Source organism: Echeneis naucrates, chromosome 3 (genome assembly GCF_900963305.1).
Source record: "Echeneis naucrates chromosome 3, fEcheNa1.1, whole genome shotgun sequence".
NCBI classification, from domain to species: domain Eukaryota; kingdom Metazoa; phylum Chordata; class Actinopteri; order Carangiformes; family Echeneidae; genus Echeneis; species Echeneis naucrates.
In genome coordinates this window covers 8,539,023-8,772,388 of record NC_042513.1, presented here as the reverse complement: position 1 = coordinate 8,772,388, position 233,366 = coordinate 8,539,023, and the positions used below count along the sequence as shown (strand labels likewise).

The 233,366-nt window shown below is 40.4% G+C and overlaps 10 protein-coding genes, 1 long non-coding RNA gene and 1 other non-coding gene across 33 annotated transcripts; 9 read left to right on the top strand and 3 right to left on the bottom strand.

Annotated features, from left to right (window-relative positions):
• The first annotated feature begins 11,857 nt into the window (after window positions 1-11,857).
• baz2ba (bromodomain adjacent to zinc finger domain, 2Ba) lies at window positions 11,858-74,573 on the top strand. Of its 10 annotated transcripts, XM_029497492.1 has the most exons (38): window positions 11,858-12,085; window positions 24,707-24,752; window positions 47,405-47,587; window positions 51,156-51,347; window positions 51,463-51,624; window positions 52,270-52,466; window positions 52,570-52,782; window positions 53,056-53,682; window positions 55,360-56,140; window positions 56,622-56,891; window positions 57,435-57,495; window positions 57,661-57,769; window positions 58,581-58,682; window positions 59,286-59,508; window positions 59,853-59,945; window positions 60,932-60,993; window positions 61,307-61,372; window positions 62,055-62,120; window positions 62,398-62,442; window positions 62,784-62,810; window positions 64,728-64,793; window positions 65,111-65,251; window positions 65,780-66,034; window positions 66,372-66,595; window positions 67,110-67,184; window positions 67,266-67,497; window positions 67,590-67,652; window positions 68,195-68,339; window positions 68,683-69,503; window positions 69,671-69,923; window positions 70,175-70,330; window positions 70,621-70,781; window positions 70,896-71,224; window positions 71,826-71,961; window positions 72,041-72,187; window positions 72,463-72,764; window positions 72,973-73,116; window positions 73,828-74,573. In XM_029497492.1, the coding sequence occupies exons 3-38, from the start codon at window positions 47,407-47,409 to the stop codon at window positions 73,982-73,984; spliced, it is 7,284 nt and encodes a 2,427-aa protein (XP_029353352.1). In that variant the 5' UTR covers window positions 11,858-12,085; window positions 24,707-24,752; window positions 47,405-47,406; the 3' UTR covers window positions 73,985-74,573. The 10 variants fall into 10 exon arrangements, with proteins under 10 accessions (XP_029353352.1, XP_029353356.1, XP_029353354.1 ...); XM_029497494.1 differs by lacking the exons at window positions 11,858-12,085; window positions 24,707-24,752 and adding an exon at window positions 43,973-44,071 and having other exon boundaries at window positions 70,896-71,119; XM_029497489.1 differs by lacking the exons at window positions 11,858-12,085; window positions 24,707-24,752 and adding an exon at window positions 43,973-44,071.
• A 2,199-nt stretch (window positions 74,574-76,772) lies between these two features.
• wdsub1 (WD repeat, sterile alpha motif and U-box domain containing 1) lies at window positions 76,773-89,404 on the top strand. 5 transcript variants are annotated; one of them, XM_029497398.1, is made up of 13 exons: window positions 76,773-76,846; window positions 77,922-78,333; window positions 78,784-78,971; window positions 79,800-79,886; window positions 80,649-80,742; window positions 81,349-81,382; window positions 81,479-81,519; window positions 84,765-84,871; window positions 84,980-84,997; window positions 86,236-86,262; window positions 86,603-86,782; window positions 87,895-88,029; window positions 88,178-89,404. In XM_029497398.1, the coding sequence occupies exons 2-13, from the start codon at window positions 77,936-77,938 to the stop codon at window positions 88,327-88,329; spliced, it is 1,461 nt and encodes a 486-aa protein (XP_029353258.1). In that variant the 5' UTR covers window positions 76,773-76,846; window positions 77,922-77,935; the 3' UTR covers window positions 88,330-89,404. The 5 variants fall into 5 exon arrangements, with proteins under 5 accessions (XP_029353258.1, XP_029353257.1, XP_029353254.1 ...); XM_029497397.1 differs by having other exon boundaries at window positions 84,974-84,997; XM_029497394.1 differs by having other exon boundaries at window positions 84,765-84,874; window positions 84,974-84,997.
• Window positions 88,472-119,190, bottom strand: LOC115040593 (protein TANC1-like). The gene is made up of 29 exons (XM_029497393.1): window positions 119,073-119,190; window positions 118,811-118,925; window positions 117,206-117,400; window positions 114,899-114,991; window positions 113,256-113,386; window positions 111,524-111,824; window positions 110,547-110,828; window positions 105,955-106,071; window positions 105,566-105,859; window positions 104,606-104,733; window positions 102,594-102,825; window positions 101,620-101,786; window positions 99,822-100,130; window positions 97,852-98,052; window positions 97,557-97,660; window positions 97,303-97,411; window positions 96,779-96,901; window positions 96,455-96,691; window positions 96,007-96,216; window positions 95,708-95,789; window positions 94,573-94,706; window positions 94,342-94,465; window positions 94,084-94,259; window positions 93,389-93,518; window positions 92,994-93,023; window positions 92,819-92,910; window positions 92,545-92,691; window positions 91,528-91,628; window positions 88,472-91,373 (listed from the first exon to the last, which is right to left on the bottom strand). Exons 2-29 carry the CDS (start codon window positions 118,884-118,886, stop codon window positions 90,023-90,025), a joined length of 5,676 nt encoding a protein of 1,891 aa, XP_029353253.1. The 5' UTR covers window positions 118,887-118,925; window positions 119,073-119,190; the 3' UTR covers window positions 88,472-90,022.
• A 514-nt stretch (window positions 119,191-119,704) lies between these two features.
• Window positions 119,705-121,784, top strand: LOC115041422 (uncharacterized). The gene is made up of 4 exons (XR_003840605.1): window positions 119,705-119,827; window positions 120,424-120,605; window positions 120,979-121,064; window positions 121,539-121,784. It is a non-coding gene; the product is annotated as an uncharacterized LOC115041422 (long non-coding RNA).
• On the bottom strand, window positions 121,094-127,856 carry gtf2f2a (general transcription factor IIF, polypeptide 2a). Of its 4 annotated transcripts, none has more exons than XM_029498849.1 (9): window positions 127,740-127,856; window positions 127,176-127,249; window positions 126,941-126,956; window positions 126,389-126,531; window positions 125,129-125,172; window positions 123,963-124,044; window positions 123,448-123,547; window positions 122,974-123,117; window positions 121,094-122,835 (listed from the first exon to the last, which is right to left on the bottom strand). In XM_029498849.1, the coding sequence occupies exons 1-9, from the start codon at window positions 127,803-127,805 to the stop codon at window positions 122,713-122,715; spliced, it is 792 nt and encodes a 263-aa protein (XP_029354709.1). In that variant the 5' UTR covers window positions 127,806-127,856; the 3' UTR covers window positions 121,094-122,712. The 4 variants fall into 4 exon arrangements, with proteins under 4 accessions (XP_029354709.1, XP_029354711.1, XP_029354708.1 ...); XM_029498847.1 differs by having other exon boundaries at window positions 121,100-122,835; window positions 125,129-125,188; window positions 126,393-126,531; window positions 126,941-126,965; XM_029498851.1 differs by lacking the exon at window positions 125,129-125,172 and having other exon boundaries at window positions 121,095-122,835; window positions 126,393-126,531.
• LOC115041608 (small nucleolar RNA SNORA31) lies at window positions 121,151-121,283 on the top strand. Its single transcript, XR_003840632.1, has one exon. It is a non-coding gene; the product is annotated as a small nucleolar RNA SNORA31 (small nucleolar RNA).
• Window positions 127,857-128,381: 525 nt separating the features above from the next.
• On the bottom strand, window positions 128,382-132,055 carry gpalpp1 (GPALPP motifs containing 1). Of its 2 annotated transcripts, none has more exons than XM_029498656.1 (7): window positions 131,866-132,055; window positions 131,623-131,749; window positions 130,904-130,999; window positions 130,536-130,794; window positions 129,625-129,789; window positions 129,435-129,536; window positions 128,382-129,309 (listed from the first exon to the last, which is right to left on the bottom strand). In XM_029498656.1, the coding sequence occupies exons 1-7, from the start codon at window positions 131,948-131,950 to the stop codon at window positions 129,091-129,093; spliced, it is 1,053 nt and encodes a 350-aa protein (XP_029354516.1). In that variant the 5' UTR covers window positions 131,951-132,055; the 3' UTR covers window positions 128,382-129,090. The 2 variants fall into 2 exon arrangements, with proteins under 2 accessions (XP_029354516.1, XP_029354517.1); XM_029498657.1 differs by having other exon boundaries at window positions 130,524-130,794; window positions 131,632-131,749.
• A 765-nt stretch (window positions 132,056-132,820) lies between these two features.
• Window positions 132,821-139,978, top strand: ercc3 (excision repair cross-complementation group 3). Its single transcript, XM_029498375.1, has 15 exons — window positions 132,821-132,969; window positions 133,358-133,557; window positions 133,681-133,917; window positions 134,020-134,069; window positions 134,147-134,282; window positions 134,557-134,727; window positions 135,001-135,205; window positions 135,439-135,753; window positions 135,911-136,095; window positions 137,059-137,261; window positions 137,363-137,459; window positions 137,897-138,014; window positions 138,123-138,241; window positions 138,872-139,021; window positions 139,138-139,978. The coding sequence occupies exons 1-15, from the start codon at window positions 132,942-132,944 to the stop codon at window positions 139,273-139,275; spliced, it is 2,352 nt and encodes a 783-aa protein (XP_029354235.1). The 5' UTR covers window positions 132,821-132,941; the 3' UTR covers window positions 139,276-139,978.
• A 1,623-nt stretch (window positions 139,979-141,601) lies between these two features.
• cyp27c1 (cytochrome P450, family 27, subfamily C, polypeptide 1) lies at window positions 141,602-151,091 on the top strand. Its single transcript, XM_029498455.1, has 9 exons — window positions 141,602-142,027; window positions 143,131-143,321; window positions 143,596-143,795; window positions 144,142-144,351; window positions 145,181-145,344; window positions 147,682-147,848; window positions 148,068-148,146; window positions 148,370-148,573; window positions 149,377-151,091. Exons 1-9 carry the CDS (start codon window positions 141,737-141,739, stop codon window positions 149,491-149,493), a joined length of 1,623 nt encoding a protein of 540 aa, XP_029354315.1. The 5' UTR covers window positions 141,602-141,736; the 3' UTR covers window positions 149,494-151,091.
• A 382-nt stretch (window positions 151,092-151,473) lies between these two features.
• Window positions 151,474-162,084, top strand: rbm26 (RNA binding motif protein 26). 5 transcript variants are annotated; one of them, XM_029498397.1, is made up of 23 exons: window positions 151,854-151,912; window positions 152,033-152,151; window positions 152,474-152,592; window positions 152,687-152,778; window positions 152,885-153,061; window positions 153,116-153,162; window positions 153,558-153,830; window positions 153,930-154,172; window positions 154,821-154,961; window positions 155,075-155,215; window positions 155,457-155,562; window positions 155,716-155,872; window positions 156,513-156,704; window positions 157,492-157,590; window positions 157,694-157,762; window positions 157,862-157,960; window positions 158,050-158,124; window positions 158,544-158,711; window positions 159,039-159,143; window positions 159,352-159,555; window positions 160,251-160,337; window positions 160,517-160,624; window positions 160,931-162,084. In XM_029498397.1, the coding sequence occupies exons 1-23, from the start codon at window positions 151,854-151,856 to the stop codon at window positions 161,018-161,020; spliced, it is 2,970 nt and encodes a 989-aa protein (XP_029354257.1). In that variant the 3' UTR covers window positions 161,021-162,084. The 5 variants fall into 5 exon arrangements, with proteins under 5 accessions (XP_029354256.1, XP_029354255.1, XP_029354257.1 ...); XM_029498396.1 differs by having other exon boundaries at window positions 151,474-151,912; window positions 152,885-153,162; window positions 153,552-153,830; window positions 156,513-156,698; XM_029498395.1 differs by having other exon boundaries at window positions 151,474-151,912; window positions 152,885-153,162; window positions 153,552-153,830; window positions 156,513-156,698; window positions 157,489-157,590.
• A 41,247-nt stretch (window positions 162,085-203,331) lies between these two features.
• obi1 (ORC ubiquitin ligase 1) lies at window positions 203,332-208,575 on the top strand. Its single transcript, XM_029498709.1, has 6 exons — window positions 203,332-203,450; window positions 203,689-203,824; window positions 205,307-205,398; window positions 205,858-206,079; window positions 206,302-206,390; window positions 206,827-208,575. The coding sequence occupies exons 1-6, from the start codon at window positions 203,379-203,381 to the stop codon at window positions 208,142-208,144; spliced, it is 1,929 nt and encodes a 642-aa protein (XP_029354569.1). The 5' UTR covers window positions 203,332-203,378; the 3' UTR covers window positions 208,145-208,575.
• Window positions 208,576-210,100: 1,525 nt separating this feature from the next.
• pou4f1 (POU class 4 homeobox 1) lies at window positions 210,101-212,597 on the top strand. Its single transcript, XM_029498566.1, has 2 exons — window positions 210,101-210,397; window positions 210,883-212,597. Exons 1-2 carry the CDS (start codon window positions 210,275-210,277, stop codon window positions 211,867-211,869), a joined length of 1,110 nt encoding a protein of 369 aa, XP_029354426.1. The 5' UTR covers window positions 210,101-210,274; the 3' UTR covers window positions 211,870-212,597.
• The last annotated feature ends 20,769 nt before the right edge of the window (window positions 212,598-233,366 follow it).

The window sequence follows — 233,366 nt, the reverse complement described above, 5'->3', positions numbered from 1 at the left end:
TTCTAATAGTATTATTAATTATACGGTACACAGCAAAAAGTCAAGGGCTATATAAGTGCCATGAATGTTTTTCTTGTTCACTTCGTGACACCCAAAGTGTAGGCTTCATGCTGTCTGTGTGTCTTCTGTCTCTGTAATCCTAGACTGACTCCATAATGTTGAGATCAGGACTCTTTTGGGTCTGTGCCATCTGTTGCAGGGCCCCTTGTTCTCCTTTTACTGAAGAGTAGGGTCCACATATGAAGCTTGAGCGATTTGTGTCATTTGTGGACTGATTTATGTAAAACAAAAACAAAAACAAAAAACAAGGGTTAACAGCATCAAGGGTGCCAATATTTTCCCTGGTAAAAGTGATTTATGTGCTACAGATAATTTCCTTGTTATTTTTTGCCTCTGATTTCAGGGTAGGCTACACCTGAAGTAGTTCGAAACATCAGCCAGGGAATCCATTTGGGCATTTAAGTCATTGTATTGCCGGTGAAATGTTTTTAGACTTTAAGTGTCTGACATTGTGTACTATGTGAGGATGAAGGGATCACTCAGTACTGATTACTTTTCATTTTACATTCAATGCTACTTTATATTCTTACTTGCAAACACTTTAAAGACAACTATTCTGCTTTTTACACCAACCAGTTTATTTCACAGCAGTTTGAAGTTACTGTGCAAATTTAAAAAAATACCAGAATTAAAATGCTGACTACCTTCCTAAAACCCACAGTAGTCAACTTCCTAATGCTATGAGCAGCCAAGATGAGAGTAAAAATAAGTCGAAGACATGTGTAATATGACTGAATTTATGATAATAGAGAGGGTGAAGCAAATTACAATTATACAACTCATTTCATGAAGGAGTATATTAGCCATCATGATATGGGAAGAAAGCATAAAATGTGTTCAAATTACATCCATTTTTATTGGCCATGATCATGCTGACACTGATATCAAAATGTTGAATAAATCCTGCAAAACATCTAAATGACAGCTGTTTAAAATTGAGTGTGTTCACTTGAAAAGTAATGCCATTTTTATTAGGTTTATGTTTCAATTATCTGTTTTATGTACATTATCTCATACAAACCAGTTATTGAATGGAACTGGGGCATATGATGAATTTAAGCATGGTGTTCTGACATTTGCAAAAAATTGCCCCAAGGAAGACATTGTAAATACAAGTTAAATTAATACATGAATAATCTTGCTTACAGCCACTTGCATGCTTTCCAGCAGTGCTGAGCAAATACCAAATTCACGAGGAGAGTGGAACACAGAAAACACATTTCCTCCTAAATTTCAAGTGGAGTGATAACATCATCTGCAGCAAACACAGGGAACTGTTTTCATCCAGACAATTTTTTTGATAGGAAGAAAATTCTGGAGAAAATACTTCTAGTAGTTCAGATTAAATTGTAGTCATCTTTGGGATAAAGGCAACAATCTCAGAAATGAATATCTCACATCCTGGGCAAATAAAACTAAGTATCTTAATTCTTAAGTGTTGTAGTGATATGTGGAAAAAATTTCAATGTTTGCAATTTGGAGTAAAAGACTGCAAATCATATCAATTATCTTAGATAATATTGTCAGTTAAGGCAGCACGGCAGCATAATGGTTAGCGCTGTTGCCATTAAAATGGTCACTGGTTTGGTTCTGTGTGGAGTTTGCATGTTCTCCCTGTGCCTGTGTTGGTTTCCTCCCACCATCCAAAGGCATCATGCTTGTGTTAACTGGTGACTCTAAATTGTCTGTAGGTCTGAGTGTGAGTGGTTGTTGGTCTCTGTCTGTCTCTGTGTGTTGGCCCTGTGATGGACTGGTGACCTGTCCAGGATGACCCCCTGCCCAGTGTGAGCTGTGATTGGCTCCAGCACTCAGTGTAAGATGAATGAATGAATATTGCCAATTACAAGTACTTGATTTCAACAAGTCATAAATAGATTGACACATACCCAGCTTGTGTACTGTACGTACTACAGACAGATACATACATATTAGAGATGGACAGATACAGATGCATAAACGTGAAAAAAAAGATTAAGAGCAGTTTGAGATTCACCTGTTAAATGTGTTATACTGTAGTCTGATGCTGAACATTTAGTTGCTTATTGGGTTGACTTTTCATTTGCTGGTCTTTGTAATGCTGATGCTTTGTTTACTTGATAATTCAGAATGTGGGTCATCTGCAACAAAGGTAGCACAGCCTCATGCACACATGGTGTATACACAGTATTGTCCAGGGGTGACGTCATTTGAAAGGATAGGAGGCTAATAGCCACTAAGAGGCACTGTAGCTCACACTTTTCTTTCAACATCCTTGAAAAGGCAATAGAGAATCACTATTATTTGCATGCCAGAATTTGGTTGTGTTTAATCGAAGAGGCAATTAAAGCCCATTTCAACAGGTTTAATTAGACTGATTTGAATAATTGTTTTTGAAAGGTAACGTAGATCCCATCATCACAGTAAATCCAGGATTAGGAGCATATGATTTGCATTATTTAATTCAACATCTAATTTAGTAGACCTTGGGAAGCATTGATCGCAGATAAATCTAAACATGTGTTTCATTCATTTTGTTTTCATTGCACAGATTTAGGCATTGTTGTGTTCCTTTCTACTGGCAGAAATTAATTTACCTATCTAAAACTGTAACACACTGCATTCATGTTAAGTGTGTGTGAGTTGGGGGGGGGGGTTCAGTTTGGAGCAGAGAGAGAGCATTGTCACACAGCAGATGCCTAATAACTTGAAGGTCAACAAGATACTCATCATGCACTGTAAAATGAAGCACACAGACCCGGCAATCCATTATTAGTCACATTCATACAACAGTGAACAGTGATCAAACCAAGTGTAAATCTACCCAAGGCTAACAGAACAAGAGGTGAAGGAGAAACACAGAGAGAAAGGGATAAATATAGGAGGGTGGTGCTGCAGATTAATTGCTGACAAAAAGGACACATGACCTAGACAAATGAGGAAGTGCAAGGTCTGTTGAGTTGGGGAGGAGGCTGCTCAACCCACTTGTGGGTCTGTAGGCCAATGCCACTGCCTCCCCCCTTTTTCCCTTCAGACACATGATTCTGCACACTGCTACATAAAGAGGGACAGCAAGCTCTTCTCTCCCATGCTGCTGATAGGGCGATTATGGAGCATTCCTTGAAATGATTTCTCATTCGTGTTAGGTGTGACAAGGGAGGAACATGCTTTTTTTTCCATGAAGGGAGCGTTTCTCCCTCAGCTAGAAACATGGACATGTAACCTGAGATCTGCACACAGTTAAGACCTCAGATCCTCTTGTTTATGTGCTGTGGGTATGGGATGGGATACTCACCTGTCTCTTTGAGCTATTGTTCATTTTTTCCAGCTGCTGGATTTCAACCTCAGGTTGCAGCTGGACCAGGTTTTATTCAAATCACATTGCTCAGCAAAATTCTGAAAATTTACCGGTGTAAACGGTGTCTGTAGGAATAATATGTGTGTTGATGTTTACGATTGTTGATATGCTTATTAAAATGACTTTAACTTGAGTCTTAAGAGAGAAAAAAAACTAGAAGAATGTCTGGATTTGTCTGGTACTGTGTAATCACAAAGGAATGTCCTGAGACATTTCTGCTTTTCCTCTACAAGACCCCTCTTTTCCCACGACTTGTCCAGATCTTGAGAATCTGTTTCCTCTCACTCTTTCCCTCACTCAGTTTCCCTTCCTCCCTCTCTTTGTTTGTGAAGACACATGAATACCACAAAGGCGGGTTTATAGGAGGACTACAATATGCTTAGTGTCTTCATGAGCACAAAGAGCACAAGTCTATGCCCTCTCAGAAACCTCTAGGAAGGAACATCTACGCAAAGGTTGTGAGTTGTTTTGAGGATAAATTAGACTGGAGATTTGTGGAAACAAACGCAACACAGCAGAGTTGAGCGAACTAAGCACACGTTGATGACCCACTGGAATTTCTCTATGTTGTATCTTGTCTCCATAAATCTTCCTATGAAGAAATGACAGCTGTGTAGGACAACAAACTGCGGGCAAAAAGATTTGTACTATGTGGAGTTCAGTTGGATGTTTACAATACAATATTGTTTTATTGTTTTTTGAGATTATCATCTCATGGTAGCTTGTGGACTGACAGATAGTGTATTAGTATTTGGATTTTTACAATTTAATAATGCTTTTCGGGCCCACAGGTGTGGTGGTAGCTGATCGCTTGGTTTACTGTTATAATCCTGGCTTCTTGAACCAAAGGTTGCATCAGACAGGGCCATCAGAGTAAAAATGTATGCCAAATCTACAGTGCAGACGGTTTGTCCACAGTGGCTGATGATGATGTTCATACACATTTTATGTATGTGTGAACCTTACGCAAACACAGGGATGGAGACCCCGTGGAAGCCAGTGTTAATTAACACAGGACCGGTTTTCATTAATTCTAAAACCCTCTTAAGACCACCCCCGCATGCAGGACCACCTAAGTCTATGTTCAGATACCCATCAACAAATAGATCGTTTGAGCAGTCCGATGAGTATTTGTGGATGTGTTCTTAACCTCATGTCCTGTCTTGTTTCATTTAAATCTGTTTCATTATTCATTCTATGAAAATATTAAGTCAATATTTATGGTATACTGCTGTATCCATACATCCTTAATGAGTAACTAATGCCCTATTCGACTGTATTAACAGTCGAGCACAAGGTGAACATACCTGTTTCATAATTCATTCTTCCAATCAAATAAATCAATAGAGAGACTTAATTATTCACTTAATACAAATACACACAGTCACATTTAATAGAAATGCACTTATTTGCTCCAGCAAATAAATAAGTGCCCATTTAGACTAAATTCTACTAATGGTTATTAGACTACATATACAATTCTGTATCATTGTGAATGAGATCACTGTGGCATACCAGAGATTTATCAGATTTCCCAGGCGGTGTTCTGTTTGACACCATCATACTTTAAGGTTTCATTTGGCAGCAATTATTCAAACTGAAACTTTCAAGCATGCAGGTGTGACAGACTAACTGACAGATGTTAACACACACTGACATGAGTATTCCAGTTATCTGTCACTTGAAGCTCACAGAGAAATTATTGCATATATTTGTGCATGATTTATGTTCTGGAGGCATGATTTTTTAAGTTTCCCTTGCACCTCTCTTTTTTAAGGAGTTTACTCTGGTGAGGATGTATGAGGTTATGAGAGGGTGTTAAGATGCTCTCCTTGATCTTATTACTGTGACCAATAAATCCAAGAAATTCTCAAAATTCTTTTGCGTTCACTGTTGATAATTTCAGTTTGAAAATGTCACTGGTGAGCTGAAGTGTCCTGGGGATTTGACTGTGATGTTAAACATAAAGTTTTTGCAATAAGACTTGGAAGCAAACTGTTCCTCGTCTGAGGGCTGAAAATTTTGACTCAAAGATTTTCTATTCCGTCATAAACTAGAAAAACATTTTTGAGCATTCCATTTATAAATTCATTTAAAATGTGAAAAGAACTCAAAAAAGTCTGTTTCATCTGTCACATATTAAAGATTTTTGATGAAGGAATTAGTGATCTAGAATAAATAAATAAATAAATAGTCTTCATTTATAAATAATTACCAATTAAAGCTGAGTTGGTTTTCTTTTTTTCTTTACCTGTATAATTTCACACCATGTGAAATCAGACAAAAAAATCTTAAAAATAGATACTATAATATGAGCTTTGCAAATTATACTGTAGATCTTGCAGGTTAAGATGCTGATATGGCTTCATTCATCTTTGATTATAGAAACTGCCCTCTTTTTCTCAGCACTACTGTTTAGGGAGCTTTAGTAAAAGCATATGTTGTAACTCAGTTACCCCAAACAATAAAACCCCAATTCACCATCCTGAGCATTTTCTCTTACTTTATGCATTTGCTGATTAGAGAGAGCACAGACGCTGGCCAGCATTATGCATGTGAAAATATATATCTGCAGGGAGGTCTGTTTTCATGCATTTTATAATAGCTCTTTAGGTTTATACGCACTTCAAACACCTCGAGAATGAATATGAAAGCTTGTTTAATAAATGGATTTTTGATGGCTTTGACAAACTTAAAATAGCTCATATGGTATACCTGGATCTTTTTTTCCACATTCAAATGAGACTTTGAGGTCTATAATTAGACAATAGGTAGATAGGTAGGTTTTCATGCAATGTCAACGAAAAACTATGGGATTCATGAGAAACCAAAGCATAGCTCACTTTGCACACAAACATACTGTCTGCAGCGTAAGATTTTTCTTTTTTGGTATCCACATCAAGCTGGACAAAGGTACACCTCACGTGGTTATTTGTGGGTGATGAATCCAGGACATCATGTTGTGACTTTAGTGGTGGTATGGGACAACAATGTTCATGTTTTCTCGAGTGTAAATAGTGAATAAATTATCTTGATTTTGTTACTATAGATATTCAAAAGCGATGAGAGGAAATTGTATAGCTGTTTCCCTACTCTTCTCAGTTTTAATTGAATTACCTCACTCAAATAATTTTTATGTCAAAACACTTTCGCACAAACACTCACAGTAGGTATATTTCTTGTGTCTTTTCCAATTTCAATTTAAAAGAAGTCACACTTGTCTTTCTTTATGAATGACATTTTTATGAAAAGACAAGGAACCAATTAGTTTCAAAATTACATCTGCCTGCAGTCTCAGCAAAACTCTTGCAATTCTGAATTTCCAGGGTGTAAAAGCTACTGCACAAAAACACATCAGACTTCTAAAATGTTGTTTATATCAGGAAACTATTTTCATTTTATTTTCGCATTTAATGATTAACATTTTTTATAGTGTCCTGGAGTTGTTGCATAATTAAGGGTAATATCCCTAATTAGGTGCAAAAATACATGATTTTGGTATGTCATAAAAAAGATGGCGTTCACACCAAATGCTGATCATGTACCATAAACCATAGCTAATTTGAGATTAGCTATGGGTTCCACTTTCATTACAGAGTGTAAATAACTGTCACTGCTTGAAAAGAGCAACAACAACAACAAAAAACAGTCTGCCTGCATAAACTGAGTAATATCAATTTTTCCAGAATTCATGTCTATCAATATAAACTGAGAACCTCCTGCAGATTAGCATTTAAGTGAAATCTCGTGAGAGGTATTTTAACTTTTTATTGCAAATCACTAGTGGGTCACTTATTAAAAGTAGTTTTAGGCCTCTCTCGACTTACAATAAGATTTCTTGTTTTCCAGGTAATGACCATGCATTATTCAAGTAACGTTTGTGTATTCATGTATAACAGACCATGTACTGTGATAACTAAAGTCAGGCTTCCTATGTGGATCAGAGAAGGGGGATGAATGCAGCAAAAGTTATGTTAATGAAAAAAAGGATGCTCACTTGTCTATCAAAGTGTTGTCTTGTGTCGCAGATATATGCGAGGTGCAGTGGACAGAAATCAAAGCTTGTTATATGTAAACTATGATAAAGTTATGCATTGAAGCTTGAAATTCCCTCAACTGTGAAAGTCACTTCCCTTGAAAAATCCCCCCAGCTTCATCTGTCACCAAATGCACAGTAAGCCGCTGCAGAGTTACCTCAGTACATAGGTTTGCACATCTGTTTGTGTTTCTTCTTTGTAAGTACTGGCCTTATGAGTGTTGGAAATGTCACTTTGATTTGAAGTTGATAAAATTGTAAAACTGAGTGCACCGTTAAGTGTAGTTAACTATATTTAACAGCAGGGTTCCTCCAAGGGTGATACTCGTGTGGACTTGAAGGAAAACACTAGGTTGATTACCTTTCGCTAAACCCCTGCACTTAAGCGAAGATTTAGCAAATGGAAAATGTGCTAACATTTTGTGTGGTGTCTGTACACACTAATGTGGGTAAAGATGTGTTTCCATTTGATTCAAGGTCATTTGGCTTTGCTCAGGTTAGGGTGACATTTGCTTGTGATCTCATTCTTCATGGAGAGATGCATTGGAGGAGGGCTGGGACTTATTTCTCCACTTTCCTGGCACAAATGACTCCTTGTTCCCAGAAAAGGAACATACTAATTCTCTCTCCCTCTCTTGTTCTCTTTCTCTCTGTCGGTCACACACAGACAACATATGCACACAGACTGAATCTCCTCATTGAATGACAGTGTGAATGTACCTCATCGACGAATGACTCACTCTACTACTCTGCTATTATGATGATTTCTCCCTTCTGTGTATTACATCATGCAACAGAGGGTTCTGCTCAGTTACATTCACCACAATAAACACTATGTGAGTGCATTCATTTAGGCTATGCAGGGGTTTATTAGACAGCCTTGAATGGAAAACATTATTTATTTGATCACCCAAATAAGTTTTTATCTGCTTCATTGTGTGTGGATTTGTTTGTTTTAAAGGTAACAATGAGCAATAAGGCTTGCTAAAAACACAAGTGTTGCAAAACCATTTCTAACGCACCCCAACATGCATCTTGTGGATGTCTCCGGGGTTAAAGGTGAAGGAATAATGCAAATTTCACTGTCATAGGGATTTCAATTTGCCATTAGATGTGGCCCAGCTTTCAGAAAAATTGTAATTGGGTCGACACATGTGAATCCATTACATATATTGCAAACCTTTTTCAGCCAGGAATAGTAGGATACAAATCAATAAGAGTATTCATCTGGCATAATTACTGAAATTTATGTCAGAGAGAGGGTGTTACTTGAGGCACACCAATATTCTACATATAGCAGCCGTAAATTGGTCCCTTGTGCTTTAAGGGACACACGAGCGGCTCAAATCAATGACTTTGCAAATCATTACATCTCACAAGGCATTGTGTTGAAAACCACTGATATATTGAAAAGACGCTACAAAGAGAAGATACTACATGGGTGGCAAAAATAATTAGAGTCCATTTGCAGGATTTTTTTACTAATCCAAAACAAAAGATTAAATTAAACTCAACTATTAGAGCAGTGTAAGATGTCAGAAGCAGAGAAGAACAATAGTGCTCAACTCATTCTATACAGCAGAGCATTGTCTTAATTTAATTTATTGGGTATTTATTTAATACTTATTATGTAGGTCACAACAATAAGTGAGGCCTAATTCAGTTGTATAAAAAGACTTCCTGAGGCCACTTTTCTTGTATGCGAGCACTATTTTGAGCTCCATTTATGGTGTTCAAATTAAACATCTCAGAGTTGCTGGAAGCTTCTTGTGTTAATGGAATCCCACATAGTGGACAGTGTGGGGAGGAGAGCAGATGAATCTGTATTCCCTGAATGTGTCTGGGCAAAAATCAATAAATGCAAGCACAGCTCCTCGCTTCTGATGGCTGTCCCTGTCTTTGCATGGTGAACCAATAGAAAAATAATAATTAAATCCAAATCACCAGATTAATTTGTTTTCCATCAGTCTCAGGAGAGATCGTTTTTTTTTTTTTTTTTTTTTTTTTTTCCTGTTTCTTTAGTGGCTCATTATACTTTCTAATCTAGACAAAAAAAAGTCCCTCTTTTAGACAGACATGCTGTCTCCCTTCCCCCTTCTCTTCCCTGTGGTGTGCTTTCTCGCATTGCAGTCATTGTGCTGGCACTTATTATGTTACAAATGACCGAGGTACGGCAGGCATTCTCAGTGTGCATGCAGAGGGCCCACCCTTCTATGCTGCTAGTGCCTTCTCCTAATGACGATGCTCAGAGTGCCCTGCGACGCCACCCCACGCACCCCTCTCCCCTATTCCCACCCCCATGTGCTCTCTTTAATGAAGATTCTCCAATGCAATTAAAAGCCCTTACTCCTTGCTGCTACTGTATGACAAACAGAGCCACTGTCATTCCTCATGGCCTGTCATTGCTGTTACAAGAGACGGAGGAGATGGAGAAATACACCAGGGTGCCAGTGGCCAGAGAGACAGATAAAGAGTTGTGTGTGTGTGTGTCTGTGTGTGGGTTTGAACCCCCCCCTCCCCATCTCAACAGGTAATGGAAAGGGGCACGGAGAAAAATCAATGACCAAAGAACATGGAGAGCAAGCTTATAAAATGGCTTTAACTGAATGCCACATGCTGAATAAGGGGTTCTGTGTGCGTCCACCAAACTCTGGTGATCATGAATGTTTCAAGACACATACCACATGTTTTTTTTAACAAATAAAAATGACTAATATGACTGCAGATGGCAGCTTTACAATTCTTGCGATGGTGTCAAAAGCATTCAGTGACACTTTTGGATGTAGTGACAGAGGGAGAAAGAGAAAGAGAAAAAAGAAATAGGACATATTTATGGTCATTTATAATGTTTATGAAACATTAATATGAATATGCCTTTAAACCAACACTCCATCACACAGCTAACAATGACTTCACTGTTTGTGCGTGATTTATGGGGTGTCTATAAACTCACAGTGAACAGTTTGTTAATCTCGTATAATACCAGTTAAAATGGATACAACACCTGGTGATGTGACATGCAGAGACACACACCAGTTGGCTCTGGCTCTGTGACCCATCCTCATCCTCAACAGGGTGGGGCATATAAGAACAGTTGCCCACTCCATCTGCAAAAACTCCCCACCACCACTCCTCTACCCCACCCCCTTGTTGTTTTCCAGTTGAATGAAATAATCTTCCCCCGTCTGGAAACCCAGTCTGGGTCAGAGGGCCTGCGTTCAGCCTGTTGCTTATTGTGTGCTCAGAAGAGGAGGTAAGGCATACAATTAGGCACAGATGGCTGTCTTTGCCAGGCAATGTATTGATCCTATCCTCAGGAAGATCTGTCCCATTTTTGTTTTTTGTTTGGCAAATGCCTTCTAATTTAGAGCCTGTGTTATTTGTCTGATTTGAATTTGTTTGATCATGTATCATCTTCTGAGAGATCATCATTTGGTCAGTTTCAGTGAAATGACTGCAATTTTGTTCATGAAAAAGCAAACATTTTCCAGATGAAGGGGAAATAGAAATATCTTAAATGGAAACAGAAGATTTATTCAGTAACTGGTAAAATAAATGATTACATACAGTACTTAATGTGCAAATGATAATCTTACATTCAGGCCTTTAAAACCAACATAATCACTGATGACTCCACTTTAGTGGAATAAGAGATTAATATTAAATCAACCAATACAATTGTGCTTTTCAATTGTGTCAATCATTAAAAAGCAAGCATGCACTAATACAGAACTTTATTCATATCCCACCTTTAACAATAAAGCTTCAACTATTGTTGTCTAAAGTATGAAGGACTGCACAGCTTTTTCTTTCCTCTCCAGGTTGCAGTACGCAAGGCCACGACTAACTAACTATACACTAATCTTCCAATTATTTTCTTGATTAACGAGTTTGTCTATACAACATCAAAAAATGGGGAAAAGGCGAAACGGATTGTCTTTCAATCGACTCATAAGTGAATCAACTGATTTGCTGCAGCTGTCGTAAACCCCCTTAAATCCACCTTGCTAAGCATAAAATTAAACAATAATCGACATCCCGATAATTAATAAAAAATGATCTAAAGTATATAAAAGTTGGGACATTTTAACAGAGGGAATTAAAAAAAAATCATACAAATAATATCCAGCGTGTTTTGGTTACGCTATTTGTTTACGTTCGTGGCCGATAAACACAGTAAGACTTAAAGACGGATCTAACGCGACGAATAAAGTTACCGCTTCATGCCTGCCGATGACAGTGTCGCATTTAAAGTAATAACGGTGAATAACAATATCCTGCTCTACTACGGCCGCTGCACAAATAATAAGTTTTCTTTGTGTGGCAGTAGTGAGCTGACGTCAGTTCGGTTCCTTGAAGTGGAGCTGAATAAACCTTGAGAAGAGTCTCCTTCAATCTGCTGTTAGTAACTAACACACACACACACACACACACACACGCGCGCGCGCGCAGACACACACTCACACACCGAGACTCAATTACTGCCCAATTCCCTTCTTTATCATTCGTCCCCGACCTCTTTCATAACCAAAAGCGACCAAGGAAAAAAAGAGGCGAGAAGATCGAGCCGAAGTGTTAGTTGAACTACAAAAAAAAAAGAAAAAACAAAAAAAACCCACGTTGGAAATAAGTAAAGTGTCGAAACTTAAAGAAAGGTAAGTGTTTTTATTTCACCGATGCTGTTTTCACCCCCCCATCGCAGAACAAGCGGTGAGCTTTGCGAAGAGCTGGCTTCGTTTTCTAGTTTCCTTGGGCTTTTTTTTTTTTTTTAATCTCTCAGCTTGTGTAAACTGGTTTTTAAGAGATAGTTTCTGCTTTTCTTGTTACGATGTAATTCATTCAGTCGGTGAATCCCGCACTTACACGGCGGTGCGTTGGCTTTAACCCGTAAAGTTTGCTGCTGTTTTTCTGGGCTTTTCTCTCGCTCCTCTCCGGAGCGGCTGGCCTGATAGTGGGAATCGTCTTTGTGTCCCTCTCCGCTTGTTCTCTATCGCACCATCCACCTCCGGACTGTCGTGTCGGATAACTTGTTAAATCGTTGTCTAATTAAACTTTATGTCGGCGTTTGTGTTGTGGTGTTTGCTGTGGTTTTGTGCTCTGTCTTGTAACAATCGTGTAAATGTACAGTTGTCGGGTTGTTTTGTTTTTTTTTTGGCTGCGTATTTAGCGCTGGACGTTGTAACAGTCAACGTTAAGAGCAGCGGAGGGAGGAAGGGGGGGGGGCTGCCGTTGGTCCGTCTGTTAAAACCCGTCCAGTTTTAACGGCCGTGCCTCGACCCCGAAATAAAACTATTACCCACAAATACATGAAAGTGTCCTTCGCTTCACATTCAGTCGGACTCATAATGGTGATTTCTGTTTTCTTCTACGCAGGGCTGAGAGTTTGAGCTCTTTTTTTTTTTTTTTCGTGTGTCGCCGGCCAGCCCTGACGGGTGGCTTGCTATCGCTGTCGCTTCCTCAAAACCGAGAGGCGTGCGAGGCGAGCTAGCAGCTGTTCGGCCGAGTTGTTGAAATGTATCCCTTTGTGTATATTACAATATCCTCCATTTTTTCCTGCCCCTTCCACAACAACAAGCCCCTCGCCATCTTGGTTATTTTAAATTCGTCCCCCAAGCATCCCTACGCCCCCCCCCCCACACACACACCACCACCTCTGACTCTCTCTCACACACAAACACACACACGGGCTACTTTAAAAGGAAATGGATCCAACATTTTTTCTCTTCTTTGCAAGTTTTACTAAAGTTTGAGACTTGTTAGGAAAAAAGAGGACTCGGCGGATCGCGTTTTGAAACGGAAATTCGAGTTGGTTGATAGTTTTTTTTTTCCTGTTTTATTTTATGTGGGATATCCCAAACAGGCCTAGTTTGTATTTGAGGTCGAGACGATTGCTCCAAAAAATATGAATAAAAAAAGCAAATACATGTAGTGGGGGTTGCGTTACAGGTCCGCGTTGAGAGAGACAGCGGTGTTTGGGAACAGACGCATTCAGGTTAAAGTAATGAAGCTATTTTCAAGCGAAAATGTTAGATTACATTTCAGGGTGCTGCTTAGCGTTTGTCTGTGCAACTGAACATGAATGAATGGGTGGGTGGGGTGTGTGTGTGTGTGTGTGTGGGGGGGGGTATTAATAACTAAGAATCTATTAATGGAAGAACTGTAAAAACGTAAAAATAAAATTTTACTGATTGTTGTTGCAAATGTTGCCATCCTCTGAATCGGAGTTGTTTTAGATAATTATGTAATGCTAAAATGGTAGTTATAGCCCCCTAAAGAAACGATTATAGGTAAGTTGGAACATGATGCACTGTTTTGTTTTGTTTTTCACACAGGGTTAATTTGTGATTGATAGATATTCTGCATTGACAAGTTGGCCAACATGCACACTCACACGTGCATCTCTTGTCATCATTGTACACACACACAGCTTGGCTCACCCCTGCCTGAGCTGTAATACTGGTTTGCAACAGTTTAGACAGGGCACTTTGCAGAAAGAATTATGCAGTAAATGGAAAATGGTGACCTTATTCAATTTCTGCTGTCCATCTTAGAAAAGGTGTTATTTTGCTCACCCAAATGCTCTCTCCTTCAAAGGAAGAACTTGATCTCACTTTCCTACCAATGTCCTGAAAGCAGTTTAAGGAAAAGGAGGGACAAAGAAAACAAACCAAACAAATGTTTTGAAATACAAAATCTGATCATTTCACCTCCCACCTCTTTTGTTTGCCCGTTTATTGCTGCAAAGCTGGAGTTGGAGTGCAGAGGAGCAGATGTTTAGCCAAACATGAAGGCGCAGTGCTTCTGTCCTTATGGGGATGGCCTTCCCTCCTCTCACTGCTGATGCATCTATATGACAGCTGCTTGACTTCATAGTGCTGCTAAGAAGCCATTAGTGGTATCAGTGAATTGAAACGTAACAGTGTCTTCCAGTTTTCTCACACTATTACAACTGTCTATTGTTGGTATCATTTTGTGCAGATCTGTTCGAATATGTGTGCATCTATGCATGCACTTGTGTATGTAGCCTACAAGAGCCACAGCTGAGCTGAACATACAAAACACCAAGAAGTAGTAATATATTTGTGAAGTGTGTTTTCCCATAATTTGAGAGAGGGTGAGCAAGAGCAAAAGTGAAAAAAGAGGAACAAATCTGTCAGAGTTTGTTTGCCATGTTGCTTTGAAATGAAAGCACACTGTACTACCTCAAGCACACTCAAATCAGAGATGCCTCTCCTTGCCAGGACAAGGGAAAAAAAAAAAAAAAAAACAACAACTCTCGGCTGGAGTCCCCCCCCACACCTCCTTTCTCTCTCTCTCTCTTTGCTTTTCTTCCTCTCTCTTAAATTGGAACTGTTGTTTTTGAAGAGATAAAGGAGGACTTCCGCTTGACTTAAACATTCAGGAATTAAGGATAGACATAGTTAAGCCCTATTTGCATGTCTACCAAAGTCACAGCAAACGGTTATTATTGACTAAGCTGATTAGGTAAAATTAGGTTCACGAGGTTGGTGTCGGGGGTGCTGAATCTGACAGAACTTGGACAGCCTTTGAGAAGACAATCCCATGTGCACACAATTCTGTATTCTCTATAATCCTTTAGTATTGAATATAAGGCAATCTTTTTTTCATGAGGAAACCCATAGTTTATGAAGTGAAGTGAGATTTATCTGGTGTGTACTACATGTCGATCAAGTTGTCAATATGAGTTGACACTTGCTTAAAATGTGTTGAAGGATCACATTGTATCAGGATCAAAATTACATCCAATGTATCAGACATGTCACTGATTCCAGTGACAAATAGAAATGCATAAATATGCACTTGAAGTAATTTTTTTTCCATTACTTGCAATTTCTGTTAAATGCAACAAAAAAACTGTTGTGGTGATTCTTTTAAGCTTAGTTCCACGTTTTGATAGTTAAAAGGGGTTTTTACCTTTGATAACTGCCTAAGAGTCTGCACTGAAACACCTAGAGGTGCAGCAGCTTAAAAAAAAAAAGTAGAAACAAAGTAAGGCTATGCCAAAAATATACTGACTTGAGTGGTTATAGAAACTTCAATACTATAGTGCTGAATGAATGAATGAATGAATGAATGAATGAACAAACAAATCACAAGGTTACTAATAAATAATAATGATCACTTACTGGAACGTCAATACCATATTACATATACATTCAGCCTTATACTCATATGCTGATTGTATCTTGTGTGACAGTATGTTCAATTCCCATCATAATGTAAATGATAGATGTTTTAGGCTTAGCAGAAAAATGCATTACCATAGTCAAGCAAACATATCAAACTGCTATACATTTTCATTATATATATATATATAAGTGCTTAAGTCTGTGGTTGTCTACTAACCTAAATATTTCATGGAATTGATGTCAGTAGTTTATATTTAGACTGAGATTAATCAGACCTACCAACAGTCTATTGATAATAATGGCCATCTGGGAGCACTGTCAAATCTCTTCATGTTAGCGCTGACACAGAGCTGTGAAATTTAGAGAGGAAGAAGAGGTCTGCTCTGTGTTAACCAAATGACTGAAGAACTAATGTCAGGCAGACTCCTGATCCTCTTTCCTAATCTTTCCCATCAGTATTCAATTTACATATGAATGCACATGCACACCAAGAGAAAACAATAATGACAAATAAAATAATGTACTAAGAAACTGAAGACTTAAACAGATGTTTGTGAAGTAGACATTAATCCTATAAGGGCTAATGGTCCTCTGAGAAGAAGCAGCATTTTAGAAAACCCCTCTAAAAGCTTCCACGCATTAGATTGATAATGCCTCTCATTGTTACAGACTAGTATGTTTGTCATGGTCTGCTGTTTTGTGCAGTATTACAGGCCCATGCAAGCAGCTCGCTTATTGATACGTGTTTACACGGCCTTGCAGGTTAATGTCCTCTCAGCTGGAAAGTTGGTTGGATCTCAGATGATGTACCTCACCTTACATTACCTAGCTATTTTGTTTACACTGCACTCACTGGGAGCCCTGATAATAATCAGAGTACACAAATAAGTGTCTAAAGTGCATGCTCAGTGACAGATGATTTTAGCATAAATATTCCAATATCACTGTTGGCCATCTTTAACCATAAAACTTTGGCTGTGGCTGTGTATCTATCCATATATGAGAAATGCTGTGAACTACGCTAATGAGATCAGGCACATATGCCTTGTGTTGTAGAAACACGTGAACAAGCTCAACTGTTAATTAACACTCAACAAATCAACACCCAGTTTAGTTTTCTGTGCGTTTCTGTGTGGATTACATATGGTGGATTAATTACCAAACAATAAGCAGTAAAGTGCAAGTGGGTCACCCCGTGTTGACTTTCAGGAGACAGAAGACAGAGCGGCCAAATTTGGGAGGGAAAGGCGATAAGCTGCTTCTTTGCCGTTTGTCCCATGGGCCTCTATTTATCATTCAATGTGAGAATTTCCTTGATGAAAGTCAAGGTTGTTTGTGCATGCTGTGTCTCGTTGGGAAGCCTGTTTTTCCACCAGCAAGGTGAAAAGGTTGATTTTCCCCTCCAAAGAGATGCCTTGTTTGGAAAGTCCAGGCTAGTTTCTTTTAATGAAGTCTCAAAAGGTCCTGATGACTTTTTTCACTTCAGAGCTGTTTTTGTTTTGTGCATTAGCGGGGACCTGAAAATACAGATGTACCTCTGGTTTTCCATACAACAGCATGCATGTGAGTCGTCGTAATTCACTGTCGCTCTCTATCACATACTTGTCTCGTTAAGACAGAGCAAAGAAGGTTATCACTTAATGTGAGCCCAACGCATCCATTTATAGTGGTCAAAGAAAAAAAAATTGTGAGATTGCTAATGCATTTACTTTCATGATAATGAAGTAACTTCAGTTTTATTTGGCTTCATCAAATGGGGTCTCTTAGCATATGCTGAACTAGGATGGAATGGAACAGGTTTTATTTTCCTAAGAAAAACAAACTGCATTTGTACTAGTCATTTTTCTTTCACCGCTGTCCACTTTGTCAAAGTGGCCATCTTTTTATTTCAGCAAGAACTTGATTATGGAGATGCCAGTGAAGTCTAGAAAACCTGCTATTTAGTTTAATGTTTACCACACCTTGACATGCTTAATCTCTGGCAGGGGACTTGTATATACACTTTTCTCGAGAATACACCCTACCGGCTGTGCTCAGATGGGAAAAGGATCATGGGAATGGAAAAGAAATAGGAAGAAGGGTTTGGATGTGGGAATGGGAATGATATTGCTTTTCTATTGGTGTGCCTCCTGGGTCAGTGGGGTGCTTGATGATACTATAGAATAGCTTGTAGCAGGCAAGGAAACTGTGAGCCTTGGTGGGTGTTAAGACAGATGTACACACATCAACACACAAACATCCACATGCACATACACACACTTGCTGTCAGAGAATTTGCGCATAGGGACAGCACACACACACATGCACACACAAATGCATGAGATTGCGCCTCGACAGCCCCCACTTATTGATCTTCTTCAGCATTTAAAATCTGGTCACTGCTGCCACAAAGGCTTTTTATTTTAGCAGTGTTGGCAAAGCCTGTTCCAAGCTAAGCCAGAATTTTAAATATTTAACTCCCACGGAATGGCATGAGAAATGACAGGGATAGAGAAAAACAAATAGGAAAGCAGTTTTGAGCCGTGCAATAGCTATATATGTATTTGTTCAGGGCCATGTTTTATGTAAACCACACTGGTACTATTAGCTCTAACTGCGCTGACTGTGGAATTGCTACAGTGCGGAGCAGAAGTCTGCATATACAGCACACTTTCCTTCATGAAGTTTTTATCTGGAATTCATGGGGATCCTTTTTCTCCCTAGAAAAGGCATTCACTCTGGATTGAACTTAACTCAGTACTGACCTACATGGCCTTACCTTGTTAGCAGCACAGGCTGAAACGCTAGCAGCCATTGGATTAGTCATTATTGGACCTGGGACAAGGTGCTGTTTTTAGCATTTTACAGTTAAAAAAGGATACTAGTGAAAGGAGAAAACACAGTGTTGTCTAATCCATAAAAGCCCTGTAGCACGTAGTCTTACAGTCATTACCGTCTCTCTTCCCTGACTACAGTTTCTCTCTCTGCACACTAAACAATGTATCTCACTGCAAACTCAACACTGTATTTAAAAGAATGCATTTCCCTTTTCTTCTTCTTACGCAATTGTCAGTTAGTCCCAGCTGGTTTGGAGGAAATGATCTGACTAGCCCTGTTCACACTACATTTCAAAATGATTTGGCTTGAAAAGGTCAACGAACATTTCAGTGATTTTGAAATGCTTCCACAATATAGTGAAAAGTTATGTTACATTAACATGAACGGGAAGCCAAACCACAAAGGTTTCCTCATCCAGTCGAACCTGCTGCTGCTGTTGTTTTTCTCTTGTCCAGCTATAAAAGCCTAGCCCTGCTCATTGTCCCTCTTTCCCCCTCTCTGTCTGTCTCTCTCTCTCTCTCTCTCTCTCTCTCTTTCTGAACGATGACACTGAGAGACAACTGTAACGTGAGACGCCTCTCGATCCTGGCAGGGGCTTCGAAAAGCTGAGGCTGAAGGGAGGGAGAGGGCCTTTATCTGAGACTGGGGGCACTGACCTCCTTCATTCCCCTTCTCTTTCCCCTCCTTTCTCTCCCTGTCTTTGCGACTGCTAGCATATCCTATCCTCCCCCACCAGCAGCAGCCAGACCTGCACTCTTAAAAAAGTGCAATATGGACATACTGCCTCCCCTGTAGCAGAAACCCGATGAACGAAATAGGGTTAGGCTATGGTTTTTTCACCACTTAAGGCTGCATTATGTATTTTACTTCCTGTCATCTCTCCATCTTTGCTGGGGTTGGAAGGATGAAACTTAAGTTATTAAGGATTTATAGAATACTATGCATTTTTTGAGTAGCATATGTCTGTGATCTGTTCAAGATGACATTTAATGTGTATATGCCTGTGCATAGGCATTTGTTTGTATGGATGTAGATGGAAAGATCCACACATCTTCCAGACCCCAGGCTATGGCTGCTAAATCCTCTGTGAGAGCTCCCGTGTGTAATCCAAACATTTAGAGCTAATTTAAGCATGCAGACAGGAGAAGCATCCTTTAGGAAACAACAGCCCTCTCTCGCCATCCTCCACTGTGTTTCTGTGTGTGTGTGTGTGTGTGTATTTGTGTGTACTATCTATGTTATGTTTGTGTGTGCATGTCTTTTTGTCACTGGAGGGAAATGAAAGCACTCAATCACTCACCTGTCAAAGTACTTTAGATTCTGTTCATAACACACACACACACACACACACACACACACACACACACACACACACACACACACACACTCATGGACACGTACGGACACAGACACATATGTGCATACACACTCACCCCTCAGGGCTTGACAGGAATGGCCCTTTATTGACTCCCTTGATCAAGGAGACAGCAGATCCATTTAATAGAAGCTCCATACACATACACACACACACACACACCATACATGGGCATTGAAATCAAAGTGGATTCACATCTGCTGTCCACACAGCTCCACTTTAGCCATTCCTGCTCATACAACGGACCAGGTAGTTACTTAAAACTGTGACTGTATAGGATGTTGCATTAAATTCTAAAACCATTACTAATGACATCGCCATGTTTATGTTTACATTTACAGGAAGTTAAAACTGTTTCTGCTTCATATTTTCTACTGTGTGTGTTTACCGTGTGTATCTGCATTAATATATGGAGGACAATCATGTCATGATACAAGCCCATTCTGGGTTATAGGCATGTTCTGCTGGCCTTGCCCCCTATGCTCCCAAGTTGGCCACATTTTGTGGGGAGTGTTTTGCAAGGCCAGTTAGCCAGAAAGATGCTGAGAGGAGATGTGACAGCTATGCTGGTCATGGCTACTCTGACCTTCACACGTCATCTTGATGGATCATCGAGGCTGTAACGATACACTGAACCTGTTGTGTAGGCCAGTGCTAGCCTGATTATCCATGGGTGATGATCTGGTCACATACTGTACTGATAGCATTGTTCAAAATGCAGCTGTGGACAGTCACCAGCATGGCCATGTTGACTACATAGCGGGATCAGGTTTATCTTGGGGGCGAAAAACAAGAAAAAGAAAGGATTGGCTAAGGCAACACCAGGTTCATGAGTTATCATTGCAGCACAAAACAGTATATACAAAGTTCATACACAGACTGAAAGACCGAGGCAAACAATCAAGCTTGGTGTTGCCTATATATTCTACATCACAAAATGGATTGTGCTAATGTTCTGAGCTTTTCAGTAGTCTCAAAGTGCTTTACTTTGTGTGTGTGTGTGTGCATGTGGTGTTACCCGTTCCCTTGAGATGGCACTTGCTCCATCAAGTCAAGGAAGAAACCATTTAGCAGAAAAACAAACACACACATATATACACACCCGTACACAGCACCAGGAGGCTGGGAGGATTTGAATTGCACTTAGACAAACGTTTCTCACACAAGTTCTTTATTCCTCCTCCCACTCCCGACTTTGCCCTGAACATGCACTTACTCACATACAAAGGTACTTGCAGAGAGATTCCATTTTGTCAGGTTTCAGCCCCAGATCATGTAACGATAAAAGATGCTGCCCTGCAGTTAAACACTGCCAGTAAATCACAGGGCAAAGAAAGCTGGGAGAAGCACTCATTTTTAAGCAGCATGAGAGACCATACTGAGGGGGAAGGGGGTTGAGATAGATAGGGTAAGACAGAGAGAGACAGAGAGAGAGAGAGCTTCTTTGTGGACTGTGTACTGGCATTGTGTGTGATGAAGAGATGAATCACTGCTATTTAGGGATTGGTTTCCTGCAACTGATTGTGTGACGACTCTGTGGCAGACAGACTGTCAAGACTTGCCTGTTTTGTTCTGGGGGCTTCAGGAAAATGTCTCCAGCCAAGTCTCACTCGCTCACTCCCACAGGGACCTGGTTAGCCAGAGATCAACAGAGACAACAGAGACAAACACCTCACCAGTGTCGCTCCTCTAACAAGGCATCAAATATTAAAAAGAAAGGGATTTTAGGCCAATCTCAGTGTGTGTATTTTCAGATTACACTTGTTTTCTATGTTTGAATACAAAACAGAGTTTTTGTCAAGAAGACTCTTAACAAAAAGGAAGCGTCCTTTCTTTTTTTCTTTCTTTCTTTTTGTAGCAAGTACAAAAGTCTGACCCTTGTAACCTCTCTTTAACCCTGTACAGAAGTGTAAGTTTCTGTATGATTGTAGGTAAAGCCAACATCAAGGGGAAGGGAATAGATTAGGGAAACCAAACAATTGGTTTCAATTCAGAGAAACATCACAACAGTTAGGTTGTACACTGTCCATGTGTAAGCTTGTCTGTAGTGTAATTGCAGGTAATTATACCTCTGCAGATAGTGCTTCTTTTTGCAATTGGTCGTTGTTTTTGTTGTTGTTAATTTCTCTCTCTCTCTCTCTCTATATATATATATATATATATATATATATATATATATATATATAGCCTTTTAAGTTAATTAGATGGAAATTGGTAAGTAATGATGGCTATTATCAAATGACATTTGGGTTGTTACTGAAAAAGTGGTAAACTTAATAACTTAGGGCAGTAATTTGTTTTATCACTCTTATATGCAGTAACAAATAGCTTTGTGTCACTTTCAAAATCACAACTACATGTATTCTCTCTCATTATAGCAATGGTTGGGTGAACCTCTTTCTTGTGTGATAAAATGGTAGAATGCTAACATTTCAGTTTTGATATATCTATTTGAATAATTGATGAGAAAATATTATTCTTATGTGTTTCTTGGTTGCTAGAGTTGAAACTAAAACTCTAGTCACTGACCTGAAAATAATACAGTTATCATGAATCAATTAATTGGTTATATTGGTTCCATTCTTTCATTAGTGAGGAATTTCTGCCTTTCTTGCTCATGTCACAATAAAAAACGAGTGACTAACAAAATATCTTGAAGTTGTTGTGAATAATGTACAGATTAGCTAATAATTCAAATAACCGTTAATTGCCACTAATATGAAATGGTGATATCATTGATAAACACATTCTGAGGTGTGCAGACCTTCATTCTTTGGAAGGTGGTAGAGATCTGACCCCCAAATATTAGTCAATGAGAGAGCCTTACTTGACCAAGATTTGATTTGTCAGATTGTCCTAAAAACTCCACAGGAAGTGGCAGCGCTTGGTCTCGAGGTCCATAATTGTGCCTTTGTGCACAAAAAGCACTCTTTTCTATATAGTATTTCTATGACAAAAATATAAATATCATCCATATACAAAATGCTTAGATTACTAAATTTAACTTTTAAATGTGCAAAAAATAGTTGACCAATGCCTAGAATTTAAGACTACTAGTCAACTAGGAAAATCTCTGGTTGTGGCAGCCGTTAAACAGAGTGTTCCCTGTGATATTTTATCCATCTGCTGTTGATGTAAAACTGGTAAGATCTCTGAATGAAATGAGGTTAATAGACTAACAGCCAGATTCTCAGTCAGGCAAATGATGGCAGACAGCACAGGCTTTCTTATCCGGTGTAATTCACCTGCCTCATGGTTGGAAAATCATTTTCCGTGCTGAAGCCCTATGTGCAGAGATCCTTTAATCATCCACTGATAAGCCTTTATGAAAAAGCTGAAGATGAATTCAGCCTACCTGGCTCTCTGTTATCATTATCACTGCAATGAGTTATCAAAGTGTTTGTGTCCGTGTGTGTGTGTTTGTCTGTGTAAGAATGTAGATAATGAAAGGAACTGCAGTTCGATCACTCTGGTTATTATCACAATTAACCCAATTAACATAGTCATTCCAGATGATTTCTGTTCAGCCATGAATTGAGGTGTAATGACAGATGTATGTTGCATTATGTGCCAAAGTCTTTGACATGGCAGGAGGTTATCATATCATGCCGATTTTTCCACTTGACAGTCAGCCATAATGTATGCTGCATATTTTTATGAATATAGTATCTCTGTTCTTTCTGTTTTTCTCTGTTGTTCTTTCTTTGATTTGTAACTATATTTGATTTTATTCTGTTTCTATCCTGTCTGTAAAGAGCTGTGGTAAAAGGCAAATTTCCCCAAGTGGGGTCAATAAAGTCTCATCTCATCTTATCTTATCTTAGGGTATCTGAAAAGACCAAATCAGTTAGGCCCATGACCTGCAATGCACCCATTTCTTTTTAAACGTGGCATATCATTCCAACATTTGGCCTTCACATGAATGACTAATTCATAAAACTCTGCGTAAGATTTTGCTTCTGAAAAAAAGAAAAAAATAGAAACATGTTATTGTAATGGCTGTCCGCATTCAAGCTGATTAAGCGTCCACCAGACTTGATTCTGTTGCTGTTGACCAGATGGACATGTTTACTGTCAACAAAACCCTGTTAGGTAGCTACCCTCAAGCGGTATAACACTGTATGTGTTGGTTCCTGGAAATGTCTATAAGAAGCTCCTCTTTGTAGATGTGTGTGTATGTGTATCTCTGAGCAGGCTTTTAATTGTACATACAGTATTGAACGATGGTGACACATGTTTTAATTTAATTTGTATGTTGTTTGCATCAGTCAGGCATTATTTGTGCTCAACAGCCAGTTTATTTTGGGGCAGGAAAAAGCTGTAAAATCTGTGTCTGTGTAGTGATGTGTACATTGCAGGGTGGTGTCTGTTATGGTGAGCTGCTTAGATTAGGCTCAGGCTGTAAGAGCACAGGAGGGCCTTAGAGACAATGCATGAGAGATGGGCGTGAGAACGGTGGTAAGGCTTGGTTCTCTGCAAGAACTGTCTTGTGTTTGGGGAAAATAGCCTCACACTAAAAGCTCCAGTGTCTAGATTCATTTCTAACAAACAGGTTTTACAAGAAAGGGCTTGGGCAGAAAGACTTTTTTGTCATTGTGAATATCATTCTGTTTCTGTGTGTGTAGCTATAGCTTTTTGCAGACATCACTATATGTTTTTGTCTGATGTGACAGAAAAACCACAAATACTAAGTTGTGTTACTGTAGCTTTGACATGCAGGTAGTTTAAGGGGCTTCAATCCCTTCACTCCCTCCAATGAAAAACTCAGCATAATCTCATCATTTAACATGTAATGTATCAATCTGACTGACTGTGCTACAAATGAAAACATACTAGAGGCAGTTTATGTTGCAATGACGCAGATTATATTTTTAATTTTACATTTACATTTACAATTTTACAACACTAATGCACTGTTTCTGCTTTTTCTCCAGGTGTTACAGCAGTTATGTCAAAGAGCTGAAGACATCTCTAACATCAGTGAGTATTCAGTGACACAAAGAATAGTCACACCTTGTGTTGGTCATCTGACTATCCCTCTTGTGTGTTTGGATGTTAGAGAATAGTTGATGGTTGACTTTTGAAAGTATATATTGTCACAAGGACCTCCTTTCATAATCATTCATTCAGCCGCTGTCTACAACATATCTACTTCCGGGACACTGGAGCCAATCCCAGCTCACATTGGGCGAGGCAGGCCAGTCCATCACAGGGCCAACACACAGAGACAGACAGAGACCAACAAACACTCACACTCACACTCACACTCAGACCTACAGACAATTTAGTCACCAGTTAACTCAAACATGATGTCTTTGGATGGTGGAAGGAAATCGGAGTACCCGTACCTCCTAACTCTAACCCATGCAGACATGGGGAGATCTGAACCCGCGACCTTCTTTTTGTGGGGCAACAGCGCTAACCATTATGCTGCAATGCTGCCAATATTATGTAAGTTAATTGATATGACTTGCATTGTCTCCAAATTCTGAAAAGTTATTTTTTTTCCACATATCACTACAGCACTTAAGAATGAAGATACATAGTTTTATTCACCCAGGATGTGAGCTCCCCAGCACTAACCACTATGTCACTGTGCTGCCCCCTCCTTTTACTGTTTTTTTTTTTTTTTTTTTTTTTTTAATGGAATGCCAGAACGAACTTGCAGACTCCTTCAGTTTCTGGCCTAATTTGATTTTCATTCATTCAGTGAAAGAGGATGTTTTTTTCTCCCCAATTAAATTTAACAAGAGCCCCTTGAAAAGCAGTTGTTATGATTACATTACAAATTCGGGGTTCATTCAGTGAATCAAGCAATTAATTAGATTTCTCCCATTCTAATCAGAATATTTGTATGAAACATACGTATCTAATAAACACCCTTTGAGTTTACTATCTGTTCAGAGCCAACAGCGAATGTAAATGGTTGTTAACTGTGCCCTACAGTGCTGCTAGGTTTGCATTGTGTTGAGTTGTTTAAATGTATTGCTATATGCAGCTTTACTCAATTCCTCTCTCAATCCTATTCTGTCTTTCTTCATTTTTCCTTTCTCTTTTCACTGCAAGAGGTAGCTGTACTCAGGGGTGCGGCTGCGTCCTCAAGGCTTCACTTCACACACACCAAGGTGGCAGTTTGTTGTTCCACTCAGAGACAATGACTTGCACTTTTCTCTCCTGCCCGACTCCATGGCCTTGTGCCTGCAAGTGTGTCACCAGATCAAATGGGATGTTTTATGAGAAGGTTTTTACTGAATCTAGTGCTCAGGGAAATACCTGTTTTCGCCTGTGACTGGCTATTTGGCCTTGTGTGTTGCCAGACCTGATCTGTCAGCTTTAACCATTACTGCTTCATCTCTGGCTGTGAATGAGACATTATAACCCCCACAGCTTAGTCCAATCTGGTTGTATCATTTGTGATAAGTATTGATGAGTCCTCTCTCTTGGGTAATAAACTTCTATGGGGTGAAGTCTTGTACCTGAACCCTCACTGCTGGCTGTCGTTGACTTGTGTTTTGGCTGAATGACTCTTCCTGCAGCCCCATAGAGAACAAGCACAGAAGAGCACAGGGAAAGATGGAGCTCATCCAAACAGCTATGGTGTAATTAGCTGACATTTGTTGCTTGGAAGACAAGAGAAGGAAAAAGGAAAGGGCTGCTCAACTGAAAAACCCAAAGGAATATGCAATTGCTGAGAATGAGAGAAAATGAAAGAAAGACAGAGACGTTCATCTAATGGCACTAAGATATAATTATATTACAATCACGTATATGCATGTATGTGTGTGTATGGTGGGGGTGGGGTCTTTGTGAAACCATTGAACTTTGAGTATGCTTCTAGAAACCATGAACCATTGGTTTACAGTAAGGATTATATAATTAATATGTTAGTATAAAAATGACTAACCTGCACACTCTGCTAAGAGATGATAGCTTTTTCTCCTGCTTAATGTTACCTCTTAAGGCTTTCACATCAGTGTACATCAGTGAAGCATTACACAGCCAAGATACACACAACCTACATGAAGCGGCCACAACTGGCTGATTCTTTGGATTCAGGAAGGTTGTGCGTGTGCATGTATATGTATGTGTATTTTCACACTTGTATTTGTGGGCATGTGTTTAGGTTTGAGTGCTAGTGCTGTAATGCATGTGGACTATCTGTACTTAAGCCAAGGTGCTGTGTGAAGGAGCAGCAATGCTTACACAGCCCCATCTCCTTGATCCAAGCTTGAAATGCAATGCCTTTTAATGACAAATACTGAGTGGCTGGGAGGTGTGAAAAAAGGGAGGAGTGTGTGTGTGTATGTGTGTGTGTGTTTGTGTGCGTGTGCAGTGTGAGTGTGAAATAGAGAGGAATAAAGGGAGAGGGAGAAGGAGAGAGAAAAACATCTCGAAGGTCAGGAGCAGCGGGCGGCCGTAGGGGAGAGACACGTGAGACAGAGATAGTCTTGCGTCAGCCCCACAGCAGTCCGCTCTTTATGTATGTGTGTGTATGTGTGTATATATGTGTGTCCTGTGGGGCCAGCATTTTCATCCGCATCCCACCATGTGTTACAACAAAGCAACATGCCAGTGTATCTATTCCGAGTGTCTTGATCTGGAAGTAGATATATGGATAGATAGATAGATAGATGGATATGTGACTACATCTTGTACATTACAAATTACCTTGAATCAGTCAGTCATTGAGCTACAGGCTCTTGTGACAGTGGAAGGGGAAATTACACCTTCTTGCCTGAGGGGAAAGAATTTCTGTGACTTGCTGCCTGTCACAAAACCTGATAGAATTTCATCAATCCTAGGAACTACTATCATTTTTCAGCTCTTATTCATGAGCCCTCTTTGTTCCTCACAGTGTCTTTTTCCCAGTGCCCTTTAAACTTGTGCTCTGTTAGATTGGGGAAGTGTTAGAGATAACCCGGAAACATTTAGTACTTTGTACTTGCCTTGGAGCGAAGATTGTTAAAAAGCTGCTGCGAGATTGTCCTTGGGATAGGGAGCAGCGTAGATTCAACAGACACTCTGCAGCATTAGTTTGGGTTTACTCATCCATGTTTCTTTCTACACACATGCACACACACGTGCACAGCAGAGAACACCTCCTTAGGTCCACGTGGTCTCAACAGGGCTCAGTCCTCTTGCCAGACTTTTGAATCACCCCCACTGCCAAACAGCCCCTGCTCTTCTTGTCCCCTTGAAGCGCTACAGCGTGGGGCGAGGCTGCTCTTTTACAGACCCTTGTGCCATGAATCACTGCTTGCACCCAGGGAGCCTCAGTCCACTTGGTGGCTGCCTGCCTGGACGATAATGTGCGTGGTCATGAGGGGGCCATTTTGAATGGAGGGCCAGACAAAACAGGAGCTAAAGAACCCAAGCTGTGAGAATTCCCAGAGAGCGCAACAACAGGAGTGGTCTCGGTGTGGGTGTGTGTGTGCGTGTGTGCGTGTGTGTGTGTGTGTGTGTGTGTGTGTGTGACTCAGCACGAATGCTTTTTTGGTTTAGGTTTGAAAACAGATGACCTAGCCTTTGCACTTACCTACCAACCTACCAATCACATTATGCTTACATAGACTGAAACATGCTTACATTGAGTTTTTTCACTGGGTCAATTGTGAAATACAGTAAAAGAATGTGGCTAAAATAGTTGTCTTTGGTTACTCAGTTGTTTGCCAAACAAGTTTTGTCATAACAAATCTCTGTTGTTTAAAGGTTTAAAGGTTAAAACCTAATGGTACGCAGTGAGATTAAATATTTCATGTTTGCTGTCGTTACTGCTTTTACTTTTGTGTTTAATTAATATGAATGTTTTGTTTTAATTTTTTCAAAGTCTAATGAAAAATGTTCTGGGACTGTATATCCAGCTGCTATCATCAATCTGCTGTTATTTTTTTGTACCTACTGTGCATGTATGTAAGCAATGCACAGTTACTCTTTTATATGGGGATAATTAAACAGACCACACATGCACTCTCTTTCTCCCTCCATACATACAGATAGCAGTCTCGCCCAAAGCCAGCTGCTGCCCTATGAGAACCTCCAGGTTTATTGTGTCTATCTGCCGCCTTTATGGTCAAACCAAATCTCTTCAACTGTCTTTATTCCGCAGTCTCTGTCTTTGCCCGGGCCCCTTGTCTCTTGACATCCTTCACAGCTTCCCTTCCCAAAAGCCCCTTCCCCAGATCTTCTTTCTTCCTCTCCCTACTTCAAACACTCACATACCAAACACACAGTCCACTTTGGATCTGGTTTTCCGAATACAGTCCATGCCTGGGGCTGGGAGTAGTTTGTCCCTACTGGGCCTGTGTGTTCCAGGGCCTGTGGGCCAGCCCAAGTTGTAACCTGGATACAGCTGCAGTCCAGAGGAGCCATTAGCAGTGCCAGGAGGCCCCCAGCTCCCAGTGAGAGCTCATTACTGTATTTGTGCCGTCACACTTCTCCTATGAAACACAGCAGTGTGCCTGGTGAAACTAGCTAGGACATTGAGCCTCGGGGAAACCATTTCGTTTCCATTTGGAATTCTGAAAGAGGCAGAAGAGACAGCAGAGAGAGAGTACAGTTTCTACAAAAGAGTACTGAGTACAATGAATACTGAGAAAGATACTAATCATTAAACATGTCCAGCATTTCCTGTCCTTAACTGCGAGAGTGCAAGTATCTGTGTTGGTTGGATTTGACTTGCTCTTTGTTGTGTGTGTGTGGGGGGGGGTGCATGTGTTTGTGTGTATATATTTGTGTGCTCTCTGAGGCCCAGTTCAGCTGTCTGGTCTGGCGTGCAGATGGCCAAGTTCAGGCCTGCTGAATGAGATACCCTTTTTCTGTTTTTTGTCTCTTCATCTGTCTTTTTCCTCCTCTCCTTTCCTCTCCTCTTCTCTCTCTAGCTTTTTTGCTGGGTTTCATTTACCAGCTACATCCCTGGCTGCCTCCTCTCTTTCATCACTGCATCTGCTGAGGGCCATCTTGGGCAGCAGAGAGTTTTTCCACCGCTCTATTTTCTCTCTCCCTCCTTCTTTATGCGCCTCTTAGGGCTCAGTGCGGCAGCTATACGCAGTGGCTTTGGAATGAAATGTCTCTTAACCAAGCCATGTGCCCCGGAGCTACGGTAATTGCAGGTGAAATTCAGCTTCCTCTTTAAAATGCCATCCTTCATTTCCAGTTACCGGCCCCCCCCGTATCTCTCTCTCTTTCTCTGCCTCCCTTCCCTCCTGCCTCTCACTCTCTCTCTCCCTCTGGCTGTCTTTCAGAGGCGTGTGAATCCCTCAGCCCCTGTCGCATCTCTCTGCCCCAACAGACACTCCCACAATGCACAGCGCTGATGGTTGCTCAGTGATATCAGCCATGCAGAGGAAAGGGAGGGCCGCTGCCTAGACACATATATTCAATGCATGTGTGTGTTAGAGAGAGAGAGAGAGCGAGAGAAAAGGGTAACATGTGTGACACAAGCTGAAAGTGTGTGTTTGTGAGTGTGAGACAATAAGGATATATGTCTGTGTGGATACAAGAGGAAAGAAATTTGTTGCTGAGTGTTTGTGTGTGTTTACACGTGTTTTTGCGTGTGTGTGTGTGTGTGTGTGTGTGTGTGAGAGAGAGAGAGAGAGAGGGAGTCTGTGTGTTTGAGTGCACAGCTTCAGCAAGGCATGAGCTGTGTAGAGGTGACATCAAGGTGAACGTGGCGTGCAGAATGCTCTGCCGACTCGGGAGGCAGCAAATGGCTCTGTGGCAGATGGAGTCTTTGTCAGGGAAGAAAAATGGCAGCTCAAGAGCATCAGAGAGACACCCCCCAGCCCCCAACCCCCACTCTCTTTCACACAAACACACACAGACACTTACACACACACTCACACCACTCTTTCTGTCTCAACCTTTGTGACTTTTATTTTTTTGCACAGTTGGTCACACACACTTAAAACACATTCATAGATGCAATAGATGCATGTACACACACACACACACACACACACACACACACACACACACACAGACAAATGCACATACACTTATTGACACACATATACCCCCTCCTCCCCTCCTTAGTGAGCTGGGCTGGCGGGCGGTGACCTTCCCCTGCTTGGAGGGTTCCCTGGCTGTTTGATCAATTATCCTTCTCCCATTGTTTACCAGGAAGCAAGAGTAGAGACGAGAAGAGAGAAGGCTCAAAATGGCCACTGTCAGGTGGAGGGATCCATTTCCCTGCCAGTGTGGGGGTGGGGGTTAGGGAGAGAGAGACAGAGAGACCAGAGCTGTGAAGCATAATTAGAGGGAAGGGAGGGGTGTCGTTCCCTGGCAGCTGGAATGATATGACATTATACTGAAGGTTCAGCTCTGACAATGGTTTCCATTTGCTGTGCTAAACATCATCTTTTAAAAGGCGGTTGTTTGGTTCCTAAACTTAAGCAAATCCTCTATGTATATTTAAATCCCAAAAGACCAAACTTGCTGTAAGTGTACACATCACGCTTATATAAATTTCAAAAATGTATTGTGATGACAGTATAATGCTACATTTACACATGCATGTATGTGTTATGCCACACTCCTGCAGATTCACTTCCTATTTTTAGTGTGGGGAAGTGTGTGTTTGTGTGTGTGTGTGTGTATTTTTTGGGGGGGCACATACTCTAAAGGTCAGGTGGCAGAGAGAAAAAAACAAGTGGGAACAAATGATGCACTAAGCGAATGACACTCTGAGGTCCTGCTTTAATATGTATGTATCGCAGGTTGATGGCTGATTTCATTAGCGCCTCTCATTGTTATGCATAGATTGTCCTCCTGCAGCAAAATGAATATTGTATTCAGACGCACGCACACACTCACCCTCATACACACACAACAACTGCGTTTTCCAGGGAATACTGTATGTTTGGTTATTGCAGAGGACTTAAAGAAAAGGTTGACGTTTTCACAGGCTGTTATCTGTGTCAGCTATAATTAAAACTATTTATTTTCAACACTGGCTTTTGGCACTGCTGTGGACAATTCCTGTCAGTTAGGTGGTGTGATTATTTAGGGGTTCTTTGTCGATATTAGAGTGAATTATTTTCAGAGAAGCAATGGATGGCTGCCTTTGTTGAAATAACTTGAGCAGAATAAGTTGTGTAGTCTCTAAGGGGGAGTGATGATTGGGTGGAATTACAAATGAATGTATGTTTAAGTGATGAAATGTACATACATATGTTGAGTGCGTAAAAATGCCTGACTGCCTCTTTCTAATCCTGCACATGTTTCAGCAGGAATTCCACTCCTTTGTGGGACATGAGCAAATGTTCTGTGAAAGATATTAATAGCTATTGTGGGTGGAAAAGAGAAAAAAGCTTCTGCATTTTTCCATATGTTTTGTAAGGAAACAGTCCAGATGGATTATCTCTCTTGCTTCTATTGCTTCAACCAACTTAAGTCCATGTGGTGTTGGCTTTGCCAGAGAGAGAACTGCACACTCAGAATCACACATGCACATGAACACAAACACAAAGTGTGCTCACACTCCTCCTGTCTGAAGTGCAACAGGCTATTACTGATTAACATGTCCAAACTTAGTCAGTTCAAAACACATGTGAATCACAGATGACGTGACAGTCTTTCTTCCTAACATACCTCTCGTTCCTCGCAGTCACAGAGATACAGGGTTTGTCGCCTTTCTATTTGTTGCCTGAGAAACAATGTTGGCTTGTCTTCTCACATTTCACACTTGGTTTCATCCCCTTAACCCCTAATGCTCAGCCTGGATAGGCTGCCTGACCCCTTGAGTCATGGATGTTAGACTCATCGGCATCACAAGGGGGCCAGACTCAGGCTTTATTTCTCCCCAGTGACAAGCCCTGACAGAAGCAAACTTTCTTGGGTCAAAGATTTTTAAAAATGTAATAAACAAATCTACCAGTTCTTTGTCAGCAAATTCATCATGTCTCTGCCACAGATTTGAATTTTACAGCTATTTGTTTGCTGATTTTGTGATTTTTTTTCTTTCAATTCCAGCTTTACCAACATATTTTCATAACTCTTGTTAGCTACATAGTCTCCAGCAGTTGAAGATTGAGACCTCGACATTCACACTTGGCCCTGTGCCGTTTAATGTGGAAAGACAAAGCAAAACACCCACGCTGACTCCTTCTTTCCCGTGTTGGCACACACACACAGCTGTACACACATATTCACATTATCTAGTGTGACAGGACGTCAGATATTCATAGTTTCTCAGCAGGCTGGCATTCCAGGACAGAAAAGTAGAGATAAATATCAGTGTGCTACTGGTTAAGTCACTATTTTATCCTGTTTCTGGGCCACAAAGCGTGAAGGGTGTCTGTTTATAACACTCGCAAATACATGGCACACATGCATGGAATGCATGTGCGCACACACACACACACACACACACACACACACACACACACACACACTACTTACACAGACCACTTCGCCACTCCCAGCCAGTTAGTCAAGGCAAAAGAAAAAAAGTAAGTGACAAACGATGGCCGTAGTCATGGCTACCAGGATAGACAAAAGCTAAGCTCATATGTAGATGCATCTGTGTTTTCTTTTTCATGACACATGGTTTCTGGAAGCAGGAAGTGTGCCTCATTGACTGACAGGATGTAGGATGATGTTGTGTTGGTGTCTGATTTATGCTTTTGGAGGTCACATTCTCCCAAAATAGCTTTTTTGATTTTATTTTAGCACAGTACATCTACTTAGGTAAAGTTAGGTAGGCTTTGTTAACATGTTGATTCATCTTATCCCAGTGGTGCTATATTTAAGTGAAGAAATCGTGAAATTCACCTAGTCAGCAGCGGAAAAAGAACTTCCTCTCCAAACCACCCACACTGCTCTCAGCCTTGTTGTGACTTGTTTATATGTTGTTAGAGGATATCAGCTTCTTCCAGAACAATTGCACTCAGAAAATCCTGTGCTCCAGAGGATGAGAGCAAGTTACATGGCAAGAGCAGAGTTGAGCCCGCGAAACAGAAAGTGTAAAATACTCAGTCTCCCGACAAGATCTACCTTCTGTCTGTATGCATGTCAGGTGCATGCATGCTATTGTTACTTTCATTGCTGGTGTCTGTTGTCATGTGCAGCTGTTTGCTCTCCAGTTAGCATACTGTGTAGTGAGTTAGTGGAGTTACAGCACGGTGGAGCTTCTTTTCACTTGGAGTTTCTCTCTGATTTATTCTTAACATCTGTCTTTGGCAGGTGTGTGGAACCACAAGGTCCTCTCTCTGAGCCTGTGATGTAGCTGTGTGTGTGTGTGCATTTTTTTGCAAAACAACAGACAGGGCCTTCCTCCACCCCCTCTTTAGGATGACTCATATTTGAGCCCTGTGTAATCCAAGCCTGTGTTTCATGTGTCTGAGCAGACAAACCCTGAGCAGTGGTCTTGGTCCTGACTCCCTCTGGGGCAGTGAGTGGGTGAGACACGGCTATCAACAACAGGCCCAGGCAGCTTTGGTTTCAGCCTCACCACACAAGGAATCTACCCGTCGTGACAGGCACTGATACACACACACCATACACAAGGATACATTCAAGTTGAGCACAAGCTATTATTCTTTTCCCTTCTTTGCTCCTCCTTAAATAATATCAGGTGACAAAAAGTGAGTTGATGGCAAACCTCACGATTGGTTTAACTATAAGGAAGTGTAAGGATCCAGAGGATAGACTATATGGGAAACATTTTAAGTGAAAAATTAGTGTGACACAATGGTAATGCTCAGTCTAACACAGTGACTACGTTTGCATGGGTATGAGTGGGTTGTTTTTTTTTTCCCACGCCTGAATCCACCTGTAGGAGTATGATTACAGAGCGGTAATGGCAAGATGGGGTTTGACATAGTAGGCAATAGAGGCTCAAATATTTTGTCTAATTATATGAACTCACACAGGGGAGGTGTAATCACAGGAAATAGGGCCATGTCACGGAAAAAAGAAGTGTAATTTGTGGATATTCGTTAAAGTATTTCAAAGAACCCAATCATCAGTATGATACTCTTTTAAAGGCACAGCCGGACTTTTAACCTGGTCTTCTACATTTGCCACTAGGGGAGAAAAAGTGTCCTGGGTAAAGCAGAAGAAAGGTGATACAGACAAAAATGGTATCATGATTATTATTGATTATTATTATTTTTTTACTCTGTATGTAAAGGCCAAAGTAATATTTTATCAAACATTGAACTGCAGAAAATAAAAATTTTCAATGTGAAATATTAAGTCCCTGTTGACAGTGAAAACAGGCATGCAAATGCAATATTTTTTATATGTTGCCAGACATAGCCATGATTTTATCATGTGACAGTGATGAAAGGAAACGGACAGTAGAGGTGAGCAAGATATATATATCTTGCTCCCCTCTATGAGATATATAATGTTCTGATAGCAAAACACAGACAGAAAACAATGTGAAAGTAACATTTTGCATGCCATAAGGAAAACTGGAGACCATGCAGTGCAGCTCTGGTCTTAACCTTCCCTCACTGAATTGTGGATATCCTCATTTTGGTCTCATTTTAATGCTCAGCCACAGACTCTTTACAGTTACATAGTAGGTGTCTACTTATTTTACGCACACATATTTCTTGCCATTTTTTAACAGCAATGGTGTGTAAAAATTCACTTTTCCAGGCCCGTCTAAGTACAAATATTTAACAAGCTCATGGATCAGTGAATATCAAAGTTAAACTGGCATATTTATTGTTCTTGGTGCATGCTGAATTGGCATTTGGTTTAATTTATTATTTACATTTGGAAACAAATGAAAGTGACTTTGCTCTTGTTACATGATTGCTGGCTGTGAGTATTTTGGCTAGTCGCATACCCATTTTAACAAATCCACTGTCATAGAAAGAGAAAGCACAATTCTTTCATGTTATTATATTAAGGCACATTTTATTAATACAATTTATTAATGAAATCACAGGCTTATGTATGGTCCATGATACAGCTCTGGTTTTATTCTGAGCATTGCGACATATTACCCCATGCAAAAAAAGTTGTCTGTTACTTTTGTAGTTTTGTAAATCCAGAGAAAGCTGCTTTTATCCCATGCTTATAAACTAATTTCTTTACGACATTCATTATCAGGGAGAACAATGACAAGGATTCATTTCACTCCAGTTTGTTTGTCAGTGCATTGTGAGTCAAGTTTTAAATTTGTTTGGACACAAACAAAAGCCAAAAGCACAAATGCTATGTGTCGAAGAAGGAAATTTCTTTGTCATTGTATATATACATATATATATATATATATATATATATATATGTGTGTGTGTGTGTGTGTGTGTGTGTACAGGCCCCCAGACAACCACACACACACAGGGCCCCATATTATACAAACATGTTGCTTGTTATTGCGTTGTATTTGACACACATGCAGAGTTGTATTGTTTCTCAATTGGCTAATTAATAATAAACCATTTTCTGATTCTAACTGCTCATTTTGGTTTGAATGGATTTAGGTCAGTGGTTGAGGTCAGTCATTTTGAGACAGAACTCCCTTCTATCATCCAGGGCCTTTACTACTCACATCTAATTAAATGTAGGCTGTTACCATTATTGTTCCATGTTATATAATTAAAAAAAAAAAGCATGTCTTTGAATGCCAAATACCAAATTCAATTTCACTGGACAGTTGGAATACTATTATTATTAGCGTTCCAGAGAGCAAAAAAGTAATGTGAATAGAAATTTGATTTAAGGAAATCCAACTATTCCAACTGGAAAAAGCCCAATTAGCCTACAATAATAGCACATTATTTTAAAAACATTGACATCCAAACCAAGTAACAAAAATGCCATTTATGTCAAATACTTTACACATGATGCATCATGTAATAAGGCAAAAAAATTTAAAATTATGAAATTTTATGAAATATGAAACATCACCCCCTGATCTCCCCCTGATGTTCTCTGGATGGCATCACCCAGTTTAAAAAAATACATTCAGATGGATATAAACTAAGTTAGATTATCATCATAATGCTGACCTAATCACTTCTGCCATTTGCCATGTGATTGTTATGCAATGCCCATATATTTGGAGCCCTTTACCATCATAGTCAAATACTTGTTAGTTCATGTCATAGTTAGCCTAGTATGTTTACATTCCAGATCATGTTCACACCCCAGACTGTGTTGTACAAGAGTTTCTCTAGAATGCAACAATTTTGATCTAAAAGTAACACATTCTTCCATAAATACTTACTTACTTGGTGTTATCTCAGTGTTACATTTGAAGATCTCAGCTTTATCTTCAGGCCAGCAACTTCAGAGTTAAAATAATCACAGGGAGCCACCAGTCAGGTCCCAAAGCTACCTTGGTCAATTTGGAAATTTGCAGCTCACTATGGATGTAATGAAAATCTTGCAGTCAGGTTACCTGACAAATCACTATGTAAATTGCTTGCCAGCACTGCTGCAGAGTCTGAACAGGGACGTACAAAACAAGTCATCCAAATGTATGCCATAGTTTTGTTTAAGAGAGCCAAGGAGTGTAGGAACACATCATATGAGCTCTGGGCTGCAGAGAACCACAGCAGCAAATTAGCAAGTGAAAAAAAGTGGGAGACTGTTGCAAGATTTGCACTTGACACTGTCTTCCTCCCCTACTTTTTTGTCTGGAGTGGTAGTGGGAGTGAATGTCAGACTTTATTTGTCTAGAATTACCTGCTTAGCTCATCAGGAAAGTTTGAATAGATTTACTGTCATAGTTGGTTTACATAAACTAAGCTGTGATAGTTCATTATAAAGCCCACGCAAATACAACATTTTCTCTTTTCTATGCTTTGGCCGCATTTTGTGAATCTTGTGTAATATGAATGTAAATTAGTTCCTGATTTTGTGTTTGTGTGTGAGTGCGTGTGGGCATGTGCATGCATGTATATGTGTGATTTTTTTTTATTTTTTTTTTAAGAGCACAAAGATGTCCCAAGGGCCCCCCCCCCCCCATTTTCTCATTACAAATGCTAATGTCACATTAATGAAATCGGCTTAGTTTAAGGTTTATAGCGTAGCCTACACTGAGAGATTTGGCCTCAACACTTCCCACATATTTCAAGTTGAATCACATTTTCTCCTGTGGGCATACTATTCTGAGTTATTCTAAAATGTGTTGGCCCAGAGTGAAACTTTGGGAGAAAAGTTCAGAGCATGGTTGCCAAGGTTTGTCATCACTGTAAATTGCTGGGCCACAGGCTAGCGGCTGTCCACCCTCTGAAGATAACTGTTAGCTTTGCCACAGCAGTAATGGCTTTGGTGAGATGTTGGCTAGTGTAAACATTGTGTTAATGTGCTAGCAGTGGTTTGTAGAATCACTAGCTGTTAATCATTGCTCAATAGAGAGCTTGTCAGGCACAACAACATGCCAGAGAGTTAATCATGGTTATAGATCCCTGGTTTTGTGCAGAGGACATTTTTAACAGCTATGTTTCTAATCTTTAGGCCTCTCCAGTAAACATGAACAGTAATATCAGCAGCCATAATTCCAAAGGTCAGATAAAGAAGTGCAAAAACAATTTACATTTCCACCGTGTAAAATGAAAACATAGAGGCATTTAATAGGTTGCTGATTCATAACACTAAAAATGATTAGGAAATATTCTTTCAGAAACCTGCAATTTAATAGTGAACTCAAATGATTTATATTTTTCTTGATGTTTCTTCTGCGCAAACCCTTTAGCCATCAGTCTTAGTCATCTCAATCACTTCATTGAGATGAGCAGCATTTCCTAACCTTTCACTGATGTTTTACTTCTTTCCCCAGTTTTTTTTTTTTTTTTTGAAACACTAAAGCTATTTAAAGCCTCAACAGAGAATAAGACGAAGAGATGGCCCTTTGTAATTAAAAGCCAATTTTGTAAAATTGATTAGATTATGTTAATCAAGGGAAATAATATCTTAAAAGCAGTGTGAGGAAGTGAGCTAGAGAACGGGTGAAGAGTGGAAAGGAGTGACAATCCAGCCGCCATTACAAGCTGCTGATTTCTGCAGAGTGCTTCATAAAATGTCAGAGCGCTTCTCCCTGAGCAAGACACTGAGAAATGGCAGCACTGTGATGTGCTGGCACCTCACCTGCTGCACTGTGTGTATGTGTGTGTGATAGAGAGAGAAAGAGAGAGAGGAAAAGAGAGGAAGAGAATCAGTGTGTGTGCATTTGTGCAAGTGTGTGCTTGTCTGTGTGTATATGCCTGACTGTGTGTTTTTACAACTCTGTGTGTGTGCGTGTGAGTGAGTGAGTGTCCACACTGGCCTCCCCCTCATGTTGCAGTGAAGCAGAACAGAGTGGCTGACTGCCTGCTGCTTTGCCTCCCTCTCTGTCAATACAACACTATTCTCTTCCTGCCAGTCATTTTTACATGTTTAATATTAAGTAAATCACCCATTTGAACAGAGGAATACAAGTGATTGACATATTGAATTTAATGCCGGTGGATTTTCTCTCATCAGGGCTTATGTTGCCAGATTGTTTTTTCAAAACTACTCAGTAGCTTTTAAGACTAGCATCTGATTTCAGTATTCAACACAATGACAACACCATGGATCATGTACCACTGTAAACATCTGAAACATCTTCTGTTTGCTGCCCGATGTGAATGTTTACCATCATTTGCCATCTTCCTATTTGTTTGTCTCTGTTAACATCAGACCCAGGGTCCTTTAAATGAGGCCATTATGTGTGTGTGTTATTACTGATGATTTCAAGAAAGGCATTAAATAATAAAAAGGGTTAAGAACAGAATGAGAGAAGGAAGGATTGGGTGGGTAAAAGGTGTTAGGGAAGGGGGTTGTTGAAAGGATAATAAACACAGCATCAAGCCAGAGATGTGAACAGCATTTCCCTTTAAAAATGTTGACAGCAAAATGAGCTGACAACTGTGCAGCAAGTGGAAGTTTAGTGCCACTGCAAAGAGAAAACATGACTTCAACTAAAGTGGAGTCAGTAATATTTTTAAGTGCCTCTATGTTCTCAGGTAACGCAGTAAGTAATGATCAGGTCAGTTAAGGTTATTTTATGATGGTTCACTGTGAAGTAATAAGAACAATGCTATGGTTGAGGTCAGAGCTGTAGCTAATGATCCTTTCCACTTGTAAATGTATTATCTCATGATTTGGATTATAAAATGCTAACAAAGCACATATAAACTCAAAATCACATCTGCAAGTGACCTGTTTGTAATTCACTGTTGCATAGGTTTTTCTGAGAATTAATTTTTTTATAAGACCCAGAAGATAAGGCAGCAGTAAAAAAATGAAATCTTGTGACTGAATAAGTTTTAGTTATTGCGTCCTCTTACACATTAAAGGCTCTGTGAATGTTATCAAACCAGGCTGGGAGTCGGGAATAAGTTATTTCTGGCATCACACCACCTGTCTGAATTCTGTCACATTTGTACAGTGATCCCAGTTAACTCCTGTAAGTAAAGTTCCAGTTGAACAGAACTGACTCTAAATGGTTTCTCCCATGGAAATGGACAGAGGGAGCTCCAACAATTGCTCAAGCAAGGTTTGCCGCTCTCTGGCAGTTCCATTGTTCTGTCACTGTCAGTTTGTTTTGCTATTTGACATGCATGTCATTTGCATTATTCATATACGGAGTACTGCGCTCATTCTCTCTCTCTCTCTCTTTCTCTCTCTCTCCCCAACCCCATCTCCCCCTCTCTCTCTTCGTCTCTCAGCTCTTCTTGATATTCCCCAATAACTGATGCTGTTTCCTGTTATTTAGCTTTAAATATTTTTGTATTTCCTGCGGTCATTTAAACAAGCACAGTTCACAAAACAAGATGTCTCCTATTTATGGACAGTTAACAGTCCAGTTTAGTTAACAGTTTAGATTAGATGTCGTGTTATGTAGAATTTTGTGCAATAGTGTTGACACCTGATGAACTCAAAATCACATGCCACATTCTCATTACAAAAGAACTACATTTTTCTCTGTCCAGTTGTAGTTGTCTGAGGACTTTAGAGCATCAGAGCATCAAGTTTTTAACGACAGAAGTATTTTAGTATTTAATGTTTTGAACCTTTTTAGATCACCTGAACATCCCCTATCAAAGAGTTTTTCATTTCCCTACAATGCAATAACTAATCTGAGAGAGATTTTGAGCTTTCAGGCCAAATTTCTATGAATATGTCTATTGTGAAACCAGAAAGGAGACAAGAAATATTCAAAATTACTATCACTGTAAATATGTGCAAGCTCAAAACTGTTGTTGTGTTACTGGCTTGGGCAGTGTCTCTCTAAGTAATTAGACATAAATCCATTTTCAGTTGATTTCGTCTAGTAAAATTGTGCAAACGTCTGCAATATCTTGTTAAACATGAGGGGATTAAATTACAGTATTTGACATGTTGGATAGGTTTTGGGAAATAAATTGCACACCTAGTGTCTAAGCTCAATGTTCAAGGCCTCAGGGTACATTTTTTGCAAATCAACACTTTGCCTCTTTGGATTGAGTTACAGTGAAGCACAGTTGCAAAAAAAATGTATTTTAGAGCAAATGTAAAATACTCCAGTTTGTAATCTAAATGGTAATTAAGCTTAATAGACACTGACTTACCACTCACCTTTCTTCCAACGCGTCTTGTGAGTGTAAGTGCCTGTGTGTCTGTGTTGTGTTTGTATGTGAGCATTAATGTATGTGCTATTCTATGAAGCATAGATAGTGTTATTGTGTACTTCCCAACTGCTCCAAAGTCATTATGGACTCTTGTAGACACATGCAACCGCCAGTGAGCAGATCTGGTTCAGTCTGCAGAAAAACCATAATGAGCAGTGAGACTGGCAGATGAGTGTGAGTGGCTAGTAGAGGGAGAAGGGCAGATTCATCAGGGATGATTGCCTGATGCACACTTCTGGTTTTTTGATGTGAAGACCCTGCTAGGTTACCATGGGGAGAATAATTAGCTTTGGCTGGATGCAGATGCGAATGAGCGTAAGAGATGGGGAATTTTCTAATTGAGCTTACTTTATGATACTCAGAATCGTACATATGGGTGTGCTTATGTGCACACAGATACAAATACATACATATACTCTTTCCCAAACACATGCGCATTGACACACTCACTATTGGCTCTTTCTCTTCTATTTATGGCCAGGAAATGGGAGTAGTGCTATGTCTGGTTGAGCTGAGTAACACTATTCTGTCACACATAGGTTTGACATCAAACACAAGTGACAAGCCTATCCTATTTCTCTCCACCGAGTCATCACCATGTCCCAAAATCACATTATTGTCACTGGGAACCCAGCAGAGATGGATGGTGAGTAGGGGTGTTGATTCCAGCCTTTGGCATCTACAGTATGTTTGAAAAGGCAAATAAAGCCATTTGGCAAGAGCTGATTTCTTGTCATTTTCAAAAACATACAGAATGTGTGTGGCACACCATTTGGTTTAATATTTTTATCTAAAGCCTCTTACAGCGACATGGATACGCACGTGCGCATGCTCCTGTATGTCTGTGTGTTTGTGTTAAGAGAGGGATCAGTGAATACTGAGGCTGGAAACTCTTCAATGCTTAGGCCACGCTACACACTGTACCATATCATTACCTTTTTGCCCCGGCAGGCAGTAAGCAGCTCTAGTGAGGTAAGCTCCAGTGTTACATGGAGGCAGACAGGCAGGCAGTGGTGTGGCTGTAATAAGACCTGTGGCCAGCACCACTGCCAAGGCTAGCTGAGGCGGGATGAGAGATGGTGCCCATCCCCAACATGCCCTGCTCTGCCATCTGTCACTGGGCAGGAGCAGAACTGAGGGAGGGGTCTGAGTCACTCTAGTTGCTGTCACCTAGACAGGCCACACTGGGGCATGCTGTCTCTTTGTACTGCTTTCAGGCCTTGGCTCAAGTCACAATCACTTTATGAGGTACTAATGCACCTCTACAAATGTCCCATTTGATATCATAATTCAGTGATTTTGTCAAAATTTTTATAGTCTGAATTTTTTTGACTCAGGCCATTTTCCAAAATGCCATGTAGTGCTACAGTGATATTACAACCCAAATGAAAGAGCTGATTAATAATTGATAAATGCCAAAGATCAACAGATTCCAGCTTTATAGTAATAAGAATTTGCCACTGCTGATCCAATTAAACATGTAATACTAATTATAGTGTCTTTGGGTTCTGGGCTGTTAGTTGGACAAATTGAAACATTTCTTTATGTCACTTTGAGCATTAATACATTTTGACTGACATTGAACACATTGTGCGAGTAATGAATAAACAACCCTAAAATAACCCACACTCTTTCTGTTATGACCTTTCCAATTCTACAACCAGTGGTGTGGCATGATATCACGCAGTGCGGTCTGTCTCTTTAAATGTTCTCTGACTCGATGTTTGACTCTGGACAAAGGTTGTCACTTATTTTTTTGCCAAGACTGGTTATGTCATTTCCTGGCTAACGGTGTGCGTGCCGGGAGGGGAGGGATGAAGAGAGGAGAAAAGGGGTCAAGCTAGCTTGTGCGTGCACTCTGATATAAGCAAGATGATCTTGCTCTGTTAGTGCTCATTGCAAGCAGGCATGCAAAGTACAAACATACACATCCATATGAGCATGTCATATCCACAAAACACACTCACATGAACATACAAGCACAAAGTCCAGTGCCCAGAGCAAGATTTACACAGATTCAGAAATAAAAGATGGTGATTCAGTGTGTGTGTGTGTTTGAGAGGAAAAGAGAGATAGTGAAAGAGACAGTGCGTGCATGCCTGCAGTACCTTTCATTAATGAGTGACATCTGACTGACAGTTTGTCATCTGTAGAGCTTGTTTATACTTGACAATTATTACCGATTCTGAAAATGAAATGTAATATTTACAGGAAATGGTAAGAATAAAAATAAACAAGTTTATGTCTTTTTTTTTTTTTACATTTTCTGTATGATTCAAAACATTGACTTTCATGCTGATTAGACCCAAAGAATTAATGGTGGATTTTTCTTCTTTACCGCCAACCTTCATCAAGACAGTAACTACATTGGCATGTCTCTTGTTAGCTGCTTGGCTAAAAAGAATTCTGTGTTTGACACAGTTGCAGATCAAAATAAAGCATGGGGAGGAGGAAATCCAGAGAAGTGAATAAATGTTGCAGAAATTGTGTTAATACAGTGTTTGTAGACTGCGGTAAGGAGAAAAAAGAAGAGAGCTGGGAGCCACCGTGTGTCTTTGAATGGGGTCAGGGCATCATGGGGAATAATGCATTTCCCTTCTCTTACACCAGGCGCTCCTTCCATTACGGCTGGAGAAGAGACATTGTGTCCACACTCTGATTACCACTGATCCATGCTGATGACTCTGTTTGCGGATTATCTCAGTTAGTATCAGCCATCTGTTACTGTGTGTGTGTGTGTGTGTGTGTGTGCGCATGTGTGTCGTTTGTGTGTCTGTGTGTGTCTGCGTTGAAGGGGTGAGGAGGAACGGGGCAAGATTGAGTCACACGGGGTTGAATCATTTGAGGCTGTGACGCACGCACACATGCACATGCACTTCTATAGGCACATCTCTTGGCAGTCTTTGGTAAAACTGCTGCACATGTAACTAAGAAAAATTACGTACATGCAACACATACACACAACACCACAAAACAAATGCATGACACACACATTCCCTCTCTCCTTTGTTTAGTTCTGCCCTCCTTTCAGATGATACTGACATGTGAAGGCTCCTGTACGATGGCCACATGCAATCATAAATCCACAGAGCTGTTAATAGCCACACTATCTCCTGAAGGGCCATTGCATCCAGCCACTATTAGCTGCATGTGTTGACAGCTGGGTGCTGTGTTTTATTTGCGGATGTGACTGTGAATCTGGCGCTGGAACACATCTTATAAATCATAGTTCAGCTATTAGCATAAATTCTCCCTCTCCTTGCATATGCGAGACCTGCTGTTTCTGGTTGCTCCGCTTTGTGTTGATTGGTTGGTGTTGTTCAAGTCAAATTGATTTAGCCGTTCACGGAGATTATAATGCTTGCCTTATACCGGCACTGTGGTGTGCCATTAATTACCTATAAAATCAAGCTAATTCTGATGCTAAATCCATTTTAATTTCTCATGATTAAGTCAGGATTGGATCCTTAAATACCTTGGCGCTCCATTATTGTTGCAATCATTGTTGTGGCTGTGCATTTGGTGCTACATTGCTGAGCTCAATCCTATTATTGTTATTAGATTTAATTGCACTAAGTGATCAGTTTGTATTTGGAGGAAGATGGACTGGCGTTGCAGTCAGTTTTTTTCCTCCTGCTGTCCTTTCTCTCTCCATCTCTCATCCCAGAACGAGGCCCTTTGAGAGATTGCGAGAGATGAGAGGAGATGAGGGGGAGGGTAGCTCTGCTTTACACCTCTGCAAAGAAGGGATTGCTTTTTTGTTGTTTGTAAGGGGGGAAATCAATTCTGTTCACATCATCACGTTTTGACAAGGCAAGGCATTAAGTGCAGATATTGAGAAACGACAGGAATGCTTTACAGCCTGTCGATCTTCTCCACTTTTTCCCTTCTTCTGTTTTTTTCCACAGCAAAATCACTGTATTGTCTTGCTTATCTACCCCCCGCCCCAATCTTTGTATCCATTTTCTGTTTTCCTCTCTGTGTTTTTTTCCCCTTTTCCTTCCTCTGAAAAGGTAGGGAATGATCCGCTTCACTTACCAGCTGACACCACATAAGCTTGCTCGTCCTCTGAGACATGAGCCTTTTGTTTTCATGTACATTATGATAATTATGAAGGGCCACAGTTCCTCTCCATTTTCATCACACTTCTAATGATACTTAGATTCTTTTTGTCAGGAGCAACTATGAAAGAAATCCCCCTTTTTTATCTTGTGAAAGAATCTTATTTTTCCCAGTGTTTTTTTTTTTTTTTTCTTTTCACCCAAATCTGACATTTAAAGGGTGACAGCTGAAGAGAAGGCGCACAGAGTGTGGCAGCCATTCATGCAACAAAATGTGGCAGAGAGGTAACACTTTTTGGTGAAGAGTTAGAATAATGCGCTCCATGTTCACTCAGCCAGAAGTGTAACTAAGATATAACATTCATGGATTTGTTGTATATGATGTAATTTGCTCTTAAGCCCGCATCCTGTCATCTTGCATGAGAGGCCATCCAAAGGACCTTTGACCTTCCCCATAATTACACAACCACTGTTTTTTCACTGCAGCAGTTGCAGTCATGGCTGCCCAAGTCCGATGGCACACCAGCCTCCTCCCCGTGGACTGCAGCAGGTTTTCTTGTCATCTGCGTCTCTTGCTCTCCCTCTCTCGCTCTCCCATTCTCCCTCTCTCTTGTCAGTGTTGCTCCTGGCGAAAGGCTGATACTTGATATTCAGAGGATAGCAGCTTTTGTCTCAGAGATTTAATCAGTGGCTCTGCTCCCACTGCAGAGGAGAGAAGGAGGGAGAGGGGTGCAGGGGGGTTGGGTGAGGGGGGCTGTGGAGGGGGGTGGCAGGAGAGAGGGAAGGGAAGAGAGATGGAGGCAGAGACTGTTTATGTGTAATGATACAATAACAAAGCCTGCCTGTAAAACACAATCTGCAAATTGTGCTTTTGAAGGGGATTTTGAGTCCTGGATTAGTGTCAGGCAGAGGCATATGGAAAAGGAGAAGAGAGGAAAAGAGTCAGGTTGATGTGATAGACAGGGGAGGTGATTTTGTGTGTGCGTTGTGTCTGCAGTGGGGGTTGAAATGTGTGAGTGAGCCATCTTGTGTGTGTGTGTGTTTGTGTGTACAAAAGTGTTTTGACACTGTTTTGTATTTATTTGCTTCCCCGAATTAGCAGCTCTGTGGGCACAGCCCACACTTTGTGTTCTCAGTTGTAAGCAAAAGGGGATTAAAGTTGAATAATGCAAGTAAAATATTTGGCTGCAGTATGACCAAATGTTTCTTGTGAGGGTTTATGTTGTTGGTTGGTTGATAATGGCATGGCAACTCTGTGAGACTGGTAATGGACGGCTTCTGTGTTGCTTAATGCACCCTTCATCTAAAAGCCTCTCCATTTAGTCCTTGTTCCAACTGAAGGGACTCCGGGAGCAATAGTATCTTTAAAGGCCTCAAAGAGTGCTTAAATTCAAATGACATTCCTTTTCATTAAGGAGGTGCAAAGGGATACTAGTTGTCAAACACAGGTGTGTGGTTGTGTGAGTTTGTTTGGAAAGTGTGTGCCACCTCATGTCCGAGGGAAATAGAATGAAAAGAAGTGAAAATTTTGTATTTCATCCATTTTGCTTTTTAGGCTTACTCTAATGTCTATCATTCCACTCTTCAACCTTCAGTAGAGTGCAAAACCTGTTCCTGTTGCAGCACAGCTTCTCACCACTGGTATTTTCTTGAAACAAAATGTAAAACTTGCTTCAGTTGCCTGCTATCAACGTCCTTAAAGATGTCATCCTCCTTTGAACCTCATATAGAATCAATAGAGGCTTGGAGCCAGTGAGCATGGCTAAATAGAAATATTGTTCAGGGGAAGTCAGATGTGAAAGGAAAAGTGTCAGGAGTTTGTGTGTGAATGTGTGCGTGTCTGTGTGTGATTCAACGTGTTGTGTAGGTGTGACAGTATGTATTTGTGTCTATGTGTTCAAGCATGTGCCTTTGTGCGTGTGCGGGTGGGTGTGCTCTGCTATTGTAACCCTGCTGATTGGATTGTGTTTGACAGATATGGAGTCTGGAGAGCGGCTGGCCTCCCCTGCGCCCACCCTGTCTGCTGCTCGCACCTCCTCCCCTGTGGCCTCTTCCTCCTCCTCCTCCTCTTCTTCCTCTTCGTCATCCCCTGCTCCCCACTCCAAGAGCAGCCTGGCCCCAAGCCCTTCAGCACTGGGATCCACCCTCAGCACCTCTGGTAAGAAACACTTTTCCCTCTCTCAGTCTATCAAAAACCATGTGCTCAGAAGGAAAAAATGCCAGCACATTGGAAACAGTTTCCATGTAACCATAAAAAAACATGCCAAATATGGTCACCTTCATGTCTTGATAGCATTCAAAAACCTCATTTCTTTATCATGAAAAATGAGTTTCCTCTGGTATTAATTATACAGTTATTTTACTGCCTGTGTGAATACACCTCTCTCCCAGCTAAAAGGATTTTTTTCCTGACAGCTTGGGTTGCAATTGAAAAGCTGCTGCATTAATGAATCCCAAACAATTAGGGGGCTCTTTTGTGTGAGAAACACACACATGCTTCGCCATGTCTCCTGACAACCTTCAGCTCTCTGGCTCCAGCTGCCTCAGAGTCAGGCTCAGCACGACTCTGTGCATGCCTGTGTGTGTGTGTGTATGGGTGTGTGTGTGTGAGTGTGTGTGATGGAGAGAGAGAGAGAGGGAGAGGGAGAGCGCCTCTGCCTGCATGATTTAACATTTGTCAGCCACTCAGTGTCTAGTCAGCCCTGTCCAGTATCCAGCCTCCTTTCTATGTATTGGTCAAAGCCATTAGGCAAAGAGGGGTGTGTATCTTTGGTGTGAGAGTGTTCATGTATGTGTGTGTTTTTATCTCTTTTGTGTTTTTCATATATCCATTGTGAGAGCAAGTGAATTATTTGCTCATACTCTCTTTCTCTTCATCTCTTAATGTCTTGCTGTTTTCTGTGGGCCTTCAACACACACACACACACATGCACGTGTGCGCACATGCTTACACACATAGGTGTCTGCATGTACATGAGCACACACACACGCACACACACACAATTGCACTGAGCAGGAGTATCTCCTCCTTATGCATTATACATCCCTCTTATCGCTCTGTGCCATTACGTGTGCTTAGATTTTCTAGATAAGCGATTTTGGCTTGAGCGTCAAATGAAATGCTAAGAGGCAGGCTGTTAGCTCTGAACTTCTGCTGCGCTTTGTGGGAATCATCCAAGCCAATGCTTAATTATTCCAGTTTTATCCCATACAGTGTCTTATTTAGTGTGTGGTGAGAATTGTATCTCAAGCACAAACAAATAGTAGTATACAAACAAATAAGGCAAAAGAGTTCAAGTCATCCGTGTTGCTGTATTGAAAGTATCATAATTAAAAAGGAAAAACATTTGTCTCAGCCAGAACAACAAGAATGTCTTGAGTGTATTATTTGAGTAAGTAACATCAGTAATTATTCATTGCACAAATATAGTATCATCACAGAATATACAGTCATTGATTCAAGGTTCTTTGCCAATGTGCCAGTAACATTTCAAAAACAAAAAACTGAAGAACATAAAAATGAACATGGACTCTGTTGGTCTCTCTATATATGTGCGTGTGTTTGAGCACATGCACACTCATGTGTCATTGATGAGGATATCACTTGGAGAATAAAAGCTTATCAGCGCTTGTAGCACTCTCTCCTTCTGGGATCAACTCACGGATGCAATTAACTTAAATCTGTCTGTTGAAATTTGATTGACTGCAACAAACAACAAATTAATCCCCCTTCGGCAGCATCCAAACATGAAAAAAGCAGGCGGTGCAGTTTGTCAGAGTGGAGGAAGGACTGAAACAGAATGAGAAAGAGGGCGAGGGGAGCGAGAGAGAGACGTAGACACAGCGTGAGGAAGAGAGAGTAGGTAATCCTAGGTATGTGTTTCCCGTGCTTATTTTCTTGCTTCAGAATTTTTTATTTAATTATTTGCCTTCTGGAAACTCGCATTAATATTGAAAAGGCATTTGCAGATGTCACTTTGTGTTGCCTAGAAAAGAGAGGGGTGAGCAGAAGAGAGGTGGGCACCTCAGGCATAAGTGAATGCTGTGGCTGGCCTTTCTGGGGGTTGCATTGCAGTCGTTTATCTTCATATCCACTAGCTGACTCTGGCAAGGTGGGCTCTACATATTCAGCATATTCTAATGACATTCTGAAGGTAGATTTTGCTGTCTTGTGGTAGTCAGGGGCCTTGAAACCAACACAAAGGGCTATGCTCTCATACGTCACACTGCTGGCATGCTGCCGCATAACTGCAAACAGTTTGATTCTCACTTGCATAGTTTCTGAAATGCATCTGTACAGTATGTTCAGTCACAGTCCTACTCTGTATTTTTGTAGAGCATACGTAACAGGCCCCACCTTGTAAAGTTGCCCTCTGAATAATTAGATCCTGGACTGCATTATTTCAGAAAGCACTCCAGTGTCACTTTGTTTTACATTTTTGTGGTGTGTGCAAATGTATAGTAGTTTGACATTTTCATCTGCATTGTGCGCCACACTTTCCTTTTCTTCAGTCATCACTTTTTTGCATGTGTATTACCTGGCTAATGGAGAGGCGTCAAGCGGGCTTGCTCTGCTTTTCTGGAATAGAAATTGAATTTGCATGAAATATGCTCACACCAAATTGCATCTGACTCTGGGAGGAGGTAATACGTGACAGTCGCCTCTGCCAGAAATGATTGTGCTCAGGAAAACGCTAGATGACGATGATGTTGATGAAGTATTCTTCTCTGCTGAAATTGAATGCCAACAGGATAGGGGAGGTTAGCGTTTTACATCTTATACACACACTTCCCTTTTCTCAGGAAAACTATCCAGTCTTTGTCACTGTGCAGTATATTCTAAACAAAGAGAAATGCACAAAATACTTCTATGCTTAAAATGGATTTTGACAAAATGCTCCATATAAATGTGAATGTTTTACTGTATAGAAATAAGTATCTGATGTTTTGAGAAGTAGCTCTAGGCTTTTTAAAATGAGCTGCTGTGCGCAGTCGGTGAAAACTAAATCTGAAGCTAATTTTTACACAAACAGAAGACAGTTGCTCTGCATTTAATTCTTCTTTAGTCAGGTGAATAATAAGCAACACCTTCAAAAGCTGTTTAAATTTAGTTTTTACACCCTGTTGATTCTTACATTGTATGCTCTGAGGTAATTTGAGAACAATGTTGCTAGTCTACACAAATAAGCATACAAAAATAACAGGAGAGCAACGACTTGTGCTAAAGGTACAATGAACAGCTATCATACCAGCTATACACCAACTTTCAATCATTCATCTCATACCACTTTTTCGTTTCCGGATCACAGGGGGTGCTGGAGCCAATCCCAGCTCACTCTGGGTGAGGGGTTGTACACCCTGGACAGGATTCAGCCCCCCCTTGGAATTCATCTTTTGCCATATACAGACGATTACTCAGCATCTGAAAAAGAAGCTGTAGTTTGGAACAACATTCAACAAGAAGCACAAAATTTGTATAAGTCAGAAAAGTGAACATCATAATTTTTCCTCATAATGGACAATACGCTGTACTACAGTACAGAATAGATTTGTGTTTTTAGTAATTGAAATTGGAGTAATTGAAAATATACCATATAAAAACCACATTTTGTTTGTTTTGTTATTGTTTTCTGTCCCTTGCCACTGTATTGGTATACACAATCAGTTGTTGTGGATTACGTTTGAAGACATTTAAGAATGTCCTACTTGGTTTGGATGTATCTCAGGCCGTCTGTTTGGAGCAGCAGGAGAGCAGCCCTTCATTGGCTCCACACTGTCAAGTGCCTTCCCTCTGGTCAACCACCCGGCCTTCGGAGCCCTCTACACTGCTGGAGCAGGCAGACCTGAGTTTGGAGGCCTGGGCTCCCTGGGCATGTCAGCTGCTCTGGCTACCCACCCCCAACTAGGAGCCCTTTCTGGTAAGATAGGGACTTTTGATTTTTGAGCAGCATTGGCAAAAAGAGAACACATCTTACTCCTCTCCGCAACTTTCCTCTCCTCTCCTCTCCTATCCTTGGCTCTCCTCTCCTATAGAGTGGTGGCGAGCTGCTGAGGCCCATGGACGGGGAGCTGCTGCCTTTCTCCCCTCTTTCATTGGCTTCCCTCCATTCTTCACCCCTCACATCCAGCCCAACCACAGCGCCAGTCCTGTTCAGATCAGGATGCCAGGCAAGAATAGCCATACCCCAGCCAAAGGTATAACGACATCAGTAAAACCAATCCACAGATCCTCACAGTTACATTATGGACATGGAAAATTGGTATTTGTACTTGAATTAATGCAGTAATGTAGCAGTTGACAAATGTGCCTTTACATTTGTATTACATCGTCATATCCGCTGTCAAAACTGCCCAATCATATATGTCATGTGTGTTTAAGCATGAGATACTTTTAGTTATTTTTCTAAAGAAGTAATGCTACTTTGCAATGGCAAAACAAAACCTAACCCTTATATCTCATCTTCTCTTTTTGTTTGTCTACTTCCCCCACCACCCAAATCCACTTTTTCCTGTAATGAGACAGATTTAACGACTTTCAGTTCTCACTTATTCTGTCAAATTCTTTCCTCCCCTCTTTCCTTCACTTTCCCTCCCCTAATCTCTGTTTCTTGTGTTCTTTAATTTCACAGTATCTTTTAATTTATCTTTTATTATGTAAACTGCTAATGTTGGACCTCTAACCTTGCACAGCTGGCATGTTTGATGAAATACATCTATAAATCAATATTTTTTTTGCCTCATTCCATTCTGTATCCATTCAGATATTTAATTATATTGAAATGAAGTTCTCAGAAAAGATGGAGCAGACTGGTAATACAGTAGGTCTGTTTTGTGTTCTAGGGGTGAATGGGGCAGTCAATGGCAGTGGGGTCCGTGCTCCCACCACACAATCAGGGAGCTTTTCTTCAAGTCCAGCTCCCGTTCAGGCATCAACTAAACCAACCAAAAATTCAAATCCCTCTAATAGTCACCATAACAGCCCCCAGAAAAACCAGGCAGTGTTGTTGGAAAAACCAATCCAGAAGCCTAAGGAGAAGGTCTGTACTAAGATTTAGTAGTACATTTTGAAATAACATTTAAAGCACACATTTTATGCATCATGCAATAAAGCTCATTCTTGCTCTTTTTTTCTGAACACAGAAAACCCGAAAGAAGCCAGCAGACACTTCTGTGGCAAGCAACAGTGAATCAGGCACATCCTCAGACAGCTCAAGTGACGGGTCCCTCAGCAGTGATCTGGAAGACCTAGCTGAGGATGATGAGGATGATGATGATGAGGAGGAGGATGATGAGGAAGATGACAAACAGAGTGAATTATCTGACTCTGAGAAGCGGGCAAAGAAGAAAACAAAGGTAAAGAAGAATGGAAGAGAGTCGATAGTAAAAGTATTTTTTGTTGAATTGAAATTATAATGATCAAAAAGATAGAGGTCTCTTTTTATGTGAGTGCAGACCAGGAAACCTAAGTGCCCTAGGCCACTCTGGCCACAGTGTGCTTGACAGTACTTGGTGCTCATTGCCTTCAGTCATGAAAAATGTATCCAAAATGTTGAATTAATTAAAATAAATTATCATGCCATGGGACTGGTTTTTGTTCTAATAGTTCTTTATGCCCTCCCCCAACAGATTTTGACACCAGGCACTGAAACTGCAAAGACTGACAGACCACTCTCTGCAGAACCACAGGACAAGAAAGACACCCAAACCCAGAAGGTTCCCTCCAATCCCCCAACCCTCATGTTGTTACCCCGCTCTGTCTCCCCTCCTGCCTTGTCCCAAACATCACCACTGGCTCTGCACAGCTCCAAATCCCGGACAGAGAGGCCACAGCAACACTTCAGTGTGATTCAGTCCACTGGCCTGGCTGCTAACTCAAAGGCCCTGGCACTCCTCACTCAACCCCGTAGGGAGTCTTCGCCGTCTTCCTCCCCCATGGCCCTCACCACATCTCCAAAAGCACTGTCCAGTACTGCATCTCCTAAACCTCCCAAACTACTGCCCTCTTCCTCCCCACAACACCTGCCCCTCTCCCTCTGCTCATCCCCTAAGCCTCTCTCTGTCCCCTCCCCACCCCACTCCACTATTCCACTGTCTACCTCCCCAAAACCTTTTGGGTTGACCGCATCTGTGTCAAGCTCCCAGAAGTCATCACTGAAGCCACCTCAACACACAGTTCCAGGCTCTGCCAAATCCAACAAAAGGAAACTGCTGGAGGCTTCGCTTGCTCAGATCAATGAGTTCAGGCTTAAACAGGTAATGGTGTTATTTCTTTTATGATATCCACAGTCTTCTACATATGCACACTCTATTTAAAAAGCTTCAAAAAAGCTGTTCCTTAACCAATAAGCAGTCATAAATTTATCCACCAGAGTTCAGTTCAAGCTGACACATATGCATTTACAGATCTGTACCTGCCAAACATGCACACTGTACAGTATTTAATTTTGCTATCCCATATTAACAAAAAACTAAGATTTTAGCTAATGTTCCAAATGACCTCTTAAAAATTATAATATGGCCTTGAGCAAGCTCTTAGAACAGTAGTTGAATATCACAGAGAATCTTCGTTTTGCTTACTTGATTTAGCAGACAGTCTTACTGAATATAGATCTGTAGGACAGAGGGATTAGACATCGGAAAACAGATAAGTAAATAGTTATTTCCAAGGAATGCTTATATTCACACATTTGGTGTGACAGTCTTGACTTCCTGTTCTAACATTGGGAGAAACAAGAGTTAGAGTACGAGAATGTTTTGTCATCAACTGTAATTAATGACTACATCTGTACAAATAGGCAATTGCTAATTTGTGCTGAGCACAATGAAATGTCTGCAGAACATTTGTCTGCAGACATCCTCCTGCCTTGTAGTTAAAACTATGTCCCTTGCAAAAGGTTGCACAGTATTTTCACATTTTGACTTGTTTATGTAAAAGTTTTACCCAGATTTTGCATTTAACTGTTTGCAGATCACCAGTTATGTGGTATCATCTTTCCTGCATATAAAGAACATTGAGCTCTATGAGCCATGTGCTAACATGGCTCTGTTTTATAAGTATTAACAGTTTGGGACCAATTTAACATGGCTACAGTTGCTTTACTGTTGCAAAGATTAGCCTGTTAACAAAATGCTTTCGGTTCAATTATAATTCTTAAGCAGACCTTGGTTCACCACATGTGCTCCTGTATTATTTATATTATCGGGCAATTCAAAATAAAATGCTATAACAACTCCCATTTTTCTTTGCTTTTGACTGCTCAAATTCCCCTTCTTCAGATGAAATATGAATGATAGCACAATAATCAATAAGCAAAATCTATTGAGAAAAGCTCATTCTGTGAAATTATTTCCCCTTTCTTTTTTTACCAGTGTGGAGAAGTTTACAACGAGCTAAATTCCCCTTGGGGTTCAGCACTGTTACTGTATTTCATGGTCTATGAAATTGATTTGTTTCACTTAATATCACATCCAGTTGAAAGTGCAACATTAAAGTCTAACCTGCCTTTGCTTAAACACAGATTGGGCCAAAGTTGGCATTGGTGTAAAATAAACAGATATACATGCAAATGTACCCAGTTGGATGATGATGAAGCTTTTCAAATGTGCTACTATTTTAGAGTGATATTGAGTGCCTCTTTTTCATTGAACTCAGCCTACTACAATGTCTTTGGTTGTTGCATGTATGTTCTTTTTGTTTCCTAGAAAGGAGCTTAGACACAGTTAATTTTACCACTGTCCAGGATTATAGTTTTGTCACCTTTTCAAACAATCAGCAGTGATGTGAACTAAGAGCTAGAGCAACTCCACTTTGTCCTATTTCTTTCCTAATTTTTTTTCTAATCTTTCTTTGTTCCTCTCATTCTGGCTCCCTCCCTCCCACTGACTGTTTGCCTCTCCTTGTTCTTTCCCTCACTCCTCCTCCATTCCCAGACTCTCATGTCCCAAGGGCAGACGTTCCCAGCTGAGCTAAAGAAGCAGCAGCAGGGGCCAAACAAGTCTCCCAAGAGGACGTCTCTGTCTTCATCGCCATTGCCACCTGCTCCGCCTCCTCCACCCCAGAACAATCACTCCAACCTTTTCCTCTCGAGTGCCCTGCTGGGGCTCCCTGAACCCCACCACCCCAATGGAGTCATCCAAAGTACCACTCAGGACGCACCTTTGGCCCTCATCAGCAAACACCGCAAAGACTCTGCCTCTCAAGGCAAGTCTCCTCAGTGTGACTCTGACACTGGGTCGATGCCAGTCAATCTGAGCACAGGGGCCAGCAGGACCCAAGCAACCACCCAGGCTGGGCCTCCGTCACAGCCCCCCACTACCTCACCCCAGGCCACAGGCCATGGATCTAGAAAGAACAAGTCCCCCAAGGGTAAGGGACAGACAGCAGGGCCGGGACAGGGACAGGGACAGGGACAGGGACAGGGACAGGGACAGGGACAAGCGGACCCTTTAGCTGCCTGGAAGGGCTTCTCTCAGAACCATCTGGTACAGTCTCTAGTAGATTTGTTTCGGGGAGGAGAGTCCGGGATTGGAATTCCTGGAGTTAGTATCCCTGGAGTCGGAATCCCTGGAGTGGGGATCCCGGGGACATGTAACCCCACAGCTGGTCTCCCTGCTAATAAGGAATCTGATGACTCAGGAGATGATGATGATGATGAGGATGACGACTTTGAGGAGGAGGAAGATGAAGAGGACTCAGATGATACTCTTTCAGGTTTGTACCTTCTGCGTAAAGAATCAGGCTAACATTCCCAATTTAATAATAAGCTGACAATAAAATCTGAAATTGCTACTGCTGAAAGTCATTTCATTATAAAGGCTTAACTTATTATTTTTGATTGTAAAATTAAATGATTGTTGTGTATTAAATGTCCCAAATTAGTGTAAAATGTTCATCACAATGTGCTGAAGCTCCAGTTGAAGTCACAACATGACTTTTGCTCAACTCACAATTGCCAAAAAAAATCTAAAAATATTTACTTTACAATCAAATAAAAGCAAACTGAAAAAACAAGTTGAATAGCTCAAAGAGCTGAAGGTTATGTTTACGTCTAATTGATTCATTGAGCAATTGTTTAATCTTAAATTAACACATTCATTCTGTCAACCCTTGAATTCATTCACTACTCATTCATTTTATCATTCATCTCAAGTCTCACCTCCACAACAACTTGTGTCTTGGTTTCCCATTTCAGAGTCTGACAGCAACTCAGACAGTGACGTCTCTGGGAAGAAAGTAAAGGAGTTAAAGCTGCTGCCATCTGGATCATCTACAAAGGAGATGACTCCCCGTAGGCTAACCAAAGGCCCAGAACTACTGAACACCTCAACCAATCACACCGCCACCAGCTGCTCCCCTCTCAACCTACAGGTCATCAAGACACCCACCATTGTCACCAGCTCCAGTGCCTTGGCCTATCACAGTTCTCCAGGCTCATCCTCCTACAGCTTAGCCTCTCCATTAGGTAATGTTTTAAAACTCAGAAACTGTAAAAGTGCAGGGATCTTGGCTTTATTAGAGTTCTGCAGTGATTTGCCCAAGAGCTTTCATAACCTGTTCGGCACAATAGCACGGTTCATTTCAGCCTTTTTATTATGCAGAGAAATTACTCAAATCATAGAAAATAGGATATATTTCCAGCTTACAGTATATGTTTCATATAGATACTCTAACCTTTCTTACGCTGCAGGTAACTTTCTTTTCTCGTATGTTGCTCTTGTGCATCAATGTATAGTATTCATCGGACAATAACATAGGATTTAATTAATCCCTTTGTTCATACATACCTACTTTGGCTTTCTTAGCTTTATGATTTCTCTCTTCTGAGGGAATTGTGTGTAAATGCAATTTGAAAGGCTAGTAGACATAAACATAGAAATCTTTGGTTAGGTGCCAGGTATGATTACTGTTAATTTCAGGGGCTTTGGCTACTGCTGTTGCTACTGTGTGTGGTTTCTAGTCATGGGCTCTGCTGTCAAATTGATGGTTGAACTCTGTCTCTCTACAGGCTTAGGGAAGAGGAAGAGGGTGATGGATGAGAAAGAGTTGATGACACCTCTGGAGCTGGGGTATGTACAAGAGTCTGAGAGAAAGAAAGCTCTCATAAAGTGGCTCTCTTCAGATTGTTGAAGCTCTTAGCACTTGTATGATCACGTCCACACATGGCCAGAATAATAGAATAACACTGTTTTTTTCTGAACATCTGTGCTATTTTTTTATTCCTGAAAACCCAGGTGGCGACGTGAAACAAGAATCAAATCAGTGACTGGACGGCCACAGGGCGAGGTGGCCTACTATGCCCCGTGTGGCAAGAAACTTAGGCAGTACCCAGATGTGATGAAGGTACCTCTGCCTTACGGGACTCTGGCTTTATCTACATCAATGATACAGAAGCAAATGCTTTGAAGCATACAGATGAGCAGTTTGTGACAGAGATTACAGTGGGATACGCTGTGGGTGGTGTGGGTTATGAGTTATCACAGAAGGACATTTTCAGTAATGATTGGCACACTGCTCCTCCACATTGCTCAAACGAATGCTTGGGTATCAGGATTTGTTGTATATTATCTGTGCTATGGTTCCAGATGCACTCCACCCCCGACCCTGCTTTCTATGACCCTAATAGTGAGGGATGATATACCTAGATTCACTTCTTTTTTTCACCCCTCCCCCACCCCCAAACCCCACCCCCAACAGAAAAAGGTGATTAATGTTTAGTGTTGGGATGCACAGCTTTGGCCTCGTTTTTACAATATATTCCAGTGTATAATCTCCTTTGCTTGATCCATCAAAAGCTCAACCACACTGAATGTCAAAACTGCCTTAAAGTGTAGTTTTCTGTTCAAAAAATGGATACTTAGTTAAATTCATTCACTGTTAGTCAGTCAGTAGGCAGTAAAAGGCCTAGCAATGCCACAGAAATATAAGAAAGGGCCTGAATTGTGCACCCCAAGGTCAGAATCGTTTTTCTCTCCTGAGAGCTCTTGCTCTTTTTTGTCCCCTGGCTTTTATAATGATTAGTAGCATTGCACAGATGCACACTGTAACCTTAGACTCCCTTCAGTCTAGTACCTCCCAGTTGCTTTTCAATGTCGCTAATTTCGCTTTTTTTTTTCTGCCTAAACCAACGCCATTATCATTTTCTCTTCTGTAGTATCTATCCAGAAATGGAATAAGTGGCATCACGCGTGATAATTTTAGCTTCAGTGCAAAGATAAGGGTTGGTGACTTCTATGAAGCCAGAGAAGGACCCCAGGTGACTGCCTTTCATCTCTCTCTCTCTCTCTCTCTCTCTCTCTCTCTCTTTCTCTCTCTCTTTCCCTGATCCCTGTTCATCTTTTTATCTAGTGTCAGGCAAAGCTCATGCAGCAGTCACTATCAGGGCATGGATAGGATTCAGCCAAAACCCTCAGTAGTCCTAGTTTATAGATCTCTCATTGTGCATGAAGAAATGTAATAATCAGCTGACATTACTTCCACAGGTGACCAGTGATAAAAGCCATGTTATCGAACTGTGATAGAAAAAAATAATACCAGAAAATGTATGTGTGGGAATTATTTGAAACAGAATAGAGAAAATACTTAATCAAACATGAATTTCTGAGGGGCCGGAGACACTAGATGATCACAGATAGATCAGTGAATGAGTGAATCTCAGTTTAGCCAGCTTCTTTCTGTGTATTAAAGAAAATAATATATATTATTTGTATTGAACGCAACAAGTCAGAGTCCAGTTAGCTAATGATAAAACTGCACCGTAGTAATATGAAATGATGCATACCAACAAGTCCCTTACTGTTATATCTTACTGTACCCCTCCCAATCTCTCCACCTCTACCCTTTTCTCTCTACTTACTAGGGTTTACAGTGGAGCCTGCTGAAGGAAGAGGAGGTCATCCCTCGGATTTTGGCGATGGAAGGTCGGCGAGGTCGTCCCCCTAATTCAGAGCGTCAATTAGCAGGTGAAGGGGCCAAAGGTACCCGACGGAGGAAGGGACGACCCCCTAATGTCGGCGATCCTCTGGTGCCTGAGGGCCCCAGTCCCAGTGAGGTCAAACTTCTGCGCAAACTGGAGGCTCAAGGTTAGCAGAGCAAATGAGCCCTGAAATATGTTTGTCATGAGGGTGTGTGCCATTAATCAACCAGCCATTATTCAGGCTGCCAAAACCAAGGAAAGTGTTGCAGTCAAAATATTCCTTCAGTATGCGGCTGCCATGTTTTTTGTGTAGCGTTGCCATAATTGCTAATTATTTTATTGTGTAAAATCCTTTTTTTGGCACTACGGATGTCTGTACTGCAAACCTTTAGACATATACATTTTAGCACTTGTTAAATGTATAATTTATTTTTGTGTATATTTTAAGAAATCTAAAATCATGATCTCAGATCTAGGTTTTTCAATGAAATTTCTTGGTGTTCTATGCAGAAATAGCCAGACAGGCAGCACAGATGAAACTGATGAGGAAACTGGAAAAACAAGCACTTGCACGTGCAGCCAAAGAAGCTCGGAAGCAGCAAGGTAAAGTCGAGCACAGGGTTTTAAGGATAGTGGTGGGGGTTACTTAGCTTCTTAATTGGTCATTGTAAACCAGCTTAACTTTAATGGGTGGAGTATAAAGACAGCAGGGCCTTTGTTTGCATGTATATCTTTATTTTCATCACTCTAATGCCCAACCTTCCATTTTCTTTCTGCTCTAATCTATGCTGCTGCTGTGCTGCTGGCATCAAATATTATCCTTATACATTTCTTTTGAATTCCTACACACAACATTAAGGCTAAAATAATTATCTCAAGTAATTCCTTAGCAGTCACTTAAACTCAGAACTAGAAACAGGCATGTAATACATTCTGAAATGCATAATGCACATATATATTCGAACCAAATGCAATTCTTATCTGTGCTTTCAACATTGCTTTTTAAACTTAGTTACACCTTTATTGCAGTTAAAATAGGAATAATTAGTCCAGATCTAGTATATAAATTTAGTGACACTAGTGACTTAAGAGTTACCTGCTTATATCTAAGCTGTCCTACCTGTGTAAAGTCCCAGAATCACCGATCAGCTCACATTTCCATGCCTTCATGTAGTTTAATTATATTCTACAGTGATAAGACTGCAATACAACTGACTAGAGTTGTAGATGAAAAAAACATAATCTAAGTGTCCTGCTGCTCTTTGTTTAGACTTCTAAAATTATTAATGCTTAATTTTTGTTTTCATTATTATGGTAAGTTTGCTGTGGTTTAACTTCTCCCAAATATTTTGCCAACCTTAACAATGCTTCTGTGTGATTGTGTTTTGTGAGGCTGAGTCATCTCGATTGGGATTTAGATCTCAAAATTTCTTAGCCTCTCATGTAACACAAATCATGCTTTCAATGGGACTTCCTGAATAAATAAAGCCCAACCACTGTGATTCTCTCAGATATGAATACAGTTTTTAGCCCAGCTTTGTGGGTCATTTTTTGCAGAATCTAAAATAATGCTGACTTAACTCTTGTAGCTATCATGGCAGCAGAGGAGAGAAGAAAGCAGAAAGAGCAGATCAAGATTCTCAAGCAGCAGGTAGGTGCTGACAAATGTTTTTTCCTCCTTTCCACCTTATCTAAGTGTCCTGACTTACGCAGTCCCTGTCTGCACTGCATGAAATGCTGAATAGTAATTTTGTGGCGCTTCAGAGCTTGCTTTTCAATTACCATCATTACCTCTAGCACTAAGTGTATTGTTGTGTGTGTTTTTTTTTTGTTTGTTTGTTTGTTTGGGGATTTTTTTGGCCACCACAATTGGAAGAGTGGTTATAAAGTGATTTTATCCAAGTGTGTTTACTAGCATATCAAATATTGAGAGATTATTATTATTTATTTATTTATTTTTACAGGAAAAGATCAAGCGTATTCAGCAGATTCGGATGGAGAAGGAACTCAGGGCGCAGCAAATTTTGGAGGTACAGAATTTGATCCAACATCACCTCTGATTAAGCAGAACATTCCTGGATAGCTACAACCCCTCAGTCTATAGTGTTTTAATCTTCCTAAAGCTCATTACTGAACAGCAGCATGCATTGGAGGGAGTTGCGTCTTCTTAGGCATAATTCCACATGGAACTAATGCTAAATTGGTCTTGGTTGACGGCTGTTGAATATTAAAATGGCTGTTGCTGCCTCTTCAGACCTTATTTAAATTGGACAGAAAAGTCTTTTTTTCATCAGACAACAGTAACAGTTTAGCATAAGTGGGTCGAAGAGAAAAAAAAGGTGCTGTTTTCCACACACACACACAAACAGACATGCCAAGATGCATTCACATCCACACACACACACACACACACACAAACACACAATTATACTGTTGGAGCTTCAAAGTGTTTTAGCAGGACTAAATCAATTTTGAGTTGACACGGTTGGCAAGCCACTCTTAACGGGAGGCTTCAACATTTTCACAATTACGTGTTAAAGAGATACATTATTCATTCGCTGTGTTTTACAAATTTGACTGGCATTCAGGAGCATGAAATCTTCGCTCAAACCAGAAAACTGCAAACAATCAGTTAAAGTGCAGCAAAGTCCTCACCCAAGACTGATTGATATGTCTGTCTCTGTGACTCTTGACTGTAATCTTTATTCATAGGCCAAACGGAAAAAAAAGGAAGAAGCTGCCAATGCCAAAATATTGGAGGCTGAAAAGCGGATAAAGGTATGCATTTTTTAAGAGACTCTATGACACAAAATTCCAGTTAGTTTTATTTATTATGTGTGACATTTCCCCCTTTTTGTTGAAAAGCAGAATATGGATTACTGTATGTACCATACAATGAAAGTAATGAGAGTCTTTTTCCACTTAAGAAGTAGCTGGCAAGAAAATTAGAGCAGCGCTTTGAAATTCCATCAGTCTGTGGTGATTTTCTGATGATATTGGCACTATGGAAGAATATTGATTTTTTTTTTTTTTCTTCATCTTTCTTGCCTTCAAGGAGAAAGAGTTGAGGAGACAGCAGGCGGAAATTCTGAAACACCAGGTAGGCATTCTCTACAACTTCCTCAGGCCTTTGAACATAGAAGTGTGAATAAAACCATTATCTCAGACTTCACTAAGAACTTGCAGGTGTGTGTGTGTGTGTGTGTGTGTGTGTGTGTGTGTGTATGCGTGCGTGTGTGTGTGTGTGTGTGTGTGCTAATGTGTTGATATTTGTGCTTCTTTCTACGTTTAAACAGCCATGTGACTTTATATAAATGTGGTTCATGACCAAAAACATCTATTAAATGAAAATCTTCAATATTTCTCTTTATTGAACCCCATGCTTATTGGTATTGGATATTACTTCTGTTGCTTAATATTTTTGCCAACTCTCTCTGCCAGGAGTTGGAGAGGCATAGACTAGATATGGTATGGGTATGTTTATTTTTGTACATCTAACACCTGCATCGTGTAACTGGTTGTGTTATGGTTGTCATAGCAATGCATTAAGTGTAGCACTGGCTGCTGTCATACTACATTCTTCTGCATGGCTTTCCAGCAAAACCAACAAAAGAGAAAAAGAGTCAGTATGCTGCCTCCATATGCTCGTCCTGAGGGACAACTGACCCTGTCACGGTGGCCAGGCAGCTTCTGTCCTCCTCCCCCATACTACCCCTTCTACTCAGAATGCATTGCAAAGACTGCTAGCCAATCCACACTCACTGTCTGAAAGTGCACTCGAGGAGTTTCCATCCATCACATACATTGTCTAACTGTTGTATTGGAGTAGCCTGTGTTACCCATGAGTGCTTGACGATTTCGGCCCAGACATTGAGCTTGTGTCTGTTCGTCCGTGCATCTGTACCACAGTCCACAGAGTGCTGGACTTTAACCTGCCCCATCCCAGCCTCTCTGTCATTCACTGTTCCTGTACTCTGCACAAGAAATGAAGACAGCTACTGGGAATCTATTTGTCTTGATGGTGGAGGCACTTCCAAGTAAACACACCAACACCCCTCCCCTCCCAAGTTTGGTGATGATGCAGCACAGCTTTTGTTTGAAAATAAACCTGATGGACTGTTGAACAACAATGTAATCAGTTCCACCATGAGGACAGATACGGTTCCATGTAGCAATTTATTTTAGCCTGGCTGTCTTGCTTGTAGCCCTTCTCACTCACACAGTGGCAGCTGAATCTAAAGGTCTGCCTATATCTTTCACAGAGGACTCTAAGGCGATTGTTGCTTCAGCCTCTTGTGCCTACACTTGGCACACAGTGACGGGGGGCAAATTGAGATAATAGTAATCCTGGTATTAAAGATTGTCATGTGCAATTGTATTGCATGTGATGTATTGTAGTTTCTTATCATAATAACCTTTAGCATATTCAGTATATTTGATGAATTGGAAAGCTAGAAAAAGTCAATGCCAAAAAGGCCACATGCTTCATATCCTTTTTGAACTTGTCCTTTTTTAAGTTTTCCATTTGTAGATAAATCAAACCAATAAGAACACAGAAATAATGCTGCAGAGTGCTTGGCATTCAGCCTGTTTTGTTTATCACAGTGACAAAACGATCCTCACAAACAGCCTATTTTAGTTACTATGTGCTGGAAATGTCCTTGGCAAACCCTAATAGTGGCAATTGTGTCTTTCTGGTGGATCAGAGGGAATGACAGCCTGATACAGTGGAGCGGGAAACCTAAAAAGATCAAGTGAAATGATAGTCAGTCACTGGTGATTCCTGGGCCCTTTTGCAATAGACTGTGTAACATAGATGTCTCATCCTCAGCAGTTACATACTGTGCTAATACTTAAGCTGCCAAAACCACTGAAGTGGAACTGCTCTTTTGTAACATCTCTTTACCATCCATTCCTCTTTGTCGCCCACCTCCCCAAATATTATTAGAATGATGTGTCAAACAAACATTAGCATTGACTCATGTAATTGAATTTTATTATTTTGATCGTAAGGCCAATGTGGCATGTCAGAAGATTTCTGGTTACCAGCGTTTTGTTGCTTTTGTTGTGTCAGCTTTAGTTTAGAGGCGCCGTCACCGATTCCAGCTGCTTCTCTTTTTGAGCCTGTCATCACATCTACTTTATATCGCATCTATGTGTTGCTTTTTGGTTGTCATTGTACTACTGTACTCTTCACTTATGCTTCCACCACACATGTGAAAGTGCATACATGTGAAGCATTGTTCTGTGTTTGTTCAAGTATGGTGCCCCTACTGAATTTACTGCATCAGTTTTACATTAATAAACACTACATTTTGTCAACCTTGAGGTCTAGATATACAATTTATGTTTGTTAACGTTCCCTTATGATTTTTACCACTGTAGGAGAGGGAGAGGAGGAGGCAACACGTAATGCTGATGAAGGCTGTTGAGGCTCGGAAGAAAGCAGAGGTAGTCCATATGCGCACAAATAAATTCAGAAGTACACATACAGTCCACTCTATAAAAAGAGCCTCAGACATTATTCCTTGGATGGATTCCCACTTCCTCTCTTCTTTATACATTTTTCCTTTCCATTCATTTTTTTTCCTACACACTTACCAAGTCAAAAGATTTTGGCCCTGAAGCACTTTTCCTTTGAATGCACAGCAACATTAGGCTGAATTCTAATACTGCTCAGCAAAGTCAAGTAAACCTTATTTCCGTTTTCACACACACACATACACACTTTACTTCCCTAATGTTCCCTTGAATTTTGGACTCTCTAGGAGCGTGAGCGCTTGCGGCAGGAGAAAAGGGATGAAAAGCGCCTGAACAAAGAGCGTAAACTGGAGCAACGGAGGCTGGAGCTGGAGATAGCGAGAGAACTGAAGAAGCCAAATGAAGACATGTGTCTGTCTGATCACAAGGTAGCTTAGACAATAGTTCATATGGTCAGTGTTGTCAGTGTTAGGTTGATCACAAAAAGAAAAAAGCAACTGACAATCAAGTTTACCTTAATTACCGACTTTGAATTTGTACACAAGGCAATGTGAAGCAATTGCATTTAGGGTTAGGGTCACAGTCACAAAATGTCTTTGTTATTATTATTATTATTATTATTATTATTATTATTATTATCACTATCATTATTTTTATTATTGTTATTTCTTGCTGGCCAGTTACTTGAATAAGAGTGCACGATGTTAACCGTTTTTATGTGTGGTAATGTGTGCCCCCAAGTGGTTAAAGAAGAGCACTGCATATTGTATAAAATGACAAGTGGCCACTATAAATTCAAAAGCACCATCTTGATAACAGTAAACAGACAAGAAGTCTACTCCCACTTACCTCATTTATGTAAATGATAATTTTCTGTTCTCAAATTTGGATTAAACACAGCAAAAACCAGATGCCAACATCTGATAAATCTCAGTAACTCACTTTTCTGTGTTCAGCCTCTCCCTGAGTTCTCCCGGATTCCAGGACTCATCCTGCCAGGACGTGCTGTGTCAGACTGCCTGATGCTGATGCAGTTCCTGCGAGGCTTTGGGAAGGTTTTGGGGCTTGATTTGAATGTGGACGTGCCCACCCTAGGCATGCTACAAGAGGGCTTGCTCAATGTTGGGGACAGCATGGGCCATGTCCAAGACCTTCTGGTGAAACTGCTTTCTTTGGCTGTCTGTGATCCTGGTTTGCCACCTGGACAAAAGGTGAGTCAGTATAAAGTTGTTTCAATTCTGAATTGTGCCTGTGTGTAGTTAACTGTGTATAACCAGTGCAATTAGTTACAGTTAGAGCCAAGAAAGAAATATAACACAGATTGCTCTATTTGGTTATTTTAGTTAGATGTGACATCATGTCACTAAAGTAATGTTTATTAATATTGTTAATAAGTGCTTATCATACCCTTGTACATGAATACAAGGGTATGATAAACTCAGTAAATATGACACATTGCTTACATGTAATTTATTAATTCACAAATGTAGTGTCTAGACCCACTAAAGAACCTGCAATCTTAATATAACCCTTTAACCCCTTTTTCAGACGAAAACCATGCTCGGGGACCAACTTACCAATGTTGGCATCAACAGGGACAATGTTTCCGAGGTGCTACAGATGTACATGGGGGCCCATTGTGCCAATACAGAATTGGCTCCTCTGGCCTTCAGTCTGAAAACCAAGGCCTTCCAGGCCCACACGCCTGCCCAGAAGGCCTCAATTCTGGGCTTTCTGGCTAATGAGCTGGCCTGCAGCAAGGCTGTTATCAGGTAGGTGAAGAAGGTGAACCTGAACAATTGAATACCGTTGAGTTAATGTTCTGTGTAAGTGACATGTTTATGGATGTTTCTAAACTGACACAATATCTCCTGTACATTTTAATTAACATAATTGAAGCACATAGTTACGCTGTAGCTCATCATTCTCACACTGAAATGCTCATCTACCATTTACAATATATGCTGATATGTTGCTTAACATTCAGTCACGTATTTATTAGTCAATAATGGTATGTTTTATTGATGCAGTGGAAACTGCTTAATAAAACTTCCATGGGGAGCAGTAATTGGCACAGTCCTTTTGATTGTAAGGAAATTATGCAAGCGTTAATTTGTGCACTGGGATACCAGCTTATTAAGCATTTTACCCGGCCTGCAGATTGTTTCCAGCTGCCGCAAGCTTTTATCTGTTATTAAATATATATTTGTCATTATTTTCTTGGAGCAAAAACACAGATGTACGTAGGCGCCACTGTAACTGATAGGATTACATTTCCTTTTGCAGTGAGATTGACAAGAGCCTTGATCAGATGGCAAACATGAGGAAGGATAAGATCATTATGGAGGGAAAACTGAAGAAGTGAGTTTTCTACAATATTAAACAAGAATGATTTAGTGTTCTGTATATTGTCAGACTGAACCTCCATGTGTACTTATCCAGGCTCAGGACCATTTATGCCAAACGTACTGGGAAGAGAGAGGCCAGTATGGGTGTTGAAGAAAACCAGTCTGTCGGGACTCATTCTTCTGCCGCTAAGCGCAAGAGGAAACTGGGTGGAGACAGCGAAGATGATGAAGATGACGATGATGAAAGTGATGACCAGGCAGAGGAAGAGGAGGATGAGGAGGAGGAAGAAATGAAGAAAGTAAAAAAAGTGGAGCCATATGATGAGGTAAAGGGCTAGATGTATCTATACATCCATTATCAAAATTTACCATGGTAGGTTGCTTGCAGATATTTACTGTTTTTCGCTTGTCCTGTCAGGATGATGTTGACCAAGCCACTAGCATTGAGGAACTGGAGAAGCAGATAGAGAAACTAGCCAAGGTATGTCACTGTTCACATTAATTTAAAAGGAATCAGACAATGAGCACATGGATCGTTGACACTAATAACGTAGGTTTAAAAACAGAGCACATTATAAGAATAGTCTCTTGGGGGAGCGACTAGGAGTGGAGAAACCACAGAGAGGTAGAGTCTTACTGCTGTTTTTCATTTCCCAGCAACAATCGTTGTGCTTATGCTGCGTTGTATGTTGCCATGAAGTCCTAATAAGCATGTTAGATTTTGAAATATGTGTGGTTATTAAAAGAAATGCTGTAGAATACACTGTTTATTAAAAACCATTAAGACAACCATGTCTTTTGTACATTCTATGAACATGCACACTTACATAGGGCTGTTTGCTAATGAAGGCATTAATTAGTGTAATAAATTACCTCATTAGCATAGCATACAATGCTCAATATAACACGGTGATTATAGAGGAACACTCCATAGTGCTTAGTAGTTTTCTTGATGGTCTATAAATAATGTATAGTGATCACAGAGTATGTTTTTTGTTTTTTTTTTTTCTTTTACCGCTGCAGCAACATCATCAGACCAGACGGAAGTTGTTTGAGATCTCCCATTCTCTGCGCTCCATGATGTATGGCCAGGACCGTTACCGCCGCCGGTACTGGGTGCTTCCCCACTGTGGAGGAGTCTTCATTGAAGCCATGGAGAGTGGAGAAGGTATTTACAGACTAGTATATACTATGTTTGATGAATGTCAAGCATACTTAACAATTATTTGTGAAAATGACTAAAATAAAATAATTTTTACTGTCTATTATAAGTAAACATGTCTCTTAAGCTGCAGTTTCAACTGTGCTTGGCACCATAAAATACGCTGTTGCTGTTTTACTTTATCTTATTTCTCTAAGCCTAATTACAGATTGCATCTAAAAACTTTAGTACTCTACAACAACTCACTTATCTCCCTGAAGCATGTATTGAATAATCTCTTCTGTTGTTAGACCAACCGCAGTAGTACAGCTTTGAGATACATCAGCAGTACACTATAATTTTTCTGCAGCACTAGAGGAACTGGAGGAGGAGCGACAGAGGAGGAGGAGGGCAGCAGAAGAAGTCAAGGTTAAAGAGGAACCTCAAGAGATTGAGTTGGAGAAAGAGAAGCCTACTAACCTTGATGGGCAGACCATTAGAACACATGGTTTGGAGCAACAGAAAGAGGAGGGAAAAGAACATGAGGAGAAGAGGAATTCCCCAACCTTCTTCTACCAGCAACCAGGTTGTGTATCAAAACTGTGCGCACTCCGAGATGTCAACAAGGAAGTTGGCAAAGAAACTGTGAAGCCAGAGGATAAGGAGAGCCCCAATGTGAGACAAAACAGCAGCCCCATGGGCACTCCTAATGCCACAGCTTCAGTTACATCATCTTCCCCCATACATAGTACCTCTGAGCCAGCAGTAGCAACAGCCCCCTCCATGGCGACCACTAATGATACTACAAACATCCCTCCCCCAGCCTCAACCTCTTTATCTGTCCCGTGCCTACCAGCCACACATGAAAGCCCAGGGAATACTCCTCCAACCTCATCTCCTGCTCCATCTCCACACCTCTCATTCCAAGCTAATGACCAGCTGCTCAGAGTCCTGACAGAGAGGAGTGGACACTGGTTCAGTCTGCTCCCCCGTAACCCCTGTGACCTTGCTTCCCTCACTACGACTCCTCCAGGAGCACCCCGTGTGTCTCCTCAGGTGTCCTCCACCCCAGCCAGGCCCAGATCCCCACCTCCATCTCCTGCCCTGCCTCTTACCCCTTCTGCTGCCTCAGCCTCTGCCAGCCCACACCATCCAGCTGGAATCCTCAACTACCCAATATCAGCTCTACAGGTGAGGCTACCAGAAAATATAAGCTTTAGTATTTTTATTATAATAATTTATTATTATAAATATTATATTTTATTTGTATGTGTTGGATCCCCACAGCTGTGACTCTCTTTTTTGTCATCTCTGCCTCCACCTCCCTCACCCTTTTGTTTTTATTCCTCTGTCCCCAGGTAAAGCCTGGTGGTTCATTGCTGGGAGTTTCTTTTGGAAACTGGCCCAGTGGCATGATAAGTCCCAGCCTGCCTCTGAGCAGCAGCCCCAGCCCCATGCCAGGCCACTCTCTGGAGGGAAACACAACAGCAAGCGTCTCCAGTAAGAGCGAATCACCTTTACCTCGCATTGAGAAAACCTCATCCATACCCTCAACTGCCTTGGAAATTCCCAAATCCCTAGACCACCCCACACCTCGGCCCATCCCAGAGGGTGAGTGACAATAAAATAAAACACTGAGAGAAAGTAAAACAGGATGTGATCACCCTCATTTTTTAGCTGAAATCACCTGCCTTAAAATATTTCACTTGCCTGAATAATCCAAGATAATTGGATTAGGTGGTGTTGTGCTCTGCTCTGCACAAATTCATTTGGGTACAACATAGCTGAATGAAGCACCTTTTTACAGTGATGTACGTTCATTGTCTTCAAGCCTACATGCCTGTTTGTTTTCATTGTCTCAGAGATGCTGACAGGGTGGTGGCGGGTTTCTGACATCGAGGAGCTGAGGGCTTTAGTCAATACTCTCAACAGCCGAGGCATCAGAGAGAAGGGTCTCCAGAGGCAAATGCAGAAATACCTGGAGATCATCCCCCAGGTTTGCACCAAACACAAAGACGGTAAGAGTCTCAGCACCTCTTCTGAGCAAATAATCATTGCATATAATAAGTCTCATTAACAAGATTGAAAGGATCGAGAGGATAAATGATTTTTACAGTAATACATACTGATGTGGTGTGTTGTCATTCAAACTCAGAAGAATGTCCTTGCTGATCCCCTTGCTGAATACACTGCCAACACTGCATTATTAATGACTAAACTACATTGCTTCATTGTGTTTACCTGCATCGATGAGGGTGTATGTGTATGTACTCATGGCTGACTTAAATCTCCCATGTCGTTAATCTAGTGGCCATGATTGAGCTGCGTGAGCTGGAAGAGAGCCAGGTCAGTGTGGAGTCAGTACGAGGCTGGTGTGTTGAGGAACAGGCAATGGAGATGGACATTGCTGTGTTGCAGCAGGTAGAAGAACTGGAAAGGAAGGTCACTGCAGCCAGCCTTCAGGTTAAGGTAAAATGCTAACACAAAAAGGCGAATATGCCCATACGCATTTAATGGTATAAATATGTTAAAGCATGTGTGGGTTCAGAGGTCAAAAAAACTGAACAGCTGATTTTCTCCCAGGGCTGGACGTATCCAGATCCCCAATCTGAGCGGGAGGACCTGGTATATTACGAGCACAAGCCCCCCACCAAACCAACGGCAGCGTCAGCACATGCAGGAGACAAAGACTCCAAGGAGCATCCAGAAGAGCGGGGGGAGAAGGGTGGGGTGATGCGTCACCCGGACAACCCGCTGGACATAGCAGTGACACGTCTGGCTGATCTGGAGCGCAACATCGAGAGAAGGTACCTGAGGAGCCCCTTAGGTACCACCATTCAGATCAGGCTGGATAATGTGGGTACGGTCACTGTCCCTGCCCCCGCCCCATCCACTAGTGCTGACAGGGAAGGGTAGGTCATTTCTCCAACCAAAGCTCCCCACTCTCCCACTAAGACCCTTTCCTCTCTGTGTGTGCTTTTTGTTTCCCATATTACTCAAAAAGTGAGGGTCTATGCTGCTTTCACAGCAGGTTTTTGTGGTGGCTTGTGGCACTTGTGTTTCTTTGGTCTTGTGCAGTTTTTAGGGTGGGTGGAAGAGGTGAGGCTCCCTTTAGTTTCTTTTCCTGTGAAGACATTTTTTTAACTGGCATTGTATACATTTTTTTTTCTGCAGTCATCTGCATGGTGTTGTACATCAGTAAACTTGGTTATGATCGCACTCATGGCTCCCACTATACAGAATACTTAAGCAGGTTCTGCTCCTTCACTCTTTCTGCATGAACGTCCCCCTAACATGACACAATCAGTGTGTACCTTTCCCCAGTGCCCCACACCCCCAAAATCCTCATGTCTGTCTCTGCACAGCTGGAGCCCTTTATGATCTGCTGTCTCGTTGGCGGCTGGTTCAGCTGATACAGATTACTGCTTTGTGTGTGTGTAAATCATATATTCACGTATGTGTGCGTTTTTGTTTCTCATCATCTTCCCATCACTCCTAATTATCCTCTCCCAGTGGTGAGGAGGAGGTGGCCCATGGCATGAAGGTTTGGAGGAAAGCCCTGAGTGAAGTACGCAGTGCTGCCCAGTTGGCCATGTGTATCCAGCAACTGCAGAAGTCAATTGCCTGGGAGAGGTCCATCATGAAAGTGGTGAGCAACAGATGGAAAAGAAGTGTGATATAATGCAGGAAGTGCACACTTGTTTTAAACAATCGCTCTTGTTTTGTAGTACTGTCAGATGTGCAAGAAGGGGGATAATGAGGACCTCCTCCTGCTGTGTGATGGCTGCGACAAAGGCTGCCATACTTACTGTCACAAACCTAAGATCACTAGTATCCCAGAGGGAGACTGGTACTGCCCAGCCTGCATATCCAAGGTATCAGGGCCACATGGTCACCTGGACATTGCTTGTTCAAAGGATTTTCATAATTTTAAAACTTTTTTTGTCCCATCTACAAGGCATATACTTTCACCCTTTAGTCTATGATGTAAAAATAAGCACCAAATAATTTTAGGGGTGTAAGACATGACAATTTCATCTAATATTTTCAAAAAGTCCAATATTGGTTTGAAAAATTGGACTAAATGGACACTGCTCTATTCGTCTTAATTGCACCAGGCCTCAGATAATGCACTGTTTAATCTTTACAGGCCAGTGGTCCGTCCCCCAAAATCAAAAAGCCTCCAAGCAAACCAGTAGCATCCAGCGGGGCAGGCGGTAAGAAAGGTGGTGAGGTGAAAAAGAACGGGAAGCAGACAGGTAATGGGGATGTATCAGAGGACGACTCGGCCAGCGCAAGCAGCACACCCAAGAAAGGAGCAAAAGACACCAGCAGGAAGAGGAAAACAGAGGAAACCTCACCTGCTCTGCCAGCAGCCAATCAGGAGAGCCCTGTTTGTGTGAAGCGAGCCAAAACAGCTAGAGACAACAACAGGGACTTGGGATTATGCAGGTATGTGCCCCCAACCTGCCCATACTTGTCCTACTAAGGGACTGTATCAGTTGCAGAAAACTGATGTGTTTTCACTTAAGCAGTAAATATGATTGGTTAATTCTTGTGCACACTGCCTCATGGTGTGATAGGCAAAGTGATTTCCCTCACAAATATTTGTGATCTGTGTCTCAACATGTGTCTCTGTGTTTCTGTGTGTGCTCAAAAGGGTACTCCTTGCTGAGCTGGAGCGGCATCAGGATGCATGGCCTTTCCTCACACCTGTCAACCTGAAATCGGTCCCTGGCTACAAAAAGGTCATCAAAAAACCGATGGACTTCTCAACCATACGTGAGAAGCTTGTGAGCAGCCAGTGAGTTCCCCCATCCCATCTGTTTGTTCTTTTTCTTTCGGGGGCCTTTGCAAAGAATTCAAAAGTCAGAATGTGTTCTTCCCCGCAAAAGTTTTGTTACACACCAGTGTGTGTGATGGGAATAATTGCATTACTATAAACAGTGTTACTTTTTTCAGTAAGTAGTAATCTAACTAATGCTGTTTCACGTTACTGTATTTGAGCTCATTATTTATTTATTAATTGATAAGGTAGAATAAAATTTAAGACAATCAGCGGCAGAGGTGGTTGGGCATTCACACGCATGCACACCCACAAACTACCAGGACACACGTAGCAATTGCAAGTTGAGACAAATCAAAGGTAGCCTTTACAAATTGAAGGACATCACAATGTTTTCTCTTAATAATCTATTTGATTAGCTGTCCCTTTCATTCATTTAAAAATATATTCCGTTTTCTTCATAAGTAATTGACTCAACTGTTGATTTAAAGTTCTATTAAAATTATTTTTTTTAATACTTGTACACAATTTATATATATATATGTTACATCATTTATGCTATTACTAAATTTCGAAGTTGGTAAGCCAGATTTTTGGGTGAAGTTACTGGTAACTATAACAAATTACTCTTTTAGAGAAATGTGCCCAGCACTGGTGATACATCAGTTGCATGTAAGTTGTGTTTTCCAACCAACATTTTTTTTTATTTGTCTGTGTGTTTTATTTCAGATATCAAAACCTGGAGACTTTCATCATTGATGTCAACTTGGTCTTTGATAACTGCGAAAAATTCAATGAAGACAATTCAGACATTGGCCGAGCTGGTCATAACATGAGGAAGTTCTTCGAGAAGCGCTGGACTGAGCTTCTGAAACAAACAAACTAAAAGTGTGTTCAGTTTCTCCCCATAAAACCATTCAACTCCTCATATCGGAGCACCAGGTTTTACTTTTATTTTTATTTTCTGATGGAAAAAATGGCAGGATGGAAGAAGAAGTAAAACCCTTAATAAGGAAACCATGGTGTGTTTTAGTGAGATGTCACCTTGGGAAAAAAAGTTATTACATGAGGTGCGCTGGATTTGTAACAACAGGGATAAAAGCCCCAAAGAGTCCCAGAGAAATGGGGTGTCGTAGTGCAATACCATTCCCTGTCTCAGAACACTGCACTGAATGAATCCTCAACTGTCACTGATGTATCTGTGCTAGAATACTTTCCACTACTTGTAAAAAGTCTTTTGTTATTTAATCGTATTATAGTGAATGTATTTAATTTTGTAATAATTATTTATGAATCAAGGTCCACTTCATTTTCTATGAAAAGGAAGAATCATCTGAACTGCTTTGAATTAAAAAAAAAAGGAATGTGTCTTTGTGTTGTAATTTTTCTCCCAAATATCAAACAAAGCCAAGAAAAAAAAAAAAAACTGTTTACACTGTTGAGTGCTTTGGAGCATCAGAGGACTGTATTCATTTGTTCAAACTGTAAAACTGCATTTATTTACAGGAACAGCAGAGGAACAGTTAAGACAATGGTGATTCATGTGTATATACTGTTTATTAATGTCAATATTATGTCTTGTTTGGAACGATGTGTAAAAATTGTTTAAGAATATTAAGATATTGTTTATGCCTTAGAATGATTGTAGCATTCTATTTTAGTGAACGTGATGAAAACATTATCATAAATATTGTTTGTACAGTATATACATATCCTCTGCAAACACTGTGGTATCCTTAATCTTGGTAGTGCCTACCCTTCCAACAGGGGCATGTAGGGGATGTTATTGTTTTTAGTTTTCATTCTTATGACAACATTATTTTTTTTATATAATTTCAATCCAACAAGGCCTCCAAAGTTGGACAGATATACAGAGATCATTCCTCACCATAGCAGAAGTCAAAAAAAGGAACAAGCATTCAGTTACGCTTCCATGATGCATTTCCTCGTAATCTGCCACAATACAGAGGACCTAAGGCCATTTGTAACCACTGTGTTGAACCTTGCTGTGTGTTGTGGCCTGATGGAGGCAGCTAGATTTTTTTGTACCCAAGAGTACTTGAAGTTACTTTATTTAAAATATTGTGGAATAAAAGTATCATTCTTTTGTAGGAGCTTTATTTTTCACTAGTGTGTGGCACGGACCTATTAAAAGGATGTTTTTCAACGTAAATGACTTAAACTTGTTTCCTTTCATTTTCTTTCACAACTGCTTTTGATAGAGGTCACCACAGTATATGTGTGGATTAATCCCCATTATTCTTTCCAATGAGGGATTATTTATCAGCATGCTTGTTGTAGCTAATTATTTACAAACAAGGTGACTCATTTATATTCAGAGAATATTGGCACATTCTTTGGACATAGAAAGCTATTATGGAAAACTTGTCAGCTCCTTTTTTCTGTCAGTCAACAAAAAAAATAATACACTTATCATTGCAACTGTATGAACTCATCTGGTCAATAAACTGGAGACTGTGAATTTTAATTAAGCAATAAGACTGATGATCTTAATTTTAAATTTACGTATGTAAACTTTAAAAAGGAAAAGGCAAAAGGTTTGAAATCAGTTTGTTGTGTATGGGGTGGTCATGTTAGGGTGCTCACGCTGAACCGTCCAGCCTTTAAAGCTCTTACAGGATGTACATGAACATCTGATCCAATTTGGTCTGATGAATCAGGTTTTCTTTTACATCTTGTAAAAGGAAAGTATGAGTATGAGAAGAAGGCAAGAGGGTGGAACAGTGTCATGCTTCGGGCAACACTCTCCAGGGAAACCTTTGATCTTTCCACTTGTAGGGATGTTACTTGTACCACTTAACTTCCTCCGTGCCGGGAGACCATTCATAGAACTGGCGTTCCCTGGTGGCAGTGACCTCTTTCAGCAGGATGCTGCTCCCTGCCATGCCACAGAAATGCTTTGGAAATGTTTTCAAGAAGTGGTTGTGTGTTGGCCCTGTGATGGACTGGTGACTTGACCTGTGTACTCTGCCCTCACCCAATGTGAGCTGGGATTGGCTCCGATGCACCCTGCGACTCAGAAATGGATAAGTGGTCGAAGCTGAATGAATGAATGTTTTCAAGGAGCTAACTTGGCCTCCACATTCATCAGATGGCAGCAAAGCATGTGTGGGATGTGTCTCACAATCAAGTCATATTTACAATTGGATACTCATAACAGGCATTTATTGGAAAGGATTCCCACAAAGTATTAATAATGATGATTTTGTTTGACTTTGTGTAAATCACTAATTAGGCATAGTGGTTAGAACTGTTGCCTCACAATAACAAGGTGACAATTTAGAGTCACCGATCAACCCAAACATGTCCATAGGCTTGTCTCTGTCTGGCGCTGTGTTGGCCCTGTGACGGACTGGTGACCTGTCCAGGGTGTCCTCACCCACAGTGAGCTGGGACTGGCTCTAACAGCCACTGTGGCCCGGAAACGGATAAGTGGTAGAAGACCTGCTGAATCTGAGGCGACCGACAGGCAGTGACGACTTCCGGTGTGGGAGTGTAACGTCACAAAAACAAAGAGAGAGAGAAAAAAATCAAAATATGTAAAGTAGTTGGATTGAATGTCCTGAAAAAGCAGAAAAACGCAAAGTAAATAAATAAATACAGAAAATAGGTAAAAAAAAATATATACATACATATATAATGAGTGACGTAATTAAGGACGTCACGTCGGTTGCTGGACGAGGAAGTAAACAAAATTGAAGTGGAAGGACAAACACGACGGAGGAAGGTAGGAGGCTCCGCCGAGGAGAGATAACCGACGATAGAGAGAAATTTTACTTTATTTACCGCCTGAGCTCGTTTTCTGAAATAAATCGCTGCATTTTGTTTCCGCACTGGTGAATAATATTGACTCAACAAGCTGCCGAGCACAGAGATACAGAAAACAGCTTCTTTGTAGCTCTGCTGAGGACAAGCTGATTTTCCTTTACACATAAAAATAGATGGTATAAAAAGGGACTCGTTTCTCTGCTGTTTTGCTTAAATTAGCTCTCTGTACATTTTTTGGTGAGCTCATAAAGTGTCACGTGTAACTAGTTTGATTATCTTTCGGTCTGCAGATTACTTCCTTGATCTACTATTTTTTTGTTTGTGAAATATATAAAATGTCCTGTTGTCCAAGGTAATGTCAGATATCTTTTTTGGTCCAAAAGCTATGTCTATATATCATCATCATCGCGAAAGGTGAATAATAAATGGGCAGTAATTTCAGTATTTGTGCCAGACAACCAAAGTTTACTAATGTTGATGAAAGAGTCTCAACTCCAGTCAGACCCCAATAATGAAGTCTAAAGATTTGTCAAAATGCTTTTGTCTACATTTAGACAAAATGTAAAAGACCTGGGAAATGTCCCTAAAGATTTGAAAGAAAAGGGCCTAACTTAGTTTTAATGTTTATGTCTGTGCATTTTATTTAGTCACGATTTAACAATTTAAGATTTTTACGACAAAATTGCCATCGATGATCATTACAATCGATCAACCAACCAACCAACCCATCCCCTCAATGATTCAATTTATGATGCATTTTTTTTGCCTGATCATTGGGGATTCCTAACAAGGCCCAGACAGGAAGAGCTGTAGGGTTTGCATATTGTCTTGCATTCTGCCTCTCAGAATTTGAGACTTGACTGATAGATCATCTTAGAGTCTTGGGACTTGACTTGAGTCCTAACAGTTATGGTGGAGAAGATGAACAGTTATCTCCTCATGAGCTGTTTCATGTCTCACTGAATCTATCTTTGGATTGGAGGATCATTCAGTATAATGATTTGCATTTTCTCTCATTCCGATGTGAACTTTAGGAGCAGCTCTCCAAATGACGACTCTGATTTGCACTTTACAAGACCATCTAGATGATGTCAACTGGTGTGCCTTCTCAGCCAAACTGCTGGCCACTTGCTCTGGGGACAAAACTCTAAGGATATACAACACCAGTGACTTCTCAGAGCTGCCGTTCTCACCACTATCAGGACATGGCTATAGTGTTCACTGCTGTTGCTTTAGCCCCTGCGGGCAGTTCCTTGCCTCATGTTCGACTGATGCAACCACATTGGTCTGGTCCATGGTCACAGGAGAGATTGAGGCTATCATGGAGCATCCTGGCCGCAGTCCTGTGAGGATCTGTGCACTCTCTCCTGACTCTACCCACCTGGTTTCAGGTGCATCTGATGGTACTTTAGCTCTGTGGGATTTCCCCTCCAAACAGCTGCACAGGTAAAGTTGAAAAATTGCTTCTCTCTCCAGCTGATACAACTGAACACAAAAAAAATGTTTGATCACCAGATGATTGCTTAAAATTCACTATTTGCAAAGATTCATTATCTGCAGTTTATAAAATGAGCGCATTTTCTATTTTCCCCTATTTTACATTGGAGTATTATTTATATTCGTAAAATCTAAATTAATTCCTGACATTTTATAGAAAGAAAATCTTTTGGTTGCAGGTCTTCTACAGATACACTGTATCTCACTAACAGTAACTCTAACCCTAACAAGCTGAAACCTCAATGCAAACATCTCTCCTCTTGCACTTGCATGAGATAATATTTATTCAGTGCTATGCTTTATTGAACTTGAACAATGACAATCAGGCTGAACACCTGAACTGAAGCTACTACCAAAAACTAATTGGTAATGCACCTGCTGTTGGTTGTGTTTGTGAAGGACCCGGGCAGTGAATGACACAACAATGGTCGCCTGTTCCTTCAGCCCATGCAGTCAGGTATTTGTGACTGGCTCTACCTACGGAGACCTGCGTCTGTGGGACCTGGACATGAACCAACTCCATGCAGAGAAGAATGCCCATGACCTTGGTGTCACCTGCTGTACTTTTGCACCCTGCATCCTCAGCAGTAAGAAACATTGCAAAAAAAAAAAAAAAAAAAAAAGAGAAAGTCCTTCACTAAATATACGATTCCACGTGTTCACATCACATTGTTAATAATGATGCATCAATTAGGCATGTAGCACTTTACTGTCAAATCGTTCCCAACATATCTTTTGGGCTCCTCTAAACAGTCACAGAATAACTGTTGGTTGGTTTGTTGGACAAATCTAAACATGTTTTACTCTCTTTTTTGTTAAACAGGGATCATTTTGCCACTTTCACCCTTAAATATTGATTTAAATCAAAGTATCTTAGAAAAGGGGAAATCACTTTGGTGGAGCATATGCTACATATGCTAACTCTTAATCTGAAAGGTAGTATGAAGTATGAAGACACATAAAACATAAATCACTAATAATGTATGAATATGTATGAATATGCCTCAAAATTTCATTATATTGACCGACATTACAGTTAAGTTTGACATGAAGCATGCTAGTCACCCTGTTACACTGCACACTGACCACATTTTCAAAGAAATATTCTTCACACATTATCTCTTATAAAATATGGTGATCGTTTTACAGTTGAATGATTAGGGGCTTGTTGACTGGTTGGTCAGTGGTTACAAAATCAGTTTAAACAAATCACATCATTGCAGTTGCAGATGATGTGTATGATGAAGCAATACAGTAAATGGTGCATGTCGATCTGCTTTTTCTAACTTCACTGTAGGGAACAATAGCATCAAGCTAATGGTGGTCATATATCAAGACTAATTATTGTTTGTGAAAGATTGAGTACCATTGTTGATTGTATGATATGACTCATTACATTTGTCTTCATCTCTCAGGTGATCGCATTGTGCAGTTTCAGCTGGCATCGTGTGGCCAAGATAGTCTCCTGAAAATCTGGGTCATTAAGAAGTTCAGCTCAGGAGGTACAGACAAATTGTCTTTACTCACTGAAGGATTCCTCTTTCTCTCTGTTCCACACGATCCTTATCAAAACTTATTGTGGCAGGCAGCTGAAATGATAAATCTTTATATATTGTTACTGCGTGCTAAAGAGCATCTATGCGAAAAGGCAGGATTTGACTATTTCTTTTTTATGTATGAGGTACTCGCCTTTTTACGTACAGTGGTTGTCAAGCTGGGCACTTAAATTCCAACCTAGTAATATTGTGATGAAGTGTTTTAGCTCCAGTATATGTGGGTCAAAGCCTCTCTTTTTTCCTTTTTTTCTTTTCATGCTAAGAATTGACATTGTTTTGGGGCCCTCCAGTGGCTCCTCTGCTATCAACACATACCGTCAAGACTAAGTCCGAACTGTAATGGGATTCAAGCCCGACCCATGTTCCCCTGCTGCATGCCATCTACCCTCTACCCCATCACCCAGCCTCCGGACCCTCCCTCAGTGTTGCCCTTTAGCACTTAACACAAAAAGTTGCTTCTACTTTGTCACATATTCATATAGAGGAAATGTTCTCACTTTCTTGTATACAGTGACTCCCATGTTTTATTCTGGATCCATTTTAGGTCAACTCATTTCGTATGCTTTTCAGTAGATTTTAATATTAGGGTGATGTCATTCAAAGGACAATCCAATCTTAATCCAAAATCCATTATGTTCTGCTGGTCACTTTGACATGATTTTGTGAAAATATGTGTTTTTATAACATCAGTTGTTTATCTTTCTCTAGCCCACAAGATGCAACTCCTGCACACATTAACTGGCCAGTCGGCTCCAGTCCTCTCTTGTGCGTACTCTTCAGATGGACAGCTGCTCGTGTCTGGGTAAGATTTAAAGTCTTAAAGGGCCGTTAGGGGTTTTAGCCTCAATTAATTTTACCTATAATGTTCAATTTTGACATCCATTTTCCTTAGGACTTAGGTCTTGACAGTTCAATGTTTATCTGTTCCAGTGCTTTATTAAAATCAGTGTGGCGATGCATGACATTTTTTTGAAAATAAGCCATCACAATGATCACCTATACAATTCATGTTAATATGGCCTAGTAGTGTTTTTTTAGGTGAAGTTACAGATCCACCTGTATGTCTTTTGGAGACATACAGAGACATACAGATTTATAATCATCCTGAATCCCTCAAAGAATCCCTCTCTTAATTTATAAACAAACGGTATCCATGTCTGCATCTATTAAAGAGCAAAATATGTATGTGAAATGTAAATTGTTTGCCTGGGTGGATAAATAAGCCACCGTGCATGCCCATGAGGGTTTGCATTAACAGAAGTGTAACCACTAGAGGGAGACACAGACGCTTTATTCCTTAACGAGATACTGTGGGTATGTGTGAGCATACTGAACCCACAGATGTACCATATAGTTGGTTTGTTAAAACACTGACATAGCTGAAATTTTATCTTTAAATTTCCTTCAGCTCTGTGGACAAAACAGTTACAATCTATGATGCTGTAAGTATCTTTCCTTTTTTCATTTACAGAGTATCCACTGGTAACGTTGCTCTATTCCTCATATTTTGTTTTGTGTAACACTTCGTCTGTTTTCAGAAAAATGGAGTTTCGCTTTACACTCTTAACCAACATGAGAGGTAAATATTTAATGCATTTTTTTAACTGAATGTACTGTATGCCTGAATTTGTCTCAAGTAAATATTTAAATTTCTTCCCCAGACAGAATATTGTCTGTATACTTACTCCTGTGCAATTATTTTTATTTAATTTGCATGTAATAAAAAAAAAAAAATCCTTCATTGAGATATTGTGGTGTTCATGTTTACAATAAGTGAAGCTTGACTATTTAAAAACATTAAAATCCAAAAAAAGACTTGAAATATTATGACATGCTCATTAAGTGGGTACAGAAAGTATTCAGACTCCCTTAAGTCTGTCACTCTTTGTTATATTGCAGCCATTTGCTAAAATCATCACAGCAAGTTTTCAGACCCTTTGCTCAGCATTGAGTAGAAGCACCCTTTTGAGCTAATACAGCCACGAGTCTTTTTGGGGATGATGCAACATGTTTGGGGATCCCCTGCCTTTCCCTCTTGCAGATCTCCAGTTTTGTCAGGTTGGAGGGTGAACGTTGGTGGACAGCCATTTTCAGGTCTCTCCAGAGATGCTCCGCTGGGCTGGCTGGGCCATTCAAGAACTGTCACAGAGTTGTTCAGAAGCCTCTCCTTTGTTAGTATAGCTGTGTGCTTAGGGTCATTGTCTTGTTGGACAGTGAACCTTTGGCCCAGTCTGAGGTCCTGAGCACTCTGGAAAACGTTTTTGTCCAGGATATCGCTGTACTTGGCTGCATTCATCTTTCCTTCGATTGTAACCAGAAGTCCTGTCCCTGCAGCTGAAAAACACCAGACAGCACGATGCTGCCACCACCATGCCTCACTGTTGGGATTGTATTGGGCAGGTGATGAGCAGTGCCTGGTTTTCTCCACATACCACTTAGAACTAAGGCCAAAAAGTTCAATCTTGGTCTCATCAGACCAGAGAATCTTATTTCTCATCATCTGGGAGTCCTTCATGTGTTTTTTGGCCAACTCTGTGCGGGCTTTCATGTGTCTTGCACTGAGGAGAGGCTTCCATCGGGCCACTGTGCCATAAAGCCCCGACTGGTGGAGGGCTGCAATGATTGTTGACTTTCTAGAACTTTCTCCCATCTCCCCACTGCATCTCTGGAGCTCAGACATAGTGATCTTTAGGTTCTTCTTTACCAACTTCTCCCCTGATTGCTCAGTTTGGTCGGACAGCCAGCTCTAGGAAGAGTTCTGGTCGTCCCAAATGTCTTCCATTTAAGGATTATGGAGGCCACTGTGCTCTGAACCTTAAGTGCAGCAGAAATTCTTTTGTGACCTTGGCCAGATCTGTGCCTTGCCACAATTCTTTCTCTGAGCTCTTCAGGCAGTTCCTTGAATCTCATGATTCTCATTTGCTCCGACATGCACTGTGAGCTGTAAGGTTGTGCCTTTCCTAATCAGGTCCTATCAATTTAATTAAACACAGCTGGAATCCAGTGAAGGTGTAAAACCATCTCAAGGATGATCAGAAGAAATGGACAGCACCTGAGTTCAATATACAAGTGTCACAGCAAAGGGTCTGAATACTTAAGGCTGTGATATTTCAGTTTTTGTTCTTTAAAAAAAAAACTAAAAAAATAAAATCTGTTAAAATGGGGTGCTGTGTGTACATGAATTAATTAATTAATTAATTAATCACTTCTATATAGTGGTATACTACATACCACTGTATGTAGTGTTCTCCATGTGCTGAAAAAACCACCAACACCAGTTGCATTGGCAATAAAGTTCTATTCTACTCTATTCTAATTCTGGCAATATTAATATTTTCCGATTTTCCTTTTTTGTATCACTTGCACATTTGATGTTGTTTGTACTGATAATTTAAAAGAGGCTTTTCATAGAGTCTCTGGCATCTGTTGGTGAGTCTTCTCTTGAGAAAGACTGGTTTTAATTGGTCACCGTGCAGGCGACAGCCAGGGCCACAAGCATTATGCTTTCATGTTGTCTGTCTTCATGTCCATCTCATCTTTGTAATGGTTTTGTAAGTTACTTGGATTCTGCAAAAGCATTAACTTGGGCTCAAAAATGAACTCAGAGGGTTTTGATGGTCTAAGGTTTCACACAAAACACACACTTGGCTGCAACTTATTTCATAAGTTTGTCATTCAGTAGTAGATATCAGTAGTAAATAAGGCAGAGAGATGAAAACCGGAGTTCGGGATATACGCATATTTTGATTGACAAAATATTAAAAAACATTTGATGTCAATGTTACCAAACATTGATTGCCAGAATCTCCAGAATCATAACAATTACATTGAAAACAATAACTAAATAGAATAAAATGTATTTAAATTAAATAGCCAATATTTATTCACATTATTTTCTCAAAGCCACAGGGAGCCACAGCAGAGGGATGAAAGAGCCCCATGCGGCACCGGAGCTGTGGGCTGCCAACCCCTGCCATTGACTGTGAATGGGTGTAATCACAAAAAATTAATAATGCATTTTAAAGAACAGGTAGAACTGCTCTCGCTACCTCTTTCCCCCTACAGATACCCGTACATTTAAGCAACAGCTGAGCACTCACACTTACGAGCTATTTATATGTCCATCCAGCCACCTGTGACTGAGAGGCAGAAAAGCTCCCTTCCTTTCACTGATGAGCTGGTTTTTGGAGAAAGTGGATAAAAGCTGAAAAATTGAGTCAGAACACTTGACAAAATGGCTCAAGGAAACTGATTTGACGTCAGACAAAGTGTGATGGTATATTTTGGTTAGGCTACTATATGCTTACATAGTTCCATTCATGTTCTCTCAGCTCTTATTGCTTTTAGAAGTATTGTCTGAAGTCAACTACCTTTTGTAGATCGACATTTCTGAGAAATCTAGCTTAGGCTTTAGGGAGATTGCCCTCATTGACGTTGCCTAACTTTCTTGAATCTCCAGAAAATTCCATTTTAATCCTTATTTAGCTGTTAATGCAGCCTTTTAATTTGGTAAGCCATCAGTGAATTGATCCTTTGATGGAAAGCATTTCCATCACTGCTACATATTTCTGCCTGCCCACCTTTTACCTAGTAAAAACCCTGTAAGGCAACAATCACTATTATCTTTAACATTAGTTAAAGATGCTGCTTTATTTTTCTCCTCAGTCCTCCTGAACGTCTTCAGTCATATATTAGCAGTAAACCAGTTGCCTTTAATTGCTGAATCTCTTTTTAATCCTTTTGGTAATTTTTTCTGATACAGAAAAAGTTGCATCCAATCATTCTCAGAGCTGGCATTCAGGTGATTACTCTCCTCTTATTTAGATACGTGACAGCGTGTTCCTTTTGTCCAACTGCACCACTAATTGCTACAGGATCAATGGATAAGACAGTAAACATCTGGAGGCTGGAGGATGGATGCAGTGGCCATGGTGGTAATAACACACAAACACACACACTCGGACTGTGTTACATCTGTTATGTCTTTTAATCTGTTTTTGTGTCTGCCTTCTTCGCTTCACTTTGTGTCCAAGGGAAAGGCGGGAAGTCACATACTGGTGAGTTCTCTCTTTTTTTTATTTAAATTCTGTTTTTTTGATATTTGAAGGAAAAAAAAAGGAAACCGTCACTTATAATAACAATGACTCAGTCGACTCAGCAGCCAAGTTTTATCCTTATTCCCAGGTGGCATCAGGAAAGCTACAGGAAATCTTTTAAGACGCTCTCTCTCTCTGTTTGTGTGTGTTAATATAAATTTTCTTGACCAGTGTCATTTGCAGTTAGTTAAATCTTTAGCAGTCCTATAGGACGATTGGCATATCACCTCAGTACAAGTAGCTTTTATCTGATCATGTGCAAAATTTGTGTCATCTTGTGTCGAAGTATGCAGGTGTTGTGTGCAAGTGCACTCTTTTTCCCTTTCTTAGTCTCCATCCTTAAGGGCAGCAGGTTTGCTCAAAACTTGCAGTGCCTCTGGCTGCACTTAGTGAAAGGGCTAAGTATTGTCACAGATTTCCTGAATTTAATTGATTTTGATGAAAATCTGTTTCCCGCAGACATGAATGAGATTCTGAGAGAACTAATCCTGTAAAATGCGTTCGTAAAAATAGTACACTTTGTCTTTAATATGACCAACATGTCATGAAGTAATAGGTAGGTAATTAACTAACTGTACATTCTGTGTTTCGACTTCACATCTGTGCACAGATGTAATGCTTAATGTTCACCAACATATCAGAGCGTGCGTCTGGCGCATGTGCACGGTGAGGTTGCTGCTCGTTTGAAGGTTATGGACACTGTTGCCACGGTGACAAATTTACACACATGGTCACATGGCCAGATATTAGACAGTCCAGTCAAGTCGAGAACAGGAAGCTCTGCTGTCAGACAAATCCATTATGTTGTAGGTTGTCATCATTGTGAAGCGGCAGCTTTATGAACACAATTTGTATGTGTTTTGGTTGAGTTAATTTAGCTTGGATGTTTTTAATCTTTACTGATTTAAGATTTCATTCACTAAGCAGCTCAGGGGTCACTGGAAGCAACAGCACACTTTTAAGGTGACTCTTAATATTTTCCAATATCACAACAGTGAGCATGTCATTTGTTTAATGTGCTCTGCAGAACTACACCTGTGCTCACAGATTCACACATCCACAGTAGATAGTAGAAGTCATTCCTCAATATTTCTGAATCCATATCAGTCTGTTCAATGAAGATCACCTTTATCAGAGAATCTTTTTTTTTGCACTACCTGCACTAGAGCTACTGCTTTTTGTGTGTGTGTGTTTTTCAGTGGAGTCTCTTCTGACATCAAGTGAAGGTAAGGAAAAAAGCTGATTGCATTGTACAGCCTGCTATAGTAAAAATTTGACTTCTCATAGACCACATGCAGCAAAAATGATTTTGACATCATTAGAAATGGCCATGTGTTTACCAGCTGGTGCCAAATCTAAAATTGGTCTTAGATTTCTGACTGAAATGTACAAGCTCCTTCTTACCTTTTAGTTTCGTCTTCTGTCAATGAAGATGCTGATGGACTATTGTGTGGTTTATTTATATCATTGAACGATGTGTGCTTCCCAGAGGCTTTGAATCAATAATTTATCAGCAGGATCGCACCTGTCAAGGTCTAACTCTCTTTATTTGACTCAACCTCTCAGGGAAAGCCTCAGCAGGCCGTCTGAATTTGCTGGTTGCCGATTGGTCGGAGGAAGATGTGTCAGCATGGCTGGTGGACGAAGGCCTTCACCAATTGGTTGACAAATTCAGGGACAACAACATTGATGGGACAGAGCTGCTCAGTCTCACTAAGGAAACACTAGCGTCAGAGCTGTTCATAGGTGAGAAAGAGAAACATGACACACAGCTCAGTGAGTGCAATGACACATCGTCAGTCGCTCATTCCCCCCAGACCGAAAATGTAAGATATAAGCCCAGTCTTAAGGGTGTTACCCAGCTGCACTCTTATGAGAATTAACACATGGATTAGAATATTTTACCTATTTACAAGGATAAAACCTAATCCATTAAATTACAGTAAGTGTGAAGTAATGAATGAATGTTGAAGGGGATATTACATAATATTAGGCCACACTGGAGAAGCCCCCAACCTTGTGGCTTTAATCCCATCTCCAAACAAGATGTCCCATAAGGTCTAAAGTGGATTTACACCTAATATCATTAGGCCTTATTCTTCTGTTATTTCCAAACCTTGTCAGACTTTTTTTAAACTATCAGATTATGACTTATTTTTATCTTCTTGTGGTTCTATCTCTACTAAGAAGAGCATTATGTTTATCTTTTCCTGTGAATCACTCTTCAGTTGACACAGCTTCAGTGCTTTGATATTCTCACACCCAAAATCACTAAGTTAGAATGCAGTATTTGAGTAGCAACCTGTTATGTGCTGCAGTGAAAGACAGAGAGGCAGTCATTGTTTTTGCAAGGTGGGAGTGAAATCAATAAATATGCTTTCCTTAAAAAAAAAAAGCTGAATAATAAAATGAAACAGAATGTACAAGTAAGATTATCAGTGAGGTCTAAAATAGTTGTTTTGTTCAGCTGTAGTTAGCTCTTAATTTGAACCAACCCTACTTTGCACTTTCTGCAACACAATGCTTTGGAAGCAACAGTACTCAAACCACACTGGAACATTAAGTGATTGCTTATTGTTTTACTTTGAAATGGACAGACAGTCAGTTTACATGTACTGCCCACCCACAATGTTCACACTCACCCACGCTCACATTTGCCATCCAAGAGTGAGAAGTGCTAAATGCAGGAATAACAAATGCTCAAAATCTTGATACTAATATTATTTATGTTAATGTTTTGGTCAGTTCAGCTTGTTCCACTTAATACCTGCTGGTTTATATTTCAAAGCCGTAAGTGGTCTATTTTTTCTGTTCCCGTCCCTCTCCTTGTTCTCGTTTCCTCATATGTTTGTCTATAGAATCTGTAGGCCTGCGTAACAAAATCCTAAGGAAGATCGAGGAGCTTAAGAATGAGTCAGCATGGTCAAGTATTCCAGATGAGTTCCTATGTCCAATCACCAGAGAGCTGATGAAGGAACCAGTCATTGCTGCTGGTAAGTGAAGGTCATACCCTTACCACTTAGCACACGTTACATATAATGACATAACATAGTATGCACCAGTTCATGAGACAGTTGTTTCTTCAACGCAAAGGGATGTTTGTGCACTTTGAGTACATATACCATCTACATTTACCAACAGATGGCTACTCATATGAAAGAGAGGCCATCGAGAGCTGGATCAACACCAAGAATCGTTCCAGCCCGATGACCAACCTCCCACTGCTGACGACTCTACTCACCCCAAACCACACTCTGAAGATGGCTATTGGCCGCTGGAAGACCAGCCACTAGCGTCTGAAACACCTTTGCCCCAAAATGCTAAGAAAATTGCTCTTTGTTGACAAAGACTTTCTAATCTAATGAAATCAAACAGCTCCAACAGCATTACAGGTACATGCATCTCCACACTATCAGGCTTTCCTTGTCTGCACTCATTTATAAAGCTGCATTAAACACATTCTTAGTTTATTAAGTGAAGACAGAAGAAGGCTGCTTAAACCATTCTAACTATTCACTTTTTTTCATTCAAGGAAGAAAAATGCATGAGCATTTTTTTTTCCAATGTTTTATTGACCAAATAAAAAAAAAAGCTATCAGCTCTATGTGTCTGAAAGCTACATTGAACTGGATTCTTGAGTTGCAGTTGGATCAGAAGTACTAACAATCCCTTTACTCTGTTGGGAATATTGCTTAATGCAGCTTTAACTGAAAACTGGTTGTCTTATTGAAAATTAAGTTTGCACTGTCAGTAAGCTGTACATGTGTCTGTCTTAAGTACATCTGAACATTGCAAGCTTTTCTTTCTACAGATCTGGAAATGATACTTGGGCATAGTAGTTTAGCTTCTGATAGACCCTCCAAGAGATGAATGAACACAAGTTCAAGTAAACTGCGATATTTGTGGCTGCTTGCAATTTGGCTTCTGTTTCCCTGTGCAAGCTAACTCGTCTTGCATTTAATGATGTCAACATAACATTTTTGACATGTTCGCAATATACAGAAATTGCAAGGTTCATATTATTATACAAGCAGTTTATTTTGATGGCTTGGATAAATGTCAGCGTATATAAGTAAAGTTATACGGTCAATGGACAAGACCTTTTATCCACCCATACACACTGAAGCTTAGACAACATTTCATGTATTATATTCTGAAAGAACTAGATGTAGAAAGGCAGTCCACTATTGATATTTTATTTTACCTTTTATTATACCACAATAATAATGTGGTAAGATTCTGTAATCCATAGTATGACTCAAGAGGTAATATGACAACTATGGACATACAGCAGTTTATGAGTCTCTTGTTTTTTTTAAATCCTTGACTGTGTGAATGCCGTCTTTCAATAAACCATTAAACACTTCATATGAATACTGGCTATGCAAAAATAAATACATACTGTGACTACTGAAGCAATTCAGTCAATAGTAGATTATGAGAAGAAGTTTCCTAAAATGTCATATACAGAGCTTTTTATCAAATGTACCAAGAAAAACAATCTCAAGTACACAAAGGTTTTTGAAGCCTGTAATGCTGACAGAACCACTTACAGGGAAATATATAATCTGCAAATATAGTGTACACCGTACAAATATAAATGTTTTTTAAAAGACACACAACAATAGAAATGGTCATATCCTGCCAGTAAGAGCATGAGGTTTTGTATACTCGTGCACAAAGCTTTCTCTGACTTCTATATTTCATATAATAAATTAAAAGTTGCAATAATATACTACCTTTTTTTTCTCATCCCTACTTAAGGTATGTCTGGTTTTCTTGAATACACTAGTGTAGCTGTAGACATGTGAGCAAAAGCGTAGTAGCCTGAGTTGAACACTGGTTCTAGATTGTAAATGCAGTGCAGCAGCATAACTCTACAAAACAGGCTCAGGGAAGGGCGCTGTTCTCAAACATCGTTTCCCTTGCTACCTTATGTGGGACATAGTTGAAAACCGCCCATATCTGTGCTTTGATAAACTATAATCAGACATTAGACTCTATAAATGAACGTTTGGGTTTGATGGGAGCCATGTGCAGAGCGGGGTTGTCTCTGGTTAGGCTTGCCTGTCTGTGTCTGCCATCAGGAAAGCGTAGCTGGGAGGATGTCATTCCTCTGGCTTCTCGCTGGTGCAGCCGCTCTCCAAACTCCCGGTTCTGTTGCTGGCTGTTGGCCTGACTCACAAAGACCTGTTCCTGGAACGACGCACGCTTGAACTCATTGTTCAATCCTTGGAACTCCAGGACTGACATACTGAAACTCTCCCCTCCTGCACCGCCACCTCCCTGCCGGCCTAGACCAGAGGTCTGCTGGCCCTGGACTCGCACTGCTTTATCCATTACTCCCATGAAGGGCCGGGGCTTTAGCTCGGGTTTTGTTTTGAAGCTACCGCTGCTCTTGATGGGGCACGGGGCATCCACCACTTGCTGCCTGCCACCATCTGACATATTCCCACTGGAGGCCTGGCTGGAGCTAGAGCCTCTTGAGCCTGCCGTGCCCCCTCCTCCGCTCTCCCTCCTGACCTCCATACCAGACCCCAGAGCAAGCGACAGGCCGTCCAGTGCCACAGAGTGGGTGGAGAGTCTGTCAGATCCCCTGGAGAAGCTGGAGGAGCGGGGCTGGTACATGTGGAGAGTGCCCGGTGGGGAGGAGCTGTTGGGGGACATGGGATGATAGAGCTCAGTGGGGCTGTGTCCAGAGTGTTCATTGGCTGATCCAGGGCTGATGTCAATACCAAGCACTGGTGCAGGCCTCAAAGAGGTGGAGATGTGTCTGCCTGGCAGAGGACTGGAGGGGCCACACAGAGAGAGAGGCCTGCCCCCAACTCTGCTCCCTGACTGGAGGGAGTGACAGTGGTGATGTGTCCTGCTGCCTTGGCTCTGTGTCTGCCTATTGATAGCAGGAACAGGCTCAGGCATGTCTGCAAACATTTGGTTCTGCAAAAACTCCTCTTTAGGGAAAGATGGTGCCTGATCTGTGAAACCAAAGGCCACACTACCAGGGAGAGTCCTATTTGGAGCGTATGGATTCAGAGGCCAAAATTCTGGGCTTTTCCCACACTGCAGATTCACCTCCTCGCCTTCCTCCTTCTCTTGCTCCTTCTCTGTGTCAGTCTGTTCTGCAGGGTTTAGCCTCTCCAGACTTCCATGTGAATAGGCGTCTGTCTCCTCTTCTGTGCCTTGATGGTGGTGGACGTGCAGATCCCTGTTGTTGCCGGATGCCTTCTGATGATGTTTACATTCCTCCTCTACCCGTGCAAGCAGACGCCGGATCTCTCTGTTGGACGGAGAGAGTCGTGCTGCTTCATGGAGGTCTGCCAGAGCTGCAGCAAACTGCCTGGTGAGCACAGAGAAAATGAACAAAGGAACTTAGCAATGCACATGGACGCTGTGTGTCTGTGGCATTTGAAATGTCTTCTTACAACTTTAACTTTACATTGAACAAAAATGATTCTGCTTTGAAAACAATTATCCATTTAATATTGTTTTACCTGCTGCTCCTCTTGGCCCGTGCTCTGGCATAGTATGCTTCATAAGACCTGGGTTTGAGTTCCAGGGCTTTTGTTGCAAACTCCTCAGCAATGCCAAAATCCTGTGTTTTCAGACAGTAAAAGTATATTAAAAAAATATTTAAGTTTGACAGTTTTTAGTTGTTTTTTTTTTTTTTAAAGAACCTTTATCTCCTTGCTGTATGCATCTTCATTACAAGGATTTGAAGATAGAAGCTTATTTAAGGAAAGCAAACTCATACTGCAATCGCTATTGAGTGTGTAACAGAGAGAAACTTGAGTTCCTGCAGGTTTTTACTGCTCTCGTCCTCGTGCATCTCAGGTGACAAACAGATAGCGATTCTGTCCTTGAGAGTGACGACCAAAATGGCAGTCTTGAATGTGAGATTGCTCTTCGATGTTAAATGATGGTATCAGGTAGTCTCTCTGCTGACCCTTACTGCCTGCACTCAGATATGATATGTGGATTTAGACAGCCCCCTTGCGTGGCCACTGTAAATAACCCCCTGCAGAGACACAGAGAAAGTGAGTGTGCTTGGTCTGCCAGAGAGAGTGACCTTATCACATCACATTATCTGCTCCATTATTCATCAGCCACAGTGACCCAAGGGATGGCATTTTTACACAGTCTGTTAGGACGTGTGTCATCACAAGGGTGGGTTCCAAACCTGGCTGCAGGCCACGCACATCTATCTTGACACTAACAGCACACAGTAATTCATTATGTCATCACCTGCTCCCAGGTCTTACATGTACGTTGTGTTTACCAGGGGGAAATGAAACCAGATCTGAAAAGCAGATATTTTTAGATATTTTTACAGCGAGCTATACGAGTGCTGATGTCATCTTTTTATGGTGAATCAGATAAATCATATAAATCATACATCTTAAGGAACCCTCCATCTCACCTTGACAGCCCTCCTGCCATCCCTTTGGCATCTAATAAACCGGCTGGTGTTAAATAGTGCATGAGCGCTTTGATACAGCTGTGGACCTTACATTGGTTTTCCTGCGGCAGCGGGAAAGGTTTAGATAGAGGGAAACCCGGAGGTCTTTGAGCCCTTTCAGCTCTTCTCCTTGCCCCTCACGAGGCAGCTTCCTCAGGGCATACTGGTAACGCTGGCCTGCCTCCTTCATACGTCCTTTCTGAGAAACACAAGAAGAGGGAGAGAAGACTGATCTGTGAAAAAGCATCTTGCTTGAAATTTTTCATTGTCTTACCTGTTAAAAAATGCTGAAATTGTTGCCACCCACAACAAGCAGTGTTAGATACCTTGTAGAGCATGTTGCCTTCCTCCATCAGCTTCTGCAGCAGGATAAGCAGAATATCTGGTTTGGAGGAAGCCATAGCCCATGTAGCGTGACCTGATGGGGAGGGTAGAAATATATCTCTCTTTTCTGCCTCTTCTTGTCACCTTGTTATTTTGTGTCTTTCATAAATCACGTACCTGATCGATCATGCTGAGCTATTTTGTAGCCTGTGGGTTGATGAAGAAGGAGAGAGAAGCAGGGAGGGTTAAGGAGGTCAATGTAAAACTGCAGGTGTTGCAGAATACAGAGTAACGATGCATTGTATGCAGGTAAACTAGGCAAATACAAGTAATAGAGATGCAGAGTGGGCAGGAGCAAAAGTAAAGCTCATAAAACAAATCGATTCGAATGAGCTGAGTCTTGAGTGGTTTAATACACCCATTTGTGATTTTGGCATGAGAGATATCATGTCAGTTTAATGCTATTTTAGAGGCTGTTCAGCAGATTGGAGGGCTGTTAAACTGTGTTGGATATAAAACTCTGAGATGTGTCATTTACTGCAGGACCACTACAGTTAACATGGTGCTTATACCCATCTTGGATCCTTTTTTCAGCAGCGAAGCCACCAGGGCCGGGTTCTGGCAGCCGGTTGTCTGGTCTGAACCCCTGCTGCTGTTGTCAGCTCTCTCCAGCACCGCTCCATGTTCAACCAAGCAATGCACCTGGTCGCACATAAAAAATAACACTGTACATTTGTAGTTAATATTGTTACAACGAACAAATCTTTTTTTGAAATTTTATTCAGTAGTTGATTACATGTTGGATGTTTCACCACATTACCAGACAACAGCATCAGTTTGATTATACATTTTTTTTTCTAAATCAGCAGGATATCAGATAGTTATAATTAATCTCCCACCGATTGTCAGATTACATGAGTGAGACTTTAAAAATCAACAAGACTTTTTTTATGTTCTGTATGACCTCTGATTGCAAATTGACATCTAGTGTTTTGAACTGGTAATTATTATAATTATCTCCGTTATTATGATTTATATCCTTCATCAAACAGCAAAAATTTCTTTTTGTGGCCTAAATATAAATTGTACTTCTTTCATCAGCTTTCAACAGTCATAATGTTTTGCAATTTATTGTCAGTTATGGATCTCAAACATGAACTGTAAACTAACCAGAGCCAGAAAAGATAATGTATATTTTTATCTCAGTAGTCTTAAATTTATGTTGCCAATGTGATGTGTAACATCTAAATAACAGCATGACACCCACCATATCTGCATCCCCGTTAAGAGCACCTAGATCAAGAGGAGTCCGTCCTTGTCTGTCCGGTTGGTTCAGGTCGGCGCCTGCCTCCACCAGGAGCTGCACTGCACCTCTCTGACCCTTCAGACAGGCCCAGCCAAGTGCAGTCAGCCCCTCCTGATCAGCAGCGGACACAAAGGCACCTGGGACAACAAAATAAAATTTGTTCCACGCTTCAGGTGATTTTTATCAAATACATTTGCAAATCAAGGTGGAGGCTCTCACCCTTTGACAGCAGGAGTTCAACAAGGCTTGTGTGGCCCTCAGAGGCGGCCAGCATCAGTGCTGTGCGGCCCTGCTTGTCGCAGACGTTGATGTCCGCGCCTTGCTTCAACAGCAACTCTGCTACCTGCAAAATAAAGGACAAAATATCCCAAAGTAAAAAAAAACAAAACAAAAAAAAAAAAACAATTGGCAAAACTAATATAATAATCTGCCACTGACCAGACTCCTTACCTGTGTGTGTCCATGTTTGGTGGCACTAAGCAGGGGGACCATTCCCCTGCGGTTCGGTATTTCTATTCCTGCCCCACACTCCAGGACGAACGCACACATCTCCATCCTCCCTCTCCCTGCTGCAGCGCTCAGCACTGACAGAGGGTCGGCGCAGACATGGGACAACGAGGAGGAACACAGTATGTAATTGACACATGTAGGAGAGAAGTCTATTTTGGTATATACTACATGAATACCCGGCAGGTACAAATGGCCATAATTGCTGTATTTTCTTCTTCTCCTTACTTGTCCTCTTAAACAACAAAACCAACAAGAGGAAACAAAATCCAACTCTACACCTCAGATAACTTGTAGTTTGGTTAACTGGCCAGGGGCAAAAAAAAAAAAAAACGCACATTGGTCCGCTTGTTAGTTTGCAAGTCCGTCAGCTAATGGAGCAGTTGCATACAGCAAGAAGGTGTCACTGCCATTCCCTGACCTCCAAGTGTCACACACTTCAGTGAGCAAATTGATTATGTAATAGGTTATTGATCAGGTTATGACTGAGACACAAAAGACACCATCTAGTTAGTAGCTTTTTGACTGCAGCTGCTGTCATGCTCTCACTTTTTCTGTCTCAGCACTGAAGGGGACTCTGTAATAGAATTATACTCTAATGGTGCTTTAGGCAGAGATACAGGCTTCATCTGACATGCTTTCAGGAAATGGACCTAACAGAATTCTGCAAGCTGCATGATCACATCTGTGTCTGTGATAGAGGTAAAACTATTATGATTGAATAACAGATGCTTTTTAGATGCTACACACATGACTGGACAAGACATTCAGTGTGATAAATGTGACGCTCCAAAAACAAAAAAACTATTTATAATCAAATCAGCTGTTTGACATCAACCAGTGCATCTAAGAATTATTATGCAAATGCCTCTCTGCTGCCTCTGAGCTTCTCGTTTGTTGTATCTGTAGCAGTGTACTCCAGTTTACTGAGCAAGTTGGATGCTTGTTTATTTATTTTATGGAGCTAGAATGTGCCTGAAATACAATCCTCACGCCCTTGAGCACAACTCTTGAACCACACTGGTGGACAGAAAGAGGTGAGAAAGCTAAATTTGTCTGACTGATAGGAGAAACACACCCGTTTCTCCCCAGAGAGAGTCGTGAACATCCATCTGCACTGCCAGCTGTTCATCTTTCAAGTCCAGTAAGCTCTTCACCACCTGCAGGAAAACACAATTTTACAGTCCTCTGTTTTGCTGGCATGCTCCACCAAAAGGTCTCAGAAACACCCACAGACCTCGACCACACCAGATGGCAAATTGCATTTAATAAATCCCCCACATCAAGCAGCACAGGCACTGTACTCCACATTACAATGATGGTTTTAGCAAAGTGTCAGGATTGTTTCTGTCATTAGGACCTTGATGTGATCCATACCTGCATGTGTCCCATACTCGCTGCAGCTGTAGCCGCCTGCTGCATCGCCTGTGCTTTTCCTGTCACAGTTTCATTGCCGTGGTGCTGCTGCTGGTCAGCTGAGATCTCTGCTCCCCAGTCCTGGCCCAGCAAGATGTTGATGATTTCTGCATGGCCCTTCAACCCAGCATGGACCAGCGCACACTGGCCACTCTTATCAGCATGGCCCACCTGGCACAGAGGGGTCCACAGAAGGAATTACAACACTGCCTGTTATACTCTCCAGATTGGGCCTGTTTATTTCACGTCTCCCAGAATAGACCTTATAAGTCCAATGAGTGTAAAACCATGGTTGCTTGGGATATCATTGATGCAAAGTTATTGAGAAACACAATGTTCTGCCGTTGCCGCTAACAAATGCCACACCGAAATCTCTCTGTCTTCACCACCCAAAGAAATTGACACTGACCTTGGCCCCTTTCTTGCAGAGAAGGCTGACGATGTCAGTGTGTCCCGCAGCAGCTGCCAGACAGAGTGGCGTCATGTCGCTGTCGGTGGTCCCATCAACAGGAGCCCACATTTCAAGCAGCAGTGCTACCATCTCCACATGTCCCAGGTGGGCATGAACAGCCAGGATGGGGGCATGCCCGACCACCTCTGTGCACCAGCTCACACTAGCACCACCCAACATCAACAGACGACTTACCTGCAGGATAATTAGAGTGAAAAGTACATTCAGATCATTTATTTGGTTGTTTCTGTGTTTTTTTTATGCAGCACATGTGTATGTCACCTTGATGTTAGGGGTATATAGGTTCCTCAGGGAGGCCAGTGCAGCGGACAAACTGTCTGTGCTGCAGTTCACCCACATAGCCTGAAGAACGCTGGAGGACACACCTGTCTTCTTACTCAGACCCTGTTCGCATGTGAGACAGGAGCACAGATAAAAAGAAGGACTTAAAGAGAAACAGAGAGAGGGAAGTTTCTCAGATGAGATCTGTGGTGCAGAATTTGAATTGTATCCCAGGAGGAAAGCATGTGTACAAACAGTGAAACATTCACTCTACTGTGGGTGTTTATGTATATGGGTAGTGCCAATGTGTGTGGGTGATGACAGGAACAGGGGTTCACCATTATTTGTGTAGGTCTTAGTGTGTTCCATATAATAAATGGATGATGTGCAGGATCTAGTTAATTTGAATCCTTTGAGAACTGAGCATTTTCAGCGGAGCTTGGCTTGATTCACTGTCAGCCAAGTTCCCCTCATTATCCTACATAATAAGCGATATGCCGATCATAGTATCACATTCATGTTACCTTGAATATGTGAGCTTTGAGGATATGGTGACCTAGTTCCATAGTCTGCTGCCTGTTCAGCTTGCCCTCCTGCCTGGAGAACATGAAGGCCAGGAGAGCGTGCCCACTCCTGTAGGCATATTTATTCATCAGAAATGGGACTTATGCATCAAAACTCATAATTTTGACATGAATTGGCATGTGTTTTTTGGTCAGAACAGACTCAAATAGATGGCATCTTCAAAACCTTTACGACCTTTGCCCTTCAGTCTCACCTTGGGTCACAGAGGAAGTCTGTGCTCTCTCCATCTGCTCTCCAAACCAGCCACTCTCTGAAGGAGGGATGGCACAACATCCGTGTGCCATCCCTGCGACGCACCTGGAAATATAAAGGCAGGTCATTTTTTAGATGTTAAGGTACATCCCAAATCACCTTCCACCCCCAGACAGACTGTCCCTTATTGCCCATCTAGATATTGTAATTCTTTGTCAATTGTCATTTGTTAGCAACACAAACACGACATTCAAACAAAAGTTTGAGTCATTATGTACCCTTCCACTGAGTCTTACCATGAATCCAGCCAGGCTGTCTAATCTCTGCTGGAAGTCCTTCCATTCCAGCTCTCCCCTCACGTTGCCTGCATTGAGTGCCTTGAACATTTGTTCATCAGTCAGTGGGTGCAGAGACGCCAGTGCCACATTTAGCACTGGAAGTATCCGCTCAAAGACCTCTTTTTCCGGAAAGCTCACACGACACATCAGCAGGTACACCTAACAGATATTTGTGAGTTAGCTTAGCACAAGTTTCTAATGATGCTGACTGTTATGCATTTACATTTAGCCTACAACAATAATTTTTTTGCTTAAATTTGAATTAAAATAATAGTATTGTCATCTATCGAGTCTATTTGTGAATACATGTAACTTCACAGTGCTGTTTCCTATGGATGTGCCCAGCATGGAGCTGGATCATTGCTAATCAATTGCAGGTAAAAAAAAAACCCAAACCAAAACAAAACAAAACATCATAAGATAGCCACCAGTGTCAGTGGTTGACACAAATGGAGCACACACCCCTCAGTATCAGCAGGTCGACCATCGAGAGGGTGGACACCATCAAAATCCTGGAAGTACAGATCTCTGAAGACCTAACCTGGTCAAAACCACTGGGGTCATAAAGGGGCCCAGCTGAGGCAGTTTTTTTAAGGAAACTGAAGCAGTCAGCATTACTTGACTGTGTCCTCTCAGTACTCTGTAGAGGAGTGGTGGAGAGTGCAGTTTCCTACTGCATCTCCACATGGTTCTCCACCTGCAGTGTTGCCGATAAGAAGGCCCTTCAGAGGGTGGTGAGGGCAACAGAGAAAATGATTGGAGTCTCTTTCCCCTCAGTTCAAGACCTCTTTCAGAGCAGGTGCAGGACTAGGGCACTGAGCATGACCAGAGACTGCTCACACCCCCTCCACAAACTCTTTGAACTGTTGCCATCAGGCAAAAGATACAGCAGCATCAGGAGCAGGACCTCCAGACTGCTAATGGTTTCACACCTCAGGCCATCAGGCTGCTGAACAGCTGTTAGGAATTTTAATGTCACCAATATCAGTGTGTCACCTTAAATCTCCTGTATAATCACTTCACTGAGCACCTTTTTATTCTATGTGCTTCTGGGATTTCTGTTTAGTGTTTTTTTTTTTTTTGTGTTGTCTTCTAGATTTATATTATATAAGTGTGTATTTAAAGGTGTATTTGTTTCACAATCCCAAAGTGAAACACAATCTCATTCTTCTTGTGTAACAATTGTAATGTATTACAAAATTATCGTTTGTTTGAATTGATTTGATCAATAATTCAACTGGCTTTGAATTATTTTACACCAGTAATTTATTTATGTTACATTTCGTAGCAACAGTAGCCATGGTTAAAAAAAAAATAAATAAATAAATGAAAAAAAAAAAAAAAAAAAAAAAAACTCGCTGATCTCCTCTGAACGGTCCACGTTATTTTAACATTGTGGCTTGAAAGAACTTGAGCACACCTTAATTAGAGGAACGACTTCCAAAATGGGACAACTGGAGGGGTATGTGGATCCTTGGACATCTGTTCTTCTTTTATTTATCTGACCAGAGTACACATTTTTCTCTTTTTGGAAGAGCATGCGTAGTCAATGGTTGCCACCCTGTGTATGTTGTATGAGGACATTACGGACACTGACTGCTTCACTGGCGACTGAGGTGCCATTTCAGACAGCTCCCTGATGGCTGGCAGGCATTAAGTGCTACACTGTGAACTTGACCAGAATAGGAGGAGAATGCGTGTGCAACCAAAAAGACACCCAAGGCAACATTTGACTTCACTATAGTCTACATGGCAAACACACAGGAGGTTTGCAAACCCGTGTTGTTCAATATAATTGCCAAATATTAGGGATATCACTTCTTGCTATTAAAAACTAGCTATTAGCTGAAGTGATGTAGAAAATAATAATAATAATAATAATAATAATAGCACCTGCTTGTTGAGCATCGTTAATCTACATGTCCTACCTCTGACAGGGAGACAGGCACCACTAGGTAGTTTCCTCCTTTCAGGGCGAGGTGGCCTTTGTGAAACAGATCCAGGGTCAGCTGAAGGTAAAGGATGGAGCCATGGCTCCGTGTTGACAAGTGGCTGCTGAATTTGCTAAGAAGCAGTGGATCAGGGGCGGAGCCTGTTGGTGTGGTGACATTAGTTGCGACCTGAGTGCTGCTGCTGACCCGGTGATGGATGTAGTCACTCAGGTCAGCTCCCAGATCACTGCTGTCCGGCAGGATGTCCAGGGAGATGCCAGAGAAAGGAAGGAGGGTGGTTATGTCCTGCAGAGGAAGAGAAAACAGATACAATTGGTGAAACTGATGGGCATAAACAGTTTTTAAAGAATTGTCTTGAGTGAATCATTGGTGAGTTAGCTGAGGACCCATTCCTCAAATGCTCTCTTCTCTGACTGTCTTAGAGCCACGGAATAGAGTTCAGTAAATGGCGTGACAAAGACTCAGGCTCCGAAATTGCATCACAGGCATCTCTTAGATTCACATTTCATTTCTTCTCATGCCATCCTTAACTGCACAACACCAGCCCAAACCAGCAATGAATGATCAAAATAAGAATCAATGTTGCTGCAGTTCAGTTCCTCATCAACAAAGAACGGCATTCTGGTTCAACAACAATCAACTGACTTGTTGTTGCGAGCTACGCTGCATTTCTTCTGTGCACCCTCTCAGCAGTTTGTGAAAAATCCAGGTTATTATATCAGAGGAAGCACCTGCTGTGGAAAGTGTTAAAGATGATCCAATCAGGGAGAGGGGATACTGAATAGGTGGTATAATAGTTCCCCATCTTTAAATATTGGTATGTAATGTTTGTTGACTTCCATGCATCATGAAGAAAATGACCCCAAATGTGTTTTGTGGAATCTCAAACAGTAATCCAATTATGTAACTGGCTGGCTGGCTGTCAAAATCCAGACTCCCAGTAGTATTACTCTCCATTCAGGGCGTAATCCATGCAGCATTTGGAGACTTGGCTTCGGCATTGGATGGATGCGTCATCTGTTTGGATGGATTACCAACCAGATTGAGAAAATACATCAGACTTGAGAGCTCAGTGGTGCCAAAAGCCATAATATGTAATGGTAGTGAAAGCACAACAAGAAATTCAACCATCTTTGTCTTTACAATACAAGAGGTAATAATTTGATTTCTGAGCAGTGCTACACATTTAGAACAGATTGCAGGTTACAGTGAGCTGCCATAAAACAAAGATGAGATTGGCTGGAACAGGTGGAGGCTATCTGTTTAGCGTGGTCAATAAGATGGATACAGCTCCTGGGGAGGAAAGGATGTTGCAACAGCAAAAAGCATAAATGTCTACAGCACCACCAATTAACAATGGGGTCAACCATGCATATGCACTGAAAAACTTAGCATTCTCTCAATTGACCACCAATATAAAAATATGTCTTTAAAATTAGACAAAACACCTCATACTTCAATCCAGGTAAACTATTACTCTATCCATAAATTAGATTTCCATATACACAGTTTGCTGGTCTGTCACAAGGCTAACAACATGGCAAATACTCACAACCCCATTTTTAGAGTCACCAATCAAGCTAATATGGATATGTTTGGACAGTGGGATGAATCCAGTACATCAACTATAGTTTAATAATTGATTCATGTAAAATTTTGGGGATTGCAGGACCAATTCTAAAATTCCTTTCACCTCCATTGTATGAAGTTGGAGGCTTAACATGTAGCTGTTTATGGTGTAAATGGAAAAAAGCGTCAGTGAGGTCTCACTCACCACCAGGCCCGTCCTAACCGTGACCACCAACTTGAACCAGAGTGGAAATTTTGGTATTATTTTGGTGATGAAAGTGGCAATGGTATCTCCATAGTCTGGTTTATGGAACTCCGCCTCATTAAGGCTGTCAACCAATATGATGTAGTCTTCTTCAGGCAGCCTTCGCTCTGAATGTACATAGATGAGCAGAGAGGTTAGGGGCTATGAAAACAACAGATATTTAACATTATCTTTGCATTTAGTATCACAACTTTGTGTTCATGACTAAAAAAAAGTGGTGCATCTTTCAGCAAAGAATATGCTGAGAAAAGCACCACCTGCTATTATTTATTCAATTCTGCTAAAGGAGCCAGAGGCCATTGTTGTTCATTAGCTCAAAACAGGATTTATCCATCATGTTTCCCATCATCTCAGCTGTCACTGCTTCCCTGCAAGCCTGTTGGGACTCATACACTCAGTCATAAGAGCTCTCCATTTTTTACTAACCTGCTTAATAGAGATGGAGTAGACAAAACACACCTCTGCTCATATTGTAGAGGCCCAGGCTATAACAACACATCATTCTGGCTGATTAACTGAATCTGAGCAAGCAAATATGTTCCAAATGTTCACGGCCTCTCCAGAGTGTTTTGTGACCTTGAAATCCAGCAGGATGCTGATGATTCACTGGGGCAAAAATAACAGTCATCATTTCCTATGTAAATGACCGAACATCTGTTTCACACTGTGGTGTTTCAAATCGCTGACCTTAACTAGAGAAAATAATCTATGGCCTCATCACAGAGTCATTAATGAGCTATTTCACACAGGAGATAGCAGCAAGGCCCGTAATTGCAGGGTGAGGGAAGCAGACAGTCTTCCACCTTAAAACTGATACTGTTTTAAACTTTAAAGGCCCTTTAAATTTAAATATCACATTATCACATCGATCTTCAAGCGTGTGTGCATGTGCGTGTGCATGCACAGTTCATTACCCTTGCGCAGGCTGACTATAGGCTCCAAGATACCCTTTCGGAAGGCAGCAATGGGGTCTTGAACGCAGGCTCGCAGGCTGAGTGTGTTTTGCAGATGAGGCTCCTGCACCAGGAGCTCCCTGTATGCACCTAGTTGTGGAGCTCTGGCCAGCAAGGCTGCAACACTGTGCACAAACTCTGGTACCAGGCAGGTGTAGGTGTTGTCAGCCTGACAGAAATGGTAAGCTACCACCTGGCAGGAGAGAGAGACAGGTGAAGAGTTACAGAAAATGAAAAGGAGGGCAATGTAAATTTGTATCTGCTAAACACGCAATATCTGTATTCAAATATATATTAAAAATGTGTGACTGCTAATGGTTGGGTTGGAAATGCATATCAAAGGAAGTTTTATCTGCGTGTAAATACAAAGCAAAGGTTCAAAAGACAAAATGCGTCACTTTTCTGTAGGAGTGCAGCTTTTACAACTACAACATTTATACTCAGTTGATATCTTGCCATGACTGTAAAGGGTGAGGTAAGCTTATTGTATCATTGAGTCTGTGTTTGTGTATCTGTGAGTGAGTTATGAGTCAGTCAAAGTAACCCAGTCTACTATTCAGTCAATACTGTAGTTTGTAGCCCATGGATGACTTGGCTGTCAGAAGAGAAGGGAACAAATATTATTGCATGAATTCAGATGATGATGTTTGTTCTGTTCAAAGGGCATGACTGTTCAGACATTAGAAAGACTAATATCAGTGAATGTAAAAACAATAAGGTTTATGATAAAATAAAACCAAAATGTGCTGGAAATGGAAAAATCTTACAGATAGTTAGTAGCACAATCTTGTTTTCATGTACTACTAAGTATGAATAAAATTCAAGCAGTGAAAATATATTTATTCATATATATTTATCCACATTTACCCAGGCTGAATGGTAAACAAGAACTTGAGAAATTAAACATATGGCCATTTATGAAGGATTTTTTGTAATTATGGTCAAACTGAAAAACAAACTGGAATAAATGGCAACTATCTCCCTTTTAACAGTTCATAACATTTTTGCAAAGAAAGATCCATCTTCAGCAGTACAACTTCTGGCTTTATAGACTTAGGTAAGTCTCAGATCTACGTATGCAGCCGCATTATCAATTATTGTACTTGGATGAACACCCTCACCACCACAAGACTAGTTCCCATGGAAACCCTTATTGAGGCCAAGTTAGTAAATTTAGAAGCTTCCATGTCATCGATGTGATGAAATCAGCAGCCTGCTCTACGTGCACCCAATACTCAGATGGATTTATCACATTTAACTCATCCCTTTTCAGTGCTTTGTGAAGAATTTTAACAGTCATGACTCCCTGCAGCACTATTTATGAGGTTGTATTATATTTCTCTTAAAGAAAAAGACGGAAAAGAAAAATTTTAGTGGTAACAGAGCAGCCATAACCAGTAAATCTAGAGGCATTTCTCTCATGTACACAGAATGTCCTCCTTATGCCTGTTGTAAATGCAGAGTCAGCAGTCTGACTAATAATAACGGCACAAAATTGGGCTGTTTGGTTATGTGCAGTGTCTTTGTACATTTGTGGGGAGCAATTAAGCAATGAAAAAATAAAAGCTTTATTATATTCATATTGACTGTGTTTAAAAAAATGCTGATGTTTGGTTTCAAAGAGTTTGGTTTAACATTAAAAATAGATTTAGGTTAAGTAGGTCAGTAAATTGATAGTAGTATGTAAAAGGAAAAGGAAGGAAAATTTTGGGGATGCTATGTTCCTCTGGCACCTGCTCAGGGCCAAAAAAGAAATTGTATATTGAAGAAATATTGAGATTAAAGAAATGCAAGTTCACATGATACTGAGCTGTAGAGGCTAGGTGCTACTGTAGGTTCATTATGGTCAGACAGGTTAACTGTCTGCTGGCTTCACCTTTGTGTCTAATATAGCGATAAATAATGGTGGGTATTTTCTAACTGTGAGCCTCCTCACAATTACAGCAAGACAAACTGGGGTCTTTTTGCAGTACCTTGGCAGCTAAGCATCTGACAGCCTCCTTCCTCTGTGCTGTACCATTGCTTGTTCCTGCAGCAGCACTCTGGTTGGGCTGGGAATCAGCTGGCTGTTTGGGAGCTGCTTTACCCTGCCTGTCCCCACCTGTGCAGAGCACAAAGCAACAACAACAACAACAACAACAACAACTAATGCAAAGCTGCCATTTACGCCAGCTAGATGCAGTCTCTGGTGTAAGCTCTGGGAAGTCAGGAGTGAGGTCTACAAGGAAGCAAAATTAAACTGCTTCAATTAAGTAGTACATCTGTAAGCAAGACTGATAACTATGACATTAAGTACAATCATATTCAACAGCAGGGAGAATGTTTGTTTGAAAAAGTGCAGAGATATTTCTAGGTTTCTTGCACCCCATGCTATGCCCTACTAAAAATTTTAATCAAAATGACAACACGGTACAGATATCAATGAATAATACAACAATGCTGAAAAATGAATGGCTTTGTGAACACTATAGTTTTGCTTTTGCTGTAGGTGATATAACATCATCTGAATTACTTATTCTTCCAGTGTCTCATGTTTTAGTCCAAAAAAAATGTCACAGCAAGTGACGTGCATTTATGGTGTTATGGTTAAAAACTGGTTGTATTGTAAGGTTTTCTTTTTATCCCCCCCAGACAAATAATAGTTTCATTTCCACCCATTGAAAGCAAGAAAAAGCAAAACAACTATCTCAGTGCCCTTACACAACCGCAATCAGCAGAGAAAAACTCAGTGGGGAACTTGAAAGAAGAGTGTGTGACCCAGTTACTCAGTCCATACAAAAAGTGGTTCTTCTTCCACTATTTTACACAGATCTGACTTTACTGCAGCGCACAATAAATTAATTCAACTTGTTAAATTTTACTGCGTCCTTAATGTTAATTCTTTGACAGCTGCGCAAAAATATTGCACTGCTGAGAACAAAGGTAGGGCTTACATTTAGGGGAGGAGGAGTTCGGACTGTGATGGATGCTGGGTCCTCCCTGTGGTGTGCGCACACCATGACAGCTGAGTGTCACCAGCCGCCAGATGATAGCAGTTTTGCCGGATCCTGCGTTACCCACAACGACAGCCCCGCGCCCTTCACAGCTGCTCGTCTTTTTCAGGACTTCCTCCAGACGTGCAAAAAGCCAATCCCGGCCAACAAAAGGAGTTTCCGTGGTGATGCCAGGGACTTCGAACAGCAGTGGTTTAAGCATTATGTCAGCTTGTCTGAATGCCACCAATCTCCCTTGATGGATTGAGAGTAAAGATTTAAAGCTGCATTTAGGACATTAAACAGTAACTACACACAATTCTGCAAATGTTTCTTCAGCCACAAAATACCTTTGGAGTCATCATTTATGCGTCCAGCTGTGTTGTGTTTTTGGACCAAGCCCCTATGTCCAGCAGCCCTTCGGTTTTCCAGAAAACTCAAATCCTCCAGGCGAGTGGAGCTGGTTGCTATAAAGAAAGAACGGATGGGGAATAGATCGAAAGTGTTAGAGAGAGATGCAGGAAATGTGCAAGGATTCGCATGCCTGCCATACAAGTGTCACATTCATTGCTAGAGTCAATTATTGTATCCATGGAGACGTGAGGCATAAACAGTTGTTGCTCTCAATGATAGACACTTAGTGACCTTGGGGGAGAATTTTTCTCATAACGTGTGATCTCCAGCTAATGCAAGTGTGAAATGGCCAAATGTTTAGATTTTCTGGCTCGACGTCACAACATGAAATTTGTGACAATCAGTGCAAACACAGTGCCAGCTGCAATGCAAAAATGCATGAGCTGCCAGTAACACATCATTGGAATGACCAAAGCCACATAAAATTCAAAATCATAGAATAAAAGTAACTTGTGGCACAGAAAAGCAAGAAACAACTTTTTACGCCTACATTCACCTCGCTACCTTCCCACTCACACTACAGAGTTTACAGGTCAGCCAGGAACACTTTCTGCAGTTTTCAAGTTATTTTCTAGAGTTTTTAATGCGGACTATATTGAAAAACAAAAAAAGAATGCTTTGTTACTCAAAAGGTTCCTAAATGTGGTCTTCTGCAAAATTAATATTCCATTTCTGCTATTACACCATGTCATTATTCATGAAATCACACGCTGACAAAAAAATAGAAAGCCCACCGCAACGAAACGTGGTCAAGTGCAACAGCCCTGGAATTGGGACAATTCAATCTTTGTGAAACATGACAAATTTCTAATGTTGTGTCACAGACGTGTTGATTCATTTTTGAGTATGTAGTGTGGTGGTTTTGCAGCAATACTTGGTGGCTGAAACACAACACACAAGATGAATTAAAAAAAAAAAACAACTCAAGACTATTCCAGACACAAGTGAATGAACTTTTTAAAGCAAAGCGTAATTAGATTCTATTTAATGGTTGTGCAGAACATCTTACTTGCATTATTTATAATTTATTTTGTTGCTTTTCTGGCAATTATGACTATTTAATTGCCAGGATTTACCTGTGAGACAGAGCTGAGATGGGTGAAATTAAACAAAAATAGTACCACTTCCCAGAAAGTAACATATCAGGAGGCCTGAAAAAGGAAAATTTTACTATATTAAAAAGCATTTAACTTGCAAAAATACCTCTCCAGAGATAAATATTGGTATTTGTAAACAGAAAGAAAAATGGTTAAGAATTTGAAAGATTTTATAGCAGAAGCGCCTGTGTTCATTGATTCTTCTGGCTCTGATAAATGTATTTGTGTTACATGTGAGGATGGATACTAATTGAAATGATGGAATTAAATTATCACATGAACACTAAAATATTAAGTATTTGCACTGGGGGGGAAAAAAAAAAAAAAACAAACTCAAAATGTGTGGAAAAATTTGTCAGACAGAAAAACTATTAAAGAGTTCGTTGGCTGGCCTATTTTATCCATTGATTGCTTTAATATGAAAAATAAATAAATGAATAAAATCCTCTGTAAAATCTGAAAATCTGGCATCACTGCTGCCTCTAATCCTTTCAGAGTGGGATAAAAAAAGGCCTGAGTCACATAGCACTAATTTATAAAATAATGTACATGGACCAGGAGAGCAGACAGTAGATAAGGAAGCAACGCCCCCGGTGCAGATCATAACTTCACATTACTATCATCATCTGCTGTATGTTAAATTCAGTCACTGGTAATCTCAGAGCATCTGACAGAGCTGCAGCTCTGAGCTGTTATGGGCTTAAAGCTTTAATTCAGCAATTATGGCCACAGGCCAGCAACGTCATTAAGAATCCTTCGTCATGACAAATCACCAAATCAGTCCACGGTCAGCTGTGCCCCGTACAAAGATTAAATGAGTTAGCACTCTCCTGACTGACATTACGTTTACTATGCAGTGGAATGCTGGACCATAATGTCCTTGTCTTTATTAGGAGTAGGAGAGCTTTATAAAAATACTATGGTACGTACAGTTCCACCACCCTTTCGACACTGATCAAAATAAGATGTAGTCATCATTATATTTATATTCATTCATTATATTTATTATAAATTATAGGGTTGTTAAGACCACACAAAACATGCCCTGTGGTGTACGTGGTGGACAACAAAGAGCTTCCTAAGGCAAGACAAATCGATAACAGTGAGAACTACATAATTAGGATGGAGGAAAATAGATAGGGGACGGACAAATAAATCTTAGAGCACTGAAAACGTTCCCTTGAAACAGGTAAAATGGTGACATGGAGGACGGAACAAAATAGAAAAGTGGAAAATTTAGGATTGAAAGAACCTCCATAGTAAGAGGATGGACAACAGTCTGCAGCAACTGTGTGAAGGAGGTGGGGAGGGATGAGAAAGATTGGTGTACAAGGACAGCCAGGCTAAATGGCCAAGTGCAGCAAAGATACACTTGAAGAATTAAAATGTGTTTCCAGACAGTTTGTCACAGCTCATCCCTCCACCATTGACAGTCCAGCTTGATGAGTCCCCGTTCACCACCACCTAGCCCACACTCGCTGGCAGCCATAATGTTGCCTACTGATGACAGTGTGGTTGATTACTCGACAAACCCTTGCTGATCCTTCATTTCTTTGAAAGGTCAACGTTGCAGCCCTGGCCCAAGCCTCCGACATCACTTAGAGCATCAGCCTCAGAACAATTCAATGATGTAAAACACATCTGGCACGTGTCAACCTCAGGAACAGTTTGACATTTGGAAAATAGGCTTATTCACTTTCTGACAGTTTGATGAAACAATCAATGCCATTCTTCGACTGGCCTGTTATATATCAGTGAACTTTCGAAATACTGGTTAGTCAATTCCTTAACCCTTTGACAGATAGATGTTATCCAGTTCTCCTACTCTCTCCCAAACAGGCTCCTTCTACAGCATCTTAGACCGTAATGACAGACTGCTTGGACTTACTCATTCAAATACTCCTTAAAAAAAATATAGAAAATGAATCATCATATCATTTGCTTCTTGCCAAAATGGCTTGCTTTATCGCACTTGGGGTTGTTGAAACACGAAACCCGGTCACAGACACAATTTGCATCATCTCAGGAATTTTGAGAACAATAGGCTACGTTTTACACTACACCAATACATTATCTAAGACAGCATTGGGGTGAATTTTTTTCCTCCTAACCACCTGCGTTCTCATTTAGAATAGGTTTTAGGTTTTCTTCACCAATATACTTAATTTTGATTAATTTAGACCTTTAAGCCTCATTTGTGGACACTTGTGTCTGTCAACTTGTGGTCGCCAAAGCACATTACAATGATCAGTGTAAAATCAAAATGGTCAATAAGCCCATGCAAGTGCAGACCAAATAAAAGCTCGCAGGAGGTTAAGTACTGGATGTTGTTTCTAAACCTTACATTCATTGTGCGCTCATCTGTAATCTTTCTATGTTGAGGCCTGACAGAATTGCTACCATAAGACTTTTCTATCTGGGAATAATTAAAGTTTATTGTTATCTCTTGTTGCCAAATGTATGCCCATAATATCGTATATGTGTTCTGATTTTTCAGTCATGTGGAGTAAAAATGGCTTCAGTAGTATGTGGCTCACTTCATCTTTATTCTGAAATCCATCTAGAGTCTCTAAATGAAAGCACCAGCTGACAGAAACTGGCAGGCGTTACTGTGAATCCACTCCTTAGAGAATCTCTTCTTTTGCTCCCCCTACAAATGAACTGACATATAAGGGAAGAAAAAGAGCCTTGTGTACTAGCAAAGATCGTGACTGGAGAGGGAGGGGGGAGGGCTTTTTATGGCAACTGGAGGCCTCCCAGGACATTTAACCGGTGCTGCTCGCCATGTGCATCGAGCTTCAGTGATAAGCAAAGCACCCGCCAATTGCACAATGAAGTTTAGTTAGCATTCTCTGCATCAGGTGAATAGCTGGAAAATGCCAAGTCAACAATCTAATCAATTCATTTGTCATTCAGTCAATATTTCTCAGGCTGATAATTAGTCATCCAAGTCACAGCTGTCACATTCATACGCTCATTAACCTGCTTCATCTACAGCATAATGAAAGCTTACTGTAGCTCACTAATTGAACCATTATCTCTCATTTGTATAACTGAAAAAAATGGAAGTGTAAAAACGACACATGGTGTTTTTAACGGGGTGTCATGTGTGGGACTGTTTTTTGGTTGCGAGCAGTGACTTCCTGCTAATCAACTCTAGGAAATTTAACCTGTTAATTTGTGAGCATTACAAGTGCTGGCAAGTGGATTGGTTGGTTTCCACTTCTTATGTTAAGCTAAAGGTCAACTGAACCTGGCTTCACATTAACTAAGGCTGGTATCAGATTTCTCATCACACTGCCAAAATTAAGTGAATATATGTGTTTTATTTTTGTAATTGTGTATTAAGTTTAAAAAGTCACAATTAAAAGTCACACTATCCCTTTGATTGCGGAATGAAAAATAAACATGCAAGAAAAAGGTGAACATACCTGCCACAGAATTCGGACGCGGCATCACAAGGGAAGAAGTGCTGTGTGCGTGGTGTGGTGGGAGGGGTCTTTTTGGCGCTGGAGGAGTCCTGGACTCCATGATGTCTGTTCTAGCTAAGGCCTCATCTGGTTGGGCAGTCAGATTGTCCCTGCTTGGCCCAGTGTGGCGGTCCTCGTGTGTATGGCCCATTACTCCAGCACTGCCTCCGAGGCCGTCATCCTTCGTCAGAACTCCACTGGTGGCACAGCGCTCCTCATTCTCAGAGGAACTTGTGTTGGTTGCTGTATCACAAGGAATTGTAAGTTAGGTATCAAAAGACAAAGTTGTACTTCCACCAAAAAACATATGAAATGCAATGGCTTACATGCATTTCCTTATCAACGAAACCAAAACCCTTGACCCAAAATGAAAGGGTTGCCTTAACAAATCATTTGCTCAATCAACAATACCATACACTCGCCTGTTTTATCATCACAATCAATCATCAATCAAGTTTTATTGTACTTTTGTGACCGTTGCCATTTTGTATTTAACTATAAATACAAACTCTATTTAGAGAGAAAAGAGTGTCCTATTTTAGGAGAATTAGACCCATAAGCAACAAAGACAGCAGTGTCCCAGTTTTGACAGGAGGGAGCTGAAGCCTTGAGGCTGAAGTGGCACAAGCAATGTGGAGAAACTAGCTGTGGGGTAGAAGTTCACATTTGACAAGGACTTAAAACTAAGTGATGCTGCATCTAACTTCCTGTCACCACATGGGAAGGTGTGGCCATTCAGTGACAATCATATTTGGGATTTTTGAGAGGGCAAGTATTTCCACATGTTAAATAGGCCATTGATGCTTTTTTTTTTATCTATTATTTTTTTCACATCTCGAGATGCATAGCTAAGCTTTTCTATTGGTCATGCTTTGCGATAATATGGATAAACCTCATTTCAAAACCTTGGCCTGAAAATACACCACAGCAACTCTCACCAAGGATTCCACTGTCCTTGCTCTCCAGGGTGGAGGTGGGGCTTTGAGACAGAGGCCCGGGGCTGCTCCCGATGATGGGGCCTGGAGCAGGACCAGGGGCAGAGCTGGGTACAGGCTTTGAGAGGGTCTCACTAGGGCTGTTGCTGGAGCTGCATTGCGGTGAAGGTAAGGATAATGGCTGGGCTAAAGACTGGCCTCCGGCACTGGTGCTCTGGGTGGAAGAGGGGCTCTCTGAACAGGGGGAGGCAGTGCTGCAGGTCAGAGTGGAGGTAGGACTCCCCCCCTGGGCAGAGGTGTCACACTGGAAATCAGAGTAATACGTAGACAAATGATCAAAGACCATAAAATAACAACATTAAGATATATTTAAAAAAATTATTTTGGGACATGAGCGCAGGCAGGAAACGTGGGCAACAGAAAGCAAAATACTAGTATTTATGGCTGTAAATGTGCACAAAGATTTTCCCTGCAGTGCATAATGATGGCTGGTTTAATGGAAAACAAAAATCACTCACTGAAGACATTTATAATCAACTCTAAAAGTCAAAAGTATTTTTTCAAGGGCTAAATTAAATGTCGCAAATTTTGACAGATGACAAGATGTATTTTTAAAAATAAAATATCCAATGGACACAACATCAAATTTAGCGTGGTTAGGAAGGTTTGAGGAAATGGGACATAAGGCATTAGCTGAAACTAACACATCTGTGTGCTCCTGTGTAAGGATGTTTACACCGTTTGTGTATTGGAAAGCAACTTGGAGGAACTCAATGAAAAGAAAACACCAAATGATTTGAAGGCAATGTTTTGCTGCAGTGGAAAACATCATAGCCATGTTGAAAAAGTACTCTGATGTTGCATACAATATTTTGTTACATACTAGAGTAGCCCTGCAATAAACCATATTTTTCTAATATTATTATATTAAGAGCTTAGTATATTAGTCTGTCAGAGAGGTTTAGGCTAGAGTTTCTTGTGTTGGGTCGTTTTCCAATGTGCTGTTCTTACAGCGTAGATTTTAAATTGCTGCAATTATTAATATCTCAAATTTTACCAACGAAAGGCAGTATAATGCTCAGAGAATTTTTGCTAATAACTGGAAATGATTTTTTTTTACGTTTTATATATGTATATATATTCTTGTAGTTTAATCATGTACCTTTCATACCTCCTCATTACTGATGCAACATTTCTGCAACACAGAAGACAAGGCAGCAAAGTTGAAAAAGCTCACTGTTATTCCCTTTATACCAGAGCCTCATCTATCTTAGCCAGGACAACCCACATTCCTCATATGAGCCTCGCTATCTCTGTGAAACTGACTGAATCTGGAGCTCAGGTGGTGGAATGAGGCTGAAAAAATGGGCCAAGGCTGAGCAATGCAAAGGCATAGAGATGGAGAGACATAAGCACATAAAATCCCTCTCATACAGAGGAGGTTAAAGTAAAAGGGCACTGAGCATAGAAATGAGAGCTCCATGGAAGCACAGCAACACCATTAATAATGCTTTAAAGTATGTTTTCATTCATTTTTGGTCAAATTAATCACAAGGTAATTAACACCTTTAGCACTACACAGTTCAAATTAGAATACTTGATGAATGTTAAGTGTGTAATGTTTTAGAAAAAAATGTTTATATAACGCTGGAAATATGAGGACTAAAAGACCATGAATCGTTATTCACTTGACATGACAGCAAAAAAACCAAGAAATCAATATGCTGGCACCCACCTTTTTCTCCCTCCTTCCCTCCATAGGAAGGCTAGCAGTGCCGGTTGTTGCTTCTCCCAATAAGAAACATAGTCTGGTCATCAGTTCCTGGGTAGAAAGTGAGGAGCCCTGCTGTGGCTCCACGTGGAGGTCTGAAAGACACACACATACAAGACACCCGGATTAAGAAGAAAATGGGAGCATGGCGGGCTGTTATGAAATCACCATCTAACTAATGCTCTTGTTTTTGCTCAGCTTGCTTAGCAGCATCTGTAGCAGCGTGTGAAAGACGTATGCATCCACAGGTCAGCAGAGCCCCAGCTGCCCTGTTTATGAATGCACAGACCGTGGCTTTCCAGTTCCTGGTTCAGGCAGCAGTAAGAGGTTGTGTGAGGTTGTGAGTTTGCCTATGTGCACACGCCTGCCAGGTGCTCTAAGTTGAGAGACGGTTTGTGAATTTCAATGAGCTTGGTGTCGACTCTGGAGCAGAAAGGAGTGCCTTAGCTCTGCCTTAGCTGTTGCTCCTGGAGAGATTGCTGCATTCATTTATCACTGTTTAAGGCTCCCTGAAGCCTTGACCTCCAACCCCAGCTCCTCCAAGGTCCACACCCACCTCCGCAGAATAAGGCTTTCACAATTTTCAATATTTGTGCTTTAACAAGCTCAGCAATACATTTCTCTGTTCTTCCACCTCATCTATGTACTGTTATCAGCTGAGTAAGATGCATATTAAGCAGGAATATAAACAGGTTGGCAGGACATCACAGATTAGAAGAACAGCTCACTCCTCCTCACTAACATCTTTGAATTTAGACATTACGCTCATTTTGCACTTCTTTCTCATTTTGTCTTACTGGCTTGCATCCCTTTTCGAAGATTCTGCATCACATTGCCCTTGCATTCATCCCCTTTCAGCTACAAATATGAGCCTAGCATTGAGATGATCAAGGTCAATTTTGAGAGGCAAGGCTGGTTACTTTAGTTCTACAAGGTGCAACAGTCAGGGCTTTGTCAGTATTCTTTTCACATCACACATTGAAAGATGCTGAAGACTTGGGCAGGAAGGGTAGGTGTGTATTTCAGAGAGGGGGAGGAGAGAAAACTTTGCATTTACTCAGCACTGCGATCCAATCGGGAGTAACATGAGGACACACTGAATGTCCAGTACTATTCATCAAACCACCTAGCAGTTGCCATTGGAAACGGGAAGCTGAGAGGTGCCTGGCAACCGCGATGGAAGATGCTTCATAAAATCTGTTAAGCCTACGGGCACTCCTCTAGTGAAAAACACAAAGGCTAACTAAGATTGGGTTATATTTATTGCTATCTATTATTAGTTCAATATAAGCACAACTGGATAACTAACAATGCAGAGAAGTCTGTGCAAACATTGAAGATAAAACAAACACACTCAATAATATACTGAGGACAGTCAAAACTGTCATGACAATCGTCTGATGGGAAAAGAAAAAAAAAAAAAAAAAAAACTTAGCACAAAGCCTTTCAGATATTATTAAAATGGTCACAAACATTCACTTTGTCCTTAATCTCATCAGTCATTCTCCTCTCACCTCTCCCTCTTTCATTCTCATTCAGCTTCAGTAATCAATACCTGGAAAAACAGACATTATGCTAAATACACACCCATACACTCCTGTTCTCACCTCTGTGGTCTGCCTTGCCACGGCACGAGGCAAAGACAAGAGGTTCTCTTGCACTGTAAGAGCCATCAACATACTCCAGCTTCTTTACCCGTCCTTTGGCCACAGCAGAGGGAGAAGGGAGGGAGAGAGGGTGAGCAAGCAGGGTGGGAGGAAGGGATTGAGGGTGGAGAAAGGGAGGGATATGAACGAAAGTGAGAGAGAGAGAGAGAGGGAGAGAGAGCGAGATTAATCCTCCCCAGATGAGATCTGTGGTGCAGAATTTGAATTTGTCCCAGGAGTATAAAGCAGTATGTGATTGCGATGCATTCATTCAAACAGTACAATATTCACTGTACCGTAGATGTTCTTCTTTAACATATTAACACTGCTAATGTGTGTCTGTGTGTGTGTGAGACGGCAGGGACACCAGTTCACTCAGTGATGTGTGTGGGTGTGTCTCAATTTATGCAAGAACATCTAAGGGGTTCTTGGAAGCACAGATTCTTCAGGACACTGTATTTTTTTTATTCGTCCAATCATATTCTGTGTTGGAATCCGGCATGTGAACAGACTCAGGAACCATCTGTGCTGCTGCACTTGGAGTCTAATGTTTCATTTTACATGACCAACATGGAAACATCATCTATGACATAATTTGCTTTTGTTTTGTTTTTGGCTGTAGTTTTCCTCGTCATGTTCCTTCATTGTGCTGGAAAAAAAAAGAAGGCAGTGCTGCATGCAGTGAAATGTAATAGCACCTTTTTCTGAATGACTGCAGGATAGTGTCACCTAGTGTTTCCTACAAGGCAAGGCCACCTCAGGTAAGTTTGGGCTTGTATTTTTTATTTTTTTCCAGCAATTATCAGACTTCGCACCGCTAAATACTGCAAAACTTTAACACCTTTGTGCCTATTTGAAAAATGTACATTGATACCTAAGAATTATTTGCACATTTCATTTCTTCACATAATCTTAAAAGGTTATGTAAGAGCATTGTGGTTAGTGTTGTTGCCCCACAACAAGAAGGTTGTAGGTTCGGTTCCCAGCCATGGGCCTTTCTGTGCAGAGTTTGCATGTTCTCCTGCCTGTGTGGGTTTCCTCCGGGTACTCCGGTTTCCTCCCACTGTTCAAAGACATGTTTGGGTTAACTGTTGACTCTAATTTGTCTGTAGGTCTGAGTATGAGTGGTTGTTGGTCTCTGTCTGTCTCTGTGTGTTGGCCCTGTGATGGACTGGTGACCTGTCCAGGGTGACCCCACCCTCACCCAGAGTGAGCTGGAATCGGCTGCAGCAGCCCCCGCTATCTGGGAATGGATAAGTGGTTGAAGATGAATGGATTCATCTCAAAAGATTTTTGGTTATAGAAGCAAGAACATCCAAAAATCCCCTTACAAAACGTATTTTATATATTGTTGCTTTATTTGGATGTTTAAATTGTTTATTTGAGGATTTGGAAATGCAGAAGACGGATGAAGGAGAAAAGTTTCTCTGTTCTGACCAAATCAGAGTTTAAGATTTGCATATACATAGCTGACTTTGTGATGTCACAGGTTGTATGCAGACAGATCTTAAAAGGGCCCTGAAACTTCCAGCGCTCACAGACTGAGAATGGACATGTGTAGCAGGTAAACATTTGGGGGGGGGGGGGGGGGGGGGGGGGGGTGCGACATAAATAAATAAAATCTGAAAAATAAATTTGAGAAACAAAGAAATGTCTATTCATAGGCAGAAGAACTACATGCACATTTAATGATGGTAAGGGTTTTTAAGTCAACTTTTAACTATAAATATTCCACATTCAACTCCTGAGCTCCACAATGACAATGGCATTTCAGCCCTACAGGAAATAGAGCTCAAATGAGGAATCCATGGCACCGTTGGCCTCCTTTAAACATTTGTGTAGGTAAAAGTAGCACAAATCTCCTCCATGGTTGTATCTATGATGGACACAATGACACTTTATTTCAGCACGGATGGGTTTATCTTGACTTTAAAGAGTATTTTTAACTTTTACAAATATAACATCAATTGACCTACCTAATTGGTGTTCCTTGCCTTAAGGTATCTTGTTTAATCATTTACTTTGACAATCTGTCACATGTTTTTGGGCCCTGAGGGCACAGTCTGTGTTATCTTGTGTATGCTTCACATGTACAGAACAGCTGAATGCACAGAAGCTTATTGCTACTCAAGGCAAACCCATGAGAGCATTCTGCCATTTTGGTAGCAAGGCCCTTATGCAGCTTGTTTTCATACTCAGTTGCTCTTATCAAGATCGTGTTTTGGTTTTTTTTTTGGTGAACGTTCTTAGTATTTCAGATTTACTCACCTGTGAACCTGATGCATGAGTGGGAGGGAATGATGTCGGCCTGGCGTGGAAGAAGAGGCGAGGACGGTAATGAAATGGACACACCCTTGGTCAGTCTCATTCGTTTTTCATTGTAGCCACTGGCATGCTCCTGGAAGTGTCCAGCATGCCCACCGCTACTCCTCTGCAAGATGCTGTGAGGGTACACCTCACCAGCTGAAGTTAGAGAAGGGCAGGTGTAAAGGTTAAAGAAACAGTTTCAGAGCAAATGAGAATACGGAGTTGATTTAACAAAACTACAGTTGAGTAGCAGCTTTAAAATTTAACAGAGCAGTACAAAATATGTCTCACATGAAGCTGTAGAAGAGGGAAATATATCTTGTCTTGGAGTCATATTGCTGAATGAGGTAATGGAAAGTTGGCAATGCCGGAACATCTATTTAAGGGAATGGGATCACACTCAATAATGAGGCTACGCTAAAATTTAAATTCAATATTTCAATCAGCCTCACGTCCACTTTTATCGCAGACATAGAGCCTGATTCTGTGTCATCAAATAAACATAATGCATGAGAATGCCCAAAACCATATGGTTACAGAGACCTCAATTCTACTGGTGAATTGGTTGTGGCAGATTGCAGCAGACATCACTAAAGGTAGAATTCATTAATTCACTTCTCTTTACCTTAGGAGTCTGTGTGTTGTTGTTGTTTTTGTTTCTGCTATGAGCAAAACAAGGCACCAGAGATCCACAGCCTAATGTCACAAATTCACATAATATGCAGTTGCTCAGTTGGGATTGCTGCTACCCCAGGTGTTTGAGGAGCAGTGTAGGTATCCTCTCTATTAGACTAGTGGCATCTCCTCAACTTTTAATGATCAGCTCTCAAACAGTGATGTCTCCATACAAAGGATCGGAGGCACACCAATGTACTGTAAACATACCATATCATTTTAATGACACCCAGTTCTCTATCATCCTCTATGTTCTTATTACCCAGAGCAGCATATGATGAAATATTAATGAACAACATGGTTGCTCTAAGACTGAGCTCTGCTGTTCATCTATCTCCACTGCGCAGTCTGAACTCTCCTCCGTAATGCACCGCATTGATAATTTCATCCTGAGAAAAACACAAAACTGCTGAATTTCAACAGGGAAAATGCTCCAGGTATTCAGCCCAATTTGCACCACAGTGGCAATGCTCCAAAAATATTCAGCTTGTTATATCAAACTCGCAGATTGATCTCAAACATCAATAAGAACAAACCATTCACAAATTCTTCTGGAGCTCAGTATGGCTTTACTGGGTCAGGATGTTTGCCTAACCCACTCTAACTTCGCCTGACACACTTAGGATACAAGCAGCGGGACACTGTATGAAGGACAGAACACACTGATGAATTAGGCTAATTGAAATGGCTCTACTTATATCACCCAAGAGAAGAGAACCTGAACATTGTAAGAGCTAGTGTGTACAACATAAGACAAACTGTATTCTTGAGATGATTAAAAACTGCGATAAATGACATTAAAGCAACCAAGATACGTAACTCATGCCCAAAGTTGCAAGACTTGGATGTTTATTGAGCTGGCACGCCAGAGCTGTTGATGTTTGGTTTTACCTGGATGCCTCTGGTTCTTCTTTTCTGCCCGTTTTCCTCCCTCATGCCTCTTGTTTCCAAACACCGCTCTGAACATAGCGGGGCCGTCGCGTCGCTGTCTGTCGCCTGAGAAAGACTGAGCAAACGAGAAACACGTTGTTCCAGGCAGCATTAAGTCTGACTAACTCCACTGTTGGAGAAGCATCTTTAATAGGTGTTTTCTGACACTACACATTTAAATTAAGGCCATTTATGCACACGTGTAATTGCTCCAGTGAGTTACCTGTTTTTAGGTGCCTTCACTTAAATCCACAGGACGCCAAAGAAGGACCATCCCAACTCCGGTCCCGCGAAGAAGTGCGGCGGCTCCTCAGTCAACTCACTGAGACTGGCACGGGGGGCGGGCACGCGCAACGTGCACACGCCTGCGCCTCTCTTCCAAATTCGATGTAGGGCTGATCTGCATTACTCCAATATAATATGTGCAAACATACTGTGAATGGAGTTTGGATGACAACCAATCAATTTAAAGCTATTTGTTCATTATTTAGCTTCTAAGTTCCTAATATTAAAAAATAAATGAATAATCACGTGAAGGTGGCATTAAAATGTTCATTCTCAGCATGATTTACGTACGTGTTTGTTTGTTTGATTATGAATTGTTTAGTTCTCTGCTGTTCGGTTGACTCAAGGAAACATAGTGCCTCTATAGGGCTAATGTTATGTCACAAGCGTGGAGCCTATATGCTTTTAACAGATTACAAAAAATAACTTTGATTTGCGAAGTGGATAAAAAGGAAACCTGCCACATATTGACCTTAGCGTGTCCCCTTCACCAGGTGGGGAACAGTGGAAGTAAACACCTGTCGTTCTGCCTGAAGGGGGCGACTCTGAGCGGGCGTATTTATTCAGGAGGCATCGGACATTTCGGCCTTTTTAGCCGGCCATCCACGGAGGAGGAGGGGACCCCGGGAAATTGTCTATAGAGAGTCCTATAAACCTGCTCTGGTTCAATCATGCCCATCGACCTGTTTTGCTGTAAGTATTTTAAGTGTCCGTGTTCAGAGAAATGAGCAGCGTTGATGTTTGATGGCAGTTTTGATCCTCTGTATGTGAACACGTGTTAGCTCCAGGCCATTTTGTGTCAACCTCTGTGTGGGCTTTAGAAAGTCAGCTTTAGGAAATTAGCAGCTCTGTAACACTTCACAGTTAAAATTCAAGTACACGAAAGCGCTTCAACTTTATATCTTTAAGTGACTTTCAGGAAGACAGATCATTTGGAGTCAACCGGACGTGCCTCCATGCTCTCCAGCTAGCATTAAAGCTAACTCGAGTTTGAAGCGGAGCCCAAATGATGTAAACTCAGTTTAGCTGGCTGAGCCAACAATTGTTTCATCTGTCTAATACCCAAGTTGGTACACTCGTAGATAATGCCACAGTCCCTCAGTAGATGTAAGTTACTTTTATATCATTTGGTCCAACTGCTGCAGACCATTTAGATGATAGATTATTCCCCTTTCTATTATTCAATTGCTGTAAAGCTGCACTTACATTTCGAGAAAGCCAACATTTAAAGTACACAGGGGTGTTTGCTTTACATGGTGAATGCACAACAACGATGTCTTCTTTCCCAGCGGATCATATGCCATTCGTTGGACACCTGAGAGAGCCAGATGGAGGAGGATGAGGATGGAGATGTTTGAGCTTTGGCAGGAAGTCCCAGTACACATAACAGTCTGTTAGGACTGCACTATTCCTCGGGAAAATGGGCCTGTGAAAACAGCTCAGGCAAAAAGGATCTCCACGGTCTGGAAATGTAGGTAAAGATGTCTGGATTTGTGGTAATTTGTGCTCTGGTTTAATATTTGTCTTGACACAAGCAGCATCTTTGACAGCCTGGGCTCTCTGGTGTGAGATATCCTGGGTTTTATTATTTCAGATGCAACATTAAATGTCCCCGCGCTTTCTGCTCGCCTGTTTTCCATGGCGCCTCGGATTGAAGAGGGGAGGATAAATAAAAAAAAAAAAACAAATGTATTTCTTCTAACTCATTGCTCCCATTATTCATCTGAGCTGCTGCACAATGCATCAGATCTTGTCTCTTCAGCATACAACCTCATCTGTGCATATACAAAACACTATTATATTGACAACCTGGACGTAATGGCTTTGTCTTCCTTTTCTCGCAGAGGTTCAAGAATGGGAGGATGAAACCAGAGAAGATAGGACTGCAGCTATCATAATGACAGTCATGGGAGTAACTGATACTGTGCCAGTAAGTACATTTATTTACTCATTCACCATCTATTTAGTAGGTTTAGGAAAACAAGTGATGTACATAGTGCTAACCCGGACTTTAATTTGCATCCACTGATAGACCTGAAGCAAGCTGCATTGGCTTCTGGGTTTGCATAGCGATGCTAAACTCATTCTTCCTCAAGCTTTCTGACTGCTTTGTTCAATATCAGAACAGATTGAATTGAGGAATACATGCATCCTGATTGGACATAATTCAGAGTCATTTGAAATAATTTTGGTGATGTATAGGCTTAAAGCATTTACCATTTCCTGTACTGCTGAATTCTTGAGGCACAACAGTATCATTGACCTTGGTCTGCTATTAGATTTATTGCTTTGATTTTTTATTTTTTTTATTTTTTTATTTTTTTTAAGTAGTTTCTGTGGAAGCGGCTTTGAAAATTAACTTGGTGTATTGTGTTGGTGGTTAATGTTCTTAATTTTGTTGCAGGTCATAAGCAAGATGCTGTAAAAACCTGTTGAAGATTGGCACAAGGGAACATTTTCTTCATCTCTAATGGCAAAAAACCTCATAGTATTGTTCAGTTGTACTTAGCTTGCCATGTGAACACTGGCAGTTCATCTGCCAGCAGTATTGTCTTGCAGAGACTACAATGAAGGACTAATGATCTGCATACTTCTTGTGTAATAAAGAAATTTACATTTTGCAAATAAAAGATGCTTGATTTCCCAAGGAGCTCTGACTCATTTGTAGCTTTAATTTTTAACTCCTATCGTGTAATTACTGGGTGGTGGTAGAACAGTCATTTTAGGAATTGGCCTAACTCTCAATGGATGTGGAAGTAGTTGAATTTCAGGTAGTCTGCGATCAGAATCAACCTGCCTTCGTTCTTAACCAATAGACTCATACTAGAGATGGATTAGTAGTGAGGCCTGTTTCAAAATATCTTATTGGAAACTCAAGAGCCATCAAGCCAAATGAAAAAGGCCAGCTGTACAATACATGGTTGATCGGTATGCAATACATGTATTAAAAATCACTAGAAACATTTATTTAGTCAAATGTAAAACACTTTAAAATGAACATGGTAATTGAGCAGCAGCTCTTACTTCACAATAGTTATAATTATAATGCATGTTCAGGCAAAATGTCTTCCCATGCAATCCCTGTTCACTATTTAAAAAAAAAAAAAAGTTTAAAAAGTAAACTTAAAAAAAAAAAATTAATCCTCAGTACATCAATTCAGGGGTGAGCCATTACTGTATCACATTCTTCCTGTGATTATGTAGCCATTCAACACTAATCAATGTACTTAAACATTAAAAAAAAAATCTGTTAATAACTAGATGTCATAACTGCATCTTTACTACACACTTTGCCTCTGGTTGATGCAAACCCAGAGGCTTTTATGTAGGGCTTGGAGCTATGACCACATGCATCTGAGCATAGCAAGTAATTTCCCTATTGGCCCTCCTTAGTTTGTCACCTACAAATTAAGATGATAACAGAACCTCTCCTTTTAAAAGTCAACCTTTGCTTGACCTCATCTGGTGTGTTTTGGAATCTGGTGTAAGCAAATGAGATCTACGCTCCAAGGCCTAAAATAAGAGAGGGACACATGTCATAGGAGGAGGTGGTACATCAATCATGGATGGGTCAGAAACTATTCATCAGTCTTTTCCTCTCCTTGGTAATGTCGGTACTCTGGTTTGAGCTCCCAGGTGTTTTTGTGTGTTCCTTTTACATTGTAGATGCCAATGTCTCGCAAGATTTCCTTTAAGTAACTCTGGGAAAAGGAAGACCAAAATAAGAAAAAATTAATATCATTCTCAGTCTATGGGAATCAGATTTAATGTGCATGCATGTCAGAGTCAACATTTCTCATAAATAATGTTACTAGTACCATGTAGCCTTTTAGTCTTACCACAGGCTGTTTGGTGATATCCACCAGGTCTTTGATGTTGTAGTACTGGTGCTTCTCAAAAGCAGAGAACAACATGTCCAACACCTGCTGTTTGTCAGCTCTTGCCCTCTTTCCTTCCTCCTTCTTTTTCCGCTCATACTCAAGCTGCAAAAAAAAAAAAAAAAAAGACAGAACCGGAGTGTTACCAGCTCTACATGCCACCCCTGTTCCAAACAATGCAATACATTTCCTCCCTCTAATTATCATTCATTTCCATAGCACACACAAAAACAAAAATATGCCTACCAAGCCTTTTGGATTTAATTTTCAACTCTTTTAGGAATTGGTCTAACTCTCAATGGATGTGGAAGTTTTTTACATTTTTTGGTCAGCTGTATAAACAAATACTGTCATATACAGGCTATAAGAAAAAAATAAAAAATAAAACAAACAAAAACACAACAACCAAAAAACCCAAACAGTGCAGTATCTCACATTATAAGCATGGTTGGCCACAGGTTTGTAGTTGCTGGTGACAGCTTTTTCCAACTGTTGTGACAGCCTTGCTGGCTTAGAGGACTCTTCGATTTGTAACCTGTTGGACAATCAGGATGAATTTTACTTGGGAAGTGCAAAACATGACTGACATGAAAAATAAGAACACTTGTATCATATAACGCGGTACAAAAACAATAGCTCTACATGTTGCAATTTAATAAGGTGATTTTGGCATCTTTAAAAGTTTAATAATAATAATAAAAAAAGACTTTAAGATGTCTACATCATCATACATAGCGTATGAGATAGGTACAATATAGACTGTTGCTATGGATGCTCCAATGTCTGACCCAAGCACTGGACAATGAGTGTAACAAAACTATAAAAAAAAAAAAAAAAGCACATATAGCATAACATGAGTTATGTTCTTGCATACAACATTTGAAATTAAATGAAGGCCATGTTTTTAATCATAATAACTTGTCTTTGCACACAATTCCAAAAGTCCTTACCTTTTCAGCCTCATATAACTTTCACTAACAGCAGGTCTGCACTCTGCTCTCTGTACCACCACTCCCTCCAAGGCTATTTTATCTGAAAAGGAGCAGAGTTAATTAGAGTGTCATTAAAAACTTTAAAAAAAAAAGTCCCAAAAGAAGGAATAGTAAGTGGTTGCATGTGTGTAAGAAAGCAGGGATAAAAGCAGAGACTACTTGTGAATGACTGTGCAATATACTGAAATAAATCAATATGTCTCACAAACAAGGTGAACAAGTTTCTGAATTGAGTTCAGTCCAGGGTCACTCCTGAAGTTGAAAGAATTATACCAGAGTAGTTAAGGGTCAGTTTCTGAAACCTATCATAATCTGATAACAATAACAAGTCATAAACACGAAAAACACACTAAAAACATGTCTTATATATTGTTAATGTTATTATTAATTACAGTCAATTCCAAATCATTAAAATAATTTCACTTTAATAGAACACTTTTTGTCCACCCATTTTTGTTTTACCAAAGCAAAACCTTTGACTGTAAATTTGCTCAGAATAGAGGTTGTTACAAAACCACATTTAAAATTGAGTTGAGTTTCTTTGATGCTGCTTCTTTACATGCACGTTAATATGCCACAGAGAATTTGCACATTCAATGAGAAATGAACTCAAGAAATCTTTGGCCTCCTAAGGGTCAGGAGAAGCAAGAGTTTGCTGGCAGCGGTGGTTTAGTAGTTTAAAAAACATGACTGAAACACATCACTGAAAGTGCCACTCAATCCCAGAGTTTACTGACAGGTAGATTTGAGGGATGCTTGCTGATGCAGAGAGCATATTTAAACTAGCACAAGTCAGACATTACTGCAATGACCCCAAGTAGTCAGCACTTTGCTCAAGCACTGTCTCAACCCAGTCTGACCACATTTCAATCTTCCAGTCAAGATGATGCAAACTATGTATGACTGTATAATAAAGAGTAGAGGATACATGTGTCCACTACATGAAGTCTTTGTCTCTATAGTTTTGGTACCAATAAACATCAAGCATCTTTGAAGGCATGTATATGGGTTACTACTGTGACAATACAAACCAAATTTGTTTACATAAAAATAAAAAAATCCAGGACCCACGCTGGGTCTGACTCCCAGCGGTGCAACTCACTCGCTAGCGACACTGAACTCACCTGGACCTGCCCCTGCCCCCGAACCTGAGCTGCTGCCATCAGATCTCTCTTCTGACTGGCCTACAGGAGGGGAGGGAGGGTAAACATGAAAATACAAGGGTTGGAAGACGGAGGGTGGAGGGGGATCGACAGTAAGAACCACACCCAGGGTTTAGTCGCACACGAAAACCTTTAATCACACAGACTTTCTCGGTGTAATTTCTGATGAATACACGTACGCATGAGCATAGCAAGCATGCCTTTAAAAACAAGCCAGCACAGATTCTCTCTCAGACCTACCAAAAAAAATAAATAATAATAATAATAATAATAGAAATATATATATACACACACACATCGATGCCAGGGCTGCACAAATACCTTTTATTTGACCCAAAAATTGTAAACACCCCCCTCCCACTTTTCTCCAGCTTTGACATTTCAGTGAAATTTTATATATGAGGGTTAGTGGACACTGCTTCACTGAAGAAAAGAAAAAAAAAAATAATAATAATAATAATAAAAAAAAATACACAACTGTGCAGCCCTAACACACATACACAATGATTTCCCAAGATGGCGTTCACACATAATCACAGCAGCAAAAGCTGACCAGCACCCAAAGCAACAAAATGCCTGCATTGCATTTCTAAGGCAGACATGGTTGATCAAATTCAAACCAAACCAGCGAAACCATGCATAAATTCAATCAACTCGGAAATCAGAACTGATTTGTGGTGATATTTATCTGCACTATGTTACATTAATTCCAAAAGCAGCCAATGTGCCTGGTCATAGATAAGTTTGGGTAATTGGTAGCAGACTGAAAAGGTCAAATTAACCAACAAATGACTGAGAGGTGATCACATAAGGAAACTAAAACTCTCTTGCACATTGAGACAGAAACAGACTGGACAGAGACAGACCAAACTTGATTAAGACAATTCCCAACAGACCAGCTCTCTTCTATTTTCCATTGAGTGAATAATTCTCCATCTTGTACAGCATTTTTTATTTATTTTTTTTTTAATGGTGCTCCTTTAGAACTGTTGAGAACTTCACACTCTAGGAAAAATGAGCTCAGATTTCAAAAAACAAAGAAAAAGCAGGGCCGGTAGGAGGAAAAACTGCACAACAACAGCAAGCTGTACAAAGAGCAGCAGCATGTGCGCCAACACAATCTGATCACATTGAACTTACTTCTGGCTTCTAGTATGATCAGATCATGTATAATCACCACAAACAAAGAAAGCAGACACCAGGCATCAAGACAACAGAAACTCACCTGACGACGTCTCGGTGAAGACTGCCAACATCTGACCTCCCACGGACTGCATGGTGAACGGGTGCTCACGAGGTGCAGAAACTGTCTTGTCCTCTATGCCTTCAATCACCGTCAGCTCTTCATTTAAGGTGAAACTCACCTGTGAAGAAGCATCGTCATTTAAATTTTCTGCTGTCAACTACTTTACTCACTCCTGATCTGACTTCCATTATCCTATATCCAGTGTGGCAGTATAACATCTCATGAACACATACTGTCCCTTAAATTATATTGGTCTTGATTTTATTTAAGCGATAAAACTAATTTAGCTCTACACAGTTACGGGCTTTTAAGAAACAGAAAGTGTTTACATAACCGTTACCAATAAAATGCACCGTGAACAACAAATATATACAACATGATAAGGATATGCTAGGTAAGTACTACATATTATGTGTGTAATAATATTACGGAGAACAAGTTCTATGTATAGTATTGCATTGTACATGACACTGTCTCTGGCAGATGTGATGTTTTTTACTCGCATGAATCTTTCATGCAATGCTTACCTCTGCTTTTCCTTGGCTTCCCTTCCTTGGATATGAAAATAATAGGCAAATTTTAGAATACAGTGGCTGTAAATAACAGTGACAGAACATTCAAATTATATAATTATATAAGCTTTAGTGATTATACGAGCACACAAAATTAAAGTTTTCAAAATGGGACTCAGACACACTCAAACACGATTTAAACTTGCAGAATGGTTGTTGTTATTTACTGATGCTCAACTGTTGGACTTACTTGCAGATTCTGAGTTTTCCGACCTCGCCTCGGCCCGTCGCTTTTGCCCATTGTTGTGAGAGATATTTGGGCACCTGTATGATAAAAAAAAACAAAAAACAAACTAAAGAAAAACACAACATTGGTACATTTTTGGTAAAGGACATAAAGGATAACTTGATCTGAGTTCAGGAGTTCCCAGCTTTCCCACGTTTCTCCCCTTTATCGGTGCAAAAAATGTTATCGTGATATTATCACAAATCTCTATACACACTTGCTATTTGACTTCTGTTGGGGCCATGTTAGCTGTTCGAAATGTTGTCATGCACTTTTCCGTCGAAGATGCATCTTTCGTCAAACTTCAGCTAATGGCAAATTTCCAACTGTCCAATCGATAAATACTGCCCATTAAATTGTAAAATGTTTTGAAAATAGTCGCGATCTATTTAGCTTGGCTAGCTAACAGTTAGCCACTTTTAGCTACGACGCACCGTACCGACTGCAGACTATGCTATGTTCGTAACTGTTGTCTAAACCGTAAAATATCTCAGCGAACAAGCTTTATTAAGATGAGTAAATACGCACCTTTACCAGCCACACTCCCGTGTTCTGTTTGGCACCGGTTAAGTCTACTTCTCCTTTCTCTGACATGTTGGTTTAAATGGTGCTTCTGAGAGCGACTCAATGCAACCGCCAAACGCATGCGTTGAAATAAGTATGGCACCTCTGAAGGCCCAAACATCACTCATATGAGTAGGTTAATCAGGTTTCTTTGGATTGAAATAAAATATTTTTTCATGTTTCAAATTGTTTCCAATTTTCATTACTCCCATATGAAATGAATATATTTGTTGATTACAACTAGATTACAAGCATTGAATGAATGGAATTGAAGATTAATCAAAGTTGAAACAGCAATTACAATTTTTTCAATGTCTTTTTCAATTTGGATGGGTATTAATGTCTGCTGACAATTCTACTGAAGGTAGAATTATTTTGTAAAAGTATCACTGCCTACTGCCATGATACTTTAACATAGATTTAAGTGTTAATTACTGTAAATACTTAGCCAGGGTGAATGTCCTGTTTCATCAATGATAAACTGATTCAGTATCAGCAAATCAAGATGATTCTGTGGCTTTTTAAACTAGGGTAATGAGGAAAACCGTATTTGGTGCTTTTTACAATTTTACAGAACATATAGCTATCACCACAAAATAACAGGTTTACAAAGCAAAGTTTAATCCTTTCGAGATAAAATAAGCAAAATTAGTTCACTGAATACAATAAAGAGGAAGAAGCTACAAGCAGAACAATGCACTTTATGGCAACAGTGACACTGATCTGAATGGACAAGGAGCAGTTAAGGTTATGAAAATGTTTTGCTCATTATATACAAACAATAAACAATGTATGATGGAGTTATGAGTTACATTATTGGTGCTTATTTGGTCTAAGTCAACAATAAGGAACTGATAGAAGTTGTAGAATTTCCCAGTATAATACCTGAATAACCATGGAACATGATTTCCAATGTGACTTAGATCCAAATGAACCAAACTAAATTTCAAAGATGGTTGCAAGGAACAACCTGTATTCGTGTAAGAAAAAATATTGATTTATTCCAATATTTTGCTTTCATCAGCCCTGATACAAATGCAAGTGCTCCCTGCTGCTACTTTATGACTTGTCATCAGTTTGAAAAATTTGCTGTAGCATTATGGCCACTCACTGACAGGAACTCCCAGCAAAGGGCATCCCAAGCATGCCTGTTTCAACCAGGGTTGTTTATTACACAAAAATGCTATACTCCATTTGTGTAACATATCAGTATCCGTAGAAACTGTCCATATTGTGAAAACTCTACGAACATTTTTACTGGCTGAACTGTAGGTGAAGGTTGGCACATTCTGAGACAATAGTCTTTGACAGTTCGTTAGAGGAACATTCGGTCCTTGCTGTGGGAGAACCTTGTATTAAGTTCCTGAGATTTCTTCAGCAGCCGCTGCTTCTGTGCTTCATCAAAGCGATTCACCTGCAGGTCTGCATCCCGATCAAATGGTCTCCTCTCCACAGGTTTGTCAGCCTTCTCCTTTGCTTTTTCCTTCATCTTCTTTTCGTGCAAAGTCATCAGAGACTCTGCACGTTTAGACTCCTGACAACAGTGAGTGAGTAGAGACATTTTCATCAATATGAACCCAACAAAAAATGCATTATAGCTGAAATTAACAATGTATTGGGAGGACCATGAAAAAAGAATAATGAGATAATACCGCTTACATTGTATTTTGACACTTTTTCTGCCATTTCCCTGTCCTTTGGGAAGACTTGTGGGGCACTGTCTTGCTCTGATTCACCCTTCTTCTTTCGCTCAAGACATTCCTTTTAGAAGAGAAATATTAAACTCAGAAGTAATGAGGATCTTTCAATTACCAATAATAGGAATACAGAATTGTTTCTTCTTAATTACCTGAGCCTTGCGCTCCCTGTCTGCTGGCGTGTCAGTCCAAATGGAGCGGTCTTTGTTCTCTGGACCTGATCTCTTTTTGAAGGTGCGAGCTCCTAAGCCAATGTGCTGCAGCTCTGGTGGGAGCTCCGTCATCCATGATTCTCTGGTGAGCACCTCAGGTGTGTCCTATTTAGACAAAAATCCACTCAAGGTTGAATTCAGACAGGAGAAGATGAATACTTTAAAAGCATCAAAGAGGACAGGGAGAAAGGAACAGACCAAGATACAACTTTTGTGTTCAGAGGTGAATCTTCATGTTTAACAAAAGAGTTCACACAGTGTAGCCGGTGATTCTCATGCTTTTTTGGTCATTCACCACCTCAGTCAAGGGGGAATTTTCAAGCCCCTCCCACCCGGATTGCCCCACCAAAATGTTAATGTTATTGGTAATTCTAATCGAACAGACCAAGCTTATAAAAAATTTCTGTTATTGAAATAATATCGAGTAACAAGACTTTCTATTTTTCTTTGAATTTAGTGGTCCACGTCATAAATTTATCCATTTTGTAAGTTTATATCTCACAATAGTCTGCTGCCCCTTGTGTGTGAAAGTTTGTTTATTGATCTGCTGCAATTACCATGCCAACATTAACTATTATTTTTGCAATTTGCAGGTTAGATTTTTCTCCCAGTCTTTTATGCATCGCTCTTCTCATTTCAGCTACATGTACGCTATTAATGATTACTTTGTTTGTTTGGAATGCATGAGCTTTGTTGTCAATAAAGAAAGGCATAAATGCAGATAGGCATGAAAAGGAAAATGTCACCAGTTGTTCTGGTCCCACCTGTCATCTCTCTATTCCCCACCACACTTTGAGAACCGCGGGTGTAGCATTTTCAGATACAACTCTGGGAAAAACATCAGGACTCACGTTTCCTGTCAGTTTGTCTTTCATTCTTTGTGCTCTCCATTCAAAGTCCCAAGCCACAGAGTCCTTTACTGGCCCCTTGGCCGGCATGGGACCAATGAGATGCTCATCCTCTCCCTCACTGCTGGAGGGCTCGGCCTGGTAGCCTGGAGGAAGGGCAGGCCCTGGAAAACCTTCTCCATCTTCATCGTCGTTATTACTATCATTGTCGTATGCTGCTCTGCGAAACCCAGGAGGCAAAGATGGTCCCAGAACAGGTGGCCTGAGGGAAGACTATAAAGTTACAGCTTCCATAATTAGGTAGATATCCAAACTGATTATGTTCACTTATCATAAACGTCTGTAATGAAAACCAAAATGTATTTGCTCACCTTTCTGGTGAGCTCTGTTGTTTCTTAAATCCTGGTGGGAGAGCTGGTCCAAAGAAGCCATCATCCTCATCTTCTTGCAACTTTGATTTTTCCACGCTGTTAAAAACACGTTACTTTTCTTCTCTTATCATCAAGGCATCATTCATCAAAGTTTAATGGTTGCATTAAAATGTATATTGGGTTTGTGCTAACAACTCACTTGATTTGCATTTCTAAATGTTAGCATGATATTTCAAAATGGGTCTTGTTAGGGCTGCAACTATAAAAAAGAATTTCTTTTAAAATTTTTAAAACCAAATTAAAGTGTTTTGGGATTTTTGTGTGTGTGTGTGTGTGTGTGTGTGTGTGTGTGTGTGTGTGTAAATATAATGGATCTACTATTAAATCGTTTTTAAGCAAAGCTTAATCAAGTGCCAACAATTCTACATGTTCATTTGTCACTGCCTTTACAATGCAACGAACCTGAGGTTGTAAACATGAATTTTATGATCATAAAATATGAGTGAGAAGTTTGTAAAAGGTCTTGTCCTGCAGATATCAAACTACCCATTGAAGCCTCCCCATTGAATTTAAGGAGGTCAAAAGACAGGCATACTGGAGGATCATTCTCCACAAACTGGCAACTTACAGCATTAGTAAATAAGGCGCTAGCCTAAGCCATCTAGAGCTTTTGAAGCCTTAATAATCTTCCTTTTCAGACAGTGTTAAGTTAGACCTACTCTGCACGCCTGTCTTCAGCTGGGTGTCTCATCTTAGCTCTTTTCACCGACACCTCCGGCTCACTGTCCTCCGAGGAGCTGGACGGGTCCCCACGTTTGTACCCCGGAGGCAGGGCCGGGCCAGCGACTGCAGAAAGCAGGAGGAAACAACGTTAGATACCGCTGCAGAGGCAATCTGACACCAGTGTTAGTGATCCGCAAAAACTGGAGCCTCTGAAACATCATGTCAGCTCTCACACTCACAGCCTTTTTCATCTTCGGAGTCTTCCTCGCTTTCTTTTCTGAACATCGGCGGCAAAGCAGGTCCGATTAGTTTATCAGACGACATATTTGACACCGACCACTTATTCACTAAAGGCCGTGGTTTCAGTGATTTCTAATAAAGCCTGAAAGCGGCCCCATACACGAAGGGAAGATACGGTGGAGCAGGATCTGACCTTTCACACAGGAAGTAAACACTGAGACCAAACTGTCGTCCATCAAGTTACCCGAGGCTAGACCAATTAGAACAGGAACTCTGCACGTGTTTCACAATAAAAACAAAACAGTTTGACCCAATGTACTTTAACAGACCGGTAACCTTTTTTAGACAGCTCCTATTTCAACTATTCAAACTGTTTCATTCAGAATTTGGCTAGCAACTAAATCCGATTTAAATTAGAATAGTTTAATTAACAGGTAGAGGGTTAATTAGACATTAAATCATTTTGTGTTTGGGACTATTGGTTAGACAAAACACTACTATTTAGATAACTCTGGGTTACTCCAACTGCATTTCTCACTTTTTGCTGATTTTTATGGACCAAAGAACAAATGTATTAATTTAAAAGATATTCAGAGTAATTCATCCAAAAAGCTTTAGGTGTAATGTAAAAAAGCTCTTTCTGAACAAACTGTAGAATATTGAATAGAAAACAGTATATAGCAATCTAAAAGTGAAGTATATTAGCTGGCCTGTAATACTTACAGAGGCCTTTTTTCTGCATTATGTACCTTTAATATCTTATGTACATTTTCCCGATTATACTTAAATATCTGCTATTCATATTTAACACTTGACTGGAGAATTTGTACAGTTCTGTATGAGTTGATTTACTCACATGAGCCCATAGTATTTTTGTGAAGCGCAAATGAACCCGGCTTTTATTTATTAAGATTTCCGGAAGTTATTTTCTGCACTATATTAGCTTTACAGCAGCGCATATGTCCAATAGCAGAAGCATCATCAGGCCAACGTCGTGGGATATTTGGTTGCTTGTTGATTAGAAAGATAAATCCGGCATGGTTTGATAACAAATGTTGAATTAAACGTTTTTAAAATGGGAAAAAAGGATAAAGGAGACCGCGGTGAGTTGATGATGCTCGGTTTTTAACATAGCTAAATAACAGCTAATGTTAACATGGTGGCCTTTTACATGAAAGTTTTAAGGCAAGCTTTGAGTAAAACTCACAGATGTGGGTGGAAAATGGCAAAAATAATATTTCTGAAAGCAGTAATCGATCATAAACATGAACTAGGTGTATTGACTGAAATGCGCATTGGACGGTGCATAGCGTCTGTTAGCACACAAATATGCCGTCTAATTTTAAAATAACATTCATAGCATCAGGAAGGGAAACCAAAAATAAACCTTAGTCGTATTGGGACAAACGGACTCACCGAGAGCTCAGTGGTGCTGATATATTCGTGTCTTATTACTGATCACTGTCTCTGACCTTTGTGTCCGGCACACAGACAGGAAGTCCAGGAAGCGTCTCTGCGATGAGGAGGATGATGAAGAAGAGGTGGGTGGCAGCGAGTCTCAGGAGGCCATACCTGCTGCTGCTGGGAAACAGGTGGATGAGTCCAGTACCAAACTGGATGAGTATGGAGCCAAAGACTACCGTGTTCAGATGCTGCTAAAGAATGATCACTCCTCACGCCCCCTCTGGGTGGTAAGACATGCTTGGATTGCTGATTTGAGACATGTTACAAATTCACAGGATCTTCTAATGGATTATTTCTTTGTCTTTCATTCTCGTGATGTCCTTTTTATATGTCATTATCATCTCATCCAGGCTCCAGATGGACACATTTTCCTGGAAGCCTTCTCACCAGTGTATAAGTATGCCCAGGATTTCTTGGTGGCCATTGCGGAGCCAGTGTGCAGGCCTAACCACATCCATGAGTACAAGCTGACGGCCTATTCGCTGTATGCTGCTGTCAGTGTGGGGTTGCAGACCTCGGATATTGTGGAGTACCTGCAAAAACTCAGCAAGACATCCGTGCCTGATGGAATCGTGCAGTTTATTAAGGTCAGACGGAGCATGAGGGAGGGCAAACCTCATGGGATATATCAAAACATTTGCTTTCAAAGTATGCACAACTTGATTACTTAATCCCCTTCCTTCTTTCAGCTCTGCACAGTGAGCTATGGCAAAGTCAAGCTGGTGCTCAAACACAATAGGTAAAATCATTTCAATAATCATTTCAATAATCATCCCTTCGGGTCTTTTCCTAACTGTGCTGCCCATTCATCATCAGGTATTTTGTTGAGAGTGCCTTTCCTGATGTGATCCAGCGCCTTCTGCAGGACAACGTGATCCGTGAATGTCGCCTCCGTTCTGCAGACGGAGGAGACACTGAACTCATAACTGAAGTCATACACAGCAAGTCAGCAGTATGTCATCCAACTTTTTTCCACAGGCACATAAATATAAAACAATTTGTTTTGTCATCAGTAATCTCAAACACATTTTCAGACATACAAGTTTGCATTTAGTAACCATCGGTGGGTGAACTCGTGCAAAAGGAGACAGCCATGACACACACACACAAAATTTATACATACACTTCAACAAATATTGATGACATTTAAAATTATACTACCACGTGAACTCCCATTGTCCTGTTCATACATACAACAAATATAAACCTCTGTTTCTGTATGGCAGATCTCCAAGTCCATTCAGGAAAAAGGAGGCACTTCCATCTCACAGCAGTCCAGTGATGGCCAGACCTCAACCCAGCAGGTCCCTGAAGACATTTTCAGCTACTATGAGCAGATGGATAAAGAAGAGGAAGAAGAGGAGGAGACTCAAACTGTGTCTTTTGAGATCCGCCAGGTACACGTGATTTTTTTTTTTTTTTTTTTTTTTTTCTCTCTCTCTCTTTCTCGGCTGTTTCAATGTTGCCAAACTGTTGCCACAGCTGACATCTTTTTATTTGGAATTTAGAGAAAACACAAAAAACTTGTGCGACAAAAAAATGGACCAGACTCAGTGATTACCTTCCTAGCAACAAACTTTCGCCCTGCTCTATGTGCCCTACAGATAATATTTTATTTGAAATGAAAAAATGAAATATAATCTTTTATTTCCCTCTCTGATCTGTTGTAGGAGATGATTGAAGAACTGCAGAAGCGCTGTATTCAGCTGGAGTACCCTCTTCTAGCAGAGTATGACTTTCGTAATGACACTGTCAACCCAGACATCAACATAGATCTGAAGCCCACTGCAGTGTTGCGGCCCTACCAGGAAAAGAGTCTGCGCAAGATGTTTGGAAATGGACGTGCTCGCTCTGGGGTCATTGTGCTGCCTTGCGGTGAGACAGCTGGTTTACTGCTGACACATTGCCTGACAAACAGAAAACACAATGAATAGAAATAGTCCTTGGATAGAAAAGTGCTAGAATTTAGATATAAAATGTGCATAATGTATCATCTGCCTATCCAGAATAAGGGATTCTTGTACCTCCTAGATTCATTTTTCTAATACTGAAGCATTGTCTTAGTTTTCTATGGGTCTCCATGACTTTATTGCCACTTTGCTTTCCAGGAGCTGGCAAATCTCTGGTGGGCGTGACAGCGGCATGCACAGTCCGTAAACGCTGTCTGGTGTTGGGTAATTCCTCTGTGTCAGTGGAGCAGTGGAAGGCCCAGTTCAAAATGTGGTCCACTATTGATGACTCTCTGATATGCCGCTTCACCTCTGACGCCAAGGACAAACCTATTGGCTGCTCTGTGGCCATTAGCACCTACTCAATGCTGGGCCACACAACAAAGCGCTCCTGGGAGGCTGAGAGGGTCATGGAGTGGATGCGCAGCCAGGAATGGGGACTGATTATCCTGGACGAGGTGCACACTATCCCTGGTGAGCAGTTGCAGTATATTAGCTTTTCAGAATCATTTTCAGAATCAAGAATCATTTGGTGTAATGACTTTGGATACAGTAGGACATGGATACATAAAGTAGACCCAACCAAGTAGAATCAACCAACTAACATTATTATTCATCGTGTTCTCTGTAGCCAAGATGTTTCGTCGTGTTCTGACGATTGTCCAAGCGCACTGCAAACTGGGGCTCACCGCCACATTGGTCAGGGAAGATGACAAGATTGTAGACCTCAACTTCCTAATTGGGCCGAAACTTTATGAGGCCAATTGGATGGAACTGCAGAACAATGGCTACATTGCCAAAGTCCAGTGTGCGGAGGTGAGTCTTGGTGTGATTGCACGAAAAAATAGGATAAAGGGACATGAGCATCAGATTTTATGATTAAGACAGGGCTGATTCTGCGCTGTGAGCAATCGATTTGTTTGTGAAGGAAGATCTCAAAAGGTATGACATGGTCATATAAACACATCATAAGATTCAGTAGTGTTTGGCCAAGGCTGTGTTGTGTCCTGTAGCTGATGTCAGGATACAACTATTAGCCTTATGGCAGAGATGTGGAAGTTTAGTTGAGGACCAATTTTAAAAAATGATTAAATAAATTACATACAATTACAAGCCTCATCTGTGAAATTAAACTTAATGGTTTAAATCTACCTAGATAAGTACTCTTATAGCTTGATATTTTTAGATACGTCTTGAACTTGAAAAGCATCTTATACATATCTGGTTGTATTGCTGGTTAAAATCTACTCTTTTCTCTTCCTCTCTTGCTTCACTCTGTGTCACACTTTCATTACCTATCGGTTTTAGTTGGGACTATGGGTGCAAATTGCTGTTTAGTGAAGCCAGGCTCATGTTTATTGGTGGCGTTAAATTTCATAGTTGCTTAATTTTAACTGTTCGTAAAATAAAGTGATTATTTTTAGAAAGTTTACCAGGATGCCTGGGCTCAGGAGCTCCAGAGCCCAGGGTGCCTTTATTCCCAAAGCCATCGCTGCTTTAAACCAGCACAGCTAGGTTAAGACTTTCTTTTCTTATTGCACTATTGCACTTTTTAATGTGTTCTGCTTTTGTGTCTGTATGTTTGTGCATGGGTTTTAGTTTTTTTGGTTTTTTTTTTTTTTTATAATGCAAGTAAATTGATCTTTGGAGAACAAATGTAAAAAATAAGTACACTGTAAGCAAACTACTGTGTTTGTTTCTATTCAGTGTAAATTTTTTCTGTTTCTACATGATCAAGAATATGTGTATCTGAACCATTTACTTGTGTCTGTGGTTCAGGTGTGGTGCCCAATGTCTCCAGAGTTTTACAGAGAATATGTGGCCATTAAGACGAAGAAGCGCATCCTTCTCTATACCATGAATCCCAACAAATTCCGTGCCTGCCAGTTTCTCATTCGCTTTCATGAGCGACGCAACGACAAGATTATTGTCTTTGCTGACAATGTCTTTGCTTTAAAGGAATACGCCATTCGCCTCAACAAGTAGGTTACTTAGAGGAGGAACAATTAAATTGCTTCTGTTATTTCTCCTGTTTACATTAGATTTCTTGACATTTCCTATTCCTCTCTGTTTTTCAATTTAGGCCTTACATCTATGGCCCGACCTCTCAGGGGGAACGTATGCAGATTTTACAGAACTTCAAACACAACCCCAAGATCAACACCATTTTCATCTCTAAGGTAACCAATGATTCTGTGACGAATTTACCTGCATATAACACGGACTTTGCTCCATCAGCCACCATCTTTCCAGTAAGAGGCTCGTAGTTGGGAACTTTGTCTGTTAATGATTGAATTAAAATCAGATTTAATTAATATTCATGTTATAGCATGTGGAATGTACATTTTTTTCATCATGTTGGGCTATTAGACTTCCTTTCAGACTTTCACTCTCAATTGGCACAGACTATGTACTATTTTTATTGGTTCAGCAGTCTCATACATATTTTATTGCTTAAGGGACGATCTCCTATTTGCAGCTTCTCAAGAATTATACCTTGGTGTATGGGAGGAGTAGAAGTCTGTTTGTCTTAATAAAATAGTAAATGCACTGTACTAGCACAGTGATACAGTGGTATTTTTACATGATTGTGCACTGTGCCTTTGCCACCAAACAGGTTGGAGACACTTCATTTGACTTGCCGGAAGCCAATGTTTTGATCCAGATCTCGTCCCATGGTGGATCACGCAGACAGGAGGCCCAGAGGCTTGGAAGAGTCTTACGAGCCAAGAAAGGTTAAGAGAAAACCTTTGTATTGTTTGCTCATACATGACAAATACATTATTCTTTGTGCATCTGTGGATAAGTACAGTCATTGTAATTACTTCTGTCTTCCTGTTTAGGAATGGTAGCAGAGGAGTACAATGCATACTTTTATTCACTAGTGTCCCAGGATACACAGGAGATGGCTTACTCCACTAAAAGGCAAAGGTTCCTGGTGGACCAGGGATACAGCTTTAAGGTTGTGTTTCTTGCTACGCCACAATAAGCACACAACATATATGGGCAAAATCTTTGTCTCTAAACCTTTGACAATCTAATTTGGTACCCACTTTGATAAAGCATTTTTTTTTTTATTGAAAAGAATAAACAAGATTTTTTGTTTTACTTGCTGGTGTCTGAACTCTTCTCCCTGGCCAGTCAGATGAAGTCTGACTGGACTTTGGAGGGTGAATTGATCCAAGATTCATCACCATGATAATCTGAGAGTGATTTTTTGATAGTGCGAGGAATTTCTCTCAGGAACAAAACAAAGAGTGAGCCAGAAAAGACAATGGTTTCACAAAAAAAATCTTTCGCTCACAAGGATTGATAAGAAGATAAGAGGCTACATGTTCTTCAGTAGTTAGCCATCTACGCTGTTTTAACTGGTGGACCACATGTTGAATTAAAAACTCACAACAGAAAATTAAAGTTGCAGCAACATAAAAAAAAAATGCTGAGTAAATGTTAACTTGCTCAGTCATGAAGTTAAACAAGTAACTACCTTTTCTTCAATATTTGTGAGGAATTCTGCAGGAGATATGGGAATTATCTGTGGACTATGTCTCACCTAGTTCTTTTTAAGTCAGCAGTTCCTCTTCCTCCTCAGGTCATCACCAAGTTGGCGGGTATGGAGGAGGAGGATTTAATGTTTTCCAGCAGAGATGAGCAACAGCAGCTGCTCCAGAAGGTCCTCGCTGCCTCAGATCTGGATGCTGAGGAGGAAGTAGTCACAGGGGAGGTGGGCTCACGACCGCAGGTGAGGGGCTATATGTGGCACTCAGACAATCCTTATGTAATTTGCATGCTGGCCCCATGGTGATGCTTATCACAACATTCCCACATTTGTTTTATTCCTCCCCATCTCTTCATCAGTTCTCAAGGCGAACGGGAACCATGAGCTCCATGTCAGGTGCAGATGATGCAGTCTACATGGAATATCAAAGCAGAAGTAGCAAAGCCTCAATGCTGACCAAGAGTGTTCATCCGCTGTTCAAGCGCTTTAGAAAGTAGGTGCGCTAAGTCAGCCCCTGACACTTGAGGGCAACTGAAGAAAGTTGAGGCACAATAATGTACTGAGTCTAAGCACCCAACTGCCAACAGCAGGTTTGCATAGTCCAGCTGTTCTGGAGAACAGAGCAATGACCTGAACATGAACATTCTCTGAAGGTTGTGATAATATACTGAACATTGCTCCCTCCTAGTAGCAGCTGATATGTGTAACTGAAACATATGGAAAGGATCCAGTGAACTGCACTTGAAGAACTCAGCTGTCCAATGGTAAAAAATTATAAGCGTCCTCAAAGACCAACATAGACAACATTTGCAGATCAAATGCATTACCAACACTGTCTCAGTTTCAGTCACTGTTGAAATCATAAAAACAAACACAAATTTTCCTTGAACCAGATCTTCTTTATATGTGAATGACTGCTTGGGTATGTTAGATAGGCAATGCTAGTGCTTTAAGTAACTAAAGCTCATCTCTCAGACATTTATAGTAGTGACGGGAATAACCTGTGATTGTTTTTTGTTGTTGTTTTTTTTGTTTGTTTGTTTGTTTTTTTTACTGTGAGTGGTTACATCTTTGAGAACTGCATTGGTGAACGTGGCAACACTTTAAAACATCACAAACATAAATGATCCCCACTTTGGTTGTAAACTAATGTGTTTTGTTATGGAATTTCCTTGTTTGCAATGTTTTTAAATGTGCTTTGTAAAATAAATGTCTTTTTGTCAATTTCCATTTTAAAGTTTAAAGTTAATTACAGCAATCAAATGCTGTGGCACACAATGTCACAAGAAAAGCTGATCAAATAACTAAGGGTTTTTATGTTACACACAAAGTATATAAGTGTGAGTAACTGCATTAGTCTTTTTTTCTGACACATTGGTATGAACAGAACAGAAGAACAGCACAATGGGACATGGCAATATTCAAAACCAACAAACCAAACTGTCGAACATTTTAAACATTTCTTGTCAGCAATTACAAGGCATAATGGGCTACACGAGACATCTTCATTCTCAGAACGCCAATTTATTTGAACCGAGTAAACTACTCTAGCATTATAGTTGAAAACTAAGTGACGGAAGGCTTTTTTCGAACATGGCATGAGTAAGAGCTTGGGAGAGAAATGGGTAAGGGTTTTGGGGTCTACTTCCTCCGCTTGAAGGTTTGAATATATTCAAAAAAGAAAAAAAAGCTTGAGCCCAGTGCCTTGTGTAAGCTGCCAAAATGTTGAGTGTGGGAAAATCTTCCTAGCCACCCTCTGCTAGACCACAGGGCTTGAATTCCCTCTGAATGGTCTCATCTGTCTCCTGGTACGTCAGTCTGTGTCTTGTGCCCTCAGGAAGCTGAAGACTCATCCTCTTGTCTTGGAAGGAGTCAGTAGTAAGATTTAAATTCAAATTGGTTGACATTGTAAAATGGGGTTAAACTTTCAGACATAGGGATAAGAAGCATGATGATTCATTTCCTTTTAGGAGTTTTGTAACAATGATTGTATTTCATAACTGATGGTTAAGAACGGGCTGTTTGAGCTCAGCTGTGATTTCTCAGAAGGGCAACAAAAGCAATTCAGTGGGCAGTGATGTGTTTTGGATTTGAAACTTAATTCAGCAAATCAGTTTAATCACTTTCTGGGACATGAATAATAGCAAATATTGAATAGCTGAAATGCTATTGGGCCCTGGCATTGCACTGGCACTGCCATGTATCTGCCACAGGGATCAAATGGTCTGTCAGGCTCAAGAAAAATGTTCCACATAAATCTTCAGGCTTTAGGTAACTTCTCTTTGCAATCCAGTTCCACAGACTGTTTATATATATCAGTAGCACTCAGAATCACGTCTGCTCCAGATTCTAAATGTAACTGCTAAAACGAGCTATGCAGCGGGCAGACTTCCATGTGTAGGTGGAAACAGCTGATCATTTGTGTTCTCACGTGACCGTGGGAGGGCCCCTCCTTTGATTCAAAGACGAAATTTGGTTTTATGTAAAGTTAATGTTCATTCCGTGTGTGTTTGCTGCCGGCGGAGCGTGCGCGTGCACGTAGGCTGATTGATTGGTGTGATGTAACTTCAGCACTTGCAAGTTGAATCGCCCTCCTCTCACCCGATGAAAGGACGAACCCAAAAGGTTTTGGTTTTTTTTTTTTTTTGTTTTTTTGTTTTTTTTAAGGGGGACGCCCACAACCGAATACAGAGTTATCCCTCCCTTCTATTTGAGCGAACATCCAATCCTCTTTCACTTCTGAGGTTGTACAAGAGACTGTGGATAAGCGATCCTCAATAAAAGCCCATCCAGCATTACAGTACCACACAGGGAGGGCAGCGTCTGCACGTGCAGGGAACAAGCGTCTTTAAACTGTCAACTCTGAGCTTTTAGCCTTTTGCGTCAAAAGAAGAGACAACGCTGCGACGTTTTATCGGGTTTTCTTTTTTTCTCTTTTCACTGAAAAGTTTCTCCATAATGGCATTTCTGAATCATTTTACGAGCGCATACAGGAAGAGCGTTCAGGGCGACCGACTGAACAGGCAGCTGTTCTTCATTTTACGCGCCCTGCACAAGTCAGCTGCCAGCGAGGCTTTGGGGATCTCTGCGGCCGGAGAGGAGCCCATGCCCCAGAGGATGATCACACCGGGGGATGTCGGCGAGAACACCAGAGTTAAGACCCTGAAAGAGATGCCCGGACCCAGCACCGTGACGAACCTGATCGAGTTCTTCTGGAGAGACGGATTCAGTAGAATTCACGAAATTCAGGTATCTGTGCCCACGTGTGCATGTGATGCTTTAAATGATTTATTCTACGTGTGAGATATTATCTTCCATGATCTTTCGATCAATGACATTAAGCCTGTGTGTTCTCGGCGTTTGTCAAATTTGCACCTACGGGTAAAATGGCACCGACCTTTGCGTAAAAGCGCACTGGGGGTTTGGTAGCGGCTAATTTTCCCGTCAGGTACGGTTTTTTGTAACACCCACCACCCTCCCATGTCAGTTACAAGAAACACTGAAAGTGTTTTTGTATTATAACATGTAGCATATAGTCTCGAGAATACGCGTGGCTCCGAGTTGGTCGGGGAAATGTTTAAAAGTGAATATAAACCAGTGTTTTGAATGTCACCTCGGTGTGTTTTACTCGGGAGCATGGCTGTTAAATAAGTTCTTTTGTTACTTAACTCACTGCAATGTGCAAGCCAATGCTGATGTAAGAAATGTGTGACTTCAAATTAGTACGCGCCTCGTGGTGTCTGTCAGTAGTTTTTTTTTTTGTTTTGTTTTGTTTTGTTTTGTTTTTTTTTTTTTTTTTCAAATCATACTTATCTTATTCAGATGACAGAAGGTTTCTCAATTAATTAAGCAAAATATTCGAAGTGATTCAGGTTGCATAATTGTTTGACTATTTTTGTACTGTTTAGATCTCAAATCAAATTGTGGCACACTTGCAGTTTTCCTAAATAGCACTTTATTGGAAACACCACCAGACGCACAATTCACTCCCCAGAATTGCAGATATCCACATTTACAAATTCAATATTACTCAGATCAAATGATAAACTAATTAAGGTAGATTACTTGTTTCCCAAACAAATTTCCTTTTGTTGCAGACCAGTTCTACCTGAGATGCACTGATACAGTTGGGATGGTTGTCAGACGACTGCTGAAATGTGCTTAACATTGTTAATCACTCCGCATTAATCTTTTCAAATTGAATTATGCCTTGGGATCGTATTTTGAGATTTGTAACTGTTTTTGCAATTTCAGTTTATCATCCTGAAGTGAAATCACCACAATTTGGTATCAAAGTAGCATGAACAGAGAAATGTGTCTCTTAATGGGATGTTTTCACTGTTGCTTCATAGATGGAACATAGAAAGAAGTATGGAAAAATTTTCAAGTCTCGTTTCGGACCTCAGCTGGTGGTCTCAATTGCAGACCGTGATCTGGTGGCTCAGGTGCTGAGGGCTGAGGGCATAGCCCCTCAGAGAGCTAACATGGAGTCCTGGAAGGAATACAGAGACATGAGAGGGCGATCCACTGGCCTCATCTCAGCGTGAGTCCTCCTGGGAACTTTGATCTTAGAAGTTTAATGAATTAAAACTAAAATAAATAACTTAGAGGTTGGAAGGATAATCGCTTTAGTTTCCATATGTGTAGATGTGTGCAAGGCACAACCTGGTTTCTGGGCAACATTTCCAAGACTTGCATTTTTTTTTTTTTTTCACCAGCTTCTTCAATAATTTTTCAGCAAACCTAGATGATAACTTTGTCTGTGATTAGAAAGATGCCAAAAAATAACCCCTGGTTTCCTGTATCCTGTTTTCTAGTGAGGGAGAGGAGTGGCTTAAGATGCGGAGGGTGCTCAGACAGCTCATCATGCGTCCACGTGATGTGGCGGTGTTCTCTGATGATGTCAACAAAGTGGTAGATGACCTAATCAATAGAGTGTGTATTATACGAGCACAAGAGCCTGATGGTGCGACTGTCCAGAACGTGAACGACCTCTTCTTCAAATATGCCATGGAAGGTTTGTTGTGGCGTGAACAGAGAATCGGGCAGAATGGATTTGAAAATGAGTACATTTCAATAGGAAATTCTGTTAGGTCAATTGGAGAGAATAAAATGCAGCAAGTGGTTGTTTTAAATTAGATAGAGAAAATAAACCAATTTGAATGTTGTTCTATTGTAGATCAGGCACATGGTTATGTTTTATGGTTTAAGCTATCCATCCACAGTTATTGAAGTATTGAACATACTAAACTTTATGAACCCCTGATGTACACTTTGGTGTAAAAGAATCAACAAATGAAGCTCTATGTAACTATGTAACTCTACATAGTATAACTCCCTCTCCTTGGCCTTTGTCTTCTTAGGTGTGGCAGCGATTTTGTATGAGTGTCGACTTGGCTGTTTGGAAAATGAGATTCCCCAGGAAACCCAAGACTACATCAATGCGCTGCACCTCATGTTTAGCTCCTTCAAGACAACCATGTATGCTGGGGCGATCCCCAAGTGGCTCCGACCTGTCATTCCTAAACCGTGGGAGGAATTTTGTCTCTCCTGGGATGGCCTCTTTAAATTCAGTAAGTTTTGATTGTTGACCTTGTGTTTCCAAGACAACACTGCTTGTATTAAGAACAGCACATTCATATCGAAAGGGTATCAGCAATTTAGCACTGGACTTCCTTCAAGTCTTCTTCAAATTTGGGAAAAACTGCAATAGAGGATGCGTTTTCCTTACTGGGGTCCCTAATAAGGGTGAAGTGCCAAAAGAAGCCAAGGAGGCTCTAATATGAACCAGTAACGTCCATCATAATTTTTTTTTCCAGATTTGAGTAACCTTTTCCAGAGCCAAAGGAGCCAATATACAACAAACACTGAGGAGTACTGTCAATGACAAAAAAAGGCCTTTGTTTCTAAAATGGGTGGAATAGTCCTTCAATGTTTCCGATCCAGAAAAGCCCTAAATCAAGTGTACTTCATTATTAAAAAAGAAAAAGACTTGAAATACGAAACGGAATTGACTTGTCCAGTAAAATATCTCATGCCGAAACGTTCCCATTTTTAAAATCAATTCAATAGTTTTCATTGTGCACATTTGTTTGTTCTCTCCGTGGGATCTCTTACCAAACTGTGACACTTAGTCTTTTTCAGTATTTGCAAACTTTTTTTTTTTTTTTCTTTTTTGATGAATTAGCCTGGCATCAATAGGAAGGAATGTTGATTTGCATATAAATCTCTACTGCTGTACCATGAGACTGTGGGAGAAGGGGGTCCCTCTGTTACATAACCCATTCTCTCTTCTCTTTCCTTTCCTTCACTGTCCTCCCTCACATTCCCTTCACTTCTCACCTCCTCATAACCTCCTTCTTCCCCACTCATCCCTTCTTTTTTGCCTCTGTCTGATTTCAGGCCGTATTCATGTCGATAAGAGGCTTGCAGAAATCAAAGCCAAGCTGGAGCAGGGAGAAGAGGTGAAAGGAGGATTACTCACACACATGCTCATTACCAGAGAGATGAGTATCGAAGAGATCTACGCCAATGTAACAGAGATGCTACTGGCCGGAGTCGACACGGTGTGTCTGTGTGCCTGTGCCTATGCAGAAGTGTTCAAACCAGCAGAAAGGGCTTTGCAGAGGTGCAGTGAATATGGCTTTGCCAAAAGGCGGAGCATTTGGGAGTTGCACGTGTCTGTCTGTGTGTAGGTCTGAGTCAGTGTTGAGTTTCAAGGGTTGGGTTTCTGGCGCCATGTCCATGCCTGTGAAGCTATGCCAGCGTCAGGTCAGAGCAGTGAATTGTGGGGTTACACAGTATCCCACTGACAAACTTGTTCTCACTCATATTTAGTTTCTCATTATTTGTCTCTGTCTGTTAAATCTACACAGGGGGGCTTTTGTCCCCCCCATCAGGAGACATCTGTGTTTTGTGTTCACGTTTCCACATAGAACTTAATTGGGTAACACTTACAAATAATTAAGACTGTTGTTTTAATAGCACTTTAGAGCCACTTCTTGGGGAAAGTTACTTTTTTTTTTTCTTTTTTTCTTCTTCTTTTTTTTTTTTTTTTTTTTAACTGATAGATTAAAAAAGTACAGAAATGAGAAACAGAGGAGCCAGAAATGACATGGCATGAAGCAGAAGTTCCTAATTTGGACCAATTTTATTTTTTCAAGGCTTGTGCCTCTTGCATCATTACACACACTGTCATAAAAATTAAAGGACATTCATAAAATATTTGAAATGAGAGAACTATTGACAAAGACAAAGCCATCTGTTGCCTCACATTGGACAATATTCACTAAGATTGTTTTTCCAACTTTTTCTGTGTGTGCGTCTCTGCACTTCCATCTGCCTAATTTGTTTGGGGTACTGTCAGATTAGTCAGAATTATGGGGTGTACAGTGTTTTGTGCTGAGCTAGGGGCCACAGGATAAAAGGATGTGTGTGTGTGTGGGGATTTTTTTTTTTTTTTTTTTTGTTGAACTGCCACGTCCTGGCAGGGGGTCAGACTTAGTTGAACCATTACCTGACCCCTTGATGCATTTGCCTTTACTCAGCACACACAAGAGCTGTCAAGACATGTTAACCACAGACATTAGTTATAGCATAGACTGGGCAGAGGTGAGATGAGGGGGAGAATAAGGGGGTGAGAGGGATGCAGAAGAAACAAAGAGAGGTGAGTTGATGTCATAAGGAGGAGAACAAAGAGTAGGGTGCACGATTGCATGATGGATGTCAGACCAAAAAGAAAGGAAAAAAAAAAAAAGAAAAAAGTAATAGAAAGGTGGCAGGGAGAAGCACAAGCCTTTTAGAGCTGTGTTGGGGCAGGCTTTTGTCATATGATTCCTCTCTGCCTTTGTCTGAGGTGTTGCCAGTGTTTTTTGCCAGCTGGGGTTGATTAACAGAGCTTTGGGTACATTGGGAGACGTGACAGAATGGAGAATCTGAGGAAGGGTGCTGGAGGACACAACACTAAATTGAGTGGTGGTATATAAAGGGTATATACAAGGGTAGGACTTAGTTTGTCCTCTTGGAGACACATATCTCAGAGGTTCAGCTTTTGTGTTAGTCTTTAGCTCATGTGTAGAAAAATTAAGCAACTGGGTGGAAGGATAGACAAGGTCAAAGTGCAGTGAAAAGGAGGGAGTACAATATAGCCAGTCAGGGCTATGACGTGCTATTACAGGAAAGAAGACACCCATTTCCATATAATTTGCTCATTTGCATATGTCACTGTGATTGAAATGTCAGTGGCATGTGAGTCAGAAAAAGTAGGAGTTGGGACAATTGAGAAGATTGAGATAACTGAAATAAGTAGGAAGGGTGATTACAAAAGAGGAAAGAGGAAATGAAAATGATCGGGGCATTTGTGATGAGAAGGAAAGTGTGAAATATGTGGAAATTGTTAGGAGAGACTGTGGAGGGTGAGAAACAAGATCTGCAAGTGGATGTATGTCTTTAAGAGTGAGGCTGACGTAACTTTGAATTAGATTCATTAGGATCATCCTTTTTGCATTTCATTCAAACCTAAACCTTGTAATGCTATTAAATGTGGCGTAGCTGATTGCCATTAATTAAAGTAGGGACAAGAATAAATGGTGAGTGACGTAAGATAAAGATATAGGCCTGTGATTGCAGCTGGTACAGCGGACTCCAGTGTCTGTTCAGCACATGGAATTGAGCCCCTCTCCCTCAAAGCCCCTCACTGTTTCCCAACACTTACGCAACATAGTAGAACCTCCTCTGTCAGCTTAAACTGCACCCAGACCTGTTACAAAACATCAAGTGCAAATGGGACTCTCAACTCAGATTTATTGGGAAAGCAAAAGATAAATAAAAATCTGCAGCACATAAAAAGAGAAATGTATACAATCAGTTGGGTAAAGGAGAAAAAACCTTTTCTTTCCTCCTAGACATCTTTCACCCTTTCATGGGCAAGCTACTTGTTGGCACGACATCCACATATACAGCAGAACATCTTTATGGAAGTGACAAGGACTCTGGGACCCGGGACAGTTGCAACAGCTGACGATGTCCCTAACCTGCCCCTCATCAGAGGGCTGGTCAAAGAAACTCTCAGGTGCACACTCCATTGATTTCTTTCTTTTTTCTTTTTTTTTTCCCATTTATCTCAGTTTTTGTCTTGCATGTTTTTTTTTTTTTTTTTTTTTTCCTGTCATTGAGCGTTTGCCGTTCATCATCCATCTCACATTCACATTCACACAAATTAAACTTTGTGAAAAGATCAATGTATAGGGCTATTGAATAACAGTCTTTGTGCACCCCTCCCTGGGAGCAGGCTTTTTCCAGTTCTCCCAGGCAACGGAAGGATTACCCAGGATGACTTGGTGGTGGGCGGATACTTCATCCCCAAAGGGGTAAGACTGTTGGAGATATAATAGATGCAACTCCTCTGGAGTGTGCATGTGCTGAAGAAGAGTGTAACCATAAGAGCAAGCCAAAAACATTACAGTGGAACCAGATGTAATGTGATCTTACATTACTCATACATCTGTCTCTCTTTTTCATACAAATGCATGTACAATAGCTCAGCTGTTTTCATTACACAACAGACTTTTTTGTGTTTTATTTCTTTGTCAGACTCAATTGGCCCTGTGCCACTATTCTACATCTTTGGATGAAGAGAGCTTTGCTGATGCTTTAGACTTCCGACCAGATCGCTGGATGCGGAAAGATTCCACAGATCGTGTCGACAATTTTGGCTCGATACCCTTTGGCTACGGGATCAGAAGTTGCATCGGCAGGAGAATAGCAGAGTTGGAGATGCATCTCTCTCTCACAAGGGTTGGAATTCCTCCCCTACACACACATTAAAATTTTCAGCATGTTTATAAATATATCCACTGACGGGCGAGGATTAACATTTTTAGTACCATGCCAATGCAAACAACTAAGAAATACTAAAGTCACCATAAAGGCATTCAGAGATTTTGTTTTTTTTTTTGTTTTTTTTTTCCCCCCAATAAGAGATCCAACTCATGATTCATTTACTTTAGGCCGTCACTCAAAGTCACATGCCCGAAATGATACAAAACTTAATGATGATAATGGGTAAATTATTTAAAAATGAACTCCACCCTTGGAATTGGCTGTAGAGATCAAAGTTCTTTTTTTTTTTTTTTTTTTTTTTTTTACCAGGTTGCTTGTGCTGTAGAGTTAGGCATTTGGAAATGGAAGTCTATGATGATTGACTCACTCTTGCTGTCAGCCCTAAATGGCCATTTGAGGAACTGTGATTGTTGACACCTTCTGAGACTCTTGAGGGTTCCGTTTACAGGCTTATTGGGCAAATTTTGCATACTTTCAGGATTAAATTAAACCATTTGTTGATCATCTGTACAGCCAAATATGTTCAGCCATTTAATGGAAATGAATAATCATATAGCATGAACAATTCAAAGAAGTGAGTCTAACTATCCATACCCAAAGCTTGTGTCTCAGATCACACATCTTGCACAGGCATTTTTTGTGAATCCGCCAATGTAAATGGCCAAATGAACCCTTTAAACCAATTCATTGGACAACTTCTTATTGATAAAATTAGTTGTTCAGTCTAATTGACTCCTGTGTTTTTGCTCCTTTTGCAGCTCATTCAGAGGTTCCAAATTCGCATGTCCCCCCTCAGTGCTGATGTCAAGGCGAAAACCCATGGCCTCCTCTGCCCCGCTGCCCCCATCCATCTGCAGTTCATTGACAGAAACTAGATGGTGGCTCAACTCCATAAGGTCTGCTGTACTGTATGGTTCTTGTTTTTGTTTTTTTCGTTCTTTTAACTTTTATTCCGTAAGTGCTGATTTGTTGTTGTTTTATATTTTTATAATGATTTTTATATATATATATATATATATATATATACATACACACACACACACACACAAGGCTTTTAGTACACCTTCCACTGCTGAATTTTAGATTTTGTGCTATAAAATAAAACTAAATTAAATGGATATCAAGGTTGGACTGAGGTTTTACTCAGGCAAAAAATGTGTCTCACGTCCTGTTTTTTTTTTTTTGTGAGAAGGACATAAAATGGTACTGGACCAAATATGTGAAGTTAAAAGCTACTTTTTTTTTTTTTTTTTGTACTGCTAGACTTTCTGCTCCACCCTGTTCAAAATACTGAGGGGAAAAATAATTTATCTGTCATTTCATGTTCAAGTGCCTGCATTCATATATTATTAGTATATTAAGAATTATTATTTCATGATCACACTGTTTCCTTCTAAAGTTTGAGAAAGTGATTTGACATAGATTGTTGAAGGGCAACCACGAATGTGCTGAAAATGATGTGTTATTAGAAGTACATATATAATGAGCTTTATTTGAATATCTCCATGTTGAAAGCCAAAATATTTAGCAAGTCGATTCTCTCTGCCACTTCAATATTTTTTTTTTTTTTTTTTTGCCATACTGTGGACGTAATCACGTAAGTGGTATGTTACATAATTCTGTTCCATGTCCTGTATATCCATGAAACATATTCACAGTGGGGGGGAAAAAAAACTTAAATATAAAACTAAAATATTTTAAATATAAACATGAAATATATAAGAATACTGTTTTAACTTTTAAAATAAAGTAATTTTATCTTAATGTGAGTTTAAATTAATTATATAAAAAGAAAAACTAAACTCACGCACAACATCCATGTTCAGCTATTTCAAAATGTATATCTGATTACACAGTATATTTGCATCAAATAATGTCTTTGGTGTTTTTGTTTTTACATGCTGTTGTGAATGCAAGTATTTCACCAGACTGACTGCATCATGAGTTTGCTGAGAAGGATAATGTATGTTACAGAACAGTTTGTTACAAGGGGAAGAGACAAGTTGTTGTTGTTGTTGGTTTTATTTTGAAGGATCACTCTGCATGGGGGGAGGGGGAAGGCACTTCAAACCAAGGCACTGATGTAACCAATAAATGAATGATTCCAGTCATTCAAAATATTGTGCATGCAAACAGTTTTTGCTTGTTTTTTTTGTTTTTTTTTATTCTTTGTGAAGATCACAAAGTGTACAAAAACACCACACACTGTCATGTGAATTTATTGGACATTTGGGTAACATTATGAGCAGTTTGACCAAGAAAATGATGTAGCTATACTATGTAATAATTACTATAAAATTCCTGTTGCTTTTGTAAACTGACTGAACATTGATAGAAAAATGAGTATAATTAACTTCAAATAAAGATTTGTACATGTCTTCTTATTAATGGTGGCTGTTTGTCTTTGCATTTTTATATGGTTCCTGTTCACTCTGAATGTATGGCTCTATACTAATTGACTGAGCTAGTCAAATGCAGCATGTCTATCATAAATTAGTAGTTGACTAAATGACAAGTATTAAGTGCTTTACACACTGAGGAATATATTTGTATTATGTGATATTATACCCCTGTCCCAAAAAATATAAATTATACTTTTTGTATTTTCATTACCAATTTTGGTAATATTGCATATATATATTTATTTCATTAAATTGATTTATTAAATATGAGTTATTTCAGCATTGTGATTATTTTGAAGCATCTACACAGAGAATTATTTGATGTAAGGGTTAGGGTTTCTTTCAAAGGGAAAGAAGGGAAACAATCTTTCCTGGCTGCGGTGCAATATATTCTCTCGCGATCTTTGTAAACGAGAACACAATCGGAAGTAAATATTCGTCATGGGATGTTAGCAAGCGAGAGAGGGTAAAGTAGCAAAGCGTGGATGCTCCTGAAGTTTAGCGGATGGAAATTATTTGCAACCTTCCTAGTTGGTAGAACGTCGCCAAACAATAGATTCGCCCCATATGCGTTTCCGCGACTGTGGTGTTAAAATAATCCAGGAATCGTGCAGCACGTTGAGGGCTTAGAAAGACGTTTGCTAGCTAACTAGCTAACCCAGCTAACGCTAACGCGAATGAAGTTCCGGTAACGTCGCTGTGAGCGCCACAGCCTAGCCAAAGCTCACTCCAGTGTCTGCTATTCTCTACAAAAAAGCAAGTTATTTATTAACAGTACCCCATTCTGTGGTTAAGTCTGGCCGCGGTGGAGGGAAAGTTCGGCTGGATCTAAAATGATCATTGAAAACCTTGATGCCTTGAAAACATGGCTGTCTGAAACCCTTGAGCCCATGTAAGTAACGTTAGCCATTAGCTGCACATCTGTTACCTTTCGAAGCAAGTTATCCACGCATGTTTATATATTAATTTATTTCCATGTCCGTCTTACGGAATATTTCTCTCTCACTTCCAGCTGTGATGCAGACCCTTCTGCCCTCGCCAAGTATGTGGTTGCTTTGGTGAAGAAGGATAAAAGTGAGAAGGAACTCAAAGCCTTGTGTATAGACCAGTTGGATGTATTTCTCCAGAAAGGTGAGTCTCACTTCACCACGGTTTGCTCTTTTCATGTGGTATCAGATCACTAGCCACGTGGCTGTATTTCTAATTACCGAAACGTCACGATTTTTTTTTTTTTTGTTTTAGAATATATTTCCTTCTGCTTCTTGAAAATGGATTATGCACGCATAGTTAATTTTTTTCTGAGTATGATAAAGGTTACGTATGTATTAATTATGCAATTAAGGAAAAGAAACGTGTAATTCTGTCTTATCCTTGTCCAAGGTTGAAACACCAGAGTCAAATTCCTAGTACGTTTACACAGACCTGACAATGAAACTGATTCTGATTCTTTCAGAAACTCAGCCATTTGTGGACAAGCTGTTTGAAGCTATTAACAACAAAAGCTACCTCCCACAGCCTGAGCAACCATCTGCTCCTGGTAAAGTTGAGAAAGAGGAGCAGAAGAAAGATGAGGTAATTTTTAAGTGTCATTTGCCAAGTGCCATCAATTGTGCACTTAAAACGTTTAGGATAAACTATATTGAGGTCACTTTTTTCCTGTTTACAGACAAATCGGGAAGAAGAACGAGAGAAGAAGTTTTCTCGACGAGTGAATCACAGCCCTCCACAATCAAGCTCTCGCTACAGTAGAGATAGCAGGTGCGTTCATTATCCTGTTTGTAATTTTTTTTTTTTTTTTTTTTTGTCCTCAGCTTGTATTTACTTTTAACAAATTTAAAAGTATATGTTTCTATTCATTTTTTAGGAGAGGTGATGACCGTAAGAGAGACGATCGATCCAGGAAAAGAGATTATGATCGTAATCCACCAAGAAGAGATTTGTACCGTGATCGCTACAACCGCAGGAGAGGCCGCAGTCGGAGTTATAGTCGTAGCCGCAGCCGGAGTTGGAGCAAGGATCGAATCCGAGACCGGGACAGAGAGCGGGATAGGGATAGAGAGAGGGACAGGGAGAGAGACAGGGATCGAGATCGCAGCAGGAGCCGAACCCATAGCCGAACACGTTCTAGAAGCAGGAGCAGAGGTAAGAACCTAATTGATGCATCTAAAATGGTCTAGGGCAGATTTCACATGATCACAAACTAGGATTGCATTGCACTGGTTAGGTTTTTTTTTTTTTTTCCCCCTGTGTAGAGAGCAATGAAATTGACATGACTTTCTTATAACCTGTAGTGCTGTCAAATTTCATATCATTTGAACTATGAAACTGTTCATTGCTAATCTGTCAAAGTGTGCCGTCAGATTAGAACTCACCAGAAAGTTTTCTGAGTTGCACTTGTCTAATTCAATATATGATTACCAATTAACTAGAGAAGAAGAAGATTTCAAATTTTGATATCAGTTTAATTTATCACAAATATATGCCATGACGACAGTTATTCAATGTTTTATGCCACTGTTGCCAATTCATAGAACGAGATTCTGGAAAATTGAAGTACGATCATGATCGGCCGGACAGGTCAGAAGGTGGTGATGGCTACAATGCAGCAGCCCTAGCCACCACTGCAACCACTTCGCACTTCCCAGTGCCAACACTGAGCAGCACCATAACAGTAATTGCCCCCACACATCATCATAGCAACAACACTACTGAGAGTTGGTCAGACTTCCGTCCGGAGCATCCTGTGGATCGTGGCCCTTTTACTAGGGGCCCACCATCCCAGCAGAGAAAGAGATGCCGTGATTACGATGGTAGGAAAAGCTGATAGCATTGTTTCCCTGTGTCTTGTTTTATTGAGTCTTGCAGTTTTGTATTTTGGCTGTTCTACATGTGTTTGCTGTCTTTTCCAGAGAAAGGCTTCTGCATGCGAGGTGATATGTGTCCTTTTGACCATGGAAGTGACCCAGTTGTAGTGGAAGATGTCAATTTGCCCAATATGTTGCCCTTCCAACCTCCGCCAATGCCAGGCGTGGATGCACCACCACCACCAGGGCTCCCACAGCCACCACCTCTCATGAACCCCCCGCCTGTCAATCTCCGCCCTCCTGTGCCCCCACCAGGTGCTCTCCCACCCAGCCTTCCACCTGTTGCAGGTTAGAATTCAGAGTTTTTCAGTTTTTCAATGTTGGATGCTGAGTGCTCACTATTTGCACTTTTTGTAAAGAGTGCTTTACAGTACAATAATTTAACACATTTTTCTTAAACATCAATATAACTGAATAGTTTTAATGGCAAGCAAAATGTTTTGGGACAATTTTTTATTGAAGAAAAGATTAGGTTTATGCCCTCTGACTCATTCTTGCAGCTCAAAATGAATGGTCCTCATTGAGAAATGGGTACAACGATTCAGAAATTTGCTTAAGGTTCTCAGTGTGTAGTTCTTGATTAGAGATAAAAAAAAATGTGTGTGTAAAAATTTGAAAATCTAACACTTAGTTAAATTCACAATTAATAACCCACCCACCCACGAGTAGCATGTAAAGGGGGTATTCTTCCTCATTTTGAAAAAAAAAAAAAAAATTCATGCTCTGGAACAAGTGTAGGGAACCAGTCAGCTGTTGCTATGGATCAATAGGAAATAAACCAACATATAATGTTGTTTGTTTGATATTTTTTTTATAAATAACTGTCTGAAAGATTAAAAAGAAGGCAAGAAGAGCAGTAACCAATTAAAACAATAACCTAAATAAGTGCATTATTTTATTATTATTTTTTTAATTTCAATTTTCTGTCTGGAACAGGCCCCCCTCCTCCACTTCCTCCACTCCAACCATCAGGCATGGACGCACCTCCAAATTCCATTACCAGCTCTGTTCCCACAATTATTACATCTGGGATGCGCTCCTCACTTCCCCAGGCCTCAGTGCCACTCTTCCCCTCCGGTAATGATTTTGTCCCTCTTAAAGTTACAATTTAAATTTTGTCAGTAAAAATCACTTATTCTGCATTTTTGTTACTCTTTTATGAGTTAAAGTATCTTTTCTCTGCTGATCAGACAACTATGAGTCAGATGTGTATAATCCTGAGGCTCCAAGCATCACCAACACCTCCAGACCTGTCTACCGCCACCGTGTCAATGCTCAGAGACCCAACTTGATTGGTCTCACAATGGGGGAGGTGGACCAGCCACATAGAGGTATTGTTCACATGAACTGGAACTCTCTGATCTTTGAATAGAGCATAAAAACACACATACTTTTCCTAGACCTAACATGTTTTGGCCAGTGTGGCAGTCTGTTTCTTTCATAAACAAGCAGAATACTAGTATTCAATGCAAGCTGCTTTTTTTTTCAGTGGAGTTGTCTGTTTAGTGTTGTCTTAAAATTGTGACTTCCTTCTTGAGCTGTTGCATCAGAATCATTTTTGTCCCTCACCAGACAAGACTCCTAACAACAGTATGCGGATTGTGATGGAATCTGATTCGAGGAAAAGACCAGGAATCTCACATGATGGAGGCCCCTCCAAAAAACCTTGGTTTGACAAGTAAGACAGCGTTTTACAATCAGTAAAAGTTCCACATATATTCCTTTTTTAAACCTTCTGCCAACACAAATGTGACAGAGGTCTGCTGCAGAGGCCTAAAGAAAAAAATTATTGAAAATTTAATACTTTCATCCTGTCTTTTTCTCTCCTCAGACCCAACTTTAACAAACCCAACCACCAAGGCTATCATAAAAGAGGCCCATTCTCTCCGAACACCAAGCTGCATGTTCGGCAAATTCCCCATGAGCTCAACAACATCAGCAAACTCAATGAGCACTTCAGCAAGTTTGGCACCATTGTCAACCTACAGGTCAATCCCTATGTTATGATATAGATAGGAAGTGGCACATAATAATCAATCATAATTTTAGTAACAGTGTAGTACAAATGGGGACAGAGTATTATAGGAAGTGAATATGTATTACGGAAGCTTAAGGATTTTCAAATATACTTCAAAATTGAGTTTGATAGATATCATCACTAAGATTTAACCTTTGTTATTGAGTTAAAATGCTTGAAATAACTTTTTTTTTTTTATTATTGATTGGTTTACCAGATGGCTTAATACAATCAGTAATCAGTAGTAATGAAATGCCATTTGAGCAATAGCGGTGTTACCTAATGATTGTAAAGTTGACAAGGATTTCAGGAATAACTGGAATGTGTAGAATCTGAGGTACTTAAAAGACCCTTTCAAAATTAACTACCCGCCATCCTCCAAACAATAATATATGTTTAGATTTGCTGTATTATTGGATGCACTGAATTTTAAAAATTGTGCTACTGTTAGTGGTATATCAATTGATAACTTGACAATGTTCAGGGAAAGTTCAGACAAGTAATTTCATCATTTGCACCACTTTGAATGAAATCTATCTCACAGTGGGGTAAGCTAGAATACAACAGGGATCCTCCCTATAATCATCTAGATTGTTTTTTTTTTCTTGTAGGTGGCCTTCCACAATGATCCGGAGGGGGCACTGATCCAGTTTGCCTCTCCAGATGCGGCCAAGCGGGCTATGCAAAGCACAGAGGCTGTTCTCAACAACCGCTTTATCAGGGTGCACTGGTTCCGTGATGACGGCAGTGATGGCCAGACTCACTCACAACAGCAGCCTCAGCAACAGCAACCCATGGTAAAAGTTGATTTTGAAAATTTTCATACTTACCACCAGGAGAAAAAAATTTGCATAGGTAAAATTTAGAATGGGAAATTGGGAAAAGATTTAGTTTGTCTTTTTTTTTTTGTCTGTTTTTTTGTTTGCAAGACAATTTGACTTTTCATTAAAGTTTAAATGAAATTTTACTCAAGTTTTTGCAGAAAACTTTTGATTTATGGGAGCTTATTTGTTTGCAGGTATGTTTTACTTTGTCAGTATGTAATTGTCTCAATATAAATAACATACATCATTATTTATATATGTAGTGTAGCATAAAAACGTAGATTGTTGTTTCATACATATCAATCTAGTGTGTGTCAGTCTTTTCTAGAAAAGACAAATCCATTACAGAAGAGACAGAGACACCAGTTGTGTTGCTATCCTCAGCTTAGCGTAGAATTACACTGATCTACAGTTTGCATAGTTGCTGATCTGTGACGGTTGCTGTGTGAACTAAACACCTTCCTCAGGGGTGGGTGTGGGCCACCAGTCTTGTTTTCCCATGGCTATCTCATTTTGTCTCATGGAAAAATCTGTCACCTTAATGGAAGCTCTGCCCTCCATTGACATGGGACAGTAGAGTCATTTTGTTTCTTAATGTTGTGCTTCATTCTAGGCGACAAAGAAAGTTAGTAAATCCAGTAGATGCCAGATACTCTTGAAATTCGGTGTGACAAAATATCTGGGAGATTTGGCAGAATTGTTGTTTGAAAGTGGGTTTATTAAAATGTACTCCAGTAATCCTAACATGATCTGTTTTCATCAGCAGCAACCAGCCACATCTCTGAAGCAGTCCATCAAAGATCGCCTTGGACCAATGCTCCCTGGAAACTTGGAGCCCTCCCAAGATTCCAGCATAGCCTGTCAGGTGAGTGTGAGTGTGATGGTCTTTTTCTTTTTTCTTTTTTGCATATACTTGCAAAACTCTGTAGAGGGTGTCTATAAATATTACATGTTTCCCCATTGTGCAGAATCCTTCTAAAGTGTCTGTAAAGGACCGTTTAGGATTTTCTTCAAAACCTGCACACCCTGTTGAAAAAGTACGTGTTTTTACTCTGTTCAGAATCATACATTTTCTTTTGGAATGTATTTCTGTTTTAGGTTATGTTAATGTTATGAGCGATCACTCCCCTTTTTAGGTGTTTTCAACATCTGTGGGCCTCACAAAGACTGTATACAATCCTGCTGCTCTAAAGGCAGCCCAGAAAACCTCAGAGGAAGTCCTGAAGAAGAAACAGGTGAGAGGAGAAAACAAAGAAATAGTGGTTGACTATGGCTGCAACAGGATAATGAAACTTTAATGCTGTGAGCATAATTCCTTTCACAGGAAGCCCTAAAACTCCAGCAGGATGTAAGGAAGAAGAAGCAGGAAATATTGGAGAAGCACATTGAGACACAGAAGGTAAGATGATGTGTTAGAGGTCTTAGTGTATTCCTATCACATGAGCATGTATTTTCTGTAGTCTGTCCATACTAAAGTTAAAAGACAATGTGTGAGCTGTAAAAGAGGTCGGACTAAACATTTAAGTAATATAAACCAACAATCTCTCTTAATCTCATTTGTGTGTGAGTTTTACGCATGTTTGAAAGTGGTGTATGGGAACTCTGAGTGATTAATTGGGTCATCATAGAGACTTGTGTGCCAACATGCTCGTTCAGTTTTTTTTTTTTTTGTTTTTTTTTAAAGCAACATGACACAAGTCATGATGTTAAGGGGGAAATTATGCATATTTTCTCTTAAGCTGTAAATCTGAGCACATCACCTGAGAAGATTTTAGCATGTTTAGTGAGCCTTGATTCTCTTGTTTTTCTGCTCCCCAGCTCCTGATATCTAAACTTGAGAAGAACAAAGCAATGAAGGCAGAGGACAAAGCCAAAATCATGGAAACATTGGGCATATTAACTAAGAGCATCACCAAACTTCAAGAGGAGATAAAGGGGATCTCAAGCAGCAACAACCTGCTACGCACGGCTAAGAGCAAGGCCCAGGTAGTGATTGTGTGATTTTTTTTTTTTTATATTTTAAGATTTATTTATTTATTTTTTGTAGGTGTGTTTTAGTTGCACTTGGATAGAAAACTAACTGTACCTCATATGAATATAGCATATACTTCCTTGCTCTGTTTTAAAGTTTTAGGAGGTTTGCAACCAGCATGTTTTTATTGCATTAAATGAAAAAAAAAAAAAGAAATTTAAATTAAAAAAATCTTTCCTTTTAACTGTTCATCTAAAAGCACCAAGTAAAAGGCACATTCATCTTGTCTGGGGGCCTATGTTTACCTCCACCTGGCTGATGAGAGTACAAAATATGTGCAGGCACAGAAGGAACTGCTGGACGCCGAGCTGGACCTGTACAAGAAGAGCCAGGCTGGAGAGGACACTGCGATGTTGAAGATCAAGTACACCCAGCTGCAAATTGAGGTATTGATTTGAACTTGAAATTATCCTGCAGGTTTTAAGTCAAGTGCTAAAATGGTACTTGCACAGTTGCCACTTGGGGGCACTTGTGTGCTCTTGCAACTTCAAATGATTTGGTTGAGTTTCATCTTCATAAATGTGTCAGGATGTCTGATAGTTGTGCTGCTTGATTTCTTAATCATCCCTGTGTTTTTTTCCCCCCCTTAATCAGGCAGCTAAAAGGGGGCTCCTTTCACCAGGACGAGGCCGGGGGGTTCCTGCTCGGGGCCGTGGTGCTCTCAGAGCCAGGGGAAGAGGCACCAGAGGACGGGGAAGGGGTGCTCCAGTTCATGCAGTTGTGGACCATCGACCACGGGCACTGGAGATTTCTGGTTTCAGCGAGGCAGATCGTGTAGAATTGCTGCCACACTTTGCTGTAAGTCTAAAACCTCTAAATCAAAGGAGCATTTCATATCCAGACTTGAATCGATGATTAGTATAGTCCTATCACATGAGCATGCGCTGTCATCTTTTTATTTTTCATATACTTCAAAGCATGTAGTGACCATTCAAAGCTATATAATCACAATCTGGGTTGTGTATTTTTAATCAACCTAGCGAATTATAATTACTATTATTTTATATATATACTAACACTATATTAATATATCAAATTTATGCAACGCTTTTCATTGTGCGCAAAGACGCTTTACATAGGGACACACAAAAAAGAAAATGCATAACAGGACAAACACATCATCAGAATGGGAGAACATCACTAGTCTGACTAAATGCAAATGAAATGGTGTTTCAAAATGTTACATCTTTTCACAGTAGCTAAAAGCTACTATACTAATTTGGAAATCCAACAACATGATTGGTGCACAGTTGCTGTGAAGGCCAAGTAGTTTACTCCTCAACAACCTTTAAAATAAATATTCATACAGAAAAAGGCATGAAAGGATGGGGTTATTTTAAAAACAATAGGAGATATCATATTATATTTTCCCACTGAAAGAGCCAATTAGGATTTGTTTGGTAAGTTCTTCCTTGCAGTGACAGATTAGAATTTCTTCACAGTAGTTGAAAGTGTTACTAAAGTGACCAAGATGTATGTTCATACTTTTGAAGCAATTTGGAGAGATTGAAGATTGTCAAATTGATGAAAGCAACCTGACTGCAGTCATCACTTACAAAACAAGAGCAGAGGCTGAACAGGTGACGCATTTCTTGATTTATTTTTCTTTCTTGACATTGAATCTATAATATGTCCTTACTGCTTTTGTTCTGTACATTGTTCTCTTGGCCAAAATACAGAGCAGCAGTGAAGTCTGTCACTGTCACAACAGCTGGCACACCAGTTTTTCTCTCCTGCTCACTGTGTCTTCTACCTGTAGGCTGCTCTCCATGGAGTGAGATTCAACAACCAGACTTTGCATCTTGCTTGGCATAAGCCTGTCATGGCTCTCAGTGCTACAGATGCAGATGAACCTGAGGAGGATGAGGTTTGTGAGCTTTTTTTTTCCTTAGACATTTTTCCCCTTTATAGCAGCTGAACACAAGAGGGAGCCATTACAGCAAGGATTGTCCTATTGTGGTATGTCCATGGCCACTATTACTTTTATTAAGCAGTTGGTCTGCAGCATGATATGCTCTAGCTGAGAATTTAGTTCCTCTTGAGGTCTTTCAAATACACTGATCATGGTAGCGCTGATGGTGCTCAAAGTAATAGGCCTTTCATTTAATAGAGAGAGTAATCTCTTTCTTTCTTTTTTTTTTCTCTCTCTCCCTCCCTCTTCCTCCCTCATCAGTATCCGGAAGAGTCACTGAGTGATGATGCACTGCTGCAGGATGATGATGAAGAGGAGGATGACAACGAGCCTCGCTCCTGGCGCAGATGAAGATCAGTTCGATGCTCCTCCCTGCTGCGTGTGCTGAGGTGGAGAGAGAAGCAACAATCCAACAACTTCATAAAATTTCATTGTCTTCATAAAAATTCACTTTGGCTAGACCTTTTTTTCCCCCCTCACAAATGTGTAAGAACCATGTGTGATTTTTGAATTATTTTAATGTGTGATACCAGAGGCAACAATGATGATTTTTTTTAAATGCTCTTAATGTAGAAATAGTTGTTTTTTTTTTGGTTGTTTTTTTTTTTTTTTTTTGTTATTTTGATTCACAAAACACATAGTTTGTCTGCACATGTGACAGCTGATCACGTAAAGACACTTAAGTCGAACTCTCAGTTTAAGAAAACAAACCTGTGTTGTAATTTAGGCTGTAGCTTTTGCAGAATAGTAATAGATTGAACTGGTTTAAATGCTCATGTAAATATTTTATGTCTAGGTTTAAATGATTTGTATGAAAGCTTGGCTTCTCAGTTCTTGGCTTTACTTTGCATTGTACAAAAAATAAAGAATTGAAATGGTCTGAAGATACCCTGCAAAAAAACAAAAAAGAAAAAAAAAAAGACAAAAAATGGTGATTTAAAAAAAAGACTCCTAAAAGAGCTGAGAAAAGACCATTTCAAAAAAAACAAAAAAAAACTTCCTCTTCCCCTAAAGAGCAAATATTCCTGCAAAATTCCTCTAAATATATGTTTTGTTTTGGATTTGAAATGTTGGATCGGTAAGGTAACCAAACACAACACTAATTTCCAAACCAAGGTAAGATGACATGTCATATTTTATTCAAACCTGAGAAATTTGCTCCAAATAGTGCCCTGCAACCAAAACAGAAATATTTATTTGTATACCTGGACATAAATATATGCACAACCAATATAACCTTGTTTTTGTTCTTTTGTTGCAGGAGGTGTATGCAGTCTCGGGCTACAACTCAGCTTTCTCCATGCCGTGCCAGCATTTTAATCATTGGCTGTTAAACTTTATTTGGTGTCAAGATCTCATGTGTAAATAACAGTACTTTTTTTAATTACAGTTGTAGATTAAATGTATATCACTTAGTTTGTGTGTGATAACTTGTTGCAACTTCTTGAGTCATTCTATTTTTTCAAAATGAAAAACATGACGAAATAATGATTTCTAAAGTTGTACAAAGTTGATCTCTGACTTCCTTACCTAAAACACTTTATGCAGCTTCTTACCTGGGATAAAATGAACTGGTGTTTATCTCATCGAAAAATACACTGATCATGACATGATGACCACCAACGGGTTAACAACATTGATAATCTTGTTACCATGGCACCTGTCAGTGGATGGGATATATTAGGCAGCAAGTCAGTCTTCAGTCCTTGCAGCTGATGTGTTGAAAACAGGAAATAGAATTTAACAGGCCAAATTGTGATGGGAAGATGACAGCAGAGCAAAACTACAGCGCTGGTAGGATGTTCTGGTTCTGCAGGGTCAGTACCTTGCAAAAGTATTTCAAGCAAGAGACCCTAACTCTTGGTCAAAGGTGACCAAGGCCTGTGCATTTGGTCTGATCCAACAGAAGAGCTGCCATAGCTCAAACTGTTGAAGAAGATCATGCTTGTTCTGATAGAAAGGTTGCAGAACAAACTCTGCAGACCAGTCAGGGTGTCTGTGCTGCCCCAGTCCAGCATCTGCGGGATGTGCTGTACAAACAAGTCTGATCCACATAGACCCTGGCGGACTCACTGACTAGCTCACTGTTATCAGGCAGGGCCTGCTGCCAAGGTTTTCATGCCATTTTCAACAGCACTGCTTCAGAAGTCTAGTGGGTTGATTGACGGTGGTCTGGTGGCAACTAATCCCCAAATTGACTTGAAAGTCCCTACAACTTTAAAGTTGTAGGAACCTCCTTCATATTTTCTCAGTTTATTATGTGAACTCAACTATAGATAGTGTTAATCTATAATCCTATTACTTAAATTTATAGCAGAAATATAATAAACTTCTAATTGTTTAACCCTAACCCTGTTCACCTGATATACTGACATCATACTGTATACTGCAGGAGTGCCTCAGAACAAAACCAGTGCAGATGCTTAACATCAGACAGATCAGATTACAGAATCAGTAATTAACCCCCCCCAAAAAAAATAAAATAAATAAATACATTTTGACAGAGTGTGGTGACCGTGCAGTGCTTAAATCACAACATCATGGCCCTGAAGCAGAGGTCAATTTGTTGGGTGTTTTTTAAGGCCCAGTAGTTGTCACTGCTTTCCCTCACAATGTGTTAGTGCAGTTTGCCCTTGATGTCTTCAAAAGTAAGTGAATCGGAGCGAGAGTTCAGATAAAAGAGATTTGGGGTTCTGTCTGGGGTTGGTACACACCTACAGAGAAGCTCACCACACTCCAGGTCACAATCTCTCAGCTCTGAGTGAGCAAGGATGAATAACCCAATCAGTGTCCAGTCCTTCAGCGTTCCTGCCCACCCCTGGTGCCTGTCAGGCTTGCAGAGATAATTGTGAGAAATCAGATTTGCTCTTGTAAAATATCTGCTGTTTTTCATCAAAGCTCTTTTCCCCTATGCCACCACCACAAATACCTTCCCTCTTCCCTCCGTTTTTCAGCCTGGGAGAGTTAAATGCCCCCTCTTGCTGCCTCATTTACCTACTGTGGCGCCCCCAAAACTCATGCAAGCATCATTTGTGCTCAAACAAGCTGCTGCAGTTTTACTTGCATGCTCTATATTTTTTCCATGATCCTGTAGCTTTTATTTGTCGGGAGTCTGTGTTAAGTCCGTGTGCAACACAAATAAATGTGTTAAAGACAATTTTGAACTGTGCCCCTTGTTGTTTGTAGACACTTCAAGTGGTGATGGGACCAGCAGAATGTCTGAGCTCTGCCTGCTCCCTCTTTGTTCCTCAGTGGCCACGAGACATTTATACATTTATGTGCTCAGTGTGAGTCATAAAAATATAGGCTAACAAGTTTACAGCTTCGATGTCATCCATTATATAAATATTTACTTTCTGATTTGTGTCAAAGAGACAAATGGCATGAAATTTTGGAATGAGCTGCCGCAGCGTTGATTTCTTTAATTCTTTTTTTTTTTTTTTAAACACTTTTTTCCTGTGGACAAAGCAGATGTCTGCCCTTATGCTCAATACTCACATTTGTTTGCTTGGAGATTTGCTCCCTGTTAGTGAAAATTATTGTAGTTTCTTTGGGAAGCCCTCGGGGGCTCAAGAAGTCGGTCATATGGATATGCAGCAAGTAGAAAATGCATAACATTGTGCTCCTCTAATGTATTTATTCAGATTCATTTGAATATCATTGCTGCATTTTCACAACACCAAAACATTGCATGCATGCTAATTAATACCAATTACCACTTAACCAATTTTGTAGAATAATAAATACAAAATTCGCTGTAATAGATAAACTGCTAACATAATGACTTGGTCACTTATTCGTTTAAGGTGAAAATATAAGGAGGGTGTTTCTGATCTCAAATCAACAGTGAGCCCTCCCAACACTGCTCTATGCTTTCACATGCCTTGCCCCCATCGCTACAATGCCAGTTCTTTGTAGAACCATTAATATTTTATGTGATCATGGGCCCTCATAAGCAAATTTCAGTCCCAAGCAAGTTGAGCAAAAGCATGATTAATTTAGTATTTATAACCCGACAACCCTTTAAACAACACAGGGCCCCCGGCCACAAAGCAAGGCACAGTTTGAAACAAAACTAGCAGCCTCTAAATCATAATCAGCATAGTCATTCAGGATCATTTGAGTTCAGGGACACATTTTTCTTCCTGTAACAGCAGCTGCCGTTTTGGTGTACAACCAGCGCCTGTGTGAGGAAGGCAGCCTCACTTTTAAAGCTACACCAGTAAAATTTAATATTAAATATTACATAGACAAAATCTTTGGTATTACTCAGCTGCAAGACAAGAAACACTCCTGGTCATTTTCCATTTTGGGGAATTACTGCTGTGTAGGACTTAAGGCCCTTTAACCTTGTCTGCTGACCACAGATTCCAGGTAGCCCTGCTAACAGGGACACGCCTTCAATAAATTAAGACGACGCTCCCACTATAAATACAGACTTTCTGTTTAGAAATGAAAACATGGCAACACTGACAGCCAGTGCATCCTGATTTTATTTTTATTCTTGTATGTCCTGATTACTGTTACTTATGATCTTGAAAATTTAAGATTGACAATTTTATTTGTATTTGTTATTTTCACCGCATTTATCTCACCAGACGCTGTATCAACAGTGTCAGCCATGATAATTTAAAGCCAGTTGTAGAAGTAGTACATAGATCCTTTAAGTAGAAGCACCAGAGAAACATAAATCTCATGTACAAGTTCTGGATAATTATTGCTATTATTCTGAATTTCACAAACTAATTAAGCACATGCTCCCTTTTCAGAATGTTGTATTGTACTGTGTATTATATAATATTGTGTAATTTGGATTTTACCCATATTCCTTAATAATGTAGAGTCTATTAGAGATGTTAAATGGGGCTTAATGCTTTTAGTATTATTGATATTATCCTTTATTGGCAAGCTTGTGCCTGTACTTTGTGTTTATATGTTGGTTGTCTATTATGTTAGTTCGGCCTCTGTAGTCATCTCTAAATACTGCTAATTATGTTACTTAAAAAATGGATTATTGAGTTGTAACTAGTTAATGTGGTGCTATTTTAACAATTTATGGTCTACTTTTGGATAACGTTTTAACACAACCTATTATAAGATAACCATACGCTGTCATGTTAATTTAATTGCGAAGAAGTAGAAGCAGCACAGGACTCAAATTTTCAGGTACAAATTCATATTATGGTCAACTATTTAGCAGGGCAAATATTTCCCTCAGAGATTGGCAGCAACTAAAAGCTACAGAGTGAATATTAGACTTGACATTGGCAAGAAACCACCACAAAGAGCACTAAATAAATGCACACACAAGTTACTCACATTAATTTCAACATAATATGTAAATGTTGTGCTCACAACTGTCCCCCTGTGGTGAAAAAGAAAAAAAAGAAAAGAAAAGAAAAAGAAATCAGTTGTTACAGGTTTATTTATGAGAAGCCATTAGTCATGTTTGTCGTATGAAATGCACAACAGGAGGCCAAATCTTCCATCTAGTCAGGATGCACAGTGATCGCTTTCACTTGAGTCTGAAAGATGTTTGCAGGGCAGCTGCAGTGGAGAGAAGTCACACGAAAAAGCACAGCGAGTGGCTCCGCAACATTCCTACAGTCTCATCCTCCATGTTCGGATGAGTCCCAGTCTAATCAGGCTGTACTCTGACATGATCACTGTACAGTTCAACTTCATTAATGATAATCTCTGTGCAGGCAGTGCTGGACACAGCAGGTCCATCCCACTGCCCTTTCTCCTGTCATTGATTAGCGCAGTTATTTGCAGCATATAATCCAATGTTCTCTGACAGGTTGTAACTGAGGTTAAAGATGGCAATTTAATTATGTGTCAGAGGTCACATTAAAGCCTGACCCTTGACCCATTGCCACATGACTCTGCTGATTAGTGACAATCTTATGTTATTGATTCAACTGAGCAACATAGCAGGCAAATAAGAGCTAAGAGTACCAGGTAATTGATACAGGATCAGTATTTTTCTGAGGTTTCTGAAATGGTCATTCAGGCGGTCATGATTTCCTTCCTTTCTACAGTATTTTTGTCCATTACAGATGGATTTGGTGATTTCTTTGTGTACATTCGGCACATAGCCTATAAAACAACTCTTTACTAAAGAAAGTTAAGCTATGTTTCAATTAAAAGACACCGTTGGCTGTTTAGCTAGAATTTATTGTTTTAATTCAGTATTACTACAGAAACAGAATACATCCTGATACTGAATGTTGCCACACAGAAAGGTGAACGGGATACAAGCCTAATGACAACACACAAACTGTTATGGTACAGTGGCCTCAAGCCCCCAAGCCGGATTTGTCACCACTATAACACGACATAAACAAACACAGAGCCTGGATAGACAAATGAGCCAGTGCGCGGCCATGCTCAGCTTTAGTGGAGAGAGGAGTGAGTCCGTGGTGGTGGTGGTGGTGGTGCCCGCTGTACTAAAAACTCACCATGTTCAATGCGCCAGATCTCCCGTCCGTTCCTCAGGGCGGCCTTCCCACTCTGCTCCCGCCAAACACCTGGGCCGGAAGCACCGCCCCCACTCTGGGAGACGGCTGCTCCGGGAGTTGTAGTTTTCATCCCTCACCAAGCACCCCATACCAACAAACACAGCTGCGTCACGTGTCTGCCACCAGCTCAGGACCAAAGCAAGGCCCAAACCGTGTCCTTAACACAAACCAAAAGCAGAATCAGCACGATCAGGCTGTTAGTGTGGAACCAAGGAGCTTAACATGGCGCCTGGCCAAGCTCACATGATGCTTAAGAGCTGGACTGAACATCTGCGTCAGTAATCCTCAACTTGAATGACATTTATGATGCATTAGAAATAATAAGAACTAAGCTCCAGTCATAATAACTTTATTTGTAGACATACAATTCTTTGCTTTCTCAGAAGAGTTTCTCAACCTGCAGTAAGTTTTTGCTGCTCTATGAAAAAACTGATATCTTCAAGAATTCAGTTTTAACAGATTCCTGAGACATTAATTTTATCTGGGAATGAACAACTTCATACAGAATAAGAATATGCCACAGTGAAGATGAAAGAATAAAGAAAAAAATTCACGCACTGCTTTGTGTTCAAATTAATCTAAACAATTTCCTGTGAGTACCAGTTTTTGTTTTTTTTTTTGGGGGGGGGGGATTAATGTGGATTCAGCCTGCTATGAACAAGTACAGAGTTGTTCTGGTGCGTCATTAGGCTCCTGGGTACAAGCACAGCTAACATGTCTACAGTCAGCCATATATGCAAATGATAGGGCAATTGTAGATATACAAATATGTACCCATGGTCCACATGGCCTAATGGCCTCCCTCCCTCTGGCCAGCTCAATGGCTCATTTAGATATCTGCTTGGTTTATTATGTGAATAAGTTACGCCTGGCTTGTTACGACCCTCTAGGTTGCTGTTTCTGCTGTGTAGCTGAGATGTGTGGTGCTCAATTAGGCTGCCTGGCTGGCAGAGTTAACCCTTTGTGCCAGACGAAATGTTTTTTTTTTTTTTTCTCAGCCAAATGGTGTTGGTACAGTATGGGGGGTTCCAGGCAAGGATCAAAAGATCAATCCTAATACAATGCTACCAAGCTGACCTCTCAGATGTAATAAAGGCGCCATCTTTTACCCTTGGGGCCTATTCAGAGCCTCCCATCCCATGAACAAACCTGGTATCTTTAAATTAGCTGACTTGCTTGCCCTGCAGGTAATTGCATTAGTTTATCAATGTTCAACACAATTTATTACTTACTCCAGCACCAGCAAGATCCTGCTGTTAATGTCCTCTGTGTGGAGACAGGGAAGCGAGGTCTTTGTGTTTCATTCTCTGTACAACGATGCGCGTCTCTTTGCAAGTTAACACAAGTAAAGACAATGACACAGAGAAGTAAAATCGCAGTTTTATTGCCAGTGATAGGTTTTATACAGGTCTAGTGACAAGGTCTAATGTGTGCATTAACCAAATTATAACCTTACATTTCACTATACGTGAGTGTACATCCATTTTTCAATATTCTCAGAATTTATTGGTGACCTTACCGTTGCCTTTGAGCTGTCAGATTAATCTTCTTCCTTCCTCTGTCATGTCTATCTCAGCCCTTCTCCATTTTCTGCCATGCAGTGATCATTATAGCTCTAGCACTTGTTTTAAAACTTTATGTGACAGCAGACTTATTTGGCTTAATAGGTGCTTAAATCAGATTGTCTTTCATTACACTAAAAACAATATTACTGTCTGTACTTTTCAATGGAGTTCTCTGGCCAGAGGCTGCAGCGTGGTTCCCTCACATCTGTATGTATTATGGATCTGTCTGAGGTAATAAACAGACCCTGCTCTTATTTCTGCCTCTTGGTATCATTATTCCTTGCCCTATGATGGATTATAGCCCATTGTGCAACATGTAGATGAGTGGCGCTCCTCTGATTGCCTTATGGCCATCAGGCTTTGCATATTTACTGCCCATGAATCACAGTGCACAGAAAACCCACAGCATCATATTCTCATCCTCCTCCTCCTTTCACTTTTTACCCTCTACTCTGTCTTGCAGTTCCTCACTGATTCAGTCTCTCCTTGTCACTTCTTTTCCTTCAGCTGCCTTTCTTCCACTACTTCCTCCCTCTCTACCACTCTTGTTCCATTGTCTGTCCTTCCTCATGCCTTGATCCTGCTCTATGCATTCCCAGCTGCTTAATTAAAGCATGTATTATTAATACTGCTATATCTTTGTCCATCCCTCTTCCCTGTTCATATGACTGCTACATTAAGTGTAAATTGTTTCGCTGTAATTCCCTTTTAATGTTCCTGTTATAATCAGTGTTTCTGGTGTGTGGAGGCAAGGGAGGGTAGAAAAAAAGAGAGGGAACACAACTGAGATTATATGCTTTCACTGCAACTTACTGTTTGATGTGTGGCTTGCATACTACAGGCCCTGTAATTAGGCCTGCTTTACAAGTAAAATGTATATGATGGCAATCTGCAAAATATGAGCTCAATAAAAGAAAGTCGTCAGATGTGGCTGTCTCTGCTAAGCCCCAGGGAAAGAGCGGCACACTTCAGCTCTCTTTAAAATAACAGCTACCCATTGTCCTGGAAAACCTCGACATACCTGTCACCTAAAGACCTGTATGATTTCAACAATCTGAGATCCAATTTGACATAATGTAGGTAAAATTCTGTCATATTTTAATATATTTGTTCTTTAGCTTCAACATGACAAATCTTTTTTTTTTGAGGGATTACTTAATCACTTTAAAATTCCTCAATAAATAGAAAAAACCAAACATTTTTCTTTTTCCCAGACACAATGACTCATTCAATCAATACTTCACAGACCATTAATGCATTATCCAAGCTAGATGGCTTTTATAGATGGCAGTGTTTGTCTGTTTGTTGAGCCACCACAGACTGAATATCTCAATGGACAGCCATTATATTTTGTACAAACATTAATAATACCCAGGTCACAAATCCTTAAAAGTTCACCTTTTTTCCTCTGGTGTCATAGTGACATTTGTGGTTGGATTTCCATGAAATTCGGTTCAATTCATTTGCTTGCATTAGGATGAATACCATCACCCTTTGTGAATTCTATTTAGCAACATGACAAACTCAAATAGTCTGTTTGTTCAATTCTTTATGACTTAGCTTACATGCAAGCCTAAATACATTTACATTTTTCAGATTTACTTTGTGTTTTTTGCTATTTAGCAAATGTTAGCAAGCTAGAATGCAAAGCTAAAACGGTGAAAGTGGTTAATGTTCTGACATGGTAACATTATAAAGTCAATGTCACTTTTGCCTTTATCTCAAAGTTTTACCAGTACTTTGACAAAGCTGAGAGCGTCAACGGCACTTTGCTCATGTCTAATGAAATGGTGTTGATGCTTTGCCATTTATCAGTCACAGAGCACTTGGTCCGTCATTATTGATTCTGGAAGGCCAATTGGCTGGGAGGGTGCTGTAAACTGGCCGATTTAAAACCTTCATCGTTCATTGTCAAATGATGGGAGTAGAATGAGATCGTAAGAGGACGAATGAATGCAGGGCTAATAAAAAGAAAGAAATATAATCTGGCAGACTGACAAAGGCTGTCAATAGGACAGGCATCTCTGTTGTCCTCGAAGTGACTGTCAGGTCTGTGAGCATGAGCATTTTTAACGTAAAAGGTTGTTTCATTCCGGTGTCATGTGCTGTCTATACTGAGAGTGATGTTGTGCATGAGAAATGGCACAACTATTGTGTTACATCGAGGTCCGTCTGCTCCATGTAGCAAGCAGGTAACAGAAAAGAGTGCAAGGGGCTGCTAATATTGTAAAACAGTGTTTAAATATTTTAATTTCATTTGTCAGGGCCCTTCCCCTGCCCTCCATTACCCTGACAACCATCCTTCATCAGCTGAATGAGTGCATTATTCATTAGCGCTAATTATTTTCACATAACGTCTGCCCCGATATATTTAACCTCCACATTACACCCGAGATAATGGCCTTGTAAAATTGAATTGTGAGAAAGAAGTGGAGTTGGAAAGCTCATTTAAAGAACATAAGACGGAGGAAAAAAGTGAGGAAGGTGCAGGAGGGATTTTGAAGCAGCTGTGGAGAGGGGGGTTGACAGGAAGAGTGTTAAGCACTTTGGGACATGGAGTCCCAGAAGTGATAGGACATTTGTTCCTGTCTCATTTGCATGCTAAGAGAAGAGCCCGGTGGTTCTCTGTTGGCTTGAAGAGATACCTAGATGCCCTGTGGGCTCGAGGTGCCCTCCAGCCTCAGAGTTAAGATTACGTCTCCCTGACCTGACACCTGACCTCGGCCATTTATATAAAAACACAAACAGGGTCAGCAAGAGCAGAGGCACGCAAATCTTTGTCTTTTTGAACTTGTGTTTCTTTTCTGCACTCCGTTATTTAACTTCTGCCTTCCTCTGTCTCTGCTGGCACCCACCTACCTCTCTCCTTCCTCCGTTCTTCCTCCTCCTCGTTCATTTGGTTCTTATTTAGCTCCTGGCCTGCAGAAGCTCCACTGATGATTGAAATGGTGTTGAATCCCCCCCACTCAGGCCCCTGCTTGAATTCCCCATGAGAGGTATGTTTTCCATACAGACAAACTTCAAAACAAATTGAGGAGCAAAAAAGGCTTTTCTCCTACTTATTCCTACCCATTTCCTGCTTATTCATGAGACTGACATTCACCAGCATGCAAAATTTCATTCCAGGGAGGGCTTGCTGCTTCGCTTGCTTCATGTCTGCTCTCTTCTGGGCATTCACTGTGACCCCATGCCAAAAGCTAAACTCGCTACTGTGCCCAAATAAAAAGTGGAGAACACACAAATGCATGCAGAGATAAACACAGAAGTAATTACAACAACTTTCATGTACAAAGAAAACTGAAGTTGCCATGCTTTGAAACAGTATCACAGTGAGCTATGTTAAATTTGGTGACCCTTGACTTTAAATTGCCGCATCAATGAAAACTTAAAATGTCTCTGTGTCTGCATTTCTACATTTGCATATCTAAATTTTTATAAGTAGACTGTCACATGGATATACTATAATTTTCTGTCAAAGCTGGTTTTGATTTATATGTAAAAGAGGCCCACATTTTTCTGTTGATTAATGGACTCAATATTTGAGCATTTCTGACTCTGAATTCATGATATTTCATAACATAAGTGGCACGTTATGGTTTGAAACATAGTAATGTTTGATTTTTTCCTGTGACATTAAAAAAACCTCTTTTTTTTTTTTTTTTTTTCTTTTTTACATTTGTTGTGCTTCCTTTCTCAGATTTCCTGAGTAATGTTGCAAACAGTGACCACGCTTGTCTTCGGGCTATGTAAGTGCGCTGCTTTGTATGCTTGATGCGGAGTAATTGCAGTTCATTTCAACTGGGAAAAATATTATTCACATGCCTTTCTTTGTTACGCCCAGAAGGCAGCACTCTCTATGTGTAAAGTATCTGTCTCTCTGACATTTAGATTTGCCTTTTAAAGATGACATTTTTCAAAACAGGCATTTCTTCATATGTTTTCTAGAGGGGACAAAATTATTCTTTTACATCCCAGTCGTGAGTGTTCATGTAAGTGTGTAATTTGTCCAAGCTTAAGTTGTTTGCTTGTTTTGCTTTCTTTGGTAATGTTGATATTATTTCACAATGTGTACTAAAATTATTATCATTGCCTGACATTGATATCAGTGTACCTGTTGGAATATTATCTTTACTTACATTGTGGAAAGAACCAATCCAAAAAGGCTTCAACCTTCATTGCTTTAAATCTAAATCACAGGTAAGAGAATGCACAAGTTACCGTTCCGTGGTTGTGTAGGCTGTAGCAGACGCAGGGAGGATACTCAGGCTCATCTGCTGAAAAAAAAAAAAATAAATAATGGCACATTTGTGGTATGAGTGTGATTTATCTACACAAATAAGCTATATGACTACAGCTTGATAGGCATGAATGGTTCTTGATAGTTTTTGGATGTCTGGCTGAGGATTAATGTGTACTGAGCGCATAGTTATCGAGCAGATATGCTCATCCTTGAATGACAGCTTGAATCACTGGAGATTTCCAATTACTGAACTCTGGTGCCCCACAATGAACCTCAACCATTCTGCAAATGAGCATGCTATCCCTAAATAATTTCCTCAACAAAGATGGTGCTATGCATTATGAAATATTCAGAGCTCAATTTTCCTGCGCTATCAAACTTTGGAAAGATCCATAATTGCATGATAATCCACAATGTAATTCCTTTTAGGTACTTTGGGAATCTGAGTTTCTTCACAAAGAACTATTAAATGTGTTGGTAAAATGGCATTAAGCCAGCTTTGTGGCAGTTGCGATTGTCTTCAAGAGATTATATATAACAATCTTATTTTGTTTCTCTCTTTTTTTTTTTACATGTCTGATATCTTCAGGGTCATTAAATAAAATGGGATGAATGAGATTCTGTAACCAGACAGTTGATACATTTGTGGTTATTGTCAGGCAGACTTAAAATCACAAACTACATAAAGGAACACAAAGACAAGATTGAGGACAGATATTACCAAAGTGCAGAACTACCTAGACACATAAACCTTCTTCATAAGTGGCTGTAATATTGTGGGAATGGCAGGTTTATGTTAAAAAGGCTAACAGCCGCCCATTGGACTGCAATTTGAGTTATGGCATAGTAATAGAACAGTATTAGAAACCCAAAGGTGTGGGGTGGGGTTGGATTATGACTTGCTGGCCACAAATGTGAGGTTAAAGTTCACTAAATGTGCAGAACAACTCTACGCTTAGAAGAGGCATGTGTGAGATATATTGGCATTTTAAAGGTAAAAAGAAAAGGGCCTCTCGATACGAGGCAGAGGGACATTTTGCCAACATATAGTATATTATCTGCATAAGGATTTATATTGAATTGTGCGCCATAAAGAGTGAGTGTGTGCTTCACATTTCCTGTGTAACTGCTGACATATACTTGTAGAAGTTTATAATGTATAATACAATTTAGACAGCACTATCTCACTGTAAGGTATTTAGAGGAGTTGGCCATAAAAAAATCCTCTTAGCCACGGGCTTTAAAACTAATACACTCAAATGGAGCTGCTGACATTTTTAGTACTGCATTACTGTAAGTCAGGCTGCCAACTGCATTTGTGTGTGTAGCTGATGAGGCAGACACTGTCAAAGCAGCTGCCGGTCACTCCAACAGCACGCTCGGAGAGATGACGTTAATGATGCTCTTGTTCCAATGTGAAGCCTGAGTAGTAACAGTGCCAAGCTTAAAGGCCAAAGCTGTGGCAGCAAATGAGAGCAGCAGGCAAAGTTAAGCATCTGGGTGTGGAAGTGTGGAGCTGCTTCACTTCATAGAGACTCAATATGACAACAGGTGAGCGATGCTGCAGTGATGTAGGCCTCTCTGTCTCTTTGCAGCCTGGAAAAGTCATGTATTAATGGTGTTACAACACAAAATCAAAGTGAGCTTGAAGTGTCCTCTTTAGTTAAAACAGACATTTAATACCAAAATAAAAACACCCTGAAAGTGATCTAAATCAAATCCAAATATAAAATTCATATATATATATATACATATATATATATATAAACATCCTCCAATTAGCCCTAGTTTATTTGTGATAATGGGTATTGAAGGAGTTTCACTAGATTGCAGTATAAGCAAACCTCCATGTGGAAGGTCCAATTCATGGTGAGTCAGTGTCTGCACTATAAAAGCACAGCTCAGCTAAATGAATGAAGAAACTGGTAGATCTGGGTACAGCTGTGAATTTGCCTACTGCATTCGCAAACTGAGTATATATGAAGGAGACGTGCGGGAAACCACCAAGAGACCTACAACAACTCTGAAGGAGTTACAAGCTTCAGAGTCTGTGCCAGTAGCAGTACAGTACCGTACAGTACGGGTGCTTCACTATTCACAGCTTTACGGCAGAGTAGTAAAGGATACAGTTGGCCAGGAGGCATGTGGGAAACTCCGGAGTCAGTCAGATCTGACGAGACCAGCCGACGGTCATCGGACTTAACATGTTTCACACGGTGAAGCGTGGAGGTGGCAGCATTATGCTGGGGGGAGGGGGCTTCTCTGCAGAGGGCACAATAAAACAAGATGCAGCAAAATATGATGATGTGCTCTGAAAGAAACCTGCAGCCTGTTTTTCAGAAAGACACTGAGATCGAGCATAAAGCGAAAGCTGAAGAAGAACGACTTCAACCTGTGATAGCTCATTTATTCTGTTGAATTACGGGCAGTAGAACTAATGGTAAACACTGACATATTTTTGCTTTTTATGTAGACATGGCAAACCTGTTAACAAGCGGTTGCTTATTTACGCACACGGCAGTTAACATAATTACCATCCTTTTGAGTGTGTAAGTCCAAAATTCACTCTATATTATGTTTATTTATTTATTTTGTCTGTCTGCTGTTATTTTGGTGCTGAGCAGGAAAAAATACCAGCCTGCTGCATAAAAGAAAAGGGTTGTAAACTGTAAAGCCATGTAATGACTGGAAACTCAGGATAAAGCTCTGTAAAGCTGAGGGAAGCATCAGATTCAGGGGATAATCCCTTTCAGGTGGAATGACCCATCTGACGTTGTTTCATGCATTATTTTAAAATGTTGATTATATCTGATTAAAAAATAACAGCCATGAAGTAGCTGAGTCAGAGCCATCCGATCAAGAATTTGTGGCTGCATTTGGAAAAGACTGTTCACACACCAATTAGGAATTAGGTTAAACTACACTAAACTGAACTACTCTAAACTACTTTATTACCAGATTGTACAGATCTGTTTTCACTTTTGACATACAAGGTCCTATTCCTGTTGATTGGTGCCAAAGAAGTCACATTGAATCCACTTTGATTCAACATCTATTATGCATCAATGAATTATGTGAAATAGACAGATGCATCAGGATGGAAGGATATAGGCAGATTCAGCCAGATTTCAGTGTGCTCGTCACCTCAGTCTGTTGTTGACAACATTCATTACTTCCCCCTTGAAAAAAAGACATTTTTGTCAGTGTAATCAAACCCCGATGTCCCTCATTTTCTCAGCACCATTTTGTGATGAATTCCCATCTGCAAAGTATTTCCGAATACTTTGCCCAAGGAGGTGTAATTTAAACAATATCAGTCACCGTGCTGCTGCCAGAATAAGAATTATGTTCACACTAATATCTCATCTGACACCCAGCCGAGGAAAGACTTTCCCTCTGAATAACAAAAGTGCAATAAGTCACCCAACGTTATTATCAACCTAATTATAATGGGAAATATAGTTGAGTTCCTTTTTCCTGCTTGAGTTCAGAACAAATTTGCAAAATGATCAGTTATGTTAATCTTGTTCAAGATGGCTGACTATTATTCATATAAAGATGACAACAGAGATGTTTAATGGCTGAAATGAGGCCACAAACTAAAGCACACACTCAACAATGCCTTCTCCCTGCTCTCTTTTAAAGGTCACATGAAGCATATAAGTATTAAACATTCATATGAAATTTTCCAGTGTGTGCAAACTAACCACACACCGAGAGCCTTCGCATTTTTGAGACATATTTTTATAATTATATCGCTATAACAAATTTAATGAGAGCAATCAGCACTGAACATTTTTTGCCTCCGAGGAAGCAGAGGTCCCAGTCAGTCACAGTGCTACTTCTTGGTCATTCTCTATTAATTTGCAGAGCGTGTTTTCTGGGTGTCAGGGGCTCGGCAGTGTCATTCCCCAATGACTCCTACCTCCTAGCCCACTGTGTGAGGGGGGCCCTAATTAGACTCTCATGTGTATTTAATGGACTTGCTGTCTTTGGTCCTGTGAGAGTGAGCGCCTGATAGTACAACCACAGGACCAAGGTCCCTCTGCACATGGAGGAGGACTTGGCATCGTATGCATATGTTTGTTATGTGTGTGTGTTTGTGTGTGTGTGTGTTTAACAGGACCCAAACCTCAAGGCAATTTTTAATGCCATTTTTCGACTTTGTGTCCACTCTTAGATCCCACACCTTTTCTGTGAAGTACACACACCCACACACACATATTTTTTTCACACAAATATATTTATTATTTTCTTCTTTCGCTTGTATAACTTATTAAAACCAAATGTAGAAAAATATATATACACACTTTCCTTCACCAAACTGTGTGACAATATACATAAATTAGAGAGTTGTAATCACAGCAAATAAGGACATATTTCTGCTTATGTTTGTGCCAAATAAGCACAAAAAAATCCAATTTACTGCAAAAGAAAGGAAGAGCATGTAAATCTACACAGTTTCTTAAGGTTCAGTAAGATGCCAGAACCGCTGAGCTAAATGTCCAAAAACGGAAAGGCAAAATGAGTTATTTAGGATATGAGCATGGAGGTGCTGCGTACACAAGTGCAACTGCCATTCAGAAAAATGGGGTATGGGGTATTTATAGTATTATATAGTATTTATCTAAGCACAATTAAGCACAATATGCAAAATCATGTTGACAAGTAATGTCAAACATAGGAACAGGCATTAAATACGAAGCCATTAAGTTATTGAGATGTCAAAGATCACCCTAACAACAGACCAGGAATAACACAATGTGTTTTCTCAGGCTGCCGGGGACATTAAGCCATGCAGATAGTTTTGATTTTACTGTCTCCTTTCCACCATCTAATTTACAAAACAATCTGTCAGCAGTTTTCACAGGCAAAACTTCTTCAGGAGAAGGCAATTCCGATCACATCTGCTCACACTAATGTACAGTTTGACGTGACGTGGTTACGCTCAGCGTTCTGGACAATGAGACCAGAATGATGTTGCATGGCTACATGTTTTGGACTTTTTTGCTGTTGTTTTTTTTCATTTTTGTGCCTTAACTCTTTAAATGAAACACACAGAGACATTTGCTTGAAGGTCTTGATTCCATATGCTTGTTTCTGTGATACTCTGTAACACCGTCCCATTTTCCATTTCGTACTTAGGGAAGCGGCTTTTTAACTCTCACCCATTTGAATGGTTTCACTCTCTGAGTGGCCTGTTCTAATGAGGACAGACATCTGGACCAATCTGACAATACTGGGCTGTGATGAATGTGACCCCTGTGGTCAGCCCTTGCCCCCAAACCCACCAGGACACATAAAGCAGTAGCACAGTCTCTGTTAAAGGGCTGCATGGGAACATAAATCAGTCCTGGCGCTTCGTAACTGTCCAATTTGCATGGCCCCTATACAAAGAGGCTAACAATGTTTTACAAGACAAACATGCACAATAACACAAACATGCATGCAGGTAGATGAAAAGGTGGAGCTTATTAAGCGTCATACATATTTTTGTACTTGTTTTTGTTTTTGCAGACTTTGCTTTTGTGTGCACATGTATAAAATTTGAGCTTGTCTGATGAGATTGTTTTGATTAGACTAAACTTTAAAATTACACAAATCAAGTGTGGACAAAAACAGGCCAACAGACAAAGACAAAATCTTTAATCCAAAAGTGAGAAAAGAAAAACACAAAGACTGAGAAAATAGAGAAGGAGTGAGACTGCCGATGGGAAAAGGCAAGATGAAGAGCGTGGTGAAATGCGAGTCTGGGACGTTTTATCTGGTGGGCAGGGAGACGGTGGTGGGAGGATCTGTCTCTGTTACAGAGAACATGGCCATGTTATTAAAGCCATTTATCACTGGCTGAATATTCTCCCTTTAATAGGCTCTGTCGTTAATTACCCAACTTTGTCAAGACAGGGAGTCAGAGCCTCTCTGTTTTCCTGGGCCCTACATAGACAGACTCACAGATTCACACACGCCCCTGAACACATCAGCAGGTGATGACACATTTCCACAGATGCACACACACACATCACAAGAAGTGTGTTCCACCTTTTCTCCATTTGTTGTTTCCAAAGAAATCAAGAATTCACCTGCAACTACGGCAACACCTGCACAATGTAACACTGCACAATGTAACACTGCACAATGTAACGCAGCACAACGCAACAGTCCTGCAAGAACTGTGAAGGTTGCCGTTTTCAGCCTTTTTAAGGGCCATTAAAAAGGTTTTTAAACTCTTTCCTTGCAAACTGTCAACAAAGTAGCTGAAATAATTGGTTGACTCATTCAAAATTTAATAAAGAAACTTATCATCAGATTAATTCTTAATAAAAGCTATTTTTACATTTCATTACCTTTAGTCATTTGGCAGACTGAACCACACCTGTAGGACACATTATTGCCTCTATGGTAACGCTGATACACCAATAACAGTCCAATTTTGCACTTGTTCAGGCAGTTTCATCAGCAGGACTTCATTAATGTTGAGTTAACTGCAGCAGCAGCCCCTGTAACCTATAGGATCCCACCCTCCACCTCCTCCTTCTCCCCTTTATCCCTAATCAGACTCTTTGTGATGCTTTTATAATTAGGTACTTAACTAGCGGGAAGAATGGGTACGTGGCTGTAAAGCATTTACAAGGGTAGTCGACAGGACACACCAGCATCTTTTGTTTAGCAATTAGTTTGTCTGTGACAGGGACAAGACAAATAGGCTGTGAGAGCATCTGGTGGCCTTGTAGCTCTTAGTGCCTGAGAGAGGAGAGGAGCAAAACAGAGATGGGAGAAGAAGAAGAAAGAGGTTTGGAGCCTATCAGCAACAATAAGGATCGTGCTGCAAGGACTTGCTACAAGGGCTGTAAAGTGAACAGTCTAAGGAAACTGAACTGGAAATGAATAAAGCTCTGACAAGTATGATGATAAGAGACTCAGAGAGGGCTGTGTAATAGGGACCTATTTTTCGCACTCTACTGATTAAGAACTGGCTAAGTGTTGGTAGAGATTCCCATGTGTACAATGCAGCACAGGCAGAGTTTAGTATGCATCCCAGTAGGGTTTCCTTTAGTACCCAGTCATTTACATTGTAGTTATCTGAAGATGGAGGGAATGCAAGGCAGCATGACAGCCACTCCATTGATCCCTTTGGCCTGATTAGCTCACCAGTCTACCGTCAAAGCAAACTCATCAGATACATTGATCATGGAACACTAACCTTGGCAATAAAGGGATAATTCTGAAATCAAATTACTGGTTACCTGCTACGATGTGATGCCAGAATTACAGCAGTGACAATAAAATGACATTTGATTACTTGTAGCGTAATATAGTATAATATCTATCAACCAAGATTTGCAAGAGTGATGAGACAGTTGTTGCTCATGTGTGGTTTGCTGACTTCTTACATTTTGTGCGACTATCACTTTTGTCCAGAAGAGGTTGCTGTGCTCCCTGCATACAACAGAAAGCAGTCGTTCATGACAAATCCCCAATGCTTAAATCTATGCGATAGAGAAGGAAGGACAAGGAAAAGCAGAGTGTGCATGATCTGTTGCAAATAGCTTCTATACTCATTTTACTCAGAATAAACAGTTAAAATGTCCAGATAAAACTGTCATAAAAACAGAAAACCAAAGTCTGTTGCAATATCGGCAATTTAAATAACTATGTGTAGTGTAAATGCTGTATTTGTGGTGGGGAGCTTATTATCATAATAAAAGGATCCAAATGATCTCTTCCCACAGCCCCTAAACACTGAACACCCACTAATTGATTATAGATGTAATTTTCATCATTGACAGTAGGGGGCAGGATCCATACATTGATTAGACTTCCAATATGTGCAAGTCCAGTAATTGTGCTGTGATAGCTATTAACGCACATTTAACACAATTACCCAACACAGGAGAATAATGCTGTTGTTTTTTTTACTATTGACTCAACACATTTCTATTTAGTTTCAAGGAACTGCTCTTTGCCTGTGCAGTTCACTGCTTTTGAAAGGGGTTTAAGGGGAAACAGGAGCCTGGCTTATGCCTTCAAAGTGAAATCTTCTGTAGCCCATTTACACCAATATCTAAACAAGCCCCACGACAGATTCTGAGCAGCTGTGAGATACGAGCCTCACTTGGATCCCGGTGCTGCTGATCAAACGCTGTGATAGCATAACATCCCTTCCTGTCTGTCACACCCTCAGGCTAAACATCAGCAGAGCGCCTTGCAGCTGGAAAATGTTCTCATGACAAAGTTAAAATGCCTCGATTAATATCTGACTACTCTGCATTATTTATTTTTTTTATGTCACATATCTTATGTCTGTGCTTTCTGCCGCTTATCCGGCCTGTGATTTCTGCCTGATGTATCCATCCTGGTAATGTTACTGTATCAGCAGGGATGAGATTCAACCAGTAGGAAGGTTTGATTCAGTAGAACTGTATCTGGTTGTTTGAAAGGTGCGTTTTGTTCTTGTGATGCTTTGCTCAACACTATGCATGCACTTTGATGACTGGATTTCGTCCACATTTAGAGGCATCTGTTCCTGAAATATGAAGCTGTCAGTAAAATGATTTGATTTGTGATTTTTTCACTTATAAAACATCAGCATAATGATTAAAATACAACAGACGTTTAATATTCTGTCATTACAATGCAATAAGGTAAAAGCTCCATTATGGTCTATAAATAACAATGACCATTTTTATTTGACCTTTCTGGGTTATGGCCCTTTAAAAAAGCAATATCTGCTTGTCACCAATTTCATATAGTGTTGTTTCATTGAATTATTTTTAGCAAAATAATACATCTGTCCCAATATTTCGAAAGTGATAGCAATCCTTAGTAAAAAAAATCCAAAAAATAGAGGATATGTTTTTGATTCTGTGCTACAGTATCATGTTAATGATCATGATGGTGTTTTTTTAAGCTCTACCAACTGGCAGGGAGCCGCGGCTTAAGATGTTATCCACTTAAGTCAAGAAGTGAAAGTAGTGTCTCTTCTGCTTGACAGTTAATGTCTCATCCATCCATCAACTTTTAACAGGCCTCATGCATGGTGCACGGTGCATGATGTGTAACTTAAAAGCCTGGCTAGTCAGACCTAATTAGCCAGCGCCTAATCAGACAATCCCCGTGCAAGGACACAAAGTGGGTTGCAGGGAGCAGTAAAGGCCTTTTCAGTGGTCGACTGCAGTGGAAGACAAAGACTTACAAACAGATGAGGATCCCATCTGTGCTGCAATCACGGCAGCAACTGAAAAAAGAAAACCTGCACAATGTGGAAAAAAAAAAAAAAAAAAAACCCCAACAAAAACTTGATGGCCCGATGGCATGTGAGCTACAAATAAGACTTAATATAAATACACATAAAGGAGCAAAGTATGTTTTATTCTTCAAAAAAAAAATCTCTCTCTAAATTTTTGTGTTCCTCGCATGCCTCTGTTTCCACATCTGTTCAGTAGCCCCCCTGTTAATAATTTCTGTAGTGTAGCCTTTTTACTGGACCTCTGAGACCCAGACCCTGGTGTACCTGTTTGGGGTTTGATTAACACTGCATTTTAGCACACACTATTCAAACCCAGTTGAGGGAGCTTAAAAGGGTTGCACGCCGAAGCTAATGTAGTCTGTGGTAGCACAGATGGGGACGTGATAAATGGGGAAGAGGGATGGTCGTGAGTCAATCCTCGTTGGCGTCACTGTATAAAAAACTGGTCTGACATGGAGCTGTTGAGATGGAGATGGGCTTGTGGAGGCTGCGTTTTTCAGGGTGGTGTAATCTAACAGGAGAGGAGCGCTCTTCAGAGGACAGGAGAGGACAGGACACCAGATAGGAGAGGATGAGACAGGAGGAGGCAGAACAGCACTCTGTCTCCTCACTCTGTCAGTCCTTGCACACTGAAATATTGAAAAGCTTTTGTTTTGCCTAGTTAAAGATGCACTGATGTGACACAAACTGTGAACAATGCCATTTCACACGCATGGGAATCCTCTCGTTTTATTATTCATGATCAAGTGATGACTGCAGCCATGTCACACAGTTTGCTGGTACATACTTAAAAACCCTTCACGCACACACGTAACATAGAATATAATGAATTTGCGTGTTCTAATTGTTAGCTGTAATATTTTCAAATGAAACTTTCATAAACAAATGAGCAAAAATGACCTGTTAGTCTCTTTCAGTCAGCCAGATGAAAGCTGTAATGGCTGACAGGTCTGCCTATCTTTGCCATCATCTCAGGGCACAGAATGGATTAGAATGTAAAAAAAAAATAATAAAAGATTACTTCAAAGGCCAGTCTAACTTTGTTTTCCCCGGCAGTGGAACATCACTGTGGTAATGTGAATCTCAGTTAGATGCAAGTTCAGATTTTTTTTTTTTTTTTTTTTTTTGAGCTCATAGGTCAATCTTGTGTTTCATTGGACCAGAAGCTAGTTTCATCAAGTAGTTTAAAGAGAAATCTTGAAAGGTTATCTGAAAAGAAGATGAAGAAGAAGTTTTGATAAGTTATTAAAGAGGTTTGCAAAGTGCAATTATCTAAGGTTCCACTTCATTGACGCTTTTGTCCACAAACCAGCACTTTTAAAAACTTTATTTATGTTGGCTTCAACAAGTACTGCACAAAAGAGGGAGGGAATGAAGCCGGTCACCATCCTGAAATCTAAATGCTTAGTTAGCTAACTTCTTTCCATGAGACATTTACTGATCAATACGTTAGTATACATTTTGAGCAGGACTGCTCAGCTGAGCCAACATACTGGCTGATATTATCATATTACAGATGAAGCATAGTGGTGTTCATGTCAGAATAATATGCCACAAGAAAATAAAGCACAGAAAAGCTAAAAACATGTTGGAGGTAGTTTAGAAAGAGTTTTATTGTGGGATTTTTCTATTCCTTAGGAAAATGTTTATTGTGTATTTTATTGTTATCAGATTCTGAATCATATGGGTAGTATTATAGTTAAACATATCATCATAAAGTTTAGCATTAAGAGTTATTGCACTAGGCTTTATGGAATTATGGTTCATAATATTTTTATTTAAGGGTATGCATTTTTTTTTTTTACATTTAAATAATTACAATGATATAGTTAAGTATATTATAACATTAAAAATGTCATTATAGATTAAAACACATTATTTATATCACTGTTAAATGTCTGTATAATTACAGTTTGGTCACTTTCATAAAAAGTTTTTGGATATCATATAAAACCGTTAAAGCACATTGTGCCTTCATTCAGTAACCTCACACTTCGCTGCTTCATCAATAAAAACAAAATAAAAAAACAAACAAGCAAATATTACCATAAATTCTAGCAAACATAAATAAATAATTTTTAAATATTTTAATCTAATTTTGTGAATCTGGTCTGGTAACCTCTCAGAAATCCAGTCTTAGTCAGGTTGCACACACTGAAGATGAGTTTCACTGTGTGTTACATGGAATACAACATCGACACAGTGAAAGTAATCGCTCACCTGTGTAATAAATAATGTCACACCTTGTGCAAAGAGAGAGAGAGCAATCCCACTATGACCGGCTCAGGTCTCGACTGGGCTAAATCCAGTTGGTTGGCTACCTGAACGCTAAAGACATGGAAACAGGGACTAAGAAGAAATTTGCAGTGATCGTCCACCAGCATGAAGCCCTATTCTGAAGGACCAACACACACATCCACACGCTCCCTCAAACACAAAGAGCCTGGTATGTTGTGAGCATGAATTATACATCTCTCTGGAGGATTCACTCTTTTTGCTTTCTCCCTTACTCCTTTTTTAAACTTGCTTTCTTTTATTTTTCCTCTTTGTAAAAACCAACAACAACGAGGGTTAAGCTAATGAAAAGCCATGTTTTCCCATCACAACACTCCATCAGTCAGGAGAAAAGGTTTTAAATGCTCTGATGAAGTGAATGTCTGATGAAGGAGTCATGGATATCTGGCCCTGCACTGTCTTTCTGTGTCTCCATGTGCAAGTGGAAGTAAAACCTGTTTTTTGTCATTGCCGTGAGAAGTGAACATGTCTTCAGAGCTCCAGCGCTGCAGATGTCTTATTCTGGCTTTCTTACCGTATGCTGTGGTTAAGAAGAATCAGTAGATATTTGGAAAAAGGTTCACGGTGAAATGTTCCAAGTCACTCGTTGATGAATAAATTATTTTATCATCTCCACGGGGAAGCTAATTCCTACTGACATTCAAACGAACATGCTTTCAGAAGATGTGGAAGTGTGGGTCAGCAAATTAAACTGAACTGTAGCAGTTCAAAGTGTATGTGCGTGTGTGTGTGTGTTCACATGCATGTCTTTCTTGTGAGTCAGTGCGACTGTTTCAGCTAAAATAAACCCTACCTACAACAGCTCAGGGACACTCCAACCGTAATTGTGCAGGTGGCATTTTAGGAATACTCACACAACAGGGGTCAGTTTCTCTTCAGGTCACTGAGAATGACATCATCAAACTACTATTAACTCTGCCAACAATCATAGCACTGCTGCGTCTTATTGACAATAGATTCCTTCAAAACAAACAGCAGGCTCTGGGCTTTGCCCTCAATCTAAAAGCATAACCTCAGAGTGAATAACAGAGAAAAGTCCATCTGTGCAGGAACGGCCGACAGCCAGGAGAAGAGGACTAAAAATGACAAGACAAACCTGAGCAGCCACTTCCCCCTGACCTCCGTCCCTCCTTGTTCTCACTTGTAGGAATTCACTCTTGTTCGTTACCTGTCTGCCCGCCTCTCTCCCTTTCTCTCCCACAAACACACGCCGCATCTAATCTGAATGAACCTGTTAACTCAATTTCACACAATAACACCTATTCAGAATGCCCTTGTTTTAAGAAGTAAACCTCCCAGTGGTCGGTGAGGCCACGAGGGCAAGGTGTGTATTGACACAGAAATGTGAGTGTCCATTTGTATACAGTATGCTGTTTTTCTGCAATAATAGCTAGCAGCCCTGTCTCTAAATAATTGATGTGGTCTATCCAATACAAAGTGGATGGCATGCAGACCACACTGCTCTGCATTTCACTCTCCATCTCCACTGCTGGACACAACATGCATGGCTGCTCTCATTGTTCGTTCGCCGTCAAAGACCGACACTAGCTGGCTACTGCCACAAACCACAAACAAAACAAAACAAAACAAACAAACAAACCACCAAACAACTTTTTGATGAAGCACACTAATGCTGATAATATGATCATTATCAGTGTTATACTGTATGTCATTACAGACACTCTTACAGAAGAGTAAAGCAGAGATAATATCACTTTTATCAACCTCACCTCCAATATAATTAACGAAGACATTTTTGGCAAGTTAAATTATCAGAACTACGTTGCAATTTATTTTACTAAATTTAATAAGGACAAAGTTATCTTTACATTGAAATATGTATGCAGTGTAAACATAAGCAACTGCCTGTGTTGCAGGTTAAGTGGCCATTTTGTGGATATATTGAGGCCCATTTACTACAGTAGAATATGTTGTGTGACATAACCTTTGTTGAGGCCAAAGTGTTAATGAAAAAGGTAAAAATTGATCTTAATGAGTGAACCACGTCTTAACGATTCATTGCCTTGGCTCGCCCTCTCATTGAGCACTCGTTGTTTTTCTCTCCTGTTTTTACAAGAAACAATCTTCTTTGGCATTACAGTGCAATAAAAGCACAGGAGTATGTCGGAGGTTATGGCAGGACCAGTTGCATGATCAATACCCTCCAAACCTTCGTCTCTTTGCCCCTTCCACCACTTTTCTTCCTTTCTCTCCTCACCAGCTTTCCTCCTAATCAATTAACTTCCCCAAGTAAACAGATCCGTCCCCATGCCCGCTGCTCCCTGCTGTAACCAGATATTCCTCCTCTTCCTCCTCCTCCTCCTCCTCCTGCATCTTCTCCTTGTCCCAGCCAAGTCAGAGAGAGAAACCAGACACCTGACACAATGTGACTGCTTGCTCGCTTCCAGTGACTGGTGGTGTAAGAAGGCTAAAAAAAGACCAGTGACATCATCTACAAAGTCTTTATCATCCTCCTCATTAGTGACATCATGACCTCTGGACGGGTCACACGTCAAACACAAGGGAATGTGTATGAGGAGCACTCCTCTGCCGCCTTATAAGCTACTTTATTGCAACATTGTTAAGAAATCTCTTCCCCTGCTTTTCTAAATGAAGACGCAAGTTGAGTTTTTTAACTTGATGCCTTGATGATTTTTTTATTGCATCCACCAACTTTTGAAATATTTTCAAATATTCTTTTACATTTTCTTGACACATTGATGGCAGCTTAGCCAAGATATCCATAAAAATGACTGCAGGCACATTTTGTATTTCTGACAACTTCTGCTCAACAATGCTGAGCCAGATGAGCATAGTTTTGATTATGAATGGATACTTTTTTCATAATTTATTTATAATATGACACAATATGGATTCCATTTAAGCTTTTATAGAGTGATAAGTAAACTCACTTAGTATTTACTTAGCTTTGTTGTTCAATATCATTTGAAGTACAAATAGTATTTCAAAATCTGTATCACATTTTATTGCTCTTTCTATTACACATTTGAATTCAACACTTACTGGTAATGTAGTGTTTTTTCACTTAGGTGTTGCTCTGAATATTTCTTCCAATGCTGCTCTACTGCTGACTCTGTAGCAGGTGATTTTAAAAAGCACAGACATATCCATCATCACAGCACAGATTCACAGACTGGACCTCTCCTCTTTTATTTAGACCTCCATCTGGAAAGTTGGTCCACCCCAGACAATGTGTCCTGTTTGTTTATTAATGAAACGTGTCCTTACCCTGCGCTTAAAACCAAAAGTGTTAGGACCTAAACAGATGCCAACGGTGTTTGCATTAGATTTAGAAAACACTGCATATGGAAATTTTTCCAAAGTTTCAAACTGCATATATTGGACTGAGGAGGCTCTGCTGAAATTTCATATTATATACTGTTCTTGCAAATGAAAATACTCCAAATGAACCCAACCCCCCATTATCTCACTGGTTCAATATACTAGGTGACTACAACTGGAATCCCCTCGAGTCCTTGAACACAAAATTGTTCATTCTTGCAACACCCCAGCCAGCGGGAGTGGAGGATGCAGCCAGGACCAATCCATATCTCCTGTGACCCTCAGCAACATGTCGTTATGCTTGCTAATCAGATTTAGAGACAACAAGTGATAGGATGGCCTCTCTGGGCCATTCGCTTTCACAAATGGATCTGCTTAATATGGGAGATTAATAGACTACTATCTAATCTTCCCAGTGATTTAAGCTATGATCTGGTTACAGAGAAACATGATGGATGTTGAGGTAGTTCTACATGGGAGTCATGTTAACCCTTTGAAGACAAGATGCAAGGATGTGCTGCAATTTATTAACTGTGAAGAGGCAATGCAGTGCAGCAATCTCAACACTCAATTATTCTTATCTTGTGTGCGCTGTTGGTCCCACTGTAATATTCAATAACTTCTTGTTCTTTACAGAGAATCAATGGAAGATCTAGCCCCATCTTTTTGTCTATACAACACTTTTACAAATTCTACAGTACTGTACTCATGTTAATCTGCAACATTTATCACTAAATACTTATTGGGTCAGAGGAAAAAATGTATTTTGCACCAAAGCTATAAGAAGATTCAGTTTGAACCATAATAACTTGTACCTGTAAAAACAGACCCAGCAGTGTGAGTGTTGAGTTGAAGGTTTTGATGTTGAACATTTTATTTGTTGTAATAGCCAATTGAATGCGATAAATCAGAAGAATAAATGATTTTCTCTATTTGAACTGTGCTCTTTGTATGTGTTTATTCGTGAAAATATATGATGATGATGATGGTTAGAGCTGTTGCCTCACAACAGGAAGGTTGCAGGTTTGGTTTCCGGACCTGGGGCCTTTCTATGTATGTTCCCCCCGTGTCTGCGTGGGTTTCCTTCAGTTACTCCGGTTTCCTCCCACCGTCCAAAGACGTGCATGTCTAGGTTAATTGCTGACTTTGTATTGTGTGTGAGTGGTTGTTGGTCTCTGTCTGTCTCTGTGTGTTGTCCTTGTGATGGACTGGTGACCTGTCCAGGATTAACCCCGCCCTCACCCAGAGCGAGCTGGGATTGGCTCCAGCACCGCCTGCCACCCGTAAACGGATAAGCAGTAGAAGATGAATGAATGAATGAATGTGATGGTGACATCATCACTCTGAGCTTTTTGATAGGATGTACTGCATGACACACACACACACAGACTCAAGGTCAATTCTTAACTGAGTCTGAACAAACTGCGACTGAGATGCTCCTGAGAAAACAATCACATCCAGGAGTACTTGGAGTTAATAAAACCGAAACAGAGCGCCTACAGAACCTGTAGGTATAAGAGCCATGCCAGTTGTATTGGACGGCACATCAGGCTTTTCAAAGGGATAGGATTTTTTCCTTTTTCTCAATACTGCAATACTGCAAGGGTGTAGCGGCATCATTGTAAGACTGTGCACAAATCACATAAAAAAGCTGTGAATCCCTGATCTGCCCTTGTTAGTAGCTTCAGATGCATAATGACTGATGAATTACAGGCAAAATTATTATCCCATTCTCAACAGTCAGAACCTACGATACATCTGCTGCGTAGGAAAATGGGCTATGTGACGCCCTGACCACCTCGTTCATCTCTTCCTCACTTTCTCCTTTTACCTACAAATCTATCTTTTGTTATTCCCAGATTTAGTTCTATCTCTTTCTATGTATCCCATTTTGTTTTTGCTCTTCTTGTATCCTTTCTGCCTTTCTCTCCCAGTTGTCTCTGTTCTCTCAGGGAACCAGCTGGGAAACTGGCCTTGGGATACAAGCTAGCAAGTGGGAAGCACACAACCATATGCTAGATATTTTGAGGGAAAGTGTGTGTTTGTGTGTGAGTGCGTTAAAAAAGCAAGGAGAGGGAGGGGTCTGACTTCTTGTTGAAATAGAATACAGTGTAATAACTAAGTAGGGCATTTATCTGGCAGTGGTTTGTCTTACCCTGTTGTGCTTGTATGTGAGTTCCTGAGCTCCTTCTCTATCCCACAGCTAAATGTCTTCAACAGAGAGGATTTCAGTTGCCTTCAAAAACGTGCACGCATTCACATGCACACACCTTTACCCATTGCAGTACAGGCAGACTGCTGAGTGGGAGCTGCAAGAGACACTGACACAGCTTGCTCATTAAACAGTTTCTTCTTGGATTTAGGCCAAATATCTGCAGGTCATAAACTCACTGATGTAAGAGGCGATGTAACTCACTGATCCAGGGAAGTGATAAAAAGCCACAGTTCTCTTTTTAGGACTGTTTTATCTAAAATTACTATACTCATGTCGCATTTTGCGTATAAATATGAGGAAACACAGTATTCTGTTAATGTGTGAGCTGCCATGAAGGAGGGAGGGACCATTTGGCAGATCAAAATAAAAGATTCCAATTGGTTTCCCCCCACTTTTAATAGAGTCAGTGTTGACGTGTGGAGGTTAGAGACCACCAGTCCATGCCATTAGACTGGCATTTTTACCTGTCCTCAGATTCCACCTGCTCTGTTCAGCTGGTCCAGCCAACCAGGAGGAATCATAAACACAGCTAAAAGAGCATAATCGCTGACATGACTCTCCCGCCAGTAAAATGTTTGTCAGATCTATGCCTTAGGTGACACCTTGTTTTCCGCATTGCGTCTTTAACTTTTGAAGATCATCATCATTTTAAAAGAATCGTTTGACATCCTTGGAAATATAATTATTTGCTTCCTTGCTGAGCAGCAGACAAAAAGATTGATACTATTTCTACACCTGAAGGTGCTACCTGTACGTTTTAGTTTTTTTTTTTTTCTTGCTGGGAGCCGCTGGGAGTGATTACTTGGATCCTAAACCATCATTGTGTTTACAAGTCAAGAACTTTTAATATCTACTTAGATGTTGAATTGATAGCTGCCAGCATTGTCATTTCTGTGAAAGAAAACAAGTAATTGAAATAGAAGCACAAGAGAATGACTGCTTTCCACTGCAGGCATGAAGTTTGAACAGCTGATAACACTGACATTGTGATGGCACCTTTAAGTGTGAAACTAACACAAGTTGCCGCAAGACAAGTTGATAAGCGTGGCGTTGCCCTCTGGTAGAGAACGGCTCGATGAATAACTTGGTAATAACTAGCATCTTACACCTAATTTTTGTATGAATTATATAAACAGGACATAATTTTGGTTTATTCACCAAGATCTGTTCTGAAGTGGATTTTTTTCCTCTCTGTACAGCAGACAGGATCGCTGTTTTGCACTTTTTACATTTTATGCTGGGATTCCTATTAACTATACATAACTGTGAGTATTATCTCATCTACCACCTGGAAAGAAAGCAAACAAATGCATTTCTCAAAATTAAATTTGATTTATTTTAACTTTTGTGTAAGAATAACTTGCTGGTTTTTTTTTAGAAGAACTCAACTGTCCATTACCCAAATAACATTTGTACAAAATGTACAACTTAAAAGTTCCTTTTTTGATGGATATTTGACTACCCATAACTCTGAAGATGCCCCCCACAACGCACTTTTCTCCATCCCTGTGCAAGCACACGTTTTTACCCCTCAGGGTAAGAGTGAGGGAGCAGGCTCCATCTCTCATTAACCTACTGGTTGGATAAATCAAAGTGCAGAGCAGAGAGGAGAACCTCAGCCATTCAGATAAGAGGAACACACAAGCTCATAGCCTACAGCCCAGTGATATATGGATCTGCAGAGGCTAATAGCAAAGTATTGACAGGGAAATGGTGTGCTTATCCCACTCCTGCATGCTGGGAAGAGGTCCCCAAAGCAGATGGGATACACTTTACAGAGAGGGAGCGAGGAGCAGGAGGGTGAAAGGATGAGGTGGAACAGTAGTGGGACAAATTAGAGTCTTTATTGCTTTATTTCGGTTAATTTCTCTCTGAGTTTAAGGTCTAAAACACAACAATACATTTCTGTTTATTCTTGTTTTTGGCCTCTTAGTGCTTCCTTTTGCTTTGACTGACAGTTAATTTCTGCTTCATATAAGTGTTAAAAGAAAAAAATATCCCTCATTCAATTCAGAGAAATATAATTCAACTAGTTGAACAGTGTAAGGTCATTAGAAATATTGTCTTCAAGGCAGCATACTGCATAATACGGAGAGAAATATTTTATTTTCAGTTAACAGTGAAATAATTCTCAGATTAATGTCACAAGTTATGTCTGTGTTTCTGTGAGAGGAAGTGACAGTTTCTGGTCACTTATAACTGTAATCTGAAAGATTGTTGGCACAAAAGTACAGGATTAGTCAGATTTAGTTTTGGGTTGGGTTTAGTTATTCAGTATATCAACACAAGGAGGGCATGATGTGTTCTTGAGTTCATGTATGTATTCATGCCGGAGCATTAAATCACTAAGGTCATTTGGAGACCACGAGCTAAACCCATTGAGGTTTATTCATAATATCTGCACTCAGAGCTACAGGAAATGCAAAATACACAGGCTGCAGCCAGCAGTTGCACTCCCTGACAGGAAGCAATAGATCAAGATGTAGGCTGTCCTTCCCATTGGTGGATTCCTTAATGCTGGAGTCAGTAGGTTATCACTGTGGGGCCTGCACCTTGCTCTAAATGCCAGCTTTATCGAGGACAACCAATTCGGTCTCTAATGTAGCTGTGGAAGCATGAGATGGGCCCTAATGGCAACACTTCATCAACCTCAGGAAAGATGTTCAGAGAAACTGCAGCCACTGACGTCAGATAAACATGCTGGTACATTACTGGGTCACCAGCCATAGTTTGGTCAGTTCCCGCTGTGCATCATTCCCGTCGTAGTTTAGAGCTTATAACTGTAGTTGATACTCTTGGACTCTGAATCAACAATGCTAAACTCGTTTGCCTTATATTGGAAACATGTGCTTTATGAGCTTAGGGCGCTGCTGTAAATTAAACAAATTGCAGCCAACTGTGATGTCACCCGTTGGTGGGTGAACTGATCTATTGAAACCATGATTTGGCTGTTGCCATGGTAGTAATTTCAAAGCCACGAAGAAAAGAATTGGTGGGGCTTACAGGGAGAGAGTAGATTTGACCTGCTCTGTGCTCCTGATCCTGGTTGTTGCCCCGATGCATACCTTTCATTCCTCTAAATTTTTAGAGGAATTTCTATTGGAGGAGACTTGAAGTTATAAACCAAATTTAATTTTTTTTTTACTGACGTAATGAAACAATTCAGAACTGAGCCATTTTTACATGGACTACAATCAGACTTCTTTTTGTTGTGCCCTGGTGGTCATGAGATCAAATGTAGGCTTAAAGCACCTCAGCACTGGCTTCATTGTGCAGATGCAGAGTCTGAGTCTAGTTTTACATACAGTCTATGGCCCTGAGCGATGTAAAAAATGCGACAGCAGTGTTAATGGAGAGGCAAACGGATGGTCCTGGGCTGGTATGTCATTTGGAGACAAGACGTCTAGGTGGAGTGTAAGAGTAAGGAGAAATACCTTTAGTCAGTTTCTAAAAACTGCCAGTAACTTTTCACCACTTGACCACATTGTAAGAAAAACACAACAGTTACAATCACTTTGAATCAGCATTTTTCTGGTGATTATATTCATGAGAGGATCCAAAAGAATGCTTACGAAAACTTATGTTATCATCAGTGCTGGAATATAATGAGCATGCATCTGCATCAGTGAGCACCAAGGGTAAAGACAATGCACTATCTTGCCAGTGCCAAATGCCTCTGAAGGAGACCAGATATGACCAACTTTACATCTGGACGGCAAGCACTGCACTGGGGCCAGTCTACGACCATGATTACCCACTTGACATCTTTATAGCTCCATGGCAGACATCGTCCTCGGCAGAGCTAGAGAGCGAAATGCAGAATGCCAAAGTGGCCCCACAGTGCTGGTGTGGGACATCAGAGTTTTGTGTTGAAATGATTAGCCTGCTTAGCTGCCATCTGGGCTCTGGTTGCTGGCGTGTGGCTCGAGCCAGGTGCTTCATGGGTAATATCGCAGAGAGACATACAGCAGATGCTCGTGGGTAGAGCTGCCCACTTTCGCATAGATCTTGAACCAGCAAAAGTCTGAAGTAAATCCTCAAGAGGGAATACACATAGGACTGGTCTGAGAACAGTTACGCCAAACATGCTCATTTAAAGAGTTTTAAGCCATTATAATAATTAGACATCACAAGTGCAGTGAACTAATATTTACAATTCTGTGAAAAATAGCTCCACAAACTTCACAATCTGTATCACAAAAAATCAATAAAATTGAATTCTGCTCATAATTGAACCTTTGATAACCCTTCCTCATAAAACACAAACCAAATTTCCCAAATAATCAAAAGTCTTATCTATGAAAAGCAGGTGCCATTTAATTACTGCCCTGTCGTTCCACAGCTCAAACTCTGAAGAGCTCTAAACATTGTTTTGAGCAGTTCAGTAGGCCAGTAACTTGATAAGGCCCCTGGATTTACTCGATGAGGTAGAAAGTTCCTGAGCAAGCATCAGGCATGTGGTTGTTGTTCCCAGAGGGTTGGGAAACCGTATCTGCCCTGGAGGTGCATCCTCTTTGGTAAGCACTTCTTATCCAGACCATCACTGCAGACCGATAGCGGCAGGGTAATATCCAATAACTGCAGCTTTATGTGCGATCCAATACTTGGATCAATCCCTGGGACAGGGGGATTGTCATTAACCCCTGAGATCTCTCTTTCTCTCTCTCTTGTTTTCTGTCTATCTGTCTCGCAAAGCTTTCTTCCTCTTAATACTGCAGCATAAATGCTGAAATAATTTTCAGGAAGAAATGATTTCATCATACAATGCTTTGTGGTGGGAGGGCAGATCGACACACTACTTTGAATTTCACACAACACTGCCAGATGTCATTTTACGCAAAGGTGTTAGGGTCAGCACTGTTTTTTTTTTTCCTTTAGAGAGTTGTAATTCCTGATAATATAAAGCTTGATGAGAAGGAGCGTACAGGTTGAGTGTGAAAACAGTCCATGTGCAGGAGCGTGTTCATTCTGTTTGTATTTGGAGGTGAAATATTACATAGGTTTGTATTTCTGTATCTACAGTATGATTAAAGATGTGTGTGTGTGTGTGTGTGTGTGTGTGTGTGTGTGTGTGTGTGTGTGTGTGTGTGTGTGTGTGTGTGTGTGTGTGTGTGTGTGTGTGTGTGTATGTGTGAGCATGCAGGCTTGTGTCTGAGTGTGTGTACGTGCAGCGAAAGCCAGAGAGATGGTTGTAAACAGAAATGGTGTGAGGAGTAAAGAGACAGTGGGTTTGAGATTTTGTTTGAAACTCCCAATACTTTAGGGATTGTTGCCCCATATTGTCCCATGTGACTGAGCAGAAGAAAGATAGACTGAACCAAAGATATGTAGCCCTTTCTTGGAGAGCATTTCTATGGCTCTCCCAGAATATAAATGGATAAAAAGTCAGTAAATTAGTTTTACGTGTTCTGGTGCTCACGTATAAAAATGACGTTACATGCTATTTTTCAGAGGTGACCTTTTCAGCAGAAATTCATCAAACAACATCACAAACATACAACAACGTTGTGCATGCTATTTTTTATGATGTTAAGTTGTCTATTAAACTCAACATCTAATGCCAAATTTGAAATTCCAAGCATATGGTTGACATATTTTTTGTTCTCATCACTTTAAAATGATTAAAAATGTTATATTAATTCATAGTAATCAAAAGGAAGCTGAGACTCATGCCTGTGCAAGACAGGTGGGATCATTCAAGTCCTGACATAAATTCCACAATGGCTGTGTCATTTCTTAAATGACTTTACAACAAAATCAGATAATGATTAATGATCACCCATGGGATTACAAATAGGAATACATCAGAAAAAAATGCATACTACATATACATGTTTACACCAGATTTTATGGCAAATTTAAATTTGTCAAGAAGCAGTAATTAACAGTTTATGTCCTATTAACAATGTAACAGCCTAAAGTAATTATTACTGTCATTAGGATTCCATCTATTAACTAACATTAAAAAAGGGCTGACCTCAACCAAAATGGTATTTAGTGAATATGTTCCTCAAAATAAAGTGGAGCTTTTTTTAAGCAGTTAAAAGATAAAAAAAAAAAAAAACAGCAACAAAATATTACACAGAAAAATGTACGAGGCTACAATTTAATGTCTAACCAGAAGTTTGAGAAGTTTCACTTACCTTGGGCGTTTCATTTTCAGCGGGGTCAAGACCCCCAAGCCTGTATGCAAGTGTAGAACAGGAAGCTTGAGCACATCTTCTCTTTTCCACGCAAACGTCAGAGGCCATGAGGCAGCTTGCTGAGCCCAGCCACACAACAATAAGAGACTTGGGCGCAGGACAGCCGTCCAGGCGGGCTTGGCGGCTGGTCTGTTGCAGAGTTGGTCAATCAGCCCGGCAGCAGAGACAAGGGGACAGGCACACAGGGAGAAGGGCTGAGCCGGAGTGGGCTCTGCTGGAAGGCTTTTCTGCCTCTCCTTCCCTGAATGAAAGCAATCCCTATGAGTGAATGGGTAATGAGAGACCGGCTCCTGAGATTTTAGCTTTCTTAATCATGTTCATAATTAATTCAAGAACATTGATAATTTCATTACATTCTTTTTGTCTTATCAATAAATGATGTGCCTGCACTTTTGGTCTTGTGTATACGGGGGAGAGGGAGTAAGAGAGGGAGAGAGAGGGACAAGAGAAGTAATACTGCACTAAAAGCACAGGAGATGGAAAATGATACAAACAGGGAAGTGGTAATTATAATCTTTGACCAAGCCACTGGCAGCACAATATGAAGTCAAGTGGCTACAAATAATTAATAAGGCCTCCTGGTGTGTGTCTGTGTGTCTGTGTGTGTATGTGTGGGTGTTGAGCTGGGGGGGGGGGGCGAGTGCTGACAAATGTCTTTGCTTGACATAATTTCATCAGCTTCTTCTTGTATTTTTATTTTTATTTTTTTAAAAGCTCAACCATCACTGTGTTTTCAGCACCTTTAAACCTTTAAACAGAGGGCATGGAGGATTCCTGTCTTACAATGCCCTTCAGGTCCAATAAGGGTTCAGGTTTCAGCGACATTAGTGCACCAAAGCAGTTTTTCAAAGACCACTCTTTTCCCTCCCTTCTCTCCTCCTAACTTGCCCTCTTTAAGGTCAAGAAAAAAAAAAAGATTCACTTTCTATCTTGTGGCATATATAGTTTCCAGTTATTTGGCAGCAGGAATAATGAGATAATATGCATTTTTAATAGTTCATCTTCAGAATATTCGATAACCCTTCACCTCTACGCATGCTGTTATAGATTCTGTGCTTTATCAATCGAACTTTCCGTTCAAAATTGAGCTGAAAATAGAAAGAGGAGGAGAGTGCAGGGAGAGAAAAAAGGATGTAATGGATATCTGTTTTCTAAAAATAGGGAGAGGATTGTGGAGTCTGAGGAAGGCTCTGAATCACAGCCTGTGCCTTCACTCCAATACAAGACAAGTAGATGGATGTCTTTGAGCTGTCTAATCTGACAGTGAGTGATTGACCGCTCTGTCAAAGGCCTAATCTGCTACCAGAATAGTGGAGTAGGCTGTTTATTCTGATCAGGCTATCCTGAGATATTGTCATTCATCTGCTGCGAAGCAGGTATTTAAAGCATCAGCTGAGACATGTGCTGTGGGACTTCCTCACAGAGCATCACATCTTTCCATCAATTATCATAAAGACGTCACAGACATATCTCCTGGACTTTATGTTTAACTAAAAAGAATTGTCTTGAGAATTTTTTGCATGAAATCAGGGTAATTTGACCATGAGAGCAGTACAGTTTCACTAGTGCAGTGCCATTTGATTTCTGTCACTTTCTAATGGATTTCTAGCTTGTGACACAGTACAATATACTGTAGATTGGTAAAGCTATATGAGGCATTAGAGATTCAAGCACTTTATGTCCTATTTATTCCTTATGTGCCACAGGCCTCCTGTCTTGAGATATGACCAGCTCAACACAAGAAACCTTTAATAAAATAAAAAAGTAAGGAGGGGAAAATAGAGATTTACAGCTGGCCATTCTGACAGTAGACTTGATATAAGGTGTTCATAACAAGTTTTGCATTTTATTCCTGGTCCCCTCACACACATTTTAATCATATTTTATGTAATGTATGTATGCAGCACTCATCCTCTCTCTGTCACCCAACCTCTCCAATGTGTCCCTCTTAAACAGATTGCTACAATACTTGTAATGATGGTCCTTCCCAGCTGTGCTGCAGGAGAGGGGAAGGGAGCAGCAGGCTATAGTATTACCATAATACCCGCTCCCTCCCTCCACCGTCCCAAGGGCCCGTGTGGGGCTGCATGGGGATGTGGGGTAACTCCACTGCGGAGGGGACTCTACTAGCTGTCGGTCCTGCAGGCTGTGTGGATGTGTGTCTGTGTATCTGCGTGTGTGTGTGTGTGTGTATTGGTGTGTGTGGCTGTGACAGGGCTGAACTTGCCTGTGGGCGATGTAATAAAAGCGCCACACACTGCTGGTAGTGATGGTGGCACTGCTGCCGTAGCTGCAGAGGAGGGGATAAATATAAACCAGGCCTGCATCAAGGAGACGGCCCTCCAGTCAGAGCCTGACTTACATCCTAATAATTAGGCCCCTTTCCAATAAAACAGGGATTTGTAGCCATGCATCTACTTTACTTGTGTTTGCTACCGCAGTGGGAGGGATGCATGGTCTGCTGCAGTCTCTGGCTGAAGCTCGGGCTTTGAGAGGGTTTAATTTCAGCAGCTTTCTAAAGTGGTCAGCAACATTTTTCCAATTTTTCCATCCCAACTTCTGTTTTCTTTTTCTTATCTTTTTAATGAGCGTCTTAGGAAAATTTAATTTGAATTTATACATTTAAAGACTTATTTTGAAATATAGCCTAATTTCTCCATTAAAACTGTTATGATAAAAATAAAACCACTTAAGGTTATTTTCCTGTTCGTGCACATTCATTCCACCAGCCTCTTGAACTCACACATATGCAAACGCACACACACTCACACACTCCGCTGTCTCTGATAGCGGCTAATCAATAGATGAGGCCTGCAGGTTGCTGTTACATGTTATCTTAAACCTTCTAATGTGCACCAGCTAATCTCTTTACTTGTACGTGCTCTCTTCAACAGCACTTCTTTTCCTGTGCTTTGTTCTCTTTCTCTCACTTCTTTTGTCTTATTTTCACAGGAATAATGAGACATAATTTTTTATACTGTACCTCAGACTAGATTGGTATTTCATGACTGTAATTCCAATTATTTAAATTTGTAACATAAAAAACATTATCCTGAAAGGCTACTTTACATTTTTTTTTGGCTTTGAAAATTTCCTACACTTTATATTTTCATTAAATAGAAATTGATCAAACAGATTTCTCATCCTTCTTCCATTCCATTTACATCGAAATTGCACTAAGTTGCAACTAAAGTCTTTCATTATCGATTAAGCCACTGATCATTTTGCATTAGTTCTTAGATCTGTAAAGCATAAAATAATGAAAGGTTTACATAATTTCCAAGAGACCAATATGTTTTTTTTTTTCCTGTTTGCATTAATTGACCCAGAGATATTTAGTTAACCACAGCACCAGTAGTAAAATCTCATACTGGAGATGCTGGAGTCATCAAAAGCTTGGTTTGTTTGCTTTAAAATACACTTAAATTATTAATCAATTATCAAAACATTTTTCCTCTGGCTCACTGATTCCTTCATTTACTGAATTGATGAGAGCTTGACAATATCCAAAAGGCACAGGGGGAAAGACAGAGGGAGGTAGAGATAAAGAGATGGAGACAAAGCTGAGAGAGAGGAGCTGGGTGGGGTGGCAGCCTAAGCAGCGGATATCAAGCTAATTAAAGCAAGCATTTGTCAGAGATTAAGCCTTAAACAGAAAAGGTCATCTGAGCACCAGAGCGCACTGTTTCGCTGCTGTGCTCTTAGGGCAGTCTAAACCTTTCCAACCTAAATGGTAAAGATGCTATTTGCCAGAAATGGGGGAGGGGATCCAGATCCTGACCAGTGACAAGATTGACACTCGGGTCATTGGTTCTTCACTGTCCATTACACAAGCTGGTCAAATCTGGCTATCGGTGTCATTTAGGGATGAAAAATAAGCACTGGGATAAGATCAATAGTTGCAGCTGTCTGTACCAGGCGTGATTAATCGACTGTCACCAATTAATGACTGGCCTGTTGCAAAGCAATGCAATCTTAGAGGGACAGTAGGACTTGTCGAAAACGAACATTTCTTTCATTTCAGTCTGTTATTGGTTATTTTATGGCGAGGTTCTGAGTAACAACTTCATGAATCACTTAAGTTACAATTGCAAGGTTTACTGAGGCATAGCAGAAAATATCTATGCCAAGTGTTCAGTGAAGTCATTTTTGATATTAAGATAAATTTGGGCTTGAAAGAAAGCTTGCGCTGTAGAAAACATCTACATTGTTGTTTTTTTGGCCGTTCAGAATGCGTTACTAAAAATATTCGGAAAAATCTGTGTACCTAGTTTCAGTCTGCGTACATTTTCAAAACTATATGGTTCTCATTAGAATGTAGGTTTAAATAACGTTCTGCCGCTCATTTTCTATGCATCTATCGATAAAATACAACATCTCTGTGAAAAATTAGTGAGAACAAGTGGTGGCCTGTGATCCATTTAATATTGCGTTGAAAACAACCAAACAAGCAGCTGTGTTTTTAAACTGGGATCCTTGTACAAGCTTATTTTGCAGCCAGTCAATTGTAATCATATTAAATCCTGAGAAGATGTCCTGCTTTGATACACGATGAAGAAAAGGACATGGTTGTGTTAGATATGAGTAATGACTCCTGAGGGCTAAACTGTGGTAGAGATGCAATTTGAAATATACATTGTGGATATTATGCCACTATTAAATTACTCAGTATCATTATTTTTAAATTAGATTGTTTATCTGAAACAAGGTCTTGAAAATCATTACACTGCATTCTTCATGATAGGTAGGTTGTCTAATCAAATGAATATGCTGGTGGGGTTTATCATTTTGAGGAAGCAAAAACAACAAAATAAAAAAATGTGTCTTATTCTTGTAAGCATACTGACCTATAGGGAACTATAGTGTTATAGGTGTAACACTCTTCACCAAGTCTCTGTCTCCTTCAAGTTTTAGCAGAACTTCACTTTGTAAACAGTTTGAAGGAGTATATACTCGAAGAACAGTTATATTTGTTTACAACCCAATTTTAACCAAAATAGAAAGCATCTGTATGCTACTGTATATCTGCAAGTGTAATATTTATTTATTTGTACCCCAGTAAACCTTTGGAATATCTCTTTGGACTATCTGTTCCAGGTTCACTTTTTGTGTGCATTTCCAATTTTAATCTGTGACATGCAAATAACTCACATTTTTGTTTCCAATACACATACTTGTTTGCATATTGGAAAATGCATACAATAAGGATGTACAGCTTCCAGTGAGACATCTTCCATTGTTAGTGTTCGCTGTGGCATAGTGGAAAATAGTGAATGAACAACTAGTTGAAATCCAGAAAAGAATTTTAAACTTTATGGAAGAATCTTAGATGACAAATAAATCCTGCACCTTTTTGCAAGTTATGAATTAATTGAGTAAAAAACAACCATCGCAATCCAGAATAGATCATATTCCCGAACTTTGATCTATTTACCTAGCTATGCACATAATGTATTATGTTTTATTCATTTCATAGGTCAGTGAATAGAGATATCAGATTGAATAGTTGTCAGCTATTATGATGAAAAACTTAATAAGAGAACCAATTAAAAAATACTTCACATTAACTATGATATGAATGACATGCATTTAAAATGTTAGTTCAAAGTTTTCTCATTTGCTCTCTGTAGCGCCAGGAATTATAATAACAATAGACTCCAAATCAAATGAATAGCAGGGGTTAAAGGAGGACATTCACTGAGATATTTTTAGCACAGTTGTGGTTGCATAACCTAAATTTAGAGTACACTCCTGCACAGTTATCAGCTGCAACTTTAATAAGCCTATTTTGAATTAGCCAGCACGAAACAGTAAACACTACTGCCACCTGCTCAGGATGAACTACAGACATTGTACATGTTAGAGAAGCAAATGTTTTCACTCAGCAGTTGGTAGAGACCAAAGAGAGTGAAAAAATTACCCTCAATAGTACAAATGTTAAAAATGTTTTTGGGTTGGCACTGCATTTAAATGCCACTATCACTCACTAATCAGTATTTTTTTAATCTAATTCCTCACCGCTCTATTATGAACAGTACACTTGACTGCTGTGAAAGAGTGAACACATCTGGATACAGAATAACAGGTCCTGTTAGGACATTACCCATTGCCCATGACCTGGGCGTTGATAGCAGTTTAGTGTAACCCTGACAGCATCCGAGTTTGGACACTCAGGGTGAGCCAAAAGGAGAACACAACACACACAGAGGGGAGAACGGCCATGACCACTGGGCATTCTCCGCAACAAATAGCATCAAGAAATGTTCTTGGGTTGTGAGTTAGCATTCTAATGGAATGGGTAGTAGGGAATCTGGTAAACAGGACGGAGCCTGCATGTCCACATGGGCATGTGGACTCACACACATACAAACACACATTATCACCCATGTATAAAATACACCTGAGTCCTGTAATACTGCGTTGTTAATAGAGCTGCTGTGGATAAAGGAGACTCCCCAATTTGACACCTGTGTCTCGGTGTCTGTCGAGTCTGTCAATATGGATCCCTGACTTTCTGCCACACTTTGGTGACCCCGACGTGATGGAACTTGGGCAAATTGGAGCAAATTTACAAAGAAGAGTGTGAATATTGTTGGGAAGAAAGAACGATTTGGAGTGGAACCCACACAAAGTGCTGCCAGCAAAGTCGGAAAAAGAGGTTACTGTTTTATTGTGTTTGCGTATTTCTGAGGAGCACAGGATGTGCTCTGGGCAGCTGATCAACACAGGAGTGTCCATGAGTGGACACGAACGCCATTTCAGCCGCTGTTTCGATTGTTTTGAATGTTAAGTACAGCGTTGCCCGATTTGAGTAACAAAAATTAACCCTGTCTGCGCATTCAATCGGCCACACCTTTTAATCCTTTGCATCATTACATTCCGGAAGTTTAATGAGACAAAAATCGTCTTTTTGTCTCATCGGAGCGCACCCGTCCCATGCACAGGAGGAAAACAGCCCAGAGGCTCTGCGCCGGATCTGGCAACGCCGGTTGCGACCTTTTCGGCCTGTTTGGCTTTCCGTAGCTCCGCTGGCTCGGCGCGCGGAGCGGCCGGTTATGGTGGGAGATTCGTATTTCCTGGAGGGCGGTTTGTCGTGTGTGCTGTGTTTTCCTGCGCCACCATGGCTCTGAACTACCAGGCATCGACCCTTTCGATGACTTTACCGATTTCGTGTCAGATTTGTCTGGGAAAGGTAAACGTGGCGCCGTTTTTGTTTTTTTTAAAGCTGCAAACGTCCGTCAGCCGTTCAAAAACAAAGGTGGTGGTTTCACGCGCGAGCAGCGGCTGCCTAGTAACCTCAACGTCTTTACGTTACTAGCGTCGCCTTTCTGCCAGCAACGTCCAACTGTGTCTCCTCAGATTTGGTCGTCTTTACAACACTTTACTGCCGAAAAGCTAGCAAATAATCCGTCGTGTTTGTGTCCGTGCAGGTCAGGCAGCCTGTTATTTGTGCCAACCACCACGTGTTCTGTTCGTGCTGCATGGAGATGTGGTTAAAGAAAGCCAGCCAGTGTCCCACCTGCAGAGTCCCCATCACAGCAGAGAGCCCCTGCAGGAAAATCATCGGTGAGTAGCTCCGTGCAAACCGGGGAAGAAACACAATCACACAAAGCATGCGAGCAGAGGCGATGTGAGGCCCGATCCGCCAGAAACATGCAGATATGTTAGGAAGAAGACTCCTGGTATTTTCCGTGGATGTCTGAAACAGGAACAATGAATGTTAAACCACTGCCACCTCTGTGACGGTGTTTTGGAGCATGCCTCCCGCACTTAAAGGAAAATTGTGGAGTGTACAACTGCAGTGTAGTAAAGTTGAGAAGAACTGTTGTAAGCCAGTACAATTTCAATACTTTGTGTGCTGAAATCGGACAATCACAAATGATCATTTTCACTTTTTAAAATATTATTAGTTTCTAGACTAATCAATTGTCAGTCCACAGTGCCAGAACAGTGCAAATGCTGGCTATTATTTTGAAGAGCCCAGTGTGATGTCATCTGATGTTTACTATGTTCAGAACCCAGAACTGTTCATGTTACCATGTTCAACAAAGCAGCACATTGAATCCTCACATTTGAGAGGCTGGAATAAGCTCATTATTTAGTTATTTTAGTGGGGAAAAAAACTAAAACTACTCAAAATAATAGTTTTGTTGCTTATTAATTTCCTGTCAATTAACTGAGCGATTATTGAGTAATAATGTATGTGGACCTAAGATAGCTAAAACTGACTGCAATTTTCTGGTGCTAAACCAGTTTATTTTTCCAGATTGTTTTTCAAATGCTTCTCATATAAGAGAAACATGTTTTTCAAAAATGTTCTGATTACCATCGTTGGAGCATAGATATATGTAATCAGACACATCACATTTCTGCAGTGATGTTAGAAATTGTATGATTAAATGTATTATGCTTTGTTTCTGGCACTTGCTGTCTGATCATGTCTTAACCACTTGCAAACTGACCAGAGGTATTTCACACCAGGCCTGGTTACTTGAATGTAGACTGGAGTGATTAGGGGACAATTCTGAGAGAAGAAATGCAATCAGCTGTGTTATTACTGCAGCTCTTTCTTCTCTGGAACCTCAGCTGTCACACACAGTAATTCACATCTCTGATGGGATTTGAATAATGAGATGGAAAAAAAAACAACACAAAATTTAAAAGATTAAAATACCTTTGATCACAGTTTGTGAACTCATTTTGAAACATGTCTTAGACCAGTTCTTATGTTGAGGAGAGAAATTTGATTTGAAACTGTGGGTAGGGCTGATGACAAGCATATTTCCCAGAAGGCTACAAGGACAGGACTTTAAGTCTCAAGTTTTAACTAAAAATGTGACAACTCCCTCTATGTGAGCTTGAGTGTCTCCTTTATCATTTGGTTAAATTTTAAAGTTCAGCAACCTACCTTTTATAGTAATGATGATGTTTTATATGTTTTGTGGTAGTGGCAATATAACAAATGCATAATTGAACCCATGTGATGAATTGCTTTGCTTTGCCCAGTATATTTGTCAGTTTCATTTTTGATTTGTGTTTCTGTTGCAGGAGGTACCAATGAGAGTGATCACAGTGAAAGCCCTTCTATGAGGAAATGTCTCAGAAAAACCAGAGGAGAGCTGCTCTTACGAGAGTATGAGGTATAAGTTCATCATTCATTCATATATCTTCTACTGCTTATCAGTTTCTGGGTTGCGGGGGCTGCTGGAGCCAATCCCGGTTCAAACTGGGCAAGCCACCAGTCCATCACGGGGCCAACACATAGACACAGGCAAAGACGTCCGTTCATCACACACCATGTAATGTTTTAGCAGATATACCAACAGACTGTGGCTGTTAAAGAAACTTTTCAGGGGTAAAAAAAGAAACAGTTTGTCAGAATTAAACAGTTCAGTGGAGTTTCCATTTCAGTTATAATCCACTGTTTAAATCTGTTGGAGCATTTTGTTACTCTTCACATTGGAACAAACTAATTAAGTGGACATCGCTTGTTTTAAAAATCTATGCTTTAACTTTTCAATACTTTACTCTGTCTGCTAGCACTTTCATGAGAGTATTATGGTTAATGTTTTCGATTTCACTCAATTTCACCCTATCAGGAAGAAATTGATGGGCTCATCAGAGAAAATGAAGAGCTCAAAACAAAAACTCAGAGTCTGCAGGCTCAATTGAGCTCAGTTTTGGATCCCTGCAGCATTAACACAGTGCAAACAGGTGACCAAAGAGTTGATCCCTTTGTCCTGGAAGAATGGAAAAACAAACTGCAGACTGCCACAGATGTTTGTGATAAAGTAAAGCAGGACATGGATAAGATAAAGGAGGTATGTAACTTATAATCAAGACATTGCATTTAATACTAGTTGTATAGATCCTGGGAGAAGAGCTTTTATGTGTGTCCACCTCAGTGGCATGGTTATTCTATGGAGTTAAGTATATAGCATGGTGTATACTTAGTCCAAGTTCTTAGTATGAGAAAGATCACACTAAGAAATAAACTACGACATAAAATGACTAACGCAAATATATTACTTTACCATCCACAGGCAAATAAGGCTTTACGATCTCAAAATGTCGACCTTGTACAAGAGAATATGAGACTGAAAGCGGAGGTGGCAAGCAGATCTCCTCAGAAGTAAGAGTCCCTCATCTTTGTGACCCTTACTTTTATGTGCCTTGAGTCAGAAACGAATATGTCGAAGTATTTGTCTTATGCTGTTAGTGGGAACTGTAGAGAAAATATAAATGATATAAAATAGTTGAGTTTTTTTTTCCTAAAGAAATGAATGAGACTGACAGTGATCTGATGCTAATGATGTTATTCATTTCTGTAAGTATGATTGCTCCCCCCCCCCCCCCCCTTTTTGGCAAATCAACAACAATTTAATACCAAAACACAAAGTTACGACTTTTTTATAAGTCAAATGAGCTATGCATAAGGCTAATTTGCTTGCCCAAGAGGAAAAAAATGCCACAAAGCTAAATTATTTGTATCTTAGGGTTATGGTGGGTCAGCTTCTGAAATGACGATCCTTTACCAGTTTTACGATACAAAATTATATTTCCCCCAGGTTTGGTCGTTATACTGTGGCAGCACTGGAAGCTAAAATCCAACAGTATGAGCGTGATGTGGACCACTTGAAGAGGGCTCTGGAGCGAAGTGACAAGTATATTGAAGATCTGGAGTCTCAGGTCAGGAACTCTGAGAAGACACGTCTTGATGTGGAGGAAACATGTGGGAGTGGCAAATCTGGGTCAGAAACTCTCACACAACAGAAAATTAGCATGATGATGAGAAGCTTGAGTGACAATGAGAGGGAGTCAATCTGCAGCAATCCAGAGGCTGAATGTGGACCGTTTTCTAGGAAAAGATTGATGTTCGTGCCATCTGCAGATCACAAAGAGATCGACAAAACTCTGTCTGCAGACCAGAAATTCAAAGACATGGAAAGCACGTCCTTTGACTTTTTGCCCACCACTCCGTCTTCAGCTTTCCGTTCTCTGACTCTGAGGAGCCCCGGCATCCGTGAAAAGAAGGTTGCCTTTAAACCTGGGTCTCATCTGAGGAAGCTTGATTTTGAAGATTTGCCTCCTATTGGCATGAAGAACAGCACCACAGAAAACCAATTCAGCAACCTTGACAAATCCTGCAAGGATTTGCCTCCCAATACTGACATGGAACCTGCAAAGCCTGTCTTCTGGGGTGCTTGGCAGAGCTCTAACTCTAATGATCAGCCAAGTCCAGTTACAGGATCCACATCCACTGATGTTGTAGGTGTTGATGTTGATAGTTTTCACATGTCCAGCGAGGCATCCATGGATGCAGCTTACCTGGACAAAATCTCAGAGCTGGACTCCATGATGCTGGAAGGAGAGAGCTCCAGTAGCCGGGGATCGCAGCTCTCCCTGGCTTCCTCCGCAGACTTGGACAACACTCTCATCCCAGAACCACAAAACTGCCCTATTGTCTCATTGAGCCATGAAGGCAAGTCTGTGATAGGATGTGACCACATGAGCAAACCATGTGTTGACACGGCCGGAGCCTCGAATGACTCTGTCAATGAAGGCTTCGCTGCACTGGTGTCAGGCAGGGAGAGCGCAGTCCCTGTGTCTGGCTGTGTGGGAGGTGCAGGGCCCTCTCATACTGAGGAACTGTCTTTTGATTTACTGTTTGATGTCCTGGAGGAAAATAAGGCCAGTTCTTCTGTCTCTCTCAGTCCAGCAAGCAAGGACCATGATAATGCAAATTCCCCCTTCTCCAGCTGCACTGGTAAACCTGTGGAAACAACAAGAAACAGACCAACACTGAATATCAACCAACCAGCAAAGAGGAAGTCTCACAGTCCTTTTAACACAAGCAGTCCAACAAAACTGTCAAAGCTCATGTAAAGGTTACACAAACCAAACCTGTGTGTTCCACTGTACCATAACCTGCTTTTTAGTCAGACTTTCAAAGCCACACATGGCTGGAAACATTAACTTCATGATGCTTCATAGTAAATTTGTGATTGTGTTGCTTAGATGTAACTTATTGCCATTTTGTCTGCTAGTTTCGTAGTGTAATCCACCTGTAGGTTGTGATGGTGGATTAATAGCTTTTTAAGGCAGTGTTGACAGTCTGGAAATGTGTGTTTGCAAGTTGTAAAAGTACAAACATTTGTGTGCTGTTATAATTTGTCATATTGTGGTGCGTCACTTATGGTGCTGACTAATCTTCCAAACAAAGCAGCTCACTTGCATATGTTGGTCATTTTAAGCACTTCAGTAAACATGTCAACAAGGTCGTCTTTTATGATGGCATGCAGTACTGAAGAAAGATGAACATGGCTATCATGAAAAACAATGGTACTTTGAGTGAAAAATTACAACATGTAAGAGTGTGTTTGGAAATAAAGTAGTATTGCATTGAGAATGCATGAAGCCGAATTTCCTTTGGCGTTTTAAAATCTACCTTTGCTTTAATCTATTGCATGTCCAGACCCCCTAAAAACCCCATAACTATTAGCCAGGAGGCGAGCTGTCTTAATACTGTGTGCAGAATTTTTCACTTCTTGATTTTTAATAATTTGTACACAAGATAATAGATTTTTTTTAAGCCTGTTACTCCCGTTTGTAGTACTTTCCATAATGATTTGCATAACATTAGGCAAACAATTACTAATTATCTGCCATTAAAAGTCGGGAAACACAACCTATCATTGCCTATAAAAGCGTGTTGTAGCCTATAGCGACACACATTAGACCTCACACGCACAGTCATTCCGGTGCAGCAAAAAGCGTACCTCTAATCGCTGCATGAAATTTTAATTGCGTAACCGTTGTGGTTTGAATAAATGAAGTGTTAATTCATTGGGATTAATTAATTTAGGTAAAGACTGTGTACAGGGTTACGCTGGTGTATTAAATCAATTTGTTTAGTGCTCATCTGGCGAATGATGGTCTTTAATGATAAGGAGGCCGCTTCATTACTTCCAAAGCGGTAAAGTGGGACAACAACAGAGCACAGACCGTGTAACCAACACGCTTAAATATTTGGCACGGCTGTGCACAACTCGTAGTCAACAAATCTAAAAGTAACAGTTATCTCTACCTTAAAACCATCAGATAATGCTGCTCTTCTGTCCATGTGTACATTTAAACATTCTGAGTACTAATAATTTTGACACGTTCCCCTTTAACCCTTTTAGTCCTGTTATAGGAACAGGTCGCCTGGTCATTTCTCTCTCTCTCTCATTTTTTTTTTATAAATGTGTCAGAAAATAACCGTTTGTGCATAAAATTGTGTCCCCCTTTTCAGGAAAAAATGACCTTTCAAAATCTGGCAAGTACTTGTCATTATTGTGTGTTTTAAATGCTTTGATAGGGTTAGGGTTAGGGTAAAAAAAAAAAAAAAAAGCGGGGTTACATTTTCACCAGGTTTCCCTTTATAAACAACTGTAAATATACATTCATAACATTTCACTTGGAAAACAATTTCCTGAAATCAAATGGATAAAGTCTAGTCTAACATGGATTCTTCTTAAAATAGCGTTAAGCCAATGCTTTACGACCTTTAAGTGAGGAACCAGGCCTACAGACAGCAGTACCGGCTCAGTTCTGTGGCTGGATGGATGGAGAGTGAGCCCTTAAAAAAAACAAAAAACGCAGGCGTCTAGTCTCCAGATGTTCCAGCCTGCCCTGTGAGCAGTTTTTATTTGTCAGCCTGTTCACTGTTCTGGCAGTTTATGTCTCGCGAGAGCAGCCGAGCTGGGGCTTGACGAGATCTGAGGCGCTCAGGTGTAAGAGCCTCTCTCATCCCCAGCAGTGGGAAACAGTAGACAGATAAGTGCGTCTGAGAGACTGTAGGCATCTCTGTGATCTCCGGACTCAAGGCTGCACTCGGCGCACTACACAGCGAACTGCACTGCATCATTACCGGAGAGGCAGAAGGATCACTGTGTATCTATGACTATTTTCCAGCTCTTGTAGCCGTCTCCCCCTCTTCTTTCCCGTGCACTTTAATTGGAGAAGCTCGCCAAGATGATGTCCATGAACAGCAAACAACCGCACTTCGCCATGCATCCCTCCTTACCCGAGCACAAGTACACCACCCTGCATTCCAGCTCGGAAGCTATTAGGAGAGCCTGTCTTCAAACTCCACAGGTAAATGATCCCCCCCGAAACACACACAGACACACACAGACACGCACACTCACACACCAAACAAAAACAAACTTTGACTTTGTCCTTTTTCTCATGCTTAGGCTGCATGTACCACTGAAAGCTGTCTGTGCGTAGTAACAAGGGCTGCTCCAAGGCACATTCAGCCAAGACGCGCACTTAATATTTTTTTCATGTATTCCACCGCAATCACTTCAAGAGTCTGTGATCTTCTTGAAAGCATGCTCACGCAAAGCCAGGCTTTGCTGTTTTTGTATTAATTTTTATGACTTGCCGCTTCTGAAGGAATACTCCGGTTGTGTTGTGTTGCCAAAAGTCCCGACTGACAGATACATTTATTTATGTCTTTTCTTTTTTTGCTGTCTTCCTTTCTTCTCCACGACTTTCCCCATTTCGCACCCTTTCATTCTCCAACCCTCCTCTTCTCCTCCTTCTTCTCTTTTTCGTTGAAAATGTCGCCCTTGTAGCTACAGAGCAACATATTTGCCAGCCTGGATGAGACCCTGCTGGCCCGGGCTGAGGCTTTGGCCGCCGTGGACATCGCCGTGTCCCAGGGCAAGACGCATCCGTTCAAGCCCGACGCCACCTATCACACGATGAGCACGGTGCCGTGCTCCTCGACGTCCACCGTTCCGCTGGCCCACCACCACCACCACCATCACCACCACCACCACCAGAACCTGGAGCCGCCGGATATCATGGACCACATCAGCTCGCCGTCCCTCACACTCATGTCCAGCGCGCACGACGGGGCCGGCGGAGGAGGCGGCGGAGGCGGCGGAGGTGGCGGCGGAGGGCTCATCTCCACCTCCTCTGCCCACCCGCACTCTCACATGCACGGCCTGGGTCACCTCTCCCACCAGGCCATGAGCATGAACTCGCCTCTCACCCACCACGGGCTCTTACCGGGCCATCACGGGGGGAGTCAAGGCGGCCCGGGGCTCACTAACGCCGGACTCCCCTCGATCAATGACTCGGACACAGACCCAAGGGAGCTGGAGGCTTTCGCGGAGCGCTTCAAGCAGCGGAGGATCAAGCTGGGGGTGACCCAGGCGGACGTGGGGAGCGCGCTGGCTAATCTCAAAATCCCCGGCGTGGGATCACTGAGCCAAAGTACAATTTGTCGATTCGAGTCGTTAACTCTGTCCCACAACAACATGATCGCGCTCAAACCGATCCTCCAGGCCTGGCTGGAGGAGGCCGAGGGGGCCCAGAGGGAGAAAATGAGCAAACCGGACATTTTCAACGGAGGAGAAAAGAAACGCAAGAGGACCTCGATAGCGGCGCCGGAAAAGAGGTCTTTGGAGGCTTACTTCGCCGTGCAGCCTCGGCCGTCCTCCGAGAAAATAGCAGCGATAGCTGAAAAGTTGGACCTGAAAAAAAACGTGGTGCGAGTGTGGTTTTGTAACCAAAGACAGAAGCAGAAGAGGTTGAAATTTTCCGCTGCTCACTGATGGGCAGAAAAACGAAGAGAGAGAAATAAGATAAGAAAAGAAAAAAAAAGTTGTGTGACTGAATTTGGGGACCAAGGACACTAAGACACCATTTTCAGTCTTTTGTCTCCAGCGATTTTACACGCTGGTGCACAATGGGCTTTAGATTCCCATTTTACGAGGCTTCATATATTGTTTATTTTCACGTTATCGGTGAATGTGAAGTATGCAAATAACAGATTACACAAAATTTCGCTCAGTTGTTTCGAGGGAAAAGTTTAGCGACGTCGACATTGCCTTTTAAAAACACGTGGAAAGAGGTAATTTGCTTGATACTATAGCGAGTTATTTTCTCCTAATAGGCCTATTATTTGAAGTATAGCCATTTACGAATTACCTCATTGATTGTTGAACTGTGTTTTTTGGTTCTGTCGTTGTTGGTATAGAAATAATTCATGAATATGTTCATTTATTCATCAGTTCGTTTCTTCTTTGGAGGCTGCTATAAACTCAAATTTAGTTGCAAACTTTTACGGCTAACGAACAAAAAATAAAAATAAAAATAAAAATAAAAATTAGGCCTGCATGAAATCCTAATTCACGGGCAGTAATTTAGCCTCTATGGGCTGCCACATCTACGGATATATTTATTTTGAATTTGCACAAAATACCCTTTAGGTTTATAGATCAGTTACGTCGAAATGGTTTTGTATATACAGACTTCACTTTATCACTTATCAGAGGTGAGCTCCTGGGCTTTTTTTTTTTTTGTTTGTTTGTTTGTTTTTTTTTTTTTTGAGGGGGGGGGGGTAAATTATAGGCTCTATCGACACTATTGGCATCACCAGGAAAAGTTTCAACCTGAGACAGATAGCACGAATGCCTTGTCTGCCTCAACAAGGAGAGAGCACAGTGGAAAAAAATGAACCCTTAAATTATCAGTCGTGTGTTTCAGTTTGCAGTGCAAACACTCTATGCATTGGAAAAAGAACCACTGCGTTACAGTAGAGCTGTCTACTGACAGACCTTATTTTGTGGATGGTGTAAGTCACTGTTAAATGCCTGTTTTCACATTAAGATCACCACGTTGTTTGTCGTGTTAATTGTTACGGAAAAACGTTGTGTAAGTAATATTTTACTTTTGTGCACAAGTATGTTTACAAAACTGCGGCGACATGTGCATCATTGAAAATGTCCCACTGTCTCCTTCCCTTTCCCACCACTTCTCCACTCTCTGTTGTCCTCTTACTTTCATTGGTACTGTTCATCCTGTAAGCCAAATCCAACGGGGAGGTGTGTTCCAGCAATCTTCTAATAAATTGAAGAAAGAAAAGTGCGCTTTTCTGGTTGTGATTGCGCCGAAACACGAAGTTATTAGTGAGAGTTGGCTGTAATTATCACTGTGATGGCCAGAGCTCAGTATAAAATGAGAAATTATTCATTTAGATTTTGGAGCTTGTTCGATTTTGTTGTTGTTGTTTTTATATTTCTCGCATCATTCAGAGGAAACATTCATCAGTGGAGAAATATTTGTATGTCTAATTTCTGGTGCTAAATTTCAAATGTGTGAGTATGAAGCTGCAGATTGAAACCATATATTTTTTATGCCTTTCTCACAAATGTTATTGTACAACAACAACAACTACTACAATAATAATAATAATAATAATAATAATAAGAAGAAGAAGAATTTAAGCTTACAACAGAACAAATCTATTTACACTAATCACCATCACTAATAGTGGTAGATAATTAGTGATTCAAATAAGTAAACGATCTGTTGTGTATCAATCCATATTTGAATGTTTGTACTTGAACAGGCTTAATTACATCAGAAGAGGAAAAAGTCCCTGTCTTTTACTGTGATGAAACAGACAGAACAGTCAACATTTAATGAAGTTAAATGGGGAGGGGTGGGTGGTTGGGGGGTGTTCATTTAAAGTGGACACTGTGACCTCTACTTTCCTCCAAATATTTCTGTTCACTCTTCACTTCCAGACATTTTTTTTTTTGGGGGGGGGGGGCTTTGCTCACTTTCCCCTGCATTTATATAAATGAATTTTTAAATGCAGGTGATGCAATATTAATCGGGCTTTGCTGGTATAAAATGCAATATTTTCAGACAGCTATCGGCGGTTTCTGGGGAGACAGGCGGATGAAGGAACCTGCTGTTAAAGAGCAGAGAAAGCTGCTTCTTATTACTTCTCTTTAGGCTACATGGACAGAAGAGTGAGCCATTCTTAAATGTGAGTAAAATATTTTTAGTTGGATTTTAGTCACTCCATTGTCAGGTAGGTTGTAGACACTGGCACTGAATCGCGTTATTTCATTTCTTTCAAGTTTAAAGGTCGTAAGAAATAAAATTAAAGATTGCTAGGAAACGAAAGAAATGTCAGTACAATTTTTTTAAAATGTCCTGCCAAGAAATCTATCTCGTTAATCCTGAAAAGCTTCAAAAATGTTCATTTAATCATTGGACAAACTGCAGAAAACTTTTGTGGCAAACTGTCATATTTAGGATGTAAAAAAAAACATAAAAGAAAAAACGGTTCGTCCATGTAAATTCAGAATTCACTCAGTAAAGACAAATTTTCAGAGCAGTGGTTGGATTATTATGTGTACCTGTCTGTCTGTCTGTCTGTCTGTCTGTCTGCTGTCTGTCTGTCTGTCTATCTATCTACTTGTCTTTCAGTTTTGTTTTGTTTTTTTTTTTTTTTGGCTATCTAGCTCATATTATTTTTGTATATCTGTCCGTCTGTTATTTTTTTATATGATGAGTCAAAGTTTCACCGCCCAACACAACCTACCGAGAGTAACACAACACCGTTGGCACTGCACGCACACACGCGCGGCACCGCACGCGCCACATGGCAATAATTTCAGCACCACGAACAGCTCCGCTGGCGGATTGAAGAGTAATGCATTATTGAAAGCTTATATCAAACAGCTCAGGGGCGCTGTCTCTCTGCACAGGGGCGCTGGATGAAGTCGGATTGTCTGCCTGCTCAATAGCCTCTAATATGTTAATGGCCGAAGGGGATGCCTGAGGTACCGTCCCCAGCTGCCTCGCCTGCCATATGTCAGCCCGTTACGACAGAGTCCTCTATTAATCAGGGGGATATTCCATCACTAATTTCGCCGATATCATAACCCGTAGAGCTCCTATCGATAGAGGTGCCGCAGCACAGCCTGATCCTATAGACATCGTTATTGCCTGGGCTGAAAAGGGCCTCCACCCTTTATTTATGTCTGGATCATTTAGGTCACCACCCTCTCTCCAACACACCCTCCCCACCTCCACTTGTCCCATTCCATGATCCTTAGGATGGGTGTCCCGTCTGAGTCTCACAGCAGCATTTTAATGTTTTGTTTTGTTTTGTTTTGTTTTTTTACACCTATTACTAATCTAAAATTACGACTATGATTATGACTACGAGCACTATTATTATTATTATTATTATTATTATTATTATTATTATTATTATTATTATTATTATTGTTATTAGTTTTTTTAAATTTCTTTTTGTTGTTGTTGTAGTTATTATTACGTAACAATTTTTGCCGTAATGTCTGGACTTTATTTATCACTATCTTGCTTCCTTCCCTCTTTCCTTCCTTGCATAGGCCGCGGTGGTTTAATCATGTAACCTACCCAGACGATCTCATAACTTAATTCCTCCAGGCTACTAGTCGGGGGAGTAATTAATCTATATTGTGGATGTAAATAAAAGGAAATTGGATTCCTGACAGACGAGATGAGAGTATGTGACACCGTGTCGCCAAATAATGATTTCATAGCACGTTATGGTAACGCAGGCGCTTAGATTTACGAGCGTGCGAATTTTTACCATCGCTGTGAGCGGAAGGAAGTGGGCCTATAGCCTAATCGCAGCTGTTAGGCACCCAGGTTAAGATGGATTAGATCATTATAATTACAGCACTACAAGATAAAGTAGGAAGAAACGGGGAGCACTCATTTATTGTGTTCAAATGGATCATGTTCCTGTTTTGATTGCTTTACTTCTGCAGTATCTTAAAAGATAAAAAAAGAGCCCCCGTGGAGGGCTCCGTTGATCTAACAATGCGCGGGGAGGTTGGCCTTTGGACGGAAATGTCAAACCGGGGATGTGGATGGGTAGATCCCCTAGATCTGCACTCATTTCCCACTTATATTTGCTCAGTAATCCGCTGTGGCAGCCCTCCATCGCCCAGGACCCGGCTTGAGAGGCGATGCTGTTGACACAGGGGTATATTTCAATCACACAGGGTTCGGAGTCAGACGAACAACTTATTTGTCTAATAAATCCGTCATTTAGTAAGGAAAATATTTGATCTTGAGGGGCTGACCTCTTGTCATGTAACTACTGACAGATAAAAAATGGGTATATGCTTAGATATGAAGGTAACCTGCATACCAAAAAGGACTGAACACATGAATATTTATATGGGATACACACATGACACGCGGATCAAAATCTCATTGTGGCTTCTGTTAACAAAAACAACACACCAAAAAGATTTTTTGTAGATTAGCAGAATGATGGAATATGAATCCATTAAGGCACAAAGGCACTGAAAACGTGACCACTAAAATTTTTAAAAACACAAATCATCGGATCTGATTTTATCATTTTATAGTGCCATTTATTCCACTTGCATCCTATTCTTCTGGTTTCAAAATGAAGAGCAAGACTTTTTCAAACTTGTATATACCTTTGACTAACAGATAACACGAAGTCAGGATGGAGGAGCAGCAGCCTGGACAGTACCACATCAAAAATGTGGAAACAAATAAAACGAGTCTGTGATAGCAGCTTTAATTAGGATATAATATCATCCAAATTAGTTGAGCAGCTGCAGTATAAGAAGCCAAAATGATATTTGGGTACTTCATTAAACTAGAAGTAAAATTTCATTAAACTAGTTCAGCCCTCTTTAGTTGATTGAGTCGTACTATAGTGTTGTTACTCTTCCATTAAGTTGTTCATTCGCATGGCATTAAATGTCCAGAGTCACCATCTGTCGCAATTTTGATTTTCCTTCCACTTTTTTTTTCAAGTGATCCAGAGTAACAACATTCACTGATGAATGTTTCCTAGTGAGTCCAATTTAAATTAAACATTTCTGAGAACGCAAATGAACACACAAATGAGATTTTCAAACAGCCTGAAAATCACCCTCCTGCAGCTCCATGGCTTGACTCAAACCCTTACTTCTTCTCGCGCTAGCTGGTCATTAGTGGACAACAGTCACCAGCCATGTGCCAAATACAAGCTAAGGCCCATGAGGACATCTACTGAACAAAGTGACCTGCTGTCCAATTTGACTAGACTAAAACTGGACTGTATATTTGAGTCTTAATATGACTCCAGAGACATAAAATCATTCAGAAGATTTCAGCTTGTGCTCCATGTGATTCTTCAGCCTTTGGCTACCTACTGGAGGTATTTTTAACATCTGGGTAGTTCCATTGTTGTGGACATGGACAAGACAAACACCGGCTGGTACTGTTAAAAGCTGTACAGTGTAAAATCATATTCTTTGAATGGCTAGTTAATCTTCTACGTGTAAATCAAAAGACATCTTCACAACATAGCCGGCTTTTCTGACACCTGGCTCTCTCTTAAACATCAAGACACTTGTCAGTGTCGGCAATGGCTCATCATGCAGTGTCTCACCGCATTCAAAAATTACACCTTGCCAACTAAATGTCACTTTATGCAAAATCTGCCTTATTCCCTAAATGTCATTTATTTCCCAAGCCCTCTCTCCCTTTTAAGAGTCGTCATGGCCCACAGGCGCAGTGCTCTCTGAACTCTGGTACTGAACCCATTTCCCTGTCGCCATTACCCGCATGTGGTACAGAGATGGACACGCAACAGAAATGAGGACAGAAACGAGGAAAGACAGCCGAGACATGAGGAGAATTACCATCAGTTTAAAATTCAATGAAAGGCCAATAGTATTTCATTTATGCCTAAACCTTTTCCATACCTCTCCAACAAATATACTGTGAATTCACGCAATTAAAGGCAATCTAATGTAAAATTCCAGTATGTCATTATTATCTTATTTATTGATTTTCAGATCCATTAATTCCCCTATATTTCTGGTTTATAAGAAACCTAAGAAATCCTGAAGATTAAACCTCAATTGTCTAAAGCCAGAAGTGAAAACATGAGAACTAAGAATAATGAAAGTTGTGAGAATTATATAAAGTGGCTGCCTAGTCCAACATCTGTTCCCTTGATAAAGTAGAAACCGGTTGTTCTTTTCTTTTTCCATTCTTCAGACTGAGCAAGTAGAGCTCATTTGACTTCTTAGATGTTGCTTGTGTGTGTGCTTTTGATGCTGCAAACATGTAACAACATTTAGAAACTGTTCAGAACTTCAATGAGACTCAGAATTGATGATGACAGTTTTATTTTTCCTTTTATATGATGCAAAGGTTGCCCAGGTTATGTTGTGCTGTGTTGGAATAGGTCATTTCAAGAACCATTAAGTTTTCATATAAGCATAGATTGACTTTAATCAATGTAAAGGGGAAAAAAAATCTTCAAAAGTCACTTGGTCATATTTAAAGGTCTAATGACTTAATGAATCTTTTAACTTATTCATTAATTCTTGTAAATGGTCTCTAACTGGTCAAATTGATATGAATTTTAAGATTTCAAAAGAAAATTTGCAGCATATAATGGTTATGAAGCACGTAAAGGGTGAAAGGATTTCCTAACTTTTGAAGAGCTAAAAGCCTGGACATCCGATGCCAACATTCTGTTGGTTCTAAGTTATGTTATTAATCCAGCACCTTCCAAACATCTTAGTCCATCTTGACATAAAGCACAGACAATCTGCTCTAAAAAAAAACCCTTTGTCTGTTAAATTCCATGACGTCAGACAGTCATCACTCTGGCTTTGACATCAGCCGCACTTTCACTTCCAAGCAAAATTTAAATTTCTGTCAAAAATTAGAGTCTAATGAGTCCAAGTTTTTTTTTTAGTTTTTAGTTTTTTGCCCTGGAAACATTTCTTTAAAGGTGAATTTAAAACTAACCTTGTTTGCGAAGATTTTTTTTTTTTTCTTAAAATTTACAGAGAAGAAGAAGGAAGTTAAGTGTTCACAATCAGTTTAGATCACTACCTACTGCAACATTTTGACTTTTAAATTTACAATCAGTTCATATTCTCTGTTATTGCTTTTTTTTAAATGATTGTTCCCTGCAAACTTTCTATAGCACCACACATAACATCTAGTTTTTCATCCGGCACCTGAGAGGGCATTTCATGGGGCTAAGAGAGGCCAGTCCCCATTGGTAGATATTGAATATCTTCCTCTGTACACATGGACTTCGGTAATGAGGAGAGTGTTGGGCACCGTTTGCCCGCCACCATGCCATCAAATATTCATCACTGTTGATTAAACAACTAGCAGCTGCCGATCGGCTGGGTGTCAAATTTGTATCCAGCTATCTCTGTACACACCTAGCCTCAATACAAGGAAACGGAATTGAAATCATCCATGAAAATAATAGAGCGGTGTGGAGAAGAAGTTCACCGTGCTTTTGCTCTGTATTTGGATTTGGGGATGGGGGGTATCACATGCACTCTTAAAACCTCGGGGCTTAAGTGGACATTGATGTTTTCATACTGTGACCACCAGATGGAATGACAGAAAGAAAATTGTATGAGCGAGCGAGAGTGTGAAAGAGTGAGAGTGAGAGCGAGAGAGAGGTTACTGTGAGGCATGTTAAATATTTCATGAGTTGTTGAAGCAGAGACGAAAGACTGCCCAGGAAGGCCGGTTCAATGCAGGAGTACAACACACACACACACACACACACACACACACACACACACACACACACACACACACACACACACACACACCATTGGCTGAATAGTTGTCCACTTTAATGCAATTGGCAAAGCAAATAATAGTTTGATAACGGAATAGCAGCATATGTATTTGTCATCTTTCACGCAATCATCACTCTCTCATTCCTCTGGCCCTCCAGCTACTCCTCCCTCTCAAGATACAAACTCCATGGTTGCCACTTCAGAGTCCCATGGCTCATTTAGCCAGACAACAGAAGTCTAATTGGATGATTGATGATGATTTGACTTTTTTGTTCCCATGACAGGAAAAAACAAATGACAAACTCTCTTTAGAAAAAGCACACCTACACAGTTGTACCTATGTATTCTGCTAGTGAAACTTAATCTGATACCACGTGACTAAATTAATACATAACAGACATGAACCTAGAACAAATCATGACTGTAGTGGAGCAATTCTGGGAAGAACTAATGTTCAGTAATAAACTGAACCCTAATCTTCCTCCTGATGCAAATCCAAGCTCAGCCATCACTTGGATAGTGTTTACTGCAGTAAATATTTTGTCATTAAGCCATTGGTTTTTAGGTTTTTAAAATAGCAGAAAACTTTATTCGGAGTTTACAAAGTTTGTTGACAGAATTCAGTCGTGCAAATCTCCAAAATATTCAGTTTGCAATGATATGAAAGGGAGGAAACGCATTTTTGTTGGTGAGAAAAAGCAAATATAGAAAAAAAAAAGACAGAAAGAAATAGGTTACGATGTATTCTTGTGAATTTTCTGTTGATTGACTCACAGTTTCAGGTCTATATTCAAAAAGTCAATGATGCACCCATGTGGCCCAAACCCTGGATTTGATCACCCTAATGAAGAACGATATCAGTGTGCTCAGGCTTATTCTCCACATCTGAACATCGATTCTCTTTTGTTTGTAAGACTCTGTAACTGAAACTGAAAGTTTTGTGAGGACTGCTTATGAAAATCATGATTAATCAGACTGAACTCAACAGCAGGAGGAAACAAGTGTATGAGAGAGAGAAAGAGAGAGAAAGAGAGAGAGAGAGAGAGAGAGAGAGAGAGAGAGAGAGAGAGACAAAAAGACATCTTAGGTTACTGGCCATTGATTGTCTCGCTGTGATCATATCAGACTCTTGTTACTCAGACTGGAATATCATCCTCTAGATCCCCTTACTGGAATATCCGACTCATGACACAGCGGTTAATTCAGCACCTCCACCTGAGTGTGACCAGCCAACACACAACAAAGATGACAATTGCTATGGCACTGCTTGGTGTCTGTGTCTGTGTAAAAAGCGTCCCATCCCTCTCAGAGGCAGCAATGCAGCATGAAGTGAAACCATCTGCAGCAGCGTTTAACAGGATAAAAGCGAGTGGGTAAAAGTTCGATGTTTTCCTCGAGGGTACTTCACCAGGAACATGTGGCTTCCCTGGATGGGCTCCACTATGGCCGACAGCCCCTTTCTGCTGCTGCTGCCTTACATCGATACTATACCGCACAATGCACGGCGTTTTAATCATGATCACGCCCATGAGACATCTACTGAGTGCCTGCAGGATGCCATGTAAGTTCCAGTCATTTCTGACACCTTTCATCAATATCACATGTTCTGACATTGATTGTTATGTCCTCTGTGTCCTGGCTCCACACCTCGCAGGTCACACGTTGTGAAATCAGCTCTTCAATTTATTACTCCGGGGACCTCAACGGCTCCTCAGAGGACTGACAGCTTTGACAGGTGGATCTAGAGTTGACTTTGACAAAATACTGATTAGCCTGTCACTCTGGATGGTGGAAAGCCGCAAACTAAGGAAAATTCCCCCTGAGCCAGAAAGGTAGCAGACTGAGTGCGTCACCTTATCAAGCCAGATAAACCGAAGGGACTAATTATGCTTCAGTTACCAGTTCCAGCCACATTAGTGCATCTTTGAAAAAGTTTCCAAGCGTGGCATTAGCATTGTTTTGGTAAGCAAAGAGCTGTTTATTAATTGTGGATGAATCATCTCTGAATCAACAATGTTAATTTAATTTGCAATTACTGATTACATGACTGCTGGTGCACCCCAGTGAGCATGGAGAGTAAGGGGTCATAAAACAACAAACAAAAGCATAAATGAGGGATTTAAACATTTTTAAATTTTCAACTTTTTTCATATCTTTGCAGGTAAATTTTTAGAATTTTTTTGAATTAAATTATTCAAGAATCACTTGATAAACTGATCATACCTTGTAGAAATAAACTCTGATGAGGAGCCACAAGCACCAACTCTGCATATAACTGCATCACACATACATTTATGTAGGCTATACAAGTAATACACTGCAAATGATGAAGAAGAGGAGTATCACTGGAGTGTAATTTATTTATTTATTTTTGTTAAGAAATCCTCAGCACAAATCTACGCAAGAGCTCACTTAGTTATTCATTCAAGAGCATAAACAGGCAGATCCCAAGAATAGCATGAACTTCAACACATCCTTCACCTCAAACCTCAGCAGACCAGACCACTGTTGATACCTCCTCTAATTACCATGATTGACTGTTGTGCAATATTATCTGTCTGAGTCCCCCCACCCTCACATCGACACCCTACAAGTCACTCTGTCCCACACAGTAAGGAGTCAAATACCACCTACTTATTGACCAATGTGACAAATGGTATGGTATGGTGGGGGGGAGGGGGGAGTGGTGGGCTGGGGATAGGGGAAGGTGAAGAGATAAAGTGTACTACTGAATAATTCAAAGTGAAAACACAGAGGAAATCGATCAAGGGGCCAAAATCTGATATTAACAGCAATTCACACCGTAATGTTCGGTTGGAGGAAGCCTCGCTCTGCGTGTGTGACAGAGAGAAAGACTGAGTCAACTAATTTGATATCCATCATGTGGATCAAACTCACCCATTGGACTCACTCTCTCTTACTTTATTTTATGACTTTTAAAATCAACGTCTGCTCAGAAGGGTAATGTTCTTGGTGTAAGCCAGACACTTAAGAGTTGCTAAGTAATTAGCACTACATTGGATTTATAATTGGCTATCATAGGCCTTTATTGGTCAATTACCCACTCAGATCAAGTGACTCAGCCAAATGTAGCAGTCTTATTATTACTCAATTAAAACAAATGCTCTCTGTGGTCGGGGTTTTGAAAGCGAGAGAGACTTGGAGGAGGGGTAGGTGGGTGGGGGGCTTCAGATTCCCAGTATATCATCAGGTAATTAATATTTTCATTAACTTGCTCTGTGTTGAGCTGCGACCTCGCTCTGATCATTTCACACACACACCCCCCCCCACCCCTTCATGGGTTCGATACTGTAGTGGCTCCATAATTAGTTTGATTTATATCTGGCCCCTGCAACGAAGGAGACCACTCGCTCCTTTCGTCTTCCGTTTTCTGAGCAGTGCCACTCCTCCCGCCGCACACTTTCTAATGTCCAATAAATACCCCAGGCTGGTACTCCTCGGAAGGAATAGGCCTCTGTGTATTGAGTCAGCTCATGAACAAGAAACAGAGACATGGTTTATGAAAAATTCACGCCAGAATCTTTGAGGGATGGAGTAAGGGCTTGTGTGTAACACAGTGAGGAAACAGGGCTTATTAAAGATTGAAGCATACATACATGACTCCTCTGTTTTAGGACTGAAATTCTTGAAAACCGGAGCCCAAAAACCTTGGGGGATTAAAGTGAGATACAGAGAAGGAAGATACTGACGGAGAATCAAATGTGTCAAAGGCCTCAGGAGGATTTGATCTATTTTAATAGTTCATGATCAGTGCAAACAATATGGTCTTAGTTGATGGTAATACATCAACTAAAATCCTGTCTTAATGTTTGGATCAACACAGATCTCAGGTCAGAGCATGCAGCTGCGATGGATGCACGTTTCCGCCATGTATATGGTGCAATCCATTGTATGGGCTACATGACTTCAGTGGCTTTACACTCAGCAAGGTACCTCAGGAGTGCACATGAATGATTTCAACATTAATAATGCTCCATTGATTATTGTTCTGCTGTTTAAAGGTGAATGGCAAAGCTTTCTGAGCAGCAGGGGAGGGAGAGGCCTGCGAGGCGCTGGGAAGGCATGATTTACATTTCGGAAAGTGCACCTTATTCCCGCGGGGTTCGCCTATCATTTTCAGTCAATACAGCCTCTGAACTTTCTTTGTTGTGAGAGACTCACCAGTCCTTTACAAACAAGCTGCATTATAGTTGCTAAACATTGTTCGTTTTTTTTTTTTTTACAGCTAGTGTGTTAATGTGTGCTTCATTCAGTGTGAAGGAATATGGTATAATATAATATAATTACGCACACAGATGTTTTCTGAAGGTAAGCTCGCTTTCGTTTGATAATTCACCTAGTTTCAAGGTTGGTTTTTCCCTCAGTGGGCTTGCTCCAGTGTTTTTGCTGATCACATTATTTATAGGCATGATTGGACTGCAAGAGATCTGTGGCCTATTTCAGAGGCACGCTCCCCCTCCCTGAGACATGAGCAACAGCTCATGCCAACAACTGCCCTCCAGCCAGCTCTACATTAAGGTTATCTCAGACTCAAGATTTCTATAAAGGTAACCATCAGCATAAAATAGGCAGTACAACGTAGACAAGGAAGCTATTTTCACTTGCTTCTGTTTGCCTCTAGAAACATGGCCTGCTACGAGCAAGGAAGTCTAAATGTGCTTCATAATTGGAACAATGACTTCCTTACCTTCAGTCACAAGTCTATGATGCGATTATTTAAATTAAGACACAGCGATAGTATTTGTATTAGGGTCCTGTATTGAATCGAGCCATGGATGAGTCCAGTATGCTCTACAGGATGAGATATGCATCTCAGCCATTTTCCTTAATGTTGTTTTGATGCTCCTCGGGATCAATACGGACCACCAAACATTTGATAAATAGCGATGGCAGGAAATACTATGTTTGCTTCCCTGGTTTCATAAGAGCCAAAGCTAAGCGAGTGGAAACATAAAGATAATCTTCAGTGCCACATAAAAAGGAGCCAAATTAGCTAGCTAGCCAGACTGTCCCTCTCTGCATCTCTCAGGCACATTTAGCAAGCATTGAATGCAGCTCTTTCTACCATTTCCCCTTACTCAATTATTGATGGTAATTATCATGGTGTGCTTAGTCTGCACCATAACAATATATTCCTAACAAGAAGCAAGACAGTGGGCATTCTCTCAAATTATCCTTTATTTCATGTGGGACGCTCTTGGTTGTTTTCCGCTTGACTGAAAACTCTGACACTGGCGATTCTTCTACATGTAATAATTTAAAGCTACAAATTCCATGGAATGGCTGAGAAAGGAAGGCCTGACTACAATACTTTTAAAACAACATATTATAAAGCTGCACACAGAAGACTATCCTAATTACTATTTATGAACAAATGTATATCCCTTTTCCTTCTTTACTGTAAAATTTGATACCTAAAGTAACCATGAATTTTGAAATAGTAACTGTCAAAGTATGATGTGCCATTAAAAAAAAAATATTTTAAAGATTTCAATAGATCAATCAATCAATCCAATTCAGTCATAAAATCATTACTGAGTCTATGATTAACTAAAAACATGTATTTTTGGCACATTTCTTACATTGTTTTGCTGTATATTTTATTATAATAGAGTATTAAAGTATATTAGACTTTCATCTAAAGTTGTTTCTTTTGTATGGGTTAGCAATACTCAAGCAAAGTGAGCAATGAAATTGGTTGACTGAAACCCCCCCCCAAAAAAAAAAACAAACAAACAAAAAAAAAAACCCAACTAAATACTGTATAAAAAATAAAACACACCATCTTAAAAAAAAAAAAAAAAAAAACAAGGCCAAAAACTGCCAGGGTGCAAAAATACATTAGCCAACAAGTGGCATGTGGCATGCAGGTAAAATCACATTACGCCACACATGTAAATGGACAGAGGTGACAAAAACTAAACAGCTTTCTCTGCCCTGATTATGATTTTGGCTTTTTCTGTCCTCTATTTCCCCTTCCATTTCGGTGGAAAGCCCTAGCTTGCCGTCTTCCAGCGCCGCAGGGCATGGAGCTAGCCGGCGGTGAGTTTCCATCAATTAGTGCACCCCTGCGGCCTCGTGGCAGAACCCACCTTTGACTGCAGAGGGATATTGATTAGTTCAGCTGCACTGTCAGGTCTGGAGAGAGCAGGGCCGGGTGATCGAAGGCCTTCACTGGAGACAAGATCATGTCGAGTTTCTGACACATGTAAACACACACGAATACACACAGACAACATGCATTCATGCAAGCACATGCTCGCACGCACACACACACACACACACACACAAAACGCACACAAACAAGCGCATTCACACTTGTACACACATACAAATGCAATGAAATGTGCTCTCTCAGATGACTGCAAGGTGAGAGAGAGGGAAGATAAGAGGAGAGGTCCACAAGAGTGGCTTGACATGAGACTGATGGCTGAGAACTGACATGTGCTTGTTAGTTGTTGTTTTTTTTTTACCATCCTGGTAGAGTTCCTATGAAAACAACCAGCTGGGTAGCCTCTAGACTCAACACAAAGATGGAATATCAGAAGCAAAAAACAATAAAAAATTCAATATAATATTTACTGAAAGGCCATCACCCTAACAAAAACGAGAGAAACAACCCCTACATTTATTTTATGTGAACTGGAACTGCTGCTTGAAAACACAAGCAGAACATAAAAGAAAATAAATGACAGGAAACATTTGTCTCCAATGCAGCGAAAACAGCTGCATTTTTTTTGTTTGTTTGTTTGTTTTTTAGATACAGCAGCAGTGATATACATACAGATGATAAACTGTCACTGTCATTAAAGGAAAATCTCTCGAACGAAAATACATTTGGCTATGAGCATATATTACACACAGACACACACACACGCACAGTCTGACTGTTGTTTACTATTCGTGGATTGACAATGCCTGTGAATTATTGGGCGCTTTTGCAGTGATGCAATCATTGGCAACTCAACAGGTGCTCAGTTTGTTCTACTTCTTGGAGAATATCCTCCACAACACTTCTGCAGAAATAATCTAAAAGCCATTCTGTAGCTTTTATCGTTAGACTGACTCAACACTATATAGTAACCCCATATATGTCACATTTGCCATTGGCATTGTCATAGTTGACACTTTGTCCGTACTCCAAATGATCAAGAAAATTAGAGTTGGATCTTTTCCTCTGCCTTTCACCTTTCTAGATTTTCCCCTTTTCTCCGAAAAGGAATAAATTCCCAACCCCCCACATAAATGTACGGATCTAACAGTCCCTTAAGCTTTTCTAAAGTCGATCCTGTTGTTAAATTTGCTGCAATAAAAAGCAGACTCAGGGAAACACTGACTCATTTAAAGCTATCACAGTTGTAAAAGCATCCTCTGAAATTTCAGCACTGATAAGTATTTTTTTAATCACATGGAAAAAGCACAACAGATAAAACAAAAGGACACTTCACCAAGGGCTGAAGCAAACTATGAGACAGTTCACAGACTGTGAATTAGGACTAAATAAGGTGCTGCATCCGCAGTTTGTGTGTCTCCGAACTCAGTCATCATGAAAAGCGAAGCGGATAAGCAGCTTTCATCTGTGGTCTGCCTCCTGTGTGCCCTGAATCGCTCTCCTCTGATTGGAGCAAAAGGGTGAGCACACAACCTTCCATCTCCGCGACTTTAACCGAGCAGAACAAAGTTACTGATGGAGAACTGAACCCCCCTGCAGTTACTCTCTCTCCCTTGGTTAAATAAGCCATTTCACCTTTGTTTCATCCCCCCTCGCTCTGCTCACACAAGCTGTCATCCTATTATGCTGAGAAGTTGAGTGCTGGAGATCCGCATACGGAGGTTATGGGATTCCATCTGAGGGGAGCTCTTGTGCTGTATATCGTTCAAATGTTGAACAAGAGAACCAAACACCAGTTCAGGGCTGTCAATGGGAACTTCCTACACTGTTTGTGGTCCTGACTTTAGGGATTATTAAATATATACGGTGACATAACACCAGTTTACTATCTCAACATGTTAATATTTGGTATTACAAATTCAGTACCATTTTAAAAGAGCTCTGTCTTTCTCCCTAAGGTTATACCATTTTAAAGCAGTCTGATGAAAGGAAGTGTGGAACTCATACATTATTTTAACTTCACTGTGCAAGTTGAATGTCTTTGTATAGGTGGCAATTTGTAGCACTATCTGTGGTATAGCAAACTCCTTTGGATATAATAAATTGCAGCCTTTTGTGTAAGATTTTTGGCATTATTATGCTCTTAAGTCACAACACACTCCATGGCACAGCGGTACAACAACCTGCTGATATGTTTTTTTTTTCTGAATTCTTTCATCTAAAATGTTATGAAATACAGAAAAAGCCTATTTCCTCATATGTAAGTTGATTTTTTTTTTTTTTTTCAAACCAATGGTCACTGTGGTGGGGTTCCGGTTAATACGCAAACTAGCTACAATTACAAGTGCTGGGGTAAATTGTGTAGTATGCTGTATGTCATCATTCTAAATAAAAAACAAATGAAACAAATGTCAAATCAATTTTAAATTTGAATTTGTTAATGTATTTATCATCTTCTTTACATCTCGCTCGCTTTTCAAGTTTTCGAATAAAGTCCTTCATCTGTCAGACAGTGACATTATCATGTATGTGAGTCAACATTGGGGGATCATCTGGGCTGCCTGGCTGTGATTTGCAGCATCCGGATGGTGTCATTTCCCTGCCAAAAATGTCCACCCCTACTCAAATTGATTGTGTGGGCTCATTGCTTCCAAGGCCAACAGGCCAAAGGAATGGTCATAATTGAGAGGAGAATTAGCAAAACCTTAAATATATGGCAGGTGATATATCATTACCCATAGACTTGACCCTGCCTGACCCCTCCCTACTCCCATGTGGGCTCCTGCTCAGGCTGGCGTGCGGTAGACGGCGGTGTCTGCTGCCTCTCAAACAGCTAAATCAACAGCGTCTCGCCTCAGCTCATGTTGGAGTGTTTTGCTTGAACGGTTTCATGAAAAACTAATCATCTGTTCATCATGGAGATCAAACATACGAAGGGTGCAATGATTAGGAAAAGCAATCTGATAAACCTTGAAGAGTCAGTAGTCCAGATCTAATAATTTTGAGATTAAAAATGCCCCGTCCCCTCCTCCCCCTCCTTATCATTCTCTTCCTGTGAGCTCTCACACCCTCCTCAAAGTTCAAGCAAGGAAGCAAAAATTGTTATCTTATTTGTAATTGCAGCTCAATTGGCTTCTGTACAGCTACAGTCTGTCTTCTATTTCTTGAGCATTCGCCAATGAAAATGAAGCCAACCTTGTCAAGATTAATTTCTATTCTGCATATTGCTGAGAAGGTGCAACTCAAAAGAATGAATTTTCCAATTATTCTTATTCAACTGCATCACGCTCTTTCATACCCAGACTACGTGAAATTTACCTGATGCCTTTAACAAAGCTGTCATCAATTAGAACAAAACACCGGAATGACTATTCAAATTTCTAATATCTACATGCTGTCTTGCTTCACATAAAGAATGAATCCAGTAATTAGAATGGACCGACAGAGGCCGCCCAGTTATCTTTTTCCACTTTTGAAGCAAACATGAAAAGTAAGACAGGTCAAAGCAATCTCCCATCTTCTTTAATAACATACTCCAACAACAACAAAAAAATAATAAAATAAAATAAAATAAATAAATAAATAATTGGGACAAGAAAGTTTTATAAAGTCACTGGAGGAAAGTAGTGTTGTTCCAAAGAAACCATTTAAAGTTGGCCAGTGTCAATGATCCCAGGAGATCAGAGCGGAAAAAGATGATTTATTATGTACAGAGGCTCTCTCAAGCTTAAAACAATTACCTGTAGATGCCCCTGTGTTACTTAAGCAAATAAAGTGAAAATAAATAGTGGCTATGCAACGTTTGATACACCCGCTGAACGTAATAACATTTTGTAGTTTCCACAAAGTGGAATGGAATGAAATTAGAGGTCCCTGTAGTCTGTAATGAAATGTGCTGCCTCCTGACTCTAATGGATTTTGTCATCATGAGGACATATTAATGCTCTTCTATAACTTTCTCTTGATTGATGCAGGCTTTGGAAATAAAGACAAGCATAAACATTAACATGAATAGACTCAGGCTGCAGATTTTTTTTTAAGAGATGACATATGATATGAACAGTTAAAATTAAATCTAGAAGATGCATACAGAAACCTGAAGTTATCTTATTAGATGGACCACAACTAAAATGCGCTTTCAGTTTGATGAGAGTCAATTACACTATTTTGAACATTATGAACTGGAGTGAACTTGTTCAATTCATGATTCATCTTCAGGTTATCAGAGAGTGAGCGGTAAAGTTCAGATGTCCACTATAAGTAGTTAAATTCACATAAGCACAGTTTCTTATTGCCTTTTACAAAATATGTCGGAGACTAAAACAATTGAAAGATGTAGGGAAGAAAACGCCTAGAACTGCCTATCATAGTCATAGTTCAGGTAAAGCTTTTGAAACATTACTACAAAATCAATATTCTTTAACATTCCTTGTATTAAGGATGTACAACATAATATTTTGATGCATTTTTTGGTAGATTTGGTTATTTATCTGTTCCAAAGATGTTATTGTGATGTTTTTATCATATGTAGCATATGTGTAAAAATTAACTGAAGTAGACCCCAAGCAGAGCAGCTATTGATAAAAGAAACAATAATAAAAAAAAAGAGATTAAAAATTTGAAACATAAAAATTTAAAATCAAAGATGACTGTCAGTCATTACAGTTATATTTTTATTTCTTGCAGGCTTCTTCTTTTATTTCTTGTTTATTTTGATAACCAAAGATATTACAAAAACAATATACATTATTTCAGAAATCCGGACCAAGTTAATCGCGTAACTGAAGGTAAATTAACCATTTTCTTTTTTGCTTGTCACGGTTATAATTTACTGGAGGACACTATGGCCCTGATAGTCCATGGACACAGCTGACGGAGGCTTTTGCCTCATGAGAGATGGTGTTCAAATGGACCACTGGACATCCCACTGGGGCCGGGAAGGATGAAATACAGTGGGGCCACAATGGAGTCCCCAACTACAAATCCCCACGGCTGCCGTATCACTCGCCCTTCTATTGCATTTCCACTCATTACAAATCCCACCTGAGGGCAAAACTAGCAACTGCTCATTGTAAACTTTGTCTGTGGCTACATGATCTTATATAATAGCTCTTATATCTTATATAGTATATTATACAATAGTTTGCATTAACACATACTCTAATAACAGGTTAATATATTTTCACTGTGAGACTAAACAACAACAACAACAAAAAAAAAATACACAAATAAATTTGAGTGTGTCTAATTTTAATGCCACCCTACAAACCTAGATGAGGAGGGGAAGAGAAGGTCCATATCAATATCAAGTGACAGGGAGGCGTTGGTTAATCTGTGAATAATGTCAAGTGTGGGGGTGGAGTGACGTGCCGAGGGAGGGGTATTTTGGTGGAGGGGTGCATAGATTGTGTCGTCTGGCAGCTCATCTATATTTTATGCTGCCACTCAGACAAATGAAACAGGAGCCACCCGGAACAAGGGGGGACCCTATGACACTTCAAAGGGAAGTCCTATGGGTGGTATCTTATTGAAGCTAGGCCTGTACCAAGCCCGACCCACATACATAACCCCCCCCAGCCCATGCTGAGAAGCTGCTGGGGCCTCATTAACCCTTAAACAGGCTTGAGAGGGGTGCAATGTACGGGAGACTAATTACCCCACCAACACACTGAAGGAGATGCTCCTGCTTTAACACACAAACACACCACACACAGCGCTGATAGTGCGGCGATAACAGCTACAGTGGCACAGGATGCTCCAGAGTGTACATCCGGATTGAAAACCCAGATCCCCTGTGTTGTTTTTTTGTTCATTTGTTTGTTTGTTTTTTTATTATTAGCAGTTTCACAAGCTTGCCCAGCCCACCCCCACCCCCACCCCCCCACCCCCTCCCCATCCCCCATATGCCCAATCCTCGCTGTCACACAATAGCAGTATTTCACGATTAGTGAAATCTGACAGTGGTAATGAGGAGGGAGGAAAGATGAAAGGGGAGGAAAGAGAGGGGACACTGAATAAGAGAAAAAGAGGCAGATTTCAAAAGAAGTGCCTAATTGAGGTAACACAGCCAGCCAAATCCACAGAACCCATTTGCATAAAACAGTGCAACTTCATTTGGCCATCTCTAACAACGCTAATGTCTTAACAAATTAATTTTGCAAATTAGGCACGCCCAGTGGAGCTCACCAGCAGATTAAGCAGATTAAACAAACAGATGCTAATTACCCCTGGGCGGGCTGAGAGGTGTGCTTCTGTGGGTAAATTCACCATGTCGTCATGTGATTTCAGCAGTGCCATGCTCAGTACTACAGGTCTTATGCTGTGACACGTATGACAAAACAAGTACAGGGAAAAACATTCAGGTCCAGACCCTCCGTGTGAACTGTCAGGTACAGCACACCTGTCGAAAAGTGACACCGTCTGACTAATGTTCATGCTTGCAAGCAGCTCCTATGTATACAAAATAACCGAATCCACTCATCCTTCTGTAGGGAGATGTACGTGTCTGTATGTAGGACTAATTTTTACATATAAATATTTGATATGTAAGGAAAAAAATACTTAGTTCAGAGAGAAATGTTATATACTGTCTTACACAATCTTATCAACTGACTATAATTGGACAGGCAAGAACAGCAACACACCTAACCCTCCACCAAACAGGCCGCTCTGCGTTTTCTTTGGAACTTAAGAACTCTCTTTTTGCTTAGTTCTGTTCAGTAAGTATTTCAATTTATTTTTGATGGCAAGTTTCCCAATCAGATTCCTTCTTTGTTATCTTCAGATGATTTGCTCTCTTTCCCAGAATTCCTTGTGTGGCTACGTGTTGCATCCAGTGGTGGAGTTGGAGAGAATAAAAGCAGCGGATTATTTTCTTCACCACTTACATTCGCAGTAAATTTCAAATATATTGCTTCCATAACTTGTTTGAGCGCAGGCACGTGCAAAAAGCCAGTAGCTGCGTATCTGTGACTGGAGCTCAGGAACTAGGCCTTAAACGTTGCAGTTGAATGGCAGCGAGAGCACATCACTGGGTCTGACTCTGAACCACTGTGTTATCAATGCTCAACAACATCACTGTGATAAACTTTGAGCAAGTTTGCCCTCGTGCCTCTAACTGCCAAAACAACACATTTAACATCCACCAGCATAATTCTGCTCTGTAACAGCCTGAGAGCAGTGAAGAATTCAAGTGCAACCCTGAGCTGCAGTAACCAAAAAATAGAAAACATTTCCATCACATTTCAAGTAGTTTTTGGTTTTGTTTTTTGTTTTGTTTGTCTGCTTTTAGAGAATCTGAACAAAACATGTTGAGCACGGTTCCTTCTGAGGAGTGATTGTTATCCCTGATGCCACTGAGCCATCAGTCTTTCCCTCTAAGTTTTAATCCTCACCCTCAGCAGAGTTTCCGACTCCAGTATCCCTCCTCCAGTCCCCCAGTGCTGTGTTGTGTGACAGCTGCTGCCCTCTTTAGCCCGGGTGAAATGAATAGATTATGAGCAGTAATTAGGCATACAGCAGAATCAAT

What these genes read in the sequence shown, in the direction of transcription:
- LOC115040593 (XM_029497393.1), bottom strand. Translation starts at nt 118,886, where the DNA reads ATGTTCAGAGCGGTGTTTGGAAACAAGAGGCATGAGGGAGGAAAACGG. An exon ending in CATAAATGATGACTCCAAAG is followed by an intron (nt 105,860 to 105,954) that starts GTATTTTGTGGC and finishes CAATCCATCAAG; the next exon opens with GGAGATTGGTGGCATTCAGA. An exon ending in CTCTCTCTGGGGAGAAACGG is followed by an intron (nt 94,707 to 95,707) that starts GTGTGTTTCTCC and finishes ACCCTCTGTCAG; the next exon opens with TGCTGAGCGCTGCAGCAGGG.
- ercc3 (XM_029498375.1), top strand. Translation starts at nt 132,942, where the DNA reads ATGGGAAAAAAGGATAAAGGAGACCGCG. An exon ending in GAATCGTGCAGTTTATTAAG is followed by an intron (nt 133,918 to 134,019) that starts GTCAGACGGAGC and finishes TCCTTCTTTCAG; the next exon opens with CTCTGCACAGTGAGCTATGG. An exon ending in ACCAGGGATACAGCTTTAAG is followed by an intron (nt 138,242 to 138,871) that starts GTTGTGTTTCTT and finishes CTTCCTCCTCAG; the next exon opens with GTCATCACCAAGTTGGCGGG.
- cyp27c1 (XM_029498455.1), top strand. Translation starts at nt 141,737, where the DNA reads ATGGCATTTCTGAATCATTTTACGAGCGCATACAGGAAGAGCGTTCAG. An exon ending in TCCACTGGCCTCATCTCAGC is followed by an intron (nt 143,322 to 143,595) that starts GTGAGTCCTCCT and finishes CCTGTTTTCTAG; the next exon opens with TGAGGGAGAGGAGTGGCTTA. An exon ending in CTTCAAATATGCCATGGAAG is followed by an intron (nt 143,796 to 144,141) that starts GTTTGTTGTGGC and finishes TTGTCTTCTTAG; the next exon opens with GTGTGGCAGCGATTTTGTAT.
- gtf2f2a (XM_029498847.1), bottom strand. Translation starts at nt 127,805, where the DNA reads ATGTCAGAGAAAGGAGAAGTAGACTTAACCGGTGCCAAACAGAACACG. An exon ending in GGAAAACTCAGAATCTGCAA is followed by an intron (nt 126,966 to 127,175) that starts GTAAGTCCAACA and finishes TTCATATCCAAG; the next exon opens with GAAGGGAAGCCAAGGAAAAG. An exon ending in GGGGGCAGGGGCAGGTCCAG is followed by an intron (nt 124,045 to 125,128) that starts GTGAGTTCAGTG and finishes GCTCCTTTTCAG; the next exon opens with ATAAAATAGCCTTGGAGGGA.
- baz2ba (XM_029497489.1), top strand. Translation starts at nt 44,041, where the DNA reads ATGCTGATGACTCTGTTTGCGGATTATCTCA. An exon ending in CGGAAATTCTGAAACACCAG is followed by an intron (nt 62,443 to 62,783) that starts GTAGGCATTCTC and finishes TCTCTCTGCCAG; the next exon opens with GAGTTGGAGAGGCATAGACT. An exon ending in AGCCATGGAGAGTGGAGAAG is followed by an intron (nt 68,340 to 68,682) that starts GTATTTACAGAC and finishes ATTTTTCTGCAG; the next exon opens with CACTAGAGGAACTGGAGGAG.
- gpalpp1 (XM_029498657.1), bottom strand. Translation starts at nt 131,950, where the DNA reads ATGTCGTCTGATAAACTAATCGGACCTGCTTTGCCGCCGATGTTCAGA. An exon ending in AGACACCCAGCTGAAGACAG is followed by an intron (nt 131,000 to 131,631) that starts GCGTGCAGAGTA and finishes TGTTTTTAACAG; the next exon opens with CGTGGAAAAATCAAAGTTGC. An exon ending in AAAAAGTGTCAAAATACAAT is followed by an intron (nt 129,310 to 129,434) that starts GTAAGCGGTATT and finishes CACTGTTGTCAG; the next exon opens with GAGTCTAAACGTGCAGAGTC.
- wdsub1 (XM_029497394.1), top strand. Translation starts at nt 77,936, where the DNA reads ATGACGACTCTGATTTGCACTTTACAAGACCATCTAGATGATGTCAAC. An exon ending in GGACAGCTGCTCGTGTCTGG is followed by an intron (nt 80,743 to 81,348) that starts GTAAGATTTAAA and finishes AATTTCCTTCAG; the next exon opens with CTCTGTGGACAAAACAGTTA. An exon ending in TGGATGCAGTGGCCATGGTG is followed by an intron (nt 84,875 to 84,973) that starts GTAATAACACAC and finishes TTTGTGTCCAAG; the next exon opens with GGAAAGGCGGGAAGTCACAT.
- obi1 (XM_029498709.1), top strand. Translation starts at nt 203,379, where the DNA reads ATGGCTCTGAACTACCAGGCATCGACCCTTTCGATGACTTTACCGATT. An exon ending in TGCTCTTACGAGAGTATGAG is followed by an intron (nt 205,399 to 205,857) that starts GTATAAGTTCAT and finishes TCACCCTATCAG; the next exon opens with GAAGAAATTGATGGGCTCAT. An exon ending in GCAAGCAGATCTCCTCAGAA is followed by an intron (nt 206,391 to 206,826) that starts GTAAGAGTCCCT and finishes TATTTCCCCCAG; the next exon opens with GTTTGGTCGTTATACTGTGG.
- rbm26 (XM_029498395.1), top strand. Translation starts at nt 151,854, where the DNA reads ATGATCATTGAAAACCTTGATGCCTTGAAAACATGGCTGTCTGAAACC. An exon ending in GAGATGCCGTGATTACGATG is followed by an intron (nt 153,831 to 153,929) that starts GTAGGAAAAGCT and finishes TGTCTTTTCCAG; the next exon opens with AGAAAGGCTTCTGCATGCGA. An exon ending in AAGTCCTGAAGAAGAAACAG is followed by an intron (nt 157,961 to 158,049) that starts GTGAGAGGAGAA and finishes TTCCTTTCACAG; the next exon opens with GAAGCCCTAAAACTCCAGCA.
- pou4f1 (XM_029498566.1), top strand. Translation starts at nt 210,275, where the DNA reads ATGATGTCCATGAACAGCAAACAACCGCACTTCGCCATGCATCCCTCC. An exon ending in CCTGTCTTCAAACTCCACAG is followed by an intron (nt 210,398 to 210,882) that starts GTAAATGATCCC and finishes TCGCCCTTGTAG; the next exon opens with CTACAGAGCAACATATTTGC.